General features: G+C 36.7%; 1 protein-coding gene, 1 long non-coding RNA gene and 1 pseudogene across 4 annotated transcripts; 1 reads left to right on the top strand and 2 right to left on the bottom strand.

Moving 5' to 3' along the window:
* Positions 1-10,288: 10,288 nt before the first annotated feature.
* Positions 10,289-187,123, bottom strand: LOC143656894 (uncharacterized). Of its 3 annotated transcripts, none has more exons than XR_013162620.1 (8): positions 186,907-187,123; positions 158,181-158,266; positions 153,884-154,024; positions 153,056-153,182; positions 133,740-133,859; positions 40,381-40,527; positions 30,931-31,065; positions 10,289-10,612 (listed from the first exon to the last, which is right to left on the bottom strand). It is a non-coding gene; the product is annotated as an uncharacterized LOC143656894 (long non-coding RNA). The 3 variants fall into 3 exon arrangements; XR_013162619.1 differs by lacking the exon at positions 186,907-187,123 and adding an exon at positions 185,846-186,003; XR_013162621.1 differs by lacking the exons at positions 10,289-10,612; positions 30,931-31,065; positions 40,381-40,527; positions 133,740-133,859; positions 186,907-187,123 and adding exons at positions 139,548-139,848; positions 185,846-186,003.
* Positions 14,001-33,974, top strand: LOC143656890 (uncharacterized). The gene is given in 8 exon segments (XM_077128641.1): positions 14,001-14,673; positions 16,380-16,465; positions 20,969-21,095; positions 27,115-27,210; positions 27,694-27,785; positions 28,230-29,467; positions 29,469-29,506; positions 29,509-33,974. Coding segments are annotated over 7 exon segments (2,100 nt in total). The 5' UTR covers positions 14,001-14,673; positions 16,380-16,453; the 3' UTR covers positions 30,006-33,974.
* Positions 187,124-210,153: 23,030 nt separating the features above from the next.
* On the bottom strand, positions 210,154-219,370 carry LOC143657791 (olfactory receptor 2M4-like; annotated as a pseudogene).
* Between the last annotated feature and the right edge of the window lie 20,115 nt (positions 219,371-239,485).

Raw genomic sequence — 239,485 nt, 5'->3', positions numbered from 1 at the left:
TAGTTCTAGATCTAGGTGGTTTATAGCATTAAGTCCTCTATTACTGATAATAGTCTTACATGGCACAATCAACCCCTCTTTACATTATTGTCACAACTTACATCTTTATGTATTTTGTTCCCAATAACATATGCAATTGTCTCTGAGTCATATTGAGAAAAAGAGGTTTACATACAAAAACATTCATTAATACTAGCAGTCTTAGTTTACCAGAGCTGCCATGACAAATACTGGCTTAAGCAACATGCATGAACTGTCTCACAGTTTTGAAGGCTGGAAGACTAAAGTCAAAGTGTCAGCAAGTCCATACTTTCTGTCACACTTGGTTGAACTGTGGTGATGGAAGTCCTCTGTCACATGGTGATCTCTCTCCCTTCTCTGACTTCAATGTCTGGTTCTTTCCTTTCCATCTCCATGTTCAATTTTCTTTGCATACAAAGTATCTCCTATTGGGTTCAAGCCCAAATTCATTCCATTCTGCAAAAGAATATCCACAGATCCTATTCACAAATGAGTCCAGACACTGACTTACCTTAGTATATTCGAAGGTACCATTTTCAAGTGGGTTTCACCAACATGAGTGTTGACTAAGACTTGAATATGTCCTCTATGCACAGGGCATTCCATCTGAAAAACACATGTGTAAAATTAAACCCCTTTCCCTGTCTTAGCACATTGGTTCTGATGGAGTATTCCCTTATGCTTAGCTAGGCCCTTTAAACAACTACCTTTGTATTCAATTCCTAATTTTCTGAAGTTTAATCATCACACTGATGTGGCAACATAGATTTTTCTTTGTCCTTTTCTGAATGAACACAAATACTTTCAAAACACATGCTTGGCTTTCTTGATTCACTCTTAAAAACAAGTTTTCTAAATATTTATTCCCTAAAATAGACCTCTTCAGCTTTCCTAGAGAGGATTTTGATGTGTTTATCATTTACTTCCCTGGGCATCTTTTACCCAGGCAGCAGAGATTTCTCATTCTCATTCTAATATTTTCAAAGACCATCCTCCAATTTGCCACTGTTTATGTCATGACAGAGTTCTAAGACCAAAGAAAGGCAACAATCTTGCATCTAAACTTCAGGAAATGTCCTGAGAAGTTAAATGAGAAAAGCACAGTTTCTTGAGATCTAAATCTCCCTGCTCCCTATGGGGAACACTGGAACTAGATGTTGCTGTCTTCAGAATCATCCCACACTTGAGATGTGGGGTTATAGGGCTAAGTAGAAATGCTGTAAAGTCTCTCATCATTTGTTACCTTTTTGATTCAGCCTTCAATGTGGTTGCTGTAAACCTGTGACTATTTGTTATGATAAGTACGACTTTGATAGTTTATGCTTTTATTCATTGTTTCTGAGGACAGACGATCCATTGGAGCTTCCTAATCTGATGTCTTTGTTGATTTTGTGAGCTGCACAATTTCAAGTGAGAATATCATCCATATTAAATCATTGCTTCAAAGACAATGGATTTTAAGGCCTCTGCACGTTGACATTATTTGTCTTCCTTTTATTATTATATCTAGAATCCATTGTCAGAGATTCTGAATTAATTGTCCTTGGTTTTGAAATTAACATTTAGAATTTAAAAGATCCCAAGATTATTTGAATAAGCATTAAAGTTTGAAAACCACTTCCATAAAAAAGTGGAGACCAAAACATGACCTTGCAACTTTCAGTGTGAAGTACATATGCCCTTTGTATCACACATCTTAAGAGCATGCTAGAAAGGCAATTTCAAAGGGTCCTCCACAAACCTACTAAATCAGGAACTGAATTTTTACAAGATTGCAGAGATTCATGTGATTGTTGCAGCATGAGCAGGATTGGTTCTCAATTGTCTTCAGCTTCCCACACTGTGCAGAAAAGTGAGGATACTGCCACTGTCTCCTTCTGTTCATGTCCAAAAGCATTTCTGTTTAGAAGAGAAAATACAGATGGTTGCCAAGAAAAGTTAACATTTGGTAGTGAACTTTTACTGTCCCAAACTGTTTCCCTTCTTTTGGATGTTGGACCGAAATGAAATAGTCTTAGGTTGAGATTCTGAATAATACAACCATCAGTAGTGTAATAAACTAGAATTCCCCCATACCTTATTTCTTCACATCCTCAACATTATTTCTGAGAAGTGTCCGCAGCCGTCTCGTTCGGCTTCTGATCCCCGGCCGGCGAAGGGAACAGGAGGGGAGAAAGAGACAGACGCAGGCAAACCGACTCGAGTGATAAACACGGGTTCGAGGCACGCAGCGGTTGTGAGCACAGACCTTTACTGGAGTTAAGCTTGCATTCTCTGTTACAGGTTCCACGCGGGCCTAAGCACCCCGCGGGGAGACAACCTCTATGCGGCCGTCAGGTACGGCTCCCTGTGGGTCATCTCCACCCACCCTGTCCGGGTAACCTCTTATATACTGTGCCCAAACCCAATAGGTTAGTGCCACGTATACAGAGGTGATTGGAAGATAGGGTTGGTGGGCGCGTACGTCATACGCGGAAACAGGATGCGGGCGCCATCTTGACTCACTCGATGGGCGGGGGGAACTCTAGAGCAGGCTGCAGCGCGACCACTAGGCCTGACCCGGGAGGCGGCTCTCCACATCTCCCCCTTTTTTATTATTTTTGGTCCGTAGACCCTTTCTTAGACCCAGTGTCTCCATTGATGAGTGAGCTCCCGTGAGCTTGATTAGCCCACTACTTGTTTTGGTGCTTTGGGGAGTCTGGACTAGGCTTGCTAGGCACCAACCAGAGTGCACTCCTCATATAGAGACCGGAGAGCCCGTGAACTGGAAACCACGTGACTCTCCCTGCAGTGCTTCGCCTCGCAACTGGGCTAAGCGGGGCTCAGGAGAGCAGCAACCAGAGTCGAGGGTGTCACTAGATGTCTCTGTGCAATGGCCGGAGTCTAGTCTGGCCAGGACCGTGACTCTGCCTTAGAGATCATCCTAAGACCAAAATTATGACATCTGGTGCCGCCTTTTATACCCGGGACACAGCCATGGGCCTTGCCGCTGACCTTGCTTTCGAGCGTCCCGCCCTGAGTGGCCGGGATGGGTCATACGGTGAAATGGGGGACTGGGCAGCAGGGCGGTCGTTGTCAGGAGCACCAGGGGCGAGTGACATAGCCAACATGGTAGTAACACGCAATTGCTGCTGTGTCTGGAACAAGCGTTCTAACAAGCATTTAACAGTGACTAATCCCACTAATAGTCCCACCGCTACGAGAATCCAAGTAGTCAAATTGGGCCAAGAGAACCAAGAGGTGACTCGGTTCCACAGACTTTGTACAGTCTCGCCCAGTTCGGAAAGGTCGAAGGCAACGGGGGTTAACTTGATCTTCCCAAGCACTTTAAGGTCTGATTCCACCTGTTGGGAGAGTGGGGGGTATTAAAACTGGTCCCCCCTTCTAAACAGTCGGAGGGTGACTGGCATTTTCGTTGCCATCTCGTCAGTCGCCGCCGTCATCAGCAGAGTTGGAGGCCTGATCTGATGGTTCAGGTTGAAGGCTTGTTGGTTTTTTGGGCAACAGCTCCGTGGCCTCCTCGGGCGATGTCACGGTTCTCACCAGTCTTTCCGGAACCCACACTGGTTGACGTCCTGGCTCCTGGGGAAAAACACAAACAGAGCCTCTGGCCCAGCTGAGCACTGGGTCAGGGCCTTGCCACTGTCCCGACAGGACATCCTTCCATCGGACTAGACCTCTATGTGGAGGACTTGGAGTGGTGTGCTGAAGGGCAGGTGTCATGCCTTGTGAATTTTCATTTAAAAAATTATACGTAAACAAGGCTATGGACAGTTGAGCCTTTGGGGACAGGCCGTGACCTATCCCCCCTTTCTGTTTTTTAAGCAAGTCTTTAAAAGACCTGTGTGCTCTTTCAATGATTCCTTGCCCTTGAGGGTTGTAGGGGATACCATGTTTTAATTGCACTTCCATATTTTCACAAAATCTTTGGAAGGCTTTGCTGGTGTAAGCGGGTCCGTTGTCTGTTTTTAATATTTTCGGCTTACCCCAAGCTGCCCAAGCGGCAAGGCAGTGTGCAATTACTTGGTGGACTCTTTCTCCTGATTCAGCAGAGGCAAATAAAACTTGAGAACAAGTATCCACTGACACATGCAGGTATTTAACTTTACCATACTCTGAGTGATGGGTGACATCCATTTGCCAAATGTCTCCCGGGATGAGACCTTTAGGGTTAACCCCAACTGAAGGGACTGCTCTTTGTTCTACACAATTTCCGCACGCTCGGACTATATCTCTAGCTGTCGCACGTGGTATATTAAACCGCTTAGCTAGGGTAGCTGCATTGATATGAAATTTGGCATGGAACTCTCGGGCTTGCTGATATGGTGTCAGCGCAGGGAAGATGTGTGGCTGTCGAGAGGCTACATCTACTATGTGATTTCCCTGTGTCATGGGGCCAGGCAGGCCTGTATGGGCCCTAATATGAGTTATGTAAAAGGGGTGTTGTCTAGCAAGTATTGTCTCTTGAAGTTTGAGAAAAAATGGTCTTACTGAGGAGGAGTACTTTATAATGCCTACTGTCTCTAAAACTTTTACAGAATTTACGACGTACAAGGAATCAGAAACAATATTCAGGGGGCCGGCAAATTCTCTCAGGACTGTAATAATGACTTGTAATTCTACCCAGCATACCAAAAGGTCTAAAAGTTGAAAAAGGAATCCAATTCCAGAAATGCCTCCCTCTATTGTTTGATGACGTGGGACCCTGAGGGCCTGCGTACGCAGGCGGGGGGCACAGCTGTAACTGCCCCTCCCTAGACCAGCCTGTAGGGGGTTCTGGGTCTCGCAAAGGAGGGCCACTGTAATTACCTAATTCGGCCACCAGAGGGAGCCCGTGGTGAGGGTTTTTGGCGAGATCACCAAAACCATTCACCGGAAGCCGCCGCGCCCCTGCAGCAGGCGCTGGCGGGGCGGAAGGCTGTGTGGGTGAGACAGGGGGCCTCCCCCAATCGATCAGCGGAGGCGCGTCTGCACCCTCGGTCTCGTCACCATCTGACTCTGAGGCAGAGGTGTCTGAACTATCGCTTGACTCTGGCGGCTTGCCTTTACGGGAGCCGCCCGCAGACGAAACTGACTGAGTTTCCTGAAGCGTGTGCCGTGCCTCTAGCAGGGTGGAAGACGGACTGAGGCCTGAAGTAGACTCTGCCTCAGGGCAAGCACGGACGGTTTCCCAGATAGGGACCAGGATCGGGTCCATACAAAGGCCCGTCCGGCGCGCCCGTTCTATGTCATTACCAAGTTTCAGCCAAGAAGGCAAACTGAGGCTACCGGAATGGGCGAACCAAGGGGCAAAAGCAGCAATATCGTCAAGGAACCGCAGGAGGGAACTCTCCTTAACCGAGATACCCCACTGCTTCAAAAGGGTCTTTAAGGGAGCTAACAAAGGTGAACTTCCTGACTGCCCCATGCTTGCAGTCGGCACTGTACTTTAATCAATCGGGGAGCTCTCCCGATTCACTGGGGCTACCTGAACGCCCACAGCCCTTAACTCTCACATAATAAGAAGTACTCACCTTCTCGCGGTGATCAGGCGCGGGAAGTCCGCTGCGAGCTCAGGATGCACGTCCTTCTCAGTTCAAGAAGAGACAGTACGGCTCTCCTTGCAGAAGAGGTGTCGAGAGAGGAGGGCCCCCGTACGGGCCACCACTTGTCCGCAGCCGTCTCGTTCGGCTTCTGATCCCCGGCCGGCGAAGGGAACAGGAGGGGAGAAAGAGACAGATGCAGGCAAACCGACTCGAGTGATAAACACGGGTTCGAGGCACGCAGCGGTTGTGAGCACAGACCTTTACTGGAGTTAAGCTTGCATTCTCGGTTACAGGTTCCACGCGGGCCTAAGCACCCCGCGGGGAGACAACCTCTATGCGGCCGTCAGGTACGGCTCCCTGTGGGTCATCTCCACCCACCCTGTCCGGGTAACCTCTTATATACTGTGCCCAAACCCAATAGGTTAGTGCCACGTATACAGAGGTGATTGGAAGATAGGGTTGGTGGGCGCGTACGTCATACGCGGAAACAGGATGCGGGCGCCATCTTGACTCACTCGATGGGCGGGGGGAACTCTAGAGCAGGCTGCAGCGCGACCACTAGGCCTGACCCGGGAGGCGGCTCTCCACAGAGAAGTATATATTTTCAGTTATTTTAAGCCTTGTTGGTATTTTTCAGTTTTTAGTTATCTTTTTGCTTTTAATTTTATCTTTCCAAATTTGTACTCAACTTTAGATACCTCCATGTATCAAATGATGAATATTTTCATTTACACACTATACCTGCCCAACTCCTAGCCCGAACTTATCCCAAAATAATTATATCATGAATCTTGTTAAATGTAATTAATGTTTACATTATTTTTGAATAGATATAAAACCCTTATTGCTGTTTTGTAGGGGTTTTTTTTCCATTAAAAAATTATTCTGGAATCAGCCATTGTTTTAATATATCCTTTTGCATCTAATCAATTATCATCATTAATAAGCAAAATAATTGTAAAATTACTCCCAATCCTTTAATTTCAAGATATAATCTATTATATCTAATTTTTTTCACTTGACAATCCTCCTTTTGGTAGCCTTCTCTATCGTTACTTCACTGCTGAGTTTTGTGGGCCTGCTGGGACCTACATTCTAGGGCACAATTTCTCATGCTTTTGCATATTCTTTAGTTCTTCTTTGAATTGGTTGCCCTAATTGAGCAGTCCATAGTCTCACCATTTTTACACTGCTTCCTATGTCATAATGTTTTTGCAATAACTTTCTCATCAGTTAGTTGTAAATAGATAGAGAATTGGTTTTGACCCTGGATACCTGCCTTTTCTTATTTGATCCTCACTCATTTGGGTAATTTGACTATGTTAGAAAGACAGAAAACTAAAAGACTCATTTTCCTCTTCGAGTTTTATAAGCTTTCTCTCATGAAGAGTGGATGCTGATATCTGTGTTTACATGTATTATCTGTTTATATTTGTCATCTGTGTTTCTTTTCATGTAAACCTTGAATCTTCTGAACATGCCAATATTTCTGAAATAGGGCGAAACTGAAACTGTACCCATTTTCATAATCTTCTCCTCCATCTTCATTATGATACTAGTCAAGATTTTGTAACCTTTTATCATGGGTCTGACTAGTATATTTTCTTCACAGTAGGGTTCAGTCCAGGATGCAGTGCCTCTTCAGAAGGGTGGAGTGTTTTGGGTCTCTAGTGGTTCTTGAAGAATTGGATAAGAATCTTTATAAATATATGATGTAGTTGCTTAAATTAAAGTCATGAGTCTATGTCTTTTGTAGTCTCACCCCTGCAGGGATCCACAGAATTGAGACTATTTATCAGGGAGACAGATGGGTAGTGATGTGGCAGGAAAGTAGCAGGAGGATTGGAATTGTCATGAAACATTTTCAGTCTCAAAACCACCCATAAGCTCACATAGTTACTGAATTTAGGCCATAAGTGCTTCACTACTATGTCACTTTACCCATAGAGAGATTTTGATTCCTTGCTTTGCTTGAAATGGTGGCCTTAGGGGTCATGTGATGATATTGGATCTGTGTTTATTCCCAAGCAGTTTGTGTGTACCTGACCGCAGCAGCACATGAACAACTTCACTTGTCCTGTGGGGTGGCCATAGGCTCTATTGCATTAGTGACTTGTTCACACAGTCACCTATTCCTGGGATTCCTTATGACAACAATACCCTGCATGGCCTTCTTTTAGATACTCACCTAGGTTTTAATAGTTTGAATATTGAAGCCCAACCTTGTCATCTCTCAAGATCCTGATAAAACCACTGTGTTTCCACCAAAGTATGCACCACTAGTAATACATTTTTCTTAACTCTCTTGACCCAAATGTACTCCAGAAGGGCAGGTATCAATTCTGCTTATCTCAGGATTGTATATCACATGTGGCAGGTGAAAAGTCTCAGAAACTCTGTTGAAAGAATGACAGATATTTTGATTTAGGCGTTTGTTCTTTATTAATGCCCATGTTTTGGAAATCATGTTGAGGAAAACCACTTGTAAGTATTTGAGGAACTCTGAAGAAGTCAGTTCCCAATCAAGAAATGCCAGCAATTAATTAGCTGGGCAGTGGCTGGGGGCTTCCTGACATAGTTTCATTGGTGGTTAAACAAAAGCCATCAATGTTGACTGTCACAAACTGAACTGGGGAACACCTGAACTGGTATAGCCAAGGATTCGACAAAAAAAGAGAATTGTTTGATCCCAATTGTTTGAATTTGTCAGGACTTAAGACTATTTTCAGTTTAAAAATATTTTAGGGCATAATTTAAGCCATAGCAATAACAGTGAATTTTCATAAATAAACAATTATACAAAGCATGTTTTTGTCTCATGCTCTTTGGGGACCCATTAAGATTTTCCATTTTATTAAAATTATTTCCAGGCTTCATATCGAAAATAATTAAGAATATTGTTTGATTACTTAGTTTAAACTATGACTTCTATTGTGATTATCCCTTTTTAGCTATTTTAATAAAGTGTTCAGATTTTTCAATACTGTAGAATTTATCAGGATAATATAGGCATTTTCTGAATTCATCATATGAGGTTTTTAAATCTTGTTAGGATTATTCTTTCAAGGAATATATCATTGACTTGGAGACATTTGATACTATTTCAAAATTTTTAAAAATTATGGGTTATCCTTTTCCTCTTTAAGGATTGTTCTGTTGCCTATGATTGGGATATTTTAATCAGGATTCACACATTTCCACATAATTCTGTTCAAACTGAATACAATGTTTTCTAATTTGATGCAATATGTTAGACCCAAAGTTCATACTTCTCATAAAGAGGACCTGACTGATCACTCCCTGAACTCAGAAAAAAAATTTGTCTAAAACTTAAATAATAATTCATTGCTGCTATTATAAATAAACAAGTTAATTGAATATATTTATTGAGCTTACTTAAAAGCACTCTACAGCAACTGTTTATTTTACCATTCAGAATAAGAGGTTGGTTAAAATACCACCTGCATTTTTCAGATGAACAAATTAGTTTTCCTTGGCATAAATAGGTCATATTTAGTGATGCTTGAATTTATCCTGTGGCTGTACAAGCATGAGTTGCATTTGGTCACAGGGATCATTATATTCAATCCTGGACTTCAGAGACACTCAGTCTTAAAGTTCCTTTGATGTTAGTAGCATGCCTATTTCTGGTGATTCTTAGCATTAAGTGTCTACCATCCCCTGTAACAACTGCCAATTGTTGAGGTCCCCTAAGTGGCATATTGAAGGTTTCCAAGCTGCAATGGCGCTCAGAAACAATTTTCACTGCAGAGATAGGCCCTTATAGTTTGAAGTTTCTGGTTCCCAGGAGGAAACTCTTTTACTAAGTTACATTGTAATTATTCCCCTGTATATGAGGCTGTGACACCAGGTTATCTGGGGCATTTCTCAAAAATTTCAGGCAATCCCATTAGTTCTTTCAGGTCAATTCCATTCCCCAGGCTTAATAAATCCTCTTTTACATCCTTGCCATGTCTGTGAATTTCCACATTCTTGCCATTCCACTCAAATTCAGCAGCTCATTTGAAATCTATTGGAGAAACAAAACAGGTATTTTGGAGGTAGGTATTTTGAGCCATTAAATTTGAAAACATTCTTCTGCTGGCATCTCTTCATAGAAGCTGAGGCATCATCCTTTATCCCAGTTGACTTCTTTATTTCTAACTTTGTGTTTGATTCTCATCCCTTGCTAAAGTATCATAAATTTTATATCGTTATTTATAAATAATATATTTTATCTTAGAACCTACTCCATTTAAAATCTGATCCAGGCTCCTTGAATTTCAACATGTTCTAAAATCTTCCATTCTGAAACTTCATGAGCCGTTAAAACATTTTTGAACTTTTATTTACAGCTGCTGACCTCTAATGTACTTTTCAGTGCATGTTGACAGCAGAGTCCATACATCAGATTCTCTCCTCATCCCACCCCTCTCACCCTCTCCAATCTGAGTCTTTATTCCCATTAATTCATGGACATCAGTTTTGATGATAGTAATATTTTCATCAATATAGCAGTCTTACGAGAATTTTCAGCCCTCATCTTATTTCATCCTCAGCAGAATTTGAGTAATTCCTGCTTATGAAATCTTCTTTTTTCTCCAGACAATTTTGACTGTTCTCACAGGTTAGATTCCCAGAACCTAAAATGTAAGATATTTATTTGGAAGTGCTCTTGGGATAAATGTGGTGTAAAGGAGAAGAGAGAAAGAAATCCTGCACAGAGGGAAAATTGAATCTCAAAGCAACTTTATTACTGACACGGCCCAGTATATAAGCCATGAACTAGAATGTCCATAACTACATACCCTGGTCTCCATTAATCACCCTGGGAATGTGTGACCTTATGGCATGTGGTTTACTGCAGGTGAGGAAATTCTCAAATATCCAGACAAATAAAGGACATTGTCAGAGTGTGGATAACATTCAGAAGCTGAGCAGGAAATTTTTCACATAAGAAGGATTTTGGTGGACCATTTACATGTCCATCCAGTTCATCTCTTGTCTCACATGGATCTATCTTTATTCAGGAAGGTGTTCCCCCAGGCTTCTCTTCCTGAAGGAATCTGCAAGAGGAAGTACGTTTACACATAATGTTACCATGGCTTCCGGTGTTCTTGGGGCCAATCAGTATCCTTCTACCTTGTACATTCTAGATTTCCCTCACCACCACATGGCACCTCTTTCAGTCTTAAGTCTTACCCTTGATGGGTCAGATTGCTTTGTCACAATGTCTTGCTCAGGCAGGGTTTGCTAAATTTTCCATTTATTAACAAAGCTTGACAGGAGAATATGGAGAGGTACCTAAGTAAATCATGTAGGTGCCAAACATATTCTTCCTTCTTCATGTAATGTAACAGTATACCTTCTTCTCTTACCAAGATAGGGATCCCTATTCTTGTCTGTCAGGCCCTGAACATAAACAGCAAGAAGTACCCAGCAGGAACTAAAGCAAAGAGGTCAATGGCAGCATTCTTGACTTTATGTCTTTTAAATAAATAATAGAATCAGTTTATCAATGTTGTCAGTGTATTTGGTGTGAATTTTGGGCAGAACTTAATCATATTAATTTGGCACACAACACTTTAATATATTGAACCATATTCTTCATGTTTGTTGAACTATATAAATTTTATTGCTTCTTTTTCAAGTTGGCAAACAACAATGAATTGCCTCTTTGCCAGTCTTAAACTATTGTGTGCCTCAGGAAAGAAAACCTTAGACATCACTAAATGCCTTCCCAGCTAACAGAGAAACCCTGAATATCATAAGTCCTTTCTTGAGTCAAGAGATCTTTCTCTAGATGCCTTACTTTGGTCATTTTATGGCCTTGAACAGTAGTCCTGTAAATTAATAAATTATCTTTATAAAACCCAATCCATTTCTGGTATATTGCATTTCTAACACAATTAACAAACTAAAACAGTTATTTTGGTACAAGAGATGTAGAGAGCAGTGGTTTGCAAATGTCAAATATTTTTGAAATGGCTTTTTAAATGGATAAGAGGGAATTCTGGAAGACTTGTGAGGACCTTTATAGAGAAGCCTTACATTGTTTAAAGAGACTGTTGACAGAAATGTGGGCTCTAAAGATACTTCTGATTAAGGTCTTAGGCAGAAATGGTGTATGTGTTATTCCAAACTGGAAGAAAGATGATCCTTGCTTTAAAGTGGCAGAGAAATTCACCAAATTGAGGCCTGGTTGTGAATGGAAGGTGAAATTTAAAAGCCACAAGCTAGGATACTTAGCTGAAGAGTTACACAAATGTGGAAAGTGTGGCCTAGTTTCTTCTTGCAGGTTATAGTGAAATGTGACAGGAAAGAGATAAGCCAAGGTCTGAACTCTTGTGTACAAAGAAACTAGAAATTGATAGTCTGGAAAATTCTGTGATTCCAGAAAGGGACACCCAAGATAATAGTGCCTCATGTGAGGATTTAACTGAACATGGAACTTGTAAGCTACTACAGAAAAAGCAAGGATTGGAGATGGAATTATCCAGAGAGGTTTTGTGGAATGTCCTATCAACTGATAGCTATGATCCCAGTATTCTACCTAGAAAATTAACAAGAGTTTACTATTGATCAAGAAGAGTTGTCTTTCCCTAGTCAATCAGCATTAAAAGGGACAGAAAAGGGAGAGATTGAAGGAAAAATAACTTCAAAGGCAGAACCATGGAAGCTAAGGTCTAAAACCAAGAAAACTCAGGCCAGAAAAGCAGGCCTCCATGCATTTGGAGAGTGAGTTTACCCTGAAAGCAGAGGGCAGGTCTTCTGCCTCAATGTTCAGGAAGAGTTTTGGTGACTGGGCCTCAGAGATGGTGGAGCTCATTCCTTGTGGTTTGGGGAGAGACTTGTTGCTCCTCTACATTTTTTGAGGGGGTTTAGAGTGTGCTCCAGAGATGGCAGAGAACCCAGGTGCTCTCCCAATGCTCATTGAGAATGGAAACAAGAAAATTGTGCTCTCCCAAGTGTCCCCCAAGGTTGTACCCTTCACCTCAGTGTTTGAAGAGGGCAGTGTTTCTACTCTCTTAGAAAGTGTGGGATGGCTGCTTTCTAAAGCCCTGAGGATAAATGGCTCTCAGACTTTGATATCTAATGTAGTTTGTCCTGTAGGTTTTTGAAACTGCTTGGGTCAATGAACTTTGTTTTCCTTGAATTCTTCCCAATGGGAATGATAATGTTGACCATATGACTGTGCCTCCTGTAAATGTTGGCAACAGATAACTTGTTCTGAGTTTTACAGGTCCAGAGCCAGAAGAGAATTTTTCCTTGGGGCAAACTGCCTATAACTGAATTTGATGAGGTTTCTTTAACTGGTTCTGATTTTGTATCCCATTTATATTGTTAGGAAAATTCTTTAAGGCTTTGTGATATTGTAATGGAATGAATGTGTTTTATATATGCAAAGAACATTTGTTTTCCTTGGGGTCCAGAGGGTAGGATTTGCTGCTTTGAATTGTTGTGTACCTCCCCCCAAAACATGTTCTTTTATCCCAATTCAATATTTTTGGGTGAAATCACTTTTTATGCAATTTTATTGAGATGTATTCACACAGCATACAATCTATCAGAGTATACCATTGAAGGCTAACAGTATCATCATATAATACATCACTACTTTCAATTTTTAATCATCATATAGTTGTGTATTCATCACCATGATTAGTTTTAGAATATCTGCATCACTTCAGAAAAAGAAATGAAAAGAAAAAATCATAAATTCCATACCCTTACCCTCTCCTTATTTACCACTACTATTACAATCTACCCCAATTTTTTGCCCCTCATCCCACCCATTATGTAACTATTTATGTCCTTAAATTTTACTCATTTGTTGGGTAGATTATTTTTTATTAAGGTGCATCCATGGAGATTTAAGCCACCCAGTTATGGGTGGGATTTTAATTAGGTTGCTTTCATGGAGATGTGGCTCCATACATTCAATCTGGGTCACCTACTGGAGTCTTTTAAGAGAGAGTCAATTTAGAAAATGCTTCAGAGCCAACACAGAGAGAAACACTTGTGCAGAAAGAAAATAACCCTTGGGAAGCTCTCTTAAATCCAGAATCCATTTGAAAGGAGTATCAAGGAGAGAAAGCTAGCAGACATAACCATGTGCTTTCCCAGATGGAAGGGAAACCTCACACCTCTGGCATGGCAGGCAAAAATTCTGCCACTGAGCCACCACTGCACTACTGTAGATTGGTATTAAAAAAATTTACAATACCAAATCTTTGCTAAAGTGGAGAGCAACTGAAACTCTCATACATCACTGGTAAAAATGCAAAATTGTACACAAACTTGGGATAAGTCTGATAGTTGAAAAATTAAACATATATGTATCATATATATCATATGACCAAAATTTCCACACCTAACCACTTATCTTAAAGATATGAAAACCTAGGTTAGCAAAAAAGCCTGTATACAAATGTTTATAGCAGTCTTATGCATACTTGCCCCAAATTGGGAAATGATCTAAGAATCCTTCAACTGGGGAATGGTTAAACTGTGCTACATTCATACAATGAAACACCACTCAGCAACATTATACATACAACAAGGATGGATCTCAAATACATAATGCTGTGAAAGATGTCACATTCAAAATGCCTCATTCTGTATGATTCCATATATATGACACTTGCCTGCCCATGCAAAAAAAAGCAAATGAATATATTTTTATTTGAGTATATGTTTTTTTAGCAAAAATATTTATCTTAAATATACTACACTAATGTTCACATCCTTTAAAGTGGTGGTTGATTCAAGACCTTTTATAGATGAAGAGTAGTAGAGCCCTTCTACCTGTAGATTCTCCAGAGTATTTACACAGCATATAAAAATCACTAAAGAGTGAATTCTCTGGGAAGAGACATATAGGTTGACTTTTGTATCTTAGAAGGATTAAAGGATATGTGCATAATTTATGTAATTTGATGGTAATGAAGGTGTTAAGGAAGGCATGTGTTGATTATATGTATCTTTAATCTGAATTATGAGAGTATGTTTTGATTATAGATGATCACACTTTCAACTGCATTAAAGGAGAGTCCTCCATGAAAATGTTACCTTTTCCAAACTGATAAAGAACCTCTGGGTGTGGAATTTGATGAAAGCATCATTAGTAAGTATTGATTTACTTGCATTTTTGGCCTGTTTGGGCTCTGTTTTAAAAGGAAGAGAATTTTAAACAAAAAGGAAAGTCCTAGTTTACTTTCTAATTATTGAATTTGTCTGCAGGCATTTAGGCCCAGGCTATTTGCGGTCAGGTTAGGCTATAGTGGACAAGCACTTTATCTAGATTCAAAATTCATTAGTACTGTTCTCAGGGAAACTTGCCTAAAATCATTCAAGGAATAAATTCATGAATTTAGACTAGTAGGAAGCACAGACAAATGAACTAATACATGAATAATGACAAATTTTATGAGTGACCTGAAGGAAAGGAGCTCAGTGTTTAAACCTGGCTCAACATCTTAGTCATCTCTGTGTGGAGCAGGGACAAGGCAGGACATGATAAATATTGTTCTCTGTAAATATATATTGATGTGAGTAAGTGTAGGTTATATTGGACTGTAAACAACAGGTGAGCCAGAAATTTTGGGGTTGTGGATTCAATTTTATGAAAGTTCTCACATTGGAGGGGAGCCTGGGTGTGGGGCATAACTGAGAACAAACTATATGAAATGGAGATTTTCACATTAAGGTGCATCATCTGATTATTGAAATTAGAGGTGGCATTCAGGTAATGGTATAAGCCTTAAGGAATTTGAACTGGGAAGCAAGCAGAAAAAGTTTAAACTCTGGCTGTGTCTTTTTCTAGCCATGTACTTTTCTAAGATTACAAACCTTAAAAAAGTTTCTGGTTTTCTAAGGTTCCTGAACTTCTTTTCATTTATTTTGTTAAATAGGTAAATCTGCCTAAATCAATATGGTTAATTTAAAGATTAAATAAATGTAATTCTCCAAACACATTTAATACAATGTTGTTTATGTGAATTCAGGAAGAAATGCAAAAGTTAATCTGACTGTTTTCAGAAAATATCATCATTTGTCCATGAAATCATTTTATAATTATTAACAATGTTAATAAAAATTTAAAACATAGAAGATCTTCCACACTTATAAATTATGAAATGAAAGATGTTACAACTGAAAACTATTAATATAACATAAGATGTCACTGCCATTTTACTAATTTCAAAGTGAGGTGTGGGTTTTATTCCAAACTCCTTAATTCTATTTAATTTGAACCTCCTGAACCTATCAGGATTGTGAGATGTTATGACACATGTGCATATGTGACTTTTTGATGCAAGGGATATTCAGGAATATATAAGTGGAACAATTCCTTGATAATAAATTGCATTGTTTCTTTGTTATCTAAATGCAGAAGGATGAGATCATAAGTAACAATTAAAAGAGACATTTAATGTGGAAGAACCAGGAAAATTTCAGGCAAACATCCTCAGAAGGATATCTACAAGGCAAAGTAGGACAGGGGTGAGAGTTGAGAGGATGGGGGTGGATATTTCAGAAGCCAGATATATTGATAGCTGAGAAAATCCACAGTGATTTCTCCGGATGTGGAGACCAATGTTTTGAGACAGGAAGGGAATGGAAAATCTTTGAAAACCATGAGCTGATGAAGATATAGATCTCAATGATTTTCATCTTATCTGTACAAAGAAGTTATTCTCTTAGAGCATATTTCATGTTCCTCCTTATTGGATTGGGGTTATTCCCAGGTGGAGGATTAGGAGTCATGAGAGTTGTGTCTGGAAATCAATGATAAGTCCAGAAGCTAATAGCTTCTTTCTACATTCTCAGTTTTGCTTATCTAGTGCTTATCTTGTTGTGAGTGTAAACCCAGAGGAAGGCAATTCTCAGCTGAGCTGTTGACTATGCAGCCACTGGTGAGTAAGAAATACTTCTTTTTACTGAAATTAACTGTGTATTTTTAGCAGATGGGCATAGATATTTGTGCTAGTTTGAAAGGATTTATGTGCCATGGAAAGCCATGCTTGAATCCTAATCAATCTTGTAGGAGAAATGGTTTCTTCTAATCCCTATTCAGCACTATGTGTTGGAAACTTGATTAGGTTATCTTCACACAGATGTGGTCAATCATTTGTATGTATTACACTTGGTTAGATGGAGACATGTTTCGACCCATTCTGTATAGATCTTGATTAGTTTAGTGGAATCTTTTAAATGAAGAAGCATTTTGTGGAATGCTTCAGAATGACATAGCCACATGAAGCAGGAAGTCCACCAACCAGTGACCTTTGGAGATGAAGAAGAAAAATGCCTCCCAAGGATCTTCATGAACCAAGAGGCCTGGAGAGAAAACTAACAGACACCACATTTGCCATGTGTACCACCAACTGAGAGAGAAATGCTGAATGTCATCACCTTCTTGAACCAAGGTATCTTTATCTGGATACCTTAGATTGGACATTTCTATAGACTTGCTTTAATTTAGGCAATTTCACAACCTTACAACTGTAAACTAACAATTTATTAAATTCTCCTTTTTAAAAGCTGTTCCACCTGTGGAATATTGTATTCTGGCAGCTAACAAACTAGAAAAATATTCTAACCTCATTTAGAAGCTATTCAAGGATCTGAGCTAAATTTATATTTACCCTGGCTTATGGAATGGTGATTGTTCAAGTTTGCTGTTTAAATTTCCAACCTATAGTACTGAATAAGGATTAGAAGAAGCTGTTGTTCTCACAACACTAACTAGGATTAAAACATCATTTTTGCTTTTCTAGGCACATAAATCCTTTCAAACTGGCAAATTCCACCCTCTGGACCCTAAAAAAGACATGTTTTCCCCATATAAAAGGTACATTCATTCCATTACAATGTCAGAGAACCTTAAACCATTTCAGTAACATTACCAATACAATACAAGGTTAAAACCAGTAAAAATCTCATAAAAGTCAGCTACAGGCTAGGACAGTTGTAAGGCAAAATTTTCTTCTGGGTCTGGACCTGTGAAACTCAAACAAGTGAGAAACTCAAACAAGTTATCTGCTGCCAACATACAAAGGAGAAACAGTCATAGGATATATGTACCCATTTCCATAGGGAGGAAGGAACACATGGGTCACAGGACCCAAGCAATCTCAAAAACCTTAGAGCAAATTCCATTAGATTTCAAATCTGAGAGTCATTTATCTTTGAGGCTTTAGAAAGCAGCAGTCCCATTCTTCTACATGCCTATGCTTGCCTCTCTGAATTCAACTTTGGGAGACACTGGAGAGGCCACCTTTTACTCACCTCCACCCTCTCTAAGCATCAGGGCCACACCCAGCCTCACTGCAAACTTTAGGGTACACACTCAACCCCTCCATGTGGTCGCAGTCCTACTCTCGTCAATGCCCAAAAAGTGTGCTGCACCCTCTCCCAGGCCTGAGGCATCACCACTCTTCCACTGCAATGAGGTAGAAGGCCCATCCTCTTCCTTTGGGGTAGACTCACCCTCTCCACATGCTTGGATGGGTCTACTCTCCTAGCCTGAGGCTTCTTGACTTCAGACCTCAGCCTCCATGATTCTACCTTTGAAGTTATTTTTCCTCCAATGTGTCCCTTCTCTGTCCCTCTCTGTTCTGACTGCCAGTGGTTCTTTTTACATAGCTCCTGCAACACTTTCATTGGCTTTCTATAAAATAGTCTCGGCTCATGTCCATCAGACATAAGAAGTTTCCACAAATCTATCTTGGATAACTTCATGTCCAACCCTGGCTTTCTCTGAAATAGCTGGCGGTTTCCACATTTGGTTAAATCTTCATGTTGGGCACTATTCGCTGAGGTCTCCCTTTCCAGAAGCTCAGAATTTTCCAGAAAATCAACATCTGATTTCTGTGTACCCAGGCATTCAGTTTTCAGCTTATCGCTTTCCTGTTGCATTTTGCTCTAAGCTGCGAGGAGAAACTAGGTTTACTTTAACATTTAATTTGGAAATCTCTTCTACTAAGTTACCAAGTTCATGGGTTTTAAAATCTGCCTTCCAACCAAATCCACATGTCAATTGTGCCATATTATCTGCCATTTTAAAACAAGGATTACCTTTTTTGCTGTTTGCAATAAAACATATCTCATTTCTGTCTAAGTCCTTATCAGAAGTATCTTTAGAGTCCACATTTTTACCAACTGTCTCTTCAAAGCATTCTATGCCTTCTCTATCAAGCTACTCACAACTCTTCCAGAATCTTCCCCTTATCCATTTTAAAAGCCACTCCAACATATTTGGTATTTGTAAATTGTAGCACCCCACTTCTCTGATGCCAAAATCTGTTCTACTTTGCTAGCTGACATGATGGAAAATACCAGAATCAAAAGAATGAATTTTAAAAGGGGAATTTAATAGTTGCTAGTTTACAATTTTAAGGTTGTGAAATTGTCCATTAATATGTGTCTATGGACATATTTTATGTCCAATCTAAGACATCCAGATAAAGATACCTTGGTTCAGGAAAGCTGATGACATTCAGCATTTCTCTCTCAGCTGGAAGGGCATATGACAAACATAGTGTCATCTGCTGGCTCTCTTTCCAGGCCTCTTGCTTCATGAAGCTCCCTGGGAGTCATTTTCCTTCTTCATCTCCAAAGGTTGCTGGCTGGTAGACTCTGTGGTTCTCTCATCCTTCTGTCATGGCTCTGTACCTCTCTTATTGTTCTCAATAGGGACTCTGTCTGAAATGGCTTCTTTTATATAGGATTCCAGCAAACTAATCAAGACCTAGGCTGATCCATCTAATCAAGTTTAGCACCTACTATTGATTGAGTCATGTCTCTGTAATGATAATCTAATGCTTCCAACCTATGATAATGAATAGGGATTAGAAGAAACCATTGCTCTCACAAGATTGATTATGATTAAAACATGGGTGTTCAAGGGTACATCAATCATCTCAAACTGGCACAGTGATCATTCCTCAATAAGTAATCTTTCCAGCACAAGTTTGTTGTAGACACCATTAAGACTCTGTATTCACTGGAGAACTGAGAGAGGTTTGTTCTCATTCAGCCAAGGTCCTCTTTAGAGAAATAATGTACTCATTGATCCTGTTAATGCCTGCAAATGTCTTAGATTACAGTGAGCTTAGTTGGTAGAATTGAGTAATAGCAAATATTTATAGTTGGTAGGGAAGCTGGTGTTCAAGAAGTGAGTTCATCGTACAGAATTGCAGTTGCTAAGATGGAGGATTTTGCATTGTTGAGAAGCAAATGTGAGGACTATTTAATAGAAGGAAAAGAGGAATCATTTATTTTCCTCAAATCATAATTTCATAAAGTTTTAATATTGTATATTTCTACATTTTTAAAACTTTCAAAATGGATACCTAAAATTTTCCCTTTCTTTTGTTCTCATTGCTCTTTTCCCCTTATTTTAGGAATTTATTCAAATTTTGTAAATAGAAATAATGAAAAGAATTGTTGTTTCTTCAATGTTAGCTTGCAATCAGGAGTATAGTAGGTAGAGTAAAATTCATAGCCCTGAGAAATTCTGTGATGAATTTGAGAGAGTAGAATGGCTTGAGGGCCTTCTTTTATTCTTGAACATGAAGAGGAGGTGAAGATATTAAAGAGAAGGTGAACATGGGTTTTGAAGATCCCAAGGAAAATTGAGTTCGAATGATCTCATATCACTGGAATTAGCAGTTAGGGTCATCCTTCAGTATAGGAGTTTCAGGAGTCTGTGAAGTGAGCCAATGAGCCATACTTGTATTTTATGATAAATACCTGCAGTAATGGAAAATTTAATGAGGCAGCATACACTGTTCCAATTTATCCATGTTACCTATTTATTTCTGTGGAATGCTATACTTAACTGCAAAGTTTGCTGCCATTCTATTGAAAAATATAGCTATTATTATGTTCAGATGCAAAGTACTTTACACATAAGCTCATTAGATCCTTCAAAATTTCAAACTGTTTGTGAAATGATGTCATAAATGAGAGAAAACAGGTCATCTGAGGCAGTAATATAACTATAGTTATAAAAGTAGCAACACATGGATATTCATTGTCCTGTGATGACTCTGTATATTTACTTGAAATAGGCAGAAAATGTTTTTGTTGTTATAAATGCTGAAATGCAAATTATACCTCACCATCTGCAAGTTCTAATGACCAGTTTATTGGGAAATGTCAAGATTATATTAGACCATGTGTTTTTTGAGATTTTTTAAAATTATTGAGTCAAATAAACAGTGTGTATATGTATGTGTCCATACCTGTGAAAGACAGATTGCTCAGTATTGAGAATCATCTGACTTGAAACACAAATGCAGTTTGAGCTGTCTTCAACTGTTACCAATTCCTCAGTGCTATGCTCCCAATCATTGTACTCTGAATATTGGCAGATGTCCCTTTCTGAACACTTGTATCTCTGATGTGTTTAGGAGTTAGTGAAATTGAAAGATGTAGTTATAGAATTTACTCAGGCAGAGTGGGTCATGCTGGATTCATCCCAGAGAAGGCTGTTCAGAGATGTGATGCTGGAGAATATCAGTCATCTGCAATCAGTGGGTGAGTATGAAACTTACCTATCTAATCCTCTTAAGAAGTGTCTAGAATAGCTTGTGTATATTGTTTTAGATTTTACTTTATATTCACATTCTATGTTATTTCATAACATGAAAAGCTATCTAAGATTTTTGTCTCTTTACTTACTACTTATGTCCAGTTTTCCCCCTGACTAAAATATAATCTTTGTGAACACAAATTCCATCTGTTTCTTTTACTCAATTTTAAACACTCAGCACAATGTTGAGAATACAATGAGTATTTTCTATACGGATAAATAAGGAGATTAAATATTGTGCTCTAGGGATTTTGTGTGGATTCAGATGATAGTAATAACACAACAGGCATATCATTTTCCACATTAACTTAGAATTTTCCAAGGGAACTTATTGTATTACTCAGGGTTCTCCATAGAAACAGCCAACAGAAGCTATCTATGAATACGAGATTTTATAAAAGTATCTCACACCAACTATGTGGATGCATGAGTCAAATTTTATAAGGTAGGCATTAGCTGGCAACTCCAATCAAGGTCATCATTGAACTCTCCAGGAGGGGCTGGATGGCTGAAGAAGACATGGAATTTCTCTCTATTCCTTAAAAGTCTTCAACAAATTGAATTAAATCCAACTGATTCAATTCTCTCTTTGTGGAAGACATTCCCTTATTTGATAATAGATGTAAATTAGCCATAGATGCAATAAACTAAGTAATGATTTAGTAAACCAGCCTTCAATTTATTAATCAGCCATAAAATTTCTTTGAAGTAATGGTTATGCCAGTGGTTACTTGACCAGAAAACTGGGCACCCTCACATGGCCAAGTTGACATATGAACTTAACCATCACAATGTTTTTGAATTCTTTGTGAAAATCATAATGAACTATCATGGAAATCTAGAATTTTTCTTGTCTGAAAATATAGTGTTCTGCCATCTGTTCTTGAGCTTGGCTCAGCAACCAGAAGTTCTCAGTGTATTTGGGCACAAGATCAAGATTTAATACTTTGATGGTGAAAAATGGTCAATATTCTATGCTCCAGGTAACTTTCCCCAGGCTGACCTTCAACAGTTATATTCCTTTTAACTCGTGATAGTGGTTTGAAGCTGTATGTACTGCAAAAAAAGAATATTCTTAAATCTAATCCATTCCTTCACATGTGAACAATTGTTTGTATTAACTTTTGACGAGGTTGCGTCAGTTAAGTTGTGTCCTTTCTCAAGCAGGATGGGTTTTCATCTATTACTGGAGTCTTTTATAAGAGAATAAAGTTCAGAGGAAGGGAGAAAAAAAGCCATAGCTATAAAATTCTGAAGTTGATGAAACCTTGAAGAAAAGAAGGAAATCAGGAAACAGCATCATGTATCTTGCCATATGGCAAGCTAAGGAACAATAGTTTCCAGTTGTGAGTCTCAGAAAGCCACAGTCTTGGGGAGAAAATGTTGCCTTGATGATGCATGAATGTGGACATTTTCCAAGGCTCAAAATGATAAACTAATAAATTTCCATTTTTAAACCGACCCATTATATGCTATTTGCTTAAGTAGCCTAGGAAGCTAAAGACAGAGTTTGGCCCATGCATTTGATGTGCTTTTGTTGCATATACCACAAATGGCAATACAGCTTCAGAATGGGGTAATTGGTTGAGGCTGGAAGGATTGCGAGGTCATTTATAGAAATGTCTGCAATATCATTAAGAGAGCATTCAAAGATGTATGGATGTAATGTAAAGGTATTTCCAGTAATGCCCTAGAAGGAAATGATGATGTATTATGGAGACAGGAGGAAAGATGATTGATGTCACTATTGAGTTCTGATATTGTGTGGAAGACAGATCTTCATTCATGAACTTGGATATTTAACTGAGGCAATTTCCAAGAGAAGCATGGGAAATTCAGAATCCTAATTGCCACTTATGTTAAATGTGAGAGAAATGTGATAAGCTAAGAACTGAAGTCATGGGCTTAAAGACACCAGATATTGGTGATTTAGAGAACCCTAAGCTTCTGGAAAGTGAGCCCCCAGAGAATAGCCCTTCATGTGAGGGTTTAATTAAAAATGAGAAAAGTCAGCAATTCTGTTCTACTCAAGATTGGAGATGCAGTTATCCAGGAAAGCTTTGTGGAATGTTGTTCTGTCTGATGGCTTGGACCTCTGTGTACAACATTCATAACTGACAAGTTGTTTGCAAAATCTGCCTGAATAACTACTGGCAGCCTTGATGAAAATGAACAGATTATAGGAAAAATCACTTCAAGGGTAGAGCCATTGAAGCTGAGGTCTGGACCAAAGACATCTCAGGCAAGAACGTGGGCCTGGCAATATATGTAGAAAGTGTGCATCTTTTTCACAGCTTGGAGTGTGTTGGCCTCACCCCATGTTGAGTACCACCCCACTCTTTCAGATGGTGGAATCAGAACCCATCAGTATTGTAGAATTTCTCTCTGCCACCTCACTGTTCTGAGAGGTTTGTGACTTTTCCTCAAAGCTTTCAGAGTCAGACCACAAACCCAAAGTCCTGAAATGTTGGAGATTTCACTCCTGTGTTTATAGAAAGCATGGCTGTTGCACAAGCACTTGGGAGGGCTGAAATTGCCACTTTATCAGTCTTGGATGACAAAATTTCATTATGTTATGTGATTCTCAGAACTTTAAATGCAAAGGAGTATGCCATGCAGGGTTTGGAACCATAAACTGTGCTTTCCTTTCACCTACCAATCAAATGTAAGTGTTTATTTTATGCTTGCCACTCCATTGTACATTCTTCTCTAGATTTCACAGGTACACAAGCAGAGGGCACTTGTGCTACAGGAAAGACCATACCCATAACCAATTTTGATTAGACTTTGTACTAAGCAATGCTTCTGAAATGGCTTAAATTTGGGGAGGATATTTTAATGGAATTAAATTATTTTGCCTATAGAAAGAACAGGCCTTTTTGAGTTGCAAATTGTGGAGTATGGTTGTTTGAAATTGTATGTACCCAGAAAACATTTTGTTAACTAAAATCCATACCTGCGTTTTTTTAAATAGCTATGCTTTTATACCAATTGTAAATATGACCTTTTGGTAGGTTCCTTCAGTTAAAGAGTGTACCACCCAAAAGAGGATGGTACACTCTATTCCTATTACTGACATACTTTATGAGAATTTTATTAAGAGAATAAAATTCATACAGAAAGAGAAAGCTATTTGAAATAAGCTGAAATTATGAAACCCAGAACAGAAGAAGATCCAGTGATCCTGTTTGTGTCTTGACATATGACAGGCTAAGGAAACAGGATCAACAAATGCCAGCTCCAGAATGCCACAGTGTTGGGGAGAAAGCATTGTCTCAACTGTACTTTGATTTGGACATTTTCCTGGCTTCAAAACCATGAAGAAATAAATTTCTGTTTTAAGCCAACCACTTTCATGGTGTTTGCTAAAGCAGCATAAGAAGCTAGAATATCACTGTGCCTATTTGAAAATATTATGTACTCCAGAAAAGCCATATTTTAATCCTGACCCAATCTTGTGGAAGCATCTATTTCTTTGAATCTGACAATAGTGTAGGTTGGAAATTTTTATTAGATCATCTCCATGGAGATGTGACTCAACCCATTCCAGGTGGGACTTGATTATTTTACTGGAATCCTTTAAAAGAGAGAATCAGAGAATCAGGAATGACAGAAACAACAGAGCCAACAGAAACTTCACAGTAGAGCTGACAGTTGCAGGCATATGGAGAATAGGGATAAGATGTCAATCAAGGCAGAACCTGGAGAGAATCCAGGGAAGCCAAAAGATGAAAGCCAGACCTGGAGAAGTAAAGTGAGGAACACTCACTGGATCAGAGGCTGAAAGCAATGGAACCTGAATCAAGGGACCAGCAGATCCCAGCCACATGATTACCCAGCTGACAGAGGTGTTCCAGACACCTCTGACTTGAAGAAATGATGTGCATGTCATTCCAAAGTGGAAGGAAATCTTTCTTTATACCTGGGAGGCAGAATTTGAAAATGATGAAATTGGACATTTAGCAGAAGAAATTTCCAAATTAAATATGGAAAATGCAGCATGCATGGCTCTTCCTTGAAGGTTATAATAAAATGTGAGGGAAAAGAGATAAGTTGAAAACTGGACTCTTGGGTACAAAGAAAATGAAATTGGTGTCCTGGAAAAGTTTTGGTTTCCACAAAATGAGACCACTGTTAATTGGGTCACATATGAGAATTTATCCAAGCATGGAAGTAACTCAGACATTACAGGAGAAGCAAGGATTGGAGAGAGTATCCAAAAAGGACTTGTGATAGGTCCTTTTGTCTAATCACTTGATGCCAGTATATTTTAGAGAAAATGAAAAAAGTGCTGTGGAATCTGTATAATTGGGACCATTGCCTTTCTGGTATAAAGGGGATAATGTAGAGGGAAAATGTCTTCAGAGACAGAACCACGGAAGCTAAAGTCTGGAGACAGGAAAACTTGGGCCAGGAATTTGGGCCCATCCATACATGTGGAGAGGGTGCATTTGACCTGGAAGCAGAGGGCAGACCTTCTGCTTCATTGTTCAGGAAGTGTTGTGCCACTTCAGGCCTTAGAATGGGTGGAGTCCATTAACTACATATTGGCAGGAGCCCACCTGACACACCATTGTTCTGGAGGGGTTCACCATGTGCCACCAAGATTGCAGAGATCCTGGGGGCTGCTCCAAGCATGGAGAAGGTGGAGCTGAGAAAAAGATGTTGCTCCTAAAGAAATTCAGTTTTGCAACAAACCCAGCATTTGGAGAGAGAACAGGGCCACTTCATAGGCCCTTGGAAAGGGTGGGAATGCTGCTTTCTAAAACCCAAAGGATATATTCCTCTCAGAATTTTAAATCTAATGGAGAATGCATATGGGTTTCCAGAACGGTATGAATACAGTGGTCCCATTTTATTTTTATATATCTGTATAAATATATATTTTTATATATAACAGTGGAAACATGTATCCTATGACTGTCCTCCTTTTGTATATTGGCAGCAGATAACTTGCTCTAAATTTCACAGGTCCAGAGCCAGAGTGGAATTTTTACCTTAGAGCAGACCATGTCTATAATTGACTTCATTGAGAATTTTTACTGGCTTTAACATCTTACTGTATTTGAATTGTTACTGAAATGGTTTAAGGCTTTTGCGATATTGTGATGGAGTGAATGTGTTTTATATATTGAAAACACATGTCTTTTTGGGGGCCCAGAAGTTGTACTGTGCCAGTTTGACAATGTCATGTACCCTAGAAAAGCTATGTTTTAACCCTGATTTGATCTTGTGGGAGCAGCTATTTTAATCCTGATTCAATAAGTCTAGGTTGGAAATTTTGATTAGATCATCTCCACGGAGATGGGGCATGCACAATTGTGGGATTGACTTTTGATTAGATGGAGATGTGACTCAACCCATTCCAGGTAGGTCTTGATTAGTTTACTGGAACCTTTTAAAAGAGGGAATATTATGGAGAGAATCAGAAATGACAGAAACATCAAAGCCAACAGAAATTTCACACGAGGTCTAACCCAGAGGCAGACACATGGAGAATAGGGACACAGATATTTGGAGATGCTTGGAGCCCAGTAGATGTTGCCATAAGATGGTAAGCAAGGCAGAACCTGGGTAGGGCCAAGGGAAGCCAAGAGATGAAATCCAGCCCTGAAGAAGCAAAGTGAATAATATCCATAAGAACAGAGGCTGAAAACAATTGAGCCCAGGAGCAAGTGACCAGTAGATGCCAGCCATGTACCTACCCAGCTTACAGGTGTTTTTGACACATTGGCCTTTCTTTAGCAAAGGTAATCCTTTGTTAATACCTTAAGTGGGACACTTTCATATCCTTAGAGCTGTAATCTTGTAAATTATTAAATTCATCTTTATAAAAATATTCCAGTTCTAGTATATTGCATTCCAACAGCTTGCAAACTACACAATCACCTTCAATAGACTTCATGATAATATATTGTTAACTGCACAGAACTCAAAATTTCTTGTATTTTTCACCATAAACAGGATATCAAGTCTGTAAATCAGATGTAGCTTCAAAGTTGGTTCAAGGGGAAGAACTGTGTGATGAAGGAATTGGATTTTTTCAAAACCAAAATTCAGGTGAGCACTTCCTAGGAACATATATTTAGGACAAGGAGGAACCTTGTCAATGAGTGACTCAAATATCACCTGTAGATTTCTGTAAGTTTTATTTTCTGAAATGTACATGTACATATTGGAGAAATTTCCTCAGTTCAAAGTACCAAATACTTATCACTCTGTATTCAAATGTCATTGGCTTTGGCAAAATAAATGTCTATGGACAATTGGATTTAAACTTTCACTTACAGCCCTTTTCTCATCCTTGGCTTCAATGCTTTTCCCTGTCTTTACCTCCCCAACATATTTTTGAAATAATTTTTCTTATAATTAAATCTTGAAAATATTTTCTAATTGATAGAGTCATATAAGGGTTTCTATTACTTCAAGTAATCCTTAATTTGATATTCTTTCTCAGATAACTGTCATTTTAGAAACAATTATATTGCTATGTATGCTACTTCATCTTCCTAATACTGGTCTAGAAATTAATTGGTTTTTCAGTTTTTTCAGGCAGGGAAGATAGTGTTAAAGAACAAGAAATGCTATCTGTGCATCATATCTGCAAAAAAGACATATCTGCCATCATGTCATTGGTAAGCATTATGGCTGTAACCCTGGTCTTCCAAATAGATACCTGGAAGTGGAATAAATTAAAAATTCAGTACAATCACTTAACTGTAAGTTGGTTTAAGTGTGAATCCAAGAAAAGTCTGTGATAATTTGAATATAGAAAACAATTAATTTGAGCACAATAATATAACCTTCCTTATATATAAAAAGATAATTCTATAAATACATACAGCTCATCTACTCAATCTCTGAAACATTATGAAGTCTTCAAGACTGATTAGAATGTTCTGCAGTTGAGTAACTACAAAAGAGTAGATTTCTGTACATGCAGAAGAATATAATGATTCATAAATAACATGGGAAATATTTTAATTGGAGATTGTCACTGACTGGTTACTTTAAAATTCAGATGTACATGGATTGATATCTATGGACAAGCCTCTTACATTTTCTCCTCTACTTCCTAGAAGCAGAATTCTCATACTCAAAACAATGGTATTATATGTAGTAAATTGCCAGAAGATTGTACTCATAGTTCCAGAGTGTTTCAACATGTATTAACTCACAAAGGAATGAAATCCTGCTTCAGCAATCTATTTGGAAAAGCCCTCAATGATCTATCATCTTTTAATCAACAAGAGAATTTTCACCCTGGAAGTAAGTCATATGCATCTCATCTAATTGAGAAATCCTTTTTTCAAAACTCTGGTCGTACACATTACAATGGAACTCATGTTGGAGTGGAACCCTGTGAATATCATCTATGTGGAAAAACCTTTACTAAATATTCTGAATTGACACAACATGAGAGAACTCACACTGGAGAAAAGCCATATGAATGCCATCTATGTGGGAAAGCCTTTGCTCATTCTTCTAGCCTTAAACAACATGATAGAACTCACACTGGAGAGAAACCATATGAATGCCATCTATGTGGGAAAGCCTTCACCCGTAATTTTATCCTTAAACAACATGAGAAGACTCATACTGGAGAAAAACCCTATAAATGTCACCTATGTGGGAAAACATTTGCTCATTCTTCTAGCCTTAAAGAACATGATAGAACTCACACTGGAGAGAAACCATATGAATGCCATCTATGTGGGAAAGCCTTCACCTATTATTCTACCCTTAAGCAACATGAGAACACTCATACTGGAGAAAAACCCTATAAATGTCATCTATGTGGGAAAGCCTTCACTCATTCTTCTAACCTTAAAATACATAATAGAACTCACACTGGAGAGAAACCATATGAATGCCATCTATGTGGGAAAGCCTTTGCTTATTCTTCTAGCCTTAAACAACATGATAGAACTCACACTGAAGAGAAACCATATGAATGCCGTCTATGTGGGAAAGCCTTCACCTACTATTCTATCCTTAAACAACATGAGAAAACTCATACTGGAGAAAAACCCTATAAATGTCATCTATGTGGGAAAGCCTTCACTCATTCTTCTAGCCTTAAAAAACATAATAGAACTCACACTGGAGAGAAACCATATGAATGCCATATATGTGGGAAAGCCTTTACTTCTGTGTCTAATCTTAGAGTACATGAGAGAATTCACACTGGAGAGAAACTGTATGAGTGTCGTCTATGTGGTAAAGTCTTCACCCATTGTTCTTACTTTAGAAAACATGAGAGAACTCATACTGGAGTGAAACCCTATGAATGCCATCAATGGGGGAAAGCATTCAGTTTGTCTTCTTAGAGTGCATGAGAGAATTCACACTGGAGAGAACCATATCAGTGTCATTTATGTGGTAAAGTCTTCACCCATTGTTCTGTCCTTAGAAAACACAAGAGAATTCACACTGGAGAGAAACACTATGAATGTCATTTATGTCAGAAAGTCTTCACCCATTGTTCTAACTTAAAAATACATGAGAGAACTCACACTGGAGAAAAACAATATGAATGCCATCTATGTGGGAAAGCCTTTACTCTCAGGTCTGATCTTAGAGTGCATGAGAGAATTCACACTGGAGAGAAACCATATAAATGTCATCTATGTGATAAACCCTTCACTCATTCTTCTAGCCTGAAACAACATGAGAGAACTCACACTGGAGAGAAACCATATGAATGCCATCTGTGTGGGAAAGCCTACAGCCAATATTTTAACAGACAACATGAGAACACTCATACTGGAGTGTCATTTATGAATGTCATTTATGTCAGAAAGTCTTTGCCCATTATTCTAACCTTAGAAAACATAAGAGAAGTCACACTGTAATTAAACCTTAGGAATGTCATCTATGTGGGAAAGCCTTTACTCAATATTTTAACTAGAGACAAGTAAGTGCCTATTATTCTAACCTTAGAAAACATAAGAGAAGACACACTGTAATTAAACCTTAGGAATGTCATCTATGTGGGAAAGCCTTTACTCAATATTTTAACTAGAGACAAGTAAGTGCCTTTCTCCTTAGCATTCGGCCTTGCTAAAGGACAATCAGTTTTCAGAGTACCCAGGTGAAGGAGTGCATGTGCAAAAATTGAATCCAAATATAGTAATGATTCCATACTATCACATTATTTATAACACTGAATACAAATTGGTCATTCATGTAATATTCACTCACTCCCCCCTTAACTAAATTCAGACTTAGTGTCACAAATTTGACTGATGTGGATTTATCACATTTAGTCTCTATAATGGGATTTAAACTTGTTCTCCCTTAATGGCATGGTATTGACAAGGTAATTAAACAGATTTTGAAATAATTATTGAATGTATAGATTTTATATATAAAACTGGAATAACAATGTAAAGAATGCCTGGTCTGTTCAAAATCCCAATGGTTATATCTTCATCATATTTATTCCTTAACACAAAATACACCAGTGTATGTTTCCTCAAAATAGGAACACTCTCCTATTAGCTACACAAACCCAAATCAGAAAATGAAAAGATCCAATCCACAGCTCATTTTTGAATTTTACCAATTGTCCCTAGAGTGGTAAAAGGTTTCCTTGTCCATTTCAGCTCATGCTTTTCAAATTGGAATTGTTCCTGAGACATTCTCTTGTGTGCTTGACACAGTGGAAAGCACATATAATGCTAACTCAAGTCTTCCCATGGCTTCCTCCTGAGCATACAAAGGCCTAAATTCCAACTGCCATAGAAACAGAACAGACTGAGTGCTAAAATATCTTACCTTTGTTGTTTTCAAATTGTGCCATCTGTGAAGGCTTGGAGTGTGCCATCTTGGGAAATTGTTTCCCTGGTCCTCTCTCCAAGTCCCTTTGGAATTCTTCTGCACCCCCTTCATGTGACCTTGGCCCTGCTTTGACTGGGAAATACAAACACAGTGGCATATAAGAGCTGTAACAGAACCCTATCAACAACAAAATCTTAGATGAGAGAGAAACCAGTCTTCATAATCTCAAGAACTTAATGGCCCAAATAACAAGCACAAAAGTACAAGCCATATTAATAAACAAGAATATGGCCATGCAAATGAAGAAATTAAAAAGAGATGTAAAGACTGGAACAACAACTCACACATATTCAAGCAAATCTAAACCAATTCAGAGATGAAGGAAAATGTATATTAAAGAATATTAAGAAGACACTGGGTGAACATATAAGAAGAAGTTGAAAGCCTGGAATAAAACTAACAGAAAGGCACAATAGATGAGATTAAACATATGTTAGAGGCAAACATCAGCAGTTTTGAAAGAATTAGTAAGAAGAAAGAATTAGTAAGAATTAGTTGTATAAGGCAGGACATCTGAAATAAAAATGAGAAAAGAGTACATAGAGGTAAGAATGGAAAAATTTGAGCAGCATATCTGGGAATTGAATGATAACATGGAGCTCACAAACATACATGAAATGGGTTTCCCAGAAGGAAAAGCAAGGGGAAAATTGGCAGAAAGTATTTTCAAGGAAATAATGGCAAAAATTATTCCCAAGTCTTATCAAAGAAATAAAGATACAAATGCATTGGAATCCAAACAGAATAAACCCTACTAAACCCAGTCTGAGACACATACTAATCACAATGTCAACTTCCAGAGATAGAGGATTTTGAAGGCATTAAGAGAAAAGCAATTCATTACATACAACAGAACTGGAATTAAATTAAATGCCAACAATTCTGTAAATAAACCCACTACTGTCCCCCATCCATGAGACATGACTTCCAATGGTATGAGCCTCTGTAGCACTGTGGGACATGATAGCCAGGGATGATCCTTGCCTTGTCCTCATGAGTTGAGAGTTATTAAAAGTGGAGAAAGAAATGAATTAAAATAAAGTTTCAGTGGCTAAATCTTTCAAGTTTGGTTGAGAAGTCATTCTGGAGGCTATCTTATGCAAGTTGTATCCAGATATTTCATGTTACCAGAATATGCCATAGTAAAAAAAACAGTATTCCTGAAAACTCTAGGGAATGACCTTATGCTCTATCTAAGTCTATGTAAAGGTTTGCTTAGTAAGTTCATTTTCTCAGAAAATTAAATCCTCCAGATTGATCATAGGCAAGATAAGTCCCAAAACTCATAAGTACCAGTCACTCCAGGAAAATAACCAGATTAATTCATCTATCCCAGAAATCCAGCACCCCTTTCCAGCAAGAAAAAATTAAAATGGCCCTTTCTCAGGTAGCCCTGAAGAATGAAAATAAATGAGAAGAAAGAGGTATAACTGAGAAGATAGAATTCATTAAACGATTGTAATTACTGACTCATAATATAGACATTTCTTTATAGAGTATAATGTTTTAGAATAACCAGAAGAAAGTACCTGAAGTTGTGGAATTGAAATCCAGTAGCTCTGATCTCTGATAATGATTGATAAGTATATTGCAAAGAAACAGTTGTCTGTGTGAATCTACTTCAGGATGTTTTGTTGTTCCACTGACTCTCTTACTATAATCAGTCAATACAACACTGTCTTAGTTAGCCTACCTCAATTGTAAGTCTTAAAATTGTATAGCTTGCAATACTAGTGGTCAGTAAGAGGGAGGAATAATATGTATGAGATGTTTGGGATTTTCTTTTTCCTTTTAATTTCATTTTCTGGAGTAATGCAAATGTATTAAATATGATCCTGCTGGTGAATACACATCTGTGTGATGATACTGTGAACCATCTATTTAATACTTTGAATGGCTTTTATGGTTTGTGCAGCTATCTCAGTAAAAACATAGGAAAAAAATTACATGCCAATTTCTTTTAGGAAACCATAGAGGTGAGATGGTACTGGAATGATATATTTAAACTACTGAAAGAGAAAATATGTCACCAAAGAATTCTTCAACTGACAAAACTCTTCAAAATGAGGGAGAGTTTTAAAATATTCATTAAAATACAGAAGCTGGGAGAATTCATTAGCAAGATTCCTGACCTGCAAGAAATATTAAAGGGCATTTATGCCAGTTGAATAGTTTCCATAGCCAGAGGAGAATTATTTACCAGCACATTCCATGTTATAACTGATTTCTATTAGTCTTTGCGCTTAATACCATTACTGAAATTATTTAAGGTTTTTGTGATATTGTGGTGAAATAAATGTATTTTGTATATGGAAATAAAATGTCTTTTTTGGGTCCAGATAGTTCAGTGTGCTGGTTTGAAGTTGTACCCCAGAAAATGCAATGTTCTTTTTATCCATTCTTATAGGTACAGACATACTGTGATAGGACCTTTATGCCAGGTTATTTCAAATAAGTTGTGATCCAACCCTTCCAAGGTGGATGTTACAGTTTGCTAAAGCTGCTAGAGTGCAATATGCCAGAAATGGGTTGTCTTTTACAAAGGGATTTATTGTCACAAATGACAATTCTAAGGCCATGAAAACAACCAAAATAAGGAGCCAAAAAGATGATATCTACTCAGAATAAAGGCAGCTGGCACTGGGGTTCCTCTGCAACATGAGAAGATGCATGGCCATGTCTTCAGTCCTCTTCTGGCTTCTGGTATCAAATAGCTCTTTCAGCTCCAGAGGGTCTGTCTTACTTCTGCTTGGGGCATTTTCTGTCCTAGCTTTCTCTCAGTGTGTGAGATCTCTTAAAGGATTCCAGTAAAGCAAAACTGAATGGGCAGTAAATGAGCAGGGTCACATCCCCATAGAAATAGCCTAATTAAATGCTTCTACTCACCATAGGTTTTATTCGCAATATTGGATTGAAAGAGCATGGGTTTTGTTAAGTAAAATGAGGAACATGATGTATACACTTACTTTGCTTCTCTTTTAAAGTCCCTTTATGATAAACATGAAGTTTTGATTTATAGCTGACTATGTATACTTTTAGAGAAGCATTAGAAAAAATGTAGTGTAACTAACAAATAAATTTGCTTGTTTCTGTAAATAATATGTAAACTTTTTTCTAAGAATAAATACAACCATGACTAGCAACATCATAGTGTTGTTTAAAATCATGCAGATCAGTATCAAGATATAACATGGAATGACAGAAAGAACATTGTTGTCTTTAGGAATTTTATAAAATCTCTAAATATATAAATGACATTTCATGCATATAAATTTAGTAACAGAAGTATATTAGCCAGGGTTCCCTAGGGAAACAGAACCAACAGGAGATACCTGTAAATATTTGATTTTATAGAAGTACCTCAGGTAGGGATGCCAAAGTCCAAACTCCTTAGGCAGGCAGTGAACTGACAACTCCAATGAAAGCCCTCCATGAACTCCCCAGAAGAGGCTGGCCAGGTGAAGGGGAGATGAAAATTATCTTCTCTATCTATGCTGTAGACTCTGCTTCTCCATAAAATATCCTCAAATGATTGGATTAATTCTAGCTGATTGGACTCTCTCTTTGTGGAAAATACTACACCAGTCAGCCATAGATGCCATCAGCCATAGATGTGAACCAATGACTGATGATTCAATAAGCCAGCCTTCTGGCTTGTTAACCAGCCATAAAATGTCCTTGTGTTAAGGGAAAGTTCAGTACTTGTCTGACCAGAAAACTTTGCTCCAACACCTAATCAAATTGACACATGAACTAAGCATAACCATCCAACATTGATTAACTTGGCAGCTATACACATCACACATCACCTTAAACCATATTTAAGTTCTGAATAGAACACAATAATAGACATATGCTTCATCTAACAATTCCAACTCTCATGTACAATCAGAAAGAAAATACATCATTCCAGAAAAGAGCACAAGTTCTTGGCTAATATTCACTCCTAGAACATCAATACTACAACAAGAACAATGCAATTTATGTCATATGATAAGGAGATAAAATAGAGAAGGAAACAAAGTTATTTGACTTATGTACAAATACAAACATACAATGAAGCAAGGAAGAAATGTTCATACCATTACAGTTCTCATTTCTGTAACTAGTCACATAGGTGAGGTTCATATTTATCACTAACTTCTTCCACTACAAAGTGCATGCTCCCTTTACCCTCAGCAATCACTTCAGCTGAACATGTTCTTTACCTGGTGTGGTGACCTAAACTTTCATTCTTGAAGTTTCTGGGCCATTGGTATTCCTGGATTGGGTTCTTGCATTTTTACATTGACTTTCATCACAGGACATGGTAATAACAAAAGAAATAACCTAATGGATTGCCTGATCCAAGGAAAATACATATTTACCTCCCTTGTGTAGTTGCGTCCTATTTCCTCAGAACAAGATTAATCACCCCAGACAATACGGTAATACTCTTCCTTGTCTGTGGATTCAGAGGGATGAGAAACCCAAAAGGAAAACAGGTGGCAGTCTTAACATCAAGTTCAATGGAATCATTGTTGTGTCTCCTAGTAATAACACTCCTCCTTTTGGAACTAGACTTGGAGAGCTGCAAAGCTTTATGTTGGAGGGAAAGGAATAAAATTTTTTCTAGTGGCCCACTATGGGTGATAGTGAGTGGTGTCACTCTCATTTCCACCCACTGATTCCTGAACCTGTGAATACTTGCTATAGAGAAAGAACAAAATGTATTGAATGCGATTCAGAGCATACCCAACTTATAGAGAGCATTGCCACAGTTATGCAAGGTTTTTGCACATAGTTAGTGCTGCAATTGAATCTTTCAAGACCATCCCTCCATTCTATCAACCCAGCTGCCTCTAGATGATGGGAAACATTGTATGACCAGAGATTTCCATGAGCATATGTCCATTCTTGCACTTCATTTGCTGTGAGGTGGGTACATTGATCATAAGTAATGCTGTATGGAATAACATGACAATAAATAAAGCATTCCATAAGTTGACAGATGGTGGTTTTGACAAAAATATTGCTTGCAGGGAAGGCGGTCCCATATTCAGACTATGCATCTATTCCAGTTAGAACAAATTGCTGTCACTTTCATGATGGAAGTGGTCCAATATAATCAACCTGCCACCAGGTAACAGACTGATCATCTCAGGGAAATGGTATTATATCAGGGACTATGTGTGGGTCTCTGCTGCATGCAGATTAGGAACTCAGCAGTGGTGGTAGCCAAGTTTTCCTTGGTGAGGGGAAGTCTATGTAGCTGAGCCTCCATCACAGCACCATGACCACTTTGTTCATGAGCCCTTTGAGCAATGACAGGCATGATGGGGAAAAATGGATGACTTGTAGCCACATAATGGGTTATTTCAAGCACTTGATTACTAAAACCTTCCTCTGCCCCTCTGGTGAACATCCACAAGAGACACAAACATCTTCATATTTCTTCTCCACCCAGAAAGTTCTATACTCATATCACTTCCCCACATGTCTTTGTCATCAATTCCCCAATGATTCTCCTTCCAAGTCCCTAGCAATCCAGCCAAACCAATAGAAAGAGCCCATGGGTCAGTACACAAGCACATCTTCCAAGTTCTTCTTTCACTAAAATTGAAAATGAGGTGCACTACTTGATGTGCCAATCACAGAAAAGATTTCCACTCAACCCTGTCCTTCAGGGACATCCAAGAAAGGTACTGCAGTGCTGCAGATGTCCAATTTTCAGCAGTACAGGCATATAACACATCTGTAAAACAGGTCCAAGTTTTCTTTTTTTAAAGTTTTTTAAGTCAACCTATTGTAAGGAAGTCCCCAAGAGGCCATAACTCTGAGATGGGAAAGAGAATTAATATGGCAGGAGTAAGGACCATGGCATTTTGAAAATGTCCTCCTGTAACTAAAGTGTGCTTTTAGGATCTCCTCAAGCCTTATCTCACATATACCATTGCCATGTTATGATGGAGTGCTGCTCTTTATGTTATGGCTTGGTAGGTCAGACAACACTCAGATCATGATAGGCACCTCAGGTCTCATTGTAACTTGATGACCATGTTAAGCATACAGTCCTTACTAAGGCCCAGTGACAGGCTGAAACGGTTTCTGAAAAGTAGAGTAGTTATTTACAGGAAATGAATCATATAGCCTATATATGACATTCCTTCCGTTGGAAATTAAAAATCATCTTGCCTTAATAATATCCCAAAATTATGAACAACAACAGTTTATGCAGGCTATCAAGCCCTAGGCAATATATACAATTGTGTACTTTGAACAAACATAACACAGGAATACTTTTTTGTAGTTCTAATGCAAATTTTATTTACTTATAAATTCTGTCAAGTAGATTTCATTGTTAGTTTTATCCCAAGGTTATTTATATTTCAAAAATGATTTGTTCACTATGCTTACCATTACAAAGTTAATATTAGGAAAAATTTATGAATTGGGGCATTATTTCAGAGCAAGCATGGACTTTTCTGCAGCATTTCCTTATTACCTACAATTTCTTATCTCCATGCCCAGTAAAAAGTATTCTAAACCAATGCCACTCTCCTCTATCTTTCTGCAGCAAATCTTCCCTCATAGCTACCTTTGTTGGTTAGGCCTTGAGAACAGGAAATGGTGAGACAGAAAGAATCAATCCTGGTCTGCTTAACATGTGCTATTGTTTAGTTTATATGTATATATATATACATATAGTGTATTCATGAGCAACCAGGAATCGAACCTGGGACTCTGGAATGGCAGGCAAGAATTCTGCAACTGAGCTATCATTGTACTGCCCTAGTTTATATTTTTTAAAATGCAATTTTTGTGGTATATATTTTATATTTACATGGTACATATGCTGGTTTGAAGCTACTATGTAACCGAGAATAAAAAAAATGTTTTAATCCTGATCCAATCTTATGAGGGCAGATATTTCTATTAATCCTGATTCAATACTTTACAGCTGAAAGTTTTTATTAGATTATATCCATGGAGACATGACATGTCCAATTTTGCATGTCACCTTTTGAAAGCCAAAACACATGTGTTCTGAAGGAACTGAGTGAAGGACCACTGATGCCAATTGAGAAACCCATGCAGGAAACAGAGGCTGAAAGCAATGGAACACATAAGTAATAGATCAGCTGTTACCAGCAATGTGCCTTCCCAGATGAGGTGTTCTGGATGACATTAGCCTATCTTGAGTGAAGTAACCTCTTATTCAATTTCCTTTGTAAAAACCATTCCATTTCTGGTATATTACATTCCAGCACTATACAATCATACAAAGTGTACAACAGGTTGTTCACAGTATTAATGTAGATCTGTGCATTCCTCAAAATTGATTTTTGAGCATTTTCATTACTCCATAAGAAAATAAAAGTAAAAATAACATTCAAAATAAACAATACCTGATATCCCCTATTGTTTATTTATTTGGTGTTTATTGCTTATTTTTTCTTGTCTGCCCATCCACTGGATAAAGGGATTGTCAGTCACAGGGTTTTCATAATCACATGATCACATATTAAAATTCTATAGTTAAACTATCATCTTCAGAAATCAAAGCTATTTTATTACACTTCAACACTTCCAGGGATTTCCCTGTAGCAACTCAAGTCCATGAAAAACTGTAAAGGGATAACTATACACTGCATAAGAATAACTTCTGGGACAATATCTCAGTCTTATTTGATATCTCCAAGCCACTGAGACTTTATTTAGTCTTATTTCTCCTCCCCCTTTTGGTCAAGAAAGATTTCACACCCTCATGAAGTTGAGGCCAAGCTGATCTCCCAGACTGTTGTCTCACATTGCTTGGGAGGTTTACGCCTCATTTAATGGTGAAGACAATCAGTTAACCTGTGGTTTTGGCTTTCAGAGAGAGGCCACAAATGAGAATCTCTGGAGTGAACCTTTAGCATAATGATAAGTAGGTTTTTTCTTCTCCTTTGCAAGAATAAGTTTCATAAGGCAAAAATAAGTTTCCCCAAGATCAAGGGAATGTACCATCAAATTGGCAGTCCCCAGAGATTGTGAGAATATTTGGTCCTCCTCAGGTGGGTGAACTTTAATATTTCTATGTTTTTTCTCAGCCACTCAAGGGGAATTTGCAAATATATATTTTAAAATTTTTATTGTGAAATATAGCAATATAAAAAAGCAACAAATTTCCAAGTACATTGAAACAAGTAGGTATAGAAGATATTTCATAGTTTAGTATGGGTCACATTTCCACAATTTTAGGTTTTACTGACTAGCTGCTCCAAGATACTGGAGAGTAAAAGAAATACCAGTATAATGATTCCACAATTATTCTCAGTTATTCAATCCTGTATTCTCTGTTATAACTCCTCCTTCCCATTTGGTCCTCTTCCCAAATTTAGGGGTATTTAGGAAATGCCCATTCTAATGTTTTCATGTTGGGAAGGGCTGTTGACAACATAGGATAGTTTGATGCAACTTGTTGACCTTCTCAGAAAGACTGGCCACTCTGGGATTAAAGAAGCGTCTGTCCTAGGAACTCCTTTGAAGTTTGTAGGACTCTGGAAAGTACTCACCATGTATGAAGCATTTATAGATTTTCAGATAGAGCCTCAGATGTTCTTTAGCATTGACAGAAATAGTTTTGGCTTGGATGTGACCAACCATGATAAGTAGCAATATCTAGCTAAGGCTTGCATTAGATTAGCCTCCAGAATAGCCTCTTCATTCTTTTGATCACCCTCAGCCACTGGTATAGTATTTTGTTGTAATTATTTTCCCCGTTTTCATCAAGAAGGTATTGTTGATCCAATAGGGCCAGGCTTATCCTGGGATTCATGTCCTTTGTTGCCAGGCAGAATTTCACCCCTGGATGTTTTGTCGGGGGAGGGTAAAATTTTTACTTGTAGAGTTCAATGTAAAGAGAGGGTGGCAACAGCTGAGCAACAAAAGAGGCCATCTGGAAGAAACTCTCTGGCACAATTATAGTTAGGCTTAAGTTCTCTGCTACATAAATAAGTTTCAGAAGAACAAGGCTCAAAACCAAGCACATCACCTTTTGACTTGGTGGTCCCTATTATTTGTGATAGAATCAGGTGTTTCCCTGATTATAAAACTTTAATAGTTCCATATTTTTTATCCCATCCTTCAAGGGACTTTCCCAATGCTTTTACATTATCTGCTCAATACAGTCTTGGATACATACAGGTATTACATTAAGCTGTACAGAATTACAAACCCTTATTCCCATTCTGATCTCCATGTCTTTGCGTTCTTTAAATGATCTATCCAGATAGGTTGAGTTAGAGTATATGCTACAGAAAATTTAGATTTTGCACCAGAGAAAAATGTCTACCTTTGATCTCATACAGTAAGTGAAGTTTTAAAATATGACAGTGTCCTACTTAACCCTGTATTCTGACTTACCTTAGTCCCCATCAAATTGGCTTTGTTCTTAGCTCTAGTTGAATGTTGACCTCCTGTTTTTTGGATTCCTTAATAACTGTTGTATGTGGCAATGCTGACTTTCAAAGATGCAGAACTCCTACTGTGGGTCCCAGGTGTCACACACTCCTAGTAGAAAATAAAAGGAAAGCTATTCAAAACTTAGAAATAGGAGGTAACTTCTTAAACTTTACACCCAAAGCACAAGCAACCCAAAGCTCCAGGCAAATACCAGTGTGCTGGTTCAAAAAGATGTATGCCTCCTAGAAAAGCCACGATTTAATAAAAATCCTATTCATAAAGGTAGAATAATCCCTATTCAATACTGTATGCTTGAAACTGTAATCAGATCATCTCCCTGGATTATGTGATTTAATCAAGAGTGGTTGTTTAACTGGATTAGGTGATGACATGTCTCCACCCATTTGGGTGGTCTTGATTGCCTTACTGGATTGCTTTTCCTATAAAAGAGGAAACATTTTGGAGAATAAGAGATTCAGAGAGAGGAGAGAATGCTGCAGCAACATGAAGTGGAGCCCACCAGCCAGCCACCATTGAAGATGAAGAAGGAAAACACCTCCGGGGAGCTTCACAAAAACAGAAGCCAGGAGAGAAAGTTAGCAGATGATGCTAAGTTCACCATGTGCCCTTCCAGCCAAGAGAGGAGCCCTGACTATGTTTTCCATGTGCCTTCTGACTTGAAAGAGAAATCCTGAACTTCATCAGCCTTATTGAACCAAGTATCTTTCCCTGGATTGGTGCCTTAGATTGGACATTTCTATAGACTTGTTCTAATTGGGACATTTTCTCAGCCTTAGAACTGTAAACTAGCAGCTCATGAAATTCCCCCTTTTAAAATCCGTTTTGTTTCTGGTATATTGCATTCCAGCAGCTAGCAAACTAGAACAACCAGGTCATACATATAGAGCACAATATCTCAAAATGTAAAAATACCAATTTTAGCTCTGGACTAGATATAACTGATATAAAAGCCCACAATCTATGCCCTGATTTCTCATCAGTATTTTCTAATAGAGACCATATAATATTTGTCCTTTTGTTTCTAGCTTATTTTGCTTCACATAGCCCCCCAGTTCATTCACATGGTTGCATGCCTCACAACTATGTTCCCTTCTGTAGATGTCCAACATTTGATCTTATGTATTTACCACTGTTCTCCATTCTACTTCTCAGTCAATGTAATTTCCATCTATTGGGCATCATGTATTATGTACATGCCAACAATCCATTTCCAACTTTATCCTCATTTAGTTGTACAATCATGAACACTCTCAAGTTTTGAACAATTTTCAATGATACAAAGAGAAAAACACACATTCACCTAATAGAAAATAAAAACTTCCCCTATATCTTGCCCTTCACCCCTAATTATCTACCCCTGGTATTGCTGTTGTACTGTTGATGTCTTCCTGTGAAATATAGAACATAGCATGCAATAATTGTTTTCCAACTACATCTCTCTATTTTTACTCTTTGTACCATATTCAATCCTTTCAAGCAATTCATGCAAGAATTTATTTATATTTGTAGTGTTAATTAGTGGGCTACAAGGCAGTATAAAACCTCTTTCAATCATATTTACCTTCAATATGGTGACTGTGCTTGCAGGCCTACTAATGAACTGCTTTCACTTCTATCTATTCCCTTACATTTAAGTTCAACCCCACTAGCTAACCATTCATCCATCCCTAGTTTCTATGTAGCTCTACATCCCTTATAATCCTTAAAAGGATTATATACAATAATCCTCTGAGTTTACCTTTACCATGGTCATAATAAAAAAATTATACAGTATCTAGCCTTTATTGTCTGACTTATTTCACTCAGCCTTATGTCCTGAAAGTTCATCCATGTTGTCATATGATTCAGGACCTCATTTCATCTTACTTGGCTTGTTTCCATCTTTTTGCTATTATGAATTATGCTTCCATGAACAACAGTATTCAAATATTTGTCTTTGTCATTGCTTTCATCTCTTCTGGGTATATACCAAGTAGTGGTATTGCAAAGTCATTGGGCAACTTGATATTTAATTTTCTAAGGGTCCACCAAACTGTCTTCCATACTGTCTGTGTAATTATACATTCCCATCAGCAGTGCCTAAGTGTTCCAATTTCTCCACATCTTCTCCAACATTTGTAGTTCTTTCTTTCTTTACTACCAGTTATTCCTATAGGTGTGAGGTGGAATCATATTGTAGTTTGGATCTACATTTCCCTTATAGCTGATGAAAATGAGAATCTCTCCATGTGCATTATAGCATCTGTATTTTCTTTTTGGAAAACATGTCAGCTCATATCCTTAGTTTATTTTATAATTTGTGTTCTAGTTTGCTAGCTGCCAGAATGCAATATATCAGAAATGGAATGGCTTTTAAAAAGGGGAATTTAATAAGTTGCTAGTTTACAGTTTCAAGGCCATGAAAATGTCCCAATTAAAACAAGTCTATAGAAATATCCAATTAAGGCATCCAGGAAAAGATACCTTGGTTCAAGAAGGCTGATGAAGTTCATGGTTTCACTCTCAAGTGAGGAGGCACATGGTGAATACATCAGGGTTTCTCTCTCATCTGGAAGGGCACATCATGAGCACAGCATCATCTGCTAGCTTCTCCTGGCTTCCTGTTTCATGAAGCTCCCCAGGAGACATTTTCCTTCATCTCCAAAGGTCGCTGGCTGGTGGACTCTGCTTCTCATGGCTATGTCATTCTGTCTTAAGAATTAAGTTAAGTGGATTTGGGTAAACTGTTCAAGAGTAGCTAACCATAGATTTGGTGGTCTTTTTCTACACTCTCAATTATTTTTTATTTGCCAGTACTTCTATCTTTGTGCCAGTACCATGTTGATTTGACCCTTGTGTCTTGATAATAAGCATTAAAATCAGGAAGTGTTACTCCTCCTACTTCATTTTTTTTTGCAGGACTTTTAGCTGATGAAGATCTCTTTCCCTCTCAATTTGTATTTGACAATTAGCTTTTCCAAGTCTTCAAAATAGGTTGTTGGAATGCTTCTTGTTATTTCATTGAAGTTGTAGATCAATTTGGGTAGAATTGACATCTTAACTACATTTAACCTTCCAATCTATCGATAGTGAATATCTTTCAACTGATTTAAATCCTTTCTAATTTCTTCTAGCAATATTAGGTCGTTTTATGTATACAGGTCTTTTCAATATAGGGTTAAGTTTATTCCTAGGTACTTGATTATTTTAGTTGCTATTTAGAATAAAATTTTTTCCTTTATTGTCTCCTCAGGTCAAGACTTGTGTATAGAAACATATCTGAGTTTTGCACATTAATATTGCATCCTGCCACTTTTCTGAATTTGTTTACTAGCTCAAGAAGCATTGTCATAGATTTCTCAGGATTTTCCGAATATAGCATCATGTCATCTGTAAATAATGAAAGGTTTGCTTCTTCCTTTCTCACTTGGATGGCTTTTATTTATTTTTCCTGCCTAATTGTTATAAATAGAACTTCTAGTACAATGTTGAATGATAGTGCAGTGGGCATCTTTCTCTCATTCCCAATCTTAGGAAGAAGGATTTCAGTCTTTTATCTTTTATTATGATTCTGCTATGGGTTTTTTATATGTACCCTTTATCTTACTGAGGAAGTTTCATTTGATTCCTAATTTTGAAAAGTTTTTATCAGAAAAAGATGGTGAATTCTGTCCAGTGATTCTTCAACATCAATCTAGATGATTAAGTAAGCATTCCCTTTCAATTTATTGATATGCTGTTTTACATTAATTGAGTTTCTTGTGTTGACCCAAACTCACATTCTGGTATAATTCTCACTTGATTGTGGTGTATAATTCTTTAAATGTGTCATTGGATTCAATTTTCTAATATTTGCTAAGTATATTGTATCTCTATTCTTTATGGAGACGCCTCTGATTTTCCTTTCTTAGAGAATCTTTAAACAATTTTGGTATTAGAGTGATGTTATCTTCATTGTTTTGGAAGAGTTTGAGCAGGATTTGTTTTTGTTCTTTTTGTAATATTTGATAAAATTCCTCTGTGAAGCCTTTTGGTCTTGGGGTTTTCTTTGTAAGATGTTTGGTGACTGATTTAGTCTCATTAATTATGCTTCATTTGTTGAGATCTATTTTTTTCTCAATCACTGTAACTTGTTCATGTGCATCTAGGAATTTAACCATTTCCTCTAAGTTGTCTAATTTGTTGGCTATTTGTTCATAGTATCCTCATGATTTTTATTTTACTTCTTCAGGGCCCATTGTAAGAACCCTACATCATTTCTGATTTTGTTTATTTGCATCCTTTTGTTTTATTTGTCAGCCTAGCTAAGGGCCTATTGATTTTATTGATTTTCTCAAAGGACCAATTTTTGGTTTCACTAATTCTTTGTATTCTGTTTTTTCTCTCTCCAATTCATTTAATTGTTCTCCAATCTTTGTTACTTCTATTCCTCTATTTGTTTGGTGGTTGGTTTGCTGTTCTTTCTCTGGTTCCTGCAGTTGAGCAGTTATATCCTTAAATTCCCTTTTTCTTTTTAAAAATTGGCATTTAGTGCGAACAGTTTCCCTCTCAGCACTACTTTTGCCGTGTCCCATATGTTCTGATCTTGTTGTATTCTATTTACATTCATCTCCAGATACTTGTCAATTTCTCTAGTATTTTCTTCTTTGACCCACTAGTTATTTAAATGCCTTCTTTCTCTTTTTATCCTTTAAGTTACCTTTACTGGTACTATTCAATTCTATGCCCTTCTCAAGTCCTCCAACCACCATCTTTATTTTCACCTAATGAAGTCCCTTTAGTATTTCTTCTAGGGCCATCTCTTGTCAAGAATTTCTCTCAGACTTTGTCATTGAAAATTTTGGTCACTCCCTTACTTTTGTCAAGGACAATTTGGCTGGTTACAGAATTCTGGGATGGGAATCTTTCTCTTTGCAGATGTTGAATATATCAAAGACCCATCTTCTCACTTCCTTGTTTATTGTTGAAAGGTCCACACTCAATCTTTTGTGATTTCCCTTTTATGTTGTGAGTTGCTTCCTTCTTGCTCCTTTTGGCATTTTCTCCTCCTCTTCAAAATTTGACAGATTGATTAGTATGTGTCTGAGAGTAGGGCTATTTGGATTTATTCTATTTTGGTCCTGTTAATTTTCTTTGATTTGTATACTTATGTCTTTTATAAGGGTTGGGAATATTTCCCCCATTATGTCCACAATCTTCTTAGCCCTTACTCTTCTCTTCTTCTTTTGTGACAGTGATGATTCTATTATTTGTGCTGTATGTGCTGTTCATTATTTCTCTGAGATCCAATTCAAGTTTGTCCATCTGATATGCCATTTTTCTTTTGTACATTTAGATTCAATTTCTCTGTCCTCTACTTCTCTTATTCTTTCTTCTACCTCTTCAAATCTGCTGTTGTGCATCTCTAGTATATTTTTAATTTGGTCTACCATCTTTAATCTCTGTGATATCGGCTGTTTTTCCTACTCATTCTTTCAAATTCTTCTTTATGCCCTTCTAGTTTCCTCTTATAGTTTCTCTTGATATCCTATATGCCATTACCCAACCCACTGTATTTCTTTAGGAGAGCTGTATGAACATCATTATTACTTGTTTCAAAGTCTGTGTCTCCTGCGGTATTTCAATTTTGTCATTGGAAGATATCTGCCTGTATCTTCATAAGCTTGGTGATTTTCTGTTGATTTTGAGTCATTTAATTGTCCTGATAATGTTATCATGGAAGTTGATTTTCCTCAGTAGTATGAGGTTTTTCATTTGCTTGAATTTGTGTTGAAATTCTCCTTTAGCTTTTGGTTTATTAGTATTTCCTGACCAAATCAAGTCCCAAACCTCAGGCAGGGGATGCCACTCTACTTGTGGATCTCTGAAGTGAGACAGAGTGCCAGAGTGCACTTTCTGTTTCCTACCAGCAGATGGTGCACTTGGGCCTCCTCTTCCCCACAGGACTGCCTTTCCCCAATTACAGCATCTCTGTGAGACAGATGGAAACCTAGTGCAATTCCAGCCAAGTCCCTTCATCCTGGTGTGAGCATTAAGCTATCAACCCAATAGCTGGTGGTTAGGCAGTGTGCACTTCACTGGAGATACTTCTTGAGGACCTGATTAGGCTAGTGTTTCCCAGATCTCTCCTTGTAATTCCCTGGGGTTGGGGGACTGGTTATGGCAGCTGCTAGTGTACACAGTCAATCAGAAAGGTACACTGGCTAGGCTTGTCAATGATGCAAACTTTCTGGTCCAGTGGGCAGGAAATGAAGGCACAGAAACTTGGGCTGTGGTTTAGTTGTGGCACAGTGTGTGAGTGTGAGGTCATGAGACAATGTGGCATGTTGGGTTGCAATGCATGGTTTGTGGGGGTGTGGGGTATGGGACAGGGTTTGGGTGGGCATATGGTGGTCTGCAGGGCATGGGGTGGGGTCCAGCCACAGGATGTGCCCTAGGGCTATGCATAGTGAGGGTTGGTGAGTATTTGTCTGGGTGTATGGGATGTTGCCCAGAGAGTCAGGGGTTGTTGGATGAAGTGCATATAGGGCTCAGGGATTGTGGGCAGTGTGTGGCATTTTGGATGTAGAGGGAAGGCATTGCAGGAGATAGGCTGCAGGGGCAGCATACATATTTGTGAGTATGTGGCAACAGGGTGGGTGAGGCTTCAGTGTGTTGGTCACAGGAGGCCAGGATTCAGGTGTGCAGTTATGCATATGCTACAGTGTAGTGTATTAGTTTGAAAGCTGCTGGAATGCAGTATACCAGACATGAAATGGCTTTTTCAAAGAAGATTTAATAAATTACATGTTTACAATTCTAAGAAAGTAAAAGTGTCCAAATTAAGGCACCAACAAGAAGTTACCTTCACTCAAGAAGGCTAATGGGTCTAGAACATCTCTGTCAGCTGGGAAGTCATGTGCCTGACATCTTCTGATCCCTTGCTTTTGAGCTCTCTTGTTTTAGCCTCTTTTTCTTTGGGGGTTCCTCACTTTTCTTCTCTGGGGCTGGCTTTCATCTCTTGGCTTCCCTCAGCTCTCTCCTGAGGGAAAAGATGTGTGCTGGGCTTAATATATGTCCAAACATCTGTGTCTCTGTTCTCCAAATGTCTGCTTCTGTGTCAGTTCTGCTCTGAAGTTTCTGTTGGCTCTCTCTGAAGGCTCTGACTCTCTCCAAAATGTTTACTCTTTTAAAGGATTCCAGTAAACTAATCAAGACCCACCAGAAATAGGTGGAGTTAAATCTCTAATAAAAAAATTACACCACATTACTTCCCTAACCACAGGGAATCAGCCTATCTCTCTCTCCAAATTTTCTCCAGCACTTGTATCTCTCAGTTCATTTTTCAGCAGTTTTATTCACACAACATAGAACACAACCTAAGGTTGAATCAGGATTATAACATGGGTTTTTGGGGGTAAATAATTCCTTCAAACTAGCAGAGGTGGGTTGAGTGCTTTGGTGGTGCAGTGTGGAGGTTGGGGTGCAGGACATGGGGTGTCACTTTTGGGCCATCTCCATCTATTACAAAACATGAACATTGCCATGATAAACACTAATGTGCAAATGTCCACTCATGTCCATGCTCTTAGGCCCTCAAAGTATACATCTAATTACAGGGTTGCAGGCATGGAAACTCACACCTAGCTTCCTGTGGAGTCACTGCTCTCTAAATTGGTTGTACCACAATACTTTCTTAACCACAGGGAATAGGTCCATCTCTCTCTCCAAATTTTCTCCAGTATTTGCATCTCTTAGTTCACTTTTAACCAGTTTTATTCACACATCATACAACACAACCTAAGTGAAAGTCAATGGTTTCTGTTATAATCACATGTCCTTGGTCTTACCAGCACAATCTAAGAGTTTCCATTTCCTTTGCAAATTATCCTATACCCCTCCCTCATATCCCCTGGTTATTAACATTTAGCTTTGTCATATTGCTGTTGCTACATTCAATGGATGGATATTATAATTTTACTGTTAACTAGAGGATTCATTTCAATTGACTGTATTTTTCACCACATACCATCCCATTTTCAACACCTTGCAATATGGACATTCATTTGTTATCCTACATATTTGCATATCTGTCCATTTAATTACCATCATTGCCCATTCTAGGCAATGGTAGACTGTACTTTCCCAGTCCTTACCCCTCTATCATTTCTTCTGGTGTCATACATGACAACAGCCCTTCTCCCTCAACCATACTCACACTCAGTTTTTTTTTTTCAGTGTACTTTCAATACTGTGCTATCACCAAATAGTACTGTGCTATCAATTTCTGGATTTTTACAATCTGTCCTGTTGAACATTCTGTACTTTTTCCTGCTGAACATTGTGTACTCCTTCCTCATTAAATGTCAAATCTCTACTCTCTTTCTTCCTCCTGATAATCTGTGTTCTTAAATTTAACCCTCAAAGTAAACTCATTAATATTAATTCCTGTTAATAAGACCATACAGTATTTGTCTTTTTGTATATGGCTAGTTTCACTTAGCATATGTCATCGAGGTTCATCCACATTATTGCAGTTTCATGACTTTAGTCTGTCCTTTAGCTGCATAAAATATCCATCATATGTATGTACTCATTTGTTTAGTCACTTGTCCATTGATGGACATTTGGGCTGTTTCCATATCTTGACAACCATGAATAATGCCCACTAAAAACACTGGTGTGAAAATGTGGAATGGGATTGCTGGATCATATAACAAGTCTATACTTTGCTTTCTTAGGAACAGCCAATCTGCTTTTAAGTTTTTGCAACATTCAATGTTCCCACCCACATGAATAAGTGTGCTTCTTTCCCCACATTCACTCCAGCACTTGCAGTTTTGTTTTATTGATAATATTCATTCTATTAGGTGCGAGGTGATATGGTTTGGATATGCATTTTCCTAATGTCAAGTGAAGTTTGATGATGTTTTATATGTTTTTAAGCCATTTGTATTTCCTCTTCTGAAAAAATGTCCATGTTTTTGTCCATTTTTAATTGAATTCTTTGTTTTTTGTTGTTGTTGAGTTGTAGTGTTTAAATTTGAAAAAATTCCATTTAGCTATTTCTTTTTTTCATTGCTCATGATTTGGGGCAAAATTTTTACAAAACCACCTCCTATAACAAAATCTGTAAGGTATTTCCCTACATTTTTTCCTAAACATTTTATGGTCTTAGCTTTAATTTTTAGAGCTTTGATACTTAGTTTTTGTATAAGGTGTGAGATACGAAGTCCTTGTTCATTTTTGTTTATGGATATCCATTTTTCCAAAGACCATTTAATGAAGTGGCCACTCTGTTCCATTTTTATTGGCTTGACAGCCTTATGAAAGTTCAATTGTATATAGATGGTATGGTCTATTTCTGAATACTGAATTCAATTCCATTGGTTGGTATTTCTATCTTTATGTCAGTGTCATGCTGTTTTGACCACTGTACCTTGTAGTATGCTTAAAAGTCAGGTAGTATGAAATCTCCCACTTCATTCCTCTTTTTCAAGATACTGTCCATTATAAATAAATTTGATTTATGATTTTTGTATTTCAGGAAAGCATGTTGTTGTGATTTTAATTGATACTGCATTGAAAGTATAAATTAATTAGGGTAGAATTTATATCTTAACTATATTTAGTCTTCCAATCCATGAACACAGTGTTTCCTTCCATTTATTTAGTTTTTTTCTGATTTATTTTAGAAATTTCTTGTCATTTTCCTTTGTTTAGGTCTTTTGCAGGCTTGGTTAAATTTCTTCATAAATATTTTATTGTTTTTTTGGTATTGTTAATGGAATTTTTTTCTTGATTCCTAAGACTGCTTACTATAAATGTATAGAAACACTACCAATTTTGGGGTGCTGATCTTGTTCCCTTTACTTTACTGCACTCATTTATTAACTCTATTAGCTTGGCTATAGATTTTTCAGGAATTTTTACATGTATTATCATGTCTTCTGCAAACAGTGAAAGTTTTACTTCTTCCTTTCCAATTCATATATCTTTTATTTTTCTTGTCTAATTGCTGTAGGCAGAATTTCCGGCACAATGTTGAATAACAATGGTGATAGTAGGCATCCTTGTCTTGTTCTTGGTCTCAGAGGGAAAAATTTCAGCCTTTCCTATTTGAGTATGATGTTAGCTGGGGTTTTTCATATATTCCCTTTATCATGTTTCATAAGTTCTCTTTTATTCCTATCCTTTGAACTATTTTTCCCAAGAAAGGATGTTGAATTTTATCAAATGCATTTTTTATGTCAATCAAGATGATCATATGCTTTTTCTGCATTGATATTTTTGATGTGACATATTACATTAATTGTTTTTCTTCTATTGAGCCACTCTTACATATCAGTAATAAATCCCACTTGCTCACAGAGTATAATTATTTTAATGTTCTGCTGGATTTGATTTGTGAGTATTTTTGTTGATAATTTTTTAATCTACATATATTAAATAAACTTATCTTTAATTTTCTCTTCTTGTAGTGTCACTTTATGACCTTGGTATTGGTGATGTTGGCTTCATAGAATAAAATACTTACTTTGTCCTCCTTTTCAAATTTTTGAAGTGTTTTAACAGAACTGGCACTAATTTTTTCTTGAATGCTTGGTAGAATTCACATGTGAAGCCAACTGGGCCTGGACTGTTTTCTGGAGTATGTTCTAGTTTGCAGCTGCTGGAATAGAATATATCAGAAATGGAATGACATAAAAATGGGAATTTATTAAGTTGCAAGTTTACAGTTCTTAAACAGTGAAAATGTTCAATTAAAAGCAAGGCTATAGAAATGTCCAATATAAAGTATCCAGGGAAAGATACTTTGTTTCAAGAAGGGCAATGATGTTTTGTGTTTCTTTCTCAACTGGAAAGGCACATGGTAAACATGGTGACATCTGCTTTCTCTCAAGACTTCTTGTTTCATGAAGCTCTGCCAGGGGCATTTTTCTTCTTCATCTCCAAAAGCTGCATGGAATCTCCTGGCTGTCATGGCTCTTAAGATTTTCCCAAAATGGTTCCCTCATACCTTAAACAATTGTTCTGCCCTCACAAGATTGGATTAAGAATAAAAAGAACATGGCTTTTCTGGGATTCATAACAGTTTCAAACTTGTAAAGTAGCTAAAGGTCCAACAATTCCTTTTTAAAATTTTTTCCAAAGGACCAACTTCTGGTTTAGTTGATTCTCACAATCCTTTCATGGTCTCAATTCTTTTTATTTCTCTCTACTCTTTGTTCTTTCTTTCCTTCTGTTTACTTTGGAGTTATTTTCTGTTCTTTTTATAGTTTCTCCAGGTAAGCATTTAATTCCTTAATTTTTTCTCTTTCTTCTTTTCAGTATATACATTTAGCACATTAAATTTCCCTCTCAGCACTGACTTTGCTGCATCTTATGAGTTTTGAAATGCTGTGTTTTGATTTTCCCTTTCCTCATGATATTTACCTATTTCTCATGTAATTTTTTTTCTTGACTCACTTGTTTTTTAATAATATGTTGTTTAGCCTTCACATATTTATGAATGTCCAGGGCTTCCACCTGTTAATGATTTTCAACTTCATTCCATTATCATCTGAGAAAGTGTTTCTCATAATTTCAATATTTTGAAATTTATTGAAACTTATTTTAAGACCTAACTTGTGATTCTAGCCTGAAGAATGATCCATGAGCATTTGAGAGAAATATGTATCCTTCTGTTGTGAGGTATAATGTTATGTAAATGTTTCTTATTTAGGTCACTTATTGTATTACTCAAAATGACTGCTTCCTTGTTTTCAGTCTAGACATTCTATCCATTCATAAGAGCAGTTTATTGAAAATACCAACTATTTTGTAAAGGGGCTTACTTCTCCCTTCAGTGTTATCAGTGCATGCCTCATGTATTTGGCTTCACTCTGGTTCAGTGCACAGATATTTACAATTTCTATCATGAATTCTTGATGAATTGTTCCTATTATTAATGCACAGTGTCCTTCTTTGCCCCTTTTAATTATTTTTCATTTGAAGACTAATATATAATGTATTAGAATAGTTATCTGTGCTCTTTACTGGTTTTTGATTGGGTGAAATATATTTTTTCACTCTTTCACTTTCAATCTGTTTCTGTCCTTGGGTCTAAACTGATTCCCTTGTAGATAGCATATAGTTTGGTTCTGTTTTGCAATCCATTCTTATAGTCTATGTCTTTTGATTGGGGACTTTAATCCATTAACATTTAATTTTATTACAGTAAACCCAGTATTTTCTGCTAACATTTTGTCTTTTGGATTTTAGAGGTCATAAGTTTTTTTTTCTCTTTTTGCACTTACTGATAGATTTCATTCTATACTCTTCTCCTGACATGTCTCTCCTATATTTTCCTTACTGCTTATAATGCTACATTTAGTATTTCTCATAGCACTGGTCTTTAAGCCACAACCCCTTCAAGTAACTATTTGTCTGAAAATATTTTAAATTCTTCATCAATTTTGAATGACAGTTTTGTTGGGAATGGAATTCTGGTTGGCAGTTTTTCTCTTTCATAATCTTAAATAGATGATATCATTGCCATCTTATCTGCATGGCTTCTACTGAGATGTCTGCACATAATCTCATCATGCTTACCCTGTATATGATGGATCAGTTTTCTCTTCCTACTTTCAGATTCTCTGTTTGTCTTTTACTTTTGACAATCTAATTAGTAAGTGTCCTTATGGAGAGCTATATGGATATATTCTTTTAGGGTATCCTGCCTTCTTGGATCTGTAATTTTATGTCTTTCATAAGAGATGAAGTTTGCAGTGACACATATATTCCTGTGCTTCATGTTGTCACTTAATTGACAATGAAATGAAATGCAATGATTAACAATTAAAGAGTAAATATACACTTATTATACCTATATCACACACCAATTTACAGGTAATCAGGCTTCATAAACTTAATTTCATTAAATTAATAAAATTAGTTTAATTTAATAAAAATTTTTGAATTGCTTATTTTCTAGAAGTATAATCAAAAGACAAATTGAAGTTAGGCCTCGAAATACATCCATAGCAATACTCAAAAACAGAAAGTTGTAGAGGTCATGCCAAAAGCCAGGTAATTTTTAAAGCTAGATCCATGTCTCATTCCCAACTCCAGGGGAGTCAAAATTCTATTCTGATTTCCTTATCCAATTTTACTGAATGACCCACTCAGCCTGTCTGATTTCCAAACTTGGAATTGGAAACATTTTCTCTATTTGTATTTATTAAGGCACCAATGTTCTTGTTTGTTGGCAAAGAGAGAAAAAGTTTGGTTGCAAAGCTTCTAGACTAAAAGAGTCTAGCAGCCACAAGAAGCTTTATTACAATGCTCACTCATCATAGTAGTGTTCCAGAACTTTGGGCATTTAGATGTCCTCTCCTCTTAGGAAATTTCTAGGGTTTCCAAATTGATACCAGTGAAGTTGTGCCTAATTTGTTCAAATGGTCAAACCCTTCTTGAGATACGCAATATTTCAGAAGAGAAAGAACTTATTGTCAGGCATTTAACAGGAGATCAGATGACCTATAAGTCTAAAAATACATCTCCCTGAACATCAATACTTCTGATCACTGTATAGTACTAAATCATGGGCTAGTTTTATGATAGCAAAATGACTCAAGATGTCAAGTTTAGTGGTGGTCTAATTATTGAGCATGAACAAGTTGATTACATGCTTGGTCACAAAAATTGTGTAAAAAATGGTCACCTTGATATTATGACTGGCATGATTTTTAGTATTATAATGAGGTATAGGTCATTTATAGGTAAACTTGAAACTACTCTACATGTCAGGTGGGCCAATTTTGCTTAGATCCAGCTTCATCTACCAAGATAGTTTTGGAATTGTATTGGGTTAGATTTGGGCAGTCAAGACCCTTCAGTGATAAATATTAAGGGATACCTTTAGTGATCATAAGATTCTAAAATTGAAAAACAAGATAAATGGGTACAAGTGAGTATCAGTCACACAGTTTTTACAACCACAATATAAAGGCAATACTGTTATACAATCATTATAAAAGTCCAGGCAGCTATATTACAGTTCACATATTTCAGGTATTTCCCTCTGACTATCTTAATACAGTAGAAAGTTAAAAGAAATATCTATTAATATCACAGTTATCATAATCATTTGTTAATTCCTGATTCTTTTGTTACACCACCTAGGTAGCTTTTTATATTGATGAGAGCTCCTAACCATTATTTTAAGTTTGCCCAATTATTTTATCTATTTGATTAATGCTGTGATCCAGACAATTGAAAATTTCTTTACCACTTCCCAAGTTAGCCTTCAGGGTAATGCAGAGTGTGGTTTCTTTCAAATACCAAGGCTTTTTCACAGTAATCACAAATACTAGGGTCTTGAAACCTGGTGCTTAGAGGCCCTTTCCCCAGAAAAAATATGCAATTTATATTTTTGTTTATATGTATAGAAATTAGTACACATGCACATATACATACATGTGTATGTGTACCTATTTCTCTTTAAACAATTTTAATAGAGCTCTTTAAGAATTATTTTTATTAATTTGCTATTATCATCTGGAAGTATGAAAATTTATGTTGAACAAGACAACAAATAGACAGTTAGCTGCACACAAAAAAACAGAAACAGAGAAATACACTTTAGAAAGGGACAATGAAATGTTTGAATATTCTTCATCCCATTTCTGCTGTCTTTTGCAGAACAATTCTAACTGTAATACATTGTTCCTTTCTATAGAACTATCTTCAGGGCATTTCTTTCTTGGACCTAAATTATATTGAGACTGGATTGAGATACAGAATAAACTATTTTGGGTTGTTTTTCTTCATAAGCTTATAACTAAAATCTTTCCAGTTTTTTCAAAATATAGTGCAAAAGATTATATTCAGGAATGCTATTACAATTAGAATTTCACATTTTAAAGAATTTCCATTATCTGTAACCAATAAGGAACAATTTAAAAATGAAAATGTGGTAACATATCAACTAACAAATGTAAATGCTTAACACTTACTATATATTTAAGTAATACAACAATTAATAGCTACAGTAGATATGTTGAAAAACAATTAAACAGGTTGTTCCAATTTGCGAGCTGCTTGAATGCAATATAACAGAAAAAGAATGGCTTTTTAAAAGGGGAATTTAATGAGTTGCTAGTTTACAGTTCTAAGGCTGAGAAAATGGCCCAATTAAAACCAGTCTATGGAAATGTCCAATCAAAGGCATTTGGGGAAAGATACCTTGGTTTAAGAAGGCCGATGGAGTTCAGGGTTTCTCTCTCAAGTGGAAGGGCACATGGTGAATACAGTCAGGGCTTCTCTCTCAGTTGGAAGGGCATGCAGCAAACACAGCATCATCTGCTAGCTTTCTCTCCTGGCTTCCAGTTTCATGAAGATCCCCAGGAGGCATTTTCCTTCTTCATCTCCAAAGGTTGCTGCCTGGTGGACTCTCTGCTTCATGGTGCTGCAGCATCTGTGCTCTCTCTGAATCTCCCATTCTCCAAAATGTTTCCCCTTTCATAGGATTTCAGTAAACCAATCAAGGCCCACCCAAATGGGTGGAGACATGTCATCACCTAATCCTTTAACAGCCAATCTTGACTAAATCACATCATCCAGGGAGATGATCTGATTACAGTTTCAAACATACAGTATTGAATAGGGATTATTCTACTTTTATGAAATGGGATTTTGATCAAAACATGACTTTTCTAGGGTGCATACATCCTTTCAAACCAGCACACACATATTGTTCACTTGCTATTCCTAAGTAACACACTAATTAAAGCTAAATATGTATAACATTACTTGTTTTATGAGAATCAACTTAAATTTTTAAATTTAAAAAATAATTATTAAATATCTATATTCCATTACTCCTCAGTAGACTTCAAAAAACTTGTAATATTAAATGAATTTGAATTTTTATGAATGCTTTGACATTTTCATGACCAGTGAAAATTCAAGTTATTTATTTCCTATCAACAGATTCTACATTTGAAGAATATGGTTCAATTCTCATTTATCTTCACCATCAAAAATCTGTCTCCTATTTGTGGTGATTATATGAGACTATCAAGATTTTTGTATTCTTATTACAACTCCCAGTTATGCTCTTCTAATTTTATTTTTGAAATAATTATAATGAGGATGTATACATTGTGATTTTATTTTTGTATTTTTTGTTTAGTCAAAGATTTTTATCAGCTCAGGGAGCTAAGAGTTGTGTAACATAATTAATTCCTTTTCTACTTTAAAAATAATATATTCAGAACAGGCTTTAATATAATTTATAACAAGAATATACTTTTAATAGGTGTCACCAGTCACTTATCATATGATCACTGTCATGGTCAGTTTCATGTGTCAACTTAGCCAACTGGTGGTACCTGTTTGGTTGGGCAAGTGCTGGCCTGTCTTTTGCTATGAGGACATTTCATAGACTTAAGTTATGATCACATCGGTTACATCCATAGCTGATTCCATTTGTAATCAGCCAAGGGGAGTGTATTCTTTAATGAGTGATGCTTAATCTAATCACTGGAAGCCTTTTAAGAGGATTCAGAAGAGACAGGTTCTCTTACTGCTTTGGCTGGTGAGCCTCTCCTGTGGAGTTTGTCCAGACCCTCCATCAGAATCATCAGATTCACAGTCTTCCCAATGGATTTTGGGTTGTATATTCCCATGGTTACGTGAGACACTTATATGAATAAAAATTCATATAAAATTTTTATGAATATTTCCTTTTGCTTCTGTTTCTCTAGAGAACCCTAACTAATACAATGACTTTTTTTTGCATGGGCAGGCACTGGTACTCAAACCCAGGTCTCCAGCATGGCAGGTGAGAACTCTGCTGCTGAGCCTCAGTGGTCCACCCAATATGATGACAATTTTAAGATTAATGATAATGCAAGGCAAATGGCACTCACTATACAGGGCAAGTTGAGAAATAAGAATTTATTAAGGTCACATGTAAAGAATCATCAATATTATCAGAGGTCATGTTTCCTTTAATCTCTACATTTTGTATTTCTAATTTTAGTTTTATAGAAATGTATTTACATGCATTTCTTCTTAGAGCTATATGGGATGATTTCAATTTTACCTGTTATTCTAATAGCATTAATTTTATTTCTTCTCAATTTAAATTTACTTCTGAATTTTAATTCATTCTGCATAGGACACAATTACATTTTTATTTATTCTTGTACTTTTCCTTCTTTCCACTGTCATTCCTTTCACTCTTCTTCCCTTTCTTTTTCCTATTCTCTAACAGATCTATTTCCTTCTCTCTTCCTTTTCTCTTTTACAGTTCTTTATTTTCTTTCCTAAAAAAAGATATGTTTTTCCAGGTTCCACATCAATTTTAACACATATTCTTGATTGTTTACTTCTCTTTCTACTTATGATTCCTTATCTCCAGGATTCATTTTTCTTTTTCTGTTCTTCTGGAAACATTGGAAACGGAGGACAAGAACATGTCTTGTATTGAGAACAATGATCTTGTTAGTTATGTTGATGCATTTATGCTTGATGTCTAATTTCTTCACTTGGATATAGTCAATATCCCCTCATAATAGAAATCCTGTAAGACATCTAATATTGGATGTCCATTTGAATATTTGTGCACTTAAAGAATAATGAGCATCTACCAAGTCACACATTTGGTAACTGATAGAGCTGGGCACAGTTACTAAGTAGTCCTGACTAGGATGTTCTTTATGCTCTCTAAATAAACATTTGGATATTATCCTCACATAAGCAGCCATCAGATGGGTATTCTTTTGTTCATTATTGCATTTCCTTTTATAGTATTTGTATGTAATTATAAAACAACAATTATCTGAACCCAGTAACAATCACAAATTTTTTGTTTCAATTATTGATAAGTAAAATGAAGTTCTTTCTTGTGATTAAATACCACACATCAATTAAATAAATGATCTATTGATTTGAGCAATAATTTGGAACAAATACAGGATGAAATATGCAATTCTGTGGCATCATCAACATGGCAACATAAACAGTTACTGAATATCTCTTCACAGGGTTTCAATGTTAAAAAAGAATAATTCCAATTTGTTCAGAAATCTGGAGGAGAATATGGACTAATGAGAGAACCTACAAATCCTGATTGAAATAGAAGAATATTAAGTAGGAGATTTCTGTCCTGGACACCGGTCCTCTCTCCTCCTCCTCACTCAGTCATACAGTTTGGGATAGTCAGAGAAACTACAGCTGGGACCACTCCCTCTGGGAACACAGAATATGTACTCTCTCACAGTAGTATGATAGATCCTCACCTATTGGAGAGCTGGGATCATGAGAGAAAATTTCAAGTCCCAGGTCAGTGAGAGACAGTCTGAGAAAATGTGTACAGAAGCTGCATTTTCAGTCCTAGATCTGAATGTCCTCACCCCACTCCTGTGAGAAGCAGCAGTGAGAGATCTGGACCTTGAATATGGGAAGACTGGGACACCTGAGAGTATACTCCAACACATAAAAATTAGAGGACACATACCCATATTGAGGCAGATTTTTGCTGAAAAAAAGAGAAAAATGATACCTGCAGTCAGCCTGACCTGATGAGGTGCAGCCTGTGCTCTGAAGGCACAAAGCTATGAGGATGGTAATGTCACTGAATAGGGAGGTACAAGGGTAGTTTAGTTGTAGAATTCTCACCTGCCATTTGGGAGACCAGGGTTTAATTCCTACCCCATGCACTTTCCCCAAAACAAACAAGCAAACAAATGAAAAATCAAACAAAAACAAAAATTCAACAAATGGTGCTGCAATAAATGGATACTCACATGGGGAAAGAATGAAATGTGACCCTGCCATACAGCATATAAAGAAAAAATTTATTGAACAATGCCATCCACGGAGCAGGCATAAAATGCAAAAGAATTGAATGAATGTTTGAAAGACTACTCCCAACATTATTTCATGCTGACTGGAACAGGTCTATACCCACTGCATGGGAACCCAATACTGTTTTGGCTGATAAGCATGGATGACCCAGCTATTAATGCAGTGACCTTAAAAAAACCTAGGTCTTGAGGATGATGGTAAACAGAGCAGCAATGGGAGAAAGCAGGCTTCTTTTTCCCACAGAGACATTGTTGTAGTGCTCAGTGTCTGCTCCCATCCCTGAGGCCAAACACTGTACATGCTGGTTCTGGAAGTGATTGTGTAGAAGAACAAAACTGAAACTGGCTGGTGAGAGAGATGAACAGATGGAGATCAAACCTGACCAATAGGAAAGTCCCAAACAAAAGAAATAAAATGACCTCTATAATAAACTAAACATGAAAATCAGACACATTGACACCAGCAAAAAATCACAACTTGTAGCAGTAAAAATGAAGATCTGCCCCAACCAAAGGAACAACTTAACCCCTCAACTGAGATTCATTAATTGAAATAGATATTTAATGAGGCTAGAACATATCTTCTAAATCAATTCAATGAGTTGAAGGAAAATATGGAAAAAACATGAAAGTTATAAAGAAAACACAAGATGTCCATGCTGAAGAACTTGAGTGCTTGAAAAAAACTGATGGCAGAATTTATGGGAATGAAAGAAAACATATAAGTGATTAAAAGCAAAATGAAGACATACAGCAGCAGATTTTAAGAGGCAGAACAAAGGAATAGTGAACCAGAAGACAGGATATCTGAAATTGTACACACAAAAAAGATAGGGAAAAATGGAAAAATTTGAGCAGGCTCTTAGGAAACAGAATGACAATATGAAATGCATGAATATACATGTTATGAGTGTTTCATAAGGAGGAGAGAGAGGAAAGTGGGCAGAAAGAAAAATGGAGGAGATAGTCAATGAATAATCAATTAAATTTTCCCAACTCTTACAATTGATATAATACTGCTGGTCCAAGAAGTGCAGCATAGCCTAAACAGAATAGATTTAAATAGAGCTGTGCCTAGACACTTAATAATCAGATGGATAAAAGTAAAGACAGAGAATTCTGAAAACAGCAGGAGAAAAGTGTATATATTTTCCCTTTCACATACAAGAAAATCTTGGTACGACTAAGTGCAGCTCTCTCAGCAGAAAGCATGGAGGTAAAAAGGCAATGGGACAATATATTTAATACACTGAAAGAGAAAAATTATCAATCAACAGTTATATATCTGGTCTACACTTTGATATCATTTATATGACTTGCTGAAGAGGTTGAAATTACAGAATTGATCTGTTATTACTGGAGGTAAGAGCTGATGAGAGTTTGACATCTCTCATGTAGCAGCATCAAAGAATTATTTGGAGTGATGGAACTTTTATATATTCTGATTTTTGTGGTAGTATTTGGTGAATACTCATGGAAATGTGCACAAAAATGAAGCATATTTTACTTTTTTAGGAGTAGCCCAGAAATAATGGAACAAAACCAATAAAGTTGTAGATGTTTCAAATATTTTTCATGCTCTCTTGCCTCTTGGTAAACTTTAACTTACTTTCAATCTTTATGAATTTCTTATTCTTAAAAATGGACATTTCATAAAAATGGAATCATACAATAATAGTTGTTTTGTTTCTGGCTTATTTTACTTATCAAAATGTTTCAACATATACTGTTCTGGCATCAAAATGCAGTTTTGATATTTTGTACAAGGATAAACCTCAAAACATCCATAAGATTTGAAATAAAATTAATTAATTAATAATAATAATATGGTGGTAAGGTATAATAATATCAGAAATATCTACCATAAAAATAATCCAAAATACATGCTAAGAACAGATTATTTTTATTTTATAAATAACAAAATATCTGCTTGCCCTGCACATGTGATAAAACATGTTTTGTGTTGGCTTGAAACTGTTGTGCACTCAAAATATCCATGTTCTTTAACCCTCACTCAATACCGGTGGATGGAATTATTTAGTTAGATTGTTTCCATTGAACTGTGACCCATCCAGTAAGGGTGGAACCTTTTATTTAGGTATTTTCCATGGAAATGTATCTCTACCCTTTCAAGGTGTGATTACATACTGGAGTCTGATAAGAGGGAAGCATTTTGGAGAAAGTTTCAGAACCCACACAGAGACCTTTTGAAATGGAGAAAGAAAACAACCTCAAGGAACAGATTTGAAATGAGAAGCCACAGACCCAAGCTGATGTTAGCCACAGGCCTTCTAACCTGACACAGGTGTAGCAGATCCATTGGCCTTTCCTGAATCAAGGTAACGTTCTCTGGATGCTTCAGTTTGGATATTTTTAGAGCATTAGAACTGTAAACTTGCTACCAAATTTCCTTTTTAAATTGTTTATACATTCCATTCCTCATATATTGCATTCCAACAGCTTTAACAAATTAAAACAGATTTGGTACTAGGGAAGTGGTGGCACTACTGCACCTTGAAAATAACAAACATTTAAAAAATTTTTTTGATGGATAAGAAAAATATTCCCAAAGAATTGTGAGCAGTTTGAAAGAGAGGGCCTATAATGCCTCTTCTAGTTTGCTAGCTGCTGGAATGCAACACACCAGAGATAGATTGGCTTTTAATAAAAGGGAATTATTTTGTTAGTTCTTCAGAGGAAAGGCATTTAACCTTCCACTGAGGTTCTTTCTTATGTGGGAAGGCACAGGTTGGTCTCTGCTGGCCTTCCCTCCAGGCTTTTGGGTTCCAACAACTTTCCCCAGGGTTATTTCTTTCTGCATCTCCCAAGGCCTGGGCTGAGCAGTGAGTACTGAGATGAGGTATGCTGAGATGTTGGGCTGTGCTACATTAGGCTCTCTCATTTAAGCACCAGGAAATTAAGTCAAACATCATTCACTGCAGCAGGCATGCCTCCTAACCAACTGCAGATGTAAATCAGCAACAGTTGAGGTTCATATACCATTGGCTCATGTCTGAGAATTAGCAAGAGCCTTGTTGCTGTCCCACTGATTTGAGGGGTGGAGCATATGCCTAGGGGAGGACAGAGAGCTGGGGTGCTGCCCTGATAATTTGGGATGGTAAAGCTGAGATAAATTTAGTCTCTCCAGTGTCCCACAAGGTTGCATACCACATTCCAGGGCTTGGAGTGAGAAAGGCTCCTGCATAGGCTTTTGGGATGGGTGAGACTGATACTTTCTAGAGCCCTGAGGATAATTAACTCTCAGTCTTTGAAACTTAACAGAGTTTGCCCTGCAGATTTTTGAAACTGTTTGGGACCTGTGTCTACTGTGTTCTTTCCAATATCTCCCTATGGAAATGGGAATATGCACCTTATGACTATCTCTCCTTTAAAAATTGGCAGCAGAAAATTTCTGAGTTTTACAGGTCCAGAGTTAGAGGAGAATTTTGCCTTGTTACAGTTCATGCATATAACTAACCTTGATGTTTTTAAATTGCCATTCAATAATGCTCATTGGGATATTTTGAATAAGTTGCCTCCACTGAGATCTGACACAGGGTAGGACCTTTTGAATAGGTGGTTTCCATGGAGGTGTGTTTCCACCCATACAAATTTGGGTTGCCTACTGGAGACCTTTAAGAGGGAAGAATTTTGGAGAAAGCTTCAGAACCCTTGCAGTCACAGACCTTTGGAGATGAGGAAAGAAAACAACCTTAGGGAAGATGCTTGAAATTAGAAGCTGAAGACTCCACCAGATGCCAGTCACATGCCTTCCCAGCTGACAGAGGTGTTCCAGACCCATCAGCCTTTATTGAATCAAGGTACTGTTCACTGGATGCCTTAGTTTGGACATTTTAATAGCCTTAGATCTGTAAATTTTCAACCTAATAAATTTTCATTGTAAATTTTCAACTTAATAAATTTCCTTTTTAAAAGCCGTTCCATTTCTTGTATATTGCATTCTTTCAGATTTGACAAACTAAAACAGGGTGTTTTACATAACTCTTACAAATTTTATTTTTGATTCATTTATACAGATAAAAATTGTGTTTGCTTTGCCTTATTTACCTTCTTTTGTGGAATGAATTAGGTCCCACACAAAGATGTTCATGTTCTAAACTTTGTCTTTTGAAAGAAAACTCATTTGTAATTAAAATCTTCAAAGATCCTATTACTTAAAGTGAGGGCAAGTTAAATGTGTATATTTAATGCAATATTACTAAAGGTCTTATAAGCAAAATAAATTTTGTTATAAGGGGAAAAAGAGGTAGAAAACTATTCATATGGCAAAGGCAGAATTTGAGTCATATAATGCTGGAATTCCACAACAATTATTAAGAGCTTTAAGAGAAAGTGTGAGGCTGCCAACATCTTAATTTTGGACTTATAGCTTTCAAACATATACTGCTTTGTATTTTATTTTAAAATGCCTAAAATTTTTAATTTTCTGCCTCAGAATCATTTATATTTTTGATTGAATGCATGCCTCTATTATGATTTTACTACCAAAATAAAACAGCATTTGAATTAGACAGATATGTTGAAAAATATGTTAAGCACTTTACATAAGTACTACGAAATCCTTCAGAGTTAGCATTTTTGTGAACTTTGTGTAAATAATGAAATTACCATCATTTTGAAAAGTTAATAAAATATTATATTTATGTCAATATTTTGATTTACATTTGTTTTATCTCAATTACCTAGGATTTTGCTGAATTGTGATTTTATCTTTTTGATTTATTGAATGATTTCATTTTTTCTATTTTTATAAATGGATAAGAAATTTCAGGTTAACATGAAATAAGAACTTTCATGTTAGCACAAACATGCAGAAAAATCTTTTATGGCAAAAAAAGAGAAACCCTCTAAAGACTACAAGTTAAAAATACCTCGTAAAAGCAGACAAATTATTTATATTTGAAAATATTATAAAAGATATGGAACCATAGATAGAAATATGGAAGAAAATGTTAAGTAAATTCACTAAACAGTAAAGGTAAGAAATAGATAACTAGAATATTGGAGACAAATGATAGGAAACAATACTTAAATAATTCTAGGTAAAGCAAAGAGAAAGGAAAGGAAGGGTAATTTTATTTTAAAAATTACAAAGTTATTCATCAAAATGAAAGAAATTAATTTAGAAAGAAATGACCCAGGCCCAATAAATCCCAGAGAAGTAACTTAGAAAGAAAAATAAAAACCTAATGTTGTGACAGTCTTGTGGAATTCTAGAGCATCAGAAGTAGAATTTTCTAAGATCATCAAATTAAGGAATAAAAGGAAAGGAAAAAAAGGGTGAGGGAGACAGAGACATACAGAAAAAGAGGGAGTGATACATTTGCATTTAAATGCTGTGAGATTATCATGGGGGGATGATTCATTAACACAATTGCAAGTTACTAGTGGGGCAGAGGCAAGAAACATACAAAATATAAGGAAAATCAATTTTCAGATTAGATTTCCTTGCACAAACAAAGCAGCATATTGGGAAATGCTAGAATTTTTTCATATTGATCATATATTTGTTGTTGGTTTTGGCCTTCCAATTTGTAATACTATTTCACTGCTTATGGAGTTGTTGGGTTAAATCTAATTTCATTCAAAAATTAAAACTCATTAAATATATCTTCACCTGAATAAAATATTCAGTCCAAGAAAATAGGATTAGCATATGCTAAGATAGGTACCTCTTTCAGCTGGGAAGGCAGACAGGAACATCAGCTAGCTTTCTCCCTTGGCTTCTTCATGAGGATTTGCCAGTGGCATTTTCCTTTTGCTTCTCTGTCATAGTTTGCTAGGTGCCAGAAGGTGATATACCAGAAGCAGAATGGCTTTTATGAGGAAGAATTTATTAAGTTGGAAATGTACAGTTCTAAGGCTGTAATAAAATGCCCCCATTAAAGCAAGTCTATAAAAATGTCCAAATTAAGACACCAACAAAAGGTTACCTGCACTCAAGTAAGATTTATGAAGCTCAGGATTTCTCTCTCTACTGGAAAGTTACATGATGAGCATGGTGATGCCTGCTAACTTTCTCTCCAGGCCTCTTGAGTCATGAAGCTCCACCAGGGGCTTTTCCCTTTTTCATCTCCAAAGGTCACTGACTACATAGGCCCTCAACTCTCATGGATCTCATAGCCCTGTAGCTCTCTCCAAAATGTTTCCTCTATTAAAAGATTCAAATAAACTAATCAAGACCAATCTGGAATGGGTGAAGTCACATCTCACTCTACACAAATGAGTGTGTCACATCTCCATGGATATAATCTAATCAGGCTTCTAACCTACAGTGATGAATATGGATTTTTTTTAAAAATGGCTACCTCCACAAGATGGATCAGGATTAAAATACAGCTTTTCTAGGGTACATAATTCTTTCAAAATGACACATTCCACAGTCTGGACCCTAGAAAAAACTTGTTTTTTCCCAGAAACAAAATACATTAATTCCATCACAATTTCAGAAGTACTTAACCATTTCAATAATAATACAAGTACAATACAAGCTTAAAATCAGTACAAAGTTAGTTACAGGCATGGTCTGTCCTAAGATAAGATTATCCTCTGGCTCTGGACATGTAAAACTCAGAACAAGTTATTTGCTGCCAACATATAAAGGAGAAATGGCCATAGGATATATATAGCTATTTCAATAGGGAAGAGTTGGAAGGAAGACAGGGTTCACCAGACACAAGCAGTTTTGAAAACATGCAGGGCAATATCCATTCAATTTCAAAGTCTGTGAGTCATTTATCTTTGGGGGTTCAGAAAATAGTTGTCCTGCCCTTTCCAAGAGCTTATTCAGTGGCCCACATCTTTCTCAATACAACCTTGGGGGACATTGGAGAGGCCAACATTTTCTCAGCTCCACCCTCCCCAAGCATCTGGGCTGCACATGGGCTCCCTGCCATCTCTAGGACTTATGCTGAACCCCTTCATGTGGAGGAGCCAGGCTTTCCCCAATCCCTAAGGAATGTTCTCCAACCTTTCTAAGGCCTGAGGTGGAACAACTCTTCCAATGCAAGGGGATGGAAAGCCCACCCTTTGCCTTATGGGCAAACTCATCCTTTCCAAGTGCTTGGGTGTGCTGCTCTCCTGGACCAAGTCTTCTTTACTTGAGCCCCAACCTCTGTGACTCTTCCTCTGAAGACATTTTACCTTCACTTTGTCCCTTTCCTGAGGTCCCCAGTTGAGACTGGCAATAGTCCCATTTATGCATATCCCACAGCACTCTTATGTGCTTTCTATGAAGTAAGCAAGGATCATGCCCATCAGTAAGAAGTTTCCACAAATCCTTCCTGGATAATTGCATCTCCAATTCTGGCTCTGTCTAAAATGGCTAACTGGTTCCATATTTGGTTAAATATTCTCTTGGACACTATTCCCTATTATCTCCCTTTCTGAAAGCCCAGAATTTTCCACAACATAAATTATGATTTCCTTGTACCGAAGAGTTCAGTTCTCAGCTTATCCCTGTCCTGTCATGTTTCACTATAAGCTACAAGGAGAAACCAGGTTGTACTTTCAACATTTAATTTGGAAATATCTTCTGCTAAATATACAAGTTCATGTCTTTTAAGATATGCCTTCTATCTAAAGCCAGCAGTCAGTTTTGTTAGGTTAAATGTCATTTTTAAATAAAAATTGCCTTATTTCCAGTTTGCAATAACACATGACTCATTTCTCTCTGGAGCCTTGTCAGAGCTTCGTTTAGAATCCACATTTCTACCAATAGGCTCTTCACAGCCCTCTAGGCCTTTTCTATCAAGCTCCTCACAAGTCTTCCAAAATCTTCCCCTTATCCATTATAAAAAGCCATTCCAACATGTTTGGTACTTATAAACTGAAGCACCCCACTTTTATGGTACCAAGAGCTGTTCTAGTTTGCTAGCTGCCAAAATGCAATATACCAGAAACAGAACGTCTTTTAAAGGGGGAGATCTATTAAGTTGCAAATTTACAGTTCTAAGGCAGTGAAAATGTCCAAAATAAAGCAAGACTATAAAAGTGTCCAAATTAAGTCACCAACAACAGGTTACCTTCATCAAGAAAGGCCAATGAAATCCAGGTTTTCACTCTCAACTGGAACACATCAAGCATGGCAACATCTGCTGGCTTCCTCTCCTGGCCCCTTGTTTCATGAATCTCCACTGGGGCATTTTCCTTCTTCACCCTCAAAGGACTCTGGCTGTGTTAGCTCTCAGCCAGCACTCTTGGATCTCATGACTCTGTACCTCTTTCAAAAATGTTACCTCTTTTAAGAATTCAAGTAAACTAATTAAGATCCACCTTGAATAGGTGGACTCATATCTCCCTCTAGATAAAGGTTAATACCCACAAATGTGTGTGTCATATCTCCATGGGGATAATCTAATCAGGTTCCCAACCTACAGTATTGAATAAAGATTAAAAGAAATTGTTGCCTCCACAAGGTGGATCAAGATTAAAACATGGATTTTCTAAGGTACCTAATCTTTTCAAACTGGCACAATCTCCAAAGATCTCTGGCTGTGTGGGCTCACAAGCTGTTTTGAAAATGGTTCCCTTTTAAAGAACTCTAGTAAGCCACACCACCTCGAATGGGTATAGACCCATCTCCATGGAAACCACCTAATCAAAAAGTCTCAAGCAAATTTAGGTGTGTCACAGCTCCATGGAAACAATTTAATCAAAATGATCCCACCCAACAATATTGAATGAGGATTTAAGGACATGAATTTTCTGGGGTACACAACAGCTTCAATCTGGCACACCACGTGATAGATATCAGACTTTCTTGAGTCTAAGTATTTTTATCTAGATGGCTTACAGAAAGTTTGGACATTTTTATGACCATAGGGCTGTAAAACTGTAACTTAATGAATTCCATTTTAAAAGCTGTACCATTTTGAGTATATTGCATTCTAGAAGCTTTGAGCAAGCTAAAACAGAGATTAAAGAAAAAATATGAACAAGTAGGAACCATCAACCAGACACTGCTAACTGAATTGCCAACTGACTGATTTCATGAGACTAGTATCCTGTGAATTTAACTCCAACTCTGAGTCATCACTTCTCCCCTGCTAAATATTTTGATTTAATCTTATTGGAAAGTTAAGTGTCACAAGGATGGTTTATAGTTAGTGTAATTAATATGAAATCTGTTATATAAATTTTTTTAATTTCAGATGTATAGCTAATATATCATGCATTATTCATTTTAATAATGTGTGAATATAATGAAAAAAAAGCACATGAGGAAAACAGAATTATTTCTTTTATTTGATGCTGTAAAACAAGAAATGAAAACTAATAAAGTAAATGTTTTGATGAAAATAGAGGGCAAAACTTTAGCTTATACATTGGACATATTTGTTAGCTTCACTAACCAGGTTGTGTCCTATAAAAAATTACCTATAAGAAGATGAGAAGGAGAAAAAAGCCAGCTGTTAGATAAATCCTTTTTTGAAATTTCCAGAATAAGACAATAGCTCTAAATAGCATTCTTGAGAGAAAAATAATGCTATACATTTTACAAAGTAGATGAGGAAAGTTAGTGATAGTTCAGTGTTATTAGGATAATTTTCACTGTTGGAAGCTGTGCAGAGCCTCAGATTGTGTTAGTCATGGGAGAGAATATAGGGACAGACAAACAAAGTCACAATTTAGCATTTTTTAAATTGGCAAACTTAATTTATCAAGAAGGTATAAAGGCATTTCTAAGGGCAATAGAAGTATAAAGCCATTTATCATCTTCAAGACCATGTATTTGGACACTAACAGATTTATGTGAACTGAAACAAAATTGGTTCAATAAAACAAAGGAATAATGAAATACTCTATGATCAATAAACCAAAGATGATGCACATGGGAGTAATTGTGTAGGTGATTAAATAATTGTGTGATTACCATATGCAGGCACCCATTAGAGGTTGAATATTCAAAAACTTTATATTGATGCTCTATTCCTCTCTTCAATGTTTTATTGATTATGACTGCAGTAATAACTGTATTACTCACAGTTGACTGTGAGTAAATATTGAAATATATTTACTTTCTGATGTGCTTTCCTTTTATCCACATGACCAGAGCCACATTAATGGCCTTATTTCTTAGCCTGTCTATGATGGGATTCAAGTTTGGGGGTACCATAGTGTAGGACACAGAAATTGCAATGTCAAAAATAGAAAAGGAGGACTTCCGGAGAAGATGGTAGCTTAGTAAGATGCACGGATCTTAGTTCCACCTCCAGAACAGCTACTAGGGGAGTAGAAATGATACAGAACAGCTCCTGGAGCCACGACAGAGATAAAAAAGACAGCAGACCCCATCCTGGAATGGCTGACTGGCTGAGAGAACCCACTCTGGTGAGATCATCCAGGGGCGCAGGCTTCCCCGGGTGGGGCAGCAAGCAGCCGGAGTCCCTCCCTTCCTCCCTCCAGGGCCAGCTGGCAGAATTGGGCAGGCAGTCCCCTCAAGACACGGTTGCTGGCGCCCCCATCATGCATGGCCCCCCGGACCAACTGAGAGAATTGGATTGGAAATCCCCAGGCTGAGGAGAATGGTGACCGGGGGATCCCTTCCAAACATGTGCCTCCCCGGTCCAGCTGGGAACGGTGCACTCTGCCAGGCCGCAGCAGCTGGCACCATCCTGCCATGCTTGGCACCCTGGGCTGACTAGGAAATTCGGACAGGTGCTCTCCCGGGCTGCGGTGGCCGGCGACCCTCCCCGCATTCAGACCCCTTGGCTGGCTGGCACTCTTCCAAACCGCTTCAGCTGGCGAACCTCCCCCACAGCGAGAGTTTTCCAAAGTTAAAGGACCAACAGCACCTTTTACTGGTGGGACCTGCAGACAAACATGTGCCACGAGTGCCACCTACTGGGCAGGATAAGAAAAACAGAACCCAGAGATTTCACAGAAATCTTTCAACCTGTTGGGTCCAACACCCAGGGAAATCTGACTAAATGCCCAGACGCCAGCAGAAGATAATGGATCATGCACAGAAAATTGAAAATATGGCCCAGTCAAAGGAACAAACCAATAGATCAAATGACATACAGGAGCTGAGACAACTAATGCTGAATATACGAACAGAAATGGAAAAACCTCTTCAAAAACGAAATCGACGACTTCCGGAGAAGATGGCGGCTTAGTAAGACGCGCGGGTCTTAGTTCCTCCTCCAGAAAAGCAACTAAAGAAACAGAAACAATACGAAACAGCTCCTGGAGTCACGACAGAGACCAAAAAGACAGCGTACCCCATTCTGGAACAGCTGAACGGGCAGGGAGAATCTACTGCGGTGAGATACCCGAGGGGCGCGCGTTTTCCCGGCTGGGGGGGCTGGCGACTGTGGTCCCCTCCACGCACGTGGCTCCCCAGTCTGACTGGGAACGTTGGATAGCGGGGCCCTCCCATCATGCTTGGCGTTTCAGGCCAGCTGGGCAATTAGGACCGGCACTCTCCCAAGCCGCTGCGGCCAGCGACCCCCGCCTCCACGCGCGGTTTCCCGGGCCGACTGCCGTGCAGACAGACGAGCGCCACGAGCGCCACCTACTGGGCAGGAAAAGAAAAACAGAGCCCAGAGATTTCACAGAAAAAGCTTTCAACCAGCTGGGTCCCACACCCAGGGAAATCTGATCAAATGCCCAGACACCAGCAGAAAATAATGGATGACGCTCGGAAAATTGAAGATATGGCCCAGTCAAAGGAACAAACCAATAGTTCAAATGAGATACAGGAGCTGAGACAACTAATGCTGAATATACGAACAGAAATGGAAAAACTCTTCAAAAACCAAATCAATAAATTGAGGGAGGACATGAAGAAGACATGGGCTGAACAAAAAGAAGAAATAGAAAATCTGAAAAAACAAATCACAGAACTTATGGGAGTGAAGGACAAAGAAGAAAAAATGGAAAAAAACAATGGATACCTACAATGGTAGCTCTAAAGGGACAGAAGCTACAATTAGTGAACTGGAGGATGGAACATCTGAATTCCAAAAAGAAACAGAAACTATAGGGAAAAGAATGGAAAAACTTGAGCAGGGGATCAGGGAACTGAATGACAATATGAACCACACAAATATACGTGTTGTGGGTGTCCCAGAAGGAGAAGAGAAGGGAAAAAGAGGAGAAAAACTAGTGGAAGAAATTATCACTGAAAATTTCCCAACTGTTATGAAAGACCTAAATTTGCAGATCCAAGAAGTGCAGCGCACCCCAAAGAGAATAGACCAAAATAGGCGTTCTCCAAGACACTTACTAGTTAGAATGTCAGAGGTCAAAGAGAAAGAGAGGATCTTGAAAGCAGCAAGAGAAAAACAATCTGTCACATACAAGGGAAACCCAATAAGACTATGTGTAGATTTCTCAGCAGAAACCATGGAAGCTAGAAGAGAGTGGGATGATATATTTAAATTACTAAAAGAGAAACACTGCCAACCAAGACTCCTATATCCAGCAAAATTGTCCTTCAAAAATGAAAGAGAAATTAAAACATTTATAGACAAAAAGTCACTGAGAGAATTTGTGACCAAGAGACCAGCTCTGCGAGAAATACTAAAGGGAGCACTAGAGTCAGATATGAAAAGACAGAAGAGAGAGGTATGGAGTAAAGTGTAGAAAGAAGGAAAATCAGATATGATATATATAATACAAAAGCCAAAATGGTAGAGGAAAATATTATCCAAACAGTAATAATACTAAAAGTTAATGGACTGAATTTCCCAATCAAAAGACATAGAATGGCAGAATGGATTACGACCCAGCAATACCACTGCTAGGTATCTACTCAAGGGACTTAAGGGCAAAGACACAGATGGACATTTGCACACCAGTGTTTATAGCAGCATTATCTACAATTGCAAAGAGATGGAAACAGCCAAAATGTTCATCAACAGACGAGTGGCTAAACAAACTGTGGCGTATACCTATGATGGAATATTATGCAGCTTTAAGACAGACTAAACTTATGAAGCATGTAATAACATGGATGGACCTAGAGAACATTATGCTGAGTGAGTCTAGCCCAAAACTAAAGGACAAATAATGTAAGGTCCCACTGATGTGAACTGACATTCGAGAATCAGCTTGGAATATATCATTGGTAACAGAGACCAGCAGGAGTTAGAAACAGGGTAAGATAATGGGTAATTGGAGCTGAAGGGATACAGACTGTGCAACAGGACTAGATACAAAAACTCAAAAATGGACAGCACAATAATACCTAAGTGTAATGTAACTAGGTTGGAACACTGAATGAAGCTGCACCTGAAATATGGTTTTTTGTTTGTTTGTTTGTGTGTTTGTATCTTTTGTTTTAGTTTTTTTTCTTTTTCCTATTTATATATATATATTATTAGTATTATTATTTTAATTCTCTTCTCTATATTAACATTCTATATCTTTTTCTGTTGTTTGCTAGTTCTTTTCCTAAATCGATGCAAATGTACTAAGAAATGATGATCATACATCTATGTGATGATACTAAGAATTACTGAGTGCATTTGTAGAATGGAATGATTTCTAAATGTTGTGTTAATTTCTTTTCTTTTTTTTGAATAATAAAAAAATTAAAAAAAAAACGAAATCGATAAATTGAAGGAGGACATGAAGAAGACATGGGTTGAACAAAAAGAAGAAATAGAAAAACTGAAAAAACAAATCACAGAACTTATGGAAGTGAAGGATAAAGTAGAAAAGATGGAAAAAACAATGGATACCTATAATGATAGATTTAAAGAGACAGAAGGGAGAATTAGTGATTTTGAGGATGGAACATCTGAATTCCAAAAAGAAACAGAAACTGGCAGGAAAAGAATGGAAAAATTTGAACAGGGTATCAGAGAACTCAAGGACAATATGAACAGCAGAAATATACGTGTTGTGGGTGTCCCAGAAGGAGAAGAGACGGGAAAAGGAGAAGAAAAACTAATGGAAGAAATTATCACTGAAAATTTCCCAACTGTTATGAAAGACCTAAAATTACAGATTCAAGAAGTGCAGCGCACCCCAAAGAGATTAGACCCAAATAGGCATTCTCGAAGACACTTACTAGTTAGAATGTCAGAGGTCAAAGAGAAAGAGAGGAACTTGAAAGCAGCAAGAGAAAACAATCCATTACATATGAGTGAAACCCAATAAGTCTATGTGTAGATTTCTCAGCAGAAACCATGGAGGCTAGAAGACAGTGGGATGATATATTTAAATTACTAAAAGAGAAACACTGACAACCAAGACACCTATATCCAGCAAAATTGTACTTCAAAAATGAGGGAGAAATTAAAGCATTCTCAGACAAAAAGTGACTGAGAGAATTTGTGACCAAGAGACCAGCTCTGCAAGAAATACTAAAGGGAGCACTAGAGTCAGATATGAAAAGACAGAAGAGAGAGGTATGGAGAAGAGTGTAGAAAGAAGGAAAATCAGATACCATACATATAATACAAAAGGCAAAATGGAAGAGAAAAATATCATCCAAACAATAATAACACTAAATGTTAATGGACTGAATTCCCTAATCAAAAGACATAGGCTGGCAGAATGGATTAAAAAACAGGATCCTTCTATATGCTGTCTACAGGAAACACATCTTAGACCCAAAGATAAACATAGGTTGAAAATGAAAGGTTGGGAAAAGATATTTCATGCAAATAACAACCAGAAAAGAGCAGGAGTGGTTATACTAATATCTAACAAATTAGACTTAAAATGTAAAACAGTTAAAAGAGACAAAGAAGGACACTATATACTAATAAAAGGAACAATTAAACAAGAATTCATAACAATCATAAATATTTACACACCGAACCAGAATGCCCCAAAATACGTGAGGAATACACTGCAAACACTGAAAAGGGAAATAGACACATATAACATAATAGTTGGAGACTTCAATTCACCACTCTCATCAATGGACAGAACATCTAGACAGAGGATCAATAAAGAAATAGAGAATCTGAATATTACTATAAATGAGCTAGACTTAACAGACATTTATAGGACATTACATCCCACAACAGCAGGATACACCTTTTTCTCAAGTGCTCATGGATCATTCTCAAAGATAGACCATACGCTGGGTCACAAAGCAAGTCTTAACAAATTTAAAAAGATTGAAATAATACACAACACTTTCTCAGATCATAAAGGAATGAAGTTGGAAATCAGTAACAGGCGGAGTGCCAAAAAAATTCACAAATACGTGGAGGCTCAACAACACACTCTTAAACAATGAGTGGGTCAAAGAAGAAATTGCTAGAGAAATTAGTAAATACCTCAAGGCGAATGAAAATGAAAATACAACATATCAGAACTTATGGGATGCAGCAAAGGCAGGGCTAAGAGGGAAATTTATTGCCCTAAATGCCTATATCAGAAAAGAAGAAAAGGCAAAAATGCAGGAATTAACTGTCCACTTGGAAGAACTGGAGAAAGAACAGCAAACTAATCCCAAAGCAAGCAAAAGGAAAGAAATAACAAAGATCAGAGCAGAAATAAATGAAATGGAAAACATGAAAACAATAAAGAAAATCAATAAGACCAGAAGTTGGTTCTATGAGAAAATCAATAAGATTGATGGGCCCTTAGCAAGATTGACAAAAAGAAGAAGAGAGAGGATGCAAATAAATGCAATAGAAATGGAAGAGGAGACATAACTACTGACCTCACAGAAATAAAGGAGGTAATAAAAGGATACTATGAACAACTATATGCTCATAAATACAACAATTTAGATGAAATGGATGGGTTCCTGGAAAGACATGAACAACCAACTTTGACTCGAGAAGACATAGATGATCTCAACAAACAAATCACAAGTAAAGAAACTGAATTAGTCATTCAAAAGCTCCCTAAAAAGAAAAGCCCAGGGCGGGCCGCGGTGGCTCAGCGGGCAAGAATGCTTGCCTGCCATGCCGGAGGACCCCGGTTCGATTCCCGGCCCCAGCCCATGTAAAAAACAAACAAACAAACAAAATATAATAAAATAAGAAAATGTTTAAAGATGTTTCCCTTTCTTCCTCCCTTCCTTCCATCCTTCCTTCCTTCTCTGTCTTTCTTAAAAAAAAAAAAAAAAAAAAAAAAAAAGAAAAGCCCAGGACCAGACAGCTTCACATGTGAATTCTATCAAACATTCCAGAAAGAATTAGTACCAACTCTCCTCAAACTCTTCAAAAAAATCGAAGCAGAGGGAAAACTACCTAATTCATTCTATGAAGCCAACATCACCCTCATACCAAAACCAGGCAAAGATATTACAAAAAAGAAAACTACAGGCCAATCTCTCTAATGAATATAGATGCAAAAATCCTCAATAAAATTCTAGCAAATCGTATCCAACAACACATTAAAAGAATTATACATCATGACCAAGTAGGATTCATCCCAGGTATGCAAGGATGGTTCAACATAAGAAAATCAATTAATGTAATACACCATATTAACAAATCAAAGCAGAAAAATCACATGATCATCTCAATTGATGCACAGAAGGCATGTAACAAGATTCAACATCCTTTCCTGTTGAAAACACTTCAAAAGATAGGAATACAGGGGAACTTCCTTAAAATGATAGAGGGAATATATGACAAACCCACAGCTAATATCATCCTCAATGGGGAAAAATTGAAAACTTTCCCCCTAAGATCAGGAACAAGACAAGGATGTCCACTATCACCACTATTATTCAACATTGTGTTGGAGGTTCTAGCCAGAGCAATTAGACAAGAAAAAGAAATACAAGGCATCAAAATTGGAAAGGAAGAAGTAAAACTATCACTGTTTGCAGATGATATGATACTATATGTCAAAAACCCGGAAAAATCCACAACAAAACTACTAGAGCTAATAAATGAGTTCAGTAAAGTAGCAGGTTACAAGATCAACATTCAAATATCTGTAGCATTTCTATACACTAGTAATGAACAAGCTGAGGGGGAAATCAAGAAAAGAATCCCATTTACAATTGCAACTAAAAGAATGAAATACCTAGAAATAAATTTAACTAAAGAGACAAAAAACCTATATAAAGAAAACTACCAAAAACTGTTAAAAGAAATCACAGCAGACCTAAATAAATGGAAGGACATGCCATGTTCATGGATTGGAAGACTAAATATAGTTAAGATGTCAATCCTACCTAAACTGATTTACAGATTCAATGCAATACCAATCAAAATCCCAACAACTTACTTTTCATAAATAGAAAAACCAATAAGCAAATTTATCTGGAAGGGCAGGGTGCCCCGAATTGCTAAAAACCTCTTGAGGAAAAAAACGAAGCTGGAGGTCTTGCGCTGCCTGACTTTAAGGCATATTATGAAGCCACAGTGGTCAAAACAGCATGGTACTGGCATAAAGATAGATATATCGACAAATGGAATCAAATAGAGTGCTCAGATATGGACCCTCTCATCTATGGACATTTGATCTTTGATAAAGCAGTCAAGCCAACTCACCTGGGACAGAACAGTCTCTTCAATAAATGGTGCCTAGAGAACTGGATATCCATATGCAAAAGAGTGAAAGAAGACCCATATCTCACACCCTATACAAAAGTTAACTCAAAATGGATCGAAGATCTAAACATTAGGTCTAAGACCATAAAACAGTTAGAGGAAAATGTAGGGAGATATCTTATGAAACTTACATTTGGAGGCGGTTTTATGGACCTTAAACCTAAAGCAAGAGCACTGAAGAAGAAAATAAATAAATGGGAACTCCTCAAAATTAAACACTTCTGTGCATCAAAGAACTTCATCAAGAAAGTAGAAAGACAGCCTACACAATGGGAGACAATATTTGGAAATGACATATCAGATAAAGGTCTAGTATCCAGAATTTATTAAGAGATTGTCCAACTCAACAACAAAAAGACAGCCAACCCAATTACAAAATGGGAAAAAGACTTGAACAGACACCTCTCAGAAGAGGAAATGCAAATGGCCAAAAGGCACATGAAGAGATTCTCATTGTCCCTGGCCATTAGAGAAATGCAAATCAAAACCACAATGAGATATCATCTCACACCCACCAGAATGGCCATTATCAACAAAACAGAAAATGACAAGTGCTGGAGAGGATGCGGAGAAAGAGGCACACTTATCCACTGTTGGTGGGAATGTCAAATGGTGCAACCACTGTGGAAGGCAGTTTGGTGGTTCCTCAAAAAGCTGAATAGAGAATTGCCTATGACCCAGCAATACCATTGCTGGGTATCTACTCAAAGGACTTAAGGGCAAAGACACAAATGGACATTTGCACACCAATGTTTATAGCAGCATTATTTACAATTGCAAAGAGATGGAAACAGCCAAAATCTCCATCAACAGAAGAGTAGCTAAACAAACTGTGGTATATACATACGATGGAATATTATGCAGCTTTAAGACAGGATAAACTTATGAAGCATGTAATAACATGGATGGGCCTAGAGAACATTATGCTGAGTGAGTCTAGCCAAAAACTAAAGGACAAACACTGTATGGTCCCACTGATGTGAATGGACATTCAAGAATAAATTTGGAATATGTCATTGGTAACAGAGTCCAGCAGGAGGTAAAAACAGGGTAAGATGATGGACAATTGGAGCTGAAGGGATACAGACTGTGCAACAGGACTAGATACAAAAACTCAAAAATGGACAGCACAATAATACCTAATTGTAAAGTAATCATGTTAAAACACTGAATGAAGCTGCATCTGAGCTATAGGTTTTTGTTTTGTTTTGTTTTGTTTTTACTATTATTACTTTTATTTTTTTCTCTATATTAACATTGTATATCTTTTTCGGTTGTGTTGCTAGTTCTTCTAAACTGATGCAAATGTACTAAGAAAAGATGATCATGCATCTCTGTGATGATGTTAAGAATTACTGATTGCATATGTAGAATGGTATGATTTCTAAATGTTGGGTTAATTTCATTTTTTCCATTAAGTAAAAAAAAAAGAGAAGGGGTAATTGGAGCTGAAGGGATACAGACTGTGCAACAGGACTGGATATAAAAACTCAGAAATGGACAGCAAAATACTACCTAATTGTAATGCAATTATGTTAAAACATTGAATGAAGCTGCATGTGAGGTATAGGTTTTTTTTTCTCTCTATTATCGTTTTAATTCTTATTCTGTTGTCTTTTTATTTCTTTTTCTAAATCGATGCAAATGTACTAAGAATGATGAATATGCAACTATATGATGATATTAAGAATTACTGATTGTACATGTAGAATGGAATGATTTCTAAATGTTTTGTTAATTTTTTTAATTTAATAAAATAAAAGATAGATATATCAACCAATGGAATCGAATAGAGTGCTCAAATATAGACCCTCTCATCTATGGACATTTGATCTTTGATAAGGCAGTCAAGCCAACTCACCTGGGACAGAACAGTCTCTTCAATAAATGGTGCCTAGACAACTGGATATCCATATGCAAAAGAATGAAAGAACCCGTATCTCACACCCTATACAAAAGTTAACTCAAAATGGATCAAAGATCTAAACATTAGTTCTAAGACCATAAAACAGTTAGAGGAAAATGTAGGGAGATATCTTATGAAACTTACATTTGGAGGCGGTTTTATGGACCTTAAACCTAAAGCAAGAGCACTGAAGAAGGAAATAAATAAATGGGAGCTCCTCAAAATTAAACACTTTTGTCCATCAAAGAACTTCATCAAGAAAGTAGAAAGACAGCCTACACAATGGGAGACAATATTTGGAAATGACATATCAGATAAAGGTCTAGTATCCAGAATTTATTAAGAGATTGTCCAACTCAACAACAAAAAGACAGCCAACCCAATTACAAAATGGGAAAAAGACTTGAACAGACACCTCTCAGAAGAGGAAATGCAAATGGCCAAAAGGCACATGAAGAGATTCTCATTGTCCCTGGCCATTAGAGAAATGCAAATCAAAACCACAATGAGATATCATCTCACACCCACCAGAATGGCCATTATCAACAAAACAGAAAATGACAAGTGCTGGAGAGGATGCGGAGAAAGAGGCACACTTATCCACTGTTGGTGGGAATGTCAAATGGTGCAACCACTGTGGAAGGCAGTTTGGTGGTTCCTCAAAAAGCTGAATAGAGAATTGCCATATGACCCAGCAATACCATTGCTGGGTATCTACTCAAAGGACTTAAGGGCAAAGACACAAACGGACATTTGCACACCAATGTTTATGGCAGCATTATTTACAATTGCAAAGAGATGGAAACAGCCAAAATCTCCATCAACTGACGAGTGGCTAAACAAACTGTGGTATATACATATGATGGAATATTATGCAGCTTTAAGACCGAATAAACTTACGAAGCATGTAATAACATGTATGGACCTAGAGAACATTATGCTGAGTGAGTCTAGCCAAGAACTAAAGGACAAATACTGTATGGTCCTACTGATGTGAACCAACATTCAAGAATAAACTTGGAATATGTCATTGGCAACAGAGTCCGGCAGGAGTTAGAAACAGGGTAAGATAATGGGTAATTGGAGCTGAAGGGATACAGACTGTGCAACAGGACTAGATACAAAAACTCAAAAATGGACAGCACAATAATATCTAATTGCAAAGTAATCATGTTAAAACACTGAATGAAGCTGCATCTGAGCTATAGGTTTTTTTTGTCTGTCTGTTTGTTTGTTTGTCTTTTTTTTCTTTTTCCTTTTCTTTTTTTACTATTATTATTATTTTTATTTTTTTCTCTATATTAACATTCTATATCTTTTTCTGTTGTTTTGCTAGTTCTCTTCCTAAATTGATGCAAATGTACTAAGAAATGATGATCATGCATCTATGTGATGATGTTAAGAATTACTGATTGCATATGTAAAATGGAATGATTTCTAAATGTTGTGTTAATTTCTTTTTTTCTTTAATTAATAAAAAAAAATGAAAGAAAAAGATTCCAGCAAACTAATCAAGACCCACCTGGAATCGGTGGAGTCATATCTCCCTCTAATTAAAAGTTGATACCCACAATTATGTGAGCCACATCCCTGGGGATAATCTAATCTATTTCCTAACATGCAGTATTGAATAGGGATTAAAAGGAACAGTTGCCTCAGTGAAATGGAATCAGGATTACAACATGACTTTTCTAGGATATATAAGCCTTTCAAACCAGTACAGCGAGCAAGGTTGAATGCCATAATGATGTGAATTCTACCCAAATTGATCTATGGACTCAATGCAATAGGAATCAAATTTCCAGGAACCTAGTTTGAAGACTCAGAAAAGCTAGTTAACAAATATATTTGGAAGGGAAAGTGACCATGAAGAACCAAAAATATCCTAAAGAAGAACGAAGTGGATGGACCAACTTCATGATTTTAAAGCTTTTTATAAAGCCACGGTACTCAAAACATCATGGTACTGGCACAAAGATAGGCATATTGATAAATGGATTTGAATTAAGAGTGCAGATATAGACCACCAAATCTATGCTCAATTGACATTCACAAGAACCTAGTCCACTGAACTTGGACAGAATAGTCTTCTCAATAAATGGGTCTGAAGGAATAGCATATCAAAAGCAAAAAGAATGAAAGAGGACACCCACCTTATTCCTTATACAAAAATTAATTCATAGTGGATCAAAGACCTAAATATAAAAGCCAGTACCATAAAACTCCTAGAATGAAATATAAGGAAACATCTTTAAGACTTAGCTATAGGAGGTAATTTCTTAAACTTTACACCCAATGCACAAGCAATGAAAGAGAAAATAGATAAATGGTAACTCTTCAAAGTCAACTGATTCTGTGCTTCAAAGAACTTCATCAAAAAGGTGAAGAGATAGGCAAACCAAAGGGAGAAAATATTTAGAGACAACATATGAAACCAGGGCTTGATATCCAGTATATATTTCAAAATCATAAAACTCAACAATAAAAGAGCAAACAACCCAATTATAAAATAGGCAAAAGGATTAATAGAAATTTTCCTGAAGAGCAAACACCAATGGCTAAAAAGCACAAAAATAGCTATTCATCTTCATTCACTATGAGGGAAAAGAAAATCTAACCAACAATGAGATATCATCTCAAACCTATCAGAATGACTGCCATTAAACAAACAGGAAAGTATAAATGTTAGAGAGAATATGGAGAATTTGGAATACTTCTTCACTGCTGGTGGGGATATATAATGGTACAGCAACTGTGGAAGACAGTTTGGCAGTTCCTCAGAAATCTAAATATTGATTTGTCCTGAGAACTGGCAATACCACTACTTGGTTGATACCCAGAAGAACAGAAAGCAGTGATATTAACAGACACTTGCACAATAATGTTCATAGTGGTTCTATTTACAATTGCCAAAAGATGGAAACAATCCAAGTGCCCATCACCTGATGAACAGATGAATGAGACTTGAGATATAGACACAATGGAATATTATGCAATAGTAGATAAAATAAGGTCCTGAAACATATGTCAACATGGATAAAGCTTGAGGACATAATGCTGAGTGAAATAAGCCAGGCACAAAAAGATAGATACTGTATGATTTTGCTAATATGAGTCCAGTAAATGTAAACTCAGAACAGAGAGAAACTAGAGAGAGATACACTGAAGCTAGAGATGGATAAGTTACTTAATGAGGTTGAACTTAAATGTATGGCAATGGAGAATTCTGGAAAGATGGTGGAATAGGATAGGTTGAATTCACACCTACTCCAAGGAACAGCTAGAGAATGACATGAAGGTGACTGAGATGGCAGTACGTGATCTGAGAGGGTCTTCTACACCACATAGGGAGACTGTGGCTGCAAAAACTGAAGAACTGAGATGCAGAGAAACAGAGACCATCCTGGCTAGGGCAAACTGAAATGCCCCATTCCAAACAGAAGCCCAGAGCCCTTGGAAGTGCATGGGCGGGGAAACAGGAAATAGAAAGTAAGCCAAGATGTATTCCTTGAATATCTATCATCACTGGCATAGCCACATGACCCAGGACACACCCCATGCCCATGGACCTGAACCGCAACACCTGCCCCGCAAGCTCCAAGCATCCAGCTCCACCACCTCCTCCCCTGCATACCCAATCCACACACCCATCCCAAGTGCATGCACACCTGCCTTAGCCCAACCTATCCTTCCCCTTTAAGAGCAGTACCACCCCACCCCTCCCAAAAAACCCCTCCCCCTCCATGACCCCTGGAGGTTGTCACCAAGCACATAAAGGCTGTGAGCCCTTACCTAGGCTACACCCACCCCCAGCCCATAATAGCACAACCTCACCCTGACCCACTGACCTTTTCTCATGTGTATTCTGTTTACAGCCCTCCCAATTGCACATGATGTGCATTGCTCCCTGTCATGCCTCTGGCTCTTGCCAAGTGCTGACCTGTGCAGCAGGGCCACAATTGCCCCAAGCACACACAGGTGCAAAACTGGCCACTGACCTGAGCTCTACACATGTTCACATGAGGACCCCTCCCCCTGTACCAGCACAAACAGGGCCCTGCTACACAGAGCTGCACACCCACACAGCCACATCCTTCCTGCCACTTTGTGCCCACACATTCCTTCACTGACTTCTTGACCTCTGCACCCCAACCCCCTGCATCAAAAATGTGGGCACTTGTTCCAGACCCCTGGCACAAGCACCCTGTTCTCACACCTGGGACTTATACTAAGTAACATCAATGGGATGGATAATGACATAAAGAATATCAGGAAAACACTAGAAGAATATAAAAAGGAATTTTAAAGAATAAATAGAAAAATAGCAGATATCACAGATATTAAAGATACTGTAGACCAAGAAAAGAATATACTCTAGACAAACAACAGTAGATTTGAAAAGGCAGAAAAAAGAATAAATGAACTAAAGGACATGACAACTGATTTTGAACTCTCAAAATAGCAAATGACAAAAAGATGGGAAAATTTGAACTGGCTCTCAGAGAAATGATGTACAGAATAAAGCACAAAAATATAAGAACCATTGGTGTCCCAGAAGAAGAGAGGAGTAAAGGGCTAAGAAGATTAGTTGAGGATACAATGGGAAAAAACTTCCCAACCCTTATAAAGGACATTGATATGCAAATCAAAGGTCAATGAACTCCAAATAGAATAAATCCAAATAGGTTTTTCTCAGATACATACTAATCAGTCTTTCAAATGATATAAAAAGAAGCAGAAAATCCTGAAAGTGCCAAGAGAAAACCAATCTACTACATACAAGGGAAGTCACATAAGTGGTATGGGTATGAGATATTTAAGAGAAAGTCTTCCAGACAAGAATTCTGTACCCAGCCAAATTTACTTTCAAAAGTGAGGGAGGGAGAGATAAAAATTTTCAGACAAATACCCTGAATGAATTGTCAACCAGAAATCCACCCTACAAGAAATACTAAAGGGAGTTCTGCCAGTTAAAAGACAGGAGAGTGTGGTCTGGAGGAAGGCACAGAATAAAAGATTACCAGTAAGGGTAGCTTAAAGGATAAAAAAGAGAAAGAGGGAAAAGAGTATAGAGATCTGAAAAATAAATTCCAAAAGATAAGATGGTGGATTCAAGAAATAACATTTCAGTAATAACAGAATATTAACAATCTAAACTTACCAATTAAAAGACATATATTGGATGAATGGATTAAGAACTGTAATTCAGCTATAAATTGCTTACAAGAGACTCATCTTAGACACAAGGAAACAAACAGGTTGAAAGTGAAAGGATGGCTAAAGATGTTCCATGCAAGTTGTAAACAAAGAAAAGCAGGAGTGGTTATGCAAATATCAGAAAAAATAGACTTTAAATGTAAAGACATCTTAAGAGACAATCAAGGACACTATATATTAATAAACAAGACAATTCACCAAGAAGAAATAATAATCATAAGTGCTTGTTTTCCCTATCAAGTTATTTCAATGTACATGAGACAGACATTGGAAAAACTGAAAGAGCAACAGATGTTTCAACAATAGTAGTAGGACACATCAATACATCACTTTTCTTTATAGATAAAACAACCAGACAGAGGATCAAAAAGGAAACAGAGAAGTTAAACAACTTGATAAATGAATTAGGTCCAACAGATATATAGAGATCATTACACACCCAAATACCAGGATAGACATTCCTTTTTAGTGCTCATGGAAGGTTCTCCAAGATAGATCATATGTTAGGGAACGAAACAGGTCTTTATAAATTTAAGAACATTGTAGTTCTTCAAAGCACTTTCTCTGACAACAATGAAATGAAGCCAGATATCAATAACCATCAAAGAATGGTTGTTACCCACCCACTTCCTTGTAACTGGACTATGGATGTGACTTTAGCCTTGTCTTACTTGTGCATTTGATAAACCCTTCAGCCAAGGATGAATTAACTCTTAATGGCTTTGTGTGGCTTTTGTTAATGTTCATGAAACCTTTTTTTATTAATTAAAAAAATTAACTAACACAACATTTAGAAATCATTCCATTCTACATATACAATCAGTAATTCTTAATATCATCACATAGATGCATATTCATCATTTCTTAGTACATTTGCATCAATTTAGAAAAAGAAATAGAAAGACAGCAGAAAAAGAAATAAAACGATAATAGAGAGAAAAAAAAAACTATACCTCAGATGCAGCTTCATTCAGTGTTTTAACATAATTACATTACAATTAGGTAGTATTGTACTGTCCATTTTTGAGTTTTTGCATCCAGTCTTTTTGCACAGTCTGTATCCCTTCAGCTCCAATTACCCATTATCTCATGAAACCTTTTTCAAGAAAAAATATCTGAACTCCTTCTCTTCCAAAAGAGCTATACTCGTTGTAATTAATGTTACTTTCTAATTTTTTAATTTTAAATTACTCTAGTTAACATTGCTTTCATGGTAGTAATCATTTTATTGTCCTTAAGTTTTTGCCAATCTCCTCTGACAACTCTTACTGATAATGATTTTCCAAAATTCAGAGTAGAGTTTACCACTCAAATTAAAGATATACATTCCCAGAGCCCACTGGCAGTCACTTCTTCTTTTTAACCCTCAGTTTTATAGGCTGCTCTGTGCAAACTTAAATGAAACTTATTTTGTATGGTATCTTTCATCAATTTACCTGTCAGAATTCAGGGAAAATATCCTATAGGGAATCTTAGTATAGTTTATACTGTAATCTAACAATCATCAGAAATTTAAAATTTTCTTCTATAGAAAATAATTACATATATTAATTAGTTTTCTCTTCAAAATGAGCAGATAAATTGTCAAATATAAAAACTACTTTTCAAGGCAATGAATTATTTGCATAGGTTTAAAAAATCTATTCTTATTTCCACCAGAAATTAATGAGGAAACCAAAATTTGTAAGTAGGACCATTCCAAAAATGCCACATTTAAAAGTAAATTTCATTAAATTGTATAGAATAAGTATTTTGTAAGGAAGAAGATTACTTTCCACTTTTGGAAATAGTACTCAAAGTTCTTTCAGGTAATGGTTTAGATATAATATTACTTGAATTCCAGCATTAATGGGTGTTAGAGTGTGTTCTAATTTGAATGCAATGTACCAGAATCAGAACAGCTTTTATAAAGGTGAATTTAATAAGTTGCAAGTTTACAATTCTAAGGCCATGAAAATGTCTCAATTAAAGGAAGTCTATAAAAATATCCAAATTAAGGCACCAACAAAAAGTTATCTTCACTCAAAAATGCTGATTAAGTTCAGCATTGTCTCTCAACTGGAAAATCAAATAGCAGACATGGTGACATTGTCTAGCTTTCTCTCCAGGACTTCTTGTTTCATGAAGCTTCCTAGAGCACATTTTCTGTCCTCATCTCCAGAGGTCTCTGACTGCATGAGCTCTTAGTAGTTATTGTGGCTATCTCATAATTTTCAAGCTTTCTCCAAAATGCTTCCTCTTTTAAAAGATTCCAGTATACTAATCAAATCCTACCTGAAATAGATGAGGTCATATCTCCCTCTAATGAAAAGTTAATTCTCACAAATGGGTGAGTCACATCTCCATGGAGATAACCTAATCAAGTTTCCAACCTATTGAATATGGATTAAAAGAAATGGTTGCTCCCACAAGATTGGTTAGGATTAAACATGGCTTTTCTAGGGTACATAAATCCTTTCAAATCAGCATAAAGTGTTATTTCTTCTGCAGAGCAGGAGCACTGGTAAACCTGGAGCTCTAAGAATAGGGACAGAAAACTATGCTTAGAAGAGCTGTCTGGTAGAAGCAGGTGGGTATTAATACATTCAACCATACAGATTTAGGAAGTCTCTGGACAGAACCTAACTCCAGCTTTAACATCTTATCACTCAGTTTTGTTAACTATGCAATAAAATATATTAATCATCACTTCTTGTTGCACCTCCACAAAATAAAATGAGCTGAATATGGAAAAATAATTAAGTGAACTGAGTCATAAAAGTGTGCAATACACTGGCTTGGCTAGTGCCCACCTGCAGGAGGTGGCCATAAGGAGAATCTGAACAGGTGAAAATGGCATTATTCCATTAGCTACTTGAACTGGGAGCATCTCTCAGGTCATGGAAAAGATTTGTATTTCTATAGGTCTTGCATTCGAAGAGATAATCCATGAATTATGGGGCAATTCTAAAAATTTGACATTCTGTAATGACAAACTATGATTAGTTCCTTATCAAAGGCAAGAATTTCTGCCATTTATCAAAACAGATACATGCTTTATTCAAACCACATTTTGTTCCCTGTCATATGTTTTCAGCTATAAATAAAGCCAACATTCTGTATCCAACTGAATTTTCCTTCAAAACTGAGGGAGAGGTTAAAATTTTCACAGACAAATAAATTCTGAAAGATTTTTTTAACAAGAGACCCGCTGTATAAGAAATACTAAAGGAAGTTTGGCCCATTGAGAAAAAAAAAAGCAGGAGATGTAAGTCTGGAGGAGGGCACTTAATTGATCAGTACCAGTAAGAGAAACTTAAAGGGCAAAAAGACATACAGGGAAAAGAATATGTAGTCTGACAAACAAAAGCCAAAGAATAAGATGGTGGATTCAAGAAATGCTTTTACAGTAACAACTTTTAAGGTTAGTGGGCTAAACTTACCAGATGAAATATAGAGATATACAGAATGGATTAAGAAATAAAATCCAGATATATACTGCTTACAAAGACTCATCTTAGACACAAAGATACAAATAGATTGCAAGTGAAAGGATGGAAAAAGATGTTCTTTGCAAGCTGTAACCAAAAGAAAGTACGAGTAGCTATACTAATAACAGACTAAATAGATTTTATTTATTTTTTCATCATTTGTTGCTTATTTTTTTCCTTACTAAAATTTGCAACCCTGCCTAGATGGCAAAATTACCCGTGGTGTATAACTACTGATTGAGAACCACTGTTACAAATTCATATGCATTAAGTGCTTTCCCTGTGCCCACCACTGTGCCCAGCCCTGTCCATGAGTTACCGCTTTTATCTTTCATGACAATCCTAGAAGAGAGGTGTTATAATTGCCTCTTTAAGTCTCAGTGCATCCCCTCTCCAACAGGAAATGATTAGAGGCCTTAGGTTTCCAATCTAGATTCGTGTTTTCATACATATATGAGTTTGGTAGGAGTGTTGTAGCCATATATGCTTGGGGAGAAGTGGTGCAGACATCTAAGACAACTAAGTTAAGAGGAACTGGATTCGAGTGAATGAGGACTGCAAAAGGGAGATGGCTAGAGGAGAAGGTGTTAGGGTTTAGGAGAAGCTGCTTAATCACTGTGGGTTATTATGGGTGACCTTGGAATGTGGTATCATTTACCAGGAAGAGGAGGAGCTGAACTATGGTGGGGAGATTGCAGTGGTTAGGAGACCTGCCTGATTTCGAGCGTTGGTTTCACCAGGTGGCATGACATTGAGTAGAGGGTGTATGAGATTTCAATACACCATTCTCCTCTATAGACAAAAGAGACAGATGATCAACAAGGAAATAGAGAAGTTAAATAACTTGACAAATAAATTAGACCTAACAGACATATACAGATCATTACACCCCAAAACACCAGGATATACATTTTCCTGTAGTTCTCATGAAACATTCTCCTGGATAGACCATACATGAGGGCACAAAATAGGTCTTTATAAATTTAAAAACATTGAAATTATTCAAAGCACTTTCTCTAATCACAATGCAATGAAGCTGGATATCAAAAACCACCTACAAATGGGAACGTTCATAAATATAATAGCACACTCTTAAACAACCAGTTGGTCAAAGAAGAAATTGCTAGAGAAATCAGTAGCCATCTGGAGATGAACAAAAATGAGAAAACAGCATATCAGAATTTATCAAATGCAGCAAAGGCTGTGCTGAGAGGGAAATTTATTGTGCTAAGTGCCTACATTAAAAAACAAGAATGAGCAAAATTTGAGGACTTAACTGCTCATCTGGAGGAACTTGAGAAGAACAAACTAACCCTAAAGCAAATAGAAGAAGAGAAATAAATAGCAAAGCTTAAAGCAGAGTTAAATGAATGGAAGAACAATAGAAAGAACCAATAAAACCAAAAGCTAGTTCTTAGATAAAATGTATTATAAGCATAATGTAGTGTTACTATCACCAATATCCAATTTCAAAATATTTGGGGGCATTCAAAAAAGAACTCTGCAGTCATTAAGCAAAAATTCCCCCTTTGCTTTCTCTCTTCCCAGGTTATGATAGCCTGCAATCTATATTTGCCTCTATGAAATTTGCTCACTCTAGCTATTTAATATAAGAGATATCATATACTATATGTCTTCTTGAGCCTGGATTATTTAAAAAAGATTTCTCCCATGTTTATCAATGTAGGAATGTCAATCCCTTCTTTCCAAATGTGGAAGATTTTCAATCCATTTAGAAAACTGAAAATTATTGTATGCACTTTGTTTTGGCAATAAATTCATATACTGATAGTAATAATTCCAAATGTTAAATTTTCTAAATATTCACTCCAAACTAATAGTTTCTTGAGAGTACTTTCTTCACCCATTGTTGAAAACTGCCTTTGGGTGAAAGGGACAGATTTTTGCGTAATAATTTTTTAAAAATATATTTTTGGTAGGATACTACTGACAGCCACTTGCTATCAGAGAAATGGTCAGCAAATTTGGACTTAACTTGATTTTAGGACTCATAATTCTTTCGAGTGCTTTGCCATGGTGAAAAAAGATTTTCAAGATCACTGCCCAGCTCATCCAAAAGTATTTTGAAGAGTTCTTTATTTAATTAAGAACACACAAGCTGGAAAACTTAATGTTGAGGGCATGCCTGACACTGCCTTTACTTAGAGGAACTCCTACCTTTCCTACAGAGTGCATCCTATATGTGATAAAGGGACTGAATGTAGAACTTGCTGTCATCAGTGTATTAAATATTGTAAATGCTTAGTGTATTTCTTATTTTTAGATAATAAATAGACCAAATAAGAGTTTGAATATTTTATTCCTTTCCCACTAGTTTGTTTTGCATACCAGCTAAGATGCACATCTCATAAGGAAACTAATATTATATTGCACATGTGTCACAGTCAAATCCCAGCTTCACATGACTTTTATTACCAAGAAACAAGGGGGTTGATTTTCATCTACATTTCTCTTTTTACTTTTCTCAGTTTTCACTGGCTTCCTGTGAGATTGAAAGATGTATTTTTAATTACTATCAAAACCTAAGTATGAGAATCAAATTTGTATACCTATTTGTACATTCCAGACACATGAAAGTGATTTAATACTTTTAAATCAATTATCTATCTACACAATAAAATCATATTAAAATTTACATCGGCTATCCTGAGGAAATTGCCAACTTTGTGCTGAAGACTTTTTGAAAGAGAAAATCCCAAGAATACACCATCATTTCCATTTTGGGTGGCATACCTCCAAGTGGAATTTCAGAGTCATATACTAATTCAATATTTAACTTTCTGAAGAACTGCTAAACATTTTACATTCTGTTTTTGTTTGCTAAAGTTGATGAAATGTGATATAAAAGTCAAGTCCAATGGGTCGGACTTTACAATGGGGATTTATTAATTTACTTAAGTTTACAGTTCTGAGGCTGTGAAAGATGTCTAAATCAGGGCAGCAATAGGGATTGTTCCAGAAGACACCAAGACTGGGACTCCTCTTCAAGGAAGGCACAAGGTAATGTCTGCTTGTCCTTATCTCCTGGATTTCATTGCCTACAACCTCTAGCTTTTCTCTCTCAGTTTCTCTGTGTATTTTTCTTTGTTTCTCTGTGTCCTTTATCCTGTTATAAAGGACTCCAGTAAGAAGATTAAGCCACACCCTGAGTGAATAGGTCACATCTCAACTTAAGGTTCTACTTACCAAAGATCCTAGTTGAAATGGATCCACACCCACAATGGGTCTATACTGACAGGAATGGATTAGGTGATCTTTTTGGAGCATTGTGGTATCTGGGGCATATACAACTTCAAACTATCAGTTCCTTCCAAGGGTTCCAATGTCTCTGCAACTCCACCAACATTTATTTTCTTATTCTTTTATTATTACTACTATTATTATTATACTAACAGAATTCCCTAGATGTGAAATGGTTTCTCATTATGGTGGTGATTAGCATTTTGCTAGTTACTAATGGTGAACTGATTGTTCATTTGTACATCTTCTTTGGAGAAATGTCTAGTCAAATCCTTTGCTCATTTATACATTGAGTTGTATTTATTTTTTGAGTTATTAGTGTTCTTTTTATATTCTGGATATTACACTGCTATTGGATATGTGGTCTCCAAATATTTTTATCACTTTGCAGAACATCTTTTCAATTTCTTGATAATGTCCCATTATATATAAAAGTTTTTTGTTTTGATGAAGTCCAATTTATCCATTTTTCCTTTGTATCCTGTTCTTTTGGTTCCATATCAAAGAATCCATTGCCAAATAATGTCTTGAAATTTCCACAAGGTTTTTTATGATTTTAGCTTTTTATTTAGGTCATCGTCTGCTGTTGAGTTAGTGTTTTTTGCATATGTGACAGATGAGTCCAACTTCATTCTTTTTAACTTGGATATGCAGTTTTTCCAGCTCCATTTGTTGAAGAAAATATTTTTCTCATTGAAGGACCCTAGCACCCTTTGTCAAAAATCAACTGACCTTGCTTGGGCAATGGTGGCTCAGTGGCAGAGTTCTCACCTGCCACACCTGGGCCTTGAGTTTGATTCCCAGTGCCTGCCCATGAAAAAAAACTTAACTGGCCTTATTTCTGGACTCTCAATTCTATTCAGTTGGCTTAGAGGTCTATCTTTATGTCAGTACTGCACAGTTTTATTAGTGTATCCTCAAGTTTTGAAATCAGGGAGTATGAGTCCTACAACTTTTTTCAAGTTGATTTCGGCTGTATGGGGCCACTTAATTTCATAGGATCTCAATATCTGAAAAAAATGGCTCTTGTAATATTGATAGGGGTTGAATTTGGGAATTAGTCACATATTAACAATATCAGGTCTTCCAATCCTAATGTCATTCCATTATTTACATCTTCTTTTATTTCTTTCAGCAGTTTTCTTTTGTACATGGTGGTTTCCATGTACAAATCATTCACCTAATTGGCTAAGGTTATTCTAAGATATTTTTTCTTCTTATAAATGTTATTGTAAATTGAATTGTTTCAAAATGACCTATTTAATTTTTAAATGTTAATTTTATACCCTAAGATTTTTCTGAATCAGTACCTTTCTTGTGCTCTTTGGTATTATCTACCTGGAGGATCAAATCATCTGTAATTAGAGTCAATTTTACTTCCTACTTTCTGTGATAGTCAGATTCTGGTGTTCACTTGGCCAGTGATGTGCCCAGTTGTCTAGTCAAGCAAGCACTGGCCTGATCATTGCTAAAAGTATATTTTGTGGCTGACTGATACACTGGAAGGCTGGATTATTAAATCATCAGTCAGTGGACTGCATCTGCAGCTGATTACATCTGCAACCAGCTAAAGTGTGTCTCCCTCAATGAGATAATTCAATCAGTTGAAGTCTTTTAAGGAATAAGAGAGAGTCTTTAACTGCTTCTTCCGCCAGTGATCCTCTCCTGTGGAGTTCACCCAGAGCATTCATCAGGGCCAACAGCTTCACAGCCTGATCTGCAGATTTTGTACTCTTCCATTTCTGTGGTTGCATTAGACATCTTTATAAATGTCATATTTACAGATCTCTCCTGTTGGTTCTGTTTCTCCAGAGAACCATGACTAATACGTTTTCCAATTTGATTGATATATAACTTCTTTCTTTCCAATTACTTTGCTAGTCTTCTGTACAATGTTGAGCAGCGTTGATCAAAAAAGCATCCTTGTCTTGTTCCTGATTTTAGTTGGATAGATTTCAATCTCTTACAATTGGTTAAGATGATAGTGCATGTTTTTCATAAATGTCCTCCATTCTTTTGAAGAAGTGAACTTCTGTACTTTTTTTTAAGTGTGTTTTAATCATGAGAGTGGTGATTTTTTCAAATTACTTCCAATTCTGTTAAGATGTTTTTTTTTAATCTATTAATGTGGTGTGTTATATCTACTGAATTTCACACATTAAATCACCCTTCCATTCTTCAAATATATAAATCCTTTCATTTTTGGAAGAATTTGACAGGAGTTGGTGTTAGTTCTCTTTGAATGTTTGGTACATTTCACCAGTGAATCTGATTGTTCCTGTGCTTTTCTTTGTTGGGAGCTTTGAATTACCTATTCAATGTTCTGTTAAAGATCTGGTGAGATGTTTCCTTTCATCTTGAACCAATTTTGATAATTTACATGTTTCTAAGAATTCATCCATTCTATCTGGATTATACAGATATTTAAGTACAGTTGTTCATAGTATTTTCTTCCAATAATTTTTATATTTTTAATTCTGGAAGGTGCTGATAATGTTCCCACTTTCATTTCTGATTTGTTTTTGGTGTTCTATCACTGTATAAATGTTGTAAGTCTGCTAAAATTTTATCAATTTTATTGATTTTTCATGTAAAAACCTCTGAGTTTGTGGTTTATTTGGCTTTATTCTGTGTTCCATTTATCTCAACTCTATTATTTATGATTTCCTTCTTCCTTCAGTATGTGGGCTTACATATTTAATCTATTCTACTTCATTAAGGTGAAAATTTATTTCTTTTAATGATCTCATAGCTTTCTTTTTTAAATGTCAGCATTTACACTTATAAATATGCCTCTTAATATCACCTTCACCACAACCCACGAGTTTTGACATGTTGTTTTTTCACCTTTATTTTCAATAATTTTTGAATTTTCATTGTGGTTTATCCTTTTATGTATTGTTGTTTAAGAATGTGTTTTTTAATTTATAAACATATATAAATTTTCTTATTTGACTTTGATTTCTAGTTTCATTTTATTAATGCTATAAAACAGATTTTGTATAATTTCAATCCTTAAAATTTGTTTATACATTTTTATGAATTAACATATGGTCTCATCTTTAGAAATTAGATAGAAATTACATCTATCTCCTGCTCATTCTGTTTGTGCAATTATAAGAATTACAAGAATTGATGATTTTTACAGTCCATATACAATCAACACTCAGTGATAGCTAAAATCATCATCCCGAAAAAAGGATTTCCTTCTCAGTGATAATACCCTCCATCAGTTCAATCTGAAATTTCAAACTTTCTCTTTCTTTGTTTCTTTTTCCCACAAAATATAAGTTCTATCCCTCTATTCTTCTTCGAGAGTCTTACCCAATATCACAGTTTTTACTTTCACCTCCAGACAACTGACATTAAAATGTACTCCATCCTTCTGCTATGAATCTCCCATTCCACATTTCCAGGTATCACCTGGAACTTTCACTGAGACAGAGATTAAAGAGTCAGCTTTAAGGTCAGGCTTTATGTGTCAAAATTTCAACTCTGCCACCTACTGGGTGTTCAGTATTGGTGAAGCTGACTAACATCACCATCTTACTTTCCTAATACATACAAAGGCTTGATGTGAAGAGTACATAATTTATGTAAAGCTCATATAATTAAGCCTGATCAGAGTAATAATTCAATAAATGTTAGATACAATTTATAATTATTACCCCATATCTGTATTTCCTCCTATATAATCTTAATTATATATTTGTCCAATTACTAAAAGTAAGAAATTAGGAGACTCCTTTTAGTGCCTCAGAAATATAATCAGTGGCCAAGTCTTGCCAGTTCTTTCTGCAATATAGCTTTATATCAGCTCACCTTTCCTTTCCACTACTGGACTGTTCCACCATATTCCTAACTGGTTTCCCTTGTTTTGGTCCCTTGAATTCTACTCACTTCAATTGTGGGAAGCCATTCACCTTTTCCTAAAGCACATATAAAATTATATCATACACTACTTTAACCCTTTCATTCTTTGCTACATTCTAAGAAATTAAATTCAGAAAACTTAGATAAAATTATATCATATCATGCCACTACTTGAACACTTTCATTCTTTGTGACTTTCTAAGAAATTAAATTCAGAAAACTTAGTTTGATATTCAAAACCTATTCCTTGGTAATAATAACCCTCCATACCAATCTTATCTACTCAGAAAAATAGACAATATTCCAGGCAAATTAAACTACTGGCAGTTCCCAACCTAGTCCACTTTTCCACTTGAATTACCCCAATAAATGAATTTAATTTGCCAATTAGTTGAAATGATATGTCCTCCTTAATTTCGCAGTACAAAGTTTCCTCTTCCTCCATGAAAAGAACAAAAGGATGTGGAACTCCAGGAATTGCAAAGTGTAGAGCTCTACAAATCTCCCCAAAATGTAATGATAAAATTGAACAACTGATGAAACAATTTCTGGTTCTGAAAACTGACCAAAGACATTCAACAAATTGAAAATCATTTATACAAGAAAAACTACTGAACATCAAATAAGAAAATGGAGAATCTATGGCATTTAGTTTGGAATTCACTCATTCCCCAACTTCACCAATCAGTTACACTGCAAAATCAAAAGCTTCCATATCAAAATGCGGTCATTCAGTTTTTGAGTGTTATATGGAGAAAACTTATGAGTCAGGGCATTGTTGAAACCATAACAATCTTGATATCAAATAATCAGAAAAGGTCATGTCAGAAAACCTGAGGTTGCAATACAAGTTTGGTCAGGTAACAGGCCAGAAAACTAGTCAGAAACTTACAAGGGGTTCTGGAAAATCAAAAAGCCACAATGAGTCTTGATAAACTCCCATAAATCCATGATGGTCTAGGAAGATGCACATGCAAACAAAGCTATGCACATATTCAGAAAAGACTTAAGAGGGTTTTAGCTAGTTAGACATTCCAGATTCAATATAATGCTTTACACGATCATGGAGATGTGAACTGACCCCTCAGAATGCAAAAGCCAGGGCAGACTTAACTGCCTGATTTTTGAGTAAGTCCCTCCACTCACTCATAGATACAACAAAGAATAGAAGACTTACTGACTCAAGACATCTAAATGCAAGCTCTGAACAACCACTGCTGACCAGTATGCTATGGTAATTCAGAAGAAATCCTTAGGAAACAAGACTTAACAATAAAAATATAACAAACAAAAAAAAATAATCAGACATGCCAGTGGTCACAGACTGCAGGGAGATGGTTTCTCCAGGGTAGGCCATCGAGCAAACATTGAAACAAAAACAAAGAGCAGCAAACACTCAGAAAGATTAGACTCCAGAACTGCAACACTATGATGTCAATAAATGTTCAGGATTCAACAAAAACAGGAAAAAAACAATCAATAGAAACTACCTCTGAGGCAAACTAAGTGTTAAGGATCAGCAGACAAAAATTTCAAACAGCTATTATATATTCACATAATATATTAATAATGGTAATTGGACCTAAAAAAGTAAAGGAAATATGATTACATTGCTTGATGGATAAAAACATTAATAAAGAAAAATTCTAAAAGAGAACCAGAGAAATTTTAGAGTTAAAAGTATTTAATTTAAATGAAAAATTCACTAGTGGAACTCAATAGCATGTAACAGCAGGTAGAAGAAAGAATCAACAAATGAAGGTAAATCTATAAAAATCATTCAAACTGAACAATGAAGAAAAATAAAGATGAAAAGACCTCAGATTAATATTAAAAATATTAATCCACACATCTGAGAAGCTCAACGAACTCATTTTGAGATAAAGCACAGAAATTCGTTCCTGGACTTATCATAGTCAAATTTTTGAAAGACAGAGAAAATCTTGAAAGGAACAAGAAAAACACAATTTATCATGCATAAAACAACCACAAAAAGTTAACAACTAATGTTTCATCATTTTCATATGAAGGATATTCAAATATGAAATAGAAACTGCCAATGAAGAATTTATATCCAACCAAACTATCCTTTAAAATTGAACTCAATAAAAAGATAATACCAAATAAGCAAAGGCTAAGTAATCAATTCTCAGCAAATTTGTCTTAGAACACTAAAGGAAATCCTTCTAGCTGAAGGGAACTGAAATCTGATGGTAATGTGAACCCAGATAAAGAAATAAAGAATGATAGAAATGATAATTATCATGGTAAATATAAAAGACAGTATATACATTTTACTTTCTCTTTTCATTGAATTAACTTATTTGAAAGAAAACTGCATGAACAATAACCTTAAAAGTGCATTGTTGGGGAGAGGTGGGGCCAATATGGCGGCTTAGTAAGGTACGTGTGTCTTAGTTCCTCCTCCAGAGCAACTACTAGGTGAACTGAAACAGTGCAGAACAGCTCCCGGGGCCATGGCAGGGAATGGACACACAGCGTACCCCAGTCTGGACTGGCTAGTCTGACTGCGAGACTTGGCTGCAGTGAGATCCCCAAACAGCATGTGATTTCCCAAGCAGTGGCAGCTGTGTCAGCCAGAGCTCCTCCCTCCCTCCTTCCCGGGCTGGCTGAGAGTCTCAGAGAGGCAAGTTTCCCAAGCCAAGGTAGCCGGCGCCCCTCTTTTGTGAGTGGCTTCCTGGTCCGGATACGAGTCTCAGATCAGAGGGCTACCCAAGCTGTGGTGGCCCTCCCCCACGGGCGGCTTCCTGGTCCGGTGGGGAATTCCCCAGGCTGCGGAGGCCAGTGACCAATGCCCCTACCCTGCGGGCGACTTCCTGGTCTGGTGGTGAATTCCCCAGGCCCGCTGCGGCCGGTGACCAGCCACAGGGTACCCTCAAGCCACGGCGGCTGATGCCCCCACCACGTGCGGCCCCCCGAACCAATGGAGAGAATTGGATCGGAAATCCCCAGGCCACGGAGATTGGTGACCGAGGGGATCCCTTCCAAACACGTGAGACAAACGTGTGCCACGAGCGCCACCTACTGGGCAGGATAAGAAAAACAGAACACAGAGATTTCACAGAAAAATCTTACAACATTGTTGGGTCCGACACCCAGGGAAATCTGACTAAATGTCCAGACGCCAGCAGCAGAATATAACGGTCCACACTCAGAAGATTGAGAGTATTGCCCAGTCAAAGGAACAAACCAATAGTTCAAATGAGATACAAGAGCTGAGACAACCAATACTGAATATACAAACAGAAATGGAAAACCTCTTCAAAAATGAAATCGAGAAATTGAGGGAGAACATGAAGAAGACATGGGCTGAACAAAAAGAAGAAATAGAAAAACTGAAAAAACAAATCACAGAACTTATGGAAGTGAAGGATAAAGTAGAAAAGATGGAAAAAACAATGGATACTTACAATGATAGATTTAAAGAGACAGAAGATAGAATTAGTGATTTGGAGGATGGAACACCTGAATTCCAAAAAGAAACAGAAACTATCGGGAAAAGAATGGAAAAATTTGAACAGGGTATCAGGGAACTCAAGGACAATAAGAACCACACAAATACATGTGCTGTGGGTGTCCCAGAAGGAGAAGAGAAGGGAAAAGGAGGAGAAAAACTAATAGAAGAAATTATCACTGAAAATTTCCCAACTCTTATGAAAGACCTAAAATTACAGATCCAAGAAGTGCAACAAACCCCAAAGAGATTAGACCCAAATAGGCGTTCTCCGAGAAACTTACTAGTTAGGATGTCAGAGGTCAAAGAGAAAGAGAGGATCCTGAAAGCAGCAAGAGAAAAACAATCCATCACATACAAGGGAAACCCAATAAGACTATGTGTAGATTTCTCAGCAGAAACCATGGAAGCTAGAAGACAGTGGGATGATATATTTAAATTACTAAAAGAGAAAAACTGCCAACCAAGACTCCTATATCCAGCAAAATTATCCTTCAAAAATGAGGGAGAAATTAAAACATTCTCAGACAAAAAGTCACTGAGAGAATTTGTGACCAAGAGACCAGCTCTGCAAGAAATACTAAAAGGAGCACTAGAGTCAGATACAAAAGGACAGAAGAGAGAGGTATGGAGAAGAGTGTAGAAAGAAGGAAAGTCAGATATGATATATATAATAGAAAAGGCAAAATGTTAGAGGAAAATATTATCCAAACAGTAATAACACTAAATGTTAATGGACTGAATTCCCCAATCATAAGACATAGATTGGCAGAATGGATTAAAAAACAGGATCCTTCTATATACTGTCTACAGGAAACACATCTTAGACCCAAAGATAAACATAGGTAGAAAGTAAAAGTTTGGGAAAAGATATTTCATTCAAATAACAACCAGAAAACAGCAGGAGTGGTTATACTAATATTCAACAAATTAGACTTCAAATGTAAAACAGTTAAAAGAGACAAAGAAGGACACTATATACTAATAAAAGGAACAATTAAACAAGAAGACATAACAATCATAAATATTTATGCACCGAACCAGAATGCCCCAAAATACATGAGGAATACACTGCAAACACTGAAAAGGGAAATAGACTCATATACCATAATAGTTGGCAACTTCAACTCACCACTCTCATCAATGGACAGAACATCTAGACAGAGGATCAATAAAGAAATAGAGAATCTGAATATTACTATAAATGAGCTAGACTTAACAGACACTTATAGGACATTACATCCCACAACAGCAGGATACACCTTTTTTTCAAGTGCTCATGGATCATTCTCAAAGATAGACCATATGCTGGGTCACAAAGCAAGTCTTAACAAATTTAAAAAGATTGAAATCATACACAACACTTTCTCAGATCATAAAGGAATGAAGTTGGAAATCAATAATAGGCAGAGTGCCAGAAAATTCACAAATACGTGGAGGCTCAACAACACACTCCTAAACAACGAGTGGGTCAAAGAAGAAATTGCTAGAGAAATTAGCAAATACCTCGAGGTGAATGAAAATGAAAACACAACATATCAAAACTTATGGGACACAGCAAAGACAGTGCTAAGAGGGAAATTTATTGCCCTAAATGCCTATATCAGAAAAGAAGAAAAGGCAAAAATGCAGGAATTAACTGTCCACTTGGAAGAACTGGAGAAAGAACAGCAAACTAATCCCAAAGCAAGCAAAAGGAAAGACATAACAAAGATTAGAGCAGAAAGAAATGAAATTGAAAACATGAAAACAATAGAGAAAACCAATAAGGCCAGAATTTGGTTCTATGAGAAAATCAATAAGATTGATGGGCACTTAGCAAGATTGACAAAAAGAAGAAGAGAGAGGATGTAAATAAATAAGGTCAGAAATGGAAGAGGAGACATAACTACTGACCTCACAGAAATAAAGGAGATAATAACAGGGTACTATGAACAACTTTACGCTAATAAATACAACAATTTAGATGAAATGGACGGGTTCCTGGAAAGACATGAACAACCAACTTTGACTCAAGAAGACATAGATGACCTCAACAAACAAATCACAAGTAAAGAAATTGAATTTGTCATTCAAAAGCTTCCTAAAAAGAAAAGTCCAGGACCAGATGGCTTCACATCTGAATTCTATCAAACATTCCAGAAAGAATTAGTATGAACTCTCCTCAAACTCTTCAAAAAAATCGAAGCAGAGGGAAAACTACCTAATTCATTCTATGAAGCCAACATCACCCTCATACCAAAACCAGGCAAAGATATTACAAAAAAAGAAAACTACAGGCCAATCTCTCTAATGAATATAGATGCAAAAATCCTCAATAAAATTCTAGCAAATCGTATCCAACAACACATTAAAAGAATTATACATCATGACCAAGTAGGATTCATCCCAGATATACAAGGATGGTTCAACATAAGAAAATCAATTAATGTAACACACCATATCAACAAATCAAAGCAGAAAAATCACATGATCATCTCAATTGATGCACAGAAGGCATTTGACAAGATTCAACATCCTTTCCTGTTGAAAACACTTCAAAGGATAGGAATACAAGGGAACTTCCTTAAAATGATAGAGGGAATATATGAAAAACCCACAGCTAATATCATCCTCAATGGGGAAAAATTGAAAACTTTCCCCCTAAGATCAGGAACAAGACAAGGATGTCCACTATCACCGCTATTATTCAACTTTGTGTTGGAGGTTCTAGCCAGAGCAATTAGACAAGAAAAAGAAATACAAGGCATCAAAATTGGAAAGGAAGAAGTAAAACTATCACTGTTTGCAGATGATATGATACTATACGTCGAAAACCCAGAAAAATCCACAGCAAAACTACTAGAGCTAATACATGAGTACAGCAAAGTAGCAGGTTACAAGATCAACATTCAAAAATCTGTAGCATTTCTATACACTACCAATGAACAAGCGGAGGGGGAAATCAAGAAACGAATCCCATTTACAATTGCAACTAAAAGAATAAAATACCTGGGAATAAATTTAACTAAAGAGACAAAAAACCTATATAAAGAAAACTACCAAAAACTGCTAAAAGAAATCACAGAAGACCTAAATAGATGGAAGGGCATATCATGTTCATGGATTGGAATACTAAATATAGTTAAGATGTCAATCCTACCGAAATTGATTTACAGATTCAATGCAATACCAATCAAAATCCCAACAACTCATTTTTCAGAAATAGAAAAACCAATAAGCAAATTTATCTGGAAGGGCAGGGTGCCCCGAATTGCTAAAAACCTCTTGAGGAAAAAAAACGAAGCTGGAGGTTTTGCACTGCCTGACTTTAAGGCATATTATGAAGCCACAGTTGTCAAAACAGCGTGGTATTGGCATAAAGACAGATATATCGACCAATGGAATCGAATAGAGTGCTCAGATATAGACCTTGTCATCTATGGACATTTGATCTTTGATAAGGCAGTCAGGCCAACTCACCTGGGACAGAACAGTCTCTTCAATAAATGGTGTCTAGAGAACTGGATATCCATATGCAAAAGAATGAAAGAAGACCCATATCTCACACCCTACACAAAAGTTAACTCAAAATGGATCAAAGATCTAAACATTAGGTCTAAGACCATAAAACAGTTAGAGGAAAATGTAGGGAGATATCTTATGAATCTTACAATTGGAGGCAGTTTTATGGACCTTAAACCTAAAGCAAGAGCACTGAAGAAGAAAATAAATAAATGGGAACTCCTCAAAATTAAACACTTTTGTGCATCAAAGAACTTCATCAAGAAAGTAGAAAGACAGCCTACACAATGGGAGACAATATTTGGAAATGACATATCAGATAAAGGTCTAGTATCCAGAATTTATTAAGAGATTGTCCAACTCAACAACAAAAAGACAGCCAACCCAATTACAAAATGGGAAAAAGACTTGAATGGACATCTCTAGAGGAGGAAATACAAATGGCCAAAAGACACATGACGAGATGCTCAATGTCCCTGGCCATTAGAGAAATGCAAATCAAACCACAATGAGATATCATCTCACACCCACCAGAATGGCCATTATCAACAAAACAGAAAATGACAAGTGCTGGAGAGGATGCGGAGAAAGAGGCACACTTATCCACTGTTGGTGGGAATGTCAAATGGTGCAAACACTGTGGAAGGCAGTTTTGGCAGTTCCTCAAAAAGCTGAATATAGAATTGCCATATGACCCAGCAATACCATTGCTGTGAATCTACTGAAAGGAATTAAGGGCAAAAACTCAAACGGACATTTGCACACCAATGTTTATAGCAGCGTTATTTACAATTGCAAAGAGATGGAAACAGCCAAAATGTCCATCAACAGATGAGTGGCTAAACAAACTGTGGTATATACATACGATGGAATATTATGCAGCTTTAAGACAGGATAAAATTATGAAGCATGTGATAACATGGATAGACCTAGAGAACATTATGCTGAGTGAGTCTAGCCAAAAACTAAAATACAAATACTGTATGGTCCCAATGATGTGGATTGACATTCGAGAATAAACTTGGAATATGTCATTGGTAACAGAGTCCAGTAGGAGTTAGAAGCAGGGTAAGATAATGGGTAATTGGAGCTGATGGGATACAGACTGTGCAACAGGACTAGATACAAAAACTCAAAAATGGACAGCACAATAATACCTAATTGTAAAGTAATCATGTTAAAACACTGAATGAAGCTGCATCCGAGCTATAGGTTTTTGTTTTGTTTTGTTTTGTTCTTACTATTATTACTTTTATTTTTTTCTCTATATTAACATTCTATATCTTTTTCGGTTGTGTTGCTAGTTCTTCTAAACCTATCCAAATGTATTAAGAAATGATGATCATGCATCTATGTGATGATGTTAAGAATTACTGATTGCATATGTAGAATGGTATGATTTCTAAATGTTGGGTTAATTTCTTTTTTTCTGTTAATTAATTAAAAAAACAATGTTCAGAAGCCTTTAACCTCGTTAATCGAAGGGTATGAGAAATTAGAGAAGAGTATTACATATGATAAGCCGGGAGTGTCATATGGTAATATGGGAACATTTCCTAACGTTGGGTCATTCAAATTTTGTTTCAAGTTTTTTAAAGTCTATAATCTTCAGAACGTTAAACTGCCCCTTTCTACAACTGTAGTCATGTAATTACTACTACTATATCTGTTAGCCCAGAAAGTTCCCTTTTACCCCTTTGCAGTCAATTACTTCTTTGAATATAAAAGTTTAAATAAAATAGAATTTTGTAAAAAAAAAAAATCTTACCACATAAAATCTCCAAGTCTCAATGGCTTTTACCTATGAATTCTATTAGACATCTGAAGAAGAAATAACATCGATCCTTAGCAAACTATTTCAGAAAACAGAAGAGAGGGCCATACTTCTCCACAGATTCTGAGGTCATTAGTACCTTAATTTGAAAGCCACACAAATGTATCACATGAACAAACTATGATAGAACAATATATCTCATGAATACTGAGGCAGGAATCTTCAAAGAAATATTAGCAAACCAAATCTACCAATGTACAAAAAGCAATTTACAATATGACCAATTGGGCTTTATTCCAGGCCTACAAAGTTGATTTACATCTGAAAATCAATTAATTTACTATACCATATCAAAAGAGTAAAGAAGAAAAAACACATGATCATCTCATTAGATAAGAAAAAGCATTTGACAAAATTCAGCACCAATTCATGATAAAAATGTCAACATTAAAAGGGTATTTATGGAAAATGTACAGCTAACATCATATTTAAATATAAAGGAATAAGATTAGGAATAGAGAAGGTTTTCTGCTCTAAAAGTTCTGTTCACTACTGTACTGAATCGAGGTTTTAATCAATACTAATGGAAGAAAAAAATGAAATTCATCTAGATTTTAAAATGAAGAAGTAAATTTGTGTTTATCTGCATAATATGACTTTAAGAGAAAATCTTAATGGATCCACAAAAATTTCTAGAGCTAACAATTGAGTTCAGCAGGGTTATCATTTACCCAATCAATAAATAGTAAATGAATTTTATTTTTGTAATTAACAGGAACATCTGAAAATAACATTTGGGAAAGAGATTTATTCACAATATCATTAAACTCAATAAAGAATTCTTTTGAAAGAAAATTAACAAGAGAAGTACAGGATTTATAAAATAAAAATAAAAAAATATGGCTATGAAAGATTAAAGCAGAATTAAATAAATGGAGATACAATTGTTTTGTTAGTGATTTGGAAGGCTCAATATTGTGAAGATGGCCATCCTCTCCAAACCATCTATAGATTCAACAGAATTCTTATCAAGTTCCTTGAAAGCTGTTTTGCAGAAATTGAGAAGCTAATCTTGACATATTATTCTGAGGTAAAACCTTATGTTCAACTGATTTTTCAATAAAGACAACAAGATAATTTATTGATGGAGAAATAATCTTTTCAGTAAACTGTTCTATGTAAATTGCATATTCACATGCAAAAGCATCACCTCACAACAAACTCAAATATTAATACAAAATTACTCATAGTCCTAAATTTAAGAGCTAACTCTATAAAAATTTTAGAAAATAGGAAAAAATATTGATCTTACATTGTAGAGTTATTAGAAACAATACCAAAAACAAGAACCTTAAGAAAAAATTGCTAAAGAGGATTTCAACAAAATTAAAGGAGATGCTATTAATAGCATCTAGGAAGACACTTTGAAGAAAGTAAAAATATTTGTATATCACATATCTGATAAAGAATTTTTATCCAGAATATATAAATAGTATTTAAAGTGAAATAATAGCAAGTCAAAAATCTAATTAAAAAATGTCTCTAAGATTGAAGAAATACTTCAAAGAAAAAAATATAGGTGGTAGTTCAATGTCATTAATAAGGGAAATACAAATTAAAACCTTATTGAGGCACTACTTTATGCCCTGCAAAATTGACAAGGATATGAAGCTCCTGGGACCTTCATACATTGCCAGTGGCAGTATAAAATGGTACACTCTGAAAAAAAGTTAGGTTGTTTTTAAGGAGTTAAGCATTAATTTACCACACAACCTAATAATTCCCCTCCTAGATAACTAAGCAAGCAAAATGAAATATATATACCCAAAGACTTTTATAAAAATATTCATAGCAACATTTTTCTTAATAGCCAAAAAGTGGAAACAATCCAAAGTCCTTCAAATGCTAAATGGAGAGACAAAATATGACATTCATACAATAGAATACTATCCATCATTAAATGAACGACTTCTTGATAGATGGTATAAAATGCATGAAATTCAAAAACATTATGCTAAGTGAAAGATGCCAGATATGAAAGACTCTGGAATTATATAATTTCACTTACATGAAATGTGCAGAAAAGACAAATCTATAAAAACAGATTTGTGGTTCACTGAAGGTGGTATGGTAATATTGGTTACAAATTGCATGAGGGATCTTTGGGTGATGGAAATGTTCTAAACAGAATTGTGGTTACATAGCGCTATAAGTTTGCTAAATATAGTTGAATTGCACACTTACAATGAATAATTTAAAGTCATGAAATTATACCTCAATTTTTATAGAATTTTAAATAATTAAGATAGTGGGGGAAAAGTTTTGGAGGAGATGAGTCCTCAAAAATGGATACCTTACTATGGTAGGCAGGAACAGTGGGATACCACTATAATAACATGTTGAAAGTGACAAGTATATTGATTATGCTAAGGGTTAAACTGCTGTAAAAAGACAACCCAAATAGAATTGGATTAAATAAAATATATTTGTATTACTCTCACACATGGCAGTTGAGCCAGAACAGCTGTGGTCTACAGATGATCCAAGTTCCCTCTCTCGTTGCTTTGCTTATCTGCATGGTCAAAGCTAGATCACTGCATGTCAATATTCCAGCTCTGGAAAGGATGCAAGTTTAATCCTGAGCAACGGACTCATCATTAAGTTGGAAATGTTAAAATTGTGTCCACTTCTACTCACATCCCATTGGTCTTCATATAACTAGAATGAAAGCTGGGTGGTGTAGTCTATTTGGGTTGCCATAAACCCACTTGCAACTGTTATTGTGTAAGAGGGAAATGATATGATTTTTAATATAAATTTGTTAGAGTGGGTGAAAATGTATTGAAATTATGGTAACCAATAATATTGATAATCCACATGAACAGTTGATACTGATAACTCCCAGCATTAAATACATAGTAGATGTGGGTCATTAGACTGTCTTCTTGAGCCTAATGACACAGATTCTGCATAGGAAGAGGAAGGTAAATGTACCGTCTCTGTAGTATGTGAAAAGGGGTAGCTGGGCATTAATCCTGGAGCTGGATTTCAGATTTGGAAATCAACCAAAAATGAATTTACCTAAGCAGGGCAGGCCTGGAGATATATATAAGTGACTGAAGATACTCACTGGGCTAAATTTAGAGAGTATTCCAGAAAATAAGGTGGGTACACAATGAATGGAAATCAGGTATAAATGTGGTTCTGAGAAGACAGAAGAATTCCAGTTATGAGTGCCACTACCAGAGCTTGTTTCACTCTCTGCCTTCCTCATTGATATCTACCTTATTTGCTCCCTTTCGTCTTTCAGGTGAATGCTCAAAAGCCATCCTCCTCTGAGCATTTCATTTCAAATGACACCCCTCATTTATCATCTCAAACTCCCTTATGCTCCTGCATTTTTTTCCATACCATCTATTAAGCCTGAAATTATATATACTATTTTGTCCTCATCTGGAATGTAAATTCCAAGACAGCAGCTAATGTGTGTTAGTCACAGCTACATCATCAGTAAACATTTAATAAATATTTGTTGAAGTAATTTAATAAAGGAACACAGATAAGTTAGCAATGTAGCAGGGTTAGCAAAAAAAAAGCTGAGATGATGTTAAATTAACTTAAATGGTCTCTAACATTTGATACCAAGTGCTGGAGTCACTCTGGACCTGCGAGGGATAAATAAGTACTGCTGAAAGGGGAGAAACCAGGAATAGGGAACCAACAACACCCATTCTCCTTGAAATCCCATAGCACTTTGTCTTTAGTGCTATTGAGGACTTCATAATTTATTGTATTTTGCATAGTGATTGTTTATACCTGTTATTTTTATTTATGTCTGTTACTTGTTAAATATAAGATTCTTAAAGCTAGAATCCACATCTGATGCATCTGGGTATCCCTCTCAGCACTACTAGAGTATTTTTCAAATGGTAAGCACTCAGTAATATCTACTTAGATGGAAAATAAATAATAAATAAGTAATAAAATATATTGATTTTCACCAGTATCAGAGCATTTTTTTTAATTCAGAGTAGTCAAGCTTCAACGGCTGCTTGTGATGATCAGATCAATACCTTTAAAGGTAGAGCATTGACCCTCTCTCTAAAGACAAAGAGTGAACATAGACTATGCACACATAAGAACCTCAACCAGTGATGCCATTCTTCTTTACCTACTTCTGTCCAACTGAGGAAACACTCCGTGTTCTCATGTAGGAGTACAGTGCCATGACACACTCAGAGCTCACAATGCCAAATGTGTAGGAAAAAATCCTTTGAGAACATTAGTTGGTGCATATGCATAACACTCTTTATACAATAAAACTGGGGTGCTTGTCCCTATAATGTGAAAAGCGGTTACTCTGCTGTATTATGTGAAATAATTATTTTTACAATATCACTTACTCTTAAAATACAGTGAAGGCATTGTGCCTTTGAAACAGCATCTTTGAGCACAAATAATTTTCATTACTTATGTTACATTTTAAAAGAAATTCTCAGACTTTGCTATATGAAGACTGATGTCATTGTTAATGCTTTTATTACTTTTTCATTTTACTTGATGAATCATGACTCCCCCATGTGGAATTCACTATTCTACCAGTTGCCTTTGAAAGAAGTGACTTTGAAGCTGGGAACAGGGTACAGAGCTTAGCAGCAAAAGTTTCCATTTGTCTTTCTGGACTGATGTTTCCATTCTCATCCTCCACACCCTCCCCCAGGTCACATATAGTTCCACCATTCACAAAGATTCATTTCTGAACATGCCTGCTTCTTCAGTAATGTCTTTTCTCCTTGCAGTGCAAAAAGCATGACTTACTATTTTTCCCTTTCTTCTTCCTCAACTCACCATCCTTGCTGTAAGTCATCTCTCTCTGTCCTGAACTCGCACCACATTTTGTTCCTCTCATATGGAGCTGCTATATATTGCTTTGCAATCATGTTATATACACCCTCATATCGAACTCTCTTGAGTAGTTTATTGTTCTTTGAAAATGCAGAGTGTTTCTAAGTTACCTCTGTGCTCACTGCTGACTTCTTGTAGTGGGATGCCAAATAATGCCTGAAGACTGACACTATTCCTTCTCTCCTGCCTGCTCAGCCATCTGCTCTCTGGACAGATACTACTCATTAGCATCCTTTAAACTGGTGAGTGTGGGAGATAAAGAGATAACATTCAAAACAGTCCTTTTATACTTGTTCATTTCTCATTATTACCCTTTACAAGTTTATAGGTAACAGAAAATCTTGACTAGGCAATACATCAACAATAATTTGTGGCTCTTCTTTCTTTTCCACACCTTAACAGGGAGCTTAGTTTTGAAGGAAAACAGCCCTACAAAGAAGAGAAGAAAATAAAGGGCAGAAATTTTCCCCAGAGAGAAAAACATCAAGTGTTCAAGAATTTGTGAACTGATTCATGAGCTTATTTAATATAAGTAGGGAATTTGTAAAAAGAGATATTTTAAATATGTAACCTGAATGTTAACTTTCATAATGTTAGTCCCGTTTGTCATATTATTTTAAGTTCAAGTCATCATGGTTCTGTAAAGGGCAACCATTCTACTCTGCTGTTGGGCAAATATCTGGAGAGCAGTCTTATTTCTGGGCAGAACTAGAACCTTTCTTAAGCCATGCATAACAGCACGATCTCAACTCAGCTTTTAATCTCACCCTCTGTCTCCTACCTCCCACTGATATCCTGCTGAGGCTTCCAATTCATTAGCAGACCTAAACCAAAACCCCAGTATTCTAGGCTCTCTTCAACTTTCAGATAAGTTACCTAATCTAGCTAAATCCTGGTCTCCCCATCTGTAAAATGGCAATATGAAGACTAACTACCTCATAGCTCATGAAGCATTGTAAAGATTAAGTCTGAACACAAGAAGCACAGTTCATGGAATATACTGTTAAAATAAATGTGTTACTTTTTACTATTGAGCTTTGCCAATAAGATTCTATTGTCAGTATATGAAAATAGCAAATACAAAAATGAAAAAAGGAGATTTCTTCCCAAGGAATAGATATTAATAGCCTTCTGTGCATTACTCTCAGACCAGAAGAATTGAGTAAAATGTGTTGTTTCTCATGCTTTGATTTGTTTCATATTCCTGGAAGAATGCCTCTTAGAAAAGCCAAAATGCTTCCATAACTACATTCAAAGATCAGAGCTACAGAATTTCAAATACAAAAATGATCCAAGAATGGGGTTGCCTCACCCTGAATGTCAGTGAGACCCATAAGACCACCAGGCTTTCCTTTGGGAACATCTTCCATTTCCAAAGGGAAATCCAGAAGCAGCCTTGGGTAACAAACTCATGAGTAATACTGTTACCCTAACAGGTAATATTCTCATTGATTAAACTAAACATTTGTAAAGCAACAGAATAAAAACCGAGTATAATCTAGTTTCTCACATACAGCAAGCCCACACCTCCAAAAGGCTTTCTCAGATACAGTTTCCTCTGCTCAGAATGTTATTTCCTTTTATCATTACATAACTGGCTATTTCTCAACCTCAAATCTTGGCTTCTTGTATCTTCCATGATTACACCCTATTAAAAATAACTGCATGATTTTAAATCACACACACACAATTCACCTGTTATTTTCTTTCACCACTTGGTTTTCACTAAACTGCATCTATCCACTAAAAAAGTAGAATATTTATGAGCTTCTTTAGTTCTTCTTGCTATGTCTCCCATTTAAATGGTAAAATTCATGGATGCTTGGGTTAAAGCTGCCCCATTCATCTACATAAACTCATTTAGTGTGTAGTCAATCCATCAGAGTATTTTACAAATAAGCACATGACTGTAATTCTGTTATTTGAAAGAACAAAAAATTGTTGGTGAGTCCTAGTTTTCTGCCAGTTGGTCTCCCCTTTGAGTATTTTAGCTTTAAGCAATTTCCAAGAAAAGAAAGTGGAGCCATGGCATGAATTTAAGATAAGCTAAAAGATGCTGTATTGACAACAAATCTGCTCTTCTTCATTTTGACAGACTAATTGTTCTCAGGGTTTTTCAATTACCACTTGAAAAGGACAACCAAAGAAGTGATTGGTGAACACACACACACACATATACACTCATATGCATATATGCCTTGTAGTATAACTATATAGTTTTATGTAGAGTGTATCTATATATGTGTGTATATTTGTGTGTATATATACTTAAATTCAAAACAATAAAAAGATGAAACTACTAATTCCAAACAACAAAGCCTGCTGGACAAGTAAATATAACAGAATAAGATTTGAGAGCAGGTAGAACAAGGCTGTGACCAGCAAAAGTTTTTTTTATTCCCTAGTTACTTTCTCTCACCTGAACCCTCTAGATCTTGCCCTCAATTTTAATAATGTGAATGAGCACATTGGCCCACCTCAGAGTATTCTGTCTGACTTTAATATCACTGTAAGTGAAAAATTGAAGTACAGAGAACATTTTTGAAAATTCAGTCATTCTATTAAAAAATTCTCTGCACTAGAATTTTTTATGACAGATTTGTATAACAGTTTTTCTCCAAAGAAAAATATATTCTGAAGATAGATATTTATTTTTCATTTTGGAATAGATATCATACCCAATAGACATTTCAAGTCTTTCCATATGAAAATGTAGCTTAAGGAATGAATTTTGGCAAGCCTCAATCAACTTATAGTAGTTTATCAAGAATGAAAAATAAGTATTTCATGAAATGAGGCATCAATTCCTGAAAAAGTAACACTATATCACATTATCAGAAAAGAACAGTACTGATTCTCTTTTTAATGATTAGGTTTTAATATTTGCTCATGTATAGTTGGAAAGGAAATGTGCAAAGCATGGAAAGGTAACCTTTTAAACAATCATGTCAGAAATAAACTCAAAATACCAGAGATGATGCATCTCTCAAAGCATAAAGCTTCCCCTTGAATTCAATTCTATATTTGACCTTCACATATATCACTCTTCTACAACATCATGCCTCTCTCTACTCCTGAATCCCATTTAGTTAGGACTCAGGGCTTTATTTACTTCACCAATTGTATTAAGCCCACACAAATAATCATAAAGCTTTAATTTGATCTCTGAAGGTTTTCTCAACTTCCCAGAAATGGTAACAACATATTTTTAAATCCTCCCAACTCTAAGTATACATGGTGCAACATCACTTTTATTTGCCAAATAAATTACACTACAAATGCAATTCATATCTTCCTGTGGTGACTAGCAGAACTAACCCAGGAAGGGAGGGAAAAAAATCAAAAGCATTTTCCTATATTTTCACATAGCATTCATGATCTTGAAAAAGAAAGACTTAGTTGGGTAAATAAAATAAAATAAAATAAAATAGAAAAAGATGCTGACCATGCAGATTATAAACCTAGACTTAAAAGTCAGCATGGGAATCGCCAGTACACGTTGGTAGAGGATGCTTGGTAAAGAGAAATCAGAGAAGGATGAGAATTAACTAATGGACAAATGCAATGGTGCCAAATCATTATTCATTTCACTACTATTAAGAGTATTTAGATTAATAGAGAATCCCACTGATAATAATCACAAATCCATGTAATCATAATACAAATCACATAGCCATAGTAACCCCATGGGGCATAAATTTTTCCTCATTTTACATATGAAGAAAATGAGACCTAAAGACCTTAGGTAAGTTGCTCAAGGGCAGGTTTATCTAATGCCACTACCCTCATACTTAATTCCCATGCTTTCCCAAGCAAGATGAATGGCATCAAATTTATGACAAGTATAGACATACTAGGTATATACTGTACAATAAGGAAGTTCAAGTATTAAAAGTGAGCTGAATGAGGAGTTAAAAAAGGCATTATCATCAGAATCTAGAAGAGGCTTTCAAGGGACAGGGTGGGGATAAGGAACAGAAAGTTAAGGCTTCAAATGTACCAGGTTACTCTTTGGAACAATGGAAGCATTTTGGTAAAGGACAGCGGTTATGGTAGTGCCACACTGTGAAGGTAATTAACAGCACTGAAATATAGGGGAAAAGTTAGGTTGTATGCATGATAACAATAATTTTTTAAAAATCCATGGAACTATACTACACAGTGAATCCTAAATTAAACCATGGTTATCGTTAATAATACAGTTAGAAGCATGTGTTTTCATCCATTGTAACTAATGTTCCACACCAGTGCAAGGCGTCAGTGGGGTGGTGGCATGTGGGAAACCCGTATTTTACAGGCGATTGTTCTATAAACCCAAAACTTCTCTAATAAAGAAAAAAGGGCATTATAAAGGAAGGGCAAAATGAAGAGGTGTATATATAGGCCAAAGCCTAACACAAGACTATAAGATGAAGGTCAAGCCAAGCATGTAAGACTTCAGGGCAATCAGTAGAGAGCAGAGTACTGTGCAGGAGAATTAGCTCAGGGTTGAACACTTATAGGCACCCAAAAGTACTTGCAGATTCATTCTAGTTTCCAAGAACATGTAATTTCTTATTGCACATCAGCTTTCTGTGTGCTCCTTTCAAAAAAGGGTATTTCAAATGATAACTCTTTTGCAAATTACCAGACAATGCAACAAAAATATCACGAGTACTAAAAGACTATGCATAGTGTGGTTTCCATAAACCTAACCGCATTTGCCAAGAATATGCAAAATCAAGTTTTAAATGCTAAAATAAAAGTCAAGATATTCCATGTTCTCTTAAAATTAAACAAGCAAACAGAATCACTTGAAAAATTGGACATTAATAGCACTTGTAATACTTAAATTCTGAATATGGTAAAGTCTTCTTTGGCTTGTTAACATGAACTTAAACTATTTTTATAACTACACAATGGACTCTCATTACCACTACAGAATGTAGGTAAGTATGGCTTTTAATCTAATAAATGATATATTCAGAGTTACTTTAAGACATGCAGGTGATTCTTTTACCGATTCAGTATCATAAAAGACCTATTAAAAACTGAATTATGCTGCTATAATCATGCACTCTCTCTATATGGCCAGAAAGAGAACAGAAGAAAGTAGTGCATTGTTATTATGAAAAAAAAAAGAATTAGTAAGAAGAGAGAACAGTACAGTGACAATAAAACAGCGAATTGTCTATTTCCTTTAAACACAGCTTTCAAAGGAAGCTGTTAAAAATTCTTCTACACATATAAGATCCAGGGTGGCACATATTGCTAAAATATATATTTTATGAAGTCACTTACACAACAGTACACAATTGTAGATTGTGAGGTAAAAAGCCTTCAAGAAGAAAGGCTGTAAAATTATGATATAGAGGTCTATAAACATGTGAATTTCAATCTACTTTCAGTATAAGAGACCTATGACTCTAAGAGTGTGGTATTGACTAAGAAAAGGGAAAGTCTTACAGATACAAGAATGCAAAAATAAGTCACAGAATCAAGAGATTACAATATGTAATTTGCATCTTCATTATGTAACATTAAGAAGTCAAAGAAATGAATTTCTTTAAGGAAGAAATTATCTCTCTTTTCCAAAAAGTAAATGTTTAGCAGATAGAATGATTGTCTCTTTTGGCTATTAACACAGTTAAATACTCACAGTACAGTAAGAAAAGCAACAACATATCTCTTCCTGTGCTAAAATTCCCCAACCCTCCTCAAGATCATATTTACCTTTCTGCAGTCAGACACTGTGTCCTTTACTTCATTTGCTATCTCCCATTATAGCTGGTCTGATCTCAGAATACTGATAGGCATTGAATAAGTACTTGGACAAATTGACTTTACTAATTCTCAAGATTAGTATCCAAATACATTATCTTAAGTCCTCTTAGTGGGCAATTCTTCAATGGAGACAAATACTGTGAGATGTTTGAAAGAATGCATGTTGATGTTCTTCCTAAAAGATATATAAATCTTTATATTATACTATTATATCTTTGATTCTGGACCTCATGGTCCAGTCCTTAGAATATGAAAGAGGAGGAGGCAAAAGAGAGCTAGAACATGGCAGGAGATTGCTGGGGAATAACCAAGCCAAATATTTCAGACTCATGGAGGGAAACTGGTGAACCAGATAGTCACTAAATGTACAAACAGCATCTCTCCCTGAAGCATGGCTATTTAAGAATGGAGGTGTCATCTACATAACTTATTACCTCCACTACCTCACACAGGTAGGTGAGGAAGGGTTAAACATGGGGCTAGAGATGGGAATTTAAAGGGCAGCTCTTGACTTGATGTGGAGAAGGAAGGAGGAATGAGTATATAAAGAAAAAAGTGGATGAGGCAAATTACATATATATGATGTGCAGTTTTCTCTCTTGGCCGCTAGAGGAAACACTAATTCTCAAGTTTAGTTTTATTGTTAGCCAACTCAGAAAAGACAGTAGAATTTGAATTATCAACATGGAGCAGGTAAACATTTGGGGCCAGACTTATGAAGTACACTCACTTCAGGCTGAGGCTAGGAATGCTGCAGAATCCAATCTAAGCACTTTGGAAGTAAGCAGATTTTTTTACCATTTTTTTTAAACATGAGCAGGCAATGGGAATTGAACCCAGGTCCTCTGGCATGGCAGGCAAGCATTCTTGCCTGCTGAGCCACCGTGGCCCACCCAGCATATTTTTATCATAGTAAAATGCCCTATTAAAGCAGAGAGGAATATAAGCTATGAGATTAAGCAGTGCATAAAGTATCAAATAGTATGCCCACATAAATCATTCTTTTACATTGTCTTTGAACCAGACTATCAGATTTAGACAATGGTACCAGAAATGTATTGACATTGAAAGGTGATGTGTTTTGGAGAAGTGTTTCTTCCTAGTTAGACTGCTGCAAACTCTTTCTGGCTCTGCTACTTTCCTGTTTTCCACTTTATACACATTAAATGAATGTGAGTGCATTTTACATATAACTATAAAGAAATGAGACCAATTTTACAAACCATTAAAGAAAGCAGCCTCATTTTACATGTATATTTCATGTAGCTGCAATCATTTTATTTTGGAGGCTACGTGAGGCACAATCAACTGAAAGTGTCACTGTAGTGAAGTGAGAAGTCTACTTTTTTTATGAGGCTCTTTGAGGACCATCAATACACATGTGGAGGCAGGCAAAGGATGACGTTTAGGTGGGCCAAGATGAAATTGGGATGGTAAGCAATTTTATCTATGACCATTTTTTACATTAAAAGTTACTTTTATTTTATGCCAATGTTTCTAAACTTAAATAAAACTCTAATGAATGCCACTACCAACAATTTTAATAAGGAGTTCTGTATCTTACTTTGATATATTGATTTGCAGTTTCATGTTTTAAAAACAAAGGGTAATCTTCATAAGCCTGGTTTTGCTAATTATAAGTATACAGTTTATAATGGATCATAATGACACAGCAGAAAGAAGAATAATTATAAGTTACTTTTGTTTTCAAACTGAGTAATGAGAGTACAATTCTGTCCTTATGCCTTCTCACTGTGCATTTAATTTTTAGAATACAAAAAATTTTTCAAAATGTGTTAGCTGTATCTTAACATTCAAAATCATTGCATTCCTAAGTGCCATTGCATGCAAGAATTATGCATGAGCCAATATTCTGCATTCATATTCCAATGTGAATGTATTTTGTAAATGCACTACTCTTTGTTTTCTTGTAAATTTCACCTTTCTTGACCTATGGTGAGTAGTGTTGATCTCTGCAAAGAATTAAACAGTATAAAGAATGTCTACTGCTTTCAGCAGACATGATAATGTCTCTCACTGACTTCAGAACATCTCTGTTATAGCCAGTATATAGATGCCACAGAGGAAAGAACCTATAAGAGAGGAGCAAAGAGACACATCTAGCAATAGCTGCTGTTGTGATCCGGGCCAATTAAACCAGGTCTCCATTCCTTTACCCTTTCCAGTCTAAGCCCTTTCTGGATTCTGATGATACTGATGAGCTCTTCAGTTATAAAGAATACTTGGATGGGGAAACAGAATAAAGGACAAGTCCCATATACCCTTTTACTTTGTTTTAAAGTCAGCAGCAGAAGAACTAGGAGGCAATTTCAGCAATGTAAAGCCCTCTTTGAAGAGAAATTAAGCAATTATTATTTCTATGGTCTTTTATGGTTCTAAATCCTGGAAGTACATTCCAAACAGTCATGGAATCATAGAATAGGAATTGATTAAATATACATCAATTCATGTTTAAATTCCTTCATTTACTACAGATGAGTAAAATCAAGAACAAGAGCAGCATATAGAGTACCAAGCATGAAGATCACCTATAGAAATTTTCTACTATTCCATGCCATCTAAAACACAAGCATGAGTGTTATATATGAGAACATAAATCTGTTATGGTTTTCATTCCCCGCAGTACTTACTGAAGTCCTAGAATGCACTCTGTTCTCTGTGGGTGTCACCTCCCTCTCCCATAAAAATACCACAATCTGACACTTACAGTTCAGAGGAAAAGATAACCAATGTGGTAAGAAGACTACTCTAACAGTGGTGTAAAGGCTGTGGTTTTATCTTTTGCTACACACTTACCTGGTGACCTTTAAAAAATTTAAGAGAATTACTTAACCTCTCTGAATCTTGAATACTTCATCTGTACAGTGAAAGCATTAAGTTTGTTTCATATAATTTACTGCCTTTATAAATATCTAGGTTTGTGAAATATCCCATATGATTTTTTCTTCTTCATAAACAATGCTCCATCTCAGCTCCCAAAATGTATTAGAAAAAAAAAGTGCCCCCCACCCCAAGGAAAAAATTCTTCAGTTAAAGAATAAAATATTCTTTATCATTGGTTCATATCCCAAAACTGAACAGACAAAAGATGAAAAACAAAGACTTATCAACAAAAATAATTCAAAATAAAGGAAAACATAGCTTGAAATAAGTGTTTCCATTCTCGATTGCTTCTATGAAAGCAAAAATGCTTTTTCTGTAGTTCATTTATCTAAGAAGATTGAAATTAATGTTACTGGATAATGAGAAAGATGAATAAATATGGGCATCGATCTTGAGAATGGAATATTGATTTTGTGTTATTTAATTGAGATATCTCCTCCTAGAAGCCCACCTTAGAAAGAATTATTAATTACTATCCCAAGCTGTATTGTTACCAAAACTACAAATGAGGATTTTAATAGTACCAATAAAGCTTATTACTATATATACATTAAATAAGCTGTTTACTTCCAAATGCCTCTCTCTTATTAGAGGTATTAAAAGTAGAAAAATAAGGTGATCAGAAATCTTAGTTTCTAAAAGAATCAGCAGCTGTCAGATTTGGTGGTTAAGGAAGTTTTCAATGATAAAATAAAGTGAGGATTTTAGACTATTATATTTCATTTATCTATTCTTGGATTCATATTATCATTCATTGTTATCACCAAAATATCTACATGTTTGGCAGTGATGTTTATTCACTTGAAATTTTCAAATTTGAAAGAACCACACTTTCAAATTCAAACAAATAAATAAAAAGAGATAGTGAGAACCATGTATTTTCTTACAAGTAAGCTGAATTAGGACCCTCTCTACTATACATTTTAATGGCATTGCAGTAAAAATCTGAACATAATAAAAATGACCAACTTTGAGGATGCATCTGTGTTGGGGACAATTAAGGCAAGATGTATAAAATCCACCCTCAGCGATGCCGGAAGCATGCAACATGGCCACCAGGGCTGAAACAAAGAACAGCCTAAACTATAATCAGCCTTCTTCACAGAAGTAATAGTAGTTCACGCCTAAAGTTCACGCCAAAAGTACTAACCATACATCTGCCCTCTGCCCTAGCAACAGCAGTCACCAATCCCAAATCATCCCTTTGTCCTTATTCACCCAATTAGAGATCGTCACCTATTCCTACTAGCTACCCCCTCTCCTAGAGTATATATATACCCAGCCTTTTCAATAAACTTTTGCAGCTTGATCAAAATATTTGTCTTGCTGCTGTTCTTTGCATCTCTTTGTCCCATTTCATTCTTCCCTCACAGGAGTTGGAGCCTCGGTTGGTCGTCCTGTGGGCTGGGACAACTGGCACCCAATGTGGGGCTTGAGCCTTGTGAGGGATAGAACACCGCACTCAAACGGCCTGGCCAGGCACACGCATCGTACCAGGGATCATCGTGAGGGTACTCGCCCACGAGAGGGATCCGTCGTAGCAGGAGTGTCGGTGAAAGGAAAAGAAAAGAATAGAAAATTCAATGGAATCGGTAAGCCCCCACTCTCACAATGGGACAAGAACTTTCCAAACCCCAATTGTATATTAAGCAAGTAAAAGAGTCACTCAAGGCGCGAGGAACTAGAGTTAAGAAAAAGGATCTTACCCACTTTTTTGATTTCCTATTAAAAACTTGCCCTTGGTTTCCTCAAGAAGGTACTATAGATCACCAATGCTGGCTAAGGGTCGGGGATTGTCTAAAAGACTACTACCGAACCTTTGGTCCTGAAAAGGTCCCAGTTACTGCCTTTACTTACTGGAACCTAATTGATGAAATCCTAAAAGTCCATCCTTTAGTCCCAGATATTCAAAAGCTCTGTAAAGAAGGGGAAGAAGCTTTGAGAGAGCACTCCTGCCCCGCGTCAGAATGCCACTCAATTATTATTGATATGCCCAAAAAATCCCCAGAAAAATCACCAAGTGAAGGCATGGACATGGAAAGAGCAAAAACCCCATCTAGCCAGGCAATCTCATCTTATCTTAATCAGTATAAAGATGAGACGGAAGTCGCACTCCCTCCCCCTTCGGAGGTTGAGTTCCTTCCCCCCTTTCAGCCCCCACCATACGCCCCCTTATCTAAAGAGTTCCCTGCATTAAAGCCCTTCTTCTGCCCTGCCATAACCCGACCACCACCGCAGGCAGATTTAAAAGGAGCAACAGAAAACCTTAGGCTACAGCCGCCTCATTAAGAGCACTTTGGCATGAAAGGAGAGAAACTCTAAGCCTCATCAAGGAACTTAACACAGTTACTCACGAACTAGCAGATGTAACTTTTTCCAAAAACAACTCACCAGCACATCCTAGTGGTTTATACACTTTTATCATCACACACAGTCAAGCCAGACCCCCTGCTGCTGAATCTCAAACTCACTCCGGGTCGGAAAGCGTTAGTGAAGGAGATAACCAGTCTAATCCCCCTAGCGAAGAGGAACAGGGAAAGGAACAGGGAGAGGCCAGTTCCACCTCAGCGGCACAAGAGGCCAGTTTCGCCCCAGTAGCAAAATATTAAAAACTAAGTCTCAAATATTTAGAAAAACTTAAAAAAGCAGTGAATGACTATGGCGCTACTGTTAGCTCCTATTCATGTTTGAAAAGACAAATATATTTTAAGAACTTTAAAACTAAAAATTCTTGTTAAAAACTATATATTGATAGTTAATGCATATTTGAAACATTAACTAAAGTATTTTAAGTATTTAACATTATTCTAACCAATTTAATTTTGATGGTAATTACATATGTGGTAAAATATTTGTTCAAAGTAATGATTTAAGTATGAAAAATATGAAAGATGTATTTTTATTAATAGGAAAGCAGAATAGTTTTATCCTAAAATGAATAATTGTTACTAAATGAGAAAAATATGGGATAAAGCCTAAACTAATATAATAAGTGCTGAGGGTTTGTAAAAATGGAAATTCTGGTAAAAATCAAGAAAGATTTAATGAGTCTAAAATGACAATGTTTTCTTGGACTCAGGCTTTTTAAGAAAATTTTCTTCTAAATAATTAATTAAAAAGCAAAGAGTCTGTGTTTTATCAAAATAACTTATATTAACTTTTATCATGTTGTTATCTGTATAAAAAATACTGATTTTCTCCTGGGTATCATCATACTGGCAAAAACTGCTTCTTGCCCTAAACCAGGTGGCTTAATCTATTAATCTAAGTACTATTACTATAAATGAATCTATTACTGACTAAATAATATTCAAATCATTTAAATACCTAAATTCCTTTAAGCCAAAATACTTTAATGCTTTATCCAGTGTTTACATAAACTATGTATGTATAAACTAAATTTATCCCAAGATAACCATGGCTTATATTGGAAGCAGATCAGATTTGAGGGTTGAATGCAAGGAAAAAATATACTTGTGGAGTCTTTTTTGTTCACCTGATGTTGCCATTACATGTAACTGATGTTGCTATCACATGACCTTGGTAAGAAATAGTTAAAATGTACTCTCTAGCTGGGAGGACTGGCTATCCCCCCAGAAGGAGGTGTACTTTAATAAAGATATCTAGGTCCCAGGAAGCTCCTCTTGGTCCCTAGCCAGTCCCCAGAGGACCCAACTGGGCCTGGTCATGTAAGTAAATCTGAATTTGGCCACTATTGTGAGAAAATACCATAAAAACTGCATGAAATAAATTTAAAATTAGCAAAAATGCACAACCAATTATAAAAAATCCACATTCTTGCATTCCTTTTCGATCAATCCAATGAATTCAATTTTAAAAATCTGGTCATTTACTGTGGGTACACGTCACTATTGGCACTCTGCATTCATTTTTGCTACCTGCCACTTTAGGGATTCCTAATTATATGTTACAAAACTTGCTTGATATTTTACAAGGAAATTCTGATTTATTAAGCAAAAGGCAGTTAACAGCTGCAGCTGAATGAGTTACAATTAATTGAACAATGCATCCAAGAAGGACAGCTTGTTCAAATAAATATAGAAAAGCCTGTTGATTTTATTATTTTCTTTACCTTGCAATGTCCCACAGGCCTATTTTAGCAAGATGGTGTTTTAAAATGGATTTTTTTTAACCAAACAATTAACAAAAATGTTTAAATACATATTTGCAAAAGATAATTTCTTTAATAGCCAAAAGTCACCAAAAAAATTATCAATTAAGAAGTCATAATCCTAATCGCATAGTGTGTGATCTCACAAAGGAAGAGGTTCAAAGTCTGTATATTTTCAATACCTCTTGGCAAATAGCACTAAATAATTTCAAAGGACAAATGAATAATCATTTGCTATGTCAAAACTTTTATAATTTTTAAAAATGAACGCAATGGATTTTGCCTAAAATAGTTCTGGCTTCCCTGCTAGCTATTACTGTCTTTACTGATAATAATATTAATGGGAAGGCTGCATATGTCACCCCAGGGGAAAGCAAAAGTTAGAAAACACCTTATACCTCAGCCCAACGTACTGAATTAGCAGCTGTAATTCAGGTATTGCAAAATTTTCCACAACCTCTTAATATTGTTTCTAATTCCAAGTCTGTCTGCCAAACAGTTACTCACATTAAAAAAGCTTCTTTGTTTAAAAAAAAAATGAACTGTCCCGAATGTTTTTACATTTACAAACACTAATCAAAAGTCGAATTAATCCTCTTCTTATCATGCATATAAGAGCTCATACTAATCTTAAAATAGCTGAGCTATTAGAAAGATATTAAAAATAATCTATGGATCCCAGGCAGGATAAAGGTGTGGGTAGGGGATTTGCTCTTATCATTACAGGTAATGAAACCTCAATTTGGATTTCCTCGAAGAGAATAAACCCAAACATGTCGACCTGGACAAAAATAATAACTAAATGGGTAATGTATATTATAAAACATATAACTTTAATTGCTGAAAGACAGGGACATAATTATAGTTATTGGGTCTATATTCCTAACCCACCTTTGCTACTAGCCCTAACATGGGCCAATCCAACTTTACCAAAATATCTAAATACTAGTTTAGGATTCCCAAGTCCAATAAATTCAAGACTTTTGAACCTACTTAAAAAGAAGAAAAATGGTGTCAAATTTAACTCTTCCATTTTTAAACAAACCCATACATAGATCTAGGATTTCATTTAAATGGGAATAAAATCACCAACCAAAAAATAGAACTAAGATTGGACAAATTAATAACATTAAATGACTTCCAGAAAATTTTAGGAGATATTAATTGGCTCCGAACTTACTTAAAATTAATCACTGGAGATCTTAAACCATTATTTGACCTCCTTCAAGGAAATTCTGACCCCAATTCCCCCAGGACCATCACCCCTGAAGGATGTAAAGCAACTGATGAAGTAAAGCAAGCTATTCAATCACAATTTGTTACTTTTATAGATTATACTCAACCATTAGCTCTAGTAATTTATCGAACAGCTTATACACCTACAGCTGTGTTTTGGCAACAGCACCTATTATGTGGGTTCATTTACATGCTTCTCCTGCAAAAACTATTTATCCCTACTATCAGGCAATTGCTGATATCATTCTTTTAGGTCGAAAGCAAAGTGTTAAATATTTTAGTAAAGATCCAGACATAATTATTCAACCATATACTATGGCACAGGCTATTTGGCTTTTTCAAACTACAGACTGTTAGCCTGTTGCTTGTGCTTCCTATTCAGGCCAAATACACTATCATTACCCTAATAATAAACTTTTACAGTTTCTTAACACTCATGACTTTATATTCCCACTTAAAACATCCTTACAGCCACTTAAAAATACCCTCTTAATCTTTACTGATGGGTCCTCATCAGGAATCGCCACTTATGTTAATAATACAGTTATTCAATTCCAAACACACTGCAATTCTGCTCGACTAACAAAACTACAAGCAGTCATAGCGGTGTTTTCAGCTTATCCAAACAGATCTTTTAATCTTTATACAGATAGTGCTTATATTGTTCAATCTATGCCATTATTAAAACTGCAGCTCAAATTAAAGATGTTTCTCAAGCAGCTTATCTGTTTATTCAATTGCAATCTCTCATTCAAAACAGAACCCAACAATGCTTTATTAATCACCTTAAAGCCCATACTAATCTCCCTGGACCACTGTCCTTAGGGAATCAATTAGCTGATCAAGCCATGCGTATTATGTACTGTGCAAACATTATTCTTAGTAACCAAAAAAAAAAGTCACAAAAGCTATTAAAGCTCATAAGCTGCATCATCTTAATGCTCGCGCCTTACGGCTAATGTTTCACATCACCAAAGAACAAGCGCGCAAAATAATTAAACAGTGCCCTAGCTGCATCACACATTTACCTACACCACATTTGAAAGTTAAGCCCCAAAGTCTAGTGCCCAATGCACTATGGAAAATGGATATAACACACATCCCAAAATTAAATAATCTTAAATATGTGCATCTTAACATAGACACCTTTAATAGATTTATATTTGCTGTGACTGAAACGGGTAAAGCAAATAAACACATTGTTGCACACATGTTGGCAGCCATGGCTGCGCTAGGAATTCCTCAGCATATAAAAACTGATAATGGTCCTGAATACACAGGTCAAATGTTTCAAAAATTCTGTCAACACTTGGCGAGGACCGGATCCGGTCCTAATATGGGGCAGAAGATCAGTGTGTATATATTCTAAGGAATTCGATTCAGCCAGATGGTTGCCAGAGTGATTAAGAAAACAAATAGACAATAACAATCTGTCCAGGGCAAAAAGGTTGCCCTGAGAAAAGGCATTTTTCTCTTTCTTTCTCCAGCACAGCTGAAGCTACTAATAAACCAGCAAGCCCTGCTATAACCTATTCAACGATGGCTAAGCTGACAGACGACTGAAGTCTAAGAATCCATCTACTGGTGTTGCTGGTCTAGGCACCGGTATCGCCTCAATCACCCTCCAACAACAAAGCCTCTCCCACCTAAGGGCTGCAATAGATGAGGACTTAACCCGCATTGAAACCTCCATCACCCATCTTGAAAAATCCCTAACATCTCTATCACAGGATGTTCTCCAAAATAGGAGAGGCTTAGACCTACTTTTCCTTAAGCAAGGAGGGCTTTGTGCTGCATTAGGCGAGGAATGTTGCTTCTACTCTGACCATTCTGGAATAATTAGAGATTCCATGACCAAACTTAAGGAAGGAATTGCAAACGTGAAAGGGAAGCCCAAGGAGGTTCCTCCTGGGAACTGAACGGAATCCTCCATTACGTCTTCCCTATATTAGGCCCCTTAATAACCCTACTCCTTATAATATCTTTTGCACCTTGAGCCATAAAAAGGATAATACAGCTAATTAAGAACCAAATTGATTCTGCCCTAGGCAGGCCCATTCAAGTGCATTATCACCAGCTTCACCTCGCTGATGAAGGTGTGAAACCAGAATATCTGACTGCTACCCACCCTCTCGGGTAAGAATCCCCCTCCTATGGGAGCAGCATACAACTTAAAAGTATGCTTCTAGCTTATGCTATGATTGGTACCGCTGGGTGCAAGGCAAAGCACTGCAAAAGAGGGCCAAAACAATTAAAGACCATTTTCGAACTCCTTGAGAAGTATGCTTCATCTTGCATAGAGGTTCACTCTGCAAAAATTCCTCTCCCCAGAAAAACAGAGCCACAAACAACCTGGGGAATGAGGCCTCTACTTCCCCTAGCAAAGGTTAATGCCAAAAGAATGCTCGATCAGCATTCTTCCTCCATCCTTTTGAAAAACAAAGGGAGATGTTGGGGACAATTAAGGTAGCATGTATAAAATCCACCCTCAGCGATGCTGGAAACATGCAACATGGCCACCAGGGCTGAAACAAAGAACAGTCTAAACTCTAATCAACCTTCTTCACGGAAGTAATAGTAGTCTGCGCCTAAAGTTCGTGCCAAAAGTACTAACCGTACATCTGCCCTCTGCCCTAGCAACAGCAGTCACCAATCCCAAATCATCCCTTTGTCCTTATTCACCCAATTAGAGATTGTCACCTATTCCTACTAGCTACCCCCTCTCCTAGAGTATATATATATATACCCAGCCTTTTCAATAAACTTTTGCAGCTTGATCAGAATATTTGTCTTGCTGCCATTCTTCGCATCTCTTTGTCCCATTTCATTCTTCCCTCACAGGAGTTGGAGCCTCGGTTGATCGTCCCGCGGGCCGGGACACATCTGAGACTTTCTTTCTCCTAAATTACCTCCTCAAAATATTTTTTTTAAATAGTACTTATGAATTGTTTCTTGTTCTCTTTCATTGGGTATTTTCCTCTTATTTTGGAACCAACCAGTTGCAAAAAATAATCATAGGGTTATTTTTACTTATAAAAATCAACCAAAATCTTTCTTGATATTGAATGGAGAAAAATTTAATCTTCAAGAGCTTCCTGGAAATTCATTACTAAGAGAAGATAACCTGTGAAAATTTCTGAATCTATAGCTCATTCCTCTTTCTTGAGAAATATCTAGTGGTCCCTGTGTGGTAAACTTTTATTCCTTCTCTCCTTTTGTTTCCAGTACCACAATTATTCTAAGTCACAATAGTTCTTTTGAGAGATACTTTTGTTTCTAGAATTTTTCTGGGAGCAGAATGGTTACACAAAACAATATATAAACAAACTAATTGTGATATTTAATTCTTTTTACAAAGCATAGTATCTCAAAAAAAGACAAATGACATATTTCTTCTGATTTTATAATTTTCTCCCACCCATTGGGTTGTCTTCATTTATTTATCTTCTATTACTTTTTCATTCAATCAAGGTGGGCATCTTAGCATGTCTGTTAAGTTAATTTACATTTATTGAAATGCAGTTACTCAGAAGATAGTAAAAAAAAATTGGTCCTTATCTTTTCCAACTCTCATTCTGGTCCTGATAAATATTATCCAGCAATAAAAACTAAGAGTTGAGAAAGAAAACAATCATAGAGATTGTGCTAAATAATTGCATATGCTTCCTATTATCCAGTTATGTTAAGAATGTGTATGCATCTCTGTCATATACTATTTTTTTATTTGAAAGACTCCATGAATCCTAGTATTAATTTATTTGATTTTTTAAATGTTTCTCAAGAAAATTTATCAGCATATTCACCATTTAAACTCCAAATACCAAATTCTTACTGTCAAATGTAAATAAAAACAACATTTCAAACTAATTTCATGCACTGACATTTACTCATTAACATAAAATTCTATTAAATTATTATAAACATTAATAGCTATTCTTCACTAAACTGCTTTCACTAAATAGTTCTGCTCATTTCATTAAAAATAATGTTTTTCACTCCAAATTAATGAAAAACAAAAATTTCCAGACCACTAATTATTACATCAATTCTCTGACTGACAGAACTAAACATAAATATCAATAGTAGCCAGTTCTAATAGTCAAAAACATATTCCAATAAGGGTAACATGTATATATAGCATGTGGAAACCACAGTAGATGAAAAAAATGATTCAGACATTTATGCATATTTTGCTTACCTCCTTTCATATTCATATTTTTTTTATTAATTAAAAAAAGAATTAACAAAACAATTAGAAATCATTCCAATCTACATGTACAATCAGTAATTCTTAATAACATCACATAGTTGCATATTCATCATTTCTTAGTACATTTGCATCAATTTAGAAAAAGAAATAAAAAGACAACAGAATAAGAATTAAAACAATAATAGAAAGATAAAAAAAACAAAAACAAAAAACCTATACCTCACATGCAGCTTCATTCAGTGTTTTAACATAATTGCATTATAATTGGGTAGTATTGTGCTGTCCATTTCTGAGTTTTTATATCCAGTCCCGTTGTACAGTCTGTATCCCTTCATCTCCAATTATCCCTTCTCTCTTTTTTTTTTTTAATTAACGGAAAAAAAGAAATTAACCCAACATTTAGAGATCATACCATTCTACACATGCAATCATTAATTCTTAACATCATCACATAGATGCATGATCATCATTTCTTAGTACATTTGCATTGGTTTAGAAGAACTAGCAACATAACCGAAAAAGATATAGAATGTTAATATAGAGAAAAAAATAAAAGTAATAATAGTAAAATCAAAACAAAACAAAACAAAACAAAACAAAAACCTATAGCTCAGATGCAGCTTCATTCAGTGTTTTAACATGATTACTTTACAATTAGGTATTATTGTGCTGTCCATTTTTGAGTTTTTGTATCTAGTCCTGTTGCACAGTCTGTATCCCTTCAGCTTCAATTACCCATTGTCTTACCCTGTTTCTAACTCCTGCTGAACTCTGTTACCAATGACATATTTCAAGTTTATTCTCGAATGTCCGTTCACATCAGTGGGACTATACAGTATTTGTCCTTTAGTTTTTGGCTGGATTCACTCAGCATAATATTCTCTAGGTCCATCCATGTTATTACATGGTTCATAAGTTTATCTTGTCTTAAAGCTGCATAATATTCCATCGTATGTATATACCACAGTTTGTTTAGCCACTCTTCTGTTGATGGAGATTTTGGCTGTTTCCATATCTTTGCAATTGTAAATAATGCTGCTATAAACATTGGTGTGCAAATGTCCGTTTGTGTCTTTGCCCTTAAGTCCTTTGAGTAGATACCTAGCAATGGTATTGCTGGGTCGTATGGCAATTCTATATTCAGCTTTTTGAGGAACCGCCAAACTGCCTTCCACAGTGGTTGCACCATTTGACATTCCCACCAACAGTGGATAAGTGTGCCTCTTTCTCCGCATCCTCTCCAGCACTTGTCATTTTCTGTTTTGTTGATAATGGCCATTCTGGTGGGTGTGAGATGATATCTCATTGTGGTTTTGATTTGCATTTCTCTAATGGCCAGGGACATTGAGCATCTCTTCATGTGCCTCTTGGCCATCCGTATTTCCTCTTCTGAGAGGTGTCTGTTCAAGTCTTTTTCCCATTTTGTAATTGGGTTGGCTGTCTTTTTGTTGTTGAGATGAACAATCTCTTTATAAATTCTGGATACTAGACCTTTATCTGATATATCATTTCCAAATATTGTCTCCCATTGTGAAGGCTGTCTTTCTACTTTCTTGATGAAGTTCTTTGATGCACAAAAGTGTTCTATTTTGAGGAGTTCCCATTTATATATTTCCTTCTTCAGTGCTCTTGCTTTAGGTTTAAGGTCCATAAAACCACCTCCAGTTGTAAGATCCATAAGATATCTCCCAACATTTTCCTCTAACTGTTTTATGGTCTTAGATCTAATGTTTAGATCTTTGATCCATTTTGAGTTAACTTTTGTATAGGGTGTGAGAGATGGGTCTTCTTTCATTCTTTTGCATATGGATATCCAGTTCTCTAGGCACCATTTATTGAAGAGACTGCTCTGTCCCAGGTGAGTTGGCTTGACTGCCTTATCAAAGATCAAATGTCCATAGATGAGAGGGTCTATATCTGAGCACTCTATTTGATTCCATTGGTCGATATATCTATCTTTATGCCAATACCATGCTGTTTTGACCACTGTGGCTTCATAATATGCCTTAAAGTCAGGCAGCGCGATACCTCCAGCTTCGTTTTTTTTCCTCAAGATGTTTTTAGCAATTCGGGGCACCCTGCCCTTCCAGATAAATTTGCTTATTGGTTTTTCTATTTCTGAAAAATAAGTTGTTGGGATTTTGATTGGTATTGCATTGAATCTGTAAATCAATTTAGGTAGGATTGACATCTTAACTATATTTAGTCTTCCAATCCATGAACACGGTATGCCCTTCCATCTATTTAGGTCTTCTGTGATTTCTTTTAGCAGCTTTTTGTAGTTTTCTTTATATAGGTTTTTTGTCTCTTTAGTTAAATTTATTCCTAGGTATTTTATTCTTTTAGTTGCAATTGTAAATGGGATTCGTTTCTTGATTTCCCCCTCAGCTTGTTCATTACTAGTGTATAGAAATGCTACAGATTTTTGAATGTTGATCTTGTAACCTGCTACTTTGCTGTACTCATTTATTAGCTCTAGTAGTTTTGTTGTGGATTTTTCCGGGTTTTCGACGTATAGTATCATATCGTCTGCAAACAGTGATAGTTTTACTTCTTCCTTTCCAATTTTGATGCCTTGTATTTCTTTTTCTTGTCTAATTGCTCTGGCTAGAACCTCCAACACAATGTTGAATAATAGTGGTGATAGTGGACATCCTTGTCTTGTTCCTGATCTTAGGGGGAAAGTTTTCCATTTTTCCCCATTGAGGATGATATTAGCTGTGGGTTTTTCATATATTCCCTCTATCATTTTAAGGAAGTTCCCTTGTATTCCTATCTTTTGAAGTGTTTTCAACAGGAAAGGATGTTGAATCTTGTCGAATGCCTTCTCTGCATCAATTGAGATGATCATGTGATTTTTCTGCTTTGATTTGTTGATATGGTGTATTACATTAATTGATTTTCTTATGTTGAACCATCCTTGCATACCTGGGATGAATCCTACTTGGTCATGATGTATAATTCTTTTAATGTGTTGTTGGATACGATTTGCTAGAATTTTATTGAGGATTTTTGCATCTATATTCATTAGAGAGATTGGTCTGTAGTTTTCTTTTTTTGTAATATCTTTGCCTGGTTTTGGTATGAGGGTGATGTTGGCTTCATAGAATGAATTAGGTAGTTTTCCCTCCACTTCGATTTTTTTGAAGAGTTTGAAGAGAATTGGTACTAATTCTTTCTGGAACGTTTGGTAGAATTCACATGTGAAGCCATCTGGTCCTGGACTTTTCTTTTTAGGAAGCTTTTGAATGACTAATTCAATTTCTTTACTTGTGATTGGTTTGTTGAGGTCATCTATGTCTTCTTGAGTCAAAGTTGGTTGTTCATGTCTTTCCAGGAACCCGTCCATTTCCTCTAAATTGTTGTATTTATTAGCGTAAAGTTGTTCATAGTATCCTGTTATTACCTCCTTTATTTCTGTGAGGTCAGTAGTTATGTCTCCTCTTCCATTTCTGATCTTATTTATTTGCATCCTCTCTCTTCTTCTTTTTGTCAATCTTGCTAAGGGCCCATCAATCTTATTGATTTTCTCATAGAACCAACTTCTGGCCTTATTGATTTTCTCTATTGTTTTCATGTTTTCAATTTCATTTATTTGTGCTCTAATCTTTGTTATTTCTTTCCTTTTGCTTGCTTTGGGGTTAGCTTGCTGTTCTTTCTCCAGTTCTTCCAAATGGATAGTTAATTCCTGAATTTTTGCCTTTTCTTCTTTTCTGATATAGGCATTTAGAGCAATAAATTTCCCTCTTAGCACTGCCTTTGCTGCGTCCCATAAGTTTTGATATGTTGTGTTTTCATTTTCATTCGCCTCGAGGTATTTGCTAATTTCTCTTGCAATTTCTTCTTTGACCCAGTCGTTGTTTAGGAGTGTGTTGTTGAGCCTCCACGTATTTGTGAATTTTCTGGCACTCTGCCTATTATTGATTTCCAACATCATTCCTTTATGGTCCGAGAAAGTGTTGTGTAAGATTTCAATCTTTTTAAATTTGTTAAGACTTGCTTTGTGACCCAGCGTATGGTCTATCTTTGAGAATGATCCATGAGCACTTGAGAAAAAGGTGTATCCTGCTGTTGTGGGATGTAATGTCCTATAAATGTCTATTAAGTCTAGTTCATTTATAGTAATATTCAGATTCTCTATTTCTTTGTTGATCCTCTGTCTAGATGTTCTGTCCCTTGATGAGAGTGGTGAGTTGAAGTCTCCAACTATTATGGTATATGAGTCTATTTCCCTTTTCAGTGTTTGCAGTATATTCCTCACGTATTTTGGGGCATTCTGATTCGGTGCATAAATATTTATGATTGTTATGTCTTCTTGTTTAATTGTTCCTTTTATTAGTATATAGTGTCCTTCTTTGTCTCTTTTAACTGTTTTACATTTGAAGTCTAATTTGTTGGATATTAGTATAGCCACTCCTGCTCTTTTCTGGTTGTTATTTGCATGAAATATCTTTTCCCAACCTTTCACTTTCAGCCTATGTTTATCTTTGGGTCTAAGATGTGTTTCCTGTAGAAAGCATATCGAAGGATCCTGTTTTTTAATCCATTCTGCCAATCTATGTCTTTTGATTGGGGAATTCAGTCCATTGACATTTAGTGTTATTACTGTTTGGATAATATTTTCCTCTAACATTTTGCCTTTTGTATTATATATATCATATCTGATTTTCCTTCTTTCTACACTCTTTTCCATATCTCTCTCTTCTGTCTTTTTGTATCTGACTCTAGTGCTCCCTTTAGTATTTCTTGCAGAGCTGGTCTCTTGGTCACAAATTCTTTCAGTGACTTTTTGTCTGAGAATGTTTTAATTTCTCCCTCATTTTTGAAGGATAATTTTGCTGGATATAGGAGTCTTGGTTGGCAGTTTTTCTCTTTTAGTATTTTAAATATATCATCCCACTGTCTTCTAGCTTCCATGGTTTCTGCTGAGAAATCTACACAAAGTCTTATTGGGTTTCACTTGTATGTAATGGATTGTTTTTCTCTTGCTGCTTTCAAGATCTTCTCTTTCTCTTTGACCTCTGACATTCTAACTAGTAAGTGTCTTGGAGAACGCCTATTTGGCTCTAATCTCTTTGGGGTGCGCTGCGCTTCTTGGATCTGTAATTTTAGGTCTTTCATAAGAGTTGGGAAATTTTCAGTGATAATTTCTTCCATTAGTTTTTCTCCTCCTTTTCCCTTCTCTTCTCCTTCTGGGACACCCACAACACGTATATTTGTGCGGTTCATATTGTCCTTGAGTTCCCTGATACCCTGTTCAAATTTTTTCATTCTTTTCCCTATAGTTTCTGTTTCTTTTTGGAATTCAGATGTTCCATCCTCCAAATCACTAATTCTATCTTCTGTCTCTTTAAATCTATCATTGTAGCTATCCATTATTTTTTCTATGTTTGCTACTTTATCCTTCACTCCCATAAGTTCTGCGATTTGTTTTTTCAGTTTTTCTATTTCTTCTTTATGTTCAGCCCATGTCCTCTTCATGTCCTCCCTCAATTTATTGATTTCATTTTTGAAGAGGTTTTCCATTTCTGTTCGTATATTCAGCATTAGTTGTCTCAGCTCTTGTGTCTCATTTGAGCTATTGGTTTGTTCCTTTGACTGAGCCATATTCTCAATCTTTTGAGCGTGGACAGTTATCTTCTGCTGCTGGCGTCTGGGCATTTATTCAGATTTCTCTTGGTGTTGGACCCAGCAAGGTTGTAATATTTTTCTGTGAAATCTCTGGGTTCTGTTTTTCTTATCCTGCCCAGTAGGTGGCGCTCGTGGCACACGTTTGTCTGCGGGTCCCACCAGTAAAAGGTGCTGTGGGACCTTAAACTTTGGAAAACTCTCGCCATCCTGGGGGTTCGCTAGCCGAAGCGGCTTGAGCCGGCCCGGGGTCCGAACGCAGGGAGGGTTGCTGGTCGCCGCAGCCAGGGAAAGAGCCCGTCTGAATTTCCTAGTCGGCCCTGGGCAACACGCGTGGTGGGAGGGCGCCAGCGGCAGCGGCCCGCCCGAGAGAGTGCACGTTCCCCGGGAGTCATGGGGTCACCGTTCTCCGCGGCCTGGGGGTTTCCGATCCAATTCTCTCAGTTGGTCCGGGGGCTGCGCGTGGTGTGGGCGCCAGTCGCCTTGGTTTCAGGGGACCACCTCTCCAATTCTCCCAGCCGGCCCGGGAAGGGGGAAGGGAGTAACTCTGGCCGCTTGCCACCCCACCCGGTAAGGTCCGCGCGCCTCGGCGATCTCACCCGAGCTGCTTCTCTCAGCCAGCCAGCCGTTCCAGGATGGGGTACGCTGTCTTTTTTATCTCTGTTGTGACTTTGGGCACTTTCTGTATCGTTTCTACTCCCCTAGTAGGTGTCCTGGAGAAGAAACTAAGATCCGCGCGTCTTACTAAGCCGCCATCTTCCAGGAAGTCCCTCATATTCATATTTGTCTTGTAAAAGCTTTCTGCCAATATTACTACATAGAATATTGTATTTGTCTTCTTTCACATCCTCCTTAAGTGTATAATGAAGCAACCATTTCAATGGTATTTCTTATCAGTATTTCTAAATATATTGCATAATAAATTAAAAAATAGATTAACAACAAATAGCTTCATGAGCAATGAACACTTCAGTAAAGGGGATAAATATTTACTTAAATTAATAAAATAAAAAATGAAATCCTATTAGTTTGATATCTTTAAATTAAAACCTTCATTTGTAACAATGATCATTCTCCCCAAATACCATTAAAGTAATTTGTCCTTGAAATATTTTGTACCTTTGAAAAATTTTAAGACTTTCAAATGTACAGGGAGAATGAAGGAAAGTACTTGACTATTTGTCACCTAGCAAAGAAAAAATATATATATATAGCCTACTATGGTATGTCAGGATTCCAGTGCAAAATCTTGATTTATATATAGTGTCTAAAGGTTTCCCTTATGGCAATATATTTGTCATGAGTACAAATGAAATGGCATCGCTAGTCATAACAACACTCAAGGTGGCAGTTATCCCAGAGAAACCCAAAGTGAAATTCTGATACAAAGTCACAACTGTAAAGAACGTTTCATTTACATAAAAATACTGCAAAGCTATTAATACCAAGTATTTATGTCCCTTTTCATATATGTTTCATTCAAAACAATAACTCCCATGCCTGACCTTCAAAGAGTGAACTTAGACATTAACATCTACAAAAACAGCTCTTTAGAAGAAAAGCAAAAACCAGCAATAGCAAAACATGGAAAAAAAGATGTTCAAGTTTAAGGGCTTTTTTGAAATCTAATTTTATTGACATTTGAGCCAAAAATACCTCAAAAACAAACAAAAAAACCACACACAAACAAACTTAAATGTGAACATGTATGGAACTTACCTTCTTGAACTACTTGGAAAGGATTGTTGCCATCAACAAATGTCACCAAAAATGTGATTTTCTCAGTTTGTAAGATCTCTTCATTCTGATTGAGGTCACCAAATGCTGTGTGAATCACCTCTGTAGGAACCAAGGGTTAAAATAAGATCTGCAGAATTTGTTGGGAGTAGCTGCCCTCAGGGTGGTGGCAGTAAACTGTGGGGATTGTTATGTAGAGCAGTCTTGGAGGAAGAGAATGTTTACCCCAAATGTTTATGTTAAATATGAAGGAAGAGAGCACTGAAAGATAAGCTCTCTGTTCCCTCAAGAATTGCATGCATGCCTTTTGTTACCTTGCAATATATAAGCAGAATTTGGATAAGAATAAACTTGTCTGATGTCTGTTGTTTGTTAAAGTTAAGCTTCAGACCCCCTGAACCCGGCCTGTGTCTGTCTGTCTTTCTTTCTTTCTTTCTCATCATTTCTTAATATCCTTCAAGCTCCATTTCATGGGAAACAACACACGTCATTAACCTTTTTGGCAGATTCATCAAATATTGCTCCTAGGAAGAAGGGAGTATTGCCCTTGGAAAATGACATAAATGTTCATACCCTCTTAAAATACACTAAAAAGACTTATGTTTTGAAAAACATATAATTTCACTTGAAGCATGCTTTTTATTTATTACAGAAACACAGTGTACTAGAAGCAGCGTGATAGTTGAGCAGAAACGCAGTTACTTCTTCAAGATGGAAATCACAATTAGTATCTTAAACTGTTAGGACCAGGAAAGTACTGCACTGGGAAGACAATATAATGAGTATGAAATGCATTTGCAGCACAAATGGCTAATACATCAGATGTCTTATATCATGGCATCTTTAGGAATTCATCGTTTAATTTGTTTCTGACTAGTGGGAGATACAGTAAGAAAGTTTTCTGAGAGAACTTTCACACAATATGTTGTGATTTAACCACTAGCATGATTTTATTTCCTTCCTCTCCTTCCTTCCTTCATTTTTTCCCTCCCTTTTTCCCCCTCCTTTTCGTCTTCCCTTCTACCTCTTATCTTCCTTCCTTCCCTTAGGAAAGGAGTTTCACTAATCTTTTTCTTCTTTTAATTGATTTTTTGATATATGTTATATACTCACATACCATGTAATCAGCCAACATATGCAATCAATGGTTCACAATATACCATCATATAGCTGTGCATTTATCATCACAATGGACTTTCTCTTCTTTTTTGTAAAAAAACATACAAAAAACATATATACAAAAACAGATTTCAAAGCACATCACAACAATCATTTGTAGAACAGATTTCAGAGTTTGGTATGACCTACAATTCCACATTTTTAGGTTTTTACTTCTAGCTACTGTAAGACACTAGTGACTAAAAATATACCAATATAATGATTCAGCACTCATACTCATTTGTTAAACCCAACCTTCTCTATATAATTCCACCACCACCTTTGATCTTTTCTTATTCTTTAGGGTTTTTGAGCTATGTTCATTCTAATATTTTCATCTTCAAAGGGGCTGTCAATGATATAAACAATACTTATTGAAACATTAAAGAAATACAAATATCTGAATGAAGATAATGGAGATTATCCTGAAAAACTAAATTCTACTAAATAATTTTAGCCTTTACACCCATATATAATATTAATAATGATAAAAAGAGTTGTGACTTTTATTGGGTGCATGGTTGTCAGGAACACATTGGCTTAAACACACAAGTTCTAAGATCAAACTGATTTCAAAGCCTGACTTTGCCACTTAAGTATGACTTGGAGCAAGTTAAACTCCAAACCTCATACCCATCATCTAAAATATTTCAACAATAACACCAATCTGTAAAGGCTATTTTTTATTTAACAAAATTATCCATATAAAAAGACTTAAGTCATTGGAAATAAAGAGCAAGTTCTCAATAAATGCTACTGCTTTCTTTTTCACCTACAGGAATCCAGAGTGCATAACATTTTCCATTAATGTTTTCATATTAGAGTACCTCACTTAATTGTAAAATAATTTTGTGATCTGTATAATACACCACACATGTAGTTGTGGAAGCTAAGATTCAGTGCAAGAAAAATGTCTACGACCACACAACAAGGCCAGAGCCCTTCCCTCATTGGCTCCACCCTCCTTGCTCTAAACCATATGAGACATTACTGCCTTTCAGAATTATACCCATGAGTAATAAAACTTTTTACATGGTATTGTAACTTGCCAAGACTGCCAGAATGCAACACATCAGAGATTGACTGGCTTCTAACAAAGGGGGATTTACTTAGGTAAAAACTTATAGTTCTTCAGAGGAGAGTCAGGTAACTTTCACAGGGGTGCCGTCTTACACAGGAAGGCACAGGGTGATCTCTGCTGGCTTTCTCTCCAGGTTTCTTGTTTTCCAACAGCTTTCCCCAGGTGATTTCTTTCTACATCTCCAAAGGCCTGGGCTGAGCTGCGAGTGCTGAGATGAGATATGCTGAGCTGTTTGGGCTGTGCTGTGCTGAGCTCTCTGATTTAAACATCCAGCCAATTAAACTAAACATCACTCATTGCCTGAGGCACAACCCTCAGCCTACCACAGATGCAATCAGTGATAGATGAGCTTCACATGCCAATGGCTCGTGTCCACACAACAGGATTAGACATCATCACCTCACCAAGTTGACATCCAAACCCAAACACTACATGTTCACCCTTTATCATCTTGGCAAGTATATACATCACCTTAAGTGATATAAAATGGCAGAAGTTCTCTTCTAGCTCTTGACCTATGAATCTCAAAACAAATTATCTGGTACCAATATGCAAAGAAGGGACAGTCACAGGATACATATGTTCATTTCTATAAGGAAAAATTGGAAGGAAGGCAGGGGTCACAAAACACAAACAATTCTAAAATCCTGCAGTGAAAATTCCATTGGATTTCAAAGTCTGAAAGTCATTTATTCTTTGGGCTTTAGAAAGCGGCAGTCCCACCCTTTCCAAGGGCCTATGCAGTGGTCCACCTCTCTCTGAATGCAACCTTGCATGACACTGGAGAGACCACCTTTTTCTTGGCTCAACCCTCTCCAAGCATTGGGGACACACCCGGGCTCTCTGTTATCTCCAGGGCACAGGCTCAACCCCTCCATGTAGTGGTAGCCAGGTTCTCCCCGGTACCCAAGGAGTATGCTGCATCCTTCCAAGGCCTGAGGTGGCACAACACTTCCACTGCATTGAGGTGGAAGGCTCATTATTTGCCTTCAGGGTAAACTCACCCTCTCCACATGTATGGGTGGGTCCAATCTCAGGCAAGACTTCTTTCTTGACTTCAGACCCGAGCTTCTATGGCTCTCACTCTGCAAGCTCCAATCTATCCCTTTTCTGCCCCCCCTTTGTCCAAACTGGCAGTGGTTCCATTTACACCAACAGTCTTTTCAAGCACTCCAGGTCTTCTCCATCAAGCTCCCCCAGTTTCTCCAGAATCCTCCACTTATCCATCCAAAAAGTGTTCCAACATGTCTGATATTCACCACACCCCACTTCTCAGGAACCAAATCTGTTTTAGTTTGCTAAAACTGCCAGAATGCAACACACCAGAGGTGGATTTACTTTTAATAAAGGGGGATTTATTTAGTTAAAAGCTTATAGTTTTTCAGAAGAAAAGCAGATAAGTTTCATCTTAGATTCTCTCTTACATGAAAAGGCACAAGGTAATCTTTGCTGGACTTCTCTTTGGGTTTCTGGGTTCCAACAACTTTCCCTGGGGTGATTCCTTTCTATATCTCCAAAGGTCTGGGCTGAGCTGCAAGTGCTGACATGAGGAGTACTGAGCTGCTTGGGCTGTGCTGTGTTGATCTCTCTCATTTAAACATCCAGCCAATTTAATTAAGCCTCACTCAGTGTAGGAGACACTTCCCTCAGCTGACTGCAGATGCACTCAGTGACAGATGAGTTTCACATGACAATGGCTCATGTCCACAGCAACAGAACTAGGCACCATCACCTGGCCAAGTTGACACCCAAACCTAAATGCCACACATGGAAAGACTTTATTGTAAATCTAGGAGATTCCATCTGGCCATACATAGCTTGTTTGTATTTGTTCTGTCTCTTCTGGTTCTAAGAAGGCATACCTTTTAAAATCATTTGCCCTTTAATTATAAATATTTGGATCAAAGTACTTTTGTTCTTTTGGATGAACTGAATGAAATCCCTCCTGCCAAAAAGGACATACACCCCAGGCTTAATAACATGATAAGGAAATGATGCTTTCTCTTTTGCCACCTACATATCCTTATGGATATATGTTTCTTGTGTATGTCTAAGCATAGAAATATTTCTAGATAGTGTAAACATACAGAAATATTTATATATGATGATTGAAAAGGAAACACTTTGCATCTTTCAGATTTTTTGATTTTGTACATTTATGCAAGCCCCAAGACATCTAACAAGAGATAGATCAGAATATTTAACATATATAATAATGTATTTTTAAATCAATTTTATTTTATATGGCTTCATCATAATTAAAAGAAATTCACATTAATTTTGTGCTTTCTTTGTAAAATTATTTTCTGGTAGCATCATTTCTGCTAGTATAGCACCTTCCATATAAGCAATATATTACAATGTGAGGTCATATGTGAAATGTAGAATTTCAGTCCTTTTTTAATCAAATGAACTCTTGGTTCAAATGCATTCTTACTTGAATGTCTGTATGTTAACTGAAATTAGAGGGTTCTATTAGAAGCAAAGGTGCTGGGGGGGGCGTGGAGCGCTGACCCCTCACTACTTGTCTCCTCCAAGAACACTTCAGGCTCACTAACCTCTCTGTATTCCCTCATTTGTAAAATGGAAATGACATCTCTCTATCTTCATGTCTGGTTAAGAGAGGTCTACAGCTAATGTTCTCTTCCTAGTCTCTTTCATTATAACTTAATTATGCTGTTTGTTATGGTGCACAAACATCACAGGTTCTCCTTGTGATGAGCCAGCTGGACAGATATTTTGATTACCATGTGATTAAGGATTTAATTTGGAAAGTATGGTCACCATAAATATAGCACTATACACACCATTGTCTAAAATATTCACTAAAGTTACTAAAGCTATTTACTATCTCTGCCAAAAGTGATAAAAAGTTATCCACAGGATAGCATTACTGGAGGACCAGTTGTTGTAAATGTACTTAGAGATTTAAAATATAACTATGCCTAAGTATCACTCACTCAAACCTGAATTCTTAGAATATATTTTAGCTTCTGGGTTATTCCAATGCAATTTTTTTTCTTTATTAGAGAAGTTGTGGGTTTACAGAACAATCATACATAAAATACAGGATTCCTATCACCTATCACCACATCACCATAACTTGTACTGGTGTGGGACATTTGTTACTATGGATGACAGCACATATTTATAACTGTACTATTAGTACAATTTTATAACTGTATTATTAAGCTCCTGGTTTAACTTAGGGTTCACTGTGTAGAGCAGTCCTATGGATATTTTGTTTTCATTTTTGTTGTTAAATATACAACCTAGATTTTTGACTTTCAACTACGTTCAGATGCATACATACTTCAGTGTTGTTAATTGCGTTCACAAGGCTGTGCCTCCATCCCCACCATCCATCATCAAAACATTTCCATCATTCCAAATATGAACCTTAAACATTTTAAGCCCTAACTTCCCATTCCGCATCCCCACCTTATCCCCTGGAAACCTATATTCTAGATTCTGACTCTATGAATTTGTAAATTCTAATTGTTTTTAAAACAGTGAGATCATACAATATCTATCCTTCTGTGTCTGGCTTAGTTCACTGAACATGATGTTTTTTATTATTATTCTATGCATGATAGAGAGTAAGGGTGAAGCTGTATCAGGTTCTGACAGGTGCGGCAGGTTACTTGGGCCTCTCCACCCTGAGAGAGATTTGCCGTGGAAAGATGGTCACTAATTTCTGTTAGAGCAGGCAGTGTGCAGTGCCCAAGACGCATACTGTGCACAAGGCATCCTTCAGCACTGCTATTTTACATTTGCATTAGTTGATCAACTTCCCCTAAATCCAGTCTTCCATTTTCAATATGACTTAAAAGCCTGCCCATGTCTGAAAGCCTGGGAAAAACATAAAGCAAAAAAGAAAATAATTGGCATATAAATTGAGAACTTTCTGATTATGTTATGGATAGTTGCTATCCAGAATATTATTTTATGAACATAATTAAAACATAAATATGCACAATAGACACACATTTTTAATCTCTTTTGTCATTTCTGAACCAAATAGAATTCTAATTTTAAAACTGTTTCTATGAAAATATTTAGGAGATAAATGTTAACTTTATCTTGCTTGATTTTTATAAACATTTGATAATCTTATGTGAATCTAGATTAATAATTACATTGAAATTTATAACTTTCAGACTCTGATATACTAATTTTACTGGAGTTTTTTAGGAAGCATAGTCTAAATTTGCTGAGATTGAAGCTGAAATAGCCAATTCATTTTAAAACAGATAATCTAATGTCTATTTACAAAGGAGTGATGTATGTTTATATAGAGATGTCTCAGCTTGTCCTGGATTCTAAATGGGTCTTTTAAAAGAAGAGTTTCTGCCCAACCTTATTTTATAGTGGCTTATGTTATTGATTTCTGCTGAGTATTGGTAATACATTTTTAATGGAGTCATTTCTACTATTACTTGACAGAACACTTAAAGTTGCCTTAAACATTAAACCTGGTTTAATAAATGGCAGAAAACAGCAGAAATGAGAGTAAATTAGTCAAGGTTGTGTTAAATTAAGATCTACTGAAAAGAAATTAGCAAAAGAAGCACTTCATCTCTCTGCAAACAGCAAGGAGGTACACAGAAGTAACAGTTCATCTTACTGCAAACCGCATAACCAAAGAAGAAGAAATCCTAGCCAACATTTCAAATCCCAGTTCTTTATTTACTTTTTTCTTCAACTGTAGAATCTCATCTTAAGTCTGGCTTCATATCAAAGAAACACTTGCAGTAGGTTGCATTAAATTACACACATCTGAAAACAACCCAGTAAGATCTGCATCGGAGAACCTCAGAAAAAGAATGTCCTTTATTATTTCACGCTCTTCCAACAGTCACAGCAATTTCATCTCTTTGTCTCTTGTATTAATGCATATAGTACCAGTTTAATCTGATTTCATATACCCCAGATTTAGGTTTTTTTAACTAATAAAGTTTTCTTATGCAACATTCATAACTATGTAGCGAACTTGATGATGCAGCATCTAGTTTCTCCAAGGATGTATTTATTAGTGTATTTTAACTGTAAGATTTATTTTATAGGTTTGAGTTGAAAAGCACATTGTGCTAGATAAAATAATTCTTCTACCACGTACACACACACATACACACACACAAGACTATTTCATGTACAGATTATACAGAATATACTCTATTTTCCATGGGCCAATCAGAGAGGAGAATAATCAAGCAACCAAGCAGAAAAGGACTACTTCTTAAATATTCCTATTATACAAATTTATCATTTGTAATTAGCCATTCCATTATTGGGGTTGATGTCTGTCTCTGCCATGGGGGGAAAAGGATTTCTCTCATTCATTTACAAACATAGAATAAGTGGGTACAAATATATGCTTTTAAAAACAAATATATGCTTTTAAATACAAACCACATCATGTTTGTCTTCTTACACCTTAGAAATAAAATTCATTATACAAGTTTGTGCTATATATAATGCTGCTGAATTCCCATGTAACTAATACGGAAAATTGCAAGCATATGAACACCAAATTTTAATAGAGGCTTACAAAAATAAGTGTAATTGGGGAAATAATTGTAGTTTATAATAATATCACAGACCACATTAATGCTCTCATTTTAATATGTTATAAATTGTCATACCTAAAAGTATATGCCATTTGGAAATTGATCAATTAATATACAATTCAATTTAGCAAGCTGATAAATAACTGACAAACTAGACACTTCTGGTAAATGAAATGGAATTATGTTTGAGAAAAGATATGTAAAATTTCCCACAATGCACATATCTACTTACAAGTGTATTCTTTTAAATGACAATTAATCCAAATTCCAATTTTTTTATAAGCATGATACATATATGTAACATACTTGTGTGTGTGTGTGTATGAATACATTTTGTGCATTTAAAATAAATCGGTACTTTAGAAGACAAAAATATTTCACACAAATTCACATTTGCATATAGGCCTCCTAAAGTAACTCAGTAACTCTCAAAAACATTCCAAGATTTTCCACCTACATGCCTTTACCCTTGGGTTTGTCTCCACTATGGTTGTATCTTTGTCTCCTTGGCAGAACATAATTTTCTGGGCAGTGGAAACTATTTGATATAAATACATGTATTTTACTTTAGAGTGTCTATAAGTTAGCCTGAATATATTAGATACTTAAGAAACATATTCATTGATTAGTCTTTTCTTATATTAATTTAGGCATAATTCTTGTAAAATATAATATCTGAGTTAGAATTTCAGAGTACAATGAAAGTTGTAACCAACCTTAAATTAAAACAAATCAAGGTTGCAAACATATGCTAAACAGCCTATATCAGTAAATTTATTATTGCAATTATTATCATAACTCAAGAAGACCCAAGTTATTCATGAGGACACTGATCATATATTTTATTTTTAGGCTGAATATTTATATTATTTTTGTCATACATATGAGAAGCAAGTGGAGGAAATGTTGTTTAGCAGGAAAGATACTGGAGGAAAGAAAGTTCTTTAACTAAGCATATCCCATGAAAGTAGTGATAAGGATCTTGACATGTTCCTTGAACAAATTTTTGCACTTTAAGGGTCAACAGACTCAAGCTGTATACATCTCACTTCAATAATTAACACATGAAATAACTTTTTAAAAAATCATTCTAAAAATCAAAAGCAAGCATGTATCAGCACATCTACACTACCCTTGCAGAATTAATTTCTCTTTAAAACAGTATCTTCTAAAAAGACACATACAAAACAACTGCCCCAAACAGTAACATAAGATTCAAAATTGCAAATAAAATTCGACAGCTAAGTTTTCTCGAGTTACAAAATTTAAATTCTTTACCTCATCTAATTTTGCCTAATGCATATGTACATATTTATGTTAAATAATCTTTAAAAGAATAAATTTAAAATTAGCATGAGTATTATATGCTGTCAATCTCTAATTTCTTTTCAGGTAACAGAGTTAATTCTTTTCATTTTTCTCTTCTGTTTTTCTCTCCTCTTCTCTCTTTGTCTACATGCTCTCATGCATCCATCCACTCATTCATCCATCCTTTCAATCAACATTCCCTCAACACAGAGAAAACCATCAAAGCCAAGTAATTTTGAATATTCTTGTGTCTTAACAAATTATTTGATGGTGGGGCAGTTGAAATCAATTACATGTTGATTCTGATCACAGTAGAAGATGCCTTGAAAAAATCATAATGGAACTATGTAGTTTTCATAGACACACGGAATTTTAGACATGGTATACCCAAACTGGTGCATTTTTCAAAAAAAAGTAGAGCAATGATTTTATTGATTTGTCGAAAATTACACAGCCAAATTTAGAAAAGGTGGGGGAGGAATTCAAGTTTTCTGATTTCAAGTTTGGAGCTATTTTTTCTATATTATACTTTCTTTTTTCATGTCTGAAAACTTGCTGTTTATCCAAATGCATATACGTATATATTTATAAGTGATCATGAATTGGTACTATTGTGGTGATTATAATATCAAATTCATTTGTTATAAAGCCATGAAGAATTAAAAAAATGATGAATTGTAGCAAAAACCTGAATGTTAGGCTGATATTTTTACATAAAATTTACTCTTTTCCTTAGAAACTTCAACAATTTTAACCTGGTAGGCTAAAATAAAGACAAAAAATTCAATTCTCATCCTTGGGGCCATTTATTGGTCATGCAGGAATTGCAATTCTACAGAGCCATTCAGAATTAAGTCATCATATATTCTTACTGCTCTCTTTATCATTTAGCATTGGAGGTGAACTCCTATTTCAATGGCATTACAATACAGTGAATGATATATTTACAATACATTTACATCACATATACACATGTGTCTATGCATGTACGAGTATATGATGTAAATGTTTTCTGACTAAATAACATTTTTTACATTGAGATTTCCTCCATGAATAAATTTCATATTACAAATGTCTTCACAGTCCCTTCTTGTTCAACAGAAAATTTCCTAACATTCTCTAAAGTAATATCCCCACAGCCAGGAAATAGCATGTTCTGAACTCCTTTTCTTTTCACTAATAGGTATATTTTCCTTAGTCACCTTATTTAACCTTTAAAGAGCACTCTAGGGAAGTAAACCAAAATGGTAACTACATGTTGGAAAAGAGGTACTAGATTAGCATGACAATTGGGCAAGTACTATTTTGATTTACAGAAGATTGCATTCTGTTGTATTTCTCTCCAATTCATAATAACTGAAAGAATAACAGCAATAGTAATTAAAATTTATTAGTACCAAGCAGTGTGCTAAGCCATTCACAGGCATTATTTCATTTAGCTTTGATGAAAACCTTTTGAGAGAAATAAAGCTCAATTGAAATAACTTTCCCAAGTTGTAAAGCTAATAATTATTTCAGCAGAATTTGGTGATTTTAGTTTCTAAGCAAAATTCCTTAAAAACATGAACTTATTATCTGGCAACATATAACTGCAATAAGTTTCAATATAATCAAGTGATATGCTTTTTAAAATTTTCATAGTTATTGCTATGTAATTTTATTTGTATGTTAAAATTCTCAAACAGATTTTAATCTTACTCTTTGATAAATTTTTATTGACTAGATCTAGTTTAAAAAATTTCTATGTAATGATTTTTACATACTTCCCTGATAGATGTAAATTGATACATTAAATAATACTATATTTAAAAAGAAGTTAGTAGTTTATCTGAAGCATTTACACATTTTTTTCTCAAACTTATGTTAAGAACTGGTTTTGGACTGATTATCAAATGCATTTAAAGCTGTAAATTGATGAAAATTTCCATACTATAATTTCAACAGTTATTTTAAGATAAGGTTGTATTTTCCAATAACATGTACTATGGTATATTTTTAAATACTGGAATGAGAAGAAAACACTATCTCGTCATTTTTAAAGGCTTCTTTCCTTTCACTTTAGTGACTAATGATCCTAACAGAATGACAATGAAATAGTCATTGACTTTATAATTAAAGGCCTTTAATAATTCTCTTAGGTTTGTAATATTCAAATTGTGACCAGGTATTGAAACTAACTGGTTCATTATCTCCCAACGTCTAATGCTTATTTAGCACTCTATTCTCAGAATTCAAAGCATAGTTCAAAGTCCATAATATTAACTGTCATGCTACCCACCATAATTATCAAGTTTGTAGAGAAGCATCATTCTACGTTTACAGACATATACTCAAGTTCAAGGGGATAATGTCAAGATCACAGAGGGAACATGTTATGATATTGCAGAGAAAGTAATAACTGGAAGGAATAAAAAATTCCATGCAGATCATTAGGTGATTATGCATAAATACTTATGAGAATATTATACTTCATTACTAGCTCATATCAGAAATCAAATTTTTTATAGAGAACATTTTAAAATTCATATTAAATCATCTAATTATTGGTTTAAGAATATTCTATTGATATTTTAACTCTATGGAATAATCTAATAAGGATCACTGAGCTTGGTGATTTAAAGAGTTCTGGATTCTAATAGCCAATATGCTACTAGATCGTCTGTGACCTTGGGGCAAGGGTTCTCTACAGGGATCAATTTCAACCTCAAAGGGACATTTGGGGATATCAGGAGACACTCTGATTCTCACAACCTGGGGGCACTACTTGCATGTAGATGGTAAGACCTAGGATACTGTTAACATCCTAAAATTCACAGGCCAGTACATCACCACAAATAATTACAGGTCCCAAAATGTCAACAGTTGTAGGCAAAACCATTAACACTCTTGAGCTCACTGTACTCTTATTTTAAATGAAGGAAGGATGACAAATAACTTATAGTTCTCCTTTTCCGTTAAATGTTTCATAAACAAATCAAGATCTTCAATAAATTTCATTCTTTAAAGTAAAGATCACACACATGCATATAAATACATATGCAGAAATCTTACATGCCAAACAGAAAATGCACCTTGTTTTTGAATATATGTGGAATATTTACAGACCATATATTTGGCCATAAAAGAAGCCCTAGTAAATCTGAAAACTCATAAAATGTAGACTACTTGCTGAATGAAATGCAAAATACTAATACCAATAAAAATTAAAATTAAAATGATAGCATCAAAATGTTGCCTTTGTTTGTGAACTAAAAAACTTATGTTACTTAGAACCGAATGATAATTCTAAGAACTATGTAACAAATGTGAGGCAGGGCTAAAACAGACTTAGAGAAAAATATAGCTTTCAATTATACTTATCATTAAACTAACATTATAAAGTTTGAAAACAGACTAATATGCAACTTGAGGTAAAAGAGCAAAAAAAAAAAATCTCAGAGAATAAGAAAAGAAATAATGTCCACCATAGAAATGCATGAAGTAAGCATCAAAAGTTATAGGAAAAATTATCAAAGTCAAAAGCTGATTATTCAAAATGCAAATAAAATACACAGACCATATGGAAGATGCATCAAGAACAATTCAAAATGACACAGTACAAAAATAGGAAAGGTTCAGTGTGCAATAGAGAGTAAAAATAGTTTAGGTGCATTTATATTTATACACGAAGATAAAATGACAAGAAAGGCACAAGAAATCTTGAATCAAGTATGGGTATGTTACAGAATATAACTTCAATTAAGCAAACATATATCAGACAAATAAGGTAAATAAAAAAGCCTGGGTTTTCATCCACACAATTTTCATTTGGGTTTTATTATATTTCAATATTTAAGATTTCAGGAAGCACATGCAACATTTAACTTACTAGTCCTTTTAAAATCTAAGCACAAAAAATGCTTGATTCACACAAACATTAATACAAAACTGACTTTATAAGGAATTAAAGTATTACTGTGTGATACCTGAATATTGGATTTTTCATTCTTAGGTTTTCTGGATATTATGAAAGATATTGTGTAATGTATATAATATAACATCACTGCGTACCTAGAATGTACACCTTTGCATTTCTCCCATTATTGATTCTTCTTTTCCTTAAAGTTTCTTGTAAAGCTCATCCTGAAACCTTTGTTGAATAACACCCATCCTAGAGTGATTTTTCTCTCCATCCAACAAATATATATAACCTCTACCACTCAAGAATCATAGTTGATTAAATATGGTTTTGAATGATTTTTCAGTGGAAATACATTCTTCTCTAAGTAGACCCTTCTTCTGAAGGTTGAGTCAGAATCTGCTGCTTTCCTTTTAGATTTCCCATATACCATTAAATAAAGCTAGGCAAATAGAGGGCCCTTAGTTAATGTTCTTCCCCTGAAGGAAACAACCTTTTCTTATGCTTTTACTTTTATATACAAATGGTAAGTCTCAGTTTTCCTAAATTTACTGTGATAAAACTATTTAAAAATGAGAAGGGAAAATCATGGACCAAAAAGCCAAATTTTTAATGACTCTTTCCAGAGATTTCAGAGGAGGGCATTTATGTTGCAGTGTGACATTCCATCACATTGAAAGTAAGTCAAATTCATAAAAGGGTCCTTCCTTTCGACAGAAGGACTTTTTCAGCCCAATTCTCCAATGACTTTGAATTCACTGAAATTTCTATATAGTTATCCAGAAACCCGAAGTGCATTTAAGCTCATAATACTATCATTTGAAATATCTGACTTTGCTGTAAGTTCCTCAGAGGTCTGTGGGGGAAATGAAATGAAGGCTGCTTAAGAAGCAGATAAGCTGATTTCTCCATGCAGAGCATATTAAGCAGCTAATAGTTACAATAAAAATTTCATGTTAGGACACAGATTTTCTCCAAATAGTCTGCATTTGCACCTTAGTTTGGTGCTTGGGAAATAAACATTTTAAAGATCAAATCTTCTAAGGAGAATTATTTGTAATTTCTTAAAAGAATACTAGATAACAAAAGTTCAATAACCTGAGATTTTAAAAAATACAGTTGCATGCTTTAACCCTTTAAATTATTTTCAGTCTTTTCAGATTGACTGTATGATATATTGCAGAGCTAAGTATCCCATGTTGCAGATTCTTCCCACGTGTCCTACACCTTATTAAAGCAATGAGCCATTATTGCAAATTAACTTCCATGACAAGAAAGACAACCAAAAAAAAAACTACTTTGAGAAAAGAGACCTTAAACACTGTGCAGCCTTTCAAACTCTTCCCAAACTGACAGAGTGCACTTAAAAAAGAGCAATAATGTAATAAGGACGCTTATGATGTTTTTAGAAATATTTAGAAATAAAATGTTTTTCCTCCTGCAGCAACTTAGTTGATGCTTTTAACATTACCTTAAATTTATATGAAAAACTGTGAGAAATGGTATAGAATACTATAGGTAAAATCAGATGTTATGTTTGTATGAAAAAAATGTGAATGCTATCCTCTTGGAGTCTAACACACTTTGTACAAAAATTCATTTGTCTATCTCCCTATAGGGGAGCTAGATGAAAACATTTTCAGCATGGAGGGAGAAACACTCCTTTTAAGAAATAAATTGGGGCAACAATCTATTTTTAAATAATCTATGGCATTCTTATGTCATTTATTTACTTATGTATTTTATTAATTGTCTTCCCTATTGGAATATACTTTCCATGAGGGGGTAGAAAATTTTTGTCTATTTCATTTACTATTGTATCATCCTCAGAGATTAGAATGGTTGAGTATAGGTAATGTAAAATAATGTAATAAATATTTTTGAATGAATTAATAAATGAATAACAGTGATACACTTGCTATTACTAATTAGCTCAGACATATGAAATCATCAAGAAAAATTTAAAAACTTAACAGATTCATTACTTGTACATGAGAAAATTTTCTTTAGGAATAAATTTTCTAGACTTAAATATATATACATAGATTTGGAAACAATATTTCACTTGAATTTTTCATAAAAAATAAAGACATTTTAAAAATGATCAATTGCAAATATCTGAACTACATAGAGCTTGCTGTCAATTAAATATTTATTTTCTACTTACCACACTAATTCTATTTTTTACTCTATCTTCTCTTAGTTTTTACACTCTTAAGTTTTGCATAAGTTATGTATTTCAAAATTTTCAGAAAAGAGTAGTAGAATTAAGAAATACAAAGCAGAATCCTCATACTTTCTGTTGAGAGAAATTAACACCAAGATAAACCTATTCAAACATTTGCTCAAAGCATCTGGTTTCTCACTACATTTAACCATAAAAATTGAGAATTAATATTAAATATATGATTCATCAAAGATGGGATGTCAGAAGAGGAGTTAAAATAAAACTGATAAAATTGAAATGATTAGGGTTATTGGTTAATTTGGGATTTTCAAAAGCCCTTTATCTAGGTTTGGACTTTTATTTGAGCACCCTCACTACATGGGTATTAATTTTTAATTTCAATTCTGAGTCTCTGTGTTGAGGCAGGTCAAGAAGAGAGAAGAGTCCCAGAGTAAATAGAAGGATGAGAGGAAGTAAAAGAAATATAAGTGATAGTAAATCAACTTTCCGCTCTTGCATCTCTGGAGGTTGTTATCTGCCAAAGTGATCCTCCATTTAAAAAAAAGTCAGATCCTGTCACTTCTCCACTCAAAACCTTTTAGTATCTCATCACAGCTGGAGAAACATTCCAAGTTCTTCCAGTAGTATAAAGGGCCCTCCATGATAGGATCGCTTGTTAACTTTCAAACCTAAGATAACTAGTATTCACCTCTTGCTCACTGACAGCCAGTACACTAGCCTCTTTGCTGTTCCTCGAACATGCAAGAGGTGTTGCCACCTCAGCCATCTCGTCCCTGTTCTTCCTCCTGCATGGGCTACTCTTCCTCTTAGACACCTACATGTTTGGCTTCCTCAACCCCTTCAGTTCTTTGCTCAAATGACATCTCTTCAGTGAGACTTTCCCTCATCATCACACTTAAAATTGCAACCTCTACTTTCATTCTCTGATCTGCATTCCTGATTTATTTATTTTTTGTACATATCACCAACTGATAGACTAAATGACTTTCTTATTTCTTTTAATTCTTTGTTGTCTCCCTCTACCTAAAATGTAGGTTCAATGAGGGCAAGGCACTTTCTTTATTATAATCATCCATGAATTACAAGTGCCAAGAAAAGTTTTGCATATTGAACAATGAATTAATATCTGTTAAATGAAGGAATGAAATGTGATTATATGATTAAATATTTTTAAAGCTCATACTAATGGTGTATAAATATTGCATGAAATATCTGACTACATATACCAAAGTCTTGTGTCAGAGCTATTGCTCAGATTTTCATAACAGCTTCATTCACCTTATAACTTCACTGTGGAAGGCTTTTATAAAACACTGAAAACATGAAGAGAAGATTCTGAAAAGTTTCATACTCCAGGGTCCCATTTTCCCAATAAAATCTTGCTGTATATCCCTAAATGCAATTAGGGATACATTTGAGTAAACATTTAATAAATTCCAAAGGCCCTTCTTGAATTATGAAACATCAAACAAAACAGGAGAAATAACCATAGTTAAGCAAGGCTAGCCCTCACATGAAGGGCTATTCTCTGGGGGCTCACTTTCCAGAAGGGTCACGTTCTCTAAATCACCAATATCTGGTTTCTTTAAGCCCATGATTTCAGTTCTTAGCTTATCACATTCCTCTCACATTTTAACATGAGTGGTGATTAGAATTCTGAACTTCCCATGCTTATCTTGGAAATTGCCTCAGTTAAATATGCAAGTTCATAAATGAAGATGTGTCTTCCACAGAAAATCAGAACTCAATAGTGACAGGAAACATCTTTCCTCCTGTCTCCATAATACATCATCATTTCCTTCTAGAGCATCACTGGAAATACCTTTCACATCCATATGTCTTTGAATGTTCTCTTCAAAGATATCTAAGCCATTACTATAAATGACCTCACAATCCTTCCAGCCTCAACCAATTACCCCATTCTGAAGCTGTATTGCCATTTGTAGTACATGCAACAAAAGAATATCAAATGCCTGGGCCAAACTCTGTCTTTAGTTTCCTAGGCTACTTAAGCAAATAGCATATAATGGGTTGGTTTAAAAATGGAAATTTATTACTTTATTGTTTTAAGCCTTGGAAAATGTCCAAATCCATGCATCATCAAGGCAACATTTTCTCCCCAAGACTGTGGCTTTCTGAGACTCACACCTGGAAACCATTGTTCTTTAGCTTGTCATATGGCAAGATACATGGTGCTATCTCCTGGTTTCTTTCTTTTCCTCAAAGTTTCATCAACTTCAGAATTTTATACCTATGGCTTTTTTTTCTCTCTCTCTCTGAATTTTATTCTCTTATAAAAGACTCCAGTAATAGATGAAAACCCATCCTGCTTGAGAAAGGACACAACTTAACTGAAGTCACCTGATCAAAAGTTAATATAAACAATTGTTCACATGTGAAGGAATAGATTAGATTTAAGAATATTCTTTCTTTTCTGCAGTACATACAGCCTCAAACCACTATCATGACTAAAAAAGAATATAACTGTTGAAGGTCAGCCAGGGGAAAAGTACCTGGAACATAGGATATTGACCATTTTTCACCATCAAAATGTTAAATCTTGATCTTGTGCCCAAATACAATGAGAATTTCTGGTTGCTGAACAAAGCTCAAGAACAGATGACAGAACACTCTATATCTTCAGACAAGAAAAATTCTAGATTTCCATAATAGTTCATTATGATTTTCACAAAGAATTCAAAAACATTGTGATGGTTAAGTTCATATGTCAACTTTGGCCATGTGAGGGTGCCCGTTTTTCTGGTCAAGTAAGCACTGGCATAACCATTACTTCAAAGAAATTTCATGGCTGATTAATAAATTGAAGGCTGGTTTACTAAATCATTACTTAGTTTATTTCCTCTATGGCTAATTACATCTATTATCAAATAAAGAAATGTCTTCTACAAAGAGAGAACTGAATCGGTTGGATTTAATTCAATTTGTTGAAGACTTTTAAATGAGAAGAGAGAAATTCCATGTCTTCTTCAGCCAGCCAGCCCCTCCTGGAGAGTTCATTGATGACCTTCATTGGAGTTGCCAGCTAGTGCTGTAAGAATTCGAGAGTTTTGCCACGCAAAGGAGGACTCCAAGAGACGTTCTCTCATGCAACACGCAAGGGGTTTATTTTCCACACATGTGTGGGGCTCGCTCAACACGCAGGAACAGAGAGCCCCAGTTTGAGTTTGCAAAAGCTTTTTAAAGGGTAAGATGAGGAGGTGGGGGTTGAGCATGGGTCACAGGTGCTGTTTTGCAAAAAAGCAGATAACGAACAGTTTTACAACAAGCATTTCTTAACAGTTTTACAACAAGTAATCTTGGCGCCAGGATTGTTTATCTTCAGCCTGATGGGGCCCATAATTCTTTGCTTTTCAACTCACACCAAATGTATAGCAGTGAATATAAGATGACACAAATGCTTTTGCTGGATATTTCTGTTATTCAGAAGCTAAAATATATGTAAATAGCTAAATTAAGCAGGAAAAATAAGCTACTGCTAAGCTTTATAAAATCCTTCTTTACCTAAGAAAAGTTAGCTACTGTTAAGCTTTATAAAATCCTTCTTTACAGTGCCTACCTTATAAAATTTTGACTCATGCATCCATACAGTTGGTGTGAGATACTTTTATAAAATCTCATATTTATAGATATCTTCAGTTGGCTCTGTTTCTCTGGAGAACCCTGAGTAATACAATAAGTTCCCTTGGGACATTCTAAGTTAATGTGGAAAATGATATGCCTGTTGTGTTATTCCTATCATCTGCATCCATACAAAATCCCTAGAGCATAATAATTATTTATGGCATATTTAATCTCCTTATTTATCCTTATAGAAAATACTCATTGAATTTTCAACATTGTGCTGAGTGTTTAAAATTGAGTAAAAGAAATACATGGAATTTGTGTTCACAAAGATTATATTTTAGTCAGGGGAAAAACTACATGTAAGTAGTAAGTAAAGAAACAAAAATATTAGATAGTTTTTCATGTTATGAAATAACATAGAATGTGAATATAAAGTAAAATCTAAAACAATATACACAAACTGTTCTATACATTTCTTAAGAGGATTAGATAGGTAAGTTTCATACTCACCCAGTGAGAGCAGATGACGGATATTCTCCAGCATCACATCTCTGAACAGCCTTCTCTGGGATGAATCCAGCATGATCCACTCTGCCTGAGTAAATTCTATAACTACATCTTTCAATTTCACTAATGCCTGAAAACATCAGAGATACAAGTATTCAGAAAGGACCATATGCAAATATTCAGAGTACAATGATTGGGAGCACAGCACTGAGGAATTGGTAACCGTTGCATAAAGCTCAAACTGTATTTGCATTTCAAATCAGATGATTCTCAATACTGAGCAATTGGTCTCTCACAGGTATGGACACATACATATACACACTGATTATTTTACTTAATAATTTTTATAAAATCTCAAAAAACACATGGTCTAATATAATCTTGACATTTCCCAATAAACCGATCATTATAACTTGCAAATGATGAGGTATAATTTGCACTTCAGCGTTTATAACAAAAAACATTTTCTGCCTATTTCAAGCAAATATACAGACTCATCACAGGACAATGAATACCCATGTGTTGCCACTTTTATAACTATAATTATATTACTGCCCCAGATGACCTGTTTTCTCTCTTGTATGACATCATTTCATAAACAGCTTGAAATTTTGAAAGATCTAATGAGCTTATGTGTAAAATACTTTGCATCTGAACATAATATACAGCTATATTTTTCAATAGAATGGCAGCAAACTTTTCAGCTAAGTATAGCATTCTACAGAACTAAATAGGTATCATGGATAAGTTGGTACAGTGTACGCTGCCTCATTAAATTTTCCATAACTTCAGGTATTTTTAATAAAATACAAGTATGGATCAGTTTCTCACCTCACAGGAGTTTCTCCTGAAACTCCTATACTGAAGGATGATCTTAGCTCCTAATTCCAGGGATATGAGATCATTCAAACTCAGTTTTCCTTGGGATCTTCAAAACCAATGTTCATCCTCTCTTTAATATCTTCACCTCCTCTTCATGTTCAAGAATAAAAGAAGGTCCTCAAGCCATTCTGGTCTCTCCAACTCATCACAAAAATTCTCAGGGCTATGAAATTTACTCTACCTACTATACTCCTAAATGCAAGCTAACATTAAAGAAACAATTCTTTTCATTACTCCTATTTACAAAATTTTAATAAGTTGCTTAAAATAAGGGGAAAAGAGCAATGAGAGCAAATGAAAGGGAACATCTTAGGTGTCCTTTTTGAAAGTTTTAAAAATATACAAATATACAATATTAAAACTTTAACTTATGACTTGAGGGAAATGTGGTTCCTCTTTTCCTTCTATTAACTAATTCTCTCATTTGTTTCTCTCAACAATGCAAAACCTCCATCTTAGCAACTGCAACTCTGTACTGATGAACTCACTTGCTGAACACCAGCCTCCCTACCAACTATAAATATTTGCTATTACTCAATTCTATCAACTAGGCTCACTGTACATCTAAGCCATTTGCAGGCATTAACAGGATCAATGAGTACATTATTTCTCTAAAGAGGACATGGGCAGAATGAGAACAAACCTCTCTCAGTTCTCCAGTGAATACAGAGTCTTAATGGAGTCTGTAACAAACTTGTGCTGGAAAGATTACTTATTGAGGAATGATCACTGTGCCAGTTTGAGAGGATTGATGTACCCTTGAAAACCCATGTTTTAATCCTAATCAAGCTTGTGAGAGCAATGGTTTCTTCTAATCCTTATTCATTATCATAGCTTGGAAGCATTAGATTATCATTACAAACACATGACTCAATTTTAATTGTGGGTGCTAAACTTGATTAGAAGGATCAACCTGGGTCTTTATTAGTTTGCTGGAATCCTATATAAAAGGAGCCATTTCAGACAGAGTCCCTTTTGAGAACAAGAAGAGAGATACAGAACCATGACAGAAGGATGAGAGAACCACAGAGTCTACCAGGCAACAACCATTGGAGATGAAGAAGGAAAATGACTCCCAGGGAGCTTCATGAAGCAAAAGGCTTAGAAAGAGAGCCAGAAGATGACACCATGTCTGCCATATGCCTTTCCAGCTGAGAGAGAAATGCTGAATATCATCAGCTTTCTTGAACCAAGGTATCTTTACCTGGATGTCTTAGATTGGACATGAAATATGTCCATAGACATATTTTTTCTTTTTTTATTTATTAATTTAAAAAATAACAACAAACAAAACATTAAGATATCATTCCATTCTGCACATATAATCAGTAATTCTTAATATCATCACATAGTTGCATATTCATCATTTCTTAGAACATTTGCATCAATTTAGAAAAAGAAATAAAAAGACAACAGAAAAAGAAATAAAATCATAACAGAGAAAAAATGACTATACATACCATATCCCTTACCCCTCGCTTTCATTTATTACTAGCATTTCAAACTAAATTTAATTTAACATTTGTTCTCCCTATTATTTATTTTTATTCCATATGTTCTACTCTTCTGTTGATATGGTAGATAAAAGGAGCACCAGACACAAGGTTTTTACAATAACAGAATCACATTGTGAAAGCTATATCAGCTTATATCAGCTATATAAGAGCCCCATCTTGGAGTTTGTTCATATGAAACCTAACCCCATAAAGGATAGGTCAAGTCTACATAGACATATTTTAACTGGACAACTTCACAGTCTTAAAACTGTAAACTAGCAACTTATTAAATTCTCCTCTTAAAAGTCATTCTTTTGATTCTGGTATTTTCCATTGTGTCAGCTAACAAAGTAGAACAGATTTTGGCATCAGAGAAGTGGGGTGCTGCAATTTACAAATACCAAACATGTTGGAGTAGCTTTTAAAATGGATAAGGAGAAAATTCTGGAAGAGCTGTGAGTAGCTTGATAGAGAAGGCCTAGAATGCTTTGAAGAGCCTGGTAAAAATGGGGACTCTAAAGATACTTCTGATAAGGCCTTAAGCAGAAATGAGATATGTGTTATTGCAAATAGCAAAGAAGGTAATCCTTGTTTTAAAGTGGCAGATAATATGGCACAATTGACCTGTAGATTTGAATGGAAGGCAGATTTTAAAACATGTGAACTTGGTAATTTAGTAGAAGAGATTTCCAAATTAAATGTGGAAAGTGCAACCTAGTTTCTCTTCACAGCTTGTAGCAAAATGCAACAGGAAAGGGATAAGCTGAAAACTGAATGCTTGGGTACAGAGAAACCAGATGTTGATTTTCTGGAGAATTCTGAGCTTCTGGAAAGGGGTACACCAGAGAATAGTGCCCTACATGAAGATTTAACCAAATGTGGAAACTGCCAGCTATTTCAGAGAAAGCCAGGATTGGACATGAAGTTATCAAAGACAGATTTGTGGAAACTCCTTATGTCTGATGGACATGATCTGAGACTATTTTATAGAAAGCCAAAGAAGGTGCTACAGGAGCTGCCTAAAAAAGAACCACTGACAGTACAACAGAGAGGGACACAGAAGGGACACATTGGAGGAAAAATAACTTCAAAGGTAGAATTATGAAGGCTGAGGTCTGAAGTCAAGATGCCTCATTCTAAGAGAGTGGACTCATCCAAGCATGTGGAGAGTGTGAGTTTGCCCCAAAGGGAGAGGATGGGCCTTCCACCTCATTGCAGTGGAAGAGTGATGATACCTCAGGCCTGGGAGAGGGTGCAGCACCCTCTTTGGGGATAGGGAAAAGTAGGGCTGCCACCACATGAAGGGGTTAAGTGTGTACCCTAAAGCTTGCAGTGATGCTTGGTGTGGCCCTGATGCTTAGAGAAGGTGGAACTGAGTAAACGATGGTCTCTCCAGTGTCTCCTAAGGTTGAATTCAGATAGGCAAGCATAGGCCTGTAGAAAGGGTGGAACTGCTGCTTTCTAAAGCCTCAAAGATAAATGACTCTCAGATTTGATATCTAATGGAATTTGCCCTACAGGTTTTTGAGACTGCTTGGGTCCAGTGACACATGTGTTCCTTCCTCCCTATGGAAATGGGTACATATATCCTATGACTGTTTCTCCTTTTATGTTGGCAGCAGATAACTTGTTTGTGTTTCACACTTGTTTGAGTTTCACAGGTCCAGACCCGGAAAAAAATTTTGCTTTACAACTGTCCAGGCCTGTAGTTGACTTTTATGAGAATTTTACTGGTTTTAACCTTGTGTTGTATTTGTAGTGTTACTGAAATGGTTTAAGGTTCTCTGACATTGTAATGGAATGAATGTATTTTGTATATGGGGAAAACATGTCTTTTTTAGGATCTGGAGGGTGGAATGTGTCAGTTTGAAAGGATTTATGTGCCCTAGAAGAGCAAAAACCATGTTTTAATCCAAGTCAATGCTGTGAGAACAACAGTTTCTTCTAATCCTTATTCAGTACCATAGGTTGGAAATTTAAACAGCAAACTTGAACAATCACCATTCCAGAGGCCAGGATAAATACAACTTTAGCTCAGATCCTTGAATACCTTCTAAATGAGATTAGAATATTGTTCTAGTTTGTTAGCTGTCAGAATACAATATCCCAGAAATGGAACAGCTTTTAAAAAGGAGAATTTAATAAATTGCTAGTTTACAGTTCTAAGGCTGTGAAATTGTCTAAATTAAAACAAGTCAATAAAAATGTCCAATCTAAGGCATGCAGATAAAGACACCTTGGTTCAAGAAGGTGATGACATCCAGCATTTCTCTCTCAGTTGGAGGGGCACATGGCAAATGTGATGTCTGCTAGCTTTCTCTCCAAGACTCTTGCTTCATGAAGTTCCTTGGGAAGCATTTTTCTTCTTCATTTCCAAAGGTCATTGTCTGGTGGACTTTCTGCTTCATATGGCTATGTCCTTCTGAAACATTCCCAAAAATGCTTCTTCTTTTAAAAGATTCCACTAAACTAATCCAGATCTATACAGAATGGGTGGAAACACGTCTCCATCTAACCAAAAATAATACTTACAAATGATTGACCACATCTCCATGAAGATAACCTAATCAAGTTTCTGACCTAAAGTGCTAAATAGGGATTAGAAGAAACCATTGCTCCTACAAGATTGATTAGGATTCAAGCACGGGTTTTCTTGGGCACATAAATCCTTTCAAACTAACACAAATATCTGTGCCCATCTACAGAAAATACATGGTTAATTTCAGTAAAAAGAAGTATTCCTTACTCACCAGTGATTGCATAGTCAACAGCTCAGCTGAGAATTGTCTTCCTCTGAGTTTACACTCACAACAAGATAAGCACTAAGTAAGCAAAACTGAGAATGTAGAAAAATCTATTAGATTCTGGACTTATCATGACTTCCAGACACAACTCTCATGACTCCTAATCCTCTCCTCCACCTGGGAATAACCCCAATCCAATAAATAGGAACATGAAATATGCTCTAAGAGAATAACTTCTTCATACAGAGAAGACGAAATCATTGAGTTATATATCTTCATCAGCCCATGGCTTTCAGAGATTTTCCATTCCCTTCCTGACTCAAAACATTTGTCTCCACATCCAGAGAAATCACTGTGGATTTTCTCAGCTATAAATACGTCTGGCCCCTGAAATATCCACCCCCATCTTCTCAATTCTCACCCCTGTCCTATTTTGCTTTGTATCTGTCCTTCTGAGGATATTTGCCAGAAATTTTCCTGGTTCTTTCACATTAAATATCTAATACTATTATTGAGATAACCAAGAAACCTTTCATTTTATTATCAAAGACTTGTTCCACTTTGAGGGATCAATGGATGGCTGTTGTATTACAAATATATTCCTGAAAATCTCTTGCATCAAAGAGTCACATATGCACATGTGTCATAACATCTCACAATCTTGATAGGTTCAGGAAGCTCAAATTAAATGGAATTAAGGATCTGGAATAAAACCCATACCTCAATTTGAAATTAGTAAAATGGCAGTTGACATCTTATATTATATTCATAGTTTTCAGTTGTAACATCTTTCATTTCATAATTTATAGATGTGGAAGATCTTCTGCTTTAAATTTTTATTAACATTGTTAATAAATATATAATTATTTCATGGACAAATGATGATATTTTCTGAAAACAGTCAGATTAACTTATGCATTTGTTCCTGAATTCATGTAAACAACATTGTTTTAAATGTGTTTGGAGAATTACATTTATTTAATCTTTAAATTGACCATATTGATTAAGGTAGATTTACCTATTTAACAAATTAAATGAAAAGAGATTCAGAAACCTTAGAAAACAAGAAAATTTCTAAGGTTTGTAATCTTAGAAAAGTACATGGCTAGAAAAAGACACAGCCAGAGTTTAAACTTTTTCTGCTTGTTTCCCAGTTCAAATTTCTTAAGGCTTACACCATTACCTGAATGCCACCTCTCATTTCAATAATCAGATGATGCACCTTACTGTGAAAATCTCCTTTTCATGTGGTTTGTTCTCACAATTATGCCTCATGCCCAGGTTCCCCTCCAATGTGAGAATTTTCATGAAATTGAATCCACAACCCAAACATAAACTTCTGGCTCACCTGAGGTTTACTGTCCAACATAACCTACACTTACTCACATCAATATATATTTACTGAGAACAATATTTCTCATGTCCTGCCTTGTCCCTGCTCCACACAGAGATGACTAAGATGTTGAGCCAGGTTTAAACACTGAGTTCTTTCCTCCAGGTCACTCATAAAATTTGTCATTATTCATGTATTTGTTCATTTCTCTGTGCTTCCTACTAGTCTAAATTCATGAATTTATTCCTTGAATGATTTTAGGCAAGTTTCCCTGAGAAAAGTACTAATGAATTTTGAATCTAGAGAAAGTGTTTGTCCACTATAACCCAACCTGACCTCAAATAGCCTGGACCTAAGTGCTTGCAGTCAAATTCAATAATTAGAAAGTAAATAAGGACTTTCTTTTTTTGTTTAAAATTCTCTTCCTTATAAAACAGAGCCCAAACAGGCCAAAGATGCAAACAAATCAATACTTATGGATGATACTTTCATCAAATTCTACACTTAGGGGTTCTTTATCAGTCTAGAAAAGGTAACATTTTCATGGAGGACCCTCCTATAACACAGTTGAAAGTGTGGTCAGTCTATAATCCAAACAAACTCTCATTAATTCAGATGAAAGATACATATAATCAACACATGCCTTCTTTAATATCATCATTACCATCAAATTACATAAATTATGCAGATGTCCTTTAATTCCTCCTAAAATACAAAAACAAACCTATATATCTTTTCCCAGAGAACTCTTTCTTTACTGATTTTTATATGTTGTGTAAGTACTCTGGAGAATCTACAGGTAGAAGGGCTCTACTACTCTTAATCTATAAAAGGACTTGTAATCATCACCACTTCTAAGGATGTGAACATTAGTGTAGTCTACATAAGATAAATATTTTTGCTAAAAAATATATACTCAAATAAAAATATATTCATTTGCTTTTTTTTCAATGGACAGGCAAATTTCATATATATGGAATCATACAGAATGAGACATTTTGAATGTGACTTATCTTTCACTTAGCATTATGTATTTGAGATCCATCCTTGCTGTGTGTATAATGTTGCTGAGTGGTGTTTCTTTGTATGAATGTACCACAGTTTAACCATTCACCAGTTGAAGGATTCTTAGAGTATTTCCCAATTTGGGGCAATTATGCATAAGGCTGCTATAAACATTTGTATACAGATTTGTTTGTTAACCTAGGTTTTCATTTCTTTAAGATAAATGGCTAGGTGTGGAAATTTGGGTCATATGATATATATGATAAATGTATGTTTAATTTTTCAACTATCAGAGTTATCCCAAGTTTCTGTACAATTTTGCATTTTTCCAGTGATGTATGAGAGTTTCAGTTGCTCTCCACTTTAGCCAAAATTTGGTATTGTAAATTTTTTTAAAAGCCAATCTAGAGTATTGCAATAGTGGATTTTTGCCTGCCATGCTGGATGTTCTCTCTTAAAAGACTCCATTAGGTGGCCCAGCTTGAATGTATGAAGCCACATCTCCATGGAAAGAATGTAATTAAAGGTCCCACCCACAATTAGGTGGCTTAAATCTCCATGGATACACCTTAATAAAAAATAACCTCCCAGCAGATGAGTAAAAATTAAGGACATAAATAATTACATAATGGGTGGGATGAGGGGTAAAAAATTTGGGTAGATTTTAATATAGTGGTAAATGAGGAGGGGGTAAGGGTATGGAATTTACAATTTTTTCTTTTCATTTCTTTTCCTGAAATGATGCAGATATTCTAAAACTAATCATGGTGAATACACAGCTATGTGATGATTAAAAAATTGAAAGTAGGGTGTATTATATGATGATACTGTGAGCCTTCAATTGTATACTCTGGATAGATTGTATGCTGTGTGAATACATCCAATAAAATTGTATAAAAAGTGATTCCATGCAAAAATCTTGAGTTGGGATTAAAGAACATGGTTTTTTAGGGGTACACAACAATTCAAAGCAGCAAATCCTACCCTCTGGACCCCAAGGAAAACAGATATTCTTTCCATATATAAAACATTTCATTACAATATCAAAAAGCCTTAAAGCATTTTCCTAACAATACAAATGGAAGGCAAAGTCAGAACCAGTTAAAAAAAAGCTCATCAAATTCAGTTATAGGCACTCTGTCCCAAGGCAAAATTTTCCCCTGTCTCTGGATCTGTAAAACTCAGAACAAGTTATCTGTTGCAAACATTTACAAGAGGCACAGTCATATGGTCAACATTATCATTTCCATTGGGAAGAATTGAAGGAAAACAAAGTTCACTGACCCAAGCAGTTTCAAAAACCTACAGGGCAAACTACATTAGGTTTCAAAGTCTGAGAGCCATTTATCCTCAGGGTTTTAGAAAGCAGCAGTCCACCCTTTCTAAGAGAGTACAAACACTGCCCTCTTCAAACACTGAGGTGAAAGGTACAAACTTGGGAAACATTTGAGAGAGCACAATTATTTTGTTTCCACCCTCAACAAGCATTGAAAGAGGACCTGGGATCTCTGCCATCTCTGGAGCACTCTAAACCCCCTCAGAAAAATAGAGGAGCAGCAAGGCTCTCCCCAAACCACAAGGAACGAGCTCCACCCTTTCTGAGGCCCAGTCACCAAATCTCTTCCTGAACAATGAGGCAGAAGACCTGCTCTCTGCTTTCAGGGCAAACTCACACTCTCCAAATGTATGGAGGCCTGCTTTCCTGACCTGAGTTTTCTTGGTTTTAGACCTTAGCTTCCATGTTTCTGCCTTTGAAATTATTTTTCCCTTTTAATGCAGACTGGCTAATGAAAGACCACTCTTGTTGATCAATAATCAACTCTTGTTGATTTTCTAGGCAGAATACTGGGATCATACCTATCAGTTGATAGGGCTTTCCACAAACCCTCCCTGGATAATTCCACCTCCAATCCTTGCTTTTTCTGTAGTAGCTTACAAGTTCCATGTTTGGTTAAATCCTCACATGAAGCACTATTATCTTGGGTCCCCCTTTCTGGAATCACAGATTTTTCCAGACAATCAATTTCTAATTTCTTTATACACAAGAGTTCAGGTCTTGGCTTATCTCTTTCCTGTCACATTTCACTGTAACCAGCAAGGAGAAACCAGGCAACACTTTCCACATTTGTGTAACTCTTCAGTTAAGTATCCTAGCTTGTGGCTTTTAAATTTTGTCTTCCATTCACAACCAAGACTCAATTTGGAGAAATTCTCTGCCACTTTAAAACAAAGATCACCTTTCTTCCAGTTTGGAATAACACATATACCATTTCTGTCTAAGGCCTTATCAGAAGTAGCTTTAGAGTCCACATTTCTGCCAAAAGTCTCTTTTTTTTAAATTTTTTATTAATTAAAAAAAATTGCAAGAAACAAACACAAACATTCCTAATATATGCTCCTTCCATTCTACATATATAATCAGTAATTCACAATATCATCACATAGTTGCATATTCATCATCATGATCATTTCTTAGAACATTTGCATCAATTCAGATAAAGAAATAAAAAGACAACAGAAAAATAAAAAGAAAACAGAAAAAAATTATACATACCATACCCCTTTCCCCTCCCTTTCATTGATCACTAGCATTTCAAACTAAATTTATTTTAACATTTGTTCCCCCATTATTTATTTTTATTCCATATGTTCTACTCATCTGCTGACAGGGTAGATAAAAGGAGAATCAGACACAGGGTTTTCACAATCACACAGTCACATTGTGAAAGCTATATCATTATACAATCATCATCAATAAACATGGCTACTAGAACACAGCTCTACATTTTCAGTCTGCCAAAAGTCTCTTTAAACAAAGTAAGCCTTTTCTAAAAAGGTCCTCAAAGGTCTTCCAGAGTCCCCTCTTATCCATTTAAAATGCCATTTAAAAAATATCTGCATTTGCAAACCACTGTTATCTACATCTCTTGTACCAATAACTGTTTTAGTTTGTTAATTGTGCTAGAAATGCAATATACCAGAAATGGTTTGGATTTTATAAAAATAATTTATTAATTTACAAGACTACTCTTCAAGACCATAAAATGACCAAAATAAGGCATCTAGAGAAAGATCTTTTGACTCAAGAAAGGGCTGATGATGTTCAGTGTTTCTCTGTCAGCTGGGAAGGCATTTGGTGATGTCTGCTAGTTTTCTCTCCTGAGGCAAACAACAGTTTGAAACTGGCAAAGAGGCAATACATTGTTGTTTGCCAATTTGAAAAAGGAGCAATAAAATTTATATAGTCTTACAAACTTAAAGAATATCGTTCAATATATTAATATGTTGTGTACCAAATTAATATGATTAAATTCTGCCCAAAATTCACACCAAATACACTGACAACATTGATAAACTGATTCTATTATTTATTTGAAAGACATAAGGTCAAGAATGCTGCCATTGAAGTTTTTGCTTTAGTCCCTGCTGGGTACTTCTTGCTGTTTATGATCAGGGCCTGACAGGCAAGAATATGGATCCCTATCTTGGTAAGAGTGATAAATTTGATCAGGGGGAAGAGGGTATGCTGTTATATTACACAAGGAAGGAAGAATATGTTTGGCACCTATATGATTTACTTAGGTACCTCTCTATATTCTCTTGTCAAACATTGTTAATAAATGGGGAATTTAGCAAACACTGCCTGAGCAAGGCATTGTGACAAAGAGATCTGACCCATCAAGGGTAAGACCTAAGACTGAAAGAGTTGCCATGTGGTGGTGAGGGAAATCTACAATATACAAGGTAGAAGGATACTGATTGACCCCAAGAACACCTGAAGCCATGGTAGCATTATGTGTAAATATACTTCCTCTTGCAGATTCCTTCAGGAAGAGGAGCCTGGGGGAACACCTCCCTGAATAAAGATAGATCCAAGTGAGACAAGAGAAGAAATGGATGGACATGTAAATGGTCCACCAAGATCCTTCTTATGTGAAAAATTTCCAGCTCAGCTTCTGAATGTTATCCACACTCTGACAATGTCCTTTATTTGTCTGCGTATTTGAGGATTGCCTCACCTGCAAAAACCACATGCCATGGGTCACACATCCCCAGGGTGATTAATGGAGACCAGGGTATGTAGTTATGGCCATTCTAGTTCAGTTTAGTTCATATATACTGGGCCATGTCAGTAAAAAGGTTGCTTTGCAGATTCACTTTTCCCTCTGCCCAAGATTTCTTTCTCTATTCTCCTTTCCACCACATTTATCCCAAGAGCACTTCCAAATAAAAACATTAGGTTCTGGGAATCTAACCTGTGAGAACAGTCAAAATTGTCTGGAGAGAAAAGAAGATTTCATAAGCAGGAATTATTCAAATTCTGCTGAGGATGAAATAAGATGAGGGCTGAAAAACTCATGAGACTGCTATATTGATGAAAATATTAATGTCATCAAAACTGATGTCCATGAATTAATGGGAATAAAGACTCAGATTGGAGAGGGCGAGAAGGGTGGGATGAGGAGAGAATCTGATGTATGGACTCTGCTCTCAACTTACACTGATAAGTACATGAAAGGCCAACAGCTGTAAATAAAAGTTCAAAAGTGTTTTAACTGCTCATCTAGTTTCAGTATGGAAGATTTTAGAGCACACTGCAATTCAAAGAGCCTGAATCAAAGTTTAGATAGAGGAGATTCTAAGATAAAATATATTATTTATAAATAAAGATATAAAATTCATGATACTTTAGCAAGGGATGGGAATCAAACACAAAGTTAGAAGTAAAGAAGTCAACTGGGATAAAGGATGATGCCTCAGCTTCTGTGAAGAGATGCCAGCAGAAGAATATTTTCAAATTTAATGCCTCAAAATACCTACCTCCAAAGCACCTGTTTTATTTCTCAAATAGATTTCAAATGAGCTGCTGAATTTGAGTGGAAAAGCAAGAATGTGGAGATTCACAGACATGGCAAGGATGTAAAAGAGTATTTATTAAACCTGGGGAATGGAATTGACATGAAGACCTAATGAGATTGCCTGAAATGTTTGAGAAATGCCCCCAGATAACCTGGCGTCACAGCATCATATACAGGGAAACAATTACAATGTAACTTAGTAAAAGAGTTTCCTCCTGGGAACCAGAAATTTCAATCTAGAAGGGCCTATCTCTGCAGTAAAAATTGTTTCTGAGGGCCATTACAGCTTGGAAACCTTCAATATGCCACTTAGGGGGTCTCAACAATTGGCAGTTATTACAGGGGTTGGTAGACACCTAATACTAAGACACACCAGAAATATGCATGCTACTAAACCTCAAAGGAATGTTAAGACTGAGTGTATCTGAAGCCCAGGACTGAATATAATGATCCCCGTGACCAAATGCAACTCGTGCTTGTAGAGTACAGGATAAATTCAAGCATCACTAAATATGACCTATTTGTGCCAAGGAAAACTAATTTCTCCATCTGAAAAATGTAGGTGGTATTTTAACCAACTTCTTTTTTCAGTGGTAAAACAAATAGGTGATGTAGAGTGCTTTGAAGTAAGCTCAATAAAGATATTCAATTAACATGTTTATAATAACAGCAATGAATTATTATTTAAGTTTTAAATAAATAATTTTTTCTTAGTTCAGGGAGTGATCAGTCAAGCCCTCTTTATGAGAAGTATGAAGTTTGAATCTAACATATTGCATCAAATTAGAAAACATTGTATTCAGTTTGAACAGAATTATGTGGAAATGTGTGAATCCTTATTAAAATATACCAATCATAGGCAACAGAACAATCCTTAAAGAGGAAAAAGAAAGCTCATAATTTTTCAAAACTTTGAAATAGCATCAAACAGGTCTTCAAGTCAATGATATATTCCTTGAAAGAATAATTCTAACAAGATTAAAAACCTCATACAATGAATTCAGAAAATGTCACTATTATCCTGATAAATTCTACAATATTGAAAAATCTGAAGTTTATTAAAACAGCTAAAAAGCGATAATCACAATAGAAGTCATAGTTTAAACATCAAACAATATTCTTAATTATTACAGATATGAAGCCTGGAAATAATTTTAATAAAATGGAAAATCTTTGAACTCATTTAAGGGGTCCCCAAAGAGCCTGAGACAAAAATACGCTTGGTATAATTGTTTATTTATGAAAATTCACTGTCATTGCTATGGCTTAAATTTTGTCCTAAAAGATTTTTAACCTGAAAATAGTCTTCAGTCCTGACAAATTCAAACAATTGGGATAAAACAATTCTCTTTTTTTTGTCCCATCCTTACTATACCAGTTCAGGTGTTCAGCAGTTCAGTTTGTGACAGTGAACATTGATGGCTTTTGTTTAATCACCAATGAAACTACTTCAGGAAGCTCCTAGCCACTGCCCAACTAATTCTTCGTATTTCTTGACTGGGAATTGACTTCTTCAGAGTTCCTCAACTAGTTACAAGTAGTTTCTCTCAACATGATTCCCAAAACATGGGCATTAATAAAGAACAAACGCCTAAATCAAAATATCTGTCATTCTTTCAACAGAGTTTCTGAGACTTTTCACATGCCACATGTGATATACAATCCTGACATAAGCAGAATTGATACCTTCCCTTCTGGAGTACATTTGGGTCAAGAGAGTTAAGAAAAATGTATTACTAGTGGTGCATACTTTGGTGTAAACACAGTGGTTTTATCAGGATCTTGAGAGATGACAAGGTTGGGCTTCAATATTCAAACTATTAAAACCTAGGTGAGTATCTAAAAGAAGGCCATGCAGGGTATTGTTGTCATAAGGAATCCCAGGAATAGGTGACTGTATGAACAAGTCACTAATGCAATAGAGCCTATGGCCACCCCACAGGACAAGTGAAGTTGTTCATGTGCTGCTGAGGTCAGGTACACACAAACTGCTTGGGAATAAACACAGATCCAATATCATCACATGACCCCTAAGGCAACCATTTCAAGCAAAGCAAGGAATCAAAATCTCTCTATGGGTAAAGTGACATAGTAGTAAAGCACTTATGGCCTAAATTCAGTAACTATGTGAGCTTATGGGTGGTTTTGAGACTGAAAATGTTTCATGACAATTCCAATCCTCCTGCTACTTTCCTGCCACATCACTACCCATCTGTCTCCCTGATAAATAGTCTCAATTCTGTGGATCCCTGCAGGGGTGAGACTACAAAAGACATAGACTCATGACTTTAATTTAAGCAACTACATCATATATTTATAAAGATTCTCATGCAATTCTTCAAGAACCACTAGAGACCCAAAACACTCCACCCTTCTGAAGAGGCACTGCATCCTGGACTGAACCCTACTGTGAAGAAAATATACTAGTCAGACCCATGATAAAAGGTTACAAAATCTTGACTAGTATCATAATGAAGATGGAGGAGAAGATTATGAAAATGGGTACAGTTTCAGTTTTTCCCTATTTCAGAAATATTGGCATGTTCAGAAGATTCAAGGTTTACATGAAAAGAAACACAGATGACAAATATAAACAGATAATACATGTAAACACAGATATCAGCATCCACTCTTCATGAGAGAAAGCTTATAAAACTCGAAGAGGAAAATGAGTCTTTTAGTTTTCTGTCTTTCTAACATAGTCAAATTACCCAAATGAGTGAGGATCAAATAAGAAAAGGCAGGTATCCAGGGTCAAAACCAATTCTCCACCTATATACAACTAACTAATGAGAAAATTATTGCAAAAACGTTATGACATAGGAAGAAATGCAAAAATGGTGAGACTATGGACTGCTCAATTAGGGCAACCAATTCAAAGAAGAACTAAAGAATATGCAAAAGCATGAGAAATTGTGCCCTAGAATGTAGGTCCCAGCAGGCCCACAAAACTCAGCAGTGAAGTAACAATAGAGAGGGCTGCCAAAAGGAGGATTGTCAGGTGAAAAAAATTAGATATAATAGATTACAACTTGAAATTAAAGGATTGGGAGTAATTTTACAATTATTTTGCATATTAGGGATGATAATTGATTAGATGCAATCAATTGGATTGATCTAATCAAAAGGATATATTAAAACAATGGCTGATCCCAGAATAATTTTTTAATGAAAAAAACCCCTACAAAACAGCAATAAGGGTTTTATACCTATTCAAAAATAATATAAACACTAATTACATTTAACAAGACTCATGATATAATTATTTTGGTATAAGGTTCAGGCTAGGAATTGGGCAGGTATAGTGTGCAAATGAAAATACTCATCATTTGATACATGGAGGTATCTAAAGATGAATATAAATTTGGAAAGATAAAATTAAAAACAAAAGATTACTAAAAACTGAAAAATACAAAGAAACCTTAAAATAACTGAAAATACATACTTCTCAGAAATAAGGTTGAGGATGTGAAGAAATAAGGTATGGGGGAATTCTTGTTTATTACATTATTGGTGTTTGTATTATTCAGTATCTCATCCTAAGACTATTTCATTTTCATTTTGGTCCAACATCCAAAAGAAGGGAAACAGTTTGGGACAGCAAGAGTTCACTTCCAACTGTTAACTTTTCTTGGCAGCCATCTGTATTTTCTCTTCTAAGCAGAGATTCTTTTGGACATGAATAGAAGGAGACAGTGGCAGTATCCTCACTTTTCTGCTTAGGTGTGGGAAGCTGAAGACAGTTGAGAACCAATGCTGCTCATGCTTCAACAATCACGTGAATTTCTACAATCTTGTAAAAATTCAGTTCCTAACTTGGTAGGTTGTGGAGTACCCTTTGAAATTGCCTTTTCAGCAAGCTCTTAAGATGTGTGATACAAAAGGCATATGTACCTCACACTGTAAGCTGTAAGGTCCTGTTTTCATCTCAATTTCTTTATGGAAGTGGTTTTCAAACTTTAATGCTTATTCAGATAGTCTTGGGATCTTTTAAATTCTAAATGTCAATTTCAAAACCAAGGGCAATTAAATCAGAATCTCTGGCAATGGATTCTAGATATCATAATAAAAGGAAGACATAATGTCTATGTGCAGAGGCCTTAAAATCCATTATCTTAGAAGCAATGATTTAATATGGGTGATATTCTCACTTGAAATTGTACAGCTCACAATATCAACAAAAACATCAGATTAAGAATCTCCCATGGGCTTCCCACCGGACCCACAGAGAGGCACCCATATCTTGGGGAGTACTTGGGGCATGTCCAATTCTAAGGCCAGGAAATTGTCCCAATGAAAGCAAGTCTAGAGACTTCTGGAGAAGATGGTGGCTTAGTAAGATGCATGGGTCTTAGTTCCTCCTCCAGAATAGCTATTAAAGAAATAGAAACTGTTCAGAACAGCTCCCAGAACCATGACAGAGACCAAAAAGACAGTGTACCCCATTCTGGAATGGCTGAACCAGCTGGGAGAATCTGCTGCAGTGAGATACCCGAGGGGCGTGCACTTCCCCGGGCCGGGGGAGCTGGCGGCTGGAGTCCCTCCCTCCCTCCTTCCCGGGCTGGCTGGGATAATTGGACAGGTGGTCCCCTCAAGCCATGGTGGCCGGCACCCCCCCCACATGCGGCCTCCTGGACTGGCTGGGAGAATTGATCGGAGGTCCCACAAGCTGCAGAGGCCGGCGACCAGGATCCCTTCAACACACGTGGCTTCCCGGTCCGGCTGGGAACATTGGATCGGCATTTCCACAAGCCGTGGCGGCTGGCACCCCCCGCCATGCTTGGCTTCCCAGGCCAGCTGGGAGATTTGGACCGGCACTACCCCAAGCCATGGAGGTCAGCTCCCTCCACAGGTGGATTCCCGGGCTGGCTGGGAGATTTGAATCGGCGGTCCCCCAAGTTGCTTTGGCTGGTGACCCACCCCACAGTGAGAGTTTTCAAAGTTAAAGGAGCCACAGCATCTTTTACTGGTGGGACCCACAGACAGATGAGCGCCACAAGCACCACATACTGGGCAGGATAAGAAAAACAGAGCCCAGAGATTTCACAGGAAAATCTTTCAAGCTGCTGGGTCCCACACCCAGGGAAATCGGATTAAATGCCCAGACGCCAGCAGAAAATAATGGATCACACTAGGAAAATGGAAGATATGGCCCAGTCAAAGGAACAAACCAATATTCAAATGAGATACAGAAGCTGAGAAAACTAATGCTGAATATACGAACAGAAATGGAAAACCTCTTCAAAAACGAAATTGATAAATTGAGGGAGGACATGAAGAAGAAAGGGGCTGAACAAAAGAAGAAATAGAAAGTCTGAAAGAACAAACCACAGAACTTATGAGATTGAAGGACAAAGTAGAAAAGATGGAAAAAACAATGGATACCTACAATGGTAGATTTAAAGAGACAGAAGCTAGAATTAGTGAACTGGAGGATGGAACATATGAATTCCAAAAGGAAACAGAAACTATACAGAAAAGAATGGAAAAATTTGAGCAGGGGATCAGGGAACTGAATGATAATATGAATCGCACAAATATATGTGTTGTGGGTGTCCCAGAAGGAGAAGAGAAGGGAAAAGGAGGAGAAAAACTAATGGAAGAAATTATCACTGAAAATTTCCCAACTCTTATGAAAGATCTAAAATTACAGATCCAAGAGGTGCAGCACACCCCAAAGAGAATAGATCCAAATAGGCGTTCTCCAAGACACTTACTAGTTAGAATGTCAGAGGTCAAAGAGAAAGAGAGGATCTTGAAAGCAGCAAGAGAAAAACAATCCATCACATACAAGGGAAACCCAATAAGATTATGTGTAGATTTCCCAGCAGAAACCATGGAAGCTAGAAGACAGTGGGATGATATATTTAAATTACTAAAAGAGAAAAACTGCCAACCAAGACTTCTATATCCAGCAAAATTGTCCTTCAAAAATGAGGGAGAAATTAAAACATTTTCAGACAAAAAGTCACTGAGACAATTTGTGACCAAAGACCAACTCTACAAGAAATACTAAAGGGAGCACTAGAGTAAGATACGAAAAGACAGAAGAGAGAGGTATGGAGAAGAGTGTAGAAAGAAGGAAAATCAGATATGATATATATAATACAAAAGGCAAAATGTTAGGGGAAAATATTATCCAAACAGTAATAACACTAAATATTAATGGACTGAATTCCCCAATCAAAAGACATAGACTGGCAGAATGGATTAAAAAACAGGATCCTTCTATATGCTGTCTACAGGAAACATATCTTAGACCCAAAGATAAACATAGGTTGAAAGTGAAAGGTTGGGAAAAGATATTTCATGCAAATAACAACCAGAAAAGAGCAGGAGTAGCTATATTAATATTCAACAAATTAGACTTCAAATGTAAAGCAGTTAAAAAAGGCAAAGAAGGACACTATCTACTAATAAAAGGAACAATTAAACAAGAAGACATAAGAATCATAAATATTTATGCACCAAACCAGAATGCCCCAAAATACGAGGAATACACTGCAAACACTGAAAAGGGAAATAGACACATATACAATAATAGTTGGAGACTTCAATTCACAACTCTCATCAATGGACAGAATATCTAGACAGAGGATCAATAAAGAAATAGAGAATTTGAATATTACAAAAAATGAGCTAGATTTAACAGACATTTATAGGACATTACATCTTACAACAACAGGAAACACCTTTTTCTCAAGTGCTCATGGATCATTCTCAAAGATAGACCATATGCTGGGTCACAAAGCAAGTCTTAACAAATTTTAAAAGATTGAAATCATGCACAACACTTTCTCGGATCATAAAGGAATGAAGTTGGAAATCAATAATAGGCAGAGTGCCATAAAACTCGCAAATACGTGGAGGTGCAACAACACACTCTTAAACAACGAGTGCGTCAAGGAAGAAATTGCAAGAGAAATTAGTAAATATCTCGAGATGAATGAAAACGAAAACACAACATATCAAAACCTATGGGACGCATCAATGTCAGTGCTAAGAGGGAAATTTATTGCCCTAAATGCCTATATCAGAAAAGAAGAAAAGTAAAAAATGCAGGAATTAAATGTCCACTTGGACAAACTGGAGAAAGAACAGAAAACTAACCCCAAAGCAAGAAAAGAAAAGAAATAGCAAAGAATAGAGCAGAAATAAATGAAATTGAAAACATGAAAACAATAGAGAATATCAATAAGACCAGAAGTTGGTTCTATGAGAAAATCAATAAGGTTGATGGGCCCTTAGCAAGATTGACAAAAAGAAGAAGAGAGAGGACGCAAATAAATAAGATCAGAAATGGAAGAGGAGACATAACTACTGACCTCACAGAAATAAAGGAGGTAATAACAGGATACTATGAACAACTTTACACTAATAAATACAACAATTTAGATGAAATGGACGGGTTCCAGGAAAGGCATGAACAACCAACTTTGACTCAAGAAGAAATAGATGACCTCAACAAACCAATCACAAGTAAAGAAATTGAATCAGTCATTCAAAAGCTTCCTAAAAAGAAAAGTCCAAGACCAGACGGCTTCACATGTGAATTCTACCAAACATTCCAGAAAGAATTATTACCAACTCTCCTCAAACTCTTCAAAAAAATCAAAGAGGAGGGAAAGCTACCTAGTTCATTCTATGAAGCCAACATCACCCTCATACCAAAACCAGGCAAAGATATTACAAAAAAAGAAAACTACAGACCAATCTCTCTAATGAATATACATGCAAAAATCCTCAACAAAATTCTAGCAAATCGAATCCAACAACACATTAAAAGAATTATACATCATGACCAAGTAGGATTCATCCCAAGTATGCAAGGATGGTTCAACATAAGAAAATCAATTAATGTAATACACCATATCAACAAATCAAAGCAGAAAAATCACATGATCATCTCAATTGATGCACAGAAGGCATTTGACAAGATTCAACATCCTTTCCTGTTGAAAACACTTCAAAAAATAGGAATACAGGGAACTTCCTTAAAATGATAGAGAGAATGTATGAAAAACCCACAGCTAATATCATCCTCAATGGGGAAAAAATGAAAACTTTCCCCCTAAGATCAGGAACAAGACAAGGATGTCCATTCTCACCACTATTATTCAACATTGTGTTGGAGGTCTAGACAGAGCAATTAGACAAGAAAAAGAAATACAACACATCAAAATTGGAAAGGAAGAAGTAAAACTATCACTGTTTGCAGATGATCTGATACTATATGTTGAAAACCCAGAAAAATCCACAACAAAACTCCTAGGGCTAACAAATGAGTGCAGCAAAGTAGCAGGTTACAAGATCAACATTCAAAAATCTGTAGCGTTTCTATACACCAGCAATGAACAAGTTGAGGGGGAAATCAAGAAACGAATTCCATTTACAATTGCAACTAAAAGAATAAAATACTTAGGAATACATTTAACTAAAGAGATAAAAGAAAACCTATATAAAGAAAACTACAAAAAACTGTTAAAAGATGTCACAGAAGACCTAAATAGATGGAAGGGCATACCGTGTTCATGGATTGGAAGGCTAAATATAGTTAAGATGTCAATCCTACCTGAACTGATTTACGGATTCAATGCAATACCAATCAAAATCCCAACAACTTACTTTTCAGAAATAGAAAAACCAATAAGCAAATTTATCTGGAAGGGCAGGGTGCCCCAAATTGCTAAAAGCATCTTGAGGAAAAAAAATGAACCTGGAGGTCTCACGCTGCCAGACTTTAAGGCATATTATGAAGCCACAGTGGTCAAAACAGCATGGTATTGGCATAAATATCAATATATCGACCAATGGAATCAAATAGAGTGCTCAGATATAGACCCTCTCATTTACAGACATTTGATCTTTGATAAGGCAGTCAAGCCAACTCACCTGGGACAGAACAGTCTCTTCAATAAATGATGCCTAGAGAACTGGATATCCATATGCAAAAGAATGAAAGAAGACCCGTATCTCACACCCTATACAAAAGTTAACTCAAAATGGATCAAAGATCTAAACATTAGGTCTAAGACCATAAAACAGTTAGAGGAAAATGTAGGGAGATATCTTATGAAACTTACAATTGGAGGGAGTTTTATGGACCTTAAACCTAAAGGAAGAGCACTGAAGAAAGAAAGAAAGAAATGGGAGCTCCTCAAAATTAAACACTTTTGTGAATCAAAGAACTTCATCAAGAAAGTAAAAAGACAGCCTACACAATGGGAGACAATATTTGGAAACGACATATCAGATAAAGGTCTAGTATCCAGAATTTATAAAGAGATTGTTCATCTCAACAACAAAAAGACAGACGATCCAATTACAAAATGGGAAAAAGACTTGAACAGACACCTCTCAGAAGAGGAAATACAAATGGCCAAAAGGGACATGAAGGGATGCTCAATGTCCCTGGCCATTAGAGAAATGTAAATCAAAACCACAATGAGATATCATCTCACACCCACCAGAATGGCCATTATCAACAAAATGGAAAATGACAAGTGCTGGAGAAGATTCAGAGAAAGAGGCACACTTATCCACTCTTGGTGGGAATGTCAAATGGTGCAACCACTGTGGAAGGCAGTTTGGCGGTTCCTCAAAAAACTGAATAGAGAATTGCCATACGACCCAGCAATACCATTGCTAGGTATCTACTCAAAGGACTTTAGGGCAAAGACACAAACAGACATTTGCACACCAATGTTTATAGCAGCATTATTTACAATTGCAAAGAGATGGAAACAGCCAAAATGTCCATCAACAGACGAGTGGCTAAACAAACAGTGGTATATACATATGATGGAATATTATGCAGCTTTAAGACAGAATAAACTTATGAAGCATGTAATAACATGTATGAACCTAGAGAACATTATGCTGAGTGAGTCTAGCCAAAAACAAAAGGAAAATACTGTATGGTCCCACTGCTGTGAACTGACATTCGAGAATAAACTTGGAATATGTCATTGGTTACAGAGACCATCAGGAGTTAGAAACAGGGTAAGATAATGGGTAATTGGAGCTGAAGGGATACAGACTATCCCTTTTTGCAACAGGACTAGATACAAAAACTCAAAAATGGACAGCACAATACTACCTAATTGTAAAGTAATCATGTTAAAACACTGAATGAAGCTGCATCTGAGCTATAGTTTTTTGTTTGTTTGTTTGTTTGTGTTTTTTGTTTTTTTATATATATATTCTTTTATTTTTTCTTCTTGTATTACATTTATTTTTTTCTCTATATTATCATTCTATATCTTTTTCTGTTGTTTTGCTAGTTCTTTTCCTAAATCGATGCAAATGTACTAAGAAATGATGATCATGCATCTATGTGATGATATTAAGAATTACTGATTGCATATGTAGAATGGAATGATTTCTTAATGTTGTGTTTATTTTTATTTTTATTTTTTTAATAAATAAATAAATAAATAAATAAAAGGGGGAACAAATGTTAAAAATAAATTTAGTTTGAAGGGCTAGTGGTAAATGAAAGCGAGGGGTAAGGGGTATGGCATGTATAATCTTTTTTTTCTGTTATCGTATTATTTCTTTCTCTGTCATCTTTTTTATTTTTTTCTAAATCGCTACACATGTTCTAGAAATGATGAATATGCAGCTATGTGATGATATTAAGAATTACTGATTTTATATGTAGAATGGAATGATATTTTAATGTTTTGTTTGTTAATTTTTTTAATTAATAAAAAAAAAAAAAGAATCTCCCATGGATCTTCTGTCCTCAGAAACAATGAATAAAAAGTATAAACTGTCAAAATCATATTTGTTATAACAAATAGTCACAGGTTTACAGCAACCACATTGAAGAGAAGGCCAGCAGAGAGCACCCTGTGTCTTCCCACATAAGAAAGAATTTCAGTTGAAAGTTAGCTGCTTTTCCTCTGAAGAACTATATGTTAAATAAATCAATCCCCTTTTATTGAAAGCCAATTCATCTCTGGTGTGTTGCATTCTAGCAGCCAGCAACCTAGAACACTGGGCATCTACAACTGCTGAACCTCCCTTCATTCAAAACAGCCCCCCAAACCTAGTTATTTACCACTTCTACCATCCCATCTCAAAAAAGCAACCAAGCACCAACCAATTTGTGTTTCCCTTATGTCTCTTCAGAATCCTTCGGAATGAACACAATTCCTACCAAAGATCTTTCCCTCCTCAATCACTCCCGGTGGCATTCCATTATTCTTCTGGAGTGACCCACATTGTTACATAAATTTAATCAATCTGATTTAGTCCAACTGCATTTCTGTTCCTGGTAGTCTTTGTTAAAGCTTAAATGTCAAATCCTATAAGCAAAATAAGTTGCAGTTTGGAGAAGAGGGAATAATTATTTGTGATGTGATGAAATATTAAAGAAACAATGAGTGAACTAGATTGTGGATAGACATACAAAAATGAATATTGACTAAATAAAGCAATTTTCAGAAGAAACATGAAATATGACATCATTTGTGAAAATTCAGAAACAAAATATGTCCATTTTGGATATGTAAAGAGATAGTAAAAACAATAAAAATATAGATTAAAATGGTACATGAAAAATTGATGCTAGCTCTCATTTAGAAGGAAGAAATAAAAGATATTAGTAGTGAGACAAATGTCTGATAACATTCTATAATCTTCAATTTCATAAAAATAAATTATTGAATTAAACATAAATGTACAAAACTTGCCAATTCTTGGAACAATCATACAAAGTTCATTATTTTATTCTCCAAACACAATTTTTGAACTAAAAATATGAAATTTGATCATCAAATTCATGAGAACAGCTTATTTTTAATCTGTTGATATATTTAATCATCCATTCATTTGCTGAACAAATATTACTAAGTAATTACAGTTTCATAAGATCCCTAGTTCCAGTTTATGCCCCTTTTCATCTTATAAACCTTGTAAACACTCAGTCTGAGGTTATACAGCTTTATCCTCCAGTGTAATCTTTATAATAGCTTGTTCAAAAACCTTAGCATTTATGGACTTTCAGACTGAAAGAGGCAAAGCATACAGCCACAGGAACTTAACTCTGAAACTAAATTAGAATTAAATGTTAAAGTGGTGATTTGTGCAAATTAAATATCAAATCTCATACAACATAAACCTATTATCATAAAGGGAAGTAAAATATTTAGTGTATATTACATACACAGTGCTAGTAAGTGTAAGAAGAAAAAGGTCTTTTCCCAACAATGTGACCTTTGAATTTTAGCTGTTTTCATTTTCAGCAGTCCTTGAACAAAAATTAAATCTAAATGACTATATGGATGACTATGAATAGTGCCATCTCAATGGAAATTCCAATGGCATTCTTTGCAAAAATGTAAATCTTAAAAATTCATATGAAATTGCAAAAGACTCTAATAACCAAAACATCTTGAAAAAGAAGAAGAAAGATGAAGGATTCATATTGTTTTTGACAAGCAAGTCCATTCAGTGGGGAAAGAAGGCTTCACAAAATTATTCTGGGAAAAAAGGATATCCACATGAACAAGAATGAATGTGAATCCTTACCTCCATCACACACACAAATTCACTCAAAATGAATCAGAGGCATATAAAAGCACCCGAAGTATAAAACTCATAGGCGAATACATGCAGAAACATCTTCACTGTCTTATGCTAGGCAATGAATTCTGGCTTTACACAAAGATTACAAGAAACAAAATAAAAACTAGATAAAGTGGACTGTATGAACATTAAAAGATTTTGTTCACAAAAGGATATTAGTAATAAAGTGATACAACAGTATGGGAGAAAATATTTGGAAAATATGTTTGGGAAAATTTTATCTAGAGTACACAAAGACTTCCTACAACTCAATAACAAAATGCAATCAATCTAATGAGAAAAACTGAAAAAGACTTGATTAGACATTTCTCCAAAGAAGATATGTAAGTAGCCAGTAAGTGCATGATAAGAGCACAATATCATTACCCATCAAGGGAAATGCACATTAAAACTATAGTGAAATGTGACCATACAATTGTTAGAATGGCTAATGTTTTAAAATGCAAAATAAAAAGGATTTGTGAGAGGCAGAGAAATAAAAAGCTTAGTACATTTTAGGGATGTGCTGTATAAATCAGTTTGAGGATTATTAAAATAATTAAATAAAGAATTACCACCTGACCCAGTAATTTTACTTCTAGGTAACAAACATGTAGAAAGCAGGGACTCAGGCAGATATATGTACACCAATATGTATACCTTCATTATTCACAATAACCCACACGTGGAAGCAATGAAAATATCCACCAACAGATAAATGGGTAAAACAAAATCTGGTATATATAAACAATAGAATATTATTCATTCCTAAAAAGGAATGAAGTTCAGACACATGCTGAATATGGATGAATCATGAGGACATCATGCTGAACAAAATAGTGTTGGAGACATCGTGTTGACACAAAGGAGAAATGTTGGTGATAAGGCATATATGAAATTGAAAGAACACAAGAATTCATGGAGGTAGAAAATAGGTTCAAATCTGTGGGTTGACAGAGAATATGGAGTTAATACATAGAGGGTGCAAGGTTTTTGTTTAGAGTGATGGGAAAATGCTGATCATTGATGGTGATGTGGGCAGCACAACACTGAGAATGCGATTAATGTACTTAATTTTGTGCTTGGGAATGGTTGAAATAGGAGTGTTTATAAATTGTTTGTTTTCACAATTAAAGAGGGAGGGAGGGGGAGAGAAAGAGAGAGAGAGAGAGAGAGGAAGAAGAAGAAGAGGAGGAGGAGAAGAAAACAAGTAAGCAGCTATATATGATCCTGGAATGAATTTAATAATGGAAGAGAAACTGCTATATATCAGGATACATGTGAAATTGGAAGCCATACTACAATCTTCATACCCATGTTAAATTTCCTGATATTGATAACTATACTTAAAGTGGTTACATAAGTGAATGTACTTGTTCTAAAGGAAAAGTAAATGAAAGGAATATTTAGAACCTACACTACAATGCTTAGAAAGCAGATGCATACACGAAAATAGGAAGAGACAAAGTGATTTTACTAGATGTTGATAATGATAATATAGACTTGATAGATACAGCTATATAAATGAGAGATTAAATGATAGATTGAGATAACTGATGGAAGAGAACTATAGATAAATGAACAGGGAGAAGGAAAGAGTGAGAGGGAGAGAGAGAATGAAATGATATATTCATTGAGGTAAAATGTTAAAATCAGTAAATTTGGAATTTTGGTAGTGTATATGTGAGTATTCTCTAGGTTTTATATTATTTTTGCAAATTCCAGTAAATTTCAAATTATTTCAAAATGAAATGCTTATAAAAAAGAAAAAGAGACAAACTAATTTAAGATACCTTCATGAAAGACTGCTTACAAATAGGCAATGAACACTTGGTAATGTTCATCAGGGAAAAGCAAATTTAAATCACGATGAGATATCACTTCATACTGACTAGAATGGCAAATTCTCAAAAGACTGACAATAAATACTAGGTGTTATCAAAAATGGAAAAATCAGAGCTCCTACAGTTTTTGTTACTCAAGTATTAAATGGAAAAACCATTTTGGAAAAGTTGCTCAACGTCAATAACCATAAGGGAAATGCAAATCAAAGCCACAATGAGATACCATATCACACTCACAGTAAGTGCTACAATTGCAAAATCAAAACAAAAAAACAGAAGCATTAATGAGAATGTGGAGTATTTTGGTTTGCTAAAGCAGCTGGAATGTGATACATGAGAAACGGAATGGCTTTTAAAAAGAAAATTTCTTAAGTTGCAAATTTACAGCTCTCAGACCACAGAGATGTCCAAACTAAGGCATTCATAGAAAGATACCTTAACTCAAAAGGCTGATGTCTGGCCTATGGAAAGGCACATACGTGGTGTCTGCTTCATTGTTCCTGGTTTCATTTCTTCTAGCTTCTGAAACCAGTTGTTTCTTCTCTAAGCATCTGCGGGCCTTCTCTTAGTTCCTCTGGGTCTTATTTGCCTTCTCATAGGAAGGCACATGTTGATGTCTGCTGGGCTCTTCCTGTGTCTAGGTATCTGCTCTCTCTCTCAGCACTCCAAACATCTGTGTCACTGTCAGCTTTGAGGCAAATTTTCTCCATGTGTCTGCATTTGAGGTTTTCCCCAAATGTTTTCCCTTTTAAAGGACTCTAGCAACTAATCAAGATTCACCTTAAATGGGAGGACTCACATCTCCATCTAATAAAAAGGCCACACTCAGAATTGACTGTTTCATCTCTATGGAAGCAATTTAACAAAAAAACTCATACCCACAGCTGGGTGTATCACATTTTCATGGAAACAATCGAATTAACATTTCCCACTCTAAACAATAGGTCTGCCCATAAGAGATTTTATCAGGATTAAAACATGGCTTTTCTGTCATCCATAAATATTTCAAACCAACACATGGAGAAATAGGAATACTATTCACTGTTGGTGGGAATGTTAACCAGTGTAAACTTTATGGAAAACAGTTTGACCATGCCTTCCAGATTGGATGTTCACCTTTCTATTAGAATCTTATCTCTCCAAGTACTCTCTTCCAAGAATGTCAGAGTTACATTACCAAATTGTATAAATTATTGCTTGATGTATCTTAATTTAGTTCTGTTTGAGTGTGTCACTCTGCACATGACTTCTGTACACAGTTACCTCTGCATTTATTAGATTAAAATACTTGTAATAATGAAGCTAACATTTATAATTTATTTGCCAGTGTTAAATCAGTCCTAAGCTTACATGTATTACCTTTGACAGACTCAAGAAGACTGTGAATTTTCTCAAATAGTATAGGTAATTATATTTTGTCTTTTTCTATATGACATGACTGTTGTCTGCTTTGACCAATATAAATCTTTGGAGGTGAAACTGCCTCACATCAAAGGAATAGATATAAAGGAATCTTGGGGTCCTTGAATATTCAATGTCATACCACTAAGCTGTAAGCATTCTGATGGCCCTGAGACTGGCATGCTGGAGAGACCAAATGTACATGTTTCAGTCCCCAGTCCCACTGAGGCCAGCTCTCAACTCCCCTTGCTAAAGCACCAACCAAATAAGTAACACCATCTTAGTCCTATAGATAAGCCAAAGCTGCTAGCTAAACAACACTGTATGATGTGCTTCAATGCTACATGAAGCAGAAACATTGCCCATATAAAACCTACCTGAACTCCTGACCCACAAAATCATGAGTGAAAATGAAATGGTTCTTGTGTTACACCATTAATGTTTTCATCAGTGATTTTTAATTGAGTTATAATAATCTAAAGTGTACAATTACTTATTCACAGTAACATCATAAAGCTGTGTAATCATCATTACAATCTAGTTTTGAACATTTTTATTGCTTCATGAAAAAGAAAAATAAGAATAAAAATATAAATAAAAATAAAGAAGAGGAATGACAATGGTGGCTTAGTGGCAAAATTCATGCCTGCCATGCTGGAGACCTGGGTTTGATTCCTGGAGCCTGCTCATGCCAAAAAATGAAAAAATTAAAAGTAAAGAAGGACACCAAAAATACCCCATAAGCCACACACACCTTATTATTCATTTTTGTCCTTTTTTCCTTACTCATCTGTCCATACACTGGATAAAGGGAGTTTCAGTCAAGGTTTTCACACTCACATGTTCACAAATTAAATGCCCTATATTTATTCCATCATCTTCAAGAATGAGGAATGGCCATTCAACATTTTCAGGCATTTCCATATAGCTACTCCAATGAACCAAAAACTGAAAGGGGATATCTGTATACTGCATAAGAGTAACTTGTAGAAATATTTCTCAATCTTATATAAAATCTTTCAGCCGCTGAAACTTAATTTGTTTCATTTGTCTTTCCCCTATTGGTCAAGAAGTCTAATTCCTACGATGCCAATAAACCATTAAGGGTTTCCCAACTACATTGATGTTAGCATTTTTTTCCCTCTATTACTCATTTTTATGCCATACGTTCTACCTGTCTGTTGACAAGGTAGATAAAAGGAGCATCAGACACAGGGATTGTCCTCTGCCTGTCAGAAGCCCGGGCCTGATGATGCGCTCCAGCACCGGGGCACCCCCTGGGATTCCCTGACATGCAGATGCGGTCACCACCCTGTCGGCTGGGCGACTGGGCAGTGGGCGGAGCTCCTGCTCTACACCACCTCCCCGGGTTCCTCCCCCCTCTGACTGCAACAGACATGTGTGATGGAGGGGCTGTGGTCCCTGTGACGTTTGATTTGTTTTCATGTTTTCCTTCCTTTTCTCAAGTACCAGAAGACACCAAAGACAAGGAACCTTTCCTATTTTGATCATTCCGTTCTGCAGTTATTCAATGAGGAGTTAAGAATTTCATCACATACTTGCACGTTCATCCTCATGATCATTTCTTGGAACACTTCCATCCCCTCAGAAGGAGAAATAGAAAGGAAACAGGGGAAAACTGCACACATACCGTAGATCTTATGCCTCCCTCCTTTCTTTCAATGCTAGCATTCCCAACTACATTGATGTTAACTTTTGTTCCCTCCACTAGTCATTTTTATGCGCTACGCTCTACCTGTCTGTTGACAAGGTACATAAAAGGAGCATCAGACACAGGGATTGGCCTATGCCGGTCAGAAGGCCGGGCCCGATGGTGCGCTCCGGCACCGGAGCCCACTTGAGTGTCCGTGACCCGCAGTTGCCACCACCGTCCTGTCGGCCTGGCGCTTTGGTCTTGGGCGGGGCCTCCTGCTCATCCCCACCTCCACAGGCTCCAACACCCTTTGAATGCGACAGACATTTCTGACGCAGGGGCTGCGGTCCCTGTGACTTTTTGCTCTGGTTTTGTGTTTTCCTTCCTTTTTTCAAGTACCAGAAGACACCAAAGACAAGGAACCTTTCCTATTTTGATCATTCCATTCTGTCGTTATTCAATGAGGAGTTCAGAATTTCATCACATCCTTGCACGTTCATCCTCATGATCATTTCTGGGAACACTTCCATCCCCTCAGAAGGAGAAATAGAAAGGAAACAGGAAAAAACTACGCACATACCATAGCCCTTACGCCTCCCTTCTTTCTTTGATCGCTACCTTCCCAATTCCTTTGATGCTAACCTTTGTTCCCTCTATTACTCATTCTTATGCAATACGATCTACCTGTCTGTTGACAGGGTAGTTAAAGGGAGCATCAGACACAGGGATTGGCCTCTGCCTGTCAGATGCGCGGCACGAAGGTCTGCTCCGGCACCGGAACACAATCTGGATTCCCTGACCCACAGTTGCTGCCACCGCCCTATCTGCAGACCGGGCGGCTGGGCCGTGGGCGGGGTCTCCTGCTCAGCCCCTCCTACCCGGTCTCTTCACCCCACCGACTGCGACAGACATGTGTGACGAAGGGGCTGTGGTCCCTGTGACATTCTGTTTTGTTTTCGTGCTTTCCTTCCTTTTCTCAAGAACCAGAAAACACCAAAGACAAGGAAACTTTCCTATTTTGATCATTCTCTTCTGCCGTTATTCAATGAGGAGTTCAGAATTTCATCACATCCTTGCACGTTCATCATCGTGATCATTTCTTAGGACATTTCCATCCTCGCAGAAGGAGAAATAGAAAGGAAACAGGGAAAAACGGCTCACAAACCGTAGCCCATACACCTCCCTCCTTTCTTTGATCGCGAGCATTCCCAACTACATTGATTTTAACATCTGTTCCCTCTCTTCCTCATTTCTATTCCATACGTCCTCCCGGTCTGCTGACAAGGTAGTTAAAGGAGCATCAGACACAGGGACTGGCCACTGCCTGTCAGGAGCCCGAGCCCTATGGAGGGCTTCGGCGCCAGGGAACCCTCTGAGTTTCTCTGACCCGCAGGTGTCGCCAACACCCTGTCGGCCGGGCCGCTGTGCTGTGGGCTGGGCCTCCTCATCAGCTCCACCTCCCCGGGGTCCTCCCCCCACTGACGGCGACACACATTTGAGACGCAGGGGCTGTGGTCCCTGTGGCTTTTTCTTTCATTTTCCTTTTTTACTTCCTGTTCTCATGCACAAGAAGACACCAAAGAAAAGGAAACGTTCCTATCTGATCATTCCGTTCTGCCATTATACAGTGAAGAATTCAGAATTCCATCATATCCTTGCACATTCATCATCGTGATCATTTCTTGGGACATTTCCATCCTCCCAGAAGGAGAAATAGAAAGGAAACAGGGAAAAACTGCGCACACATCTTTACCGTTACGCCTCCCTACTTTCTTTGATTGTGAGCATTCCCAACTACATTGATTTTAATATCTGTTCCCTCTCATCGTCATTTCTATTCCATGTGTCCTACCAGTCTGACGACAAGGTAGCTAAAAGGAGCATCAGACACAGGGATTGGCCTTTGCCTGTCAGGAGCCAGGGCCCGATGGTGCGTTCCGGGGCCAGGGAACCCCTGGGGTTCCATGACCCGCAGAAGCTGCCACCGCCCTGTCGGCCAGGCGACTTGGCAGTGGGCGGGGCATCCTGCTCAGCACCACCTCCCCGGGCTCCTCCCCCCACTGACTGTGACAGACCTTTCTGAGCAGGGGTTGGTGTCCCTGTGAGTTTTTTCTTTGATTTCATTCTCTCAAGTACCAGAATACCTCAAAGGAAAGGAAACATTCCTACTTTGCTCTTTCCGTTCTGCCATTATACAATGAGTAATTCAGGATTTCATCACATCCCTGCACATTCGTCATCATGATCGTTGCTTGGGACACTTTCCTCCTCTCAGGAGGAGAGATAGAAAGGAAACGGAGAAAAACTGCATGCACATCATAGCAATTTCACCTCCTTCCTTTCTTTGAATGCTAGCATTCCCAACTACATTGATGTTAACTATTTTTCCCTCCATTAGTCATTTTTATGCCATACATTCTACCTGTCTGTTGACAAGGTAGATAAAAGGAGCATCAGACACAGGGATTGGCCTCTGTCTGTCAGAAGCCCGGGCCCGATGGTGCGCTCCGGCACCGGAGCCCACCTGAGTGTCCGTGACCCGCAGTTGCCACAACCGCGCTGTCAGCCTGGCGCCTGGACCGTGGGCGGGGCCTCCTGCATATCCCCACCTACCCAGGCTCCAAGCCCCTCTGAATGCGACAGACATGTGTGACGAAGGGGTTGTGGTCCCTGTGACATTGTGTTTTGTTTTCGTGTTTTCCTTCCTTTTCTCAAGTACCAGAAGACACCAAAGAAAAAGAATCTTTCCTATTTTGATCATTCCCTTCTGCGGTTATTCAATGAGGAGTTCAGAATTTCATCACATCACGCGTTCATCATCGTGATCATTTCTTGGGACATTTCCATCCTCCCAGAAGGAGAAATCGAAAGGAAACAGGGAAAAACTCCTCACAAACCATAGCCCTTACGCCTCCCTCCTTTTTTTGATCCCGAGCATTCCCAACTACATTGATTTTAACATCTGTTCCCTTTCTTCATCGTTTCTATTAAATACGTCCTACCTGTCTGCTCACAAGGTGACTAAAAGGAGCATCAGACACAGGGACTGGCCACTGCCAGTCAGGAGCCCGAGCCCTATGGCGGGCTCTGGCTCCAGGGAACCCTCTGGGTTTCTCTGACCCGCAGGTGTCGCCAACGCCCTGTCGGCCGGGCCCGCTGTGCTGTGGGCTGGGCCTCCTCCTCAGCTCCACCTCCCCGGGCTCCTCCTCCCACTGATGGCGACACACATTTGTGACGCAGGGGCTGTGGTCCCTGTGGTTTTTTCTTTCATTTTCCTGTTTTACTTCCTGTTCTCATGCACCAGAAGACACCAAAGAACAGGAAACGTTCCTATCCTGATCATTCCGTTCTACCATTATACAGTGAAGAATTCAGAATTCCATCATATCCTTGCACATTCATCATCGTGATCATTTCTTGGGACATTTCCATCCTCCCAGAAGGAGAAATAGAAAGGAAACAAGGAAAAACTGCGCACACATCTTTACCCTTATGCCTCCCTCCTTTCTTTGATTGTGAGCATTCCCAACTACATTGATTTTAATATCTGTCCCTCTCATCGTCATTTCTATTCCATGTGTCCTACCAGTCTGCCGACAAGGTAGCTAAAAGGAGCATCAGACACAGGGATTGGCCTCTGCCTGTCAGGAGCCAGGGCCCGATGGTGCCTTCCAGGGCCAGGGAACCGCCTGGGGTTCCATGACCCGCAGAAGCTGCCACCGCCTTGTCGGGCAGGCGACTTGGCAGTGGGCGGGGCATCCTGCTCAGCTCCACCTCCCCGGGCTACCCCCCCAGTGACTTCTACACACATTTTTGACGCAGGGTCTGTGATCCCTGTGTTTTTTTCTTTCAGTTTCCTGTTTTACTTACTGTTCTCAAGCACGAGAAACACCAAAGAAAAGAAAACGTTCCGATCCTGATCATTCCGTTGTACCGTTATACAATGAGGAATTCAGAATTCCATCACATCCTTGCACATTCATCATTGTGATCATTCCTTGGGACATTTCCATCCTCCCAGACGGAGAAATAGAAAGGAAACAGGGAAAAGCTGCACACATACCGTAGCCCTTATGCCTCCTTCCTTTCTTCGATCACGAGCATTCCCAACTACATTGATTTTAACATTTGTTCCCTCTCTTCCTCATTTCTCTTCCATACGTCCTACCTGTCTTCTGACAAGGTAGCTTAAAGAAGCATCAGACACAGGGATTGGCCTCTGCTGGTCAGAAGCCCGGGCCCGGTGGTGCACTTCCGGCACCGGAACCTCCCTGGGTTTTCCTGACCCGCAGGTGCCGCCACCGCCCTTTAGTCAGGGCGGCTGGGCAGTGGGCGGGGCCTCCTGCTCAGCACCACCTCCCCGGGCTCCTCACCCAACTGACTGCGACACACATTTGTGGCGCAGGGGATGTCGTCCCTGTAGTTTTCCCCTTCATTTCCGTGTTTTATTTACTGTTGTCAAGCACCAGAAGATGCCAAAGAATAGAAACTTTCCTATCCTGATCATTCCATTCTGCCGTTATACAATGAAGAATTCAGAATTCCATCACATCCTTGAACATTCATCATCATGATCATTTCTTGTGACATTTCAATCCTCCCAGAAGGAGAAATAGAAAGGACACAGGGAAAAACCGCATACACACCGTAGCCCTTATGCCTCCCTCCTTTCTTTGATCGCGAGCATTGCCAACCTCATTGATTTTAACATCTGTTCCATCTCTTCCTCATTTCAATTCCATGCGTCCTACCTGTCTTCTGACAAGGTAGCTAAAAGGAGCATCAGACACATGTACTGGCCTCTGCCTGTCAGGTGCATGGGCCCGATGGTGTTCTCCAGCGCCAGGGAACCCCGTGGGAATCCCTGAACTGCAGGTGCCGCCACAGCCCTGTCGCCCAGGCGGCTCGGCAGAGGGTGAGGCCTACTGCTCAACTGCACCTCCCTAATCTCCTCCCCCCACTGACTGAGACACAGGTTTGTGACGCAGGGGCTGTGGTCCCTGTGGTTTTTTCTCTCATTTTCGCGTTTTACTTACTGTTCTCAAGCAACAGAAGACACCAAAGAAAAGGAAACTTTCCTATCCTGATCATTCCGTTCTGTCATTATACAGTGAGGAATTCAGAATTCCATCATATCCTTGCACATTCATCATCGTGATCATTTCTTGGGACATTTCCATCTGCCCAGAAGTAGAAATAGAAAGGAAAGAGGGAAAAACTGCGCACATCCCTTTGCCCTTATGCCTCCCTCCTTTCTTTGATTGTGAGCATTCCCAACTACATTGATTTTAATATCTGTTCCCTCTCATCGTCATTTCTATTCCATGTGTTCTACCAGTCTGCTGACAAGGTAGCCAAAAGGAGCATCAGACACAGGGATTGGTCTCTGTCTGTCAGGAGCCAGGGCCCGATGGTGCGTTCCGGGGTCAGGGAACCCCCTGGGGCTCCATGACCCACAGTAGCTGCCACCACCCTGTCGGCCAGGCGACTTGGCCGTGGGCAGGGCATGCTGCTCAGCACCACCTCCCCGAGATCCTCTCCCCACTGACTGAAACAGACCTTTCTGACGCAGGGGCTGGTGTCCCTGTGATTCCTATCTTTGATTTCATTCCCTCAAGTACCATAAGACACCAAACGAAAGGAAACATTTCTACTTTGCTCCTTCCCTTCTGCCGTTATACAATGAGTAATTCAGGATTTCATCACATACCTGCACATTCGTCATCATGATCGTTTCTTGGGACACTCTCCTCCTCTCAGGAGGAGAGATAGAAAGGAAACGGAGAAAAACTGCATACACACCATAGCCCTTTCACCTCCCTCCTTTCTTTGATCGCTAGCATTTCCAACTACATTGATTTTGACATGTGTTCCCTCTTTTCCTCATTTCTATTCCATACGTCCAACCTGTCTGCTGAGAAGGTAGCTAAAAGGAGCACCAGACACAGGGCTTGCCCTTTGGATCATACAAGATAGTTATTTCATTTCACAGAATGTTCTGTAATATATATTTATCTGAACTTTTCCTAATGATTATATTCAAGTTGGGCATTTTGGTAGTAATGTTACAGAGTTAATATATTTCTTACTACATCATATTAGGAGGCACATAATGTTGATTTGTCCCTATTTCAGTGTAACTAACTGTGATCACCTAGTTTACATGATATCCATCAGGGCTATCCACTGTAAATTTACTGTTTCCCCTGTGTAATTCATGATTAATTTATAGGGAACTATTTTGATATGATATAAATAGCTTGTTCTATGTCATACTTCTATATTACATCTATATTTACTACTTGAAATTCTATTTGGTGAAGAGTTTCATCCTTTCTGCATTGTATTAATATAATACTTTATTATTGTCAGTGAGCAATATATTCAATGCTATTATTATTATTATTCCTACTACTACTAATTTGTCTTACACATGACAAACAGGAGCCCTTTAAATCTGTATCTTAAGCCTTTTAAGTTATGACCCCATCACCCTTTGAAAACTTAATTTCTGGAACGGTAGGATGCTGCAGACATATCTTATACTTTACCTCCCTGTTTTAGTTGGCTGAAGCTGATGAAATGCAATATACTAGAAATGGACTGGCTTCTAACAATGGGGTTTTATTAGCTACAATTTGTAATGGCAAGGCCATGAAACTGTCCAAATTAAGTCACTGACAAGATAATACATTCTCTGAAGGAAGGCTGCTGGCATTTAGGAAACCTCTGTCAAATGGGAAGGCACATGGCTGGCATTTGTTTGTCCTTATTTTGTGGGATTTCTTGCTTTCATTTTCTGGCTTCAGTGACTTTCTTGGCTTCTCCGTGGGCTTTTCCCCTATATGCTCTCTTGGCTTTTTCTGTACTTTTCCCTCTCATAAAGGGTGCCTGTAAAATGATTAAGACCCATCTTGGATGGTCCATTTCACATCTCAGTTGAAATAACCTAACCAACAGATTCCACCCACAATATGTCTGCACTCACAGGAATGAATTTTAAGAGGCTGGCCTTTTCTGGGAGACATAAGAACTCCAAACCACCACACTCTCTTGACCCTGGAATCAGGCTGTTCTCGAAAGATGTCTGGTTCATTTTAGTGGAGAATGAAATTTTGAAATCAAGATCTGAGCACCATTTTGTTCATTTCTACTACTGAGTCAATGGTACTAGGACTTTTCAGGGTATAGATATAGATATATCTCTGTCTTTATCGTCTGTATCTCTATCACTACCTATATACTATTTATTTATGAACATACACACAAATATCTATATCTATTACATATTTTCTGTAAGTGTAATATATATGTTAAAAATAAAAACGTTCGTACTCATATATACAAATCCAATCCAATAAACCACAGGGTACATTCTATACTTATTCTATATCATATTTGCTACTGCCTTTTCCAATTATGAGAAATCCAGATCTCATTAGCATTTATATTTTTATTCAAATCAAAAATTCACAAAACAATATTTTGAAATTGTTTAGCCATAATCACGTGAAAAGCTGACATACAAAAAGTTTATTATTATATACAATTCCTTATGATTTAAAATTTATGTACATTGTATATTATTGACTTACTGCTGGTTAACAAATTAGGCCAATAATTAACAGCTTAAACAAGCAATAATGATTTACTACCTCTCATGGTTTCTATGGTTCAGAAATTCCAGGGCTTAATTGGACTGTTTGCTCCATGTCTCTTATGAGGTCACAGATAGATGTTTTCCTGCCTGTAGTCATTTGAAGGTTAAACGAGCCTCCAAGGAGGCTTATCTGCATGACTATTCATAGGAGGCCTCAATTTCTCTCCCCAAAGCTAACTGAATGTCTTGATGACATGTCAGTTGACTTCCCCAAGAGCAAGTGATCCAAGGGAACAAGGTGGAAACCACAAAGCCTTTTAGGAACTAGCCTTGAAAGTTATATTCCATAATCTCCACTGTATTCTGTTGATTCCACAAACTAGCCATTATTCAATGAGGGGGTGATCAGGAAACAAGGATCTTTGGAGATTGACTATTCCATAGAGAAACATACAAATCTTAAGTGTGTAATCAGATGCCTTCTGTCCCATGCATATATCCATGAAGCCCACATCCCAATAAAAATAGATGATAGCTTAGTCACTCCATATAATTCAATTCTGTCACTTTTCATTTTCACTTCCAAAACAACCACTTTTCTAATTTTTTGCACTATAGATTAGTATTGTTTTTGAAGAACTTCACACATGGGATCATGAAGTTGTATTATTATTACATGGATTGTATCTCAGATGCACAGCTCATCGCCATGCAATTTAGGGGACATATATGTAAAAATATGTGAACTGCAAGAAAGTATCTTTGGACAAGTATCAAACTGATAGGATTTGGTTTTAGTCAATCCAATATTCATCAATATGATATTATGTGTTAAAGACACTGATTTTGATTTGAAAACTTTGAGTCCCATAGAAATAGCTTAATGGCTAATCTATTTCTACCTTCAAAGCAATTATCATAGAGAACAATAGCTATAAGTGCCTCTTCACTTATAATGTTTTCAGAAGGCTTCTAATGGAATGTACCATACAGTCAGTGTATATTCAGATATATGCTATATTGTTATGATCAAATCACAATTTGTTTTTTACAATGCTCAACATAAACTATATTTGACCCACACATTTTCACAAAAACTGATACTAATTTTTTGGAGGATAAGGTGGAATCTGAGAAAGGTGTTAATATTGATCAAGGACATTATGAGTGTAAATCAAAACAATCTGATTTAGTGTCAAGACCTTGATTTTGAGATGTCTGTATATTGGACACAATGATACTGTCTGGAGAAAAAATGAATAAAACACATTCTCCTTCCTCAAAGAAGAAAAATCAAACCTGTATTATACCTGCTATATCTTTAGAAAATACAGAGTCACTGATACATGGTAGCAGCTCAATAAGTGCATATTAAATGAATGAGCATGTATGTATATCCTTTAAATCTTTCTGATAAGTAACTGCATATACTTTTAGGTTTAGTTTGATGTAAATGGCAAAAAATGAATACATGGACATAAAACAATGTTTTAGGAGAATAAAACAATTATTTTAAGAGTAAGTCGAATTATTTTTTACTGCATATAACAAGTTCCATATATGTATATGTGTATGAACATGGGTGTATGTTTAAAAAACCTATTTAATCAGTTCTTCCCAGCCATCAGCACAGGCTAATACATTTAGTGAATAATAGTAAAATAATATAAAATGAAAACAACACAAACATGACTGATTGAATTGAATATTTTGAAAGAATGTTTGGAATGGGCAGTGATATTTAGAAATTTTCCAAATAATTAGTCCAATTTGTAAATTTCTGCAACTGATGTCAAATATCATCTTCATATGTTACTATGCATTATTCTAGCATCCATATACTTTATTTCCAACTTAAAAAAGAAAAGTTTCCACATAAATATATTCATCTTCTTGATATCCATTTTTTACTTGATTTCACTTAATTGAGAGTATTGGCCAGTTTGACAGGTGACTATTCTTTTAGTTTGCAAAAGCTGCCAGAATGCAAAATACCAGAAACAGAATGGCTTTTAAAAGGGGGATTTATTAAGTTGCAAGTTTCCAGTCTTAAGGCCGTGAAAATGTCGAAATTAAGGCAAGGCTATAAAAATGACCAAACTAAGGCACCTGATGAAGATAACTTGGTTCAAGAAGGCTGATGATGTTCAGGATTTCTCTCTCAACTGAAAAGGCACGTGGTGATGTCTGATAGATTTCTCTACATGCTTCATCAACAGCTTCCCTGGGGTGTTTTCTTTATGCATTACCAAAGGTCTCTGGCTGTGTGGGCTCTGTTGGTTCTAAGCTTTTTTCCAAAATGGTTTCCTCTTAAATGGCTCCGGTAAAGTAACCCCACCCTGAATGGGTGGAGACACCTCTTCTCAGAAACCATGCAATCAAAAGTTACCACCTACAATTGAGTGGGTCAGTCCTCCTTGGAAGCAATAAAATGATCGTACCCGGCAATATTGAATGACAATTAAAGGACATGGGTTGTCTGGTGTAAATAATAACTTCAAACCAGCACAGTTATATTGTACAGTTTTATTGTGTATTTACTATCAATGTTGCAGAGAATGGCAGGTGAGGAGCATGGCATTTAATACAATGATAGGTACCTATTCTTAGTTTGGTTTTGTTCACCTTTAATTACTGACCTCACTTCTTTTGTGAATGCAACATGTAAATTATTTTCACAGAGATGTCACCCTCAAGACACTGGACATGGAAAGACTCATTTAGTTGATAGATAATAAAACTAAATGAAAAGATATCCAGGTCTCACAGGAATACATACATAAGGCCAGCTGCAGTGTTTATATTAGTACTCCTGCAGAAATAATTTTTCTGAAGTATTCCTTGGCCACATCGAAAAGTGAGTGGCAGCAAATCCAAGGGCTGTGCATATCCAGCCTTGCTTGGAAGAAAGTAACTGAATTAGTGGGCTATTGGGGATTGGGTACTATTCCCCACAAATCATGTTCCAGTCATAATACCCAAACCTGTGGGTGTGAATTCATTTGTAAAGAGAATCCTTAAAGATCCTATTAAAATGAGGTCAAATTGAATCATGGTAGGACTTATTCAATATTAGTGGAGTCCTTCAAAAGCAAAATCATTGCACCTACAAGTGGAAGCCTTAAGGTAGACAGAGAGAGGCTGATCTCTATTAGAGGCAGGGACATAAAGCCATTAATTCACTGCTAGAACATTAACAGACTTCAGGGAAAACATGCTTTCTGATATCTTGATTTTGGATACCTATCCTAAAAAGGATAAGAGACACTAAATTTATGTTGCTTAAGACAACCCATACTATGCTATTTGTCATAGCAACCCTGACAAACTAAGACTGACAAAAATATGAAATTCCTTAGGAAGCATTTTTTTCCTGGGGCCATGGTATGTGCAGGCTGGATCCAATCAGGGTGAAAACTCTGTAGTCTGTCATTATCTTCTTGTTAATGCTCACCAAAGAATGTTGTTTCTGGACCCAAAAATTTAAGTATGAATTAAAAGAACCCACTGACTGTAAAATTTTGATGACTACATGGTATGTGAATATGTAATATATCAATGAAATTGCATTAAAATTATTACAAAATAAATAATGTAACACACCCAGGTACCCACCATCCAGATTTCATAAATGTTAATCTATTCTATTTGTGGCATATAATTTTTTCACCATAAATTAAATGTAAATGCAGTAAAACCTCTACTTTCATCAAATTCTCTTCTTCCTGCCTTGCTGCCCCCAAGTAGAAATTGCCACTTAGTTTTTCTATTCATTTATTTTTTACGTACACATCTGTAATCCGAATAATATGTAGATGAATGAGAGCAGAGGAGTAACCTTTAAATAATGTGTGTGACTATGATGGTTTTAGATTATAAACCAGAACGATCTCATAGTCCAGGTCCCAGAGACAAGTGGCAGCTTTCCACAAGTATTTTTCTGAAATGTACAATGGCCATTAACAATGTAATAATAATAATCGTATGGTGTCAGTATTCTTTTATTTAATAATGTTGGTTAGATGAGGCTTTAAAAGCACCCTCATTCAAGGATTAACATCATAAATAAGATACTTGCAAATTAATAAATTAACTATGTAATAATTTTTTTAAATATGAATTCTTTTTTCTATTTCATTCCAACATTTATTTTCTAAGGGTTTTCTTTCTATATTTTATTGACTTTTGTCTTTCTCAGTCCAAACTAATCACTACATTTTCAATGTTCCTCACTCCCTTTTTTACTATGCAAGTATGAGTAGAAATATGGTTATAATTTCTTTTCTAAATTTGTCATTAAGAAACTTCTGTCCTCTGATATCTGCTTTTCTGTTTCACATTTCAAACCACAAATTATCTCTTATTTTTTTAAGAGTGTGGCTTCCAAAATTTAAACATATGAGAAATGACATTTTACTTGTTGATTAAATTTCATGCAAACATTCCTTTAATTATCTATTATACAAAACTATATTGTAGATTAAGCATTTTTCTTTGCAAAGGTGATGTAAAAGCCCTCACAGGGCCTGGTTATGATTTAATAATATAATGAAAATTACAATACATTAAATGCAATGTACACTGTGTTCAGAGTGCTTTCCTGGTTAGGGAATCTTGAAGGATGCATGGGAAACTCTTATTTACAGCAAAATATAGGGAACATTGCAATCACAGCTTATATGAGGCATCAGATATCTGCATATGACTAGAGGAATTGCTATGGGGCTGGAAGACAGTGCTGAATGCAAGGAAGCAAGGAGCCAAACATAAGGCTGGATAGACAAGGAAGAGAAGAAGAACCTTGTTGACAGACTGCGATAGTTTCCCTGTCTAGGGGGAAAAAATAAGGAAATTTAGAGGGAATTCCAGGAAATGTTTGGGCAAATTTTCTTATATGTGTGATCATTTGGCTAAGTGTAAAACTTAGACTGGAGTATATCAGCTCTTCTCTGCCTATGATATGAAGTACACAAGTTAATCCCTATTATGGTCTTATGAGGTAGACCTTATAATTATCCCATTTTAATATTTGAGAATTTTATGCATAAATTTCAGTACTTGTCTTAGGTTACAAAACTGGTAGATGTTAGTGCCAGAATTCAAACTCATTTTGACAGATGAGAGAATAAATGTGAATTTGTTATAAGTGATTTTCCCCAGGTAGTAGGATTAGGGGAAGATTAGAAAAGACTGACCAACTCCTCAGTATGCTTCATTACACTTTGTATTCTGTGGCACATGCATAGATTCCATTTTATAAAGTATTGATGTTTATTTGAAACATAAAGGGATGGAAAATAGGAAAAAAAGATTCAATTTAATTCTTCATGTAAGAGCTACAAATGGAAGAAAAACACCCTTCTGGCTCTATTGGTCAAGGCCTTTGCAAGTCATACCTTCTTGATAAGCAGTGATAAGAAATCAGAATGCTGGCCTTGGGGAAAATCACAGGCTGTGGAAAAGTACCCTCCCTTTTCCACATGGAGAAGCAGGCTCTGTATGAAAGAATACACATTTCCTTTTATACTTTTGTCAACACAAAAAAATCACTTTCTTCTGGTGTTTTTGTCTCAGAGACCAGTTCCAAACACTGCCCTTGAAGGTACCTCTATTGTCCCTCAGGCTCTGGATTACACCTTATGGATGTGCTTAATATCCCATGTTTCACAAAGACCACAAAGGATTGGGGAAGGCATGAATTAAATCATCTATGTAAATATTTAACAAATCACCCAGACACCAGGCAGCTCTGCATAAGTTTTTCTTTTTTCTTAAACCCCAGTCTACAAATATATGTCATATTATTTATCCATTCATTGGATGATGGATGCTTGGGTTGCTTCCATTTTTTGGCAATTGTGAATAATGTTGCAATGAAATTGGTGTACACATCTCTATTTGAGTTCCCGCCTTCATTTCTTTTAGTTGTGTGTCTGGAAGAGGAATTACCATAACATATGGTTATTCTATACTTAGCTTTCTGAGGAACCACCAAACTCTTCCATAGTGGCCATGGCATTTTATGTTCTCAACAGTGAAGAATAAGTGTGATTATTTTGCTAGATCGTCTGTCACTTGTAATTTTATGTCTTCAAAGAGTAGCTATTCCGGTGGGTGTGTAATGATATCTCATTGACATTTTCACTTCCATTTCCCTAAAAGCTAGTGACATTGAGTATCTTATCATGTATTTTTTTAGCCATTTACATATCTTCTTTGGAGAAATGTTTATTCAAGTATTTTCCCCATTTTTATTGTGTCATTTGTCTTTCCAATGTTGAGTTGTAAAAGTTCTTTATTATTCTGGATATTGAATATTTATTGCAGATGTGTTTTCAAAATATTGAATCTGAATGAATAGGCTTTCTTTATTTTGTGATAGAGTCCTTTGATCACAAAAGCTTTTAATTTTGATGAAATCTCATCTAACTACTTTTTTATTTTGTTGTTTGTGCTTTTATAGTAATGTCTAGGAAACAAATGTCTAACATAAGATCCTGAAAATTCTTACATCCATTTTAATCAAAGAGTTTTATTATCCTGATTCTTACAATTAAGTTCTTTGATCCATTTTGAATTAATTTTGGTGTATGCTCTGAGATAGGGTTTTTCCTTCATTTTATTACATATGGATATTTAGTGTTCCCTGCACCATTCATTGAGGAGAAAAATATTTACCAATTGAGTAGACTTGGTATTTTGTCAAAAATTGATTGACCATAGATCAGATGGTGTATTTCTGAATTCTTAAGTTTTATTCCACTGGTCTATATCACAAAACTTGTGCCAGTACAATGCTGTTTTGATGCTTGAAACTTTGTTATAATCTTTAAATTCAGGAAGTGTGAGTCCTCCAAATTCATTCTCCTTCTTCAAAATGGTTTTGGCTATTTTGGGCCTATTATATTTCCACAAAAAATTGATAATTGTACCCCAGAGAAGACATGTGATTTAATCCTTACTCAATATTGCTGATTGGAATCTTTTTTATTGTTTCCATGGAGAAGTGACCCACCCAAATGTTAGTGGTAACTATTGATTAGATGGTTTCCATGGAGATGTGTCTCCATCCATTCAAGTTGGGGTTGCTTACTGGAACTCTTCAAGAGGGAACCATTTTAGAGAAAGCTTAGACCAACAGAGCCTGCACAAAGACCTGTGGAGATCCATAAATAAAATGCCCCTGGGGAAGGCTTTGAAGAAGCCTAGAAAGAAAGCTAGCAAACATTGTCATGTGCCTTTGCAGCTGAGAGAGAAACCCTGAACATCATCGGTCTTCTTGAGCCAAGGTATCTTTTCCTGAATGCCTTAACTTGGGCATTTTTATAGACTTCCCCTAATTTGGATATTTTCACAGCCTTAGAATTGTAAACTTGCAACTTAATACATTCTCTTTTTAGAAGCTGTTCTTTCTGGTATATTGCACTCTGGCATTTTGGAAACTAATAGTTTTGAATATATAAGTCATTTTGGACACAATTAGATATCTTAACAATATTTAGTCTTCCAACCTATGAGCATGTGATGTTCATCCACTTATTAACAGGTTTTTGATTTCTGGTAGCCAAGCTTTTGCTCCCTGTGTAAGTCTTATACACATTAAGTTAATTTTAGTCCTACTTTGTGCTTCTTTTAATTACCATTGTGAATGGAATTATTTCCTTTTTACCTTTTTTGATTTTTCATTACTATTTCATAGAAGCACTATTGATGTTTGATTGCTGATCTCATACTCCAACAATTCCTTAATTAATTTGCTAGCTGTAGTAAATTTGTTGTAGTTTTTTTCAGGACTTTCTATATACAGCACCATGAAATATTCAAATAGTGAAATTCTTATTTCTTTTTTTTAAATTTTTTAATTTTATTTTTTTAAATACCAAAAACACAAAAGAAATGCAAACATTCCTACCTTGATCATTCTGTTCTGCATATATAATCAGTAATTCACAATATCATCACATAGTTGCATATTCATCACATAATCATTTCTTGGAACATTTGCATCCATTCAGAAAAAAGAAATAAAATGAAAACAGATAAAACAATTATGCATACCATACCTATCACCCCTCCCTTTCATTGATCACTAGTATTTCAAAACTAAATTTATATTATTTGTTCTACCCATTATTTATTTTTATTCATATGTTCTACTCATCTATTGACCAGGTAGATAAAAGGAGCGTCAGACACAAGGTTTTCACAATCACACAGTCACATTGTGAAAGCTATATCATTATTCAATCATCATCAAGAAACATGGCTATTGGAGCACAGCTCTACATTTTCAGGCAGTTCCCACCAGCCTCTCCATTATATCTTGAATAACAAGGTGATATCTACTTAATGCATAAGTTCTGTGATTTGTTTTTTCAGGTTTTCAATTTCTTCTTTTGTTCATTTCTTATCTTCTTTATAACCTCCCTCAGTTAATTGATTTGCTTTTTGATGAGGTTTTCCATGTCTGTTAGTACATTCTGAATTAATTGTTTCAACTTCTGTATCTCCTTTGAATTGTTGGTTTGTTCCTTTGACTTGGCTATATTCTCAATTTTCCTTTTGTGATTTGTTATTTTTTGCTGGCATCTAGGCATTTAATTACCTGAATTAGTTTATTCTGGAGATTGCTTTCACTTTTTTTACCTATTGTTTTCTTACTGGATGAATTTGTTGTCTATCTGTTCTTTGACATTCAGTTCAGCTTTTTCTGGACCACTAGCTTAGGTTTTGTTTAACAGAAGACAAATTTTCAGTTCTTGTTTCTTTGTTTCTTGCCTTGCCAGTATGGTGCCTTCCCAACCACCCCACCCTTCAGAGGGTCTACTTAGGTATTATAGGCCTAAGTCAGATTTTTCCAGACCAAACTGGCTTCCTATCAGGAGGGAAGATTCACCTGCATTGGTTTTCCCTGAGGTTGAGACCCAGTAGGTTGAAAGGCTTTCCTGTGAAGTCTCTGGACTCTATTTTTCTTATCCTGCCCAGTATGTGGTGCTTGTCTGCTTGAAGGTCCCACCAGCATAAGATGATGTGGTTCCTTTAACTATGGCAGACTCTCCCTGCTGGAGGAGTAGTGGAGACAGAGGAGAGGTTGTAGGCTGGTTTTAATGGCTTTAAATTACCAAACCCTGGTGTCTGAGTTTCTTAAGGGAGGGAGTCCACCTGAGTTGAGCTTCACCCCTCCCCTGGTAAAGGCACAGGCTCCAGACAAGCCCTCAAGCGAGCTTGTTTCTGCCTATGCCTGGGGCAGTTGCAGACTGAGAAGCCCTGCCACTGTATCCAAGAGCAGTCAAGCCTTTGTAGAAACACAGCCACAAAAAACCTCTGTTTATTTTTTTTTCTCTCTTTTTTCTGTCAGCTCTGCCCCCTTGGCAGTGGGGCAAAAATGAGTGACCTCTGCTTTGAATAGGTTCACCTGAGCTGGGGGCCTATTTTTAGTAGTCGGAATTTGTTAATTAATTACACAATTGGGGTTTGGTTGGGCTCAGCCCTGCTGCTGGTAAAGTCTCTCCTTTCCCCTCTGGGAAGCAGCTTGTGGGGGAGGCATGCTAGCCACCATGAGCTGGGGAACTCACAGTTCTGGTGGGGCTCACAGCTGGTCCAGCTGGTCCAGACTGGGGTACACTGTGTGTCTGGTCACTGAATTGGCCCCAGGAGCTGTTCTGTACTGTTTCTGGTTATTTACTAGCTGTTCTGGATGACAAACTAAATTGTGCACATTGCTAAGCTGCCATCTTAATTTTTATTTCTTTCTATCTAATGGGTGCCTTTTATTTCTCTTTCTTGCCTAATTTCTCTGACTCGACCATCTAGCACAATGTTGAATAATTGTAGTGACAGTAGGCATCCTTTTCTTGTTCCAAATTTTTGAAAGAAAGCATTCTGTCTTTCATTATTGAATATGATGTTAGCTGTGAATTTTTCTTATATCAAAAACTCATCATATTGTGGAAGTTTTATTCTGCTCCTATTTTTCAATAAGTTTTTATAAGAAAGGATGTATGATTTTGTCAAATGTATTTTATGCAACAATTGAGAGGATCATTTGTTTTATTTCCATTCATTTTGTTAATTTGGTTTATTAATTGATTTTATTTATTTATTTATTTTACATGGGTAGGCACTGGGAAATGAACCTGGGTCTCCAGTATGGCAGGCAAAAACTCTGCCATTTATCCACTGTGGCCCTTAATTGATTTTTTTATGTTGAAACATGCTTGCATACCTAAGATAAAATCCACTTTGTGTGTAATTTTTTTAATGTGTTCTTGGATTCAAATTGCAAGTGAGTTTTTGTGAAAATGTTTGCACCTCAATTCATAAGAGTTATTAGACTATAATTTTCTTTTGTTGTAGTATCTTTACCTGGTTTTGGAATTAGGGTAAGGATGGCATCACAGAGTTAGGCAGTGATCCTTCTTATTCAGTGTTCTGAGGAGTTTCAACAGTATGATATAAATTCTTCTTTGAATATTTGGTAGAATTCACTTGTGAAGTTATCTGATCCTGGGCTTTTCTTTTTTGTGAGGTTTTGCTGACTGATTCATTATCTTTACTTTTAATTGTTCTGCTGAGATCTTCCATTTATTCTAGAATAAACATAGGTTTTTCTTGTTTTTCTAGGACTTTATCCATTTCATATAATTTGTCAATTGATAGGCATAGAGTAGTTCACAATCTCCTCTTATAATTTTTTCGTTTCTGTAGTGTTGCTGGTAATATGAACCATCTCATCTCTGAATTCAATTGTTTGCACTGCCTGTCTTTTTTTCTTTGTCAATCTAGTTGGGGTTTGTCTATTTTATTGATCTTTTTAAAAAATCAATTTTTGTTTTGTTAATACTCTGTATTGCTTTTTAATTCTGTATTTATGCTCTAATATTTTATTATTTCTTCACTTATGCTCACTTTGGTATGAGTTTTCTGTTATTTTTCTGCTTCTCCAGTTGCAAATTAGGTCTTGATTTTAGCTGTTTCTCCTTTTATGATATTGACATTTAAGACTATAAATTTATTCAGCACTGCCTTCACTGCACTGCACACATTTTAATCAGTTGTGTTTTAATTTCCATTTGCCTCAATAAATTTACTGATTTACCTCATAATTGTTTTTTGTCCCACTTATTTTTTAAGAGGATGTTGTTTAACCACTATGTATTTTGTTTCAATTCTCTACCTGTTACTGATTTCCAGTTAATTACATTTTTGTCAAAGAAGATGCTTTCTATAATTTTATTCTTTTAAAATTCATTGAGTCTTGTTTTGTGATGAAATATGTGCCCTATACTGGAGAATGATTCATGTGCTCTTGAGAAGAATGTATAACCTCATGCTGTGAGGTGCAATGTTCTGTATATGTATGCTAGGTCAAGTTCATTTATTATATTATTAAAATTATGTTTCCTATTTGATTTTTTTTAATTTTTAACTTTTTTATTATATAATATAACATATATTCAAAGCAAAGAAAGAAGAATATGATAATTTCCAAAGCATTCTTCGAAGAATAATTGCAAAACAAATCCCGGAGTTTGTCATAGGTTAGCATTCCATCATCTCTCTTATTGATTTTCTGTGTAGATGTTCTATCTATTGATGAAAGCTGAGTATTGATGGCTCCAAATATTTTTGTAAAGATACATTTTTCTAAACTCTTTTTTTGCCGTGTCTGTCTCACATATTTTGAAATACAATGAAGTGCATATATATTTATAATTGTTATTTCTTCTTTGTTGACTGACACTTTTATTAATATTTAGTCAGTTTCTTTTTCTCCTATAACAGCTTTTTACTGAAGTTCTACTGTTTCTTATATTAGTGTTTATCTTTTTCCATCCTTTCACCGTTTTCAATGTATTTGCCCCTTTGGGTCCAAGGTCAGCCAGTTGTAAACAACAAAACAACATATACTTGAAACATGCTTTTTTATCCATTTTGTCAATCTGCATTTTTTGATTGAGGAATTTAACCCATTGATATTCAGTATTTTTACAATGATGGCAAAATTTATTTCAACTATTTAGTCTTTTGGTTTTTATATGTCATGTCTTTTCTGTCATATCTAGTTTTTGTATCACTTTTCCATTATTGCAACCACCTTTTGTGTGGTTTTCTTTTCTATGTAGTTGGTTTTCTGTATTGTATCTGAGTGACCTTTTTCTCACTTTTTATATGTATATTTAAAAAATAATTTCCTTGTGTTTACCCCAGAATTCATATTACACAACTGTATTAGTTTGCAAGCTGCCAGAATGCGATATACCAAAACTGGAATGGCTTTTCAAAAGGGGAATGTAATAAGTTATAAATTTACATTTCTGAGCCTATAAAATTGTCCAAACTCAGGAGTTTGGGGAAAAATACCTTAATTCAAAGAAGGCTGAATGTCCATGAACACCTCTGCCAGCTGAGTTTTCACTTGGCTGGCATCTCCTGCTCCCTTGCTCCTGGGCCTCATTGATTTCAGCTTCTGCTCCTATGGAGGTTCCTCACTTTGCTTCTCCAAGGTTGGCTGTATCCCTTGGCTTCCTTTTGCTCTCTCCAGCTTCTGGCTTCTTTAACATCTCATGGTGACATCTTCTGGGGTCAAAGCTTCTCCAAACATCTATGTCTCTGTTCTCTAAGTGTCATCTCTGCTCTGAAGTTTCTATTAGCTCTGCCATTTCTGTTGTTTCTGCTCTCACCAAAATGTTTCCTCTTTTAAGGAATTCCAGTAAACATATCAAGAACCACCTGGAATAGGTAGAGTCACATCTCCACCTAAACAAAAAGTCACACCCACAACTGGGCATGCCCCACATCACTGGAGTTAATCTAATCAAAAGTTTCTGCAAAACTACTGAATCAGGATTAAAAGAAATGGCTGCTCCCTCAGGGTGGATCAGGATTAAAATATGGCTTTTCTGGGGTATGTAACACTTTCAAACTGACACAGGAATCTAAATATCTAATTTATGAATTTGAAAAGATACCAACTTAGCTTCAATAGCATACTTGTTTTCTGCTTCCATTATCCCATCTGTTTCCCTTCTTTAAGTTGTTCTGGTCCTATTTTACCTTTTCATATTTTATTTTTCCATTATGAGGAATTATTGCATTTTCTTGTTCAATTTAGTACTGTGTCATAGGAGTTAAAGAGCAGAATTGTATATTGAGGATACAGTACTACTGTATTACATTTACTTCTTTATAAACCTTTACTGAAGATTATTTCTTTAAATATCTCAAAGTCACTCTCTCTGTCTTTTCCTTTCAACCTGCAAACTCCCTTTATTAATTCTTTTAGGGCAGGTTTCTTGTTGATGAAAACCCACAGATTCTGCTTATTTGTGAATATTTTCAACTTTCCCTCATTTTTGAAAAATAGTTTTGCCAAGTATAGAATTTTAAGGTGGCAGTTTTAATCTCTTTAAGTACCCTAAGTAAGTCATACAACTGCCTTCTCATTTCCATGGTTTGTGAAGAAATTTCAGTGCTTATTCTTTTTGAAGAGCCTTTGTATGTGATGAATTCTTTTCTCTTGTTGCTTACAGAATTCTCTCTTAATCTTTTGGATTTGACATCCTGATATATAGGCATCTCTGAGCAGGTCTATTAGTGTTTATTTTGCTTGGAGTACATTGCATTTATTGGAGTCTCATATTTATGTCATTCATAAGAGTTTAGAAATTTTCAGCTATTATGCTTTCAAATGTTCTTTCTGCTCCCTTTCCCTCCTTGTGTCATTTGGTGACACCAATGTTAAATATGAGTGAATGATTGATGTTACTACTCAAATCTCTAAGACATTCCTCACTGTTATCTATTCCATTCTCTATCTGTTATTATGACTTTATGATTTCAATTGTCCTATCTCTTGGCTCATTGGTCCTTTCTTCTTCCTGTCAAAATATGTAGTAAATGCAGTAGCGCATTTTAATCTCATTATTGTTTTTTTTACATTGAGTGTTGAGGGCTCATTTTTCACTAAGTGCCACTGGGCTTCTATTTACTCCCACTGGCCATGGGATTTTAACTAGTTTGTGCAAAAGAACATATTGAAGATGGAGGCAGACTGCTAAATTCCTTGTAATAAAGTTCAGTTAGCAAGAAATGAGACCTATAAATACCTACCCTATGGATAAATGGGGAATTCTTTAAGGGTATTCAGTTCCACAGAAATTTCCCTGTGAGATAAACCCACAGAAGTCACCTAAATACATGTACCCGTATTGGCTATTCTTTCCCTATTTTACTCTGCCCAATCTCCCCCTTCTCCTCCCTGAGATTATACCCTAAATAAACAACCTGTACATTTGTGCTTGAATCAGGACCTACTTTGAAGGATAAACCCATACAAAACTCTATGACAAATTAATGAAAATTATTGCTTCATTGCACATTATCTTTAAAATAATTAACATTTAAATTCTGAATTATAATCAATACAGAAGTAGTATGCTCTTATCCACATATCTTTTTGATCATTGGCCTATAGAATTGTGAGCTGATCTGAAGTTTACCAAAGCATTAGTAATAGAATAAAAAGACATTTACATTTAACTATTTTCTACTTGGCCTTCTCCAATAGGAGAGTTGTTATGCCACAGATCAAAGATCATCACCATGCTCTCACTCCAGCTGAAATGATGCTTTATGTTTCTGCATATCAGTGTCTTCTCAGGCCCTGTGTCTAATAGTCCTTGCAATGTCTGGCTATTGCTCTTTCACCAGAGCAAAGTTATATGAGTAAATGGATTAGGTCCTTTAAGGGAAGTTCTAAGTGACAACCACCGTGTATACTAGCCACAGTGTTGCAGAATCCTTAGTTGTAAGGATCCAACTACTTCTTCAGGCAAGATGTTCTGAACCTAAACATTGCTTTGCATTTGAGAAAATAGTAAGGGATCATGAATTTCTACAGTGTCTGCAACTTCAATCTCTCCCTCTTCCATTTACCCTTCTGTGGTTTTTAAATGTTAGGCAGTAGACTTGTTGGCTTCTTGCATATTTTGCCACTAGGATTTTAAGCAGTATTTATCATACCCACATTTGCTTATGAATCAAATCCCATTGGCTATTTATTTGACCTTGATGGCTGTTGAAGTGGTTGAAGTCTACTAGATTCTAGGTGTCAAATAGTGCTATTTGGCTTCTTCAGGGTCCCTGCATTCCATGGATTACAGAGAACAGCTGTGTTTGCATCTTTCTTAAGATCACTCCTAGCCTACAGAGGAAGACCCCTCTGCACTTTCCTGGTGACATTTTAATCAATACGTCCCAAATGGCCTTGGTGAATTATGTATACTACTCTAGAATATAATCATTTGATGAGACTCTGGCCTTCCATAATACATCAATGGCCCAAATCACACTATCATCCTCCAGAGAAACTCAGTAAATTCCACCACACTGACTTCTGGAACTAATGAAATGCCTCTTCTGGATGTCACCTGACCTCCATCCTTAAAAGCTGTCTGCACCAAAGCCCATGCATGGACTCACCTCTCTCCATCTTGGGTTTGGTGACCTCAGCCCGGTAGCGCAGAAATAAACTCATCCACTTTAAATTTCCTTGTCTACCTTTTTTCTTTCTCACTTTTTTGTTGGGGACTAGAGGCTAACCTAAGATGGTGATTAAGCCAACATGGCCACCTGACTGATGCAATAGCACCTACATATTACAACAAGGTTCTTCACGGAAATAGGTTCCTGCCAAGAGTCTGTTCTGCCCCGTTTTCCCCTGGCAACAGGTGCCACCAATCATCTAACCAACCCTTCCCGCCAGCGCGAACTCCCTCCTATCATAATGCTCCACATACCCTACTTCCCTCCCAAATTCGGTATATATACACCTGGCTTGCTTAATAAAATTTGCAGCTTGATCAGAATCCTGTCTTGCTGTCCTTCTTGCGTCTCTCTGTCCCATAGCCATTCTTCCCTCAGCAGGTGGCGGACCCCGTTGACTGTCCTGCGGGTCGGGACAATTGGCGCCCAACGTGGGGCTCGACCGCTAGCTGAGAGATAGAAGCGTTGTGCGCCAAAAAATGAGGAGGGCCCTCCCATAACCCCGGACTGCCACAGAAGTAACTCGCCTGTGAACGCAGCCCCGGCAACATTGCCTCGCGCCGACGGACGAACAAAGAAAAGAGCGAAGGATCACGCAGTGAGTCACTTTCATTTTCATTTAAAAAATTCACTATGGGACAGGAATCTAGTACACATGAGCTTTACGTGAGACAATTAAAAGAAACCCTCAAGACGCGAGGAGTGAGAGTTAAGAAAAAGGACCTTAGAAATTTCTTTCAGTTTGTCTATCAAACCTGTCCATGGTTCCCTGCTGACAGGACCATAGACCAAAAATGCTGGTCAAGAGTAGGAGATTGTTTAAAGGACTATTATAAAATTTTCGGGCCCGAAAAGGTATCAGTTACAGCCTTCAATTATTGGAACCTAATCAATGAGGCCATAAAACTTCCCCTTCAGACCCTGAAATACTAGAGCTTTGTAGACAGGGAGAAAATGCCTTAAAAAATTCAGACCCTGAAATACTAAAGCTTTATAGAGAGGGAGAAAATGCCTTAAAAAATGCACGTCCCCTCTCCAGACCCCACTCAGAATGTAATTCTGTCACTATAGATATACCAAATGACACTGACCTCCAAGAAGATAAAACTCCCTGTGCCGAAAAACCCCTCTCAGCTTTTAATAACCTCCCGGCCTTCTGACCCCCCCCATGTGCCATGTGCGCCACAACCTCCTCACCATTGCTATCCTATAATGCCCTGAGTTCCGCCCTTCCTGCCACAATATACAGCCTTGGAGGAAGCAGCCACTATGCTCAGAAACAGTGCCAATGCCTTTAATGAACTCTTTGCCCAAGAACAGGCCAGAGCTAGCCGACAACAACTGCAAAATAATCACCTCCTTAACTCCCTGCAAACCAAACCGCCAGTCAGGCACTCTCTTCTCTCTCTCTAATGACTAACCAAAATAAGCCCTCTAACCCCCGCTGTGCCCACTACACTGTTCCGGTCCTCCGTAGCCAGCAAAAGGCAAGGACAGAAGCTTCCGAGCCTCAGTCTGAACAGGAAAGCAGTGAGGGGGAAGGGAGCAAGAAGGCCAATGATGAGGATGAAATAAAATCAGAATGTAGCCACGACCGTAGCCACGAGTGGGAGGAAACACCCCGAACCAATAAATACAAAAGGATTAATCTAAAATATTTAAAAGAACTAAAGAAAGCCGTACATGATTATGGAGCAACTGCCCTTTTACTCTGGCTTTGCCAGACAATATTAGCGAAAAGGAGCTTACTCCAAATGATTGGTCACAGCTCGCCAGAGCCACCCTATCAGGTGGCGATTTCCTGTTATGGAAAGCGGACTATGAGGAGCAGTATAAAAAGTATACTGAAAGCAACATCTTAAAAGACAGCACAAAATCTTGGTCATTAAAAAAGCTTCTGGGGTCAAGTCCTTATCATCTTAATTCTACCCAAGCACAATACCCTCGAGGACTTGGTCTCCAGGTGCAGTCCGCCGCCATTGAAGCATGGAGGCTACTCCCCCAAAAAGGGGCTCTCAGTTCCTCTTTATCAAAAATAGTTCAGGGCCCCAATGAGCCGTATACTGACTTCCTCAGTCGGCTACAGACCGCAGCCCAATGCATTCTCGGTGATCAGGAAAGCGAAAGCGATTTTATCCAGCATCTCGCTTACGAAAATGCTAACACCGCCTGTCAGGTGGCAATCCGCCCTTTTCGTAACACTGACCTCTCCAATTATATTAAACTTTGTAACGGAATAAATCCTAATACTCTAGCAATATTAGCTGTCTTACAAAATCGCCCTCAAAACAACGGCCCCATCTGTTTTAATTGTAACAAATCGGGTCACTATTCAAAAAATTGCCCCCTACACATTATTTTTGAATAATGGAATATGGAATAAAGCCTAAACTAATATAATAAGTGCTGAGGGTTTGTAAAAATAGAAATTATGGTTAAAATCAAGAAAGATTTAATGAGTCTAAAATGACTTCTTCTAAATGTTTTCTTGAACTTTTAGCCTGTTCTAATGAAAAGATATAAAAAATTCTAAATAATTAATTAGAAAGCAAAGAGTCTGTGTTTTATCAAAATAACTTATGTTAACTTTTATCATGTTGTTATCTGTATAAAAAATACTGATTTTCTCCTGGGTATCATTATACTGGCAAAAAGTGCTTCTTTTCTTGCCAAAAATCAGGTGGCTTAATCTATTAATCTAAGTACTATTACTATAAATGAATCTATTACTGGCTAAATCATATTCAAATCATATAAATACCTATATTCCTTTAAGCCAAAATATCTTAAGGCTTTGTCCAATCTTTATATAAACTACATATGTATAAGCTAAATTTATCCTAAAATAACCATGGCTTATATTGGAAGCAGATCAGATTTGAGGGTTGAATGCAAGGAAAAAATATACTTGTGGAGTCTTTTTTGTTCACCTGATGTTGCCATTACATGTAACTGATATTGCTATCACATGACCTTGGTAAAAAATAGTTAAAATGTACACTCTAGCTGGGAGGACTGGCTATCCCCCCAGAAAGAGGTGTACTTTAATAAAGATATCTAGGTCCCAGGAAGCTCCTCTTGGTCCCTAGCCAGTTCCCAGAGGACCCAACTGGGCCCGGTGATGTAAGCAAACCGAAATTTGGCCACTATTGTGAGAAAATACCGTAAAAACTGCATGCAATAAATTTAAAATTAGCAAAAACGCACAACCAATTATAAAGAATCCACATTCCTGCATTCCTTTTATCAATCCAATGAATTCAATTTTAAAAATCTGGTCATTTGCTATGGGTACACGTCACTATTGACACTCTGCATTCATTTTTGCTACCTGCCACTTTAGGAATTCCTTAGCATATAAAAACTGATAATGGTCCTGAATACACAGGTCAAATGTTTAAAAAATTCTGTCAACATTTGGCGAGGACCGGATCAGATCCTAATATGGGGCAGAAGATCATCAGTGTGTATATATTCTAAAGAATTCGATTCAGTCAGATGGTTGCCAGAGCGATTAACAAAACAAATAGACAATAACAATCTGTCCAGGGCAAAAAAGTTGCCCTGAGAAAAGGCATTTTTCTCTCTTTCTTTCTCCAGCACAGCTGAAGCTACTAATAAACCAGCAAGCCCTGCTATAACCTATTCAACGATGGCTAAGCTGACAGATGACTGAAGTCTAAGAATCCATCTACTAGTGTTGCTGGTCTAGGGACCGATATCGCCTTAATCACCCTCCAGCAACAGAGCCTCTCCCACCTAAGGGCTGCCATAGACGAGGACTTAACCCGTATTAAAACTTCCATCACCCACCTTGAAAAGTCCCTTACGTCCCTATAAAAAATAGTTCTCCAAAATAGAAGAGGGCTAGACCTTCTCTTCCTTAAACAAGGAGGGCTTTGTGCAGCATTAGGCGAGGAATGTTGCTTTTATGCTGAACATTCTGGCTTAATTAAAGATTCAATGACCAAACTTAGGGAAAGAATTGCAAACCACAAACATGAGCGGGAAGCCCAAGGAGGTTCCTCCTGGGGACTTAACGAAATCCTTCCCTACCTCCTCCCTATATTAGGCCCTTTAATAACCCTACTCCTTATAATATCTATTGCACCTGCCATTATAAGGAAAATACTCCAGCTTGTAAAGGATCAAGTTAACTCAGCCCTAGGGAGGCCGATTCAGGTGCATTACCAAAGGCTCCATCTCCAGGACCAAGGCGTGACCCTGGAAGTCCAAGAAAACATCTACCCTCTGCAAACCCCTCCTACAGGAGCAGTATATAACTCGAAGATATGCTTCCAGCTTACGCTGTGATTGGTACCGCTGGGTGCGAGGCAAAGCACTGCAAAGGAGGGTCAAATGATCAAATAGGCCGTTTCGAGCTCCTTGAGGAATATGCCTCATTTGCACAAAGGTTTGCTCTGCAATAATTCCTTTCCCCAGAAAACAGAGCCACCAACAACTTGGGGAATGAGTCCTCTATTCCCCCCAGCCGGTTAAAGCCAAAGGACAATAAATGTCCTACTCCTTCCCTGTCAAATCAAACAAAGGGAGGAGATGTTGGGGACCAGAGGCTAACCTAAGATGGCTATTAAGCCAACATGGCCACCCTGACTGATGCAATAGCACCTACATATTACAACAAGGTTCTTCACGGAAATAGGTTCCCGCCAAGAGTCTGTTTTGCCCCATTTTCCCCTGGCAACAAGTGCCACCAATCATCTAACCAACCCTTCCCGCCAGCGCGAACTCCCTCTTATCATAATGCTCCACATACCCTACTTCCCTCCCCAATTCGGTATATATACACCCGGCTTGCTTAATAAAATTTGCAGCTTGATCAGAATCCTGTCTTGCTGTCCTTCTTGCGTCTCTCTGTCCCATAGCCATTCTTCCCTCAGCAGGTGGTGGACCCCGTTGACTGTCCTGCGGGTCGGGACACTCTTTCATCTCCTAAACCTTTCATCTTGGTGCCAAAACCTGGAAGAGAGTTCAGGTGCTGCCCGCCTGGCCAGGGACCCCCTGGCTTCCTCTCTCCTCCTTCCTCCACATAGCCAGTGACAAGGGATCCTTTGGCCTGCTGCTGCATACACCATGGATTGGGCAAGTTCCTTCCCTCCAAGCCCTGCTGCTGGGTCTCACCATTCCGAGAGAGCCTGTCTCTAAATTACTCTCCAAAATCGTGAATTCATGTCAGGTTCTCTTCCAAGGGCTGAGGTGAATGGGGATGCCCACAAGCCTCATTCCCTTTCCCGGGACTTGAAAAGTTGTGGGGACACCCCACTTCTCATTTTCCCCCCAAATTCAGATTCAGGACCTGAAAGGGCCTCAAACCAGGGTGAGACGTCCCCTGGGGAGACTTGCTCCCACTTGTAAGAGCTCTGAGGGCTCTCTCAGGCTGTTGGGACACTGACATTCCCTGGGCCAGTTCTTTGTCCTGTGAGACCCATCAGTATGTGCAACAAATCCTCAAAAACCAAAACTTATACTCCTCTGGGTTGTCTTCTGACAAAACTATCCACACTGGATTTACTTCCAGACATCCAGCCAAAATGTCTCACTTACTTTTGTAAAAAGACTTCGCCCTAATATCAATTGGATAATGATTCTCATTGGCCTGAAGATGGGACTTTCAATTTTAATATCCTTACAAACCTCCGCAACTTTTGCCAGAGGAATGACAAATGGGCCGAAATTCCTTATGTCCAGGCTTTTTTCCTTCTGTGCCCCCGCCCCTCCCTTTGCAACTCCTGCCCTATGGTTCAAGTTCTCCTAGCCAAGGAAACTTCCAAAACCCCACTTCCCTCCAATGAAACTTCCTCCTTTTCTGCCACCCTCAATTCATCTTCCTTTAAAGGACCAAGGCCACCACCGCATCTTGGGAAACTATCCTCCTCTCCCTTGCTCCACCCTCCCCTCCCTCCAGGGGTGCTCCAGCCACCATCTTACCCCCCTCTTTATCCCACCACTCTGGCAGCATTTCAGCTGCCCTCTTATCCTTCCCTTCCTCCTTCTACTCCAAAGGCTCTCCCATTACTGGCATGCCCTTCACCTCCCGCTTTGGCTCTTCTACCACTGGCTATTTCCTTGCTATGCTCACCCCTAAGCTCCCATACCTGCTCAAAAAGTACTTTACTCTGTCCCCTTCAAGAGGTTGTGGGACCTGAAGGGTTAATTTGGGTACACACTCCGTTCTCTCTGGCTGATCTTTCACACATTGAAAACTGGTTGGGCTCCTTCTCCAACGATCCAACTATCTATAATAAAGAATTCCAATATCTAGCTAATGCTTACGACCTCACATGGCATAACATTGATGTAATCTGCTCTTCTTCCCTCACTACAGATGAAGTGGACTGCATTTTCAATGCAGCCAGGGCTCATGCTAACCAGGTGCATATAACCAACCACACCATGCTGGTAGGGGCTGAGGCAGTGTCAAACCAAGAGCCAGAGTGGGAATATCAGGTTGACACTCCAGTGGGAAGAAATGGGCAGGCTAGATGGGACAAAATGCTTACATGCCTCATAGTGGGCATGCAGAAAGCATCACATAAAGTAGTAAACTTCCATAAGCTAAGGGAAATTACCCAGGGTCCTGATGAAAACCCAGCTGCTTTTCTACACTGGCTCACAGAAGCCCTCTCCCAATATACCCACTAGACCCTGACTCAGAGGCTGGTAAAACTGTTTTAGCCACACATTTTATATCCCAGTCAGCCCCAGACATTAGGTGCAAACTTAGAAAATTCGAGGATTGTCTTCAGGCCCCTATCTGTGACCTGGTAAACATGGCTTTTAAAATTTTTAATGCTCGTGATGAACTAGAGAGAGCAGAAAAGGAATTCTGGGACTGCTGAAAGGTGAATTTACAAACCCAATTCCTGATCACAGCTCTGTGGCTCGCTTCAATGGAGAAGAAGCCGGCTACGACTAATCTACCACCAGGAAAGTGCTTCAAATGGGCCTCAAAGGACACTGGTCTGGCCAGTGCCCCAATCCTTGACCACCAAAGGGACCATGCCCTCTCCGTGGTACAAAGTGACTGCCCCTCAGCATCTGGTCATGGAGGGGAAATCCTTCCAACCCCTAACCCACCACTAGTGGTCCTGAGCCTGGCCACCAACAACTGATGATGCCTGGCCTCAGCGACCCCAATCACCCTTGTCAAGCCCAGGGTAACAATCAAGGTAGTGGGTAAGCCCACCTTCTTTTTAGTGGACACAGGGGCTACCTTTTCCATCCTCGCCTCTTACTCAGGTCAACTCTTTCCTTCCCAGGTCATGGTTATGGGCATAGACGGCCATCCTTCATGCCCCTTAACTACTGGACCATGTACATATTTAATAGAAGGGTACCCCATTACACATTCTTTCTTAGTAATGCCTTCTTGCCCCAACCCGCTAATGCGGTGAGATCTTCTTGCCAAATTAAGAGCCCCACTACACTTGATAAAAAACCCTCAAACAGAACTTCATAGCACGTGCCAGACTAACGTCATTATCCACAACACATTCATGTCCCCAAAGGACAATATTTCTGGTGTAATGGAACTCTTCCCAAGTGCCTTAACTCCACTTCCCCAGGACCATGCTTCCTAGTAACTATTGTTCCTCAATTGACCCTCTATGGGGAGTCCAAAATAACTTGCCTACTGCCCTCTCCTTGCTCAAAAAGGGCTGCCTTTCTTCCTATCCTAGTAGGCAGCAGCCTAACTGCTTTGGTCGCAGTCTCAGCCACAGCAGGAGGGGTGCTGGGACACAGTATTTTAACCTCTCAAAACTTTGAAACTCGACTACAGGGAGCCCTGGAATCAACATCAGAATCCCTCTCCTCTTTACAATGCCAACTCACCTCACTAGTCCAGGTAACTGTTCAAAATTCACAGGCCTTAGACCTGCTGACAGCCAAAAAAGGAGGAACGTGTATATTCCTCCAAGAGGAATGCTACTATTATGTCAATGAGTCGGGTCTGGTGGAACAAAATATTCAAACCTTAAACAAACTAAGAGACAATCTCTATCACAGAAAACAAGGAACCAACTCTGCCTTAAGCTGGTTTTCTTCTCCTCTGGTGACATGGTTCCTCCTGCTACTAGGACCAGTTATCCTAATCTGTCTCTTTTTTCTCCTAGCTCCCTGCTTCTTCAACTTCTTTCAAGGATGCATGAAGGAACTATCCCAGATAGCAGTCAACCAAATGCTCCTGCATCATTATCATCACCTGCCTTCCTCACCAAATTCCTACAGCCAGGTTCCCCACTCCCCTGGCCATGATGGTTCCAGCCTATAACCCCAGCCACCCCATTACAGCAGGAAGTAACCACAAAGATCTCAGCACCCTATTATCACAAAAAGGCTGGAATGTTAGGTCGGAAGAATGGGGAAGGGCACTGCAACTGGAGCTGCAGAGGCTGTGTCACCCCTTCTAACCTGACTTCTGGAACTAATGAACTGCCCCTTCCAGATGTCACCTTACCTTCATCCTTAAAAGCTGCCTGCACCAAAGCCCATGCATGGACTCACCTCTCTCCATCTTGGGTTCAGTGAGCTCAGCCCAGGAGTGCAGAAATAAACTCACCCACTTTATATTTCCTGGTCTACCTTTTTTCTTTCCCACCCTTTTGCCTCCTAAACCTTTTATTTTCCAGTACTAAAATTCATGGGTGAATGATTTTTAGCTGAGATAATATATTTTAACATGCTAATTCCCACCAGTGTATTTTATTAATCTTCTGCAAAGTAATTTTTACATTTTCTTTTCAAAATAAATCTACTGGGGAGAAAGAAAGAATGTAAAATACATTCCATCCATTCCCAGATTTTTCTTTTGGCATGGGTAGGCTCTGGGAATTGAACCTAGGGCTCCAACTTGGCAGGTGAGAATTCTTGCCACTGAGCCACCATTGCACTGCCCAGCTCCCAGATTTTTAAACTCAGACTAAGCACATTTAAAGACAGGTTAAAAAAATAAAAAGGTGACAAATACCTTGAAAATCAGTTCCAATTGTAGAATACGAATTTTTATTTTACTTAATAAAACTTATATTTATATACACTACAAACCATATGAACTCAAGTCATATTAGAAGACAAATACGTAGAGAAAAAATCAGAAAAACCACAGGTATTTATTGAGTTGTCAAACATTACACAATATTCATTAGACATTGTGAAATACAAACACTGGGAGTTTTACTTTTAGAAGAGATACTGCTGCTTCCTATGGAACAGAGCTTGAAGGATATTAAGGAATGAGAAAGAGATGGGATGAGGGGATCTGAAGATCAGCAATAACAGCAACAGACAACTTTATTCTTAACCAGATCCAGCCTATATACTATAGGGTGATGAAAGACATGCATGCGTTTCCAGAAGGAACAGAGGGCTTATTTTTCAGTTCTCTCTCCTTTCGTACTTAACATAATCATTAGGGGTAGACATCTTCTGCCTCCCAGACTGTTCTACGTAACAATCTTCACAGTTTACTGCCACCACCACCCTGACACCAGCTGCTCACAACAAATTCTGCAGGTCTTGTTTTAACACTTGTTCCTACATTTCCCCCTCTTTATTTTATTAGCTGAGGTGACTGTACCTGTCTTAGGTTGCCCTTAAGCTCTGAAGGAAGAGTCTTACCCATCATTGGCTACCAGCCAAACTCTCTGACTTTGATTCAGGAGGGAGCCATGGGGGTCTTTTGCCAGAATCACACTGTTAGCACAGCTTTGCTTAGTGGTGTGACTTGCTACTTTGAACATTTGTTGTTTGACACAGCTAAGGAGGAAGAGAAAGAGTATAAGCAACCCCAAACCTAAGCCTACAGTCAAAAAAAATTATGTGATTTCCACCAGTAAATAAGATTAAGATTTTTTAGCTCTTGGGTAAATTATTGTGTACCATCATCTTCATAGGCTACATGGAAATTATCTTGAGATATTTCTAATACCGTTTTGGGAATTTTAAGATATCAAGACTTAAACTATCCAAGTGCCCCCAAAAATGCCTCTTTACCTTTTCCCAATCTATTTCAGATTGATTATATCTTAAAGGGGTAATATGAAAATTGCTCTTATTTCAGTCACATTTTAAACTTCCTTAAAAAAATTAAATTATACACTTGATCTCCAATATGAATCAATGCTGTCTCTATATAATTTAGTCTATTATTAATTTGCTCATCAGTATAAGATAGACTATGCCACAGTTCACTGGCATTTTTGTGCCATTTTCTAACATAATGCTGCATCTGTATAGTTTGATGCAATGCAGTTTCCAGCAGCTGCAGCCACTGTGATAATTCCAATGATTCCAATGATAGCTGCAATAATGAGTCCAATTAGTCTCTCAGTCTTTTTCAAATATTCTTTTGCCAAATGGATCAGGATTTGTGTTTCTGGAGAGGATTGCAAAGATCTTGACATCTGCATCAGCAGACAAATACCTCTTCTTCTCCTTGCTGCCATAATTGTCTCATTATCCTGCAATTAAATGCTTGGAAACAAGTGAGCAATTCTCACAATTAAAATTTTGATTTCTTATATGCATATGAACTTTAACAAATGCATATGAATCTCTCATACATATTTGCATATAGTATTTATGGCTGCTATTTAAAGAGAAGTTAAAGTTACTTGAATTTGATATAAAAATTGGTTTCACTCTTAGGAAAATTTTCTATAAATTTCTCTAATGTTATATTTATCATCCCATGGATTTGGCACAAATCATCCTCTATGTATTAAGCTCTGATTTAGCTTGCCTGTCCATATAGTCTCAGTTATCTCCAAGTTAGAGATGGGAGGCCCCACATGGGTCACATCTCTTACTGTTCCATAAGAATCATTAATTGGTCCTGGCTTTCGTTTGGCATGGGATTGTTCCTATTGAACATTTTCTGACTCAATTGTATATGAATTTTTATATAAAGGCAACTCTTTAAGAACAAGATCAGAAATTAATTTTTCTTTATCCGGCTCTGTTAAAGGTATTGTAAAGAAGGAATTTTTTAAATCTATTTTTATAATAGAGCAGTTTTTAGGAATTATAACTGGTATGGGCAAGTCAGGTTGTTATGATTCCATAGGTTGAATTACAGGATTAACTTTTATCAAATCAGTTAACATTTTCCATTTTCCAGATTTCTTTTTTATAATAAATACTGAAGAATTCCAGGGACTATGAGATTCTTCTATATGTCCCACTTTAAATGATTCTTGAACTAACTGAATTAGAGCCTCCAACTTCTCTATAGATAAGGGCCACAAAGGCTCATTTGTTTTCCAAGTTAAAGGTGTGGATTGGAGTATTATGTCAGCAGTGGGCTCAATTATATATTCGGATAGCTGAGAAAAAGTACATACTGGAGCATGTTTAAGGTTAATAATCCTGTACATGACAAAGAAAAGTTTCTGAGATTGAGAAAATTTTGTGCCTCTAGTGGACAGCATAGATTTATAGAGGTTACTTTCTGCTGAACCTGAATACCCAATGTTTTACACCTAACTGAAAATATCTCCAATTCATTCCTTACCCTTTTGTAGCTTTTGTTAGCTCTTTGCGGTATTTGCAGTGGATGTCCCTGGAGTGTCTCTTCACTTTTTGCTTTAAGAGTTCCCCTATTGTATCCCTGTCTGGGCACCAATTGCCAAGTCCAGCTCAAGCAACTGTGCAAACAGGGTCAGAGGGGGCAGTGGGAGATTGAGAAAAAACACAATGCAGAGTTTAAGAGAAAGTGAGGGCTGGGTGGTTCATTGCCTGACTGAAGACAATGAGGAAATATAAGCAGGAATATCTCCCCCATTTTATTATGCTCACTGCAAAGCCTTCATAACCAATTTCTATTATTTAAGATTTAAAACATTACAGCCTTGAGGCTGAAACAAGTAACAATGCTTCTGTATTAAAGAAAACAACTCAGTGACCCTGAAGTCTTCATTGAGACCCCTGTAGTTTCTAACAATGTTTTTAACACAAAAACATACTCCTCCATCCACTTATTACGATTACCCAGCACCCTGATGCTACAAGGAAAATGCTTATTTTTACAAATATGGCTTACTTTAGCAATATGACTCAAGTCCTCTTCTATAAGCTGGACAAATATCCCTCTAATGGAGACTTTTCTTTGGTCCCCCAATATTGTTTTGGAGTCTTCTTCTTCGTGTCCCACGTTGGCTACTAGATGTTGCTTCCTATGGAATGGAGCTCGAAAGATATTAAGTAATGACGAGAAAGAGATGGGATCAGACGGTCTGAAGATCAGCAATAACAGACAACAGACAACTTTATTCTTAACCACATTACAGCCTATATACTACAGGGTGACAAAAGGCATGCATGCATTTCCAGAGGGAACAGAGTGCTTATTTTTCAGTGCTCTCTTCCTTCATACTTAACATAACCATTTGGGGTAGACATTCTTTTCCTCCCAGACTGTTCTATATAACAATCTCCACAGTTTATTGCTACCCCCACCCTGACGCCAGCTGCTCCCAACAAATTCTGCAGGTCTTGTTTCAACCCTTGCTCCTATAAGAGACTTTCCCAATACTTTCTTCAATGCCCTCCAAACGTCTTTATTTCTCAGGCTATAAATAAAGGGGTTCAATGAGAGGTAATGATTAAAAAGAGCACTTATACAGCTTTTTTTCTGGTTGGGACTATGTGAGGAACCAGAACTCATATAAGTGATGATGGCTGGTCCATAAAAAACCCCGCAAGCATCAGATGGGAGGAGCAAGTGACCACAACTTTGTTCCTTCCCTTGGGGGAATTCATGTGGAGAATAGTAAATAAGATTATGTTATAGGAGGAAAAGATGGCAATAAGGGGTATAAGGAGTAGGGCAATGCCCATCACAAGTATTGTCAACTTATATGCGGAAGTATCCTCATAGGAGACTTAACAGAAGAAATGTTCTATCTCCTTGTGGCCACACTTAGGTAAGTGCATGGTGTATGCAGTCTGGACTAGAGCATCCAGGGCACCCCCAGCCCAGGACCACATGAAAACATCTGGCAGGCCCTCTGGCTCATAATGACTGGGTATCTCAGTGGATGGCAGATGGCCACATAGCAATCCCAGGCATGGAGAGTTAGGAGAATGCATTCAGCTCCCCAAGCATCAGAAAAAGAAACATCTGCATCCCGTTGGCTGCATTTGAAATATTTCTCTTCCCTGAGCAGAAGTCATTGGCCATCTTAGGGACAGTGGAGGAAATGAGGAGCAAGTCAATTAAGGAAAGCTGGATGAGAAGGAAGTACATGGGTGTGTGGAGCATGGAATGCACCAGGATGAGGAGACTCAGTGTGGAATTCCCTGGGAGAGCAGCAACATAGATGACGATGATCATACTAATGAGGGGGTCAGCATGCCTCATGCCAGGGAACAGCCCAAGGAGAATAAAATCCATTCCTCTTGTCTCATTCATTCCCATCTCCAACTAAATTCAACTGCTTCAACTGAAAGGTAATAGGGAAGTATTAACCAATAGTGAGCTATAACCTCATTCATTATCATACTTTATTCATAGAAGTTTCAAAACCTCCCCATCAAAACATGCTATCAGTTTTTCATTAAGAATTCTCAAATTTAGTGATGCATCAATAACATTCATATCTTAACCTCAGGGTGAGATCACAAAGGGCATACAAGATGTAAGTCATTTACTGTAAACTATTTATTAGTCTTATGTTGTTTATTATATATACATCAGCACACTTCATGCACTCAAAATGAATGTTTTAAACCCATTCTTTTTAAAATTTATTTATTTAAAAAATTAAAAACAAGCAAAAACGTTAATGTATCATTCCATTCTACATATATAATCAGTAATTCTCAATATCATCACATAGTTGTATATTCATTTCTTAGAACATTTGCATCAATTCAGAAAAAGAAAAAGACAACAGAAAAAGAAATAAAATGATAACAGAGAATAAAAGATTATACATACCATACGCCTTACCCCTCGCTTTCATTTATCACTAGCATTTCAAACTAAATTTATTTTAACATTTGTTCCCCTTATTATTTATTTTTATTCCATATGTCTTACACATCTGTTGACATGGTAGATAAAAGGAGCATCAGACACAAGGTTTTCACAATCACATGTTCACATTGTGAAAGCCATGTCATTATTCAATCATCATCAAGAAACATGGCTACAGGAACACAGCTCTACATTTTCAAGCTGTTCTCTCCAGCCTTTCCACTACATCTTGAATAACAAGGTGATATCTACTTAATGCTTAAGAATAATCTCCAGCATAACCTTTCAATTCTGTTTGGAATCTCTCAACCATTGACACTTTGTCTCATTTCACTCTTCTCCCTTTTGGTTGCAAAAGATTTTTCAATCCCTTGAAGCTGAGTCTCAGCTCACTACAGGATTTCGGTCCCACGTTTCCAGGAAGCTCCACACAGAGAGGGGGAGGGTGGTGAGACTGCTCGTTGTGTTGGCTGGAGAGAGGGGCCACATCTGAGCAACAAAAGAGGCTCTCTTGGGAGTGACTCTTAGGCCTCAATTTTAAGTAGACTTGACCTATCCTTTGTGGGGTTAAGTTTCATGTGAACAAACTCCAATACTGGGGGCTCAGCCTATAGCTTTGGTTGGCCACACTCCTTGTGAGAATATCAAGAATTCAACTTGGGGGAGTTGAATTTCTCCCCATTCTCACCATTCCCCAAAGGGGACTTTGCAAATACTTTTCTACTCATTGATCAAATAACTCCGGGTTTCATTGGGACATCACTCTGGACAAACCAACAAAATCTCATGTCCTACCCAAGATTCCAAGTACTTGTGGTGTTCAATCAAGCTATCTACATAAGTTATATTAGGAAATGCATTAGTCAAAATAAACATTTTGCACCAAATAAATACTGTTTGCTTTAGTCTCACACATAAGGTGAAATTTTAAAATATTAATTAACATCTATTTTCAGCACCCTGAAGTAATCACATTCCTTTGTTCTTATTCATGCACAAACATTTTTAAAATTTGTACATTTAGTCACTATTATTACACACTCTAGGCATTCCTAGCTTATACCATCTCAATTTTTATCATCTCTCTTTCTTTCTGATTTCATTTGTGCCCCCAGCCCTCCTCTCTCTATCATTCTCACATGCAGCTTCATTCACTGCTTTAACAGAATTGTATTACAGTTAGGTAATATTGTGTTGTCCATTTCTGAGTTTTTATATTCAACCTTGCTGCACAATCTGTATCCCTTAAGCTCCAATTATCCAATATCTTACCCTATTTTTATCTCCTGATAGTCTCTGTTACCAAAAAATTTTATTTCACTAATGTCAATTCATATCAGTGAGACCATACAGTATTTGTCCGTTTGTATTTGGCTAGTCTCACTCAGCATAATGTTCTCAAGGTCCATCCATGTTGTTACATACTTCATAACTTTATTCTGTCTTAGAGCTGCATAATATTTCATTGTATGTATATACCACTCGTCTGTTGATGGACATTTTGGCTGTGTCCATCTCTTTGCAATTGTAAACAATGCTGCTATAAACATTGGTTTGCAAATGTCCATTTGCATCCTTGCCTTTACGCCCTTTGAGTACATACCTAGCAATGTTATTGCTGGGTCATATGGCAGTTCAATACTCAGATTTTTGAGGAACCATCCAATTGCCTTCCACAGCAATTGCAACATTTGACATTCCCACCAACAGTGAATAAGTGTGCCTCTTTCTCTGCATCCTCTCTAGCACTTGTCATTTTGTGTTTTGTTGACAATGGCCATTCTGGTGGGTGTGAGATGATATCTCATTGTGGTTTTGATTTGCGTTTCTCTAATGGCCAGGGAAGTTGAGCATCTCTTCATGTGCCTTTTGGCCATTTGTATTTCCTCTTCTGAGAAGTGTCTGTTCAAGTCTATTTCCCATTTCACAATCGAATTGGCTACCTTTTTTCTTGTTGAGTTGAACAATCTCTTTATAAATTCTGGATACTAGAGCTTTATCTGATATGTCATTTCCAAATACTGTCTCCCATTGTGTAAGCTGTCTTTTTACTTTCTTGATGAAGTTCTTTGATGGGGAAAAGTGTTTAATTGTGATGAGTTCTCATTTATTTTTTCTTCAGTGCTCTTCCATTGGGTGTAAGTTCTATAAAACTGCCTCTAATTATAAGATTTATAAGATATGTTCCTCTAACTCTTTTATGGTCTTAGTCTTAATGTTTAGGTCTTTGATCCATTTTGAGTTAACTTTTGTATAGCATGTGAGATATAGGCCCTATTTCATTTCTTTACATATGGATATCCCATTAGCTTGGCACCATTTATTGAAGAGACCGTTCTGTCCCAGGTGAGATGGCTTGACTACCTTATCAAAGATCAATTGTCCATAGATGAGAAGGTCTTATCTGAACACTCTATTCAATTCCATTTGTCAATATGTTTATCTTTATGCCAGTACCATGCTGGGTTTTTTGTTTTTTTTTTTTTTTACTTTTTTTTAAATCTTTTTTTGTTAATTAACAGATAAAAAGAAATTAACCCAACATTTAGAAATCATACCATTCTACCATGCTGTTTTGACCACTGTAGCTTCATAATATGCTTTAAAGTCTGGCAGCGTGAGACTTCCATCTTCATTTTTTTCCTCAGGATACTTTTAGCAATTCTGGGCACCTTGCCTTTCCAGATAAACTTGGTTATTGGTTTTTCTACTTCTGAAAAGTAAGTTGATGGGAATTTGACTAGTATTGCTTTGATCTGTAAATGAATTTATGTAGAATTGGCATCTTAACTTTATTTAGTCTTCCAATCCATGAACACAGTACACCCTTCCATTTATTTAGGTCTTCTGTGTTTTCTTTTTACAAATTCTTGTATTTTTTTTTACAGGTCTTTTGTCTCTTTAGGGAAATTTACTCCTAAATATTTTATTCTTTTGGTTGCAATTGTAAATGGAATTCATTTCCTGATTTCCCCTACAGCTTGTTCATTAATAGTATATAGAAGCACTACAGATTTTTGATTGTTGATCTTGTAATCTGCCACCTTGCTGTAATTGTTTATGAGCTCCAGTAGTTTTGCTGTGCATTTTTCAGGGTTTTTGACATATAGTATCATATCATCTGCAAACAGTGAGAGTTTTATTTCTTCCTTTCCAATTTTGATGCCTTGTATTTATTTTTCTTGTCTAATTGCTCTGGCTAGAACTTCCAACACAATGTTGAATAATAGTGGTGATAGTGGACATCCATGTCTTGTTCCTGATCTTAGGGGGAAAGTTTTCATTTTTTCTCCATTGAGGATGATATTAGCTGTGGGTTTTTCATATATTCCCTTTATCATTTTAAAAAGGCTCCCTTCTATTCCTATCCTTTGAAGTGTTTTCAAAAGGAAAGGATGTTGAATTTTCTCAAATGCCTTCTCTGCATCAATCGAGATGATCATGTGATTTTTCTGCTTTGATTTGTTGATATGGTGTAATACATTAATTGATTTTTTTATGTTGAAACATCCTTGCATACCTGTGATGAATCCTACTCAGTCATGATGTATAATTCTTTTAATGTGTTGCTGGATTTGATTTGCTAGAATTTTGTTGAGGGGTTTTGCATCTATATACATTAGAGAGATTGGTCTGTAGTTTTCTTTTTTTGTAATATATTTGTCTGGTTTTGGTATGAGGGTGATGTTGGCTTTGTAGAATGAGGTAGATAACTTTCCCTCCTCTTCAATTTTTTTGAAGAGTTTGAGCAGGATTGGTACTAATATTTTGTGGAATATTTGGTAGAATTCACATGTGAAGCCATCTGGTCCTGGACTTTTCTTTTTGGGGAACTTTGTAATGACTTGTTCAATTTCTTTACTTGTGATTGGTTTGTTGAGGTCATCTATTTCTTCTCGAGTCAAAGTTGGTTGTTCATGCCTTTCTAGGAAGTTGTCCATTTCATCTACATTGTTGTATTATTAGCATAAAGTTGTTCATGGAATCCTGTTATTACTTTCTTTATTTCTGTGGGGTCAGTGGTTATGTTCCCTCTTCCATTTATGATCTTATTTATTTGCATCCTCTTCTTCTTTTTGTCAATCTCGCTAAGGGTCCATCAATCTTATTGATTTTCTCATAGAATGAGCTTCTGATTTTACTGATTTTCTCAACTGTTTTCATGTTCTCAATTTCATTTATTTCTACTCTAGTCTTTGTTATTTCTTTCCTTTTGCTTGCTTTGGCATTAGTTTGCTATTCTTTCTCTACTTCTTGCGAGTGGACAGTTAATTCCTCAATTTTGCCATTTCTTCTTTTCTAATATAAGCATTTAGGGCAATAAATTTCCCTCTTAGCACTTCCTTTGCTATGTCCCATCAGGTTTTTTTTTTTTTTACATGGGAAGCCACAAGGAATCGAACCTGGGTCCTCTGGCATCACAGGCAAGCATTCCTGCCTGCTGAGCTGCTGTGACCCACCCTGTCCCATCAGTTTTGATATGTTGTGTTTTCATTTTCATTTGCCTCAAGATATTTCCTGATTTATCTTGTAATTTCTTCCTTGACCCACTGGCTGCTTAAGAGTGTGTTTTTGAGCCTCCACATATTTGTGAATTTTCTGGTGCTCTACCTATTATTGATTTCCAACTTCATTCCTTTATTATCTGAGAAAGTGTTCTGTATGATTTCTATCTTTTTAAATTTATTGCGACTTGCTTTGTGACCTGGCATATGGTCTATCTTTGAGAATGATCCATGAGCACTTGAGAAAAAGGTGTGCCCTGCTGTCGTAGGGTGTAATGTCCTATACATGCCTGTTAAGTCTAGCTCATTTATTGCAATATTCAAATTCCCTGTTTCTTTATTGATGCTCTGTCTAGATGTTCTGTCCATTGATGAGAGTGAGTAATTGAAGTCTCCAACTATTGTTGTAGATGTGTCTATTTCTCTTTTCAGTCTTTGCCACATGTATTTTGGAGCATTCTGGTTCAGCACATAAATATTTATGATTGTTATGTCTTCATGCTGAACTGTTCCTTTTATTTGTACATAGTATTCTTCTTTGTCTCTTTTAACTGATTTGCATTTGAAGGTTAATTTGTTGGATATTAGTAGAGCTACTCCCACTGTTTTCTGGTTGTTATTTGCATGAAATATTTTTTCACAACCTTTCACTTTCAACCTATGTTTATCTTTGGGTCTAAGATGTGTTTCCTGCAGATAGCATATAGAAGGATTCTGTTTTTTAATCCGTTCTGCCAGTCTATGTCTTTTGATTGGGGAATTCAATCCATTAACATTTAGTGTTATTACTGTATGGGTAGTACTTTCTTCTACCATTTTACCTTTTGGATTTTATATGTCATATCTAATTTTCCTTCTCTTTACCTTTACTCTTATTCTTCCTTTCTACACTCTTCTCCACACCTCTCTCTTTTCTCTTTTCATATCTGTCTCTAGTGCTCCATTTAGTATTTCTTACAGAGCTTGTCTCTTGGTCACAATTTCTCTCATGATTTTTTGTCTGAAAATGTTTTAATTTCTCCCTTATTTTTGAAGGACAATTTTGCTGGGTATAGAATTCTTGGTTGACAGCTTTTCTCTTTTAGTAATTTAGTAATTTAATCCCACTGTCTTCTCATCTCCATGATTCCTGCTGAGAAATCTACACATAATCTTATTTGGTTTCCCTTGTATGATGGATTGCTTTTCTCTTCCTGCTTTCAAGATCCTCTCTTTCTCTTTGACCTCTGACATTCTGATTAGTAAGTGTCTTGGAGTATGTCTGTTTGGATCTATTCTCTTTGGGATAAGCTGCACTTCTTGAATCTGCAATTTTAGGTCTTTCATAAGAGTTGGGAAATTTTCTGTGATAATATCCTCCATTAGTTTTTTTCCTTCTTTTCCCCCTCACTTCTCCTTCTGGGACAGCCACAACATGTATATTCTTGTGCTTCATATTGTCATTCCACTCCCTGAGTCTCTGCTTATATTTTTCCATTTTTTCCATATGGTGTCTGTTTCTTGTTGGATTTCAGATGTTCTGTCCTCCAGTTCCCTAATCCTATCCTCTGCCTCTCAAAATCTACCATTGTAGGTTTCCATTGCTTTTTTCGTCTCTTCTACTGTGCCTTTAATTCCCATAAGTTCTGTGATTTGCTTTTTAAGACTTTCCATTTCGTCTTTTTGTTCATTCTTTGCCTTCTTCATATCCTCCCTCAATTCTTTGATTTGGTTTTTGATGATGTTTTCCATGTCTGTTTGTATGTTCTGAATTTATTGTTTCAGCTTCTGTATCTCATTTGAATTGTTGGTTTGTTCCATTTACTGGGCATATCTTCAATTCCCTGGTGTGATTTGTTTTTTTTCACTAGCGTCTAGACACTTAATTACCTTAATTAGTTTATTCTGGAGATTGCGTTCACTTTTTTTACTTAGGGTTTCTTCCTGGATGAATTTGTTGTCTATTTGTTGTTTGACATTCAGTTCATCTTTTTCTGGACCTCTAGCTGAGGTTTTGTTTAACAGCAGAGAATTTTTCCATTCTTGTTTTCTTGTTTCTTCCCCTGCTTGTATGGTGTCTTCCCCCCCCCCTTAGGAGGGTTTACATAAGTGTTACAGACCCCAGCTGGGTTTTCCCAGACCAAAGTGGCCTCCTATCAGGGGGACGAAGTCACTGCATTGGTTTTACCTGAGGGTGAGACCCATCAGGTTGAAAGGCTTTCTTATGAAGTCTCTGGACTGTGTTTTTCTTATCCTGCCCAGTATGTCACACTTGTCTGCCTGTAGTTCCCACCAGCATAAGATGATGCAGTATCTTTAACTTTGGCAGACTTTCCCTGCTGGAGCATGGTGGAGACAGAGGAAAGTTTGTAGGCTGGTTTTAATGGCTTCAAATAACTCTGGTGTCAGAGCTCTTGAGGGCGAGATTCTACCTAAGTTGGGCTTCTCCCTTATCCTGGCAAAGGTACAGTCTCCAGAGAAGCCCTGAAATGAGCTTGTTTCTGCCTATGCCTAGGGCAATTGCAGCCTGAGAAGCCTTGCTGCTGAATCCAGAGACAGTCAATCCTTTGCAGAAACACAGCCACAAAAACCTCTGTTTCTTTTCTTTTTCTGTTAGCCCTATGAGTGACCTCCACTTTGACCAGGTTCACTTGAGCTGGGAGCCTATTTTTAGTAGTCAAAATTTGTTAATTAATGGCACAATTAGTGTATGGTTGGGTTCAGACCCTGCTGCTGTTAAAGTCTCTTTCCTTTCCTCTCTGGGAAGCAACCTGTGGGGGATGGGCACCAGCTGCTGTGCCTTGGGGAACTCACAGTTCTGGGGAGGCTCACAGCTGATCCAGCTGGTCCAGACTGGGGTACACTGTGTGTCTGGTCACTGACATGGCTCCAGGAGCTTTTCTGTACAGTTTCCGGTTATTTAGTAGTTGTTCTGGAGGATGAACTAAAATGTGCACATTGCTCAGCCACCATCTGGGCCCCTCAATAGCAACCGTTCCTTCTTTGAATGTTCTAAACCCATTCTTGATTGTTGATTGCACTTTAACAGAAACTGACTTGTTTTATTTGCCCTGTAAACAAAGTTGCTTTCCAATCCTGTCTCCCATGCAGTTGGGCTTGGCCACATTATTTAATACCATAGACAGCATTCTAAGTTGATGTGTTTTCCCTCCTACCACTAGCAAGATTGAAGGACAAGTTCTGAACATGGTGGGGCCTAATTGTGAAAGGAGTGTAGTTGCCTGGCTCTCTGAAAAGGAAACTACTCTCATTTGGTTGTCATTTGTATAGGAGTTAAATTTTGTCTACCTGTGTTTAGTCACTAATTTTTTTTATTATAGCAACTAATCTGATCTTAATACACAATGCATTTGGTAGAACATTTGTAGTTTGAAAATATCTGTATGTGTGTGTGTGAGAGGCTGTGTATATTATGTTAGCTTAACATCTATTATGGGTTCCTTCACTCAGTTATTCTCACAATTTTCCACCCTTATCCAAAATTCAACATCACTGAAATAGACTTCAATCTATCTTCCATATTAATTATTAATTTGCTTCCCACCTTCCAAATTTTGCTGGTGTGCGTGGAGTTGGTGTATCTGGTCACTTTTTTCTACAGTCTTCACTGACTTGAAATCCTCATATATGGAGTTTCTGTTGAATACTTAACTAGACCTGTCCTTGAGCTATACATTCTCTATCTGCTCACGCAGTGATTGCTATACAAGTTCACATTCTTCAATGTGGAGAACATTCATCCATATTCATGGATGTGGGTAATAAACTTGGTCCTGAAGCTTCACCATCAGGTTCTTGACTCTGATTTATACACACAGACATTAATATGACTTGTAGCCTGCTTCCTAGATGAGAAAGGTAAGTGTTATGAATCAGAAAGTAACATGGGTTGCTAGCATAATTAGAATTCAATATATTCATTGAACAGTATTAATTTAATTGTTATTCTGTTCAAAATAAAATATCTTTGCCTCATCTATTTTCTTTTGTATGCTGTATGGTGAGGTCACACTTCATTCTCTTTCCAAGTGAGTATCCCATTATTGTAGCACCATTTGTTGAATTTTTTTTGTTGTTTTTTCTTACTTTGTTTCCTTGTTTTGGGAAGTGCATGGACCAGGAATCAAACCCAGGTGTCCCACATGGCAGGTGAGAATCCTACCACTGAACTACCCTTGCACCCCCTGCCATATTTATGTTTATATTTTAAACTTATATCCTTTGTCTTTCTTAACTTGCAATGTATTTCTCTTTTATTTCATATGTTCTTGTAAAATACAACACTATGAGTATACAGCATAACACCAATCAAAAGATGAAGAAAAATTATCTGGAAACAGATAGAGGTGGTGGTTGCACATTATAAAAGGCAATTTACCAGAAATGGAATGGCTTTTTTAAAGGGAATTCATTAAGTTGAAGGTTTATAGTTCTATGTCCATAAAAAATGTCCAAAATAATGCATCCAGGTAAAGATAGCTTCACTTAAGAAAGGGTCAATGATGTTGGGGGTTTCTCTCTCAGCTGGAACATACATGATGATGTCTACTAGCCTTTTCTCCAAGATTCTTCAAACAGCTTCCCATGTGTATTTTATTTCTTTTTCACCAAAAGTCTCTTTCTGTGCGGGCTGTGAAGTTTTCCCAGAGTGGTTTCCTCTTAAAGGACTCCAGTAAGTGACTACACATGAAAGATTGTAAACACGTCACCACTAAAAACATTCCATCAAAACACCTTAATAATAAATCCCACCCCACCATATTGAGTTGAGGTGAAAGAATATGGCTTTTTGTGGGTACAGTTTCAAATAGCATAGTAAATGTTTCTTTTTGTTTATCTCATTTTCGAGTATGCATTTTTACAAACTCTATTTTATTAGAATTGGTGTCTATTAGTTACCATTTTTCTGCAGTGAAACAAAAATATTCTTTCTATCATACCTTCTGCTTTTTTGTCATGCTTTAGAATAGTGTTTAAGATTTTGTTCCATATTGAATTTGACTTGTTTGGTTTCAAATAATATAACATTTTACTTTTAGTTTCTGAAGTATTTTGAATTTTTTCCCTCAAAATCCAAATTTACATGACACTGACTTTTATGTTAATCTTAATTTTCCTGTGAAATCATACATTCATCTGTTAATTTAGGGTTGAATTGACTTTTCCCCATTCATTAAGGTTTTATCACCATGCTCTAATTATTTGCTATATTTGTGTCATTTTATTCCCTAAATAAGTGCTTTTAATGCAATTTTATTTAGATATCTTCAAATTACATATAGTCATCCAAAGTGTACAATAGATGATTCACTGTTTCATCATGTACTTGTTGCATTCAACATCATAATCAATTTTTGAATATTTTCACTTCTCAATTTCTTTTATTATAAGAATATAAATATAAAAATAAAAAATAGAAACACCTTCCAAACTGTTCCATGCTCCTTATATCCCATATTATTTATTTATTTCTGTCATTACTTTTTGGCTTATCTATCCATACACTGGATAAAAGAAGTGTCAGCCACAAGGTTTTCACAATCACATGGTCACACTGTAAAGCTACATAGTTATACAGTCATCTACAAGAATTAATGCTACTGGAATACAGTTCAAAATTTTCCAGTGTTTTAATCCAGCTATTCTAATCCAATAAAAACTAAAAAGGAATAAGTATATAATGCATAAGAATAACTTCATGAATGAACTCTCAACACACTTAGAAATCTCTCAGCCACTAAAAGTTTATTTTATTTCATTTATTTTCCCCGTTTTTATCAAGAAGATTTTCCTATTCTCATGATCCTGTGTCCAGCATCCCCCCTGGGAGTCATGACCCGTATTGCCAGGGAGATTTATACTCCCTGTGAATCACATCCCACATCGTGTGGAGGGCAGGTGTTCACCTGTCAAGTTGGCTTCAAGAGAAAAACCACATCTGTGCAACAAAAGAGTTTCTTTGGACATCATTTGTAGGCATAATTATAAGTAGGCTTAATTTCCTGTTCTAATTTGCTAGTTGACAGAATACAATATACCAGAAACAGAATGGCTTTTAAAAAGGTAAACTTTATAAGTCGCTAGTTTACAGTTCTAAAGCTGAGAAAATGTCCCAATTAAAACAAGTCTGTAAAAATGTCCAATCAAAGGCAGGGAAAGCTACCTTGGTTCAAGAAGGCTGATGAAGTTGAGGGTTTCTCTCTCAAGGGAGAAGGCACATGGTGAACACAGTCAGGGCTTCTCAGCTGGAAGGGCACAAGGCAATCATGGGGTCATCTGCTACCTTTCTCTCCTGACTTCCAGTTTCATGAAGCTCCCCAGGAAGCATTTTCCTTCTTCATCTGTAAAAGTAGCTGACTGGTGGACTCTATTTCTCATGGCTATGCCCTTCTCTGCTCTCTCTGAATCTCCTCCATTCTCCAAAATATTTCCTCTTTTATAGGATTTCAGAAACTTATCAAGACCCACCCAAATGTGTGGTCTTAACAACCACTCTTGATTAAATCACATCTCCAGGGAGATGATCTAATTACAGTTTCAAACATACAGTATTGAATAGGGATTAATCTGCCTTTACAAAATGGGATTTTGATTAAAATATGGCTTTTCTAGGGTGCACACCTCCTTTTAAACCAGATGCTTCCTCTTTGCTCGATTAAGTTTAATAAGGGAAAGACCCAAGATCTAGGACTTGGTCTATTAATTGGTTGTGATTGCTTGTCATATTGTCATATAAAATAGGGAAGCTTACTATTTCCTATTTTCTACCCAATTTCATAAAATATTATTTTTAATCTGTGCAAAAATTACTCTAAGATGTATCTGGGTATCACATTAATCTGAACAAACCAACAAAATATCATTCTATTCAAGTTTCCATGAATTATAGTGTTAAATAAACTGACCACACAAGATAAATTAGATACTGTGCTACATAAAATACAAATTTTGCAGCAAAAAACATCTCTTCCTTTAATCTCACACAGTATTTGAAATTTTAAAACACAGTCAATTTTATCCTTTACCCTTTAGTTTGATTTAACTTAGTCTTAATAAGATCTTCATTCATGTCTCTATTTGAGATCTGATCTCCATTTCATCTTCTTTAATAGTTGCTGCATGGGATAATGCTGACTTTAGAGCTGCAGCTCTCTAGCTCTGAGTTTCATTTGTCATAAATGTACCCAAAATTTCCTGGGATTCACCATGTCATACAAAAAGAGCTCAGCATCTCAGAATCATACTCACATATGGTCAATATTCCATTGTATGTATATAACAGAGTTCAACCTTCCATTCCATCCATCTCCAACAATTGCATACTGTGAATACTGCCACCATAAACACAAGTGTATAAATGTCCATGCTTGTCCTTGTTTTCAGTTCTTCCAAGTACATACCTGATAACATGGTTTCAGGGTCATATTGCAATACTTAGACGACTCTGGAACTACCACATTACCCTCAAGAAGGGCTGCACCATTCTACCTCCCTATCAGCAGAGAATGGGGAAGAGTGCATTCCTCTCTCCACATTTTCTCCAGCTGTTGTATCTTTCTGTTTATTTTGTTAGCAGTTTTATTCATACATCACAGCATTCATTCTAACTGAACAATAAATAGTTCCTGGTATAATCATAGATTTATGCTTTCACAAGCTTAGTCTCTATGAGGACTGTGCCATTTCTTCCACAAAGAAACAGGAACAGGAAGAAACAGAAAAAATAATAACATATATTAAAAATAATAACAAAAATTAAAAGGAGGAATAACATCAAGAATCACATAACCACTTTATATCCTCCTGCTATTGACATTTAGATTATGTATACTGCCTTTGTTATATTCACTGGTAACACATTGCACTGTTACTGTTAACTATAGACTCTAGTTTTAACTGATAACTTTTCTTGATATACCATTCCATTTTCAACACCCTGCAATGTTGACATGAATTTTTCTCCTTCATGTGAAAGCATTACTATATTTGTACATTTAATCATTATTAGTTTCTACTCTAGTTTTCACTATGTTATACAATCTCAATCCTTATGTTATATCTTTTCTTCTTGTGTCATAAATGTCCTGGCTTTCCACTTTCTAACATACTCACACTTAATTTTGTTCAATGAACTTAAAATATTGTGCTACCAGTTATACTACTTTGCTGTCCATTTCTGAATCTATATAATCAATCCTTCAGATCATTCTGTAGTCCTTCTGCATCAAATGCCTGGCTTCTACACTTTTCCTATATCCTGAAAACGTATAGTCTCAACTTTAATTCACAAAGTTTACTCATTAATTTTAGCTCACTTTAGTGAGACCACAGAGCATATATTCTATTGTTTCTGGATAATTTCACTCAATATATTATCCTCAAGTTTCATCCATGTTATTGCATGCTTCACGACTTTTTTTCTGTCTTGCAGCTGTGTAATAAACCATCATATATATGTATTGAAGTATGTTGATCAACTCATCTGGTCATGGGCATTTGGACTGTTTCCATCTCTTGATAATTATGAATAATGCCACCATAAACATCAGTGTGAAAATGTCCATTCCATTCCTCGCCTTTAGTTCCTCAGAATATGTACTTATTAATGAAATTGTTGTACATATGGCGATTCTATACTTAGCTTCATGAGGAATTTCCAAAATGCCTTCCAGAGCCATTGCAACATTCTACATTCTCACCAACAGTGATTAAGTGTGCATCTTTCTCCACATCCATTACAGAACTTGTGATTTTTTTGTTTTTATAATGGCCATTCTAGTAGGTATGAGATGATATCTCATTGTGGTTTATATTTGCATCTTTGTAATAGCAAGGGAAGTTGATAATTTTTCATAGTTTTTGAGCCCTTTGTATTTTCTCTTCAAAAAAGTATTTATCCAGACTTCCAGATCAAGATGGCAGCTTAACAACATGTGCGTTTTAGTTTGTCCTCCAGAACAACTACTAAATAACCAAAAACAGTACAGAACAGCTCCTGGGGCCACATCAGTGACCAGACACACAGTGTACCCCAGTCTGGACCATCTGGACCAGCTGCAAGCACCCCCCCCAAACCGTGAGTTCCCAAATCTGCAGCAGCCAGTGCCCCTCCCCTACAGGCCACTTTCCAGAGGGGAAAGGAAAGGTCTTCACGAGCAGCAGGGACTGGGCACAATCAAATGCCAATTGTGGACCTAATTAACAAATACTGATTACTAAAAATAAGCCCCCAGGTTAGGTGAACCTGATCAAAGTGGAGGTTGCTTATATTTGCCCCAGTGCCAAGGGGGCAGGACTGACAGAAAAAGGAGGGAAAAAAAAGAAGGAAACAGTGGTTTTTGTGGCTGTGTATCTAAAAAGGCTTGACTGCCTCTGGATACAGCTGCAGGACTTTTCACCAGGCTGCAACTGCCTCAGGCATAGGCAGAATTGAGTTATTTTTGGGGTCTGTCTGGAGCCTGTGCCTTCCCCAGGGGAGGGGTGAAGCCCAACTCAGGTGGTAATTCAAATTACCAACACCAGGGCTTGGTAATTTGAAGCCATTAAAACCAGCTTACAACCTCTCCTCTGTCTCCAGCATGCCCCCAGCAGGGAGAGTCTGCCAAAGTTAAAGGTACCACATCATCTTATGCTGGTGGGACTTGCAATCAGAAAAGTGCCATACACAGGGCAGGATAAGAAAAACAGAGTCCAGAGACTTCACAGGAACATCTTTCAACCTGCTGGGTCACACCCTCAGGGAAAACCGACACAGGTGACTCTTTCCTCCTGATAAGAGGACAGTTTGGTCTGGGAAAATCTGGCTGGGGTCTATAATATCTAAGTAGACCCTCCTAAGTGTGTGTGGGGGGGGAGGCACCACACAAGCAGGGCAAGAAACAAGAAAACAGGAACTGAAAAATTCTCCTCTGTTAAACAAAACTTAAGCTAAAGGTCCAGATAAAGCTGAACAGAATGTCAAAGAACAGACAACAAATTCATCCAGAAAGAAAACCTTGGGTAAAAGAAGAGAAAGCAATCTCCAGAATAAACTAATTAAGGTAATTAAATGCCTAGACAGCAGCAAAAAATAACAAATCACACTAGGAAAATTGAAGATATGGCCCAGTCAAAGGAACAAATCAACAATTCAAACAACATACAGGAGCTGAAACAATTAATTCAGAATGTACGAACAGACATGGAAAACCTCATCAAAAACCAAATCAATGAATTGAGGGAGGATATAAAGAAGGCAAGGAAAGAACAAAAAGAAGAAACTGAAAGTCTGAAAAAATGAATCACAGAACTTATGGGAATGAAAGACACGGTAGAAGAGATGAAAAAAACAATGGAAACCTACAATGGTAGATTTTGAGAGACAGAACATAGGGTTAGTGAACTGGAGTATGGAACACCTGAAATCCAACAAGAAACAGAAACTATAGGGAAAAAAAGGGAAAATATGAGCCGGGACACAGGGAATTGAAAGACAATATGAAGCACATGAATATACATGTTGTGGGTGTCCCAGAAGGAGAAGAGAAGGGAAAAGGAGGAGAAAAACTAATAGAGGAAATTATCACTGAAAATTTCCCAACTCTTATGAAAGACTTAAAATTACAGATCCAAGAAGTGCAGTGTACCCAAAAGAGAATAGATCCAAATAGACATACTCCAAGACATTTAATAATCAGAATGTCAGAGGTCAAAGAGAAAGAAAGGATCTTGAAAACAGCAAGAGAAAAGCAATCCATCACATACAAGGAAAGCCCAATAAGACTATGTGCAGATCTCTCAGCAGAAACCATGCAGGCGAGAAGAGAGTGGGATAATATATTTAAATTATTAAAAGAGAAAAACTGCCAACCAAGAATTCTATATCCAGCAAAACTGTCCTTCAAAAATGAGGGAGAAATTAAAACATTTCAGACAAAAAATCACCGAGAAAATTTGTGACCAAGAGACCAGCTCTGCAAGAAATACTAAAGGGAACACTAGAGACAGATATGAAGGCAGAAGAAAGAGGAGTGGAGAAGAGTGTAGAAAGGAAGACTATGAATAAAGGTAAAAAGAAGGAAAATTAGATATGATGTATAAAATCCAGAAGGCAAAATAGTAGAAGAAAGTACTACCCATGCATTAATAACACTGAATGTTAATGGATTAAACTCTCCAAACAAAAGACATAGTCTGGCAGAATGGATTAAAAAAGCAGGACCCATCTATATGCTGTCTCTACTCAAAGATCACGAGGCCAAGGACACAAATGGACATTTACACACCAATGTTTATAGCAGCATTATTTACAATTACCAAGAGATAGAAACAGCTAAAATGTCCATCAACAGATAGTTGATTAAACGAACTGTGACATTTACATAAAGTGGAATATTATGCAGCTGTAAGACAGAATAAAGTTATGAAGTATGTAACAACATGGATGGACCTTAAGGACATTATGCTGAGCGTGATTAGCCAGAAACAAAAGGACAAATACTGTATGGTCTCACTGATATGAACTGACATTAGTGAATAAACTTGGAATATTTCCTTGGTAACAGAGACCATCAGGAGATAGAAATAAGGTGAGATATTGGGTAATTGGAGCTGAAGGGATACAGATTGTGCAACAGGACTGAATATAAAAACTCAGAAATGGACAGCACAATACCACCTAACTGCAATGTAATTATGTTAAAACACTGAATGAAGATGCATGTGAGAATGATAGAGGGAGGAGGGCTGGGGACATAAAAGAAATCAGAAAAAAAGATGGATGGTAAAGATCAAGATGGTATAATCTAGGAATGCCTAGGGTGTATAATAATAGTGAAATGTACAATGTACAATTTTTAAAAATGTTTTTGCATGAGGAAGAACAAAGGAATGTCATTATTGCAGGGTGTTGAAAATAGATGATAATTAATACTTTAAAATGTCACCTTATGTGTGAGACTAAAGCAAAAAATGTTTATTTGTTAAAAAATTTAGATTTTGACTAGAGCATTTCCTAATATAACTCATGTAGATAGTTTGATTGAATGTCATAAGTACTTGGACTCTCAGGTAGGACATGAGATTTTGTTGGTTTGTCCAGAGTGATGACCCGATGAATCCCAGAGTGATTTGATCAGTGAGTAGAAAAGTATTTGCAAGCCCCCTTCGGGGAATGGTGAGAGTGGGGAGAAATTCAACTTCCCCAAGTTGAATTCTTGATATTCTCACAAGCAGTGTGGACAACCAAAGCTATAGGCTGAGCCCCCAGTCTTGGGGTTTGTTCATATGAAACTTAACCCTACAAAGGATAGGTCAAGTCTACTTAAAATTGAGGACTGTCACCCCCAAGAGAGCCTCTTTTGTTGCTCAGATGTGGCCCATCTCTCCAGCCAACACAACGAGCAGTCTCACCACCCTCACCCTCTCTGTGTGGGACATGACTCCCAGGGGTGTGGACCTTCCTGGAAACATGGGACAGAGATCCTGGAATGAGCTGAGACTCAGCATCAAGGGACTGAGAAATTAAAACATTTTCAGACAAAAAAATCACTGAGAGAATTTATGACCAAAAGACCAGCTCTGCAAGAAATACTAAAGGGAGCAGTAGAGGCAGATATGAAAAGACAGAAGAGAGACGTGTGGAGAAGAGTGTAGAAAGGAAGACTAAGAGTAAAGGTAAAGAGAAGGAAAATTAGATATGACATATAAAATCCAAAAGGCAAAATGGTAAAAGAAAGTACTACCCATACAGTATTTACTAGCTGCCTTATAGGACTGACTATATTCCATACCTCAAGCCACTGCCATGTTGCCTGCCTCCTGGACCGTATATCCTAAATCAGTTTTTTCAAGTTTTTAAATGTGGGCTGTAAACTTATTGTGCTGTTCCAAGTGGAGACAATTCCTTTTTTTAATTCTCTTATATAGTTTTTAATGATTGCTACTACAGAAAGATGATAGTTTTTAGAAAATTTAAGATGTTAAATTTCATTAATGTTTTATGGGTTATAACAATTAAAATAAGGTTTTTACAAGGTTGCAAACTTCTCACATATTTTAACCAGAGTTTCAGTCCTTTGAATCATTTTTAAAAGCTCTCTCCTTTTCCCACTTCACCTCTTCCCAAATCAGATTGTGCAGTGATTAATTGCAAGAACCTTACCTGTGCCCTTGGTCTCACCCTCACCAATAACAGTGGAAATGCTCCAATATTGTTGCTGATTATGATATCTGCTGAAATTTTTCTGATGAACAGTTTTCCTTTCTGCCTATGGACATTTTTGTTAAAAAGTATTTTTCAAGCATCTGGAAAAGTTATCTAATATGTTAATTTGGTAAATTTTTTCATAAAAATAATAGTTTTTCAATTATGGGCTTATCATTTAATAATTCTACTGAAATCTACTTAACAAATTTGTGTTAATATTTATTTATGTTAGCCATAACCAGTGCTGAAATAAATAACTAAATAGCTAAAATTTTATTAATATTTTTGGAAGAATGTATTTAATATAGATTGTAGATAATTTCCAATTCTTTTTCCATATGTGTACTGTTTATTGACCTATAAAATAATTTGGATATTCTTATTACTCTTTGGAAAAGTTTATAGCACAATAGAAATATGAATGTCTTAACATACTAGGAAAACTCACCCACATCATTTAAAGCACCTGAGCTATTCTACTTGCCCATTGAATTTGGTCAAGATTTTCCACATTATTTTGAGTGGCTATCTGATTTTGATTTTATTGAACCTAGTCAAGACTTTAATTAAAATAAATTCAATTCTGAAGATGCTTACTAATTGTGTTATAGAAAAAAATGAATTCATAACAAACCGTTTCAAAATTCCACTCTTGAATTTAAGAATTTAAAATTCATCTTTTTAATTTCTACTTTCCTAATTATATATATTTGAAACATAATTTTAAGCTATCTACACATCATAACTCTTGTCTTTTCATATTTAATTTTGGAAATATTCTGCAATATTTATAATTCTTCTTTTAATATTTTTTATTGCATGGCATACACTTCAACCTTATTGGGTTTGCTGCAATGGTTTTTCAAATAGAAATAATGACATAAATTTTATAAGGCTATTCTTTAAGAGATGATATCTATGGTGTGCTTAGTATGATATCTGAGTCATGGATAAGAAGGCTTTAAGTTTATAATGTTAAATAACTCATGGAAATTTTACTAAATGTTATTGATATCTTCATTATAATCATACATTAAAATTTACATGCATTTAGACTTGACATAAAGTCAATTTCATTGAATCCCCATTTTTTTCAGAACAACTGAGGAATAATTGAAAACTATAATGTTTAAAACCCTTCTTGTCTGGATTCTCTTTAGTTGAAATACAATTTTGTAAATGATGCATCATTTCTTTAGTTCCATGTAATGAAATTGTGTGGTGGCAGAGTCAAGAAGACAAAATGCAGTGTAGCTCAGACAGATAACACAAAAATATCCAACATGGAGACCATTTTGGAAATTATGAGAAGGAACTAGAAAGCTGATACAATTAATTTTTCAATGATACTTGGCTAATACAGCTGACAATAGAATTCTTTCACAACTGACATGACTAAAGGGAAAAATTGACAACATACTCTTCCCTTCCCACAGGAAATATTTAATTTTATTTCTTTCTACTTGCATGTAATAAGTGGCCACTGTGTGCCAAACATATGAAGTAATTTAAATGAAGACATACATTCCAAGATTTTTTGAAAATATACATTCCAAATTTTTTGAAAATTTCACTACTATTATTAGGTAGAATTTATCTGAGAGCAGGTGTCTTAATGGAAGTCATAAAAAGAAACAAAAATGATTACCAATTTGTTATGCACCCACTAATGAGGAAGAAGCTAAAAAAAGGAAGGGAGATTGGGAATGTGGGAAAGTGTCACAATTTTAGACATATAATCCAGGGGCTAACTCACCAAAAAGGATTTTTGTAATAATTGTCTGATGGAGAGTGTCTGAGAACTCC

This window comes from Tamandua tetradactyla, chromosome 15 (genome assembly GCF_023851605.1).
Source record: "Tamandua tetradactyla isolate mTamTet1 chromosome 15, mTamTet1.pri, whole genome shotgun sequence".
Taxonomy (NCBI): Eukaryota; Metazoa; Chordata; class Mammalia; order Pilosa; family Myrmecophagidae; genus Tamandua; species Tamandua tetradactyla.
This window is presented reverse-complemented; position numbering and strand designations above follow the sequence as displayed.